At 37.1% G+C, this 243,793-nt stretch overlaps 2 protein-coding genes and 1 long non-coding RNA gene across 18 annotated transcripts; 1 reads left to right on the plus strand and 2 right to left on the minus strand.

Annotated features, from left to right (window-relative positions):
• Nucleotides 1-24,592: 24,592 nt before the first annotated feature.
• LOC137857155 (uncharacterized) lies at nt 24,593-84,236 on the minus strand. The gene is made up of 4 exons (XR_011096994.1): nt 83,649-84,236; nt 33,436-33,562; nt 32,146-32,222; nt 24,593-27,576 (listed from the first exon to the last, which is right to left on the minus strand). It is a non-coding gene; the product is annotated as an uncharacterized lncRNA (long non-coding RNA).
• A 4,155-nt stretch (nt 84,237-88,391) lies between these two features.
• Nucleotides 88,392-108,759, minus strand: BRMS1L (BRMS1 like transcriptional repressor). The gene is made up of 10 exons (XM_068683318.1): nt 108,522-108,759; nt 102,375-102,465; nt 99,931-100,058; nt 98,318-98,397; nt 95,681-95,777; nt 95,238-95,321; nt 93,948-94,012; nt 92,548-92,587; nt 91,610-91,736; nt 88,392-89,961 (listed from the first exon to the last, which is right to left on the minus strand). Exons 1-10 carry the CDS (start codon nt 108,655-108,657, stop codon nt 89,838-89,840), a joined length of 972 nt encoding a protein of 323 aa, XP_068539419.1. The 5' UTR covers nt 108,658-108,759; the 3' UTR covers nt 88,392-89,837.
• Nucleotides 108,760-115,242: 6,483 nt separating this feature from the next.
• On the plus strand, nt 115,243-243,084 carry RALGAPA1 (Ral GTPase activating protein catalytic subunit alpha 1). 16 transcript variants are annotated; one of them, XM_068683319.1, is made up of 43 exons: nt 115,243-115,619; nt 126,482-126,592; nt 127,075-127,124; nt 128,591-128,648; nt 129,192-129,235; nt 130,162-130,339; nt 131,942-132,057; nt 134,792-134,930; nt 139,731-139,939; nt 140,270-140,509; nt 142,548-142,739; nt 143,226-143,363; nt 146,294-146,442; nt 147,689-147,818; nt 148,247-148,484; nt 150,490-150,651; nt 154,970-155,110; nt 159,117-160,685; nt 162,596-162,720; nt 165,089-165,305; nt 166,161-166,361; nt 166,434-166,610; nt 169,818-169,970; nt 171,487-171,680; nt 171,806-171,904; nt 172,008-172,163; nt 173,739-173,867; nt 174,945-175,070; nt 175,798-175,856; nt 180,045-180,153; nt 187,209-187,319; nt 188,291-188,359; nt 190,148-190,282; nt 190,753-190,936; nt 197,717-198,581; nt 200,120-200,191; nt 201,509-201,632; nt 202,327-202,482; nt 210,897-211,055; nt 212,282-212,409; nt 232,726-232,850; nt 239,942-240,056; nt 241,644-243,084. In XM_068683319.1, exons 1-43 carry the CDS (start codon nt 115,514-115,516, stop codon nt 241,738-241,740), a joined length of 8,055 nt encoding a protein of 2,684 aa, XP_068539420.1. In that variant the 5' UTR covers nt 115,243-115,513; the 3' UTR covers nt 241,741-243,084. The 16 variants fall into 16 exon arrangements, with proteins under 16 accessions (XP_068539420.1, XP_068539424.1, XP_068539428.1 ...); XM_068683323.1 differs by having other exon boundaries at nt 239,942-240,006; XM_068683327.1 differs by lacking the exons at nt 239,942-240,056; nt 241,644-243,084 and adding exons at nt 233,492-233,522; nt 233,804-237,173.
• The last annotated feature ends 709 nt before the right edge of the window (nt 243,085-243,793 follow it).

Raw genomic sequence — 243,793 nt, forward strand, 5'->3', positions numbered from 1 at the left:
TTAACCCATGAACAATTCTTCCTTGTTTTTCTCCTTTTGCATACCCGTATTTGGTTTGGAAGTCAGCTGAACCATTTGAAATGGCTCAGGTATTCTGGGAGGTATAAAGATTCTTTCCATACCACAACATAAACTGAAAGTTTAGCTCTTTCTATGCCACATATATTTCATCTGGGATAGTACAGCACATATATTTATAAACCAAAATCAAACAAAACCCCAGAGGTCAAATTAAGGACCCAAAAAGTCATTGAAAAAAATAATCAGGGGATGAGATGGCCAATGATACCTCAAGCAGAAGAAAGTACCCTTATATTGATATCCGGAGGAAGACAAAAACATGCTCTCACTAAAGGAAGTTCCTAGATCCAAGGAGGAACTTATCCTGCCATAAAATTGTGCTGTGGCTCTGAACAAAGAGCAAGACCAGCTAGTGTCAAAAACAGACTGAGCAACAAACAGCGAGGACAAAGAAGTGCCTTGCCATCTTACTAGTGGAGTGATGCAACAATACAAGATGAAACCTCCAAGATAAGTTATTTTTATGTGGTTCTGCTTCACTTTGTGGTCCCAGAGAGCTGCTCTCAGGCTGTGGAGACTCGGCCAGTGGGACCAGCTGAGAGGATGTGCTGGTGCCACAACTCCCAGGAGATCAGCACACAGCAGCGGCAGCCAGAACAAAGCACACCGTGGCCATTTGGCAGCATTTCCTCTCATTTCTTGCTTTGTAGTGGAAAAGGACAGACACTTTAGTTGTAACAAGTAGAGAAATCCTTGACAAAGACTGGGGTGGGGGGTGGGGGGGGAAGATTCACTGAAATACTAAGCTGAGAAGAAAAAAAAAAAACAAAAAAAAAACAACACAGTTAAATGCTCCTTCTCTGGAGCATTTTTCAATCAATTTCAACAGAAGAGAAAAAATACTTCAATTATGTATTTTTGGACAAATACAGAAAATTCCAGTTTGCAGATGTTGGTACTGTGTCTCATGTCGTCACTCACCACTGGGACTGAAGCTTGCTGGCCTCAGTTTGGTGCTTTCCCCTCTGGCTGAAATGTTCATCGCCTTGATAACGTGTACCCTACAGAAGTGTGCCAGCCAGGAGAGTCCAGCTCAGAGAGAAAACTGGATAATCAAACCACATTTTGCATACTTTCCACATGTTCAGGTTTTCCAAAGAAATCTCAACATCTTTAAGGAAAGTACATAAAAGAATAGGAAAAAAAAAATATTATTGATTCTCTGATGTGGCACTGAAGAATTATTTCATGCAAAAATTTTCAACCAGCATGCAAAGAATATTTATTTACACTCCCTGTGTTATTCATACCAGTTTATATTTGCACCTGATGGCAGAATTCAAGGACCAGTCTCTGCAATGGTGTTTTAAGATACTTCAGATATAAAAATGAACCCCCTAAGAAAAAGAACACCTTTCTTCCATTCCTTCCTCTCCCGGCACACCTGGCTTCTCCAATCTATGATGTTCACCTCAGAAATCTTTTTACAGAAAGACCATGTGATAACTTGCAATCAAACCCAACTCCAGCTTTATTGCACAGTTACAGCCAAGCTGTACTCAGGACCAGATCAAGGGATAAGAAAAAGGTAATTTTCTGTCACCCTTGTTATCCATCCACATCTCTCACACAGTAAAGAGCAAGGAGCTAATTCAGTCCTCAGGACAATTCAGAGTTTTTTCTGAATTATTTATCTGCAGTGAGCCTCAGAAGGCTGCTCCATCAACAGCGGGTAAGCAAAGCAGAGCAGGAGTCTGAACTCACCTCTCCCCACCGCAGCATGCCAGACATAAAAGGAATTGATGAGGAATGCCAAGACCAGGCAAGGTATCCACAGGAGGGACAACAAACATTATACGTGTATAGTCCTGCAGAAAGGGTCAAAGGTATGCCTGGGCATCCCAGAAGGTCAAGCTCCTGTTTTTTTCTGTAGTAGGCTGTACCACTGCAATGGTATCTTGAGGATAAGCAGCAGCACTTAACTATTTCTGCAAAGAAAACAGGTACTTGCAGGTCCTGTTACTACTGACATCTTCTGCACAACTAGAGGTGCCCCCAAACCCTCTCATGGTGCTACTGTATTTCCTCCTTGCTGTCCCTGGTAATGGCACATTCTCCTGCTTATTCATGATTCCAGCTACAAGTGGAAGCTTCCTACATGATCCCAGAAAGAATGAGAGGACAATGCCAGAAAGACAGAGCAGCCACTAGCACCTGCAAAAGAGCTCCAAAGTCCACCAGTGCTGCAGGTCCCAGTGCATGCCATGGCTATTAAAACACAGCAATCTGGGGGTTGGGCTGATTGTCTGAACAGCTAGAAGAGAGCTCAAAGCTGAAGAAAGCTGTAATTCAAACACTTTGCAGACATTTTGGTCATCCCACACACTTTAGGCCTACTAATGACTCCAGAAGCAGGGAGGTCCTCCACTGAATCTGTGGTGGTCTGTTTGAGTCCTGAGATAAATACATTGGCCATGGTCCAACTGACAGATCTGGGTAGGAGTAGCTGAGCAGTCAGCAAACAAGATACAGTTCCCTCTCAAATATTAGACCCACTTAGTTTTGCTGCCAACCCCCTCACTTGCCACCAGCCCCCTGGAGACGTTGTACCTGCTGGAACTGCTTCTAACATAGTCACAGTTTAAATCATTTAAATTCCAAGGAAATTTATCATTTAGTTCATTTTCTAAATTTCAGTACTGTATACTAACCAAACCTTAATTCATCAGAAATATTCCACATAAGTCAAATAGTAGAGACGAGCATTTTAGATATGGTTTTAGGTAATCACTTTCCTTTATCAGAACCTAAGACTTTGCAAGCATTATTTCATTTTTATTGTGTCTGAAGCTTTCATTCTCCATGTTGGTTTGATCCTTTTTTTGTTGAGCCTCTTCAGCTGCAGAAAGCCTTGGTTTGCTTTCCAGTTCAGGTTCCCGTCTGCCACTTCTAATCCTCATTTTCATTCTTGCCAGTTAGTCATCTGATCTCTTTGATCCTTTGTAGAAAGCCTTGAACTCTGTTTTTATTCAGATTAGCATCCAGTGTCAAGAAGTACTGTTTTCTTTTTCCTGTGGTTTTGCAGCCTTTAGCTCGTTTAAGCTTGTTTCCTTCTTCCCAAGTTTTCAATTGCATTTTCCATGGTCTCAGGCCATATTTCTGAGCTACACACAGCACTTGTGACAACAGCGATCAGCCTCTGCTGGCACAATTTCAACTGATGAACACCTTCCATTTCTTCTGTCTTTTCCAGCTCCCAGGTGTAGCTAAGGCAATACAGAGGTGGCTGTGCACAGGTGTGTATTGCTCTCCCTTGTGGAGAGGGCTGCCACAAGTGCTCCTTGGGCTCTCATAGCACATATGCCTGTGCTCCTTGGAGATGATTGGGACAATGGGGTCTTTTCAAGGCCAACATTAACTGGGATGCACCCAAGGGTCTCTGTCTCACAGCAAGTTCCTGAAAATCCTTCAAAACAGAGAACGCTAAGTGGGGCATGATGTATGTGCATACAAGAGAGTGGTCTAGCCTCCCTGCAATATCTGAAATCACCACCACAGGATAAATGATTGCTCTGCCTTCTCCATGTGCATACCAGAATAGATCCCACCACAGACCTGACAAGCACAACTCATCTGGTCCACACGAGACGGGATGGTGCTTAGATCTAGCACAGGTCATCTGGCTGAAGATGCTGGTGGAGATTAAGATCTCTTCCTTGGTACACAGCAATGATTATGAACCTTCAACAGCCAGAATGATAGTTACTGCCCCAATGGGATCCAACTGGATGTTTTCTTGGTGTTCCTTTCCACAAAGAAGGAAGGTTTCTTAACTGAAACCAGAGAAAACAAGTGGTTGGGGTTGATGCAGCATGGGCTTTTGAAGTGGCCCAACTGCCACAAGGACCAGTGTTAGCTGCTGATTCCCTTCAGAGGACATTGTTGGACAAGATGTTAAATCCTCTATCTGGATGCATTTATGTTCTTAATAGATTTATCAGTAAGGATCAGTAAGTGATGCTGGGATTAGTACCGTTTCCCTTTGCATCCACCCCATAGCAGTGTATTCTGTATCCCCATGTAAGGGAGCAAGGAAAGGATGTAGAATCTTTAGTTTTAGAGTGATGTAACATTCTTAGTCTTCTTTTTGTAGGATTACATGTAGATTTTTGGAATTAAGTTTATTTTCCACCATTCTCTCATATCACTGCACTTCAGTGTCATGAGATTGGGTACTGATCTGACAGCACAGCAGATCTTGGTATTGCATTTAAAAATATTGAGATGACTAGTGTTAAGGACCTTAAGCCAAGTATAACCACATTTTTGTATTTTCAGACAGAAGATGAACTTGCTGAACATTTCTATGGGACCTGGCTTTCTTCAGGTAGGACAGGCCATGCCTATACGTGAATCCCAAACATTTAGAATTTGGCTTAGAAGCTGCCATGGGTGCCAAACAACAAATCCTGTTGGACAGGCCTCAAAGACAGATACAACCTTTTTTAAAAAAATATCAACTTCAAAGAATGGGTTGAGCAGTCATTAGACTGCGTCTTAAAACACCCGGAGAAGAGACATGAATTCTGTTTTCTTTATAGCCTCACACAGAGGGAAAAAAGTCAGGGATTACACACACATTCCCAAAAGGCCCTGCTATTCAGAAGTTTTTGGTTTGTCATGCACAATGCATATGTGTGCCATTAGATCCACATTGGTAAGTACTCAGTGAAGACAATACATTCTCCAGAAAGAAAATATGGTCAAAAAACAATTCACACCAGACAATCCAGAATCTATGCCAGGATATTCTATGCCACATACATTCTGATTTAAAACATCGTTGACAAATTTTAAGGACTACTGTTCCCTTAAGCACAGCTGATGAATTAAAGGTCAAGGAATCATTGTAAGAGTCCTTCAGAATGGTTGTGTTCTTCAGAAGGATGAATCACTGTCTGTCTAATAAACTCCAGCACTTGTCCTCCATCTCTTCTTGCTCCATAGATCTGGGAAAGGCTGGGGCATTGGTACTGACTTACCTCTTTGCTCTGATGTTCTGACCAGCAATGCAAGCTCTGACTCATAAAGCTTTCACAACACACACAAAACATCTCAGGTATAAACCGTTATTGGGAAAGAGATGGTGTGGATTTTTATTTTTTTTATAACTATGTTAAGTTTTCTTAGGGAAGGTGATCTTCTTATCTCTTCATCTTATCTGCCAGGCATTAACTGCTTCCTGTTGTGGCAGTTTTCTTTTCCTAAACCTCTTTCTCTTACGAATACATTTTATGCATTTCCTACCTATATAGATCTACTGGACCATTTGTTGCTATGGTTTCCTTAAATGTTTCCATATCTGTCCTCTCCAATTTTCCACAATAAAAAATTCAAAACTTTTGTCAGCCAGAATTTTAATTACTGACATAAGTCCACATAAGTAAACCAGAAACCCGTACCTTTAACACTACAATATTCTTATTTTATGTTTTGATTTAGCAATTTTCTAAGATTTAACAGAAAACAATTTTCTGTCTCCTAAAGCACTACTTCATTGCAACTCATGAAATAAGACACAAAGAGCAATGCTCACAAACAGTTGGGAAAAAAAAAAAAAAAAAAAGTTTTAACCTAATTCTTAAAAATGTGTTGTTTTTTTTTAAAGCATGTTTAATATTTTCCAGACTCCTACACTATCTTCACGTCCACTAAGACCTCCACACTGCTTAATAAAGGGTGGCAAAGTGCCTTGCCCAGATAACTCCTGCCTAAAAATGCATGGAAGAGTTCAGTAAAATTCATAGATGAGACTAATAAGGAAAAAATAAAAACAAAAAATAATAAAAATAAATAAAAATAAAAGAGTCTATGTTGCTTTTCTTCCATCTACTCACATCATAAGCAAGTTTTACTGCTGCTGGCTACAGGACCAGCAGGAATATCTACATCTGTTTGAGTTTCTCTATAGTTTAAATGCACACATACTTATGTGTACGTATTAGCCATGCTAGTAGCCCCTTTCATTCTGAACACCGAACAGCCATTATCCAGTCTTTAAACAAATAAATAAACTGACCAACTATCAAATTTATTTGGCTCACATTATAACCTAAAGTTGAATATGATGATTTAAAAATGTAGAGAAAGAAAAAAAATATTGTCTTTTCAGCAGTAACATTCTGGGCAGAAGACTCACTAATAAATAATACCTTACTTTTTACACTGAGTAACAGAAAGTTTTTATTTAAATGTAATAAAACAAGAAGCTCTACATGACCACAGTGAATGTGTGTGCACAGGTGCCCCCTTCACGACTACCATATCCTGAACATGGCGTGTGCCTCCTGTTATGGACGTTTCTCATTTATGAATCATCAGTGCTCTTTGGCTAATTTATACACATTTTCTCATTTTCAGCCCCCCCCCTCCCCGTCAGCTCGCTCCTCCTCCGCACCGAGAAGTATCCCGGAATTTTGCACCGAAAAGATGGCACTGATCTCCAAACGGGGGGAAGGCCGCGGAGGCTGCTCGGAAGCGAAGCTCCGCTGGGGGGCTGGAAGGGAAACTCCGCGGCCCAGGCCCCGGCTCCGGCCCCCGCCTCGGCCCCGGTCCCGGCGGCGGGCGGAGTGCCTTGGGCAACGGCGCCACCCGGCGGCCCGGCCCGGCCCGGCCCCGCAGCCCGCGATGGCGGCCAGGCCCCGCGGGGGGCCCAGCGGGAGCATTGGCTTCCCCTGGCAGCGGAGGAGTGGGACAGGAGAGGGCTGTTCCCGCAGCTGTAATGGATGGCGGGGGCCGGGAGAGCCTCGCGGCTGCTGGGAAGCAGAGCAAGGGGCACCGCGGCGACCCGCCTGCCCGTGAGGAGCGGCCGGGGGAAGGGTCCCGCCGGCGAAGTGAAGGGGTCTCGGGGCCGGCCTCTCGGCCACCTTCGTCGTGGGGAACGTGAAGGCCCACGCCGCGCAGGAGTTTGCTCGGAGAGCCCCCTCAGTGCTTCCTGAGCCCTCATCTCTGGGCTGTTTGTGCTTTTCTGTAGTGAAAACGGAGGTGCTGTCTTCTGGATGCAACAGACTCTGGTTTTGACACGTCTGTTTTTAACCCCTTCAGCTTCTACTCATGAGTTTTCCCCTTTCACCTACACCACAAACAAAAACAAAACCAGCCCCTGCCCCAAACAGCCCTTATACGCATGCAAAGCTGCCATGGTTTTGGCAAGTCAGAATCTGGGGTAATTTTCATCTCTCTCCTTCAGAGCTGCTACCTCTGAATTTTAACACTACTTGTCTCGACAGAAATTGGTATGCTGGTAGAAGAAAAAACCTCAATAGCCACACAAGAAGATTTTGTATTCATTCAATCTCACATTGAGGACTTTGCTTTGTATGACAGGACTTTATAATATGTCAGGTTCTGTATTTCTGACCTTTGTTGTTTAAACTGAGAAGCAATAACCACCTTTTGTTTTTAGTCTCCATCACTAAAAAGTTAACAATTTCCTACAACATAAAACGAAGCACAGTAAAAAGAGTAAAAACTCCAAGTGAAAAATACTTCAAAAAATCTTGAAAAATCATACCTACTCTTGTTTGTAATGTGAGAAATTATTACAAGTATGTTCACTATGAGGACTATTGATAGATGACTCACAATTTAGCTAAATTCAATAAACCACATACTGTGCCTGTCCCAGTAGGTGACTCATGCATTTTGTATTTCAAGTATCAAATGTTTGCCAAAAACAGTATTTAAAAAAGTAGGAAAATTGTTCAAAAGGGCTTGTGAATAGGTTGGGACTACCCACAGGCAGCTCTTACTTGTGTTCTGACCACTTACGTGGGATTTCACGGCACTACGGCAGTATTCTGTGAGAAGGAGTGCTTAGCCACAGCAGCCCCACCTTACACACTTCACAGGCTTTTTTCCTCACATATATTGTACCTTCTTTAAATACACACACATTAGTATTTAATGTGATACTTTCTAACAGTTGTGTTTTAAAGAGAAAAGCCTGCAGGGTAAACATTTTCCCCACAGAGTTACTGCTCCGTAATTTTATACACATTTCCTAATTTTCCTAGCACCATGCTTCGCCCTTCTAAAATCGACTGTAAAAAAGTAAAATAAAACAGCAGTCTCAAAAGAACTATTCAGCCGATCCCTGAATACTGTATAGTAGTATTTTAAACCAAACAAATCAATGTAGAAGTGGCAGAATTGCACCCAGAAGAAGGAAGCTTCAGTCGTGGTGTTGATGCCTTTTCACCATTTCAGCAGCCAGCAGGGTGGCGAAGGAGGCTACTACATGCTGGTGACTCACTCACTGGGTTAGCTTAGATTTTAGGCACTTTTCCAAAATCATTCATATAGACCTCAGAGTACATCTGCTTCTTATTTTTACCTTTGTGCAGGAGTTGCCTGGCCCCAGAATGTCGTGCACTGCATATGCAAAACATCCTCGTGCCATAAACTCTTTTCTGAGGACAGTCATGTGGCCACACCAGTGCATGAGGAGGCGCAGTCTTTTCACCAGGGCCAGGGAATTGTATGTGTTTACAGCAAGTGTGACTTAAGGCATCTGTTTTCTGGGTGACTTGGTCACTTGCTGAACAGGTGAAATATTGGGTGAAATATTTTTACATGCCCAGTCACTCCTTTAATTGGTGTCAAACAGTGCAGGTTCCTGTCCTCAATGCAAAAAGAGGTTAATGCTGACTTCAAGAACAGGGCTAGGAGGGCTACTAAGTTCCTGTCATTGTGAGGGTGAATGGTACCCTGTTCCCAGAATAATGCCCTGTTCTCCAATAGCCCTGGTCGTTGACAATAGGATTACACAGCATGAGTCCAGGGGAACTATCACCACCTATGTTTAACAGGGTGTGGGGAGAATCTTTTGGTTTTTTTTAAACATATCCTGCCAAAAGTCATACAGACTCATTCCATATTCACTTGGAAAAAAATAGGTAACAGTCTTTCATTACTGATCTTCTCTGCATCTTTTTTCTCATTATTTCTCTGGCACTTTCCCTGCTGAGCTGGCTCTTGCTCTGACTTAACTGAGTCCTTTCTGATCCCTGGAAGAAGCCGATACAGTGTCATCTGAAAGTAAATGAACTCAAAGTTCATGTTGACTAGGGATATATTAAGATGATGGAGTCACAACTTTCATATATGCAGAAATGGTAAAACTAGGCATAGTATTAAGCTCTGAGCTTTAATTTTATTCATTAAAAACCAAGCATGAAGCATGTTTTATTCATTGTTTTGTCAACCACTTCACATTTTCACCCTGTTTTTCTTGTAAAAACTATCAAAAGATCTCCTGTGCAAAAGTATTGCAGGAAAACATTTGATCTATTTTAGTTTAATTTAATGAAATTTATCATCCAGAAAACAAGTAAGAGAGGGAGCATCAGTATGCCCAGACAATTCTCCAAAGGCCTTTAGCAATTGCTTTTTAAGAGGATCATTAGCTTCCTGCTTGTGAAATTACCAAAACTGATGTCTTTGTATTGACATGGGTACAAGTTATGCTATTTGAAGGAGATATTAAATTTTAAGCTGACAAAGGATACATACTTTGCTGGTAATACCAATTTGTCCAATTGTCCCACAATGGGAGTGAATGCATGCACACTATGGAAAATCTTAAACTGCATACGAAGATTATTTTTTGAAGACTAAAGCATTTATACAAATGGGAAATCATATTAGTTGTCAAATGATGACAGTTGTAATATTAACATTATTAACAAGGGGTGAGAGTATTGTTTTACAATCCATGCATCATGCTAGAAATGCTATTTAACATCAGAGACTCAATATTTATCAAGAGCATTTGATTTAATAATATCCAGTATAACAGTACTCCACAGTTTCCATTAGTTTGATTGAATGTTATATCTGTCTAAGCAAACCAAGCATTAGGCGCTTCAGTGAAAGTCACTTGTAATAGAGAAAAATATAATGCATGAATATTTCATTAGTAGATGAATACCCATCAAAACTTTCCTTGAAATGCTTGAAAGTACCTCCTGAATGTTTGCCAGTTATTTCATAAAACAGAGATGGTTGTAATGCTGCTGTTGAAACAGGAAAAATCTATTAGATCATTTAACATACTAAAACAATTATGGTATAATTATAAGGAACATAATTATATGTTCTTGATGTCTTTAATTGTGCAAGCCTCACTAATTAACATTAGAAATTCAATCAAAACAAATTATGCTTTAAAATTTAAGGATGAACTTAAAGAGAAAGATGGCATTTCCCAAGTCAAACAATTATAACTTTGAATTCCACCTGATAGCAGGCAAACTATTGATGTGCCTGTTGCAGACTCCTATCGTTCCATCTCCTGAATGTATTTATTCAGCATATTTGGAGATACATATATACTCAAGTGACTTACCCTTATTTAAAGTTGTAATGTCAGTTTTGCCTAAGCTAAAATCTGACAGAGGTTCTTGTAGCCTTTGCATTAAACTTTAAAGGAAGAGATACATACTGTGCCCTCTGCATTTTCTGTTTTTCTCATTTTCTCATTTTCTTTGATTTAACCAGAACAGAACTGCTGTAAAATGAAAATTTTGGCCATTTTCCACTGCCCTTTTCTCTTAAGCAGGTACACACATTCGAAGATCTGAGTACAAAACTTTCTGAGCACCAGTGCACCAGTCAGTTCCCATAGGAGTCCAGTGCTATTTTAGAAACCATCAGGTATTCCAGGCATCCTAGGGCAGGCAGATAGAACTGTAGGAGTTGCCTGCACCTGCTGGCATGGCCCTAAGTCCACCATATCTCTCCAGGTACAGATTGCCTAGCTGTAGCTGAAGGTAGCTCCATTTTGGTTAGCTCAATTCCATGTTTTTGGCTGGCTAAGCACTTTGGAGTGAAAACTTCAGAATAAAATTAAAATAAAATAAAATAAAATAAAATAAATTAAAATAAAATAAAATAAAATAAAATAAAATAAAATAAAATAAAATAAAATAAAATAAAATAAAATAAAATAAAATAAAATAAAATAAAATAAAGCCTAGAATAGGCTTTATAACATGGTTATAAACTAATTTATGACCTAATTTTATAACCTAAGTTATAACATGGTTATAACCTAATTATTATATGTTCATCTTCAAAACAGTCTTCAGCTTTCAAGAGCCTTCACTGATAATTAAAACAGCTATTACTTTAGATCCAAGTATATTCCTAGAAAGGATTGACGTTCCAGATCACATCAACCACAACAGTGATCAGTGGCAAAGAAAACTGGTGAATATTTTTCCACAGAATAATTGCATCAGAGTATTTGAATTGTCAGAAGAAAATTCAGACAACTAGACAACTCAGCATAATTTGAGTGATCAACACCTCCTTAGAGTGTCTCTCATTCTATCAGATGTTGAATGGGTATAATGGGATATGCTGGGAAATGACAGAAAATTGGCTGATTACCACAGAAACAAATTTGCCAAGGACTCCACATACCCGATGGCTTTTTATTTCAGGTGCTGAACAATTGTTTCATGGAACCAAAAATGATGGGATGTCATGATCCTCCATATAAGCTCATGAAACAGCAATGTAATGCCTTCAGTGTTATATGATATCACAGTTGTGGTAAGACTGTTTGGAATGTTTATATCCCTTCAGTACTCAATATTTCTTGGTGTGGCAGGAGCATGGAGAACCATTTGCTCCTTTAGACGCTTTCTCTAATATTTTCACTGCTGCACTGCACTGCATTACCATACCCTACTGTACCGTACCCTACCCTACACTTCCTTCTGTAATTTAGTAGGCTTAACTTTTTAAAACAATTTCTATACATATTTTATCTCAACATAGTCAGCACTGCAATAATGTAGATTTCTGTTCATTTATTTTAGATCGTAAATATGCTAATAAAAACTGTCAAAATAATAAAGTTGTGTTGTTGTGTTGTTTTTTTTTTTTCCTTTAGTGATGATTATAATAACATATAAATAATATATATATATGTATGTATATATATATATATAAAGCCTAGTGTCTTCTTTCTTCCTTTAAAGAAAGAATAGTCAAAACGCCTCTGTGGCACTGCCATGTATTTTGCTGGTGTTTTGAATGGTAGCACACAGAGATAGATAGATAAATAAATAAATAAATAGTAATAAATAATAATAATAATAATATCTACATCCATTTCACTTTGAAACAAATGATTACAGAGCAGCTGATTACAATTGGAGAGAAGATGTAGAAAGGCAAAATGCCAGTAGTAGCAATTGGAGTGAATTAACTGGGGTGCTCAGACATGCTCTCAAGAAATGGATTGACTCACAGAAGGAGTTTTAGTGGTGTGAAAACTTGCATCACGTTTCTTCAGCATACAGAAAAGCAATCTACCTGATTTTCCTGGAAGTAGCAAAGCAATCAGATATTTTAGCAGTCTATTGCCTGCTAAGAGATGGGGAACCATGGAAAGCACAGAAACGGGAGGAAAAATATTCAGAAGCATCTTTAATATCCACCAATACATTACCAATAAAAATACTTATTTCTTGGCACTTTTGTCTTAGAACTGAAACTTTCCTTCAATTTAAGTGATTTTTACAAAATAGTTTTTGAAGAAAATGCATCCCTATTCTTAATGAGATTATTAATAGCAAAGGGAAAATTAGAGTCTCTGAATGTTTCTTTTATTTTTCATTGCTCATGCAAATCTGGCTGTACCTTTGTCCTTAGATACAAAGTTATTGATGTCTTGTTAAAGTAATGCACCACAGCAGAAGAAAATAATCTTCTTTAACATATTCCATCCAGTGATCTGGCAGAAAACAACAACAACAACACTAGATTCCCTCCAGGATAAGTTTATTTAATTCACAAATTGTCTTACTTGCTAAGCAGCTTTTTATCAATGATATGTATTCACAAAAATTAGTGATGTGAAAAATAGCAAGAACATAATTTGCTACACTAAAATAGAGCATTTACGCTGTAACTGTCATTCAGATCAGACAACAAAAGGAAAGACACACTAAATTAATCAAGAAAACACAGTATTGTAACTTTATGACCAAGGTCACCAACTTAGAAAATCGGTTGTTAAATACTCACAGCAGTTAATTCTCACAGTTTGAGAGGAAGCTAGTGCTGCCTTGAAACAAGGGCAAAGTCATTAGCCATTAGGCTTAAATAAATGGCATGGAAGCCTCCCAGAGTAAATATATTTTCTTGTGTATTCACTTATGAACTGTAGCTGAAGGTGCATTATAAAACTCTGTAAAGAGGTGGAAAATAGTAATAGAACCAAAGGCCAAAAAATGAACTGTTCAAGCTGGAAGGTGCAAGTAGTGTTGAAACTTGACTGCCATCAGATACGATAACCTGTCTCTAAAGGAAAAATAAGAGCACAAAATCTGTGGGCTCTGTTATTCCATATCACTTTTTTTCGATTCTTCCTCAAAAGGAAAAAACAAACAAACAAACAAACAAACAAACAAAAAAGGATATTTTGAGTTTGTTTTCATGGTTTCTTAGGCAAAAACAGATTTCAAAACAACACTTGCAATTAAGTGAATTCTGACATGCCCACCTGGAGGACATCCCAGTTCCCACCAGTAACGCAGTCCTTACCTCTGTAATTAACAGAACAAGAAGCTGAAGCACTAGAACTTTGTTTGCTTTGCTAACAAAAACACTAGTGCTCCCTTTGCCTTGCTTATTTTGGCTCTTGTTTCTTGCATTTAATCCTTTCATCCTCTCTACCTCTTCTGCAGTTTTCTGGCATCTTCTGCAGTTTTTCCTCTTGCCTTGTGTGCAGTCTCTGAAATAGAAACATGGGCTCTACAATGACACCGAGAAACCTCCATGGGCCTCTTGACTCCGCAGCAACTTCAAACCACAGGATTCCTGCTTGAAGGGTCTTTGAAGGTTGCTGGATGGTGTGTGTGTGTGTGTGTGTGTGTATGTGTGTGTGTTTTGACACAGTGCAAAGCAGTTTGTCTTTCCTGTTTCCATCTGCTATACAGGTGTTGATATTATTTTATTTATCTCGATGAACAGCAAATTTGTAAACAGTTTGGAGAGGCTGGAAGGAAACAAGTATAATCAGAACAGTGGCATTCATCTGGGGCTGGATCCTAGGAAAGGCTGACTTTCTTAGTTCACTTTGACTACTGAAAGCTGACAGCACCCAGCACATTAGACTAGTAAGCCATAAACTGTTATTTTTGCACCAAGTTTTTTGATATAAATGTCTCACCTACTTACTCCAGGAATGCAAAGCTGTTTCAGTGAGTGCTTTGTCCTCATAATCTTTCTGCTTGGAAATGAAATCACACATGTTAAGCAAATCCCATCTTGTATATAGATATTATTATAGGGATAGAAGACTGCAAAAATCCAGGAAAGATTCGTAAAACCTTTAAAAGACATTCACTTTGATGTGAATGTCTTTTAAAGTATGAACAAACTTGCAAAGATCTCAGTAAATTAATTCTGCAGAAAGTATAGCCACACAAAAATGAAAAATAAAATTAAATAAAGACACTATTAATAGGAAGCTTTGTTCTTTTAAATCTCAATTATCCATCTGGGAATCCAAATAAGTAATCAGAAAATTTTGTCAAAATGGGTCAGACTTTTAATATCAAAAATGTACTGAAGAATGAAAAGTATTAGATTTTCTGCAAATACTTCAGAAGAATGAGTGTGTTTGAAAGATTATTCGCACACAGTACATGACCAAAAATAGAAGCCAAAAGCAAATAAATAAATAAATAAATAAATAAATAAATAAATAAGTTAAATAATTTTGTGGCAAATTCAAATTTGTTTTGGCATGTTAGATAGATGTTAGAAGTGTTAGCCTGAATTTTCTTTTTTATACCATAAAACTTTATGGAACTGGAACTGATCTTGGTCCAGCATCTGCAGGTTTTTTGGTATGGGGTTTTGAATATCATTTATCTGTCACATAGGTAAGACCCTTTTGAGCTAAAGCCCAAAGAAAAGCAATTTCATTTCACCAGTGCCAGGAAACTTAAAGATCAGGAAGTTCAGCTGGTGCAGGATCTATAAAGTCTATCATTAGCTCCTATGGAGCTGACAAGCCTGATGAATAGAGCTTTAAGTGATCAGTCTTATTTATTCCTTATCATTATTGCGAACAAACAAACAAACAAACAAACAAAAAGACCAAATGAAAAGAGAAATTCTACATAAAATAGAGCAGATGGTACTTCAGGCCTAGTTTTATTTTTAGCCAAATGGAGAATACCATTAGTTAGTTTAGTGTTAGTTTGCTATTAGACAAAAAAAATGTTTTCAGTTCCTAGACAAAATGGTCTCATCCTTTGCAGAAAGACAGATAATTCTCTGAAGCACAGTATATTCCAGTAGTTTCACTTTTTTTCCTGTTTCATATCTCAAATCTTCTTTGCTTAAGTGAAAATGGGGCAAGCTTTCACTAGAAGCAGGTTCTTTAGTGTCCACACTAAACACAATGTCCACATCAGTGTTTAATCTCCTTTTGAAAACAATTATTTCATAAAATAGTTTCCAAGGTGCAGGGTCTCAAAACTGCATAGGGTGCCCTGTAAGCCTTCCCAATACATAGTCCCATTCATCTGAACACAAAATATTTTTGTTATTTTTTCTGAATTTCCTCTTTGATGTTTCAAACTCCTCACAACTCTCTCTTTCCTCAGTAGGACTTGCACATGCAGATCAACCTTGGCCTCAGAGAGGAATCACCCAGAACAAAATCCCCATCAAATGCTTGAGCCTTTCTGCACTGAGGACATTGTAGAAAGGCAAGCACCCAGTTTTGTCCTTCGCTGTTCTGCGGACATAAGTCTTTTCTCCTACAATAGAACTGTGCTGATAGATGTCAAGGTCCATCTTCGAGCACAGTGTAACAAATATTTTCCTGAGGGCAGAAGGTAAAAATTCACCCTTCAGCAACATCTTATAGTAATTTTGCTGTTCTGCATAGCATAACTATTTTGTGGGGTATTTAGTCAGTTATTGTGGTACTGTTAGCCTTCTTTAAAAAAAGACCACCCTGCAGCTACTTGATAGTATGCTCTCAGCTAGGATGCTCTGAAAGGTCTAGTCCTCTGCAAATACAGAAGCAAAGGATTCCCTTAAACCCTTGCTGAAGGTGGTTTACGCTGATCCATTTCACTGTGCATTGCAACACCAACATAATCACTTACCATTTCCCAACTAGCAGGCCGACAGAGTTGGACGTGTTAACATAAGAGTCTGAATGTGCCCTAAGAGTGCCAATGTGTCAGCTCAATCAGCTGATGTCAGCATGCTGCTAAGAATCGTATTTATTCATTCATTATATCCCGAGCTGCACATAAAGCAATTAAAATTCCATTACAGAGAACACAGAACAAGTAAATTTTTTAAATCTTCATTGTGGTGGATTAGAAATTTAACAGAGAATGAGTATTGTTGATTCCAGAAGTCTTTTTTTCCCTCAGAAAACAGCCTTAAGGTAGTGGAGGTCACATTTTAGATCTAAAATATGGAGATAATGAGACTCGTCTCTTTTGTACAGCGCTTTAAAATCTCCTGATGAAAAGTGCTATATAAGAACTCGATATTATTTTGATTAATGCTCATAATCACCATCTCGTCAGTACTTTTTCCCCTTCTGACCTTGTAGTTTCCATGTAGTAAAAGGCACTTACCTCACTGCTTGATCAAGCTCTTAAGACAGCTCAGGCAGCAGGTTTATGCCTCCTTTCCAGGAGGTGGATTCAAGAATCTACCTAGGTGGCTTGATAAAAGGAATGGGATGCTCTGAGGGGAAAAGAAAGAAAAAAGAAAAAAAAAATAATAAAAATAAAAACACTACAAATTCTTGTTTATCCCCCCAAAGTTTTTCATCTCCTAACTCTCAGACTTTTTTCTCCTTGGCTCACCGTCTCTTTGCAAAGGACATTCATGAAAATCATCTTAAGGGATTTTTTTTGAGAGGGGATACATTAAGGATAGTATTTTAGCAATGAGGAGACCTCTCTTTCAGCAGTGCTTATTCCACTACAGCAATTTCAGGTTTTGGGGCAAAGACTGCATATCTCTCCACAGGATTTTGGCCAGATGGTACCTGAGTTATTCTACACAAACAGATGAGATGCAGCTTCATCAGATATAGGATTTAGAAAGTACTGTAGAAGAGAATTCAGATTTTTAGAAGTTGTGTAAATTACACCTTTTTTTTCCTTCAGGAAATGGATATCGAGAGTTGGAGGGGGGGAGGAGGTAAAGTAGGGACTAATCTATCCTTGCAGATTAACCAAATATTGTTCTATGAACTTATTTCATTTATGTCGCAATGTTTGTTTCTATGTCTCTAGGTACCATTTCTCCTTACAAAATAGAATAGATCAGAATGTATTGAATAAACACTTGATGACACTGTAAATAGTATAGTTGAGCAAGGCCAATTTGATAAAAGAAAGCGACGTTCATTAATTTTAACTTTCTGTTAGTTCATGCCTTGCTACTACAAGTAGCATGTGTTTGCATTCAAGGTAATGTGACTGACTTGTGAATGCCAGTTTCCTAAGTTTGGGCAGAAAGGAATTTATTACATATTTTGAATGAGCAGAGGTCAATATTTCCAAGCTAGAATGTAGGCATTGTTCTAGCAGACTCCCTACCTGTGATACTGATGCACGGGTCATGCAGTTGTATCCAAAACTCTAAGGCAAAACAGTAAAAATAAATATTTGAAAGCATGGAAACAAAGAAGGAAGAACAGATAGTCACCAGAGAAATAAATATATTTTTTCTGTGTTGTAATCAAAATTTTCTTTCTGAAAAAATAAAACTAATTTTCTAAGATACTGAAACTACATGGTATTTTAGGCATTAACAAGCACATTATCTACATTTTTCATAAAACTATAACAATCTATAAGGATTTTAAACAGTGCACTGGAATCTGCAAAGCCATCCCTGGTGCTGCTTGAAGTTTAAGCAAGGATAACACAGGTATTACTGGAAGAAACTAGGGAATTGGGAGAAATGACCACAGTGGTTAAAGTTTTGTATCTAAAAGAGAAATACCCAAACTAAGGCAGGAATTAAAAAACCTCTAAACAGCAGTAGTTACTGAACTATTGCTTCAGAAAGAGGCAGGGAGTTTATGAAAAATCTTAAATGAATAAATATAATTTCATTCTTAAAAATAAATAAATAAATAAATAACTCCCTTGCAGTAAATATTTAAAGATATGTGTGGGACATTGTAGAGGAACTGTCAATAATGCCACCAGAGTTTGGTCTTTGGAAAAATTCAGCATTCAACACATTTCATAAGCCAAATATTCACATTAAAATATTTTCATTTTCTTGGCAGCCACGGGTAGGTGATCAACCCTTTCCCATGCAAATTCAGCCTTTGCTCCATACAGACTCAGATGTCTCTCCCAAATAACCTTGGATCGTATTATTTTTGAATTTCTTTGTACATTTCCCTCTTTGCTGTGCTGAATTAGTTGTGTTTATTTTTACCTCACTCTGCCAGCTGCACAGATACCACTAGCTGTGAGACAAAAACCTTCACAGCTGGAAACAAACTAAAATAGTCACTGGGATGATGCCACAGAAACACAGCATCAATTAGCAACGGGAGCAGCTGTTGCAGCAAGCAAGGGCCTTCCTGTGTGTGGTTTGCTCCCTTGTTGTTTTGCATCAGATGACACCACTCCCGAGCAGGAGGCAGTCATTGCACACGTGCTGCACCACACTCATTCCAGCACAGAGGGCCAAAGCCTTTGGAGGCACTGACAGGTGAAATAAGACATATTTTGAGTCTCGTAAGTAGTTCACATGTTTTTTTGCTGGACCAAATATTCCTGAACAGCTTTCCCTCTGAGGATTAAAGCATGGTGAGCCCTTAGTTACCCGTTAGCTGCCCTGGTTTTGGGTGGCCCAGATTTGTGAGAGTTCTCCATCATCTCAGTTACAGTATTCCAAGGATGGTCTGTACCACAGAGACCTCAAAAGCCACTAATGATACTGTAAAGGAGTGTGGTACCTACATATGCTCATCTTTCAACCTGTAGCAAGGATATGGGCTGAGTTACTGCCCCATGCAAGGATATGGGCTGGTTACTGCCCCATGCTTTCATGGAGGGAGACACAAGGAGGAAAAGACACAAAGAGGGAATGGATGAGGGGAAGAGAAAGAGAAGGAGGGAAAAAAGGGGGGGGCAGAATGGAGAGATCAGAGAAAAGATAAAGAGAAATAAGAGAAAAGGTTCTCATTAAACTCAGGTTGCAAATTATGGGCCAGATAATAAGCCTGCTTCATTAAATTAGTGTTGTTAAACCAAATACAATTAGCCTCCCTGCATTTTGTGTGTATGCAGGTTCAGATCCTAAGTAGGTTGTTCCGTTAGGAATCCAAGATACCGTCACGCATCAATCTACAATAATCCTGCTGTGGATCACGAACAGAATTACTTGAAATATCTTAACTTCCCCTGGCAGGTCTCTCTAAATGAGAAAACGTATAGGACTATTGTGTACAAGGCATCTGGAGGGAACCATGAAATGAAATGCAATGAAATAAGCTTCTCAGGGACAAGCTGCAGCTTGGAAACATGTAGAGATTTCAGTGCCGTAGAGGAAGAATGCGTTGTAGGTGGGATTTTGGTGGACAAGTGAATGAGACACATCCCCTTAAGTCTCTCAAACTCTTCTGCCTACCATTTCTCAACATGCAAAATTAAGCGTAAAAAATTATACAGGATTTCAGTATGTCTTTAAGAAACACAGAGTATAGAAAAATTAAGGAAATATTCAGCCATGTTTTCTGTGAATACTTTGAAATAGCAGGATCACAAAATACAACACCATTATGAGGTGAGGTTTTTTATCTTTGAATTTAATTGAGGGCATTTAATTCATAACACAGTCATCTGTACAGAATTAAGCTTCAAATTAACAGAGGTTTAGTAGTTTTAAATGATTCTTTAAAGGAAATTAGCAATGAAGACACAAACCTTTCCGAGGTGAATCACCAGGGAGATACAAAGTGAGGCATTTAATCTCAGGTCACAATGAGACAGTTCCCCAAGAGAACCAGTTACATCTCTCAAAAAGAGACAAAGAACATGATGTATATATGTGTGTGTGTGTGTGTTGTTTTTTTTTTTTTCCCTTAGAAAGCATTCCTGCAGCCTCCAAAAAAGCCCATGCCAGACTTGGAGAAATGTGTTTTCCATTCCTGTTTAGTTCCTCCAATGTTTTAAAACCCTGGCAAAAACATTAATTACCTCACCATAACTGTTTCACAGACCATAATTTGGGTATTCAACATTGATCACAGAGAAGACTGGACAAAGCCTAAAATGGCAGAATTTATCTTCTTAACTTCCTAAAAGTAGTCTGGGAAACTCAGCCATAATTTGCTCAGGTTCTCAATGCTTAAACCTTCAAGATGAAGGTTCCCCTAAACCTGTAAAAAAAGTGTCCTAGGTACTGAAACATACCATGTCTTCACTGAACCACCTGCGTACTCATTTCCTGCCTAAGACTGCCTGAGGTACTCATGCTTCTTTCTCTGCAGAGCCCAGTATGGTGGCAATACCTTTGTTTCCAGGCATTGCTCCCAGCACCAGGCTGCTCAATAAAGAGCAGCCATCATCATCCTCTCATTTCACAGAAAGAGTGATGCGACATCCTCGAATCAGGATGGGGTGTCATTGAGTCAGGCTGTCCAGCTGAAGCAAGAGGGCATGTCTATCACCATGTCCTTGGCATTTGGTACCATCTGGGGTAGGTGTCTTGGCACTCGATGCGTTGGTTGCTGTGAACCTGTGGCCCTCATGCATGATGGGCTTAAATCAGACTGCAGCCCAGTGACAGTCTCTGATGATAAGCAAATAGCAGAAGAGCATTAGAGACCAAATCAATCCATCAGGGTGATCATTTTCGGGTTGTGATGAAGGCATATCAGTGCAGCAGGGCAGGAGCACCACTGCCAGTGCTGCTTGCACTGCGCATGGTCTGTGAGTGAACTTAAGGCCTCTGTTCCCTGGGCTGTCAGTGCAGGGCCTTTCACAAACACTAACTTCACATAAAAATGCTGTAAAGTTTTATTAGGGAAAAAAACACCCTCTAAACAGTTGGCTCAATTCTCCACTGAAGGGAACCTTTCTGCTTGAGCAGTCAAAAGCACTCACCGCCAGACAAAAGTACATTGGAAGAGTTTAACAGAAACTGGCACTGAACTAAACAGTAACTTCCACACGCCAAGTGTCACTAGTTCCTACCTTTTATTATAAATCAGGTGTGCCCATGTATTTTCAAAACTGAAAACAACAGTCACTGAGTTATGCCTGAGTTCATGATCAACTCTCACACAGCCAATTCTTTATATAGCACCATATATTATGTGAAACGGCTCTCAAGAGCTTAGCAAATTAAACTAAGCGTTGTTACATTGCTCCAAATGCTCTCAGCATGGTTCTTTTCTTTTTTTTTTTCCAGAGAAATAACATGGGATTTTAACTATTATAGCTTGAGATAAAATGAGAAGAACAGCACTTACTCTTTTCTTCTCCACATTTTCTATTACCACAGAACAGATAATGCATCAGCAGAATGCCATAAGAAACATTTCCAAAGATACATAAGTGCCTCTGGAGCCTTAGCTTGTTGGGCTTTAATGGTTAACTCCACAAATGTAATCAGGGCCTAAACACATACAAAGATAGATAGATAGACAGACAAACAGGTAGATAAAGGCATTTAAGAGCCTAAGAATCTAATTTGAACTGATTTTCTGCTGAAAATCCCAGACAAACAGTACCAAAATAAAGTGAACATCCTATGCATTTTTGATAAATCAAAATAAAGAGCTTAAATGCACTTTCACACTATGTATCATTAAGAAGTTGCCTCCATGAGTTAGATTCAAGAGGAGAATCTAGGCATCTCAATGCCACTATAGGCACCCAAATCACAAATTCAGATCCTCAGAGCCTTCTCAAGTTTCCACAAGTGAAATCTCCCAGGAGACCAAGTTCTGCACTAGGAATGAGCAGAAGTGTTCAGGTCCTGAAAGCACTTGGGAACGCAGTGTTTGTCCCACACTTCAACCAACCAACATTCCCAAACAAGTCTTTCTACCACCTGCCTGATCTTCAGGAGCTGTCATGTTAGATATACCTCAAGCACGTCTAATCTTGGGCAAATCGCAGCCAAGTGGAGAAGCCATCCATTCCTTGCTCATCCCAGTCACTAGTAGAAGTATTTCCATGGGATGCAGGATCAAATTCCCCTTGAACAGTTCTCCACGTGGGTGTCTTCACTATTAAACTGCAGGTTGTCAAAACTGTTGTTTTGTAGAAGGAAACCTCATGCTTCGTACACACTGATGGATTTACAGCATTGCAGAGAAGGGGGTCACTCTCTCTCCAAGCTAACTTTGGTGGAGAGGTGAGAGGAAATTCAGTAAGGGACAAGGCAGAATACTCAGCTGACAGTATGAGATGTGTACTCGCAACCCCAATACTCCTCATTATTTCTTCCCTTGGGCAATCTATGTATTTCTCATCTGTCCCCTGCTCTCTCAGATCACTGAGTGTGCAATCAGAGATGTGAGTCCAGTGTGTGACAAGACCTCTGGAAGTTGTATGCTGCCTTGCAGAGCCTCTTTTGTCGCCCTAAGCTGAGCTGTTTAAGAAACTCTCTAGTTTTAGAGCACCTAACAGCCACTTATTTGATTTTCAGCTAGTTGATTAAATTTATCACTTTCAATGAATGGGGCTCACATGTCCACATAACTTCAGAGACACAGCTGATTTTGAAACTGTGGGTTAGGGTCCTATATCATTAAGATACCTTATGAAATTTTATCTAATATGATATTCCTCAATATTTGCAAAAGACTGAAGCAGCTAGAGATTAAAAAAAATGGTCCTCATTAAAATGCTGTGAGAGATCACTCTGCTCCTGCACCAAAAACTGTAAAATAGATTATGTAACATAAGGACAAACTATAATTGGATGAAGTGAGACTAAAAAATTGCAGGTTTGTGTTCTCCCTAATATTAATTCTCTGCCAAAGCACTTCATTAAATCTCAGTTACAGGTCAGAGTTGCACCATGAAATAGTAGGATATGTTAAATAATTATGTAGTAAGCATGGGTCTATATTGCCTCACTTCACTTCATGAAAAAAGTAAATGTGATTTTGTGAGGCAAAAATTCCATATCCACCAGACATTTATAGATCAGGAGAAGGAAATACATTTGGTTGAAGGATCCCCTGGTGTTCTTCCTCCATAAAGTATTTTCTCAGGTTACCTATGAAATCAGTGAAGCAGTGGCACAGCTGTTACTAAAACATGCAGCTAAAAATTTTTAAATGAAGGAAAACGCATGCTTTGTTTCTTCACAGCCTAGATTAAAAACATTTGATAATTCTTTTGTGTTTTCAGTAGTTTGACCAGGAAAAATCAGTTGAGCAGTGTAAAGTAATGGGAAAGCAGGGAATATGTGAGTCTGTAAGGCCAAGTGCTGTACCTAGTTCTTCCCCAATGCATGGGAACAGTTAACGCAGAGGAAGTGCAGTCATACCATGCAATATACTCCTTCAATATAAGGAAGACTAAGATACTGGGCCCAAACCTGTGTTCTTAACAGAGCAAAGCTTCCCAAGTCAGGGGCATTTTTGGTTTCCTCTTTGGCCTGTTTGAGTCTTTGTTGAGTTCTACCTGTCTTGGCAAGACATTCTCCACAGCAGTCAGAGCAAGAACTGTTTTTTTCAAAGTGCAAACTTTGTTGTGTTTTTTTTTTTTTTCATTAAACAGTTCTGAAGTTCAAACCGCACTATCATATGGAATTTATGACAATGCTTTTTCAAATTTAATTTAGTAAAATTAAATTGGTGGTATTATTTAGAGATGGTTTCATTCAGCCTTTCTGCTACTGAGTGCTCAGACTGGATAATTGGCTACCTTATACATGCATAGTCGTAAGTGAAGCTTAAAACGTGGTCCTTTACCCTAAGCATAATTTGGAGGAAAAAGCATCCTAGACAGATGTCTACTCCATGGTTTATAAGAGTATGTGATACCATCCGCACTTTTCACAGCTAAACCCTTGAAAACTGGGAAATTGACAAAGGGACCCAAACGTGAAGAGCATTCATTAAAAGATGTAAATAGCCAAGATCCGTGCTGTTTTGTTTCAATCTTCTTTATCCTGTTGAAAACAGGAAAGCCTCCTGTCATGCAGGCTCAGGGATTTTCAGGGCCCAATAAAGGTTAGTGACATTTTCAATTCATGTTTGTTTTCATTCTTCTAATCATGAACCCTGTGTCAGCCTGAGAAACCAGCTGAGCTTAATCCATAACCTTTTACAAGTGAAACATTAACTCACAGCATGTTCTGTTGTCTTTTTAAAGCAATACAAAAGCAAAGGGAGAAAAAAAAAAGAGCCACAATATACATGATAAAACATAGCAGCAGCCAAATGTGAAGGTTACTTGAAAGCAGTTACACTTGTGGAAAACAGCATATTTTTTAGGTCATTAAATTCATCATGTTCAGATGTCATAACCACTGTTTATTTCACAGGAGGATTCAGGACTGTCAGCATCAGAAGGTGGAAGACAAAAATGTAGAAATAACCAATGAAACACAAGGCAGGAATTTTATCCCGTGTCTTCATATATTACACAAATATTCTGATGCATTTTCATAACATCATTTTTGATTGGTAATAACCATGGAGATAATATTTGACTAGTTTCTTCTCTTTCCTTCTACAGTTTAACTGTTCCCGCTGATTTCCCCTCCAAGTTTCATTCAGCTGTGTGGACAGTGCTTTAGGTTTTTATGGCAATACCGTCTGGATTTTATACAAGGCAGACTGCTAGCCACATATGGCAACCCTCCTGCCCCACAGAGAGTGTGCAATGACACACACAGAGCAAGCCTAGAGGGAAGAACAGGTCTGACTACAAAGCATACATACCCAAGGAAGGATAATTATGTCTCAAGCCTGTAAAAACCATTATGGAGAAATTCTGACCTCTCATATCTCTGTTGGATAACAAATACGTGTATTAAGGAGGGTCTCAAGTTACAAACTTTTACTACCAAGAACAAGAAACCATGTTAGTTCTTAGAGAAAAATAAAGAAAGAGCAATCAGGAGCTATACAAAAACAAAACAGTACGGAAGAAATTAAAGGGTTTCTGATTTCATGGAGACAAACGTACTAAGGATGACAAGGAAAACCTCAAAAAAAAAAAAAAAAAAGGCAGAATGTTGTTTGAATTAATGTATATGCTGCAGAGTGTTCCTGTGAAAACAAAATGGGGATTAATGCAAAACCTAAACACTGGCTTGATGAACTATTACTCAAATATCTGAGGTTTTAAGGAGCACAAGCATGAGCTTACTCATCATTAAAGAAGGCACATATATAAGTGACCCAGCATTGGAAATGCTTCAGCCAGAAGTTTTCCATGATTAGACTTTAGAGAACACAATGAGAGGTAAAACTTCACGGAGCTGTGTACTCTCTAGTTCCTAGTGGGGGATAAGCACAGGTTGCATTATTTTCCTGAGAGATGACATTCATAGTAATAATTTTCCTTACCTGACCTCCTGTTTAGCTAGCACCTTTGGGATCTCTATTTCTATGTGATTGGGTTAGAAAAATAGGCTAAAAGTTATGCAGGAGAGGGAAGGATAAAAAGGGAGAGAAGACATAACTAAGAGGTAGGAGGACAGAAGTATACACAAACACATGCAGTAAATCGGTGTAAGGGCTATTTCCTTAGAAAACCAGGCTGAAAATATCCAGAGTGAGATAGAGAAAGCTGATGTAGGGAACCAAAAAAAAGGAAGGCTGAACTGTCCCAGGTGTTGCTCCACTGATTCTGCACCAAGACATGATGCTGTTTCCCTACCCAGACTGGCTGTCCATGACATTTTGACAGTGCTTCTGAGCCTGCTGGCCAGCACTGCTTTGAGATCTCCTTGTCTACCTCAAGCCTATGAAAAATTAAGAAGCTGAAGCTAAGACTAATGGAGAGAGCAAAATATTACATTACCTGCTGCATGTTGCTCTCTTGCGCAGCAAAAGCTTTGTCATGGAGTGCAGGACCCACTGCCTGCAAGCAGGTCAGCAGGGACAGAAGTCACAGTATCTGCAAAATGCTTTTCCTTCTGGTTTGTCAGCTAGGGTTACTGGTTTTACTGGAAGTCACACTGCCACAGCCCAGCCTTGACTTCTGAAGTAGAACACAGGGAGAGACCAGAGCTCCAAGTCTTACTTAATTCTCTAGCCCGCTCCTGGGGCAACATAGCTACTTATCCAGGGCAGAGTGTAGCATTACAATCAAGCTCAGAATGAATAAAAGGGGCTCGGGAGGATTAAAAAGGCTTTTATGGCTAGGGAAGTAAATACTAAAGAGAAAGAAAGTCCATTAACAGATGAGGGGATGAAATTAATGGCAACTCAAAAATGGGTGAGAAAATAGCCTTGCTAAATGAAAAGTAGAAGGAACAATAAGGAGCTAGAAGGTCCACTGAAAATAACCATTGGTTATCACATCTAAGACTCCACGTTAAATATTTCATTTATTCTCATGTATTAAGAGAATTAGCTAACAAATTTATTCAATCACTGCTCACTATAACTTCGGTAAGTACATCTACATATTCATGCATGACTCATACTGATGTCATATCAAAGTTTCCAGGTGCTTTCTTAGATGGTATCTTTGTGGCCTTGCCCATCATCTACCCATCATCTGTCTTATCTTTAAGTTGTCTAGCCTCCCCTGTGTTATTCCACTGCTAGTGCTCCTAGAATTGCTTTCCTGATTTTTTTTTCTATCCAAGTACAACTGTAAGTAAGATTGTCAGCTATTTTTTCTTTTTCATAGAAATATTTTATCCATAAATAAATAGAAATATTTTATCTTTACTACTTATGTCAGTGTATGTGCTTGTTGAATCTCTGCATCTTAAGCATGTGAGGTGGAAAGTCAAATGTCAAATGCTTTCTAAATAATATATAAACTGTGCAATTAGTAGGCGATTGTGGTTTTTAGGTGATGTGGTTTCAGCACTGTGGATGTATCACCCTTCTCAGACTCAAGCTTTCTGTAGGATGCTGATATTTCTAGTTTTTGCTTCCTTTGATCCTGTGTTACAAGGAAATTAATTTTATTTGGAAGTGGTATCAATGAGATAACTCTTATGTCCACTTTCTCTGATACAAATAGAAGAAGTCGACACATTCAGTTGTATGGTCAGGTTCTAAACATTCATACACAATTGCAGGTTTTCTACAAGATGAATATGGCAGCTGCCAGTCAAATTTTGCAATTTTGCCGAGGCATCATCTTCCTGTAGCGATTTCCCAAGCTGCATTTTCAGATTAGCATGCAACACATCCCTAGTAAAACTGATGGCCCAGATGTTTTTCTGTGTTTCTGCCATCCCATATTGTGAGTAGGTCTTTTAAATGGCATCTGGTCATTCCACACAGATGTTCAATTGTAGTAGTTTCTAAAGAAAAGAAAGAAAAAAGGGAAAAAGGGAAAATATATATACATATATACATATATATATATATATATATATATATATATATATATATATATATATATATAAAGAAAATAAATGAAGAGGAAAAAAGAAAAGCCCCGACAGACACCTGGGCAAATTTACATGGACTTCTCAAGCCACCGTTTCTCACTTACCACATCTCTGCTGTCACTGAGAAGCATGCTGGAGCTAGCAAGAGTGGTATATCTGTACTACGTGATATTCACTGCCTCACTCTCTATTTGCCAAATCCAAATTACACTAATTCAAAATCCCTCTGTACCTGTCCCCTGGGAGCACAGCCACATGTTTCAGGCTGTGCTTCAGGCAGGACCTGAGCCCAAAGTCATGAGGCGCTCTCACTAGTCAGCACAAGGTGGGGGTCGGAGCCGATGGGTATCCTTGATCTTTAGCATACCATTTATTTCATTACATCTAATTTGGTTGATATTATCAACATTATTACACTGATAGTTGTTTCAACTCAGACTAATTTAATTGATAGAATTCTCTGTCCTTGCTATTATATGAGACAATTAGCTCTCATTAGTTCACATTTCACTCATTTTCCACTGACTGATTGCACTACAGACTGATACTTGCTAATATCAATATGTAATGCAATCAGTCAGAGGAAGTGTTGGTACAGTATCTCTAAAAACTATCACACTTATCATTCTGATTGTCTTCGAAGTACCAATATTTTCCTATAACTTAATGGTTTCATAATGTAATATTTTGTATTAATAACAATCTCTTTAAGGTCACACAGTTAATCACATATGGATTAAACAGCAGTTAACTAATGAGGACAGCAACTTATTAATAAATTGCAGATGATACATTTCCGTTACTCAGTGTAACCTTTAAAGAGCAGAGCTAAGACTGAGGGCTGACTTAAAGACTTTTTGCCTCCCTTTTCCTATCTCTTCTTGAGTTTTTTTTCATGAATTCTAAGCTTTTTTTGTAAGCTATTGTCACAGTCCTGCTGTAACCATATGGGGAGCTTTAGCAAAGCAAGAACATGCAGCTGATGCTTTGATAGAAAAGGTGAAGAGGTTACTTGAATTGTACTACTGTTAATTTGTCCTTTAAGCACCTACAGCGGGGAGTCTATAATGGTAAGAACTGAAGCACAGAGATTTGTCTATCAGATTATTACGTCAGAAATGCTAAAGATTCAAAGGAAAGAAAAGGGCAAAAGGCTTTTTGTATCCAATTTAATATAATCCACTGAGCTTTCACCGAGGCCCATCCGTAAATGCACCAGCAGTTTACTCAGAAAATTGCATGCCTAAATTTCTCTTCTTAAACATTTGTATACCACTACTCACTGGCATGAATTTGTAGTTGTGTTTATAAACAATAAACTTCCAGTCCTTACATTTTCATGAAGCATGAAATCCCTCAACATGCCAATATAGTACAGATCACTCTGTGAAAAATAATAGTCAAACACTCTCCAATGTGCTATTTGTTAAATCTCAGCTATTCAATAGCAAACACATTTAATCACCTCTACAGTTAGTCTGAAACAGGCTCATAATCTTTAGAAGGAAACAACCGATGTGGGAAATATAAAAAAGCATAAAATACATGGTTTGTAGTTTAGGACTTTAAAAATTCCCAACAATCATATTTTAAAGAGTAAATCCAAATTAGTCTTAAAGAGTAAATCCAAATTAGTCTTGCTATGCTAAATTTGATGCTGAATAATGACAGAGGACATTTAAATACCATAGTTACTATAATAATCCCTGTTTGAATCATGGCTTCCATGAACTGGGCTAAGCCTTCAGACAGAAACTAATTGCTACAAACACTAATTTTCAAATCCCTTTTGTTTCCTATTGCAGGCACCTCTGGATGCAGAAGGTACCCAATTAGTAGAATTCATGGTTCTGATTGTGCATTGTGGGGCTAGTATAAACACTGCTGATTACTATTCCACTGTAATGGTTGATTTTTATTTATTTTTTTTTCTGATTGCTTAATAGGGCCATCTATTCTGCATCAGGCACTGGCAAGGCTGCTGGTGAAATCAGTTAGGTCACTTTTTCTGGTCATAGTAGCAGGAGGAGCCTTGTGATGGTAACAGATGACTAAAGGCGTAATTATAGGCTATTTAACCACATCTGTTTCCCCACTTAACATTGTTTGCTCAAGTTAGATGTAGTTAAATAAATCAAAATGAAAATAATGGTGAAGACACTAAAAAATTACTATTACATGGGTAAAACTCTAGGGTTTGTTATAATTACAGAAAACAGAGTTTACAGTGATTTTTAAAAGGCACTAATTTATATTAGAGAGTTTCTATACACATACACTCTGGCTGGTTGCTGCTGATTTTATAGCCTATGTTATTTAAATACCTATTTGTACAGAAAAATTAGTTGAAACTAGAAAAAAAAATGAAGATAACTATTATGTATTCAATTTAGCTGTATGTTCTTATCCAGTATAATAGTTATACGCCACATTTAGTAACTCTTTTAACTGTTTTGTAATTAAGAACAAATCCCCAAATCTCTCTGTGTTTCTCCAGCCATCCAGGGACACCATTTTTATCCTTTTTTTTTTTTCTACAGGTATATCCCTTGTTATCATCCCTTAATATATTACTACTTCATAATCAAATATAGCACATAAGTACATTAAGTGTCATAAAAGTCCATGTTGCACACAGACATATCATCAAACCATCCAGTGCAGCAGGTACAGACATACCTCTATGCCTAGCCAACATCAGCACATGCTTTAGATGTCCACTGCAATATTTTATTATTTTTTTTTGTGCAGGAAAAATGAAGTCAAAATATGCACTAAATTATGTCAGATAAAGGCAAATAAATAGTAGTGTGGTTTTTGGGTTGTTTTTGTTGTTGTTGTGGGTTTGAGTTGGTTGGTTTTGAACTAAGGAACTGAAGAATTAGAGCAAATATTGAACTTCTTTTTGATAGCTGCCACCAGCAGGCAGATTTTTAGAGTTGTCCCTGAGAAAACTACTGTACTTGTCTACATCCTCCATCAGTGTAAAACCCTCTGAAGAAACTGAAGTCTTTCTGATGAAGGCACATGTCCTTACATGTTCAGGCTATGAGTCCTAGTGTGACACCATCGTATGCTTTAAAATAACACGGCTTGACTCAGGGCAGTGGAGTTCCACATTCTTAAGTCTGATATGTCTATAGCCCTATTTTTATTTTTTCAATTTAGTTTTGTTTGTTTTTTTGTTTTTGGCAGACCGTTGGAAAGAGCTTGGAGTCTTATAGGGGAACTAGTTTGGTTTTTCAGAGTTCCAAGTGCTCAGGGCTGCATTGGAAAATCATTTTGCCTAGATACATTGGATTGGAAAGATGTAGCTTTGTGTCCTCTAACATCCTCTAACATTTCTGACAATTAGAGGGAAAACAAAAACAAAACAAAACAAAAAACAGGAAACGAACTGTTCGAAAAGTAAAAATGTATTTGCAGAAAGATGAGTTAAATAAGCAGTACTATCTTAATTTCAAAGGTGTGGTGGAAAACAGTGTCCTTTCAAAACTAAATGTTCCAGGGTCGAATACAACAGGGGTGTGACGGGAGCTTTCATCAGATGCCAGTATCAGGACAGGCAGAACCTGTTGACTAAATTAAATCTGTAGGAGCTATTGTTGACACCGGAGGTTCCTATTGTGTGAAATGATCGGGTGACAATTTTTGCTTGGTAACAAGTAGTTGTGACAATGCACATCCCTACTGTGCATGCGCACTTGTACACAAATGCTCACCTATGCATATATATCACTTAAGGTCAGATGTGTGATTATGGAGGATTGAAAGATTCACTATTCTGCATGCTGTAAAAGCATCTGTACTTCAATTACACTGCTTGTTCCTGGGATTAGACTCCTCATTTTCATGAGACTCTCACTCAAGCAACGCATTCAAGACTGACCTTATTCATACTTCATCTATTTCCACACTCTGCACAAAGAAAATGAGGCCACTGTTCCTCTTATCATTACAGCCCCATTTCATGATTTTGTTTTCCTCTAAACTAATACAGCATCTTCCCTTCTAGCACATCTTCCTCTCAGCTCTCCCCTCTGTGTGCTGCCCAAATTCAAACAGCTAAGACATCGTTCCTCCTGTGCCTCCCTCTGACACTTCATTAAATTTAAAATCCTGCTCTCGATTTGACGGCCATGTAACAGCTCTTCTCCAGGTTCTCCTGTGCTATTCAGTCATGTCTCTTACTACAGCTCTTGTAAAAATATATGATTTATTCTTTGACCATATCTAGTGAGCTGTGACTAAACAGAACTCCACAGAACCATTTGCCCTCTGTAACTGCAGACACTGGAGTCATGTTCCCACGGTCAGAACTCCCCATCTGAGCCAAAACAAAGCATTTAGGAAAAAAAGATGAGAATGTGATACAAACAACTAAGCTATCTATACTATCAACTGAATTTCTTAACAATTTTCAATACAGTCCTTGAGGTGCCTTGTGGACAACCAACCCTCAAACACTTCCCATCCTACCTCAGTACTATTAGGAGGGCATGCTCAGGCTCCTGTGTTTCAAGTAGCTGTCCATGTGCTGGAGGCCTTCTCTGGGTCTAAAATAAAATTACATTACATTACATTACATTACATTACATTACATTACATTAAAATAAAATAAAATAAAATAAAATAAAATAAAATAAAATAAAATAAAATAAAATAAAATAAAATAAAATAAAATAAAATAAAATAAAATAAAATAAAATAAAATAAAATAAAATAAAATAAAGCAGACCCTTCCTACCCCTCCATCTCACTAGTCAGTTCTGGGGACAGTGCTGCTTCTCCATCTGGAATACAGCAACTCTACAGCACCCTGGCACAGAGACATGTAACACTATATTCATGCACGGACAGTGGCTCAGTGAATTCCAAGAGGTGCATGTGCATTTATTGGGCCCTGGGAAAAGAGGGCTACAGCCATAAACATGATCTAGTACAATTTATATAGAGCCAAATTTCATGGCAAAGTCACAGCCAAACAGGTCTACAGCCCCTGTCTCCCATTACCACCAGGTTCAGGCTGAATTCACTGCTGCTGTAGTGGTAAAGTGCCATAATTTAATCAGAGATAAGCACAGTAGGAGTTCTGACTGCCACTATTTTAAATACGATTTTGTACACTGTTTTCCCTGTGTAATTAGGTTGAGAACTGTCAGAAGCACCTAATACCTATCCGAGGCTGCAGAGCGCTGCCAACAGCTTGACTCCCTGCCCACAGCAGTGTGGTTCATCAATAGGCAATAGACTTAGTGATGACGAGGGACAATAAACATGAGGTACATCATCTCTTGGTTAGCTGCAATATTTTCTAGTAAAGCTATTTTAGGGAAGTTAGAGCTAGCACATCTTTTTTTCAAACTTACATGAACGAAGGTATAATTACTTTGCAAAAGAGCACAATTTTCTGCTGCAATGATGAGGAACACCTCTGTGAGTTGACCTGTATTTCTGGCAAACACAGCAGTTCAACAGCTTTGCATAAGTTAATGTTTATTTGTCTATATAAAATATTCTAAGCCCATTATTTTAGACTCGTTAATCCTTCACTGTTACTCAAACATTACTTTCTTTCCATTTAACTTATTTTTGCAATTATTGTTACAAATTATGTCTTAATGTTTTTAAATAAATGCTCACCTAGTTTGTTAAACTGGTAGTGGAGCCAGAAAAGTGTGACCTCAGCTAATGAGGTTCAAGTTAATATCCTGAAAGCATACAGAAGTTGTATAAACATACACTATAATTGCATGTGCAATCACAAACCTCCATTTTTTGTAGGAATTTGCTGCTCTCATAGCAGAGGTGGTAGAGAACACAGAAAGTGCTGGTGGTCAGCTGCAGTAGCTGAGATTTGCAGCACGACCTTTCTCAGTTGCAATGGTGGCAAGCTCTGACAAAGCAGAAGGACAGAGAGCATGGTTAACTATTGTCACTTGTTACAAAGGAAAAATTATTATACTTTTTTTTTTTTCACTTGAAAGGAGAATCAGCCCGTATTTTTCATTGTCAGTGTTATGTGACTGCCCTAGACTTCAGCAAGATTCTGTTAAACAAACACGTTAGCAATATCACATCAGAACTATCCCTTACAGACAGTTCTCTTACAGAGCCTTAACTCTTAAAAGGACAGTTCTTACAGAAGAACTTTTAAGTGGCCATATAGCATCAGTCCAAAGGTTCATCTAATACATCATCCCATAGCCAGAAGCAGATGCCCATGAAAGAGCACAAGAATGGGAAAAAAATATATGATGCATTTTCTTAATACTCTCCCAGGCTTACTGCAGCCTTCTTTTGCCTGGCCCTGTTGGTAATTTGTTATTTTTTTATGAAGATTTAAGGATTTTACATTTCTTAAACACATTTGCTTTCACACTCGTGTTGAGGAGCAGGAATATACAATACTACCACTGATGCTGTTTAATGTTTTTTCATTTAATTTGTCTTGTGCAGAGTTAACATATGTTTAGGTGAGTCACTTTTACATCATACTCAGCCATGAAGCTGAAGTTTCCATTCCTCTTCTAGACAGGCTGTTGTCATGAGCATTTTCTGATAGTACCACTCCTACAAATGCAGAATAGTGTGGAAACTTTACTTGGACAGCAAACATCAAGTAGGTAGAACTCAACCATAATGTTCTACATTATAATAATAATCTCTACAAGCAGTAGAGATTATTATACAAAATTAATAAAGGCACAGAAATGTTTCATGTGGTTCCCACTTATAAATCCTTATCTTATTAAGCATTTTAGATTTGAATACTCAAAAATGGTTAATAAAATACATTAAAAAGTATATAAACTATTTAAAAATATTGTGCTTCATACTTAGGTTAAGTAAATTATAGGATACAGTTATTTAAAAAGTTATTAGAGAGCAGACAAAGATTGGATATTGTTTTAAATCAAAGGATGCAGTATTATTCATCTAAGTTGCAATTTCAAACTTTGGATTTTAAGAAAGAAGAGCCTGGAGCTTTGTTCCTTTCTTGTGTAATAAGTTATTTAAATCTATTGAAATAGATACCTCGCTATGCCAAGTAGTGTTACCAAGCAATCAAAATCTGGAAGCACACAAGTGTCATTGAGGACAAAACATATAGATCACGTATTCTGAAAAGTATGTTACCCTTTTGTGTCAAAAATATTATCCAGCAACTTTGTTCCAACTGGATTCCAACCAAAAAAACAAGACAAGTTGAAAATCAGTGGAGTTAAACCCCTTGGAGAGATGTAATACTGTGAGTATAATTGAAATGTTAATAATTATGCTCATGCTGATAATTACCAAGAATAGTTTGGTATAGTAGTTACAGAGCTCACCTTTAACCCTGGGTCTTGGATTTGATTTCTACCTGGGACTGTATGAAAAGAGTTCAATTATCTCCATCTCCCTTTTAGTGGATGGATTTTCCACCCCATTCACACTTCAGAAATAAACAAGAATAAAAATGGAGAGGGACAGAAAGAACATTTTACGGCCCCTAATTAGCTAATTAGTGTGAAGTTGTTGTTTTTTTTTTTTTAATTAAATTTGACAGGAAATGTAATACAGTTTAGACCATTTGGGAAAGACACAAAATGACTGAAAAAATGCAAGCTGAGAACAAAGCTCTACTGAAGACCTTCCTCTACAGTTTATTTTCATATTTTGAGCATAACGTACAAAAATTACAGTGGTCTCATAATGTAAAGATAATACACTTTGTTGCTGTGCAACAGCCTCATAGCTGCATACCCAACCTTGTCAACACGACACAAACACTTTAGCTCAACACTTATTTCTATTCAAGCTAATGCATAATAAGAAAAGGAATTAAATTACAGCTTATGCACAGGATTAACAGCAGAAGTTCGAACAAATACATCAAACCTACTCGATGTTTTGATGCTGGATTTTAACCAGCCCGATTACATTCATCTACATAGAGCTGAAACAAACTGTGAGAATACGTAGCTATCTATGCTATCTCTAACTTGAGGGTTTCAAAGGTTGTATGAAGTTCAGCCTACTTTGGAGTGTATCTCTTAGAACTGAAAACACCATGATAGTACGAGCAAGTCAGCACCTGATGCCCCTGTGCAGATCTACAAGACACTATGCAGCCAGGAATTAAGAAAACTGAAAGGTGTGTTATCATACCAAGTGAAAACTCAGAGAGTTCTGCTGTGCTACACAAAGATTAAGGCCAACATTTACAAACAGTCATTGCTTACAAGATACTGTAATTAGTCTCCATCAGTTACTTACCATTTACTGTGGTAAATGCTGGCTTAATCTGTGAATTGTACAAGTTAAAAAAAAAAATAGAGACAACAATCAACAACAACAAAACAACCAACCAACAAAATATAGTGGACACAAGCTGCATTCCTTAAGGATGTTAAGAACAAACCAAATGGGCTTTTACTCCATTCTTATTTGGAAACAAAACCATCATTATCTGTACTCTTCTTTCTAAAGCATTATAGATACCAAGATAAAATAGGAAATGAAATGAAATCCAGGCATGATGAAGAAAATATATATTAGGAAATGTATACTCTAGTAACTAAATACCACAATACTGGAAACTAAATACAGCCTATGCCTGAAAATGAATAGAAATTTCCCCTTGGGTTTATATAGCATTCAAAAGGAATTTGAAATCAAGTAGGCTAGGGACAACAACACAAGAGGATTCAGTTTAGCTTAGAACTGAAATATATGTGCCTTTGCATGGCAGTGGACTTTGAAAAATTCAGTGCAATGGGATAATCTGCACAGGTAGAAGGAAAGGGAGCACAGCCCTCTTGTACCCAGAAAGTGCTCCAGTTACTGACAGGGCACACTACACGTTGCTCCAGTTCTGTCCTGCTTTCCCTGGCTTTTATTTGAAAATGCTTTGATTTCAAGTCAAATGGTTGGTACTGTGTCATTATACTTGTTTTGTCCCTTTTCTTTCAGCAAGGCAGAGAAATATAAGGGAAACAGGAGGGAACTAGGGCTATTGTAGACGAGGGAACTAGGGCTATTGCAGTTCAAGCACAAGGCCAAAAATTTGTGAAATCAAGCTGCACTTGCTCTGTGAAGCACCTTAAGTGTTTTATTCCTCATACATGGCAGAGCCATGAATCTTTATTTCTCTCTGTGCTAAGACGACACCATCCACAATTGCAGAATTAGCCACAAGAGGATATTTATTAAGCCACACTAAAGTTTGCCCTCACAGTGCTAGCGGGGTACCTTGTGGATGAGCTATAGTTCCATCTGGTAAACATGCAAATTGTCCTACATTTGTCCCATCTGCAGTTTTAAATGCTACAGTTACAGCATATGAAATGCTCTGGGCATCACACAAAAGCCTCAGCAGGGATTTGAGAGCAGCAGCCCGCCACACGCCCCACTGCTAGCACCGATGGCACTGCACCCTGGCATATCTCACTTAGACTGTCTCAAGCCATCAGTAAGTATGTCAGAGTGTGTGCCATGATGCGTGGTGCTTATCTACACAAACTGCAAGAAGCAGTGTGCTTGGTGTGTCAGAGCTGTCCAACTTACCATAGCAGTAAATAAGATACTGATAGGAGGGTTGGCCCAAAGCCCAGTAAGGAATCCTGTCCCAAGCCTCACAGGAAAGGACAATATACATTACCCAAAACAGAGAAGAGCATTGGAAAGGCCTTGCCATGCATATTTCCATTATCTGTGAGAGATGTCATACACAGGTGCACAATGCTTCAGCATCATACACAGTTTATTCTCTGGCTGTATATCACCTGTGGTGTTGCCACTCACTAAAATAGATAAATAAATAATTAAAAAATCCACAACCATCAACCAGGGTGTTACGGACATGGTTACCTATCAATTAAAATGTATTGTGAAATTTTTGAAGTGGTAAAAGGCATAAACCTACAGGGAATGCAAGAGTCACAGTAAGGAATAGGGCAGGGAAGAAGAACCCCCCCTGGCTTAACATAATCAAAGGCTTTGATATTAAATGTACAGGTGCTGCACTGCACCCACAGAGTTTCAAAACAGTGAATATAAGGTTTTTCTTCCCTGGGTTTTAAAACAGGAAAAATACTAAAACCCAAGTAAAAATGGGAAAATAGAGAATCCATTAAAGATATTCTCACAGTAGGGCACAATAGGCTTTCTATTTAGCAGCTCACAGCTAAGGCGTTTGCAAACTGTATAGTTATCAAGAAAATGATAGATGAAGGAATTTAAAATAGTAATTTCAAATAGGTATTTCTTTGGCCTTGCTCTACTTTATTTCACAAGAGGAGTTTACCTACAAAATGTTTAGACATCAAAGAATTCTGGCCTTGAAACTCCTCTCACACCTGCTTTATGCTGGTACCTCTTATGTCCATGATTTCTTTCAAAATATAAATAATTCCACTTCTTCATGGATAGCTTGACTTATTTGTGTCCCCAAATCCTCTGATTTCTAAAGAATGGAGATTGGTGCTATTGGTCATTCCATACGTACTCCATTTTTTCCCCCTATTAAAGGTCCTTCTTTTTGAATTAGAATTTCAGTACATGTGAGGACCTAAAGGAAATGCAGCATTTCAAGTGTGGATGCATTAATGCTGTGTGTCTTGCAGACACTGTTACTTTGAATTTGTATACTGCCTCACAATACATTCCACCACAAGTATCCTGGCCTTCACTCTGTAATTTCATATCCATTTATGTATATCCATATATTCATATTATTAAAACTCTACCCTTTCCTAAATTTACTCGTATCTGAAGAGCTAATCCTCAGTTTGTATCCAACCTGTTTATCTGCTTTCACGTGTCATACATACAACTTTACACTTGCTGGTATTTAATATTATGTCAGATGCAATTTTTCACAGTCATACACTTTCCAAGCTTCCCATTTTTCTCCTGATTTTGTCACAGTGAATGTGAAAATCTAGTGGTAATACTTCTGTTTTCTTTGCACTTAGTTTGCTGTTTCTGGATTAGCACATTGTCTCATATGTGCAGGCAACTCCAACATGAAATCTCTTGCCTATTGCACACTTACACAGGGCTGACAAAGGTCTCGGACAGGTCACTTGCTCTGGGACCTGGCAATACAAGAGACGGGTGCCTGGGGCACTGGTATTCCTCACACCTTTTGTCCTACTTCTCCCAGTCTGTTTTGACAATTTCCAGGCTCTGTCAGTTGATTTCCTTATCAGAAAATGGAAAAAATTGTGAAGAGACTGCAAACAGGCAAATACTTTGTTTGATCAGAGAAAAGCAGTCTTTGATATATGGTTATCCTTCATGGATTTCACATGTTTACGAAAACATTTGCACACACATACTAGCAATATGATTTATGCAACTCCTCTGTCTCCTTCTTTTCTTTAAAGTGCATGTTTTATATGGTATTTTCTATAGGTACGAACTGGTAATCAGACACCAGCTAAGCCAGGGCTTGTCACCACATCTGGCAGTGCTTCCCTCTGCCTGCCCTCTGCCAGCACCCAGCACCGCAGCCAGCGGGTGCCAGCCAAGGAAGGCAGATTCCCAAGCATCACGCTGCTCTCGCTGGGGCTCCTCTGCTTCACATCACCGCCCAGCTGCAGCACAGCACAGACCTGTTCTGCCTAGGACCAAACCAGCTGCATCGGGTACCACTCCTACTCGAAGCAGAAACAGCCTCCTTGTATATGGTAACTTTTCTTTTTTCTTCTTCTTCCAACTGTGTGCTTTTATGCTCTCTGTGAAACGACACAAACTTCCAATGCATTCCCTCTTCAAACAAATGCCATGTTCTTCCACCTTGATCAGCCTTTTCCTTGTGTGTAGATTATGGTTCACATTAAAATTGAACAGCAATACCTTACTACATTCACAGCACTGCCAAAAGGAAAAGAAATTTACCTTAACTTGTCCTTTATCATTCTGTGCAGACTCCATGCTGGTTCATTGGATGTTTTGGATTCTCTGACTGATTTCCTTTGGAAAATCACTGACCGTGATTTTTTAGACACCTGTTATTTTTCACCATTTCTTTGTAAATAAGTAGGCCTTTTTTACACTAAAACATGTTAGCTTGGTTATAGAGCTTTTTTTCCCATTTTTCCACAAACACCGTTCTGTTGAAAATGGAGTCCTAGGGCACTGGTTCTCTGCTTGTCTTTGTAAATTGACTATGCTTTTTGTTGTTGATGTTGTTGCATGCCCTCCCTCTTCCCTCTGTCTTCTTCATATTTCTATGGCTAGAAGACAAAACTGAGCTGGTTATTGAGACAGTATCATTTATTTGTGTTCTTTAAGCAGGCTGCAGCAGAGCCAGAAGATAATGGGCACCTCATTTATTCAGGCTTTGAATGATCATATTTAATTCCCAGTGACAGCTGTCTTCACTGCATTAGCATTGCAAATCAGCTCTGTTTTGTAATGGCCTTCTATTGAACATGATTCAATTATGTGTGGTCCATAGTGAGGCAGGATACGGTCTTAGTATCTATAGCAATATTTCTGCAAGCTGCTGCTCTTTACACTGCTCACATTTAAGCTGTCTGTTTACCACAATGCTTTCCTTGAACTACACTGAACTCTCTTCATTTTGCAGCTAAATAAAGAAGAATGAATATAATTCGTAAAAGCAGTTATCTGGTCAGACATATTACATACCCCATCTTCTTTACACATGCCTGGAATCAGGAAACACTTGTTAAAATAATTGTTATTATACTTAAAACATTTATATTACAAAAGTCATTAAAGTGGATTTAAATGATTATAGTGTTAAATGGTACTAAGTACTAAAGCTCAAAGCTGGTTTGAAGAAAGATTATAATAACATTCCAAACAAGTAAATTTTCTTTTAATGTCAGAGCTTCCCAGGAAAAGGGCAGCAAGGCTTAACACCTATAAAGCAAGCTAAAAAACACAAAATTTTGAAAACACAGTTTCAAAAGGTTTGAAAAGTCCTATCTAATTTACTGTGAAATGGCTAAATCCTGCGCACCATATATTCCAGTCCTTCTGCATCTGGGGCTGACGTACAGATTACATTTCAGGCTAAGCTGCTAAGGGTCTGGATCACATCACTGTAGCTTAACAGGTCTGTCTACTTGTTATAACATTAAAAAAAAAAAAAAAAAAAAAAAAAAAAAAAAAAAAACAACTTTCTAAATTCTGATTCTGCTTGTAAGGCAAGTCCTCCTATTGTGTCAGGCAGCCTCAAAAAGAAAAGCTTCCTCTGTACAAATCCTGCAAAAACATGCTTCTGTTGGTGCAAGGCAAAGCACAAACCTTAACCTTTTCTTCAGGATTTCCACTCCTGTGATCTGTAAAACATTCCACGCTTGCAGAAATCGCATTATACACAATGCCACTGTCGCCAGCCTCAGGGATCTTTTAGCACCCTTCATCTTACTGATGAAGTGCTCATATGGCAGAAATATCTTACTTGTTCCACACACTAGAGTGCTGGACCATCATTCCAAAGTATCTTGTCAAACAATGCAAGGGAAGGGTTGTTAGTCATACACTACTTGGAATTGTTTAAAGATCCCCTCTAGGTAACAATGATAGAGCAGTTACGGTGTCCTCCTGCAGGACCCCAAGTCTGAGGCTGGACCTGGGCTGGAAGGTCACAGACACTCTTGTAAGATGCCATTCCCTCAAATACTGCTGCACTGGACACTGCTGTGCATTTACAACTTTCTTCCAATATGATGACCTCCAGATAAAGAGGCACTCTTCTGTCACAAAAGTAACACTTCAGCTCCTCTGCTTATGCACTGCTTTTCTGAGAGAGAAAAATGACATAGAGGTGTAGAAGCAAATGTGCAACTCATTTTGACTGTTGAGAACCCAGAAGAGAAGAAAACCTAAGAGGACTGCTGTGTATTTTAAGTTTTGATCTTAATTTTCTTTTCTATTTTTTCCCTACAGAACAGCCCATTAGAAATGTCTTTGCTAACTTCCAAGTCTGAACAAGAGGGCAGCTCAGCAAGGAACAACTTGTATGGGTATTTCTAACCTTTTCCTCAAGCCCGATTGTCTCGAGAACACAATCTGAAACTGATATTGGTCTTTTCTGACCATATTCTTAAGGATGACTTCATTTTTTTCTTTTTTAAACCTACATTCACACCTTTCCCTCTCCACTGTTCCCTATGACATATTCAATTTTCTTTTCTGTCAAGATTCTGGACATTGACATTTCTTGATTATGTTCTTAACTTAGTTTCTGAGGTTATACTACATTTTGGAAAACACAAAATTTATATGAAAATAACGACCACTTCATCACTCATATAGGTGATTCACATTTTTTAAAATAATACCCATCCATTTTTAATGGCTGTTTATTTTACATACCTCAAGTTGTAAATTCACCTACCTGAGAAACACACTGAAGTTTACAGAAGGTGTAACTTTAGCAGTGTCTCAGGACCCAGTCCTCAGAGTTATTTATGGATCCAGTGCCCATCAGCTTAGGTGTTAGATGAAAAATTTGGCTATATATTTTAAAGAAAGGAAGTGCCAATATTTCAAAAATTAATGTTAAATTGTATTTAAAATCTACTTTGTTCAGACCTCCAGAAAAGGAAGATGTCCCTTTTATTTCTTTTCTTCTAATTTGCTTGAACCTTTCTGCTGATTAAAAGCAGTCTACCAAAGGATTGAAATACTTGATAATGGAATAAACCAGTCTCCATCAAATTAAGAGTTGCATTCTCCACACTCTTCACAATCAGAGATTAAAAAAAAATATGTATATTAAAAGGGAGTTGTTCAGTTCTCTTTCATATCACTTCCCTTACTTTCTGGAATAATACCCACAAAGGTTTAAAGTAAAATTAGTTTCCTTAACAGAAACTAATTTTATCAGGGATAAAATTTTCCTTGTGGATAAGTAATGGAACCACAAAAAAGAGCAAAAAGAAAGCCTGCACCACAAGCTCTACAGGGAAGAACAGAGCAAAATAGTTTGGCAAATAGATTATAGGAGAAACAAGATCTTAACTCTACTTTTTAATTTCTTTCTTCCACTGAAAAAATAAATGAAGGAAATATTTATTTCATTAAATGTGAATATCCAGGATTTCCAGTAGTAAACAATTCCACTATGGCACACATTAAGAATACTTGTACATATTAGAGTATCTTCCTTTTCCATCACAGTCTTTCACCTCAGAAGCATTGCACTGTAACTGGAAAGGAAAAACAAGTACAATGTCTACACTGTGGCAGAGGCTGGTTACACTCCTGGTGGAGTGTAGTCTCATGCTTTGGCAGCCAGTCCCAAGGCCCATACTATCTGACACTGCTAGATTGCTCTCAGGTTCATATTTTTAGATGCTGATCTTCATACAAAACATTTTTTGCCTAAGAAAGAAATGTCTGTGTAACCATAGTATCTCTCTCTCATCTATTTTCCCCCTCCTGTAGTCATTATTAACCCAAATCCCTAAAGTATTACAAGTCCTAAAGCTGCAGAAGCCAACCAATATCACCTTTTGTATATGCTTTGCTATTATGTAAGATTGGTCATGTTTACAGTCAATTACAGGGGAAAAAAAATAAAAGGAAATTTCTTTCTATATTGCTTTGTGTAATGGATACTAATGAAAACTTCCTCCACCTGTCATATAATTTGGTGCAATTAATGCAATTTGTTCTGGTAATTGTAAAATGGTCAGGACCAGAGTTCATGAAATATGAATCACATCCCATTTCAATATTTATCATCCTGTGCTATCCAAAGATACCATTAATATACAAATAACTTCATTGAGAAACAATAAAGATTTCTAGAAAACAAATAAACCTATTAGAGAAGTAAGGAAATGTAAAGTAAATCCCATAACATCCTCTCATTCTTCAACTGGAGGCAGACATGCTTTAGCTTTCACCTACCAGAGGCCATCGTCTTGTAGCCAGCCTTCCAAAATAATTTCTGATCAACCGATTTGTTGTAGTACTTTGAAGTTGTTTGTGCTATTGTGTCTGCCCCAGATGAGGTGTTCCAAGTACAAAGGAAATTAATGCAAATAGATCAGTGAGGGAAATAAAGCTAAGAGTCATCTCAATCTCATGCTGATTCTGCCCCATGTATTAGTCCTAGTTAAGAAGAATATTAAGATTAATTAATAGATAAAAAATATTAAAAGATGATTATTAAGGTATCTGCCTAGACCTTCAAGTAGATGAAGAAGCCTGTGTTTGTGGGCTAAATAGAAGTTGGTGTCTTGCAGATAAGATGATAGGTAGGTTGTCAAAAGCCTTAAGAATGAATCCACAGTATAGGTTTGGTTACGCCAAGTGGACTTTTGTAAAGCAAGGAAAGTAAAGGTAAGGGAAACATAGGAAGAAAGATTCTTGCAGCAATATGAAGAATTGTCAGAAGAAGAAAATTAAAACAAAAGACAAAAAAGTTATAGTAACTGAGGCACAAGATAATGCCAACTTCTGCTAGCTATTTCATTTCTAATTAATTTCTAATACAGAAATGAATTTTAAATATTTGAAATTTGAAATGTTGCAGTGAAAACACATCCCTCTTGGACATACAAGAGTTTTGGTCCAAGATTTTTGTTTGGACAAAATAAGCAAATATGTTTTAATAGAGTATGTTGCACTGAAACATCAACACTTTAAAAGGCATAATATTATCAATGTCAGTTACTGAGAGCAACAGAGTCGCTATGGGTAAGTTGGAAATAAATGGTTAGTCTTTAAATAAAAAAGATGTGTTTGGTTTCTTAGATATACAACTCATAGAAGCTTGTTGGTATTTGATTGGTTGGCTGGTTTGGTTTTCTGTTTTGTTTTGTTTTTTTACCAAGAGCAACCATTGTTAAATCATAAAGTGTAGAGAACAATATTTTATAAAATGAGTTTCTAATAGAGGAATGCAGGTAAACAGTGACAGTTTACATGAGTTTAAAAAACAAGCAGTCAACAATTGCTGATGTAGGAATAGACAAGTGTTTGTTTATTATTTCCCAATTTCCCCTCTCATTAATTAATTTAAATGGGAAATGTTTAATATGGGGAATGTTGGCTAGTAAACTTTGAGCATACTCCAGTAATCTATAAATAAATGATGTTAAATTATCACAGGTATTAATAAGCCTTTTAAAATCCATATAGTCTACAAATATATATTTAATTTGACCTTGACTGATCTTCATACAGAGTATTCCTTAAATAACAACTAGGAGCAAAGCCATGTAAAAGATTATAAAATTATTTCCTCGAAGATAAAAAGTACACTAGCATTTCCTGGTTTCCCATTCTGTTTTATAAACTTTTTTTTTTTTTTTTGGTGGAATGCAATTTATTTTCTCTTACATTCCTTTCTTCCATACATATTCTCTGTACTTGATGTATGGTAATTCACGACCACCGTTTTTAAAAGGCCTTTAAGGGCACAATAGATAGAACAAAGAGAAGCCAATTCCCTGAGTTCTCTGTGGACAAAGAAGTCAGATTAGCAAGTTTCTGTTACAAAAGAAGCTCTCTAGCAATTTCAAATGTCTGGTTCAAATTAACAGTTGTCAACTAAATCAAGGAGACTGAAGCTGAGAAGTTAAGCAAGATAAACATGTGAAATTGCTCATGAAGAGCTGAACCCAAACAAATAACCATTTTATCAAATTCCAGTACAGTTAAATGAATTAAGTATGGTATTATTAATATGGTGAAATGGTCCCCTCACTTTCTAAGACTCTGGTTATCATTCTCACGAATGCCATGGCCACTTAGAGCTCAGCAGCAATGCTGGAGATGAAACTCAGAGGTTACTGCTCTGAAAGCAAAGCCCTGAGCTCCACAGCTGGTGAAAAATCTGTATTGACTTGCAGTCCAACAGAACATATGACAAAAATAGGGTTGATTACTTTAAACATTCTAAGAGTTTTGAAAGATAGTTTATCTTGATTTTAAGATGTCAGGTAATGTTTATCACACCACTTAATCTTCACTGTTAAAAATGATCATTTCAAATTTGTTGACATTAATTGTTGGCATTAAAAGACATTCCATGTGTTTTTCTACAGGCTCTTTTCTATCTGTATGTTTCTACCACTTTCTTCTGGCAAACAATCACTCTATAACACTGTTTCTTAATCTGATTTCCAGGCAAAATTATTACAAAAAACACTCAGCAACAGGCAACTGCATTTGCAGTAGACAACTGCATAGTTACACATGCCCATACTCACAAGCAAAAATAAATAAATAAATAAATTAGAATAAAATACTAGAATATATTTTTTTAATAAAAAATATTTTGATGCTGCCATATACCAAACCACTCTGAAATAAATACATTATCTTTGTGTTTTTAAAGGTTGAAAACACAATAGAGTAGAGTATAACTAAGGCATTCAAAACTTAATGACAGTTTACAAGTGTCAGTTAGTGCAGTTCTGTGCACCATAATATTGTTCAGTACCACATGAAATCAATAGTTGAGTAAGGAATGCTCCAGATTTTATCTTCAGGAAAAGTCCTCCCTCTTATATAATAGTGCCTTAACATTGGGGTTGGATGTGAAAGGTTGCAAAACATGGGAGATATGTTGGCATGGCATTATCCAAGACATTCACACTAAATATATTGTGACATACAAGATTAGCTGTATAGACAGTGCACATTGTGTCTGTTCAACGTGTTATGGTATTTTAGAATTACTAAAGTCATATACATATGCCCACAAAACCTCTATCAATATAACTATCCTTTCACTTCTCTTAATCAAGAACAAAACATTTATTTCTGAGCTTATAGAACAAATGAGTTAAAAAATCAGTGATGTCTTCATCATGAATATTTGTCCATATCAGAATGGAGGCTCCTGGAACAATTACTACGTATCTAGGCAGCAGCACTACAAGTGAATGTGAATTAGCATCACTACAGATTATTCCAATAGTTCCTATTCATCACAAACAACAACAGCTTCAGGAAAACATAGCACTACCACATGTGACCAGACAGGGAATATAACTGAAAGCACATTTTCAAATCAAGAAAGTAGTCTAAAGACTATCAAAAATACTAGTATACAAGGAAACCCACAAGACAGTGTTCAAAATTAGAATATTTAATTGAATTTCTTAACAATTTCTGAGAACTGCAGCAGAAAAGCTCTTATATGTGCAATACAAAAGGTTATAAGCAGACAATCCATTCAGACAGTGACCTTGCCAGCCAGTACTGCGGGATAAAAAAATAAATATAACAGCACCATTCCATGTCACATTCTCCAACACTCTTATTGCTCTACCTCCCCACAGAAATGTCATGCAAATAATAGAGGATAATCCATGTTAAATTGTGGTCCATACATGAAAAGGTTTTGGAAAACATAATTAGTGTTAACATGAAAAATGTTTTTCACGTTATCTCCACAGTTTTTATTCTAGCAAATGAAAGGAAATAAGCCAGCTCCCTCCCATTCTCCCTTGAGTTATTAGTTATCACGAGTATAACTACATGCAAGTAGTACAACAGCTCTAGATCCTGCACTTATTTTTAATTGCTGAACTAGGTTTTCCAAATAAACACAAGGAACAAACATGTTGTTTAATATGTTCATTTTGGATCAATCCTTTTAAAAAAAGTCAGTCGACTGTTTATTTGACAATAATTCTAACAGCAGAACCTGTGTTGCTAAGAAAAAGTGAACAAATATTTTCAGAGATTACAAGCTGCATACACTTAATGCCATTATCACTTTATCAGTATCATATGCCTAGGGAAGAAGAGGAACTATTATTCACACCTTAAATTAGACTCACTTCCCTGGGCTGGTATTTGGCAATCCAAAAAGCAACCTAATTTCTAGAGTCCACAACAAATTTGCAGAGGTAACAGTCAGTAAGAAGATGGATTTATTTTAAAAACATTTATACCTATATAAATATATAGGTACATATATGTATACACACCAGTCCCAAATAGTATTATCTACCTTACATACAAAATCCTTTACGAATATAGCCAGACTTTGTTATCTGCCTGTTAATAGTATGAAAAAACAAAGCCTTAGAAGTTTTACTTAAAAATGCAGAATAACAGCAGGAACTGAATCCTATTCTTTTCACCTAATACTTTCTCTCCACTAGCCCATAGACATCAAACCTACACTGATATTGGGTCATCCAAACAACACCACAAATTTTCCACGTTGAGTATTCCTACTCTGGCCAAAATGCAGATCTTATTTCTATTCTGGTTTCATTGAACTGTCATTCCAGGAGTTTAAGAAGTGAGTTCAGAATATTTCTGCAAATAACTACTTGGTTTAACCAGCTGCAAACATATCAGATGTAATCAAAAAGCAATTGGCAGTGACCACATGCATTAAGCATGCCAGAGTGGATGAGAACTTAAAAGCTAAGATCAAGAGAGTAATTTGGAAATCTAATCCTCACTGATACCTGCATCCAATTTGCATCTCAATTTTTGGCACAAATTCCTCAAAGCACCTAAAATTGGCCACTAAAGCATGTGCAACAGCACCTGAGCCCTACTCAGGGACAAAGTGACAGGGTTCTTGGAGTCTAAGTCCCAAGGGCCAGAATGTTGATATGGTCCTCAGGACTGTGCTGTCTTAAGCCACAGTCTCATGACCTGAAAGGACTATTCAGCCGCTTGCTGTTGTACAATATAGCCAATGCTGGATGTACCTCTACACAGTGGTGTTCCCAGGTCCAGCACCAGACCTACTACTCATACAGCTGGAGCCCTCCTGGACACCTCTTGGAGTCATGCACAGCATGGGTGTTTCATATGAAGCTGGGGCTGAGTTTAATATAGCCAGACACCTTACGCTGGAAGCAAGTGAACAAGTCCCAGCTCCCTTAGGAAGCTGCACAAGAAGCCGGGTGCCCATCAGACAGGGCCATTCATTCTTCATCTTTCAAAAATTCAGGCAGTACAGTAGTACCTGTCTATAAATTTTAAATATATAACAGAACACTTGATTCCAGATGTTCATCTCAACATTTCAGTGGCTGATGTCAATATTAACAGCCAATCTTTGCTTTTCTGTCATTATTCCCATCTCACAAGTACTAAGGGTATGATTCTGCCTCAAATATTTAGGGCTTTTTTTGCACAATACTCTCAACTCATTCAGCCTTGCAGTCAAAAGAATCTAATTTTCTCTGCCCAGAAAGGGGGGAGGAATACCCCTCTAACACTTTGCAGATCTTCCACATGCTGATTCCAGAGTTATGTTTTTGTTCATATTGGGCCTTGACAGAGAAAGGATTATTGTCGCATTAGCTCTGCAGACCTGTGAAGACACCCGCGTTCTCTGACCACACTGTTTTCTGTTCCCACAGAAACCACATATTTAGTGGGGGCAGCCCTTGAAATGAATGGAAGTCTCAGCATTCATACAGTAATAAAGGACTACAACCACCTGGATTACAGTTCTTCTGGTGCTATTTTATAAATACAAAGATATTGAAAATACTGAACCATTCCTTCCTTCCCTGTTTTTGCTTTACTGAAACAAGACTGTAGAGAAACTGAATTAACATCTTTTGCTAGATCATGTAGGTACGTCTCTCATTTGCCCTTCACCCACACTGTACTTACTGTTTTGAATCTCAGTCTGTGTGTTCTGTTTCATTCCTTATTCAAAGTAACATTTAAAATATTTGTATATTCTCAGATATATGATAAATGCATAAAAGGAATGTTTGATTGAAGGTTTTGATTGGAAGTTACACGAAATTTAATCATGCAACCCCAATGAATACCTGGCTAGCTTTTATGCTAAGAATAGGCCAGTGGAAAGGATAGCAGAATTCAAGCTTACATATTTAGTATTGAATAAACCCTACTTTCTGTGCTGTTTTCCATAAAAACAGACATGCTAGATCAAACTAAAAGATTTTTCTCAGCCAGTGGCCAGAAGCTGATGTTTAGAAAAAAGAACATATGAAAGAGGGAAAGTAGAGTGCTAGTTGCCAGCTACTCCTGTTTAAAATCATCGACCTCATATTTAATAGCTTTTCATGGTCTTTCCTTTATAGAACTGTTTAATCAGTTTGGAACTTTTTTGTAATTTTGGCATCCCATGAAATTGAATTTCAAAATATAATATTCAAATATAATATTCTTAAGCAGAAAAGGTCTTTCTTATGTTTGTTTTAAACCTGCTGCCTAATAGTTTCCTTGGGTACCCCGCAGTGAGTAATCATTCCCTATTCAGTTTCTTCGTGTCATTCATAATTTTACATTCCTCTATCACACCCACCTTTTGTTGTGTCTTTCCAGGATGAAGAGTACGAGTACAATTCTGATACAGAAGCTGCCTCATACCTCCAACCTTCCCCTCTGCTGTTCTGCCCTCTCCGAGTCTACATATCCTCCAGCAGTTCCACAAAGCATTCACTGTGTGGCACTCTCATCTGTATATGCAGGGACATAATCAAGCTTTCTGTTTCTTTTTTATTATTATTATTCTTTTCCTAATACTTCTGAATATTGTTTGTCTCTTGATAGCTGCTGAGAACTGGGATGATGTTTTTAGGGAATTAATCAGAATAGCTCCAAGATCTTCTTTGCTAATTTAGAATCCACCACTGTGAGCTTCATAATTGCAATTGTTTTTTTCCTCAGGAGTATTGCTTTGCATTAATTTCTCACCCAATCATTCTATGCAGTAAAATCCTTCTGCAGCTCTTTGCAGAAAGTTTTGGCTATCTTGAGAAATTTTATATCAGTCAAAAATTGTTTCCTAATCTCCTCCCTTTTTTTAGAGATGTTAAGATGTTGAATAGCAGACAGCTCCATTCATCCCCCTACTAAACCTTTTGGAAAATGACCACCTGTCATATTCTTTTTTACTTCCCTTTTCTTTAACATATTACTAATTCAGGAAGAAACTTATGTCCACTTATATCCAAAATGGTTATTTTTTATTAATCGTTGTTAAGACAACTATTAAATATCCAAGTATGTAATGCCAAGTTTTTCTGATTTTTCCCCATCATTACACATTAAAACACTGTCACATACTTGTTCTAGTCTTTTTTTACATTTCAGCTAATCTGCTCACTAGAGAATTGAGATACACTAATGAATTTCAGTCTCACACTCTTCAGTTCAGGTACTTTGAAAAAGATTTTTTTTCTTTAGTTTAAATCTTTCTTGAATGTTTCTTTGATACTTTGTCAGAACTACAGTCAGCCTTACTCCTTTTGTATTTTAAATTCTGTAATTAGTTGTGTCAATGCTTTTAGCAAGTCAATGTTCAACAACATTTTGGGCTTGTTTCATAACAGTTAAAAATTAATTTTCTATGTTCTCATTTTTTCTGTTTCTTTTCCTAGGTTTTTCTATGTTCTCATTTGGACAGAAGTTCCAAAATGGAAGTTTTTGCTAATACCTTTAATAGTCTTCTGAAAGCATTTTACCCTTTCAAAAAACTCTTCTAACTTCTTTTGAGAAAAGTTCATCTGTATGCACTTTCCTGTTTGAAGTTATATTATGGTGGGAAGATGGGCATGGAATTCTTTTTCTCTGCCTTCAGTGATATTGAATTTGAGAAAGCTGTGACCAATATTACAGACCGGATTATCATTATGATTTTACAGCAGAATTTCAATAAATAAATGCTTTTTATTTTCATTACAAATGTCTAATCATTCATTACTGGATTAAAATAACTGCCTTAGGAACAGGTGTGTGCACTACATGGCATATAGTTAACATTAAAAATCTGATTTAAATTACTGCCACTAAGTGAGAAACTGGAATAAAATATATGTTGTCCTGGATTATTTGTGAAATATTATATTATTATGATGACCTTCATCTATTATGTGGACCTTTTCATTGTTGTTTTAAAATTGATTTAGTTCATTGACCTGACTAAGCCTGCCTTTTCCACGGATGTGTAGAACCTTTCACCTGAGATAAAGATTAGACATTGCATTTCATCTTTCAACAAGAATACATAAAATCTATTTATATTGCAAGGAAAATAGATCATTTTAATCATTTCAGCAATCCCTATTTTGCAGATTATTCAAATTAAAAAAAAATAATAATAATCCATTGATATTTACATCACTAATGATGAAAAATAAATAAATAAATAAAGATAAATAAATAAAGATAAATAAATAAAGATAATTGCAGGTTTCTAATGAAGTAAACAGCTTAAAAGAAATTCATATTAAAACAAGAATTTCTGTATGTTGCTATTGACATGAGTGGCCTCACAGAAAGTATTTCAAATTTATCTGCAAATTGTTTTCATTCTTTGCATATACTGTGAAAAATACTGTACTTTTTTTTTTAGAAATGCCTTTGAATTCCCATTTTTAAACACATTAAAAGGCAAACTAATGGAAAATTAATTACTAACTTAAATTTTCTTCTGTGTGACATTAGTTGTCATATTGGTCTGTCCACAATGATATACAATTAAAGTTTATTTTTGGTTGATGATACCAAATTTTTATTTATTTTAAATGCTAGACAGTATCAATCTTCTCTGCATTTTACCAGTGCCTGTGGCAGACTACAAGGTATTTGAAAACACTGACCCATGCATGAGCACAACAAAATTCAGCTTTTGTAGACAGTGCAGAACAAAGGCTACAGGTGAAAACCAATTCAAAATCAGTGTTTTGTTTGTTTGTTTTTTAAATACAAGAGGATCAGAGGTTGAGAAATATCTATTTTATATAAATAGTAACTAGTATTTCTTGTCATTTTAAATTACGGAGTTGTTGCAACAATAGTCAATGTCAGCAAATGACTCAGATCTGCACAAGCAGAGAGAATCAGTTGTCTTCAGATCACCTAGACCACAATTAAATTGGCCCAGACATATACAGATAATTCTTTATAATTTCTTTTCTACCTGTTTTGCCATCTACAGTATTTTTCCCCAGTTCAGTGAGATGCCCCAAAATAAGAAAAGAATGGAGACATTCTGTATATATTGCCTTGTTTCTCTTTTTCCTATTGATGTTAGATTTTCTCCCTCTTCCTCCATTTCCATGTGTATTCTTTTACTCACCTACCTGACTTCCCTCTTCTTTCTCTCCCCTCTTTATTTATTGCCCCATATCTAAATGGCTGGGTGGGACATAGACTCTGCCTAAGACAATCTCAGCGACTTTATACCCACTGCTTAGAGAGGGTACTCAGGGCATAAATGACTTTTCCCTGGTACCTCAGTGTCCCTTGTATCAAGGCACACTCTTGGCAAGGTGTGGCCCGAAAATAATGAGGATGGAAATCCTTTTGGCTTAGGGATCTCCATGTCTGTGGTTTAGAAAAGACAGTAGGTATTTTACTGTACTTTTTATTTTTAATCGGTTTTTGCATTTGTTTTGTTCAACAGCATGTTATTTTAAAAATAAAATAAAATAATGAAATGAAATAATAAAATGTGAATATATTTAAGCTTCAATTATATTAAAATCTATTGATGAGGAGAGGAGGTTCTTTCAACAGAGTGCTAGGACATTCATGAAGCCTTCTCTATCATACTATGCCAACGCTTTTACCAAGAGGTTCTTGCAAAGAGCTTCTGCCTTAGCTTGCTCCAAATCCTATATCCTAGATGTACATGGGCTTTAGATTCTGATGATTTTTTTATGTTCAGCCCAACCTTTAGGCAAAAATGCTTCTTTTAACCAAGGTAAAAAACATCCCTGAATCAAGAAACACATTAAAACTTACCTTTCCCCCCCAAAAAAAATAAAATAATAGAATAATACAGTTTCCAGTTTACCTAATTTTGAATAAAATTAAATATATATATAATAATGGATGAAATTCCTGTAAGCAAGAGATTTTCTCCTCAGAAATATTTTGATAAATAATTGAATTCTGCTGGGAATCACTTCATTGTGAAACTTCCATTCAATATTAAATCAAGACACTCAATACATCAATAAAATAGAATCATTGGCCCATTAATTTGTTAATAGAATTGTTACCTTCATAAACATCACAGTCATAACTGAATCTTAAAAAGCAAATGCCATAACAAGATTGGTCATTAGACAATTAGGAGATAAGTGTGGCTACCCTTGTGGAACACATTTCCTCCTCTTTTATGCATATCTCTTAATTGAAGTATTAGGTTGCCACTGATTGCTTTTCAATAGCATATGCGTTTTTGTGACCAGTCAAGTTCTGTCTTCATTCTTCTCTGCACATTTATCCAGTCTGTTTACACTATAATCTTGTTGCCATTAGGAATTAAGGCAATGCCAAGCAACACATGGCCTTTATTATCTATTATTTATAGAGCAGTAAATAAAGTTTTAAGAATTGCTTATATAATCAAAGTAAGTTTCTTTTTAGAGCTCTTATGTTGTCAAAAGAGAGGTTACTTTTATTTTTCTATATATTGATAGAATGCTTTTTTGCAGTTATATTGGAATGGTTCCAGTAAAGAACTGTCTTCCGGACACAGCAGAAAATATCATGTGTGCTGTTACAACACTCATATTTGACACTTTCCATATTATGCTTCATTGGAAGCTTCATTCACCAAATATGATGTCAAATGTGCTCTATTTGCAAACCTTAGTTGCAGTATTTTTGGCTACTCTTTTGTTTTCTAGGGCATGTTTTCTGAGTAGGGACTCTTCAAGTGAAGTTGTGTGCAATGACAAGGAGGCCATATGCACTCTCTGTTCAGATGCAGGCTGACACAAAAGAAAAGGCACACCATGCTTCCTACAGACACTTCAGAGCCTCTAGTTCTGGACTTTGTTTGATATATAGAACAAAAATTATTAGACCTTGAAAGCAGAAGCTACACGTGGAATGTGGCAACACAATTTCTAATATGCTAATAAATTTTTATGAAAAAATGCTGAATTTCTTTAGAGCATTTTTACCTGTAGGCAAGCAGGTTAGATGGCTATGTGCTTATTGTATCAAAGTGGGCAAGAAAGGCTCTAGGGAGACCATACTGAGGCCTTTCAATATATAAAAAGAGTTTATCAGAAAGATGGACAGATACTTTTTTACCAGGGCCTGTAGTGATAGGACATGGAGCAACAGTTTTAAACTGAAAAAGGTTAGATTTCATTGGACATAAGGAAGAAATTTTTTATGATGAGGGTGGTGAGGCACTGGACCATGTTGCCCAGAGAAGTGTGGATGCCCCATACCTGGAGGTGTTCAAGGCAAGGCTGGATGGGGCTTTGAGCAACCTGATAGCAGATGATCGCCCTGCCAGAGGAGGGGAGGGCTGTTAGACTAGATGGTCTTTAAGGTCCTTCCAACCCAAACTGTTTTATGAGTCTATAATCTAGAAGTCAAGCTGGAGGCAGGAACAAAGTTGCCTTGAGTGACACAGCACATGAAGTCCAGCTTCCCAAGGAAGTGGGCAGCTGTAAGCCAGTCTCCACATGTGATGTGAAGAGAAGGCTCAGATCCTGGTGAGTGTGGAATAAGACAAAGGTGTATTCTATACCACCCTATGAGGGCCTTCAATAGCAGTCTATTGAAAACTGGATAACAATCCATCGGCTAAGAAGCACTACTGGAATGTACACAACTGATTCATTCTGTGGCAGTGAGGAATGATTTGATGAACGTTAACAATTTCTCCCACTAATTGATTGCAAAAACAATCTGTGTAGAAATTGCTAGGATAAGGAAGAACCAGTTAGATCTCCTCAATGCTTACAGTTAATTAGGCTAATCTTTTCCTAGTGTTCAGGTACACAGACAGAGGGACCAGAGCAAGGACCATTCTCAGTGCAAGAGAACTTATGTTGACAGACAAGCCAGAAAAAAAAAACAGGAAATATACATCCTCTGTAACAAATGATGAAAAAGGCACAGAAACTTTAGTTGTAGCTGTAATGGAACAACAGATCAACACAAAAAACATTCTCATTATCCCTGAAGGAAAAAAAATAAAAAATAAATGCACAGATCACCTTTAATGTCTGCCTGACTTTAAATGTCTGCCTAATTCAAACACCTGCCTGAAACAAAAATAAATATTGACAGCATAAACAAAACAGATCATTTTGACAGTGCAAGGAAATATCTTTGGGGGGAACTTAAAAAAAAAAAAAAAGAAAAAAAGGTAACATGGCAGGCATGGCAAGGAGGGATAAAATAACTACAATCTTGCTCAAAGTGGCAAAGAGAATCTGGGATGGCACTCCTGTGTCTGAACATACCAGTCACCTGAAGGACTGGGAAAAAGAAACCACTATGACTATGAAACTGTATTATAAGTGGTATTAAAATACCCTTAACAACTGGCATGTGATCATATTGCTAACTATTCATGGCAAATGTACCACACAGTTTTTCTGATCAGAATGCTAGCAACTTCAGATTTTAATATCCTACCCCTACCCTGTCAGTTATATTTTGCCTTTCAACTTACCCTCGCCTTGCAGAGTAATAGTTGTCACAAAAGAATCTCGTTGAACAAAGCTGGTTGGGTGGTATCTCTCCTCCTTTAGAAAAAGCTTCAATAGTGTAGTTGAAGGGCATATGTGTAGACAATGGTGAGATATTCCTTTGGATAAAACAACTTTCTGAAGTATTGTCAAAATAGAATATGTCCTCAGATGTCCATACCAGGACAAATTTATTGGCTGAATATTTCCTAAATGATTAAAAACAGATATATCCTTTTCCATTTGAGCTTGCCTTACAATAAATCTCTTTCACCAAACCAGAATTCTGCAGGGAGACAGAGAAATTAATTTTGCTCATGTTATCTATTTCCTTCAGACATTGACAGATGAACCAAAAACGTACTCAGTGACTGGAGTCACTAAATGTTAAAACTTTAGGAGAAAAATTTCAATGAGATTTCAGAAAAGGTCTCTATTTCAAGACAGTTGACTAATGCATTTATCTAAGCAGTACACTCATTGTTCTGATGATTACATTTTTAATGTAACAACTGAAGTCAGCAAGGAGAACCGTGCCTCTCAAAACCTCACCTGAAGAGCTTAACACCATTGCTCATCACCTCTAAGTAACAAGGCTTCAGTAATAACTTTTATGCTCCTGTGTCAAGGGTTGTGAAGGAGCCACAAGTCTTCCCTAGAGAAAAGCTTTCAGTGCCAATGTATGTGACATATTGTGAAGCTATTGGGCAGAACAAAGGAGGTGGAGGATTCGGAGCAGTGACAATGACCAGCAGCTATGCAGCAGCACAGATGCAAAAGTAGACACATCTGGCCAAAGTAATGAGCTTGTAGTTATTTTGGCAAGCCCAAGAACAATGCACAACACATTTAAAGAGTAAAAGCTAAAAAGTTGATGAAAGCATTTATCAGAATTCTCTGAGATGAGATCTGTGTTTGCTATCTCTCAAAGTGCAGGAAAGTGACTGGACTGGGATGGGGGGAGGAGAAAATTAAAAAAAAAAAAAAAAAAGGAAAAGGAAGAGTAACATTTTTTTCTAAAGTTAAAGAGCAATACTCTTCTACATACTTTCTTCATACTTATACAGCTCAATCGACACAAAGATCACAAAGATGCAGCTCAGGGCAACGAAGCTAGTGAGGGATCTGGAAAACAAATCTTATGAGGAGTGGCTGAGGAAGCTGGGATTGTACAATGTGGGAAAGAGGAGGCTCAGGGGCAACCTTATTGCACTCTACAGGTACCTTAATGGAGGCTATAGTGAGGTGGAGGTTGGTCTATTCTCCCACGTGCCTGGTGAGGGGGAATGGGCTAAAGTTGCGCCAGGGAGGTTTAGGTTGGATATTAGGAAGAATTTCTTTACTGAAAGGATTGTTAGGCATTGGAATGGGCTGCCCAGGGAAGTGGTTCAGTCACCATCCCTGGAGGTATTTAAAAAACGTTAAGATGTAAAGCTTAGTGATATGGTTTAGTGGAGGACTTGTTAGTGTTAGGTCAGAGGTTGGACTCAGTGATCTTGGAGGTCTCTTCCAACATAGATGATTCTGTGATTCTGTGATTCAAAGTATATTTCCAGGGTTAACAAAACTGATGATCTGAAGGGAGTTCCACAGCTTTTAAGCCAAGCTACAGGACATATAGACAATTTTTTATAATACCACTGCTGATTCACATTTCTTCCCACGTAACATTAACTCAGTGAAAACTTGCCAGTATAATTGGCGGTCATCTATTATGATGTTATCATTTCAAATGGAACAAATCCAAGTGCAGATATACACATCAAATGATTCCAATGAGTAAATGAAATAAATTTATCATAGATAAATATAGTGCTTTATGAGTAATACTTTTTTTAAGGCAAGAGTATTTTGTAAGACAATATTTTAGTAAAGAAGACCAGGGACAGTTTTACTACAAAGCCAGGGAAGGATCTTGTATACTCCCCTGGCTTTTAGTCTTAATTCAAATGCAGTAACAAATAACATGCATTTTTAAAAAGAACCCTTCAAACTATGCTGCCGTCCTTCTGCCTTGCAGTTAATTCATTAATTAAAACACTTCCACTAAAAATACTAACTGGCTGAAAGTGGAGTAGGGTACAGAGAAAAATGAAATTGAGCTTCACGTCTATTATAATCTCTACACAGCTAAAGGAAAATATGAATTTATTGAGGGTGAGAATTTTTCTTTCTCTAATGGAAAATTTCCATTTTATTTTTTTTTTAATTCAAGTATAGACTAGAAAATGGGTGGTGTTTTACCAACATTATATTTTCATTATGTTAATTCAGATAGTAAGCATCCACGGTTTTTCAGATCAGACAGATAGTTAAGATGATTGCTTCTTTTATGTATATATACACATTTTAAGAAATTGCATGCTGTCTGCTTCTGCTATTGATTTCTATCCCCTTTTTCAGCTGATAAATGCAAAAAGTGTCTATCTGCTTGGTGACCTTCCCAATATATAAATGCATACCTTCAGCAAAGGCATGCCCTTTCCCAACATTTTTTTTTTTTTTAGTTTGCATTTAACAAAATAACTGCAAATGTCAGGTATTAGAAGGGTTGAAACAACCTTTTCTATTTTGTTGTCTTTAGAACCCCATCTTTTATTCATGACTTCTCTCTTGGTGCTGGAAGGGAGGCTGTGTTGCTATAGCAATGCCCTGCATATCCTTGTGGATAGCTTACAGTTTCACTTTTTTTAAACAACAAAGAGCCATTGATACTACATGTTGCCAAAGGTTACAAAAGTTGAATTCTAAAATGGAAATATTTCTTCTATAAGACTGCATACTATATATGCCATGCAAATTCAAAGATTCAAGTAAATATACAGCCCTTTTGTGAATACAGACGAACCTGGGATAATACTGTTTGGTGTCAATATATTATGCAGAAGAAAAGTATTTAAAATATACTCCTTGTTATCTCCTATTTTCAAGATATAAATGTTCAGATATGTACGACATACTCTTACAGCTTTCTGACCTATGGTAGAAAAAAAAACCTTTCTACATTTTAACAGTTCTGGATAATAAAATGCAATCTCGTATTCCAATTATGATTTAATGGTAAATACACTCCCAATGTCAGGGAACAGTCACCTTATAGGAGCTTCCTTGCCCACAATGGATATTAAATATAGTTGAGTGTCCTTCAAGACTTCTCAAGTATGGTTTTTGTTCCTACCCTAATTGATTTCTCTTCTGTCATATTTGAGTCCCACAGATAGATGTTTACATAGTACAGATTCAATAACAGTTCAACAAGTTAAATCAAATAACGAGTTAGATGGAAAAAATTAGGGTTACAGTCATAAAAAAGAAAGGTATACTGGTGATTCAGCAGGCAGCACCCAGTGACTCAGAACAGATCAAAGAGGGTAACAGGGGCAAAGCATCTCCTGTCACTTCTACAGATGAGTAAATCAGAGAGAAAATCCAGACTTTTCCACCCGCAAAACGCAAGACAGACAACAGAACAAATGCCTCTCTCCCTGACCATACTGAAGGTCTTTACTCCTTTCTCCTGCTATGCTTACTAGAGAACCAAAGCAACTTCAGTAGGGGTTTCAACGAAGGGATTCAATTTCATGTGCAATCCTTTTGGGACCACTGACTGGAAGTAACATGGTCCAGGTTCAGTTCCCAGATCACTAAAGTACTCAAAATGAGCCTTTCTGTAGAAACCTGGCACACAAAGGCCACCACTCAACACCTGACAGCAGTGCCACACCAAGCATCTCCTGTGCCTCACGCCCACCCCAGCCCTCCCTCAGGCCTGTCCCGATGCAGCCGTCTGCTGGGGCCATGCGGGAGACCATCTCACAAAAACAGCAATCACAGAATCATAGATGGGTTGGGTTGGAAGGGACCTTAAAGACTATCTCATTCCAACCCCTTTGCTCTGGGCAGGAATTTCACCCACCAGACCAGGTTGCCTGGGGTCTCATCCAACCTGGCCTTAAACACTTCCAGAGATGGAGCATCCACAGCTTCTCTGGGCAACCTGGTCCAGTGCCTCACCACCCTCTGAGTGAAAAACTTCTTCCTAACTTCTAATCTAAATCTCCCTTTTTAGTTTAAAACCATTTTCCCTTGTTCTATCATTATCTAGCTTAGCAAAAAGTTGCTTTCCATCTTTTTTATAAGCACCCTTTACGTACTGAAAAGCTGCAATAAGGTGTCCCCAGAGCCCTCTCTTCTTTAGGCTGAACATCCCCAGCTCTCTCCTTCCACTCACAGAATACAGAAGTCCGCTGTAAGCCCTCAGGTTGGTTGCCAAACCTCACTAGATTCACTAATTCACAAACATTTGCTAACACAATAACAGGGGCACAGTGCAACTGACAGAACAAGGAAATATTCATCAAATATCATCCTGACTGAACCATGTGGCTACTTGACAGTAAAACTTCACCATCAAGCAGAGACTGGGACAGGCAGGTTTAAATGAACTGTTTAAGTGAAAGAGAAGGAAAAGGAAAAACATACATAAACAACCCCAAAACCCAGCACCCTGGCAGAGTACCTAGCACTTGTACTGATGCCATCTCCTCCAGGTGAGAAACTGCTGAGGCAAACACGTGTCATCTCCTCCCTCCCTGACCCCCACCACTTGCCCCTAATAGAAGTTAGTTAGCTGCCTTTCCCTGCAGAAGGAGCTTCCCAGGCATTCCCCCAGCCAGCCCAGACAACCATTCTCCTCAGGTCATTGCCAGCTGCTCTGATTTTGGTTTTGCCACCAGTGCTAGAACCAGGTCTGCTGGTGCCCCTCTGCCACACCACCTCCCAGGAAAGCAGTGACATACTAGCTCCACCTGGGCCACTGACCCAAAGGGAAGGCCCCACTCCAGGTGGTCCCTTGGCCTTGCAAACAGCTCCTTGAAGTTTTGGCTCCTCACCTTTTTTTTCTTTCTTTTTTTTTTTTTTCCCAACTCTCAAACTGCAGAATTTAATTAAAGGTGGCTCCCTCATCCCTTGAAACAGATAGGCTGCTTGAGCTTTTCCCAACATTTTACAACTTTATTTATTTTACAACTCAGAAATGTCCTTAAAAAGCTGCTCAATAAATAAATAAACAAACAAAACTTTAAAGTTTTGTCCCTCAGAGAGGGACAGGTTGCATTGCCCTGGCCTACCAGTCCATTTCAGCCACCACTTCCCAAAAGGGGCTCTCAGAGGAACAGGGGAGCTCTGGATTTATAGTTCCCAGAAAAGTATTTATCTTTGTCTTTCTTGACACTCACAGTTAAGCATACAAGGAAATATTATTTTAAACAAAAGACTAGAGTGAAGATAAAGCATACCACAGCATCAACTCACATTCTGTAAACTACCACAGAACATTTTGTAAAAATAAATAAATAAATAAATAAAAATAAAAATTTAGATTTCTTTTTGTATGTGATGACAGCTTGCTAGAAACTCCTTGCTGGACAAGGCTGCTGTGTTTGAGCCTGTCCCTTACCAAAAACAGTCCGTAGAAATCCTGTATGAACTTAAAAAAAAAAAAAAAAATGTGTATGTCTTCATACACATTTAGACATTTGTGAACGTGATGCTGCTCACTTGTAACATCAGTGTCCTTAACACCAAGGGCAATTTTATGAATAGCAGAAAATGAAAAATTGTTTTGCTGATACATTTTTAGTAAATAACATGTCAGTGCTACAATGCCAACTTTGACTATTAAAGCAGTCATTGGATTGTCTCTGAAGTCACTGTTTCTTACAGCAAATAAAACTTAGGGAACAATCAAATGGTTTAGATGAAAATATGTCATGCTGTCATCATGATAGAGAAGGCAGCCAAACCCATTTAAAATAAAGCATATGATGCATTCAATACCAAGTACAATTAATAGGCTGTACGCAGGCAGCTGCCCCAGACTACCACATGCAGCTTTTAACAACTTGCACCTTCCAAACCTGGGCCTAGAAGCGAAGCCATCATCATTAGCTGGAGCCAAGCTGGAACCCAGACTAGCCAATACAGAACGATCTTGCAGAGACCATACTTAGGTGTCTGAAACTTTTATACTAATTTTCTGTGTCTCTACCTACTGGTTATTAAAAACAGTATTTGTGGGTTGCACAGAGCATCAAACAGCAGTTTGAGGTGATGGACTGGGAAATTTTGTGTGTTTGCTTGCAAAGTAGAAGAAAATAAAGCATTCAGAAGAATTTGTGTCACATATTTAGTGCTTGAGAAGTGGTTATTCAGTAATAAATTAATTTGTTGCCATCCTACTTTAACCAGAATTACTATTTCTGGTTTACTTTAATTTTCCACTTAACCTGGCATTACAAATGGCTTTCCAAGAACGTTACCCACCTCCCACTGCAGAACCACCTGCAGTACCAAATCCTGTCTTTTGCTCACAAGTTCTCAGCTGCCCATCCCTCTTCCCTAGCCCTATTTCCCTGCTCCTGACGCATTATACATCTTTCTTCTGCTCTCTGATGGGTTCTACAAATATCTTCTTTACTGTTTGTGTGCTAAGTCCCGCTCTCAACACGCTCTTGCAGATGAAGTCTTGGGTTATGGCCACAGGTCCAAAAACTGCTCTTGGATAGTTTCATACCCCAGATCACTGCTGAGCAACAAATGTATAAGGGCTTTATTTCTATTGTGCTAGTCCCCAGTTGGCTGCTGTGTTTAAATGTATGGTTTTATGTTGCAAATTCTAAGTAAACCTACATGCATTGGACCTCCCTCCAAAACCCAATAACAAAGATCCACATTTACTGTCAGATAGATACTACTGGAAGATGGAAAGTTAACAGTACACAGAAAAGTCTTGTAAAACCATTAGAGGATTGAATTGTAATAATTCATAAAATCAGGTTTTATAAATCCTTGGAAAATCAGGATGAAAATTACACTTTAGATAAATCCAAATATATCAAGGTATTTAGGATATCATTATATGCTTTTTTTTAAAAAAATTTATTTTTTTTATCCCATATTCAAGGGCCTTATGTACTGGCCTGGAATAACACCAAATAATAATCACGAGATTGTGATTAGGCAAATCTGGCTGTCGAGGCCAAGCTCAGAGACCTGCAGCTGTCCCATGGAGCTATATTGAAGCTTAGAGCTTTTGCTTAGTCTTTAAAGTATTTGTCCTTAAAAGTCTGATAATAGCTATCATAGCAGACCATGTATTTCCACAATTGTCGAAGTTTTGAGGGCTCTCATATTGGGGATTTTTGTGCTTGTATGCCTAGATGAAGTCCACATTTAAAGCACACTTCATTTTTTATGCTTTCTTGCTCTCACAATGGGAGGGCTATTCTTATGGCCATTCAGAACAAAATAAAAGACGGAGAACTGTGTACATTACCCAATTTTTAATTATTTTCAATTTAATTTTGTCATATTGAAATGTTTTCTTTTTTAATAAAATACTAACCAAGTCCATCACATTTTCTGAAGAAAATCACTGCAGCTTTCATATATTAATGCTCAGTCCAATACCACATGTTAAATGGTTATGCTGAAGATATATATTCTATACAATTTTTTCTGTGTTTAATATAAGAATGGTAGGACAGATAATTCTAGGCAGCAGCACTCAAAATCTGAGCTGTATTTGCAAATACCTTAATACATTAGTGTATCAGGCAGCTTCTAGTATCCAAGTGATAAACCTTGTAAAGAATTCAGAGGATACAGTGATGTATTAAAATCAATGTGAAAGATGACTTAGAAGAACTTATTATGGACCAGAAGCACAAAATCAGGTATCCAGGAAGGCAGGGAGGAGGATGTCACAGTTGTTTAAAAGAGAATGACTTCCTTATTGAAATGACAGATTTAGAGATTCTGAAGAATAAGTATCAGGATTGGGGCACTCCTGACACATGGGTTACCAACTAGTAGAAGGGCTGAGTATTATGCAGAGGCTATCTAAGCTAGTGGCATTAATAGTCTCTCTTTTTAACTGTTAGTTAACATGGTTCATTGTCTCTTTTCCTTGATTATGCATTGCAAATTAACCCCTTCAATGTTGCTTGTAGAAATGAACGTTTAAATTAAATGGTCTTATTCAATCATGTGGCAATGTTTGCCCAAATTAGAAGTTGTTCTCTCGACCTCTGAATGTTTAATAAAATGCTAAGCAAAGTATTATTATCTTTTGTTTGTTCAGAATGACTGTCCCATATCTCTCTCATCTTTCCCACTTTCTGATAACAATTAATAAGCAGTCTGCCCTTTACAAGCTTACGAAAGCAATTTTACATTCAAAGGAAATGCACAGCATCCCTCTGCACCTAGAAATGATTAATCCAGCATTTTATCTTCCATTTTCTTTATATATATACATATATATGTATTTTAGACCACACTGTAGTTATTAGTAAGACTAAGCACACATTTCATTCAGTATCAATTTGAAAACTTAAACATACATTTCTATAGCAAACCTATCACTTGGTACTCAAACATACTTCTAAATATGTGTGCATGTTGTGGATTAAAGCCAACAGTTTAATAGATTCCAGAAATGTGAAAAGGAGACAGTAGTAGATAGACAGACTCCAACACTGTGCTTCAACACTGACTAGGCCAGTCATGGGCAGGATTCACAGAATCACAGAATCACAGAATTTCTAGGTTGGAAGAGACCTCAAGATCATCAAGTCCAACCTCTGACCTAACGCTAACAGGCCCCACTAAACCATATCCCTAAGCTCTACATCTAAACGTCTTTTAAAGACTTCCAGGGATGTCTATCCAATTCAGAGAACAACTTTCAAACTAAGGTCTACATGTACCTTTCTCACAAAGAGAATCACTTAAAGGAGTCCTCAGAGAACCCAACAGATGCATTCCGGTGTCATTCCAACCACAGACACCGTGTTTCATATAAAAAAAATAAAATTAAAATAGTATCTAAAAACAAGGACTTAAACACGGGTGTCCCAGAACAGTGACGTAACTGCTAATCTCTCTCCTTTTACGTTCAATAGGTTTTTAGAATACTTTGTAACATACGCAAAAATCAGGTTTTAGCAGGATAGATTTTTACTCTAAAACACACATTTTTGGCCTGCTTGTTAAAGCCTTCTACTGGGACACTGATGACTTGGGTTGCAATCTTTTTCCCAAATCAAACAACAAGGAGATCTGAATGTAGGTTTATACATTCTTCTTGGGAGTCTTGGTTACTGACTGCAAATAGATTAGGGGGGTTTCTCTTTGCTGTTTCTGTGAATGCTACTTATCACCTTAAAATTTGTATTAAGCCAAAAACAATTCATCAAATTGCACTCAAATTTGCAAAGCTTTTCCTTTCTCTTGAAACTTTCTCGGTGGGGGAGGAGGGAAGCAGGAGGGAGAAAAACAAAACAAAACAAAACCTCAACCATAGTAACTATACTATTGGGCATAAAAATTCTCAGTCAAAAATAAGAGGGTATACACATGTGATAATTTTCAGGTTTGAGAACCATAATTAATACTCAAAAAAGAGTACAAACATCTACTAGCTACAGAAAGGATGCTGCTTAATACTACTTTATAGCTTTACCTTAAAACATATTGAAGGATAAAAGGGAATTCTGTTCTTTAGTCTCCTGATCTCATTTTCAGTTATATCACACATAGTTGTTAAAGACAGTTGTTAAGGAGAAATAAATAAATAAATAAATAAATAAATAATAAAAAAAAATCTGACTTAAATTAGTCCCCAGATTCTCCTTTATTCGTTCCACAATTCTCAATTACTGGTAAGACCATAGAATAAAACATATGTGGGAATGCCATAGATCCATTCGATTCTAATTGGGTTTATGGGCACTTGTCTGGAGTGTCAAGCATATAAGCTGCCCCTCTGGGAGTCCAGTAATGGGTGCACAAGAGATCCCATAACATCCAGTACAGAAAACACCTGGCAAGAAGTTAAAAGTGAGCATCCTTTTTAAATGACTGCTTTTGCACAAGTCAGGACCCTATACAGTAATGGAAACAAATAGAAAGAAGCAGGGGAAAAATGAACAGAACCATTTTTGATCAAGGTAATTTTATCAAATTTTATACCAGAGGGTAATCACAGGAGATAAGAGTATTTGAATAAGTATAATAGAAGAATTAAACTGATAATGCTGAGCACACATAAAACATAAAATTGTTTGTGAAATCACAAGATTTTAAGTAACATAATACCATAACCAGTATATATAAATATATATATATATATATATATATAAATAAATGCAAAGTATTTATTGCACAATGGCTACAGATATCAAACCAAGTTATCTGAAGACTTAGAAACAGAAGCAATTATTTTTCTAAGGGGATGTGTAAATTGATGTGGCAGCTGCATTAAGACACAGGAGGTGGTAGCGTGCTGCCCTCCAGAGACTGGATTGATTGCTTCTGTTACCACTTTCTTATTTTTACTATTAGCAGCAAAACGTTATGTCCTTGCTTTGCCCTGTGCTCAAACAACTCTGAACAAATTAGTTTTGTGGCATTATAGACTTCACTAGCCACTTTAGGAAAATTAATAATTTTATTTTCTGCTACAGCTGAAATCTGATTCTAAGTGCAATAAGTAGGTGCAGTGCCTTATGTTTTTCATATTTGGGCATCTGAAATTTCTAATATGTCCACAGTCATCAAAACAAATTTGAATATTTATTATTTACTCACACAGAATCACATATCCCCACATACAGTTTCTTTGTGTTTACATTTAAGAAAAATTAAACGATAGATGATTGCATCTTACTTCATCTGACCTGCTTAGCAGCCATCACAAATGTACCATGGTTAGTCTTCTAGCTCATTCTTCCACAGCCTTTCTAGCTGCCTCAGTTCTTGTTTGGATTTGATATACAAAATCATTGTGTAATGTGGGAAATAAAGCGTTATCTTCAAAAAAATAGGCCTAGGAAGCTAGAACTCAAATGTTTACAGCTGCTTTGCTGGCTGTCTTGCCTACATATATTTATTTTTTCATTAAACCTCTCTCATCTTCTCAGTGGAAATCAGTCTCCGGTATCTCCTCCTTTCTGGTCCTCTGCCTTACCTGGTTGCCTCTCAAAATAAAGTTTTCCTTTATTTTGGTCTGTTTTTCTCCTCATCTTTTTAACCAAAGTGAACATTCGCAAAGGACTACTTTCTGCTTCGTATCTTTTCATTGTAACATTCTCTTTGTATTGTCTACTTCAACTCTATGTTTTACAAACCTGAAACCATAGTCTGCATTTAAAATTAATGAAAGTGTGGAGTTGAATTGCCCACAGTATTTTTCAAGTAATTCTTTCTGCTTTAACATCCTCTTCCCCTCATCATCCCTCTTCACCTCTACATCCACATGCTTCTCGTTTTCTCTATGAGGTCTCTAAGGCTAGGTCTGTCTTGTCTTGATTTTGGTTTAAAAAAAAAAAAAAAAAAAGGCACAAAAATAAACAGAAACCCTGGTAGAGAGTATTTGCTGTATGGTATTATAATGTCAAGGAAAGAAAATGACTCATTTCTCTTCTGTCCTCCATCTTCAATCAAAATGCAAATTTGTTATTTACAACAAGCTGAGAGCTTGTCATACTGTCCTCTGTATTTTGAAGACAGAAGAAGCGATCTAGAAAACGAAGGGTTAGATTTGTGGGAGATTGATTACAAGGCAAGTTTACATCTTCTGGGTACATACAGTTCATTCCCAGCAGATTGCCCCTGAAGTGGGTGGGAAATGAGGTGCAGGAAATATAAGGTGAAGTTGAACGTATGTGGTTAACTGTAGGTGCAGGGACATTTAGCACCTGTACAATTTCTGAGTGATATTTTCACAAGGTTGAAGATAAAGAACCATACAGGTAAATAGAAAACACATATCCCCAGCAGTTCATCAAATTAGAAAAGTCAATACTTGAGCTCACAACATACATTTGAGGTGCAGAATGCTTCTCACAGCACTATTGTTAATCTGCATGAAGAAACATAATCTCGTGCCCAACGATTCTAGGGAGAGCACACAAAGATGCAAAGACAGGGGTAGTCTTGCATACTGTCATAATTCAAAACCAACCAAGGGCTTTCAAGCCACTGATCCAAATCAGACCACTTTAGCTTTAGCCCAGTAAAGAGCTCATATAGAGCCAGCTCCCACTGGCCTTTTTCCCTTAACCCTAAGAAGAGGAGGTCTCACTACCTGGTGTCTGACCAGCTTAACAGAGTAGTTTTAATGATCACAACCACGAGCTGTTCGTGTCATCAGGTATAAGTTAGAACCAAAACAAAAAATAGAAACAAATACTTTGGATTCACTGGCAAACCTCAGTGAAAATCCTCTTTCAACAGGACACAATTGTAATGTGGCACATCTTTGTTATTTAGGAGTGACACACACAGCATCTGCCACTTCCCATTTCAACCTTGCTGCTTTGTAGTCAATGTTTGAAAGAGATCGCTCCCTTTATCAAAAACCATACGCACAAACCAACAGCAGAAGTTTAATTCAGCACTTCAGTCATGACTAGCCGCCACTTCTCAGGTATAAACATACAAATTCATATATGCTGTACATGTCTATATATGACTGATACACACTAGGATTATATGCATGCCTCCGAGCAACCTGCAGTGGTGACTACCCCAACTGCAGGCCACCCCAGCACCAACCAGGCTCCGTGTGAGCTGGGTCCCAGGCCAGGGCCTGGCAGGCTGGTGCAGGCCTGCATGCAGGTGAGGGTGGCCCAGGCCTGCGGGAAGGGCGCTCTCATGGCAGTAGGTGTCCCCTTTTCAGCTCAGTAATCAAATCGGTTTGACTGGTCGATGTCCGCCTTTGTCCGGCGCTGACCTACATGTTCTGCCGAGGGACATCTTTGTCTCACTTTTCTTTGGTCACCGAGTTCATGGACCTCAATAGGCTGCGGCTCGCAGTCCATTAACAAGGGTTCTCAGCGCGGCCCGGGCCACCCAGGAGCCCCGGTGCATGTTCTCACTGAATGGCTTCACTGGTGGCCCATTCAAATGCGCTAATGTCGGAAAAAAGGGTTGAATGGAGGAGCCAATGTACACCATTGCTCAGGCAAAGTGACTGCAGCCTCCAACAAAGCCTCCCCTGTGGCGATGTTAAGCAGAGTTATCAATAGTGCTAAGGCAGAGCAAGAACTAATGCTCCAATCATGTCATCAACAGGTGGCACAGATGCAGCCACTTCAATGCAGAAATCACAGGGCAACATTTCCTGGTAATTCTCTCCTCTTTCCAGTGCTAACATACAGAAAAATGTGCAGATGTCATGTGGCTTTCTTGTAGTGTGTCAGACCCCCTTGAACTGCGCTCCAAAGGACTTTTTTGTTTCCAATTTCTTTTACTATTCACACCAACTGTAGGCAATGTTAAAGTCTCATTTTGCGTAAAGCAGAAGACTTGGTTTTAAGGTACACATAAATAATTTTCTGTAGTTTTCCCTTAGCTGCATGAATGGGTATTGCGACCAAGAAAAGGAACCATTTCAATATGCACAATACTGGACACATTCTTATACCATTTCATTAATTCTTTAAGGAGCACACTAAGTTATTTCAATTTATTTTAAATCAAATTATCGTTGAACTCACATCAACTACGAACACAATTATCTTTTCAGTTCAGTACTATGTCCACCTCCAAGATTTTTGGGGAAAATAGGGCACAGTAAAAACAGGGCTCATAACAATTCTGAATGCAACATCTATACAATGTGAATTTGAAAAACACATTTGAGGCAAAGAACTGCCACAGTTTCTGGCTCTAATTAACTCATTGTTTTTGCAATGGATTTCCATTGCTGTGCTCATAGTAGGTGGTAAATGTGCAGCAGGAGGGTAGTAACCATCTCCACAAATGTAACTTCAGAGGAAAATGGACACCCTCCTCTGTTAGGCTTGAAGACTTGCATTAATTTTCAAACTATTAATATGAGACAAAAGGGGAGGAAAAAAAGCTCTACGGAAAATTCCCCTGCCAGGAGAAATCCCAGCACTCCAGAAGGCTGAGATAGGACTCCTTCCAAAAGTGATTCCCATAGTCACCAATCTTTCAGGACAAGCCCCAGGTCGTGGATGCAGACCCCTCACAAGAAAGCTTTCGTGAACTCTGTAACTAACCTGAAACCAAGAACCACAGCTGGAATGGGTCCCACAAAGACACAGGAGAAACTACACCAGTGCTCTAGGTCTTTATGCTACAGGGCATTGGTTAAATGGAATTCCCAGATGATTTTAGGAAGCAAATTGAGCCCCATGCTACAAAGGTGAGAGGAAAAATTCCCTTTGGTTTCTAGCACTCCAACCTGGAGAAGAAAAAAAAAAAAAAGAAAGAAAAAGGAGAAAAGACAAACAAACATACAAACTGAACAACAACAACAAAAAATTCTTATTCAGACTTGGGCTATTGTTTGAATATCCTGCTTACCAGCAGGGAACAACTTCTTTAGATAGACAGGAGAGAAACTGTGGGCCAGAAGCATGAACTATCAATAGTCAGTGCACAAATGACAGGTTTAACATTCCTCCAGTTCAATGCAAAGAATATCCGCTTTAATGACAAATAGAGTTGATAAAATGAGATAAGATTTTCATTGCCATCAGGTAGGTTTACTGTCAGAAGGGGTCAGTTTTTTCCTAGCTGCTCTAACTTCTTATAAATCTATTAATGTGTATACAGAATACTGAACCAAGATTTCAGTTTATTTGTTTGTTCAGTTGTCTGCATGTGATCTACATTGTTTATTGATAGCTACTTTAGTCATACATAATTTGTATGGAAGGAAGGAAGGAAGGAAGGAAGGAAGGAAGGAAGGAAGGAAGGAAGGAAGGAAGGAAGGAAGGAAGGAAGGAAGGAAGGAAGGAAGGAAGGAAGGAAGGAAAACACCTAGTAATACAGTGGTAACATTTTCATATAATCATTAAATCAACCTGGCTCTGAGATGTGTGATTATTCATTAAAAAAAAGAGAATGCCTGTACTGAAAAGCGAGCTTTTGCTTTAAACTCTACAAAACCCTAGAGAAACAACTGTAAGACAGAAATGAGCCCTTTATAGATACCTACCCATTACAGCAGATTTTCCATGACCCTTTCCATGAGAGTTTATGGAGTAGTGAATCACCAAACACGTTAGCATTCTTTCTCTGAGTTTTTGAAAGATGGAAGTAGAAGCAAAAGGATATCCTGATAAAATAAATGTTTTCCCTATTTCTTTGCAAATTGTTACAAATTGTTTTCAGCTTCACATCCAGCATACAAAATTTCTAGCATATTTCATAGATTGTCCAAAAAGGGGTCTAACCTGCAGAATTCAGGAACCCTTTGAATCCTGTATTTATCTTCAGTCTGTGCTTTGTAGTAATTTTCATTATAACTGTAACTGAACAGAGATTTATATTTTAAAAAAATAATACTTTTTTTTTTATATTTCCATCTTAAATGCAACTAAACTATTATTTTTTTTTAATTTCAAGTTAATTTGCCCCAAGCAAACCTGCTTTTAGTTAGCACAGAATCAGCTGCTTTTCATTATTTTCCTCTTCTTTCATTCTGTACGCTTATGACTTAAAGCTCAGCAGATCCCTGCGGACCTTTAAACTGTGAAGTGGGAAAGAAACTCCTGCTGCTTTGCATGACTTAGTCTTTACTGCCTTTATAAACATGAACAAAAAACGAAGGACCAAAATGCAGACTGCAGTAATTTCGCAGCTAGCCTTCTCCTTCCACATCTGATATTCTCCATGTCTAAAAGCAGCACCTCTGCGCTGCTGCCCTGCACAGCTGACAAGAGTCAGCGATCTGGTGCCTGGCCCAGGGGTGTGACCAGAGGCCGTGGCTCCCAGATGGCAGCACAACTTTTGTTCTTAACGGACAGGCCAAAGTGCTTTATATATCCATATTTATACTCAGAATGCAATAAATAAAAAAATATTCCTATAAATATCAGTAGCTCTTGATTGTGTTTTTTTTTAAATGTTAGGATTTACAATGCTGACTATTGTTCCTTCCTATTTCATTCAGGTGTTCTCACTAGGTTTTCTAGTCACAGGAGATGCAATGAGGACTAGAGGTTCACACATGTAAGGCCTCATCCCTACAGGCATATTTTATATACCTTCCTGTTTACACTTAGAGAAGTAATTAATTTGACTAAACAGTCTTTGGCTAAAACAAATCTTTAATATGCTTTTTGGTGTTATGCATACATGGATGGAGGATCCAAATATAACACAGGATCATTTTCTGAAATACTACTTAGTACCTTGAAAAGATGGGACAATAAAAGACCAAGATTAGAATAACTGTATTTTAAACTTTAAAGCTGGCTTTTAAAATTGCTCCATTTCCAATGAGAAGTGGCAGTTTCAGTTCTCCACAGTGTAATACTTAGCACTGTGTAAGGAAAAGTTTGGTGCCTTACAAATTCTTTAGTAGGTACATCAACTATTTCATATCTAGGTATTTAGGTAATGGTAAGAAATGTTGGCATTTCAGGATAGAGTAGCCAATGTATTTGGCTCCAGCTACTCTGTCCTGCACAAGTTAAAGATGGGAGTGAACAGCAACTCTCTCACTGGTGCTAGAAGATAGCAAGCACTGCCAGTTTTCCTTAGGTCAGTAAACCAGCCAGGCAAGACGAGAGCCCTTCTCATTTCTTATAATCCACCAAATGTTCGCATAAAACCAGAGAGTGTGAGAACCTCACGAGGATCAAAATTTGGAACAGCATCTGATAGCAGAGATCCTCAGCTATACTTGCAGAGGAGCCCTCCCTACCTCCTCTCTCCCACTCCCATGCAGGCACTATAAAAATATCCATCACAGGGCAGGCAGGCAGAGAGATAGTATAGGGAAGGGAACACTGTGGCTGTGACCTCTGCTTTTTGAAGTATGATTCTCTATCTTCTTGTCCCCCTTTATCCCAGTGCATTCTGCAACTTCTGTGCTACCTTCCGCCCCCTGCAGTGTATAAGATTTCCTTAATCATCTCTTCCTGCAGTGCTCAGGAGGGCTGAGAGAGCTGTGAGGACCTCCTTTTCTGTCTTCCACCCACCCCACACACAAACACACTCCCACCTTCTCCTCATGGAGCGCAGCAGCAGCCTGTGCTTTTAAAATGCAAGAACTTGAACCAACCCCCCCCCCCCCCCCTTTTTTTCTTTTTATTTTTGCCCTAGTCACTTAACAACACAGAGCAGAGAAAGAAAGAACAGGAGCTTGAATATGTGCCAAAATACTGAGATATTGCTGTGAAATCATAAAAATGCAGGGCTGAAATAGACTTCAAGAGGTCATCTAACGCAGCAGGGTGCATTAAAGAAGAAACCTCTCTGCTCACAATACTAATGTTAATACTACCAGTCCACCTCAGCGACTTCTTATCAGAGTATTTGGCTGCCACTCACTCTTTTTTTTTTGAATCATGCATAATTTCTCTGTCGTTCAGCCAAGTATCGCACCAACTTACATCTCAGGATACAGCACTAGCGCCAGATAACCCTCTCCTCCTGGGTTGTGTTCTGACGTGGCTTGCAGACACTGTTGTTCAAGGAACTTCTTTCTGTAAGTTCCTTTCAGAAAAGGACAGACACATTAAAGAGTAGTTACTCTTACTAAACCCATTGAAATTGCATTTGTGACATCAAAATGGATTTTTTTTTTTCAGGCCGTGAACTGGATTGGTAGGAAAACAGTTTTTCAACAACAAATGAGAGTGAAAATTAATTGGAGACTAAGGCAAAAGAAAGACCACTGGTTTTGTTCACCCAGCTCACACTGCTTGGATTTGGAAGAGCATACTTTGATCTCCCCCAGACTCATTACTGCTTTCTGTTTGACTGCTTAGGACATTAGTCATCCTCATAGAAATACAAAGGGAAAAAAACAAAGTTCTGCAGAGAAAAAAAGTGTATGTGTTTTGCATCTGTTATAGCAGAAGGATTATGTGATATTTATGTGATATTTATGTGATATTATGTGATAATCCTGTCCTATGAATATATGAAATTGCCACAGACTGCTGGGCTAAGCTATAAACTACCAATGTAATTACCAATACACATACATGAATTTGCACAATGATTCATTAGTCCACTGCACCTAGCACTGGAAAGGGCAGTTAGCAGAACATGTAGCCCTCTCTGTAATAGATGACGTACAAATTTCAGGCATGCAATAGTAAGGCAGCAAAGAGAAGGAAAGAAATGTGATGAGAACAGGTGCGGTAAGGGATAAAGCTATGAATTCAGACAGAGGCAAATGTGGCAGGACGATCTCAGGTCAAAGGCTCTACTGAGTCTGTTTCCAATTCACTCAGACTCTCTTTGGGATGTTGGATAAAAATACTTCCTTGCAATTCTGCAGCTGGTCCTGTGCAAAGCTGGGGGAGGTGTGTGAAGAGGAATGTGCGTCTTCATTTTCTCCCTCAGGGATCTCAGTGGGACCAGTTCTAGAGCACCTCAAGACTTCGATCAATTTTTGCTTCACCTGCCTAGGATACAGGGAGAATGATATTTCCCTTTCACCACCTTTCTTCCTTTAATCTAGGAATGTATGTGCACTTCCAAATTCTAGTAAGACGTAGTATACATGCATTGAACAGTGCATACTAACTGCTTATGGCCTTCTGTTCTCTGCATCAAATAATAAAACAAAGCAGATTGCAAAAAGGCTCTCCAAAGCTGTGCATTGACTTCAGTGTCAAGACAGCAACAGCTGGGATGGGTCATCTGTGCCTGTTTGCTCCACCTCTCCAGTCTCAGAATCCATCAACATTAACACTTTCAAGATGCTAAAATATCCAAAGAGTAATTAGAAGAGCAGTTAAAAGATGCGTTGTTCAATCCTAAATGCTGTGTGTCAACATAGTGATTTTGTACTTCTCTGAGTAATTTCTCTCCTCTATCATAGTCTCCACTTTGCTGATACACAAAACCAAACCGGATTACTACTAGCAAGATAAAAAGTTCCTCCAAACAAGCTGTTTTTCATTAAGATAATGTCTTTTTTATTTTTTATTTTTTGTGGAGGGAGAGGCCAATAGGATGGAAATAGCAATATAAAGTCAAACAAGACAGAGTATTTTGCAAGTTATATGGCATTCCTGCATTTTTATAGCCCTGTAAAAAGGAATACAGATTTTTTACATCAAAGGTATATATTGAGCTTGTATAGGAAGGAAAATCAAGGGAGGGAGTATTGGCCATGTTAAACTGCCTTGACATAAGGTGAATAAAAAAAGAAATAAGGTCAACACGATACACCTAAACATCTCTTACTAAGTTATCTTGAAGCGTATTGTTTCATATGTGTTAGAAACGGACCCATTCATAGCTTGAGCCTTTGCCTATAGATCTGGAGCTAGCTAAGGATTGCTACAACTGTGTTTGCCTTGAGTTACCAGTTTCACCCAGATCCAGGATTTATAAGCAAGGTGTTTACTGTATTATGAGCAGCCCATTACAACAGCACGTTTAGCAGGGATGTCACTGAGCACCATGTGCTAGCAGCAGGTTCCTGTATGTTCACCACTGGCTCCAGCCATGCACTGCATTGTTCCACATCCATCCCAACGTGCCGAGGTGATCAGAAACACCCCACTGCCAGGGTGACATGTGCTCAGGTAATACACTCACACAGCCAGCAAAGCAGTCTGAGGGACAATGTGCCAACTTGTGCTACAGGGTAACCACGAAACATCCAAACTTACCTTCCTACAGATGAACATATCCTGCACTAAGTAACTCGGCTTACAAAATAGGTTTGATAATATTATATTAAGCTATTGGGTAATTCCTGACAAAGTACTTCATTTCTTGAAATAAGACGTAGTTTAGGGCTTCAGCGTATTGTATATTACTTAGATGCACTGGATGTATCACAGTAGGTCTGCAGCCTCCCTTTGCAGAGACTGGTGTGTATTTCTATATACATACATGTTTATGTATGTAAGCATACACAAATATATATGCAGAAGTGAACTGTAAGCTTAGTGTAAACTATGCTGTCATGTTAGACTTATGTTTCCCTTAATATATCTTTGCCATCACATTATTTTTGGCCACTCTTCAGCAGGAAAACATGAATCTGAGTTTAGGAAGTATTTGGAAGCAGAAAATGCCTGCTTAACTAAAATCACTTGAGGCGTTTTATTTTTGTAGTAGTTGGGTATAGCAGATTATCCTTATTCTACATTAGGCCCACAGCTTTCCTGACAAACACAAAGAACTCCCTCTGTCCTGCAAAAAGTCATACTGTAGTATTTTTATTTTTTATTCTTGCCAGCTTGAGTGCAAAACTCAAACTTTCCACAGTCTGAGTGGAAAAGAATCCTTGGAAACAGAATCTGGGTTTTCATGTAGTGATTGAAGCTGTTTCCCATAAAACTGAATTAACAACCATGTAAAATATTTCCAAATTCTTTTATGTGGTATATAGCCCATTACATAAACTAGAAGATTTTGGCTAAGTCTAAATGGTTAATGCCCACACTTGTACATTTTAATCCTTATTATATCAGTGAGACTTGTTTTATATTGCAAAACTAATTAGAAGGAAGCCATTCATAAATAACAGTGTACATAAAACAGAATGGAATAATAAGGATGCTCAATACTTGTGTACTTTTTCTATAAGGTTTCTGGAACCCTTTCTTCTCACAACAATAGAAAACCTTGAATTTAATAGTTAACATAATTGGCATATATTCATTTTCTGTGCAAATTGGATGAGAAAATTAGAAGCAAACATGACCCTGAAAACACAGAAATAAATTCTCTGAGTATGTCTTATAAAGGGACTTATGCTATAACAGGTTCTTCATTTTATCTCACCTTTCTAGCAACTCAAAAATTTAAAAACAAAACCACCAAAAAACAAAACAAACTAAAAAACTCTTTCTAGTCAGATCCCTTGTTCCATTCTCAGAGGAAAAAAGACACACCCACAAACAGGAGAAACCACAATTTTAGGTCTTTACAGAAATCTCATAAAAAGGAACACAGTATGTTCTACCTGTTTAAAAATACCACATTTTTATCCTCTGAAGACCTGTTTTGGAGATGTGTTTTAATTAAACATCACAAGGCTATCACACAACTATTAAAGGTACAAATAACCATTGCTGAACGTGCCCAGTACTTGTGATTACAGAACAAACCCATCCATTTCCATACTTTTAGATGTTCAGAAGATTTCAGCAGAGAATAAGTGATGACACTTATTGTACTAAAAGTACTAAAGTACAAGGATGCACTAATAGAAAATAGAAACAGAGCTGGGTTTTAAATGGATATCTTCTGTGTGATTCCCTCCAAGAAATTAATGAGTAACAGAGCAAGCACTTTGTCCTTAGTATGCACCAGTAGTTCTATGAAAACGAGAATCTGTTTCCTGCTGTCCTTTGAAGCAAATAGTGTATTAAGCAATTCAGTTATTTACTGGCAAAACCCTCCCTTCTTACAAGAAAAGAAAAAAAAAGAAGTTATGAAAGTGCAACGGTAACAAAAATAAAATAAAATAAAATAAAATAAAATAAAATAAAATAAAATAAAATAAAATAAAATAAAATAAAATAAAATAAAATAAAATAAAATAAAATAAAATATACTACTACAACAAAAAAGCCAATTAACAATATAGTAATCCCACCTTTAGGATTTCTGGTGTTTAAAGTTTTCTGGTCTGAAAAAGACCAAGTTGCTAACTGGTGTTTGTATGCTCTGACCTTGCAACGATACAGCGCAAGAATAACTGAGTTCCATGAGCATTATTATGAAAAACAGGCGGAATGTTTTATCCAAACCACCCTGGGATCACAATGTGCTCAGTGCATTTCTAACAGAATAAAACTGAAACAGACTTAAATTTACATTCCTGAGATGGGTTTCTGGGTTTTGTGCAAATCAGGTAAAAATTGTTGTGATGATCCATCCAATTAGTTTTTTCACCTAAATAATACCATTTTTACATTTTCATTCTTTGTATATCTAAGACCATATTTTCTTATATTAGCCAAGTAACCAAGTGCTCATATGCCCTCAAAATCTGATAAGTTTTTACACACTTTTATTCCAAAAATCACAGATTGTTTTTTCTGGATTACAGGATATCAGTGGTCGCTATTAAATGGCAGATAAATGCTTCTAAATGTGAGTAGTCACCGCACGTAAAGGTTGAAAAATAATGTAAGCTGTTTTAAAAGGAAAATAATACAAGTGCTAGTGCAACAACTGCACTCATATTTTCTCTTTTAACTCAATAATTTTGTTTATTTTAGAGAAGTTGCCGTGAAGCTTCCAGCATTCAGTAAAATGAAGGACCTTGCAGAGAAATTCAACTCCATTTACTAAACAACTCTTAAAAGAAAGTCCTTGTTATTTCCTCCAAAATCTTTACCCAATATCTGCCAGACTTGAATGCCTCAGGTTATCACCCAAAGTGCATTTCAGCAGGCACCAAGCACTGATGAGTACATTTCTCATTTCTCCCAGACATTTATCTGCCAGCCCCAGTGCTTGCAAGACCCAGCAGCAAGCTGTGAAGAGGATTTGGCTGAGGTGAATAACCATGGAAGGAAACACCTGAGGAACCCTGCCAACCCCTGGATGCTGTGTACCTGACCCTGAACCCACAGAGAAGCCAACTTTGCCCACACTTCACAGCAAGGGACAGGGCTCCCATTCTCTGTTTCTGCGTGTAAAAAATACTTGTGGTTTAAATCACAGACCACTACAAAAAAATATTTCTATAGGTTTCTTAAAGTGATCTTATGCAGAACATTAACAGACAAATTCTATATTATGCAATGTCAACAGCAATTTCTACTGCTGCAGGAGCTCACATCTGTACCTACCAGCTTGGAAGGAACATCATCAGTGGCACAGACAGTGACATGGTAGCCTTAGGAGTACAGAAGTTTTAAACATAGAAGCTGATAGAAGGTAGGTAATTCTCCCTTCTCACTGAAAGCCAAAAGCCTGATCCTTCAACAGTTGCGCACCTTCACAAGCAGATGTGATACCCCTGCAACCCTCCTTCAGGTCAGTAAGGCCCTCCAGGAATGCAAATGTTTATCCAGGTTTCTCAGGTACAGGAGTGGCCTGCCTGTTCTGACAGCACCTGATATGCACAGAGCTAAACCAACATTAACAGGCACCTACACTACACAAAACAAAAGGCAAACAACTGGAATTGAATAGCAGGTCCTCAGAGTGGCTGCAATAGCACTCATCTTTTCTTTGTACACCTACAGTCATTTAGGTCTTTCAAGCTCTTATGGAATTTTCTCCAAAGAAAGCAATTATGCTCATTTCTACTGTCAGCCACAAAGGATGTTCACAGGAGAAGGTGCTGCCTTTTGGACAAGGACAAGGCCCTGCAGCTTGCTGGTATGGTGATGGCGATGGCCAGCTCCTCAGCACCCTGCCTGGAATCGCTGCTGCCATGAGCATGCTGCTGGTGCTCCTGGTGCACATGGCAATCCCCTGTTAGTTGAACAAGCTGCAAAGCCCTAGATCCTCTATATTTTTCTGTTTTCCTCAAGGATTCATCAAGGATTCCTCACAGCATTTAAAAAAGAAAATCCATTACACATATTTAAACTTGATGTGCCAACTATAAAAATTAAATTCCCAAACGTGATAATATACATAGAAAACTCTGAAATGTCCGTAATACTCTTCTCATGATTGTTTCTGATAACTTCCTAGCAGTTTAGAAAAGAAACTGTGTTCTGTGATAACTTTCAGGCTACAAATTACCAAGAACAAAAAAATATGGACAGCAGGCAACAGTATGAACATTTGGGATTTCATTTACAATTAAGACATAAAGCACTATAAAGGTTATAAACAAAGATATAAAGGAAATAAAACCCTATTCCTCATTGTGTTTTGCTTGCTCACTGCTTTGATATGAAATACACATAGGATGGGCAGAGCTGCTTCCCCTGGTGACAGCAAGGGCCAGCTGAGAGCTGTTTGTGCAGCACCCAGAGGTGTGAATGTGTCTGCCTACCCACGCTGTAATTGCTCCTGCCAAGGGAAGGATGCCAAATTCCCCAAAGCTGGCAAAGCTGAAGGCATCTCTAAATGGATATCACCGAACACAGGTGCTAACAACAGTCTGGCTAGGTATGTTTCTAAAGTCAAAACCAGGGATAATGTCATTAGTCTGGCCTAAGGTATCAGGGATAACCACTATGGCCATGGACTCCTTCATAAAATAAAATATGAACGTGTTAGGGTGAGTCTTCTGGAAGAAAAAAAGAAAAAGAAAAAGAAAAAAAAAGAAAAAAAAATCTTTTATAAAATACAATAATAAAGCAAACCACATCGTGAGTCCTACATAGCCAGGAAAAACATTTTTATGCTATGCTATTCCAAACAATACCAGGCTATTTATATCCCATAAAAGCAGAAAAAGAAAAAAGAAAACAAAACAGAGTGAGCATTACTTAAAATGAGAAACAGCTTTTTGTGAGTTGAGCATGAAATTTTTATGATAGAGCCCAATTCACATGAAGCCTGATTAAAAATGCTTCATTTGCAGGCATGTTGGAATTGGCTCACTACTGCCTAATCATCAGGAATATTTATATGCATCTCAAACTATTTAAAAGGGAAACAATGGAAGAAAGACTTCAAAAATAAATAAATAAAAAACAATGTAAGCTTTTCCTTACTTTCTATTTAGAGATTTAAGGAATACTGCAGTTACACAAGTAGCAAGACCACGCAATAAGAGAATGAAGGAAAAGAACCTGAACAAATATGATCATTTAGTAGCTGTGTTTTGTAATTAATACATTTTATCACAGTATCTCATAAGTTTTTCCACAGGTGCCAAGTTTCAGGCTGTTCAGCACAGTACTGCACTATTGCTGTCTGCAGCACCCGCAAGCAGACTCAGCCGTGTACCCGCTCCTCTGGATCTTGCCCACAAGAGACTTAGAATAATTGGTGGTAGAATGGTACCTTGAACACTTCCTCAGAAGTTTGGGGAATGTATTCTGGCACTTTATCAATGCTCACATTTATCCATCATTTCACTTTGGTTAATGCTTCACGTCATATTTCACAATATAACTCCTCTGTGCACCATGATAGAGCCAGAGAGAGGATTCTAGCTTATTTCACTTAAAGAAGTGTGAAGCACTAAAACATTCTATGGTCTTCCTTAGTATTTAAGAATATATATAAGATAATATATATCTCCCTGTAAAAGATTAAGTTGATCTGATACTTTTATAATTTTGTCACATCTACTTTTTTGATGAAATCTGAAAATACAACTTTTCAGCCCCCACTCTTCTTAAAGAGCGTCCATTATTTTTTTCTCCAAATGGTGATTAAGAAAAGATTTTCTTCTTTTGAATGCATTTGAAGGTTGCATTTGAATGTGTTTGAAAGCCCTACCAGTTGTAATGCAGCTTCATATCCACCATAGTAGTGCGCCAACTGCTTTGGCATCATGTTTGATGCTGAATAAATACCCTGGACTGAAATACTTTAGCTGTCTCCTCACACCAAGGCAATCAAGAGCTGAGTGGCAAACACTGAAGGAGAACAATTTTTACAATCATTTTGCCAAGATAAGAAAGCTTGGAAATTATTTGGTTGGTAAAAAAAAAAAAAAAAAAAAAAAGTGAAAAATCGTCACAGCCTTTAGAAAGGTGCAGATGGCTTAAGGGTCAAGTAGTGTCTGGTGTAGTGCTAACCACAGAAAATCAGGAATTTGGTATTTTACAGACGCTAAACACACTCAGAGCATAACACGGGGCATGTTGTTAATCATTTAAGAGGATAAGTAAATGGTGACAATTTTGCATTATAGTGAGGTAAAACAAGATTTCCAGCACAATAACACTGGATACAACACTTGTGGTGATTTCCCCTTACCTGTGAGGTGTATTATAAGGCTCTGTGATCTCATAGAAGAGAGAGAAGCCAGCAGCCACCAGATGATTCAGCACATGCAGCTGAAACAACTCGGGGGAAAGGGGGGGATTCTGTCAGCAAGTCTGGATGCCAGTGCATCCAGACGAGAATGCAGAGCAACCAACCCATAACTAGCGAGAACATAGCAGCTCTGAGGACTCAGACTTCCAATAAGATATTTTTTTTCCTTGGTGTTTAGTGCAATTCACAATTTTTCTAACTCTTTCTAAACTCTTTTATTTACTTTGCTTGTTTGAAATAACACTGCAGATAGCACCTACTGCTTCCGTTTGACATGAGAGACATTAGGGCAATTTTTCATTAGGATTAAATGCCTCCATTAGGGAAGGCTTAGGAGATGGGAGGAAAAAAAAAAAAAAAAAAAAAAAAGAGTCCCTAAGCAATTTTCTTCACAAAGCTAAGACACAATCCTCTTGTGAAAAATTTGGAAAAAAGTAATAATCAGAGAAATTCAAGCTCAAAATGCAAATCAACATGTCAAGAACAAACAAGACCACTTATCAATAAGAGACATTAACAGCCAATTACTAGACATCCAAAAGCAGTTTTTTCTCTGGACAGATTGCACCCAAATGTTTTCTTCAATTAAATTTTGAAAGTTTTGGGATAATATTCAGCGTGGGTAGTGTTTCTATCTCTTAGTTCTAGAGAAGTATCACTGATTTACTCCTTTTGTTTTGCTGTTAGATACAGTTGTGCATAAAAAAATATAATCCAAAGCATTGGAATTTTTACAAACAGGCAGATATTTCATACCAGCACAGACAGGACTTAAGTACCAGATTTACATGTTAAAATGGTTTTTTTTGACAGGATTGAAAAAATAGCATCTGATCCATTACAGCATTTTGTATCACAAAAGATTTTTTAAACTATTGATAAAAGTGAAGAATCACAGTGAATAATTTTAAATGGAAACAATTTAGTAGCTTAAGGCAAGACTCTAGACAAACGTTTATTAACTTTAAATACATACAAGTAAATAATATCAGTGAATTGTGTTTCACTTCACTGTCTTCAAATATGTATAAAGAAGAAGACGCTTTCATAATATTCCAAAATAAACCTGTTCCTTAATAATTAAACAATGGTTTTACTAAAACACAATTATACCTTCCCACATGGATTTTTTGGGGTCAACTCTAACACATCTTTGGCATTGCCCTCCCCTCATTTTTAAACATTTTTTGCAATTTTTGTTTTGGGGTGGCAGTGATGTTACATTCTAAGTTGCAGCATCTTGCTTGTAGAATACGTTTATTTATTTATTTAACCTATAAACACTCCAAAAATATTTAAAACCAACACATTTTGCCCACCATACACAACCGATTTCTTTGTTACATCAGTCTACTTTGTAACTATGAAGAACTCCAGGTAACTTTGCCTGATTTAAAAATAAAAAAAAATAAAAAATAAAAAAAAAGCAAGTCTTTGCCTTCTGAAATCTTAGCAGTGGCAGGTAGGCTAAAGTATGGAGGATGAATAGGTTTCAGCACACAACCCAAAAGAAGAAAAACAAAGGGAAAAAGTCAAAATATTTTTCTTGTTTACTTAGAGATGTTTGTATGATAGCATTGGCTGCCTGGACTAATGGATGAGACGCTTTAGAAATCAGTTTAAATATAGGGCATCACAACAGGGCACACGTACCTGAGGATGAAACAACTGGTTGTTGAAGGAATAAAAGGTAGGCAGGCAGGCAGACCTGAAATGAATTCCTGTCTCAGATAATTCCAGGATTTTCTTTTGTCCTCTTTTTTCCCCCCTCTATTTCCCTTTTGGTCTCAAGTGAGCGGGTAGAGACGGGACAAACTTTGCCCTCGTAGCAGTGCTTGCTGTCTGTGTCCCCTTCTGAAATGTCCTACGATTTGTTGAGACCTGGAGGTGCCAAGGACTACAGCTAGGTATTGTAAAATAAAGGAAGGATCATAAGAAGTGATAAAATAAATTCATTTCATGTAGAAGCCTTGCAAGCAGGTGGAGGCATACCGCATGAAGTGCTTCCAAGGTAAACAGTGCCTGAATTGGGTAGATTCTGTCATTTTAGCCACATTTTGTGGTAAGTACCTGAACATGAAAACAAACATTGATCTGAATACAGGGTTTCTTTAAATCTTCCTTCATTTGCTTCACCCTGACAAATAAAGATGACAAATCATATATTGGCACATTCTACACGTATCTCCTTTTTCTTTTCTGTAGAACTGAAAGCCAACCAATTTTAGTGCTCCTCCTATGGCCACACTTGGAACCATGTGCTAAACAAAAGATCCTTCCACAGAAGCGTGCATCCTTAATTTACTGTTAGCAAATGTGGTCAACTTCAGAATTAAGCTAACAAAGAGCAGTAACAGTCACTGCTACCTTTCTGAAATTTAAACCATTAAATTTTATGATTAAAAAAAAAAAAAGTGCAACTTTCAAAGTAAATATTTCATAAGAAACCTCAAAGCGCCCTCTTCTGGCAGCTGGTACTAACTGCTCGCTGACTCGAAATGCATGCTAACCCCACAGTACTTGCTGATTTGATGACAGATCTTTTGACATATTATCCGATACAAAATCGTACTTAAAGTTTGTATCATTTCATAGTATCATCAGTATCACATAATATCAATGTTACTAATTTGCAGCAGTACTGATGAGAGGCATCAACGTATTGCTTACTGATTAACACTCCCTTTTATAACTTCACCCTAGGAAACAAAATATTTTTGCTTTGGGTTAGCTGAGTGCCAAATATGCAGTAGGCAAAAATCGTATTAGAAAAATAATCCCAAATCCTGTTTATTTCTTGATGTTGCAATATAAAATACTCATTGTCCAACCTTTCCTGAGTACTTTTCATCAGTGTAAGAGTTGAAATATATTTCGTTTTGTTTAATTACATATTTTGTTTCTATAGCAACTAGAAAACATCTAATCCATTTCTATTGCTTCCTAAGCCTTTACAAAGCAATTTTCCTTCACGATACAGTAGCAAAAGATAATCCTTCTTTAGAGCTCTGTGTACTATCTGTTCTTTTTAAATATCCCTTAATTAGTATGCATTAGGATTAAAACCAATTGTAATAGTGCTACAACTAAGAGAAACAGAGTAGAAAAAAAAAAAAAAAACTAACAGGATCTTGACAGAAAATTCAAAACCTACCAGTAACTTGGGCATAAATTTACTGCCACCTGCAGGCTTTCGGCAAGAGCACAGGAGCAAGGATACCCCCACATCCCAGATCATAATGAAATTTCTGCCAACTGTTTCAGACTTATTTTGCTCATAGGAAAAAGAGGATCTACTCGTGCCCACCATTCAAGGGAATAATGCAGATTATTTTTCCTTTTCATTGCCCTATTCCAGTTTGTTTCTATTCATGAAGATGTGGTGCTTTCTATAGTTCAAAGAAATTATTATTTTCAAAAATATAACCCAGATTTTAAAAATATCTAGCAAATCAGATGTTATAATACAAATATTGTCAGTAATAAAAACACCTGAAAACAGTTTCTAGCAGAATTTGGAGATTACTGCCTTACTAAATGTCTGGAGTCCTTTATGTTTCTATTTCTTCCTACACACAAGCCATTCTCAAAGAACATTCACACTTCCAAAGGTCAGAAATGCCAAATACAGCTTGCCTGCTAAGCCATGTTTGAACTCATTGTCTTATGGGACACTTCTTAATTAAAAAAGCTTTTCTTCCTATCAGGAGTTGTCTGTCTGTGACCAGGATAACTAGGACTAAGTTACTCATTGCACCATTTTTTCAAGCAGCAATTTTTGTCACACACTTCCTTTTTTCCATTTATCCATTCAATCTTTATTTTGCAATTGAAATTTCTTCCTTTCAACATTTCCTTCAGCACCACAACTTTGGGTCCTCTGCCAGCTGGTCAGTCTCTCAGCTCACTTCCAGCATTAAAAGTCTTTGTACAAGTCTGTAATATTTGTGGTAGGTGGACAGTTGGACTGGATGATCTTAGAGGTCTTTTCCAACCTTAATAACTACGAACATGCCTGGGAAAGTCAAATTTCTAGAAATGAGGTCTCTGGGAGGCAGTACACTGAAACAGCCTCCAGCTCAGCACATCACCTTCTCGAACTGCCTGACTGCAAAGGTGAACTGTCTGGACGCCTACCTGGGCAGCCTGCTCTGAGGAACCTGCTTTGGCAGGGGGGTTGGACCCGATGATCTTTCAAGGTCCCTTCCAACCCCTACAGTTCTGTGATTCCACGAACCCAGAAAGAAATCTTAAAGGTTCAGTCACGTTTCACCAAGACCACGCAGAGCAATAAAAGCATACACAAGTGTCATAAGGCTGACATTTCCAGGAAATATCAGGCTTAAGGAATACATGCTGTGTTTTTGATTAAATCGTAGACTGTAAATCCCACGCTGATTTCCTGCAGCTGTGTCACGCAGCTGAGCTACGCGCATGCTACAGAACCACCAAAGGATTTCCAGGCATCAGGCAGTTACCAGCAGTACCACCAGGAAGTACACAGCACCCAGAGCATCCTGGCTGCAAGCCCCCGAGGTAAAACATTGGCTACTTGGTCTTAATGCCAATGGCTGCTGTGCCGCTGACCTAGAAGGGCCTTGTTTCTGAAGAACTTCCTTAGGAATAATTAAGTACCCTAAAAAAAGAGCTCAATAAACCATTTTAAAGGGGTTTTTGGACAGAATTGTCATAGTTATAAACTGAAGAAAACAGGCCTCATTTAGCTAACACTAACATTGAGAAGTGCAAACCCACCTGATACAGGTAAAAGCACAGAAGATTTTGGCTACTTAAATGCACTCTGTACTGACCACATTCTCTCTGTACCACTTCTCCTTGCCCTCAAAAAACAGACAAAAAACACACTTCTTCCCACATTATCAATTGATAAAATTGATAATGTGGGAAGAAGGGAAAAAAAAAAAAAAAGAAAGTATAACAAAAAATGTAACAAATTGAACCTGTCAGTGGAAGACAGCATAGATTTTGAAAGAGTGAAAATTTTAGTACTTCCTCATCCCTTACCACTTGATGGGGTTGGTGAGCTGGCTATGCAGGCCTTGGCTTAGAAATTTCTAACAAAATGTTCCATGAACTACATGTATAAATAGCTGATTTTTAGTCTTAAAACACACACAGTGAGATGTGCCAACAACTGAGTGTTTTTAGAAAGTTTAAGAGCTTGTTGTTACAAGATACCTAAGCTAAGTTCCACAATATTCATGCATTAAATGTTTTCAGATTACATCAATTGCATTTCAACTAAATATACTAGGTATTTTGTTATGAGAAAGATGAACAGATCATCTTGCTCCATGTGATCGTCAAAAACAAACAGCATCTCCTCTGAAGCACAGCTACATATATATGTGTGTGTGTGTATATCATTGTCTATACATATACAGAAAGATATTTTTTGTCACAAAATGATCTATTTCCCTTTCACATAGTGTATGTCAAGAAATAGTATGCCCAACATCTTTTTCCTTTTGGTGCTCTACTGATTTTAATCCTATTTGTAGTTTAAAACAATGCTACTGAGGCTTGAAATGTTTTTCTGTAGCAGTGCAAAAGATAGAAAAGATGAACAAGAAGTTGACAATGTCTGTACTTGAGAAGATTTTTGTCTTTTGAAGCCCTCTTATACTTCATGACAGAGTGAGCGAACCATTACCTGTCAAAATATAACAAAGATATACAGCACGTATCAAACATGGTTTGCATAAAAATAGAACAGTAAGTCATGTTATAAAGAACAAAAGCAATTATAAAATCCCTTCTCACTCCTCTCCTATCACATGCACAGAAGTGACCACATGTAAGAAGGAAAGCCATAGCTTGGAATTGTAGTAATGAAATGGAGAGATTCCAGCTGTTTGATCACTAAGACATACTGCTATGCTTATTACCTGCCATGTTAATACAAATAACGTTTATTCTAAATAAAGAAACCACACTCACCATGTGTCAATCCAAGCTGCAAAGTTTGTACAAATCAAAGCTCTGCACCACAAGAGATCAGATTAGAAACAGCTTTAGAAATAATCGATTGCAACTACTGTGGTGCATAATACAGGGGAGAAAAGAGGAAAGAGGTGAACCACAGCCGCAGTACACCCTAAATGCAAATGGATTTAAGCTCTTTGGGAACCAAAACATTTTTGACAGTGTTTAATTTTGATTTTATAAGCAGTGCAGATTATTGCTTGCATAAAATATTACAGAAAAAAAGTTTAGATACACATCTATACATAGTCTCAAATTTTGAGAGAAAATGCAAGTCAAAGGCCTTTAAAAAGATTTACACTTTCTGAAAACAACTTTTGATTTAGGATTTGTTACATGAGCAACTCCAACAGGACTAGAAAACCAAAAAGCAAAACAAAATACAAGACATCCACTACCACCAATGATTTATTTATATACTAAGTTAAAAAATACGAATATTTTATTACAAAAAGTTTATCAAACAACTGTATACATACAGTTCATATTGTTAAAAGCCAACGTCAATTGATACTTTATATACATTTGATTACTAATGTCATACACTTGTAGAAAAGCATCACTCAGCAGAAACCGATTTGGCATTTGGAAAGTAGTTACTACCCTGCAGTAAAAGAGAAAACTAATATAGGAATAAACCATTTTTATGTTACAATAAAAATACTTATTTGCTGTGATCCTTTAAACCAAATGGATGCTTTCTTTCTCCAAAGACAGTCATCATAAGCGGAGATTAAAGTGCATATAACCAACATATTAAAAAATTTTCAACAATCCCATCTAACATTTTAGATGTTCCAAGCACATCACAGTAACATTAAGGATTTAGGACCTTTCTCCGTGGCTTAAACAATAAGATTCAAGAGAAATTTAGCTTTAAAAACTGCATTAAATAATTCTGGTGTACGATAAGACAAAATAGGTTACAGAAATTTGGAAAATTGTGTTTGGTGAAAAAGTTGGTGTAAATTTGCCCACTTAAATGATTTCTGGGGAGATGTTTTCCTTTTGAAAAAAAAAAAGAATTCATAGTATTCCATACAACATGGACCAAATAAGTAGAGCATGCAATAATATTTACATAATTGTCACAGCAGCCATCCTCTGTAGGCTGCATATAACACGTTGGAGCAACACTGTCTACTTTATGCATAAATTTTGCTGGTAATCTGAGTGAGAAGAAAAAATCACCAATAATTTGTTTACTACAGACGGGGGTCCTAAGCTAGAAAAATGCTCCTGAAAAATTGTAACTCAAAATATTGGCTTTGTCTCATTATAAGCAAGATAGTAAACCTTACAAAATATAACGCAGTTAGAACTAGCAGAGCTGTTGAGGGCAGATTTTAATAAATCAATCCACTTTGGATAAAAGAACGCTTATGCATGTTACAATCTATTCAAAAGCAACAGCTGAACAGGCTAAATTTACATCCACAAGAGAAGCATGACAATGTTCACTGAAAACAAAGTGAGTTGCTGGTAACTGTGGTTATCATTTTTAATCACACAAACTGGTCAACAATGAATTTATTTTTTTTTTTAATTTCATTTTTACAAATATGACTATTAATGAGAAGTTCTGAGCCATTACATTTGAAGAGCGTACTTCATACCTTAGGCACTGGACCCAATTTAGAGGTAAAACTGTCAACATGATTTAACATCCTCAGGTTTCTGAAGGCCATCCATATGAAGTTTACATACAGCACTACAAATACACATCAGATACTGCTGTAAATTTATAAGGAATACAAAACACTATTAAATACAACTTTCATCCCATGGCACATCAAGCATGGCAATACCACTTGTTTCATTTCTGGTTAGCAATAGTCAGTTGTGGTTATGCTTTATTGAATATTTTCCTTTCTGTAGCTGAGAAATATATAGCTTGGACTTGCTTCCATCCGGTCTTTTGAACCAAACTTCATCATGGTTAATTGTTGTAATTATGGCACTACAGAAAATGAGGGAAGAAGGGTCAGGGAGAGAAAAATAGGAAATATTTAGACATCTTAGAAGTAATTAAATAACCTCAAAACTGCAGCTGTATTTCTGTACTCTAAATGAAAGTATGCAGTAGGTATAAATGCAAGCAGAATTCTTAAGTAACTGCACATCTTCAATAAAGGCAGTTGATTTTCCAGCTGTTTTCTTCTCCTGCTATAAGAAAATCCTCACAGTATCTACAAATATTTTAACTGTTTAAATGAATAGTCACCCACAGTAAACAGATTACCCATAATAAAAAACAGATCTGCTGGAAAACATATCCAGAAAAAAGTTAAACAGTCTGAAACTCAAGACAGACAGGAGGAAAAGAAAAAAAAGCCCAATTGAATTTAATTGAATCATTCTTACATGAACTTTGCTTTTATCCTTTTTGTGGTAAACCTTAAGACAAATACTGAAAAAAATAACTTTTCCAAATATAATTGATGACAAAAATGGCTCAAAAACAGAGAGTAAAACAGTTAGTGGAAGAAACATCCATCACATACAGCATGTAACAAAACTCCCTGCGGGAAACTCTTTGGCATTAACAGTTGCTGAAATCTTGAAAGGCTGGGGAAATTCCACTGTATGCTAAATGACAGAGCTTTTGGCCACTGTCAGACACGGGGCGCTAGGAAGATTTTTTTTTGATTTAGTACAACTGTTATACTGTGCAGAACAACTTCAGAATTCTTTGAATTTCAGAAATAATATATAATTTACTAAAACACCTTTGTTTCAGCGCTGAAAAAAAAAAACACACCTTTGTTTCAGCACTGAAAAAAAAAAAAAATCTGCTCTCCCTCACCAGGGAATGAAAGAAACTGACTGTTTTACAGTAAACTACTGCTATATAAAATCAAAGTTTCCCAATTCATGCTTATTTTCCTTAAGGAACAATATCTGTCTTACCTGGGTAGCAATACTTATTTAATCAACACTCTGCTCTTAGACTGATTTATCCCATTCAGTAGAATTTAACATATACTTTTAAAGTATACTTTTAAAGTATATGTTATGTGTTTTTTTAAAATATACTTACTCTACGGAATTGACAAATATGATCCACATAGAAAAAATAAATTTAGATATCGTAAACATTCAACCAAATTTGCACTATCATATTTAGACCAGGGAGAAAGTTAATTATGAGAAGGAACACTGTTTAAAAAAAAAACTTCTATTTGGTTTATTTCAGAGCATCAATCAACAGAAAAACAAAGCTTATCTTTAATAGCAGAAAATATTTTCCATAATTAAGTATTTTTCAGCTGGCCAACAGACCAAATCCTCAAAGGAACAAAATCCCCGCTTAAAAAAAAAAAAAAAAAAAAAAAACACAATCCCAGGGTATTCAGAAATGAGCAAGAGCTGAAATCTTCCAGTGAGATACCACCCTGACAAAACACCACATCAGTGAAATTCAACCTTCACTTCTATCTCAGAAGTCAAGGGCTCAAACTTCTTTGATAATGCCTGCCTTCCAATGTGAACTAGTAAATGTTAGTAAGCTGGCACTACCTCCAAACAAGCTTTATTCTTCAATGCCATCATGCTATCTTTTGCTTTAACAGGACTGTACAGAGCTGTATAAAGTTAATAAATTTTACCTTGTAGGACATTCATCTTTCTTATCGATGCATATCGTCTGTCCACGTCCATACCACTCTCCATCATAATAGAGCCTTCCTTCTTCAGATCTAGCACTATGTAGATGTTTCTCTAATTTGACAGGTGCTGAAATGATCAATAAAAAGGGATTTAACATCAACTGGCAGAAGTCAGTAAAATTTATAAACACACTCAGTAAGTTATTTACACACAACACAGTTTTTCCATTGCCAAAAGTAGCCATTTTCTAGATAATTAACTCCAAATAGATGAAAATTAGAAGATAACTTTTTATTTCCAGTCAGATAAAAGTTACATTTCCATTTTCAGATAGAAGTTTTCTTCTCTCTGTGTATGAATTTTCACAAATGGGGTAATGCAATGTAGACAAGACTGCAAATGGAAGACTCTGAAGTCTCTTTATCAATGCATTATCATAAAACGCATGTAAGTAATGCATCGCTGAAGAAATACACCACCTGCTTGTTTTCTCTTCCTTTTCCTCATTACTAAGCACCTCCACGTACTTGATTTTACCTAGGCTTAATGTGCTTCTCACCTCAGGCCAAATTATCGTTTACCACTCCTTTATCAGACCTCTATTTTTTCCAGAGTTGTAGCTTGCAGTGAACGTGAGCTGCTTTTAAAAAGCTCCCATAAGGTTTCTCAGTTTTCTGCTTCATGTTTTGTAAACATTAGCATAGCTTACCAATATTTATTGGTATAACCCACTTTTAGAACTCTAAATTTTTTAGTAGTCAAGCCACAATTATCAGCACTTGAAAGCAGGGAAAGGCAAAAAGCCACATCTGCCAGTTACCTGACCCCACCCTCCATCAGTATACCATGGCTAAGATAAATATGACCTGCCTAGATGCAGTTTGCATCACTGCACACAGCAAGTTCTGTCTTGTGAAACCAGACAATGTTTACTTACGTTCCGGCTTTACTCTGTGTGGCCCCAGCGTAGCCATTGCCTTGAAACACACACACAAAAAAAGTTCATCAGCAAACAGTCTTTTTTCTTAGCTGTCAGCTTTAATTGGGTTGTGCGGTGTAGCTCAAGATACTTGCTTTTGCATGCAAAAACACAATCAGAACAAATCTGAAAAGTGTGTTGAACAGTGACTCAGTAACTGAAACAGGGCTTGGGAGGGAGTGGAGAACCAATTTTTTTAAAATCAATTTTGATTTTATGTAACTTAAGTTTTCTAAATTAAATCTTCAGAACTAGCGTTACGTAATTCTATCAAAAATGCAATATTGAATTAATTCTGATTCTGAAAAAAGTGCCATCTGAAGAAGTTACTCTTTAGATTCATATGCTATACTCACAAGCATTCTTCCATGTGAATTGCAGATCTCACACAGTAGTAAAGTAGGTGTAAAAAACAACTTTTTTTTTTTAATGATTTCAATAAAAGGCAAAATCCCCATCAGATTCTAGCTTTAAATCATGTTACGCTATAACAAAGAAACTGAGGGAAAGCTATCTTGTGTCTATACCTCTGGTGTGATGGGTAGAGAAAACACTCAAGACAGGCTTTCACATAGGAACCACATTTTGGTTCTTTAGGAAATATTTATAAGTATGGATGGAAATAGACTCCCAGAAAGCTTTGAATTCTCAAAGTTGTTTCCTACTCCATAAACCAGAAAGCACCGATTTTTGCTGGATTACTATGGGATATTTTCCAACTGCAGATGCAAGGCAAGGATAGCATTTGGTTACAGGAAGTTATATTAACAATATGGTAAAGATCCCACATGGTACTCTGTACCCAAAAGTTGGATTTATTTTTTTCCAAATATATTAACTCAAAGAAATTTATCTTCCTGTAAACCCTGGTCCTCTTATAATCTGGGAAAAAAATAGTTATACTTTATACAAAAAAAGTTGTAATCAAAGGCTGAAGAAGTCTTCATAAAATAAACAATTTACTACCAGAAAACATACTAAATGATATGGGTTTTTTTGTTGTTTTGTTTTGTTTTTTAATTAAAACAGAATCCTATCAAACTATCATAGTCTGACATAGTTGAGTAGAAATTTTGAGAAATCTTATCTCTATCACAGAAATTGTGGTCTACACATTTTAGAGATAAGCTCTTCCTCTCCCTTACCAGATTCCTCTGCATGATTTGGGTAGAATCAAAAAAAGTAGCAATAACATAGCTTGAACAGAAAGCATTAGCTGACCAATGAAGAAATGAAAATCTGCTTTAAGTCTTGATTGTATTTAAAACACATTTAAGTATTTTTAAGAGGCAAAAGGAACAGTCAAGAATCCACACAAAACCCAAAGGAAGCTACTGGCATTCAACTTTTCATCTTACCTTCCTTATTGTCGTCCAATCTTCAAGAATATCAAGGTCTTGTAACATATAAACTATATAAGGGCGTGGAAAAGTTAAGGAAAACTCAAAGATAATACAGTGATAATAAAAACACTCTGAAGATTGTAGAAAGATATTACCACTTGTTCTGCCAATCTCTCACACAAAATACCTACGTGAAGTGAAAGTAATAATAAATGCATCTTTGAATCATGCAACCCAGAACCATAGAATAGCTTGGGTTGTAGGAAACCCTAAAAGCCATGCCTGAAATTGCTGGGCTTTTAGACCTATTACTATGTTAATACTTTCTGTTAAATGGCAAGGTATTTCATGGTCCACAGAAGCAAATGCTATTTGTCTTGACCTTCTAAAGACAACGAAGACTGAGAGCTAAAGGAATGCACTTTCACACAACCTGGCACTGAAATTTCCAAAAGCAGTTAAGAAACTAAAGAAGGCATTTGTAATCTGTATTGATTAACAGCATTCAGCTTTTAAGCACTAGTTAAAAAACATCCCCACTAAACCGGATATATGATGCACTTTAAAGGAAGATCAGTTGTTATTAGTACAAGTCATCCATTTGGGACTGTTCTGATAAATCAATTAGGACAGGTACAGAAAAAGAGAAAAGATAATACAAATAATATAAATACAGAAACAAAATAAATATTTTAAAATAGAAAATGACCGTTCTGTCAAAAACTTCTTTCCTCACACTTTATCCTCCCAGTTCATCAGAAAACCTTGTAAAAGTAACAGGATTTTTTTCAGCACCTTAGCAATAAAAATTGCATGTATGCCACACAAGAAAAAGTCCTTTCCTAACTTGTAATAACTAAGCCTCTCTGCTCTAAGCCCCTTCTCCCAACTTCCTTGCTTTCCAGAAGAAGAGCTGGACCAAGCATGCTTCAAGATACATTCTTCATTATGTACAGGGCATTCCTTAATATGCACAGTGCCTAATTCAGAACTCTGACGTCCTTCCTTTCCAACTAACCACTTTGGAAAAACGATGGCAAATACTCACCAAATACCCAAAACATGAGACAAATTACTTCTATTTTCTTAAGAGTTAGAAAAGTCAAATATGAAACTAGTAGTTAGAGATTCTTCATTTCAATTTTCAACTGTGTTTCTCTAATCTGAATTAGAACATTTGTCATTCCAAAACCAAATTTGAGAATGCATCACCACTTCAACTTGTCAACAATGACATATGTAGTAAAAGTACCTATAAAGCAGTGAATGCTACCAGGAAGAACAGCAACTTCAGTAAAAGGATATCTGATACAACAACAGGTTTCTTTTTATCTGGACTAAACGGATCCTTCCTTTTCTTCCGGGACTGTAGCTCATCATTCCATAATTCTGAAAAGACATAGTAAAAATATGTTATGAATCAGAAATATGCACTTCTAGCTCTTCTTACAGTAAAAAACACTGTCCAGAAATGAGAAATACCAGATTTTCTGGTGAGATGCTGTGTCTGAACAGAATGAATGATTATGCGGTCACAGATTAATATTCTCAAAACACACAATGGATGCTGACAATTACTCGACTCAAGTTTGATTAAAGCTTAAATTCAAACCCACCTCCCAAAGCCTACACTGTAGTTCTGAACAGAATACTACTGAATAACCTGAAATATTATGAGTACTGTCAACTGACTAATCAGTAGGTACAACAATATTAAAACAAAACAAAAACTTTTAATTTCCATTCACCTGAGGTAATATCAATGCTATGCCTGTCTTCTTCAAGTCTTCTAATCTTCTCTTCTAATTCACTTTGTACAGTATCATACAACAGAAGCTTTTCACTCTAAAAGAAAAAGAAATTAGGCATTTATACATGACTAAGTTCTATCATCTAAACATACATAAGAACTATTCAAAGGCTCAGTGGAAGGAAAGAACTGATTTGAGATTAAAAAAAAATAATTCAGAAGCAGTAAAGCATACAACATATCCCCATATCCATTTCCTTAGCACAAGATCCTGGTTTCTCAAAGACAGCACATTCACTGGCACAAGCATAAATACAGTCATCTAATATCAGAACCAAGAATAACTTAGTATATAAAGCACACAGCTAGATCTCCAGAACAGCTACTTGTATTTTGACACAAATACAGTATTTTCATTTTGGGTAGCAAAGATTTATTCACGATGAGTTACTGTAAAGTGTTAAGCTCTTCTCCACCTTTCTTTAAAGATCAAATAGGCTGATGCTTTCATGGAAAGTCCTTTATTAACTTACCTCCAATATTAACAAGACTGTAGTCATTGATAGAGAAGTATCATCTACTACTACAGAATTTATAATTGCCTATTTTCAGAGAACTGAAAAATACCTACTCACAACAGAAATAATTATGCACACAAACTAATGGTCTAGAAAATTGTGAAAGCAAAACTGTGTACGTTAAAGCTGAGAGAAACATGTTAAAACTGCTTTAGAAAAGTATGCTAGTTCAGCCTTTCAAAATATAATTTCTGATCCAAATAGATTAACACAAACCTTCATTCTTTTTTATATACGAAGTGCTAAAAACACACCTAAGATAAATGGTAACACTTCGGTGTGAACTTTCTACGGAACATGGTAGTCTACCCTCTCTTCCATCTCTAAGCATTTGACAATGAGAAAATCAACTTTGTAGTACAACTGCTCTCAATTATAATTCACCATATAGGACTGATACCAAAGTTACACAGTACCTATATAGATGAGTTACCCTTTTAACGGCAGCTTCTGAACACACTAAATACACTAAAACAGTAACTCCAATTTAAGCTAAGTTCCAAGCTTCAAGACAATAAATTTACTGCATAAAATTTGCACACTCCCTAAAACACAAGTAGGAAACACAGCCAACTGTTAACTATTATTATTACTTTAAAGTTCATTTTCACTGAGCAGCATCTCTAACTACTCTGGAAAACAGAGACTTGGACTTACAGGGGAAAAAAAAAAAAAAAAGAGGCCGCTTAAGCAGCCCAAGTATCTAGGTATTAGGTACCACATTGCAACCAGAAGTTGCAGTCCCTAGAGCCAAGTCAGTATATGTCTGCACCTCAACTGCTCGTGCCCACAGAACAGCATACCAAAAGAACCTTACTTTTACCAGCGTTCAAGTTAGAATGCTAGTGTGAAGCAAAAAAAGGTATAAAGAAAACAAGGACTCCTATTGCAATAGGTGGCTGTCATGTTTAACATTCCCTTCAAGTCACAAAGTACTTACACTCCAGAGACCTCCTTTCAAATATTTTTCAACCCCTTGTTACTAAAAATAAAAATATTCCCCAATGGAATTGAAAAGACAAAAGCTTTCTTATATATACCTGAAAGGTCAGATGAGTGTTATTTGTTCTGAGACGGTTTTAACATTAAATTATGTTTGTGTTTAGACCCCTGTTTGCTGCAAGCACTCGGCGACAAATACAGTGTGAAAAGCTGTGATAGGCAACAGAGGCTGAAGGGCTGTGCTCTAGTGTAACAATGATTTTACAGGCAGTTCTACTGACTTTGAAGAGCTTTCCCCCTGAGAGACCCTTATTGGATGGTGCATGTTTGAATTCTGAAGGTTTCACAGAAGCATAGCAGCAAAAGAAGCAAGAAGAACCACCTGAAAGAGGAATATATAGCCAAAGCAAATCATTCAGTTGTGGATGGGAAACCCTGCCAGTCTTACAGCATTCTGTCCAGCCACAGGAGAATTCACAGTAATGAAGAAAGTCAGTAGTGAGTAGTCCTACATTAGACCTTGAAGTAAACAAGAAAACAAGCAAAGAAGAAAACACTGTAATGGGGGGGGCTGAGGAGGACTATGATGCAAACCTCAGCATCTAAGCAGCTAGGATAGAGGATCAGACATACATGTACTTTAATTTTTGTACAACAGTATGCAGTATTTAGATACTTAAACAGAAACAGAAATGTTTATGCTCAAGGAGATAAATGTATTTTTCTCATAACTGCTTTTGAAATGACAACTCTTACCACCAGCAGACCAAGATACTTTAAAAAGACTTTCTAAGTCTTTATTATTACAGAAGTGTAGGGTACCTTTTGCTAAAATTATGGTAGATAAATTAGCTATTGTTCTTGGTAATCATTTCTTAAAAAAGCATAAAAAAAACTAATAAGAACCTTCTAATGAAAAATAAGAACTTAATTTATATTCAAATCTAAATCTATAAAGGCAATTTTGATATGCTTTGAACAAGCTTCAACATGGGCTTAAATATCACAAAACAAATGCATTAAATTAACAACTGCAGTAAGAAAAGTATGCACTGAACATGACACACAGTAAAGACAGATGAAATTAGCTATCAATATAGAATAGCTAGCACAACCTCACAGTGCTGTCGAGAGGCTTGAATTTCACATTCATATTTGTTCTTCACAGATTCCAGACAAAGCTCTCTATAGATACCTGTAATCAAGCAAATAACAACAGTATTAATTTATTTAGCTGACATCTGATTTCAAAATTCTCTTTTAGAACTTCCTGCACATCCCAAAATAAGTACAAAAGGGAAAACACAGATATATTAATTTAGGCAATTACAGTGGCTAGCTCCTTTACAAAGTAAAAACAAGTACAAGTAATCTCTTAAATCTAAAGATCTGATGGAAAAAAAAAAAAAAGCTATTTTCACTTTTTCCCCTATCAGTCAACAGATTATACCAGTTGTCATGCTAACCTTACAAAACAGGTCTACTTCCTATTTCTGATCAAATTATCCTGGATATCCTTACTTTTCAAATATGAGAAGTACTTGATGGCCTCTTCTATTTTCTAATTAGTATTTTAAATAACAGGGGGAGGGGTATTAAACAGCTAGAAAACAGATTTTACAGATATTTGGAATGAGGCTTGCTTTACACAGCACACTATCAAATCACATCAATTAACAAGACTGTTCCATTCTTAGAACCGGCCTTCTTGCAATGCAAGGAACACTGCTTCTGAGCATTAGGAATATTTCTTACACCTACCAATTCATAATCAATGCTTATTTGCCTGAAATCAGCAGTATGAGCATAAATGCTTCTAGAAGAAAGAGAGATGTTTTATTGACTTAGTGAAATAATCAAGATTCATGTTTTGTGTGAAGTGCTCACTGCCTTAGAGAGCAGAGTAAAACAAGTTTCTTTTCTATTACATCCATAGTTTAACTTTTTTTTTTTTTCCCCCTTCTTCCCCTCTGTAAGGAACAATTGGTCCCTTGGACCTGCTGGAGCTCAAGTTCTGCTACGACCCACTTCTGTCAAGGCTGTGAAACAGCAAGGGCAAATAGACCTGTTCTGCAGTTTCCGGTGTCCTCTGGAACAACTCTGTGAATCTCAAGTTGAGGACAGAAGGAAAAAAAAAAAATCTGATTTCTAGTCCCAACTTCAAGGAAACTTGTAGACTTCTCCCTCGGCTTTTTACATTGGAACATGCATCTTCAGTGCTGCTGAAGACTCGAATCAGGAAAATCTTTAATATTCTCCCTATCCACATCCACCTACATGGTTTAACAGAAAGTCATGTTTAAAACTGAAAACCAACAGCTTGGATTAAGGTTGTTTTCATGTCAAACCTTCGGGGAAGTTCATGGGAATCTACATGATTAGTACTAGCTGCTTAGTACTACTCAAGTAAATTTGCAGTAAAAATCTTAAAACCCAGAAATTCCAGGTCACCATCTGAGGGAAAGCATTACGGAGATGACCAGGAGGGAGAAAAATGAGCCATATTTTTAATGCAATGTTATCAGGCAATTTGTGGAAAGAAGTAAGGAACTTAAAGTAATTTTCAAGTCAAAGTTTCAAGTTTAAAACCATGCATGCTATGGTGTTTCTAGCTTTACAACACATCACTTTAATAATTCTAAAGTTTAAAAAAAAAAAAAAAGATTTCCCTTAAAATTCATAGCAACATGATACTGTTGAAGCAGAAATATTTACTTTTTATGCCTACCTGCCACTTTGGTTCGGATTTGCATATTTTCTTGCAATGCTGCCAATGGTTCTAAATATTCAGGTGCTTTTCCAGCTATGACCTCTTGCAGTTTTGCGTCCACTTGGCTTAATCTTTCTTTGTAAAGTCTTAAAAATAAATAATTAATTAATTAATTAAAGCAAACAAATCAGAAGAATTTTTTCTAAAAGAGCTAATCTACCTCTCTTTGTTAACATTATGGCACATCCACTGAAGCAAACTTAAGACTTGTTACCATTTGAATTTTCCGTGCTTATGTCATGGAAGACAGGGAAGGAGAGACATTTTGTGGACAGAAAATCCCATCCACTTTGTTGTTCACTTATCTGCTCTCACCCTACCACAGACCAAGGCAAAAGATAGGTAGGCTCTTACTGAAGCATCCCCTGTGAAAATCCACATTTAAAATACTATCAAAATGTCATGGGATATTTTGTAACTGACATCTTCCATTCCCACCAAAAGGAATATTACAATATTTTTACTTCACCTGAAATTCCTTCTAAAAACTGGTATTTACTAGCAGCCTGAAGAAATCCGCTTCCATTTTAAAGAATTTAGTGTAGTATCAATTACAAGCCTTTCAATCACATAACTAGTAAATACAATGTTAAAAGACAGAATCATCAATATAAACAGCTCCTCCTGTTCTCATGTTTGTTTTTTTTTACTTTGCACTCCACAATCAAAAGTGGTAACATTGAGGCAAAAACATACAGATTTCCTTGTAAGTGCTGAGAACACATCAAACATTACCTTTTTACACAGTCTCCCCTTCAGGACAGCAATGCTACCTTTTTACTTGTTTACAGTATATTGCTTAAGTAATGAATTAAACAGAAGACAGTTCACACATACCAAAAAATCAAGACCTGCTTGAGAACTACTTCCTGTTCACTTGAAGCAACACCAGCCTGATTTTCACTTTACCTTGATAACAACTTAATAGTTCAAGCATATGTACCTAACCCAGCTATAGATAAACAGTGACCACTTCTCTTCTTACCTGCAAACTGTTAATAGACAGACTCAATCTGACCTGCAGCTAAGTGACATGGCCTGCAGTTGATTAAAGACCAATTTGGCATGCAGTTGTTAACATCTAGCTACAGCAGTTTTATCCCACAACAACGTAAGCAGAGGTGCACAGTGCACATGCCTGGCTGCATCACTAACATCAGATTACACAGCACCAACTTCCAGCTAAATTAGGCCTGGGTGCTGCAAGCACTTGGTGTCACATAGCAGCTGATGAACTAAAACTGCTTATCCACTAATTTCCAACAGTGATTTGCCTAAAACGGGTAACTGCTGTCTACCAGCGTAAACCCCACTTGTATGATCAAAATTTAGTTTCCCTATAAAACAATCACTTTATCATCTCTGCTGCTGGCTGAGATTAAACACCCAGTTGTTCAAGCATCTTTCTCTTCTTTCCCTAGTTTATAAAGTTTGCTAGTACCTATCTCAGTTCACCAGTAGAAAGAGCTATCACACAATATGAACACTTATCTGGAATGCAATGACAACTGACTCATTTTCAATTACAGTACATATGCCTAAGAATAGACAAGGTTTCCTGCATGTTTCTTTTGCAGGTACCTGACTAAGTTAATTGCCAAATTCCCATCAATTTAAATCAGAACAGATGCGTCTAGCTTACCTGGGCACATCTGAAAATAAATTTTAAATACATACAGAAGACTGGGCCTAACTCAAACAAGATTCACTTTTGAATAACTGTGGTTATTCAGTTCTTCTCTTCTATTTACTCTGAGTGATTTAGATATTATGGTAAACTACTAACAGAGCTAACACTGGTTTCATTTCCAGTATTGGTTTCTGGTTTGCAGTAACCACAGGAAATTTTCATTAGTACTGGCTATAAAAACTGCTACTATACATTAAATAATAATAATAATAATAATAATAATAATAATAATAATAATAATAATAATAATTTCTAGCGTAGCAAAGACAGTGCTTGGATCTGTTTATGCAATTCACACATGTATAAAATGAGGACAAGGATCTTGATACATGTCTCCAAAGATCACAATTCCTTGGTTTTGCTAAGCATCTAGATGCAATAGATCCACATCAGCCCTATGTAGCAACACTTCAAAGCCATTCTTACAGCAAAGAAGAAAAAAAAAAGTATTTGTATATACACACATACATACAATAAATATTCTGTATATGTATATATAGAATATACGAAAACAAATATATTCTCTCATATAAGAGCTTGCAGAAAATAAAATAATTTGGAGCAACTGTTTGCAAATCATTTCAGAACTTCCAATACTTATTCTTCTCAAAAATAGTATCTGCTTATTTGAAAAACAAGAAACGCCAGCTGCACACAGCATTCTCATAGAACAAAGCCTCAAATGACACACTTAAAATATTAAAATACTTACTGATCTTTGAGGTCTGTAAATTGCTTTTCAAGATTGGACATTTCATCTAAACACTCCATTCTTCTTCTTTCACAGTCCTCATCATCCATTTCTAAGAATAAGAAAAAGGTAACATATTTTGAACAACGTAAACAAATAAACTGAATCTTTTTTCTAGCCGATTTTAAACACATCTGAATTTTAGCCAAAAACAGATCAGCCTCTATTATTTTACAGCAGGTTATAAGAAATCATTTGTCACATAAACTGCAAAGTTAATAAACTCAGGTCTAATTCTAGAAGAAACCCCATGAATTGCAATTTTTCTTCCCCAAACAAGACAACACCATTTAAGTCTTCAAAAGGTCAAATTTTGTAACTGATAATGCAAAGTACACCTGAACAAAGTAAGAAACAGAACAATTAAACATTGTATAGCACATCAGATGGAAGGCAGCATTACCCATGAAGATTTATTTACCATAACTGAAACTTAAAATTTTATGTTTAAGTTTAAACTTCAAGTTCAAACATAACTTCAAGTGCATCCTTGTGTTAGTATGAGCAAAAGCAATCCACAGAAAGCATGCACACTCCAAATATTACATTTGTCATACATCATTCACAGTTTAGTTTTAATAATATCAGTTAAAAAGAAAAATGTAACACTTGGTTTTGAAAACAGTTTCAACCTTTACAATTTGGGCGGTTGTTTGGGTCTCAATTACTCATGTAGAAATATCTGCAGCTCATCATAATGACCATTTAAAAACCCTGTATATGTAATGAAACAGTTCTTAACAGCAAAACCTGCAAAATCTAGAATTTTGAAGAAATTTGATTTCAGATGCTTTTATGGAGTAAGAGTTATTAACATGGAATTCTTTCCAGAGCTTTTAAAGTGCTTTGAAAAGTGGAACTAAAAGTTTTACTTTAGTTTCCTTCTGTTGAAGAAAGCATTATCTATCTTTTTCCTTGTTTTTATGATGAATTAAATAAACTAAAAGTTGAGAAGGCTTTCCTCAAAACAGTATTTTTTGCTTCATTTCTCTTCACACAGGATCTTACCCTCCACTCTTTCAGATTTACCAATGCACTACTCAAGAGGATAAAAGGTATGGTATCTCAAAAGATGTATGTAACAAATAGTAAAGCACACAATGGAAAACTGCTGAATTTTAGTGACATGCAACCTTCTGCTGTACTTCAGCAAATATAAGGTAGAAAAAGGCAAGTTCCAAACCCTATTTCTGTCAAAGAGGCACATTTCCAAGGCATTAATGAAACCAGTGCTTCACTAACCATAGTTCTCCATAATAAAAAAATAAATATCTAGGCTCAAAGCTACAAAATTCTTCACTGCTTCCTGCCCTTCCTCCACCAGCCCTGCCCATCTGAGTGTTTTAAAAAGAAGAGTGAAAAAAGGGTTCTGCTAAGCCACATTCAGAAGGTAGAGATGTGCTGAAGCAGCTTTACAGCAGCAGCATCTCAAGGAAATAGCTCTCCAGTTCCCGTACAAGTCACTGATGATGAATGAGCGCAGGAAGAATGGAAAGCCACAGCATCAGGAGCTGGGGCTGGACTGGTGCAAGCAGGCCACAGTGTGAGAGCTGTCCTGAGAGGGCTATGCCCAGCTCAGCAGTTACTCAAGAAAACTCCCAGTTGCTGATAGAGAAGTGAAGCAGGATCAGGAGCCGAGTGGAGATGCTCAGCATCCCTTCTTTTAGAGCCCTTGATTTGCTTTATGCTGCCTCCTACACCAGCTTAAAAAAAAAAAAAAAAAAAAAAAAAAAAAAAAAAGGCAGCATTCCTCCTGATTGTTTTGCAAAGGAGCATGGCAAATTGCAAAGGTGATGGGATGAAAGGAGTACCTTCAGGCATGCACATCACCTCCCTGACTCAGAGGAGCCAGTAGCTCAGATCTTCCACTTAAACTTCTTGAAATACTAAGTTCAGTCCACATACCTTTATACTGAAACCATCACAAGCTTTCCAGACTGAAAACCACACTAGCCCTCTCTGCCTGGATATGAAAACCAATAGGCAGTGGAGCAGTACATGAGTCCAAATCAAAGCCTTACTGCAGTTCCTCACACTGCAGCAAGTACGAGCAATGCAACCTTTACAAAGTTATAAAACGTGGGGTAGCCTGAAGAGAGACAAAATCTTAAGTCAGAACTTCAGAAATTGCTTGGCACATTGAGAAGGGCGTGGGAAGAGAATGAGGCTGCTAAAAGACGCTCTCATTTTAAACTATCATTCTCATAAAAAAGACAGATCCCAAAACTCAGAATAAGATCGAAAGTCAGATTAAAGAGCAAAGTTTTCGTTGGCTGTCCAACATAGCACTTAAGCCAAAATTGACTGAGTAACTTTCATCTTGGCCAGATTTAAGGAATGTGCCAGTCACATTACTTGAAGTCTTGTCTGAAGCATTTATGTGCTATAAAAATAAATTTGCATTAAAAATTGACGGAACCTCCCCGTGAATCCAGGCAGGAACCAGCCCTGGGAACCAGATGGCTTCCCACTTGCTTCTCAAGTTCACATACACGTTTCAGACATTTCCAGGTATGGTTTTGTTTCCAAGTATGTTTTGGTAAATAATTCATTCAGAAGTTTTCCTTACATTAACTTGGATTTTATTGCTTGTGCACGCTTAAGGACTGCAAATAAAAAAATAATACTAGAACTGTGGCCCTTTCTGAGGATCAATGCAGCCTGAAAGCAACTGCATCTTACATTTTTATCTTCTGCTGCAAGAAAAGAGGAATGCATTGGGATGTGAGGGCGCAGCTGACTCTCCTGCAGATGTTGAAATAAAACACAGCACCCTCCTCAGCCAGGTCCATACTCAAAAATGTGGGAATTCCTGCCTATAAGACTACGTTCTACCTATAATACTGAATGGCCACTGACATGCTAATTCACTCTTCTGTCGTTTCTTTATTCTGCCAACTAAACTTTTTCAGGCTTTCAGAGTCTTGAAATATCTTCATTTCCCCAATTACAGAACTTCTTCCCCATGGCCTTAAACAATGTACAGATTGGGAAATATTCGCTATTGAAAAAGTAAGTTTTGAGATTAAAATCCCATGGCTTTTCTGTCGAAAATGTGTATTGCTTGAGACAGAATATTTCTCATTTTATATTAAAATACTTGCTACCAGGCCAAAATTGTCTCAACGCTTCAGATTTCCCATAAAGTTCCCCCATAAAGTTCTGTATTACACAAAGCATTTGGGGCATTTTTTAACACTGTCGAAATCACAGTCATTTGTTTCCTATTGCATTGGAGCAGTCCAACTCCCTAACTAGCACAGCCCAGTTTTAAGACACACACACACACACACACACACAAAAAAAAAAGTACTTAAAATGTAACAGCACCTAAAATAGTCCTTTTTAATAAGCTATGGCCTACATAAAGTGCTCCACAAAAATGTTCAAATTCTCATCTGGGATGGCAAGCATAACTTGTGGCTTTTTTATTCATCCCTGATATGCTATTCTATACCATGGTCAATAATTAAAAAAAAACTCAATATGTATCATCAAAAGGAAAAGGACTGAAACAGTGCCAGCTCTCAAGGGCATGTTATGCTGTTTCTAACCACACCTCCTGTATTCTCAGTCATATACTGGGTGGGGAGGGAACACCAATGAATGCAACTAAAGCAAAGGACAAATTTAACTAACACAGTCTCTTCCTTCTAAACCTTCTTTTTTTTTCCCCCTACTAATTTTAATTAAGACTTATTTCTTGCAGTGCTAATCATCTTGTATCTGTAGAAGCAATATGCTTCCATGGAGTACATCCATATTTGTCAAGACACCAAGACAAGCATGTAATTTCCTGTAATCATCACTTTTTAAGTGCTCTCTTAAAAGCATTTCTCTGTGGAATGCTACAGAAATTATCTGGAGGGTTTCTTGTATTATTGTAAAGAAACACTTTCACACTACATTCACTTAAAACATAGCTCCTCCTTCTTCCTCCCAATCCCCAAAGAAACCAAGACCAGGAAAAGATAATAGAATTATTTGCCCTCGACAAAATAAAACTAAGTTTAAAAAAATAAAATAAAAATTAAAGAAAGCGACCAAAGTGTCTTTGTGGACATGTAACCATCAGTTTGGTTTTAAATTGTCAGCTGGTAAAAACTTCATACAGGAGTACGAGCAGGTTTTGAAAGAGAGCAAACTTCAAAGTCAGTGGCTGGAACTAACAGAGCCATTTTTCCTTTCACCAGAGCCAGGGAGCTGGGGGAAAGAAAGAGATAAGTTTACATCTGTTATACCAAGCTCCTTTCTCACACAGAAAATGAGATATTTTTTTTTCAACATACAGATTGGCTAGAATAATAGATGAAGAAAAGGCACCCCCAGACATAATTGTAATCTACATAAACTACATAATCTATTGCAACACAAACTGGAAGACAGAGACTTCCAGTAGGCTAAGTAGGGGTTATTGTTGCAGTGCTGCTCCTGGGCCTCAACAAGGAGTCCTTCACAGCCCTGTGTCTCACTCTCACAATGCCCAATAAAATCGTGTGTTCCTCCCCTACACTATTTTATATTTTCCCCTGAAAGACTGTTAAACTTCATTCAGCTGTGCATGTGAGAACTTTTTTTGAAAAATAGTCACGTTTAGGAGGGAATAGCCATGCCCCTGAATTTCTTTTCCAAAATATAGAATTCACTTTCTAGTCCGTGTACAATAGTGATAATGAAAGAATTGAAACACACCTTCCTAAATCACGTCTGAAAGGAGCAGAGCAGGCTGCTGTGCAAACAGGGACATAACTAGACACCTTTCCAACTTAAAATTTGATTACCTCCAACTGCTTGTCCTTATATCCGCACTCAAGTTTGCCCTTCTTCCAGCATAATCACCAGCGCATAGGGGTGCTGCACAGCTTCGGTTTCATCAAACCAACCCATGACAATTAAAGCACATTTTTCTGGCCCTGTTTTTCAATTCAGCCACTTAATGTGGTTAAGGAAAGACCAATCAGTCTTCCTCAGCAACAGATCTGTAGCTGTATCGATAAGCTCTCCACCCGTATCTGGAGCTCAACTGTTTATAAAAGTTGTGTGCACGTTCATGTGTCAGTACAGGAGAGCTTTCAAGTGAGTCCTATGACTGTGTGAGCTTACCACCCACTGGGTCAATTTGCAGCCATTTTGGAGAACACAAACCAGATTATTTTCCTATCAATTTAAACCCAAAGCTTCATTCCATGTTCTTGTCAAATGTGCTCCAATGTCTACAGAGAACACAAGGGCTTGAAGCAATGACTTGTTCTTCAAGCAGCTTCCAACCAAATGTGTTCAGTTGAGAATACATTATGTGAAACAAATCTCTTAACTACTTTGGAGATGTATGAGCCTCAGCACCATCTACTCTGGACTACCTATCTCTACTCTTGGTTTGCCAGATCAGTTGTTAATGTAGGCACAAATAAAATCGTTGTGTTTATGATCATTTTGCTGGCGGGGTAGTGGCAGCCAACAGTTCGATCCAAGCAGGCAGCCACGAACCAGCAGGCTAGAGGTGTGAAACGGGCTTCTGTCAGCGATACCTGCCATCTCAGAGGCACAGGGGAGGAAGGGAGGAGGGAGGGGAAGCTCTATATAAACCCTGGGCAGATTACCTGGACTTGGGGATTAGCCAAGGCCTCTACTGGGGGATCACCTCTGGTGATCGCTGGTCCAGTGAGTATTAACTCAGATCAAGGGCCAAGGGCACGGCTCTGCTGTCTCCCAGCACAGCGGCCACACTCTCCCAGCCCTGGCAGAGCCTTTGCTCTACTTCTGGGGCAGCCAGCGTGGCCGACCCTGTCCCTACCGTGCCCCTGCGGGCTCCAGCAGCTTGGCAGCCTACACACAGCCCAGTAAGGCGCTGAGGGGGCTCAGTTACAGCGCAGCGCCCCTTCCCAGCTGCCTGACAGCAGCCCCCAGCCCCCGGGGCAGCCCCGCCGCTGCTCCCCCCCTCCCTTTGGCCGGGCCGGGGCGTGGCGGAAAGGCCGCGGGGCGGGGTCCCGGCGGGGCGGGCACCGGCGGCGCTGTGGGGCCGGGGGGAGGCAGGGGGGGGGCCGCGGGCCGGCCCCGGGGCGAGGGGCGCGGGGTGGGGAGGTTTGTGAGGGGAGGCGGTGCCGGTACCTGAGCTGTCGCCCTCCTCGGACACGGAGGAGCTCTCGGTCTCCTCCTCCTCCGAGCTGCTCCCCTCGTTCTCCCCGTAGTCCACCTCCATCTCATCGTGGTTGTTCTCCTTCTTCTCCCGGGAGTGCACCGGCATCGCTGCGGCACCGCCACCGCCGGGCCCCGGCACGGCCCCGGCCCCCGGCCCCCGGCACGGCCCCTTCCCGCCGCCGCCGCTACCGCCGGCCCCGCCCCGCCCCGCCGCCGCAGCCTACCCCGCCCGGCGCCCGCCGCGCCCTCCCATTGGCTGAGCCCCGCCAGCCGCCGGGCCAGCAGGGTAGGGGAGCCCGCGCGCGGGGCGTGCTGGGAGTTGTAGTCCTCCGGGACCGGCGCGGCGGGGGTGGGACTCCGGGACGGGGCCTCCCCGCCGCTGCCTCCCCGCCCGGCCTCTGCCCCGGGGCCGTTGCAGGCTCCTCACGGGGCGGTGTCACGGCCTCAGCTCGTTTGCCCACCGCCTTTAATAACGCTGTGCTGCCTGAGCTGCCCTCTTGATGAGGGAGGTGCTCAGCCTCACCCCACAGCACGCAGCAACAGCCCCAAATCCCTGCTGGTCGTGGCCCACAGGCGAGCGGGGACAGCCGGGTTGTGGCCATGGGTAGGTGGCCCAGCTTGGCTTTGTTACGGGTCTGGGTATTTAAAATGAAAGAGGAGCAACAAGTGGTGGTGTCCTCGGGTTCTCCTTGTTTAAAAGCAGCTGGTGAGACCCCCAAAGGTGGCCAAGTGCTGGTTCGTAAAGTTCAAAAGCTTAAAGGAAATTACCAAAGGGATTGTAAGTTGGTGTTCCTTCAAGCTAACGTGCCAGAAGTGCTTCGGTAGTGGTGTGAGATATCCAGAGAGCTGGAAGGAATTAGGAAAAAGCCTGAAGTTAGCTGGAGGTGTCCCCAAATGAAAATGGATGAATTCCACAAACTGGGATCCATAGGGATCTGCCAAAAAAGAAACCATTGGGGGGAAATAAATAAATAAATAAATAATCTAAGAATTGCAGATTTGCAGATTCAAGGTTTGCATTTTAGTCTACTAAAATACAGCTAGAAATTAAAAGTTACAGACAAAAAGAAAAGGAAAAAAAAAAAAAAAAAAAAAAAAAAAAAAACAGCGGTAGGGAAAGGCAGGAAATCTGAAAGCCTTTGGCCTCCTGATTGTAATTTCCTATCCAAACAGTTGAAACTAGGTCCAAGGGAGCTAAAAATAAGTCCCAGAAGGAAAACAAAGTTCCCATGCTACAGTGGAAATCAACAACTAGGATGGGGAATTGGGCCAGTTTTTTGTGTTGTTTTTTTTTTAAGCTCATTATATGTTTTTACATGCTTCTTCTATTCATTTTTTATCCTTTGAAGGCAGGGAGGAGCTACCCAGCTAAAGCAATACAACGTTTACAATACAACATTTACTGTCTAGAGGAAGAAAAAATGTACCAGTTGAAGTCAACCTCGCTGCCCAAATGGAATGCTAGAAAAGCTAAGAGAACAGGCTAATTCCACAAGCTATGTATGGTGGCACAGCAGTGTTGGCACATTATAACTTGTTTCCAGAAATATAGGTTCATCTGGTTAATGAACTTTATAAGCCCATAACATATAAAATGGCAACACCTGTCTGAATCAGCTATCTAAGGCCCAGATTTGTGCTAGGTGGACGAGGAATGATGCAATTCTGGCTGGCTTAATAGAGGACATTCAAAGATTTGTGTTCTTGCCATGTGAAGATACCATCTAGGAATCCACATTCAGCTACCAGAAGACCAGTCTATAGATTGGCCACCTTATCAAGGTAAATGAAAGGAAGCATTTGATGTCTGCAAAGCTATGTTTCTGGATTCAGTTATACCTACAACCAGTAGAAAAATAAAATAAAATAAAATAAAATAAAATAAAATAAAATAAAATAAAATAAAATAAAATAAAATAAAATAAAATAAAATAACAGCCATTAAGAAGAAAATGATCCTCATCATCTTCAATAGCACAGCTCTGCATTTAATGGGGAAGTGGCATTTAACATCTGGTATGTGGTATTTTTGAACAACTAGAAAAATGGTCCATTAGCAGGCATAGTTGGCAATAACGTAAGTTTCAAAATTGGCAATTCTGTTAAAAGCTGTTAGTGAAAAAATTTGGACACAAGAATAGTTGTAAATGAAACATTGGCCTGCACAGCCCTTGACAGATGGTGAAATCTCTTCCAAGTATGGGAAATAGGGGGATGATCAGGAATCATCATAGATGATCAGGATGATCATAGATGATCAGGAATCATCATCATAGGGGGATGATCAGAAACAGGGGGAGGATCAGGAATGTGCTCTCTGTCTCTTTCTCCCTCTCTCACACACACACATGTACACACACAAAAAGCTTGAAAATGCAGGCATCAGCTTCATAGGACTTAATCTGCGCCAATTTAAAACCATTGATAGGAACTGGCTATTGAATAGCACCTGTGAAACACACAGAAAAGTGGAACCTCACACAGGCATGGTGGCTGTTAGACCGAGTATTTTCAGAAAAAGGCTGGGAAGCTGAGCTGTAATTTTGCACCTCATTTGTTGAGTGGAGACAGTGACTGGAAATGTGTGTGACTTTAGAATCTGATAGCAGTTACTGATCATAGCTTTCTGATTGTCAAACTGATTGTCAAATTTCATTGTAAAGTAAATGGATTATAATCCTACACATTTCTACATGCATTACAAATCCTCTTTAGTAAGTGGCTTGGTGAATGCAAAAAGAAAAATGGTTGTATATGTCAGTTTTGCCTTCTCTCTGCCCCCTAGAGACTGTAACCACAATAGCTATACTTCAGAAGAAAGGCCAGAGTGTTTGAAACCTGCTTGAGACTAGCTTTCAAGTCAGATTTTCTGCATCTGAAACTGGTAAAAATCCCAGTTCGTTCACTGAACGTTTCTGACAAGAAGATTGTAATTAGAGAAGCCAAAGATCTATAGTTAGTAGTGATGCAGGTATAGATGAAACACTCAAGGAGAAGCAGGGACAGAAAAGTTCTTTTGTGTGCGATCCAATATATCACATCTAAATGAGTTTGAAATACCTTGGTAGGAGTTGTTCACCCAGTTCAGAGATGTAATTTGTCTTGTACTGACCATAAGATAGATTGGGGGGCACGAGAACACAGAAAAAAACTATTTTCCATGCACGACAAGGTCAGCAGCAAGGTAAAGTAGCAGTCTTCACAGTGTGCAAGCTACTATCTGCATTGGAAAGCTATTGGAGCATGTTCCTCCCTCAGCTCATGTGTTATCTAGGCAAGATATTCTGGTATATGCTGCGAATGGTCTAAAGTAAACTTGAAACTACTAATGAAAATAAACCCAAGGAGATAAGATTTATTTCTAAAAGACCTTGCTTACTCCTACAGGTGAGATATGAGGAGAGATTAGGGACAAAATATTTTATTTGATAAAAAGGGAACAATCGGTGCAAAACTGGCTCTCCCCTAGAGGCTGGAAGACATGCAGAGCTTCTGCAGGGCTTTTCTCTTCTAGAAGTACTTTTTGTGGGTTTGTCAGTATTGCAATACTATTTCATAAGTTGGGAAAGGAAAAGAGAACATCTTAGTTGTTGAGAGGGAGAGTTTGAGCTTTTTCAGTTTAAAAAAGGTTTCGTAACTGTTGCTATCAGTATATTCAAAAACCTCTGTATATTTCAAAACCTCTGTCATATCAGATATGGGTGCTGGTGCTTACATAAGAACTCAAACACTGTAAGCTGGAGGTGACTTACTGCAGCAAAAGTCTAAACTCTCTGGAACCATTGGAGGGGAATTAGTAATGGTTACACTTGTTAAAAATAACTTTCACGTATATGCGTTTCTGGTCGTGACAGGCCATGTATCCTTCCTGTTCTTTAAGCGTGGCTGATGTCTTTATTTAAGCTTTGTTTTTGTAATTTGTTAGGACTTTATTTTTTTTCCTCAGTTGGATATAATCTTTGCTACTCTTTAAAGTGTTGTCTAATTTAGATTGTATTTTACATGAAAGCAGAAGCATTAAAAACACAGTTTCTGTGTGTTTTGCAAAACCGTATCTGAAACAAAAAGCCTCTGTTAATGTCTCACAGAGGATACTGTGAGATTTCATTTTTACCTTTCCAAGAGTCAGCAGTGAGCTCACCAACCTGTATACACATAGTTAAGTCTTACCTGCAGTTGGGCCTCTTGCCTGTCTCAAATAGGTGGGGAAGGACTAAGCAAAGGAACATTTATGGCTGTAGATGGAGGTGACTCATGGCATTCAGTGGCTAGGGTAGAAATTCAGACGAAATCTGGCTTCATTAATCCTGTAGCTCATGGAAAAAACATTCAAGCTTGGGCTTTTTAGTGGATGAAAAGACTACAGTGTACAGACTTCGTACCAGATGCCCACACAAAAGTGTTAATGCTGATATAGTACTTAGCAAGTAAAGTAATAAAGCAATAATTGGTTGCTCGGAACATATGCTCACAAAGAGCTCTTTTACTCAATTACAGAAGAATATAGCTTCCAGATTTTTATCTGTGAGATAAGGGGTTGTGTGAATGGGAAGCTGTGCATTTTTTTTTTTTTTTTTGCAGACGGACAGGATTTTGTTGCTGGCATAGCTAGCTGTACCATTATTCTCATGCTAGAAATATCTCACAGGATCTTGATATTTGACTGCCTCAGTCAAAGTGGCCAACACCTCCAGTACCAGTGTTACACTAGAGTAAAGAATTGTACAGAGGCCTGGTTTTGACTAGTCAAACCTGAGTTATTTAGATTTGGGGGTCTTTTTCGCAAATTAAAGTTACCAGTCAAGCTAACTAAAAATTTGTTACGCAGGATGGTTATGCAGGATGGTTCACACAGGCAAAAGCCATATACTCTGAGGATTACAACACACCACCCTAAAGCACAGTGTGCAACTTCAGTTAAACTTAATTGTGGAGGTGCCCTCACGGCTGGATGAAAATATTTGAAAAGTTCTTTCTTTAGAGTGGAAATGCAAAGGATTGGGTACAGTACTAACGACCTAGAATGTAGGTCGTTAGTACTGTACCAAACAGTACTAACCCCTAACCCCTCCCTAAATAATCCTGGTCTTTTCTAACTTTGTCCTCTATGCATTATCAAAGTCATTGAAGTCACACGCTTCAAAGTCAGGCTTTTGCAAGACCATGGCCTTCTGTAGAACATGCCCTTCCTGCCTGGTGTGCTTTCAATGAGGACGTTCTCTACAGAAGCCATCATTAACTTGGTTAACACCACTCCCTCCCTCCTTTCATTTACTATTTTGTTGATGTCTTACTCTGTTCGTTTATTATTTTTAACCTCTGTCTTGAGTTGAAGTCCGAAAAATAATCAGAAAAGCAAGTAAGTTCCTCAAAGTGTTTTTTAAAGGTTGTCAAAATACAAAAATATGCTTAGAATTTGTAAGATTTAGAAAACAAAGCACTTCATAGCGGTCAAATCTTACAGAGGTAAAATGTACTGTTATGGAAAAATAAATAGTTGTAATAATAGCTACTACATAACATTACTGACCCTCAGATCTTATTTAGAAAAGTGACAGAACCGTGAAATGATTTGTGGCAGACCACATGGGCAGGTGACACTGACTCCCTAAAACCCTACTGACTAAACCCACTGCCCCACTGCTCATAATATTAACTATGATTGGCCATGTATTTAAAGATTTGGGTTATGTTATTTATTTATCATGGATATTGTTCAAACTCTTAGCAACTCCTATGATTTTATAACGTCTGAAATAGTGAGGTATTCCCTATAGTAAAAACGCTGGCTGTTGTTATCACTTATGGCTGAGGGAACTGGATTTCCTTGATAGAAATCCAGGTACCAGGGAACATTAAAAATAATAATAATTCAAGCAGAGCCACTAGAAATTGCAAGTCTTAATCATTAGCAGAAGTTTATCAAAAAGTCCAAGAATTCTGAATACATCTCATGATTGTAAAATATCACCAGGATTTTAGGAGAAACTCGGGTGTGTTTTTTTGGCAGTACTAACAGAGGCCTCAGCAGCAATGTTCCTGTGGCAAACAGCAACGTGTTTTTGACTGCTGCCACAGACCTCACTGGTGCCTTGGACAAATTTGGGTTCTTGAGCCTGTTCCTTGCGTTTCTCCCGTTCTTGAGGAGCTGTTTCGCCATTTATTGAGGACCGGCAAGGGCGTGAGCGGCCTAAGGAGCGCAGCAGAGGCAAGGCCAGCACCACGGAGTGTCATGCTGCTTCGACCACCCGTGCCACTTCACTCTCGATGTCAGCACCGCCACCAGAGGCGAGGTGACGGCGGGCAGGAGGTGACGGCGGGCAGGAGCTGCCGTGAGGAGCTGCAGCAACTCGAGGGCTGGCATGGCAGGAGGGGCTGTGAGGCAGATCCTGCTACTGCTCAGCTGGGGCTTGACTGAAAGAAGGCTTGGAGCCACTGCCTTGGCAACTGCATGCTTGGCCTGCATTTTCTGTCCATGTTCCCTACGAGATTTCACAGAACCACACAGAACTGCAGGGCTCGGAAGGGACAGGGACACGACGAGGCCCGGCGGGGCGCAGCTCCCCCCCCCCTCCCCTCCCCTCCCCTCCCCTCCCCTCCCCGCCCAGCCACCGGCCTCCGCCCGCTGCGCCTCCGGGACGGTGACGTCACGGCGCGGTTGCCATAGCGACGGCCGGGGTCGCACCTGACGGCTGTCGTGAAGCAGCGGGAGGAGAGCGAGGGAAGGAGGAAGGAAGGGGGAGCCCAGGCCCGGCCCGGCCCCCGCCGGGCCCCTCCAGCCCCGCCGCCCCGGAGGAGGAGGAGGAGGCGGCCGGAGGAAGAGGAGGCGGCGCTGCTGCTGCTGCTGCTGCTGCTGCTGCTGCTGCTGTCGCTGCCGGCGGCTATGTAGGGGCCCCGGTGCGGGCGGATCCGGAGGCCGCTGCCCGCCTCTGGAGCGCGGCGCCGGGGCCGGGCCCGGCGGGATGTTCTCCAAGAAGCCGCACGGGGACGTGCGGAAATCCACGCAGAAGGTGCTGGACACCCGCAAGGACCCGCTCACCCGCCTCAAGCACCTGCGCGTCCTCATCGGTGGGTGAGGAGGGGGGGGGGAGGCGGCGAGCGGGGTCCGGCCCTCGGCGCTGTGCGGCCGCCGCCCCCCGGCCCCGGTGCAGGAGGGAGCCGGAGGCCGGGGGCACCGGCGGCAGGGGGGCGGGGGGCCCGCAGGGAAACCCCGACCCTAAGCCTCGGGGCCGGGCCGGGGAGCCCCAGGAGCTCCGCTCCCCGCTGCTGTGCCCAGGCAGCAGCAACCCCACCTTGTCTGGGGGAGGAATTCATCGGGCAGAGGGGGACAGAAGCGAAAAACCGGTGGATTTCCCCACCGAAACGCTGTTGTGAAGTCAGTCAGTTTGAATAGAAGTGGTGAGCAAGCAGTAGTGGTGCCCCTGGCTCCCTAATCAATTTTCCTAAAGTAACAACAGTGTGTTCTCGAGTTGGAGCTGCCAGGGTGAGTGCTCACCAGGACCCCAGTAGGTGAGCATCCATACGGCTATCCTAAAGACACCTCTGCCTTGCAAATTGGTTAGGAGGGAGCATAAGCACTTAAATGGCACCGTAGTGCAGTGTGGACAGCTGTTTAACCTGACCAGCAAATTAGAATGTGTGATTATATGCAGTAACATACCTAATGGAAAAGGCAGAGTTAACCATTTCAAAATATCTGCTAGCTGGAGGTGTTTGTAGAGATCTAGGTCCTTGTCATCAAGCTGTCCTTGAAAAACGCAGCTTCCTCTCGAGCGTGTTTTGGGTCCTGGAGTTCAGTAACCGTATGGGTTGTTTCTGACAGTTTATTAACGTGTGAGCGGAGCGGGGTCAAGGGCAACTGCGTTCTGTATTTAGAACAGAGTGTTGAATGGATTATTTTGGTTTCTGCCCACAGTCTGGGGGTATTTAAGTATATTGTCCTCAGCCTGTAAAGCTGAATTCTTTCCTTTCAAAGGAAAACGGTTCTTGCTCCCTTTTTTCTTTTGTATTAGTGTTTGAAGGAACAGCTGTTCCCACATGGCAGCAACTGCTGCTGCATGACTTATTTCTGCAATGTAATTATGTCTTTTGAAATGGAGAACAGTTTTGTAGCGAGCTATCCCAGACACTTCAGTAGTCAGATATAGCCTCTTGCCTCACTCAGAATCTTAGAACTCGTCCTAGCTAGCTGCACCGAGCCAGTTGTGGCTTGTTTTATGTTGATTTATGTTTATTTTTAGCTCCTTAATCAGTTGAAGAAATTTAAGAGGAAAGATCATTATAAAGAAACTAAATACAGCTCTGAATTTAGTTTTCCTGGCTGTTGTGGGTTAACCCCAGTAGGCAGTACACTGGGTAAAGTATGCTGAGCATTTCCAGTTTGCTGTAGTCTTCAAAACATCATATCTGTCCAATTTTGATCTGTTCTATTCTGGATTTGGTATTTCTGTAACTTGTCTTTTATTTACAAGATTTTTTCCCTCAGGTTTGTTAACAGTCAGGTGCATTTAGTGAGATGCAAGCTGTGAGCTCTGTGTCAAGCAAACGTTCTTATCTAATCTAGGGTTTCTGTTTACTGGCTTTAGGACAGACTAAATCTGTTGGGACATGTTTTCATGTGATGGCCATTCCCCTTTCTCCACCCCAAATGCGTATTTCTTGGCTGTTGAAGCACAGTTCCCACATGCTTTGTCCAAGTTTTGGAGAATACAGTTCAGTGTATGACTGTATGTAGGGAAAGATGTGACACTGCTCTTCAGTTTCTCTGTCTTGTATCCATCTACAAACTTTTATTGTTATTCAGGTGTATCCTAGATCCATGAGGTACAAAAACAAGTTTTTTTATGGGGGGGGGGCAGAGGGATACTTCTCTTATTCATACATGAGTGCAAGAGAAGTGCAGTACAGATTATTTGAAATCCATTTTCTTCTGTGATCACATCTTTGCTTTATTCCTGAAAATTCTCTCCTCCCTAAACAGGCCTTCAAAGCATAATCTCTACACCCTTTCTTCCCCATTTGTTTCTTTGACTAGTCAGCAGGACCAGATTAAAGAAGAGAAAAGTGCCCACATGGGACAGACTGCTGCCCAAGATGGCTTTGGGTTCAGACACCAGCCTGCAGCTTGAACAGTGTAGTGCTGCATTTTCCTGTTTATCATTTTTCTTCAGTGACAACTTCCCCCCCCCCGCCACGCACACACCCCAGCATAATAATCAGCATGCTTCCATGTGCTTCAGGGGAGCCAAGGAGCTAGTGCCAGCAGGCTGTCTGGGGGAGAGGCACTCGTGGAATCTCTGCTCAGTATATTCATTAATGAAAAATGGTTTGTCTTGTTCATTGCTCTTAGCCTCTGTGTATCGGAGACTAAAAGACCATCAAGAAGAGAATTATCTGATGTTTCACATGCAGAGAATGGGGAGAAGTGTTTCTTGTTCATAAATGGCAAAGTGCATTGGACCAGAATTATTTTTTTTGCCATGCGTTTTAGCATTTGGTTCAGCCGCAATAAACTGAAACATGGCCTTAAATTCATGGAGAAGACTTGCAAGGAAGAAAGGAGTGCTACTTCATCTTCCTTCTATTTTAGCAAGGCATCAAAAGCACTCATTTTCCATTAAGACATTACTAAGATAATGAAATAGTTATGAAAAGAGGCAGAGTGGTCAGGAATTCTAGACTGATTGTTATCTGTTAGCCAAAGAAGATACATGCAAACCATTTTGTTAAGGTGAAAGATGAACGGTTGAATCCCACAAAGCAGTGGTACAAGTCAGACATCATCAAAAAATATTTAAGCTAGGATCATATGGTTGTTAGGTAAGACCAGAAGAGAATGAACAGTTTCAGAGAACATAATATGAAGTAAAGTGACCGGATAGCACAAAGGCAGGCAATGTTTATTTTTAACAAATTAAAAATAGTGCACACTGGATGGAATTACATAAATGCCTTTTACAAGACAACTTAGAATCCCGTGAGCTGTATCATTTCGAGAAAAAAATCCTGTTGTTGACAGCTAAGTGCAAATTAGTCTGCTTAAAGTATACAGAAAACTTTGTCTTCATAAAACAGTAGTGTACCGTTATCTGAAAATATCACTGCAGCATTACTAGTCTTGTTGCTGTAGCCAGTATAGAAAGGATTTAGAGATGGGAATGACCCATATAAGAATAAAAGTTTAATGTAAAAAGAAATCTTTGGAATCCCTTTTTGGAGGGGCAGAGAGTGAAAAATGTGGAAACATACATGAAAAAGACAAGGAAATAAAACCTGTTAAGAGCTACCAAATTTGAAGTTACAGTAGAAGATTTTTGACTTGAGGAAGCTCCTGAGCACTACCACGTACGGGTAAAGTGGGGGTAAATGTATTTGTTCCCCCCTCAACTCTTATCTAGGGTCTGCTCTTTGCCACTTCAGACCAGTATCCTGGTTCTCTGCTCTGGCTTAGTATGTCTTTTTTCATGGGATATCTATTCACTCTGTTTTGTAATTAAGTATCCAAAGAAAATTCAGAAATTTAGGCTACCAATTCATAATTGATTAGTTGTTAAAGTAAATATGTTAAATGACCAATTTACGCATGTCACAGACATTCGGTTTCCTTATAGAGGTCAAAGCCTGGAGGAAACCTCGAAGTAGTAATAAATGCTGTTAATACTAAGAACTGCTGTGAAAAATTGGAAAGAGATTGAAGTCATCCTGGGACTTAATCAGTCTGTGAACAAAAGTAATCTGCCTTTGTGTGTTGCCGCTACAGTATCTTTCTTGAAACAGCTGGAACTATCTTCTTTTGAGAGACCTGATGCTTTTAAGTTGGGTTAGTTTCTTCCTGTCGAGAACTGATCATCCTCTTTAATTAGTTCTGGGATGTGCATTTGAAGCATACTGGCTGCTAGCACTATCTCTGTCAGCATGTGACTTTTTTTTTAATCAAACTCTTCTCTCCGGTTCATATACTCCGGGAAGGCTGTGGCACTTGTGCTTACCCAGAGCTGCTTTGGTGGTAAGAGCATGGGAACCCGAGCAGGAGCGTGGTGTGGGATTCTGCTGCCAACAGCGTGGAAGTGCCTCGTCAGCTAATGGCCATTTGGGGGATTGTTAAGAGGAAATAGCATGGAAATAATACTGCCTTTTTCTTATCATCAGTGTTGCACTGCTTAATTGGACCTCAGCATCAAAGAGGTCCTTTTGCTGTGCATATGCACATAAACAGTAGTAACAATGTAATTAAGATTCTCTGGTTTTAAAGTGATAGCTCTTAGAAGTTCATTCTAGTAATCCTTCAAGCAGCAAATCATGCTTGATTTGTCGTGTTGTTAAAGCTGTGCTTTGGGAACTCTGTAAATAATTAAAGCAGCTAGGTATGTGACCCTTTCATAACGTCATACCTTAATAATATTGACTTCTTGTTTTTTCTCTGGCTTTGGTATGAAACATGTTGCTGCTATGGCAGAATATGTGGTTTCAGTCAGAATTTTAAATACATGTATATAAAGAAAGCTAAAACCCCGATATCTTTAATGATTTCTGCATAGTCTTACTGTGTGAAAGCAAGACAAATGAATGTGCTCAGTTTAGAATTTACTTTTACATCTGAATTCTTAAGGGAAATCCTTTGTTTTTCTGCTTTTTGGTAGGGGAGGAGTTACAGGCCTGTAATCTGTCAATCCAGGGTAAAGCAAAAAAGGAGTATTTTGTTTCTTAAAAATATTTTTATTTGCATCTGATACCTTTAAAATACACTGTATCTCTGGAGCTGTGGAGAGCATACTTCTTAACATTTAATGCAAAGAGAACAGGGTGCTTGAAGTGTGGATCTTAGTTATTATTTTGTTTGGGTGTTTTCGGTGGTTGGTTAGTGCTCAACATCTCCTGTGAGTGATCTCCGAAAGGGAGAAGTCAAGCTGTGCAGGACAGAATGAGACAGTCTATATTGGACATTGTCTGATATATTTCTCAATATTAAACAATATACTTAGACAAAGATTGCATTTGTCTAAAGGGATTTTAATTTAAGAAATGTATCTCACTGGCAGCCAGCCCTAATGCTTCAGCTGGATGACATTCATTGGTGTTGCACATGGTCAACATCGTTCATTAGAGTATCGCTGATGTACTATAAGAAACAAAAAATGTTTTACGGCTGTTCAGCTGAAAGGCGGGTGGGGAGCTGCAGCAAACTGGCTGCCTGGAATTTCCTCTGGAGATAACTGTTCCAGAAGTTTCTGTGGATATGCAGTGCTGTATTATTTTTGGCATGAGTTGTGTGTATTTTTTTATTTCCCTCTCCTGGTAATTTGAACTGCGGAGGACATGTCATCGGCGGTATTCATGGGTTTAGCTGCAGGCTAAGTACAGTTTAAGACATCAGAGTTGGTGTTCTGTCAGTCTTAAGCCTGAACCCTTTCTGATCTGTTTTAGCCAGGGGGAAGAAGTGTTTTAAACTTTAGGATTTTGGCTAATGTTCCGCTTGACTTGCAGGCAGCAGCACTGGCCAGTGCTGCTGGCTTGCAAGGACGAGGGCTGGAATCGGATCAAAGTCCCAGAGCAGACAAAGGGACGGCTCTGACCGCTTGGATGCGAGGGAAAGGTCTGCGTGGGTTCAGCTTGTGGCAGTTCACAATGGAAATGACTACACTGCTGTGGAAGTGTTTGAAGTTGCTCACACAAAACCTACCTTCTGGAACACGCCTGAGTTGTCATGGAAGTATTTTTGTAAAGCTCACCGGTGTTGAAACTCCTCTGGAGTCTGCAGGCAACCTGAAACAATTAGGTTGGAGAGCTGTCAGCCACGCTGCTCATTCCTATAGAGCACTGGTGTTGAAATTTGACAACGCTCTGTGTGTAGACCTTGTTCATTAGTGCTGTTAATGTGCTTATTCATTCATGGGTTTTGCCTTGTACGTTTGTCTCTAAAAGATGCTTGTGATCTGGAGTTCAGACTTGTCCAATGCAAAACTGAAGTCCATTAAAAGATTTCTTCTAGTAGGTTCTTTTTTTCAGTACCAAAACCCTCAAGAATATTTTCTTTGACAAAATTACTTCCAAAAAAAATGGAATTGTCTGGCCAAGTAGTTGTTATTGTTACAATAAGGCTAAGGTGCAGCCCTTTTTTAATAGAAGCGCATTTGTAGCGCACTGTTAGAGCAAACCATGTTGTTTCCATCAGTTCTTCTTCGCTTTTTCACAGTCTGTTAACTATGTCAGAGCCATCAGTTAGTTCCAGATGTTTTCTACTTAACCTTTTAAAATGACATGTTTTGGTATTCCAGAGACTGCTTATATATAACTGAATCTCTGCACTGCTTTGCTATGAAACAGCAGTTAAATTTTCCACCATGGGGAGTTAGGAATAAGTTCTACTGGATATTTTGCTTGTATGTTAACTGAAATTTAGGACACTTAGAAACTTCTTGCTTACTAAAGCCAACAATTTATTATGGAAATTGATACTGAAAACTTCAGGCTGTAGCAGGTCTCTGCTTTACAGAAATAGAATTAGATCTGGCCATCTTCCAGGTCATTGTTTGTTGCAGTTGTCACTGGTATTGTGTTTTTGGCTGAGGATGAGGGAAAGTGACTTAAAAGCCACCAAGTCTCTGAATGAGACAAGATAATACTTCTGTTATCTATCAAACTATGGCAGCATGTAGTATAAACACACTATTAAATTCCCTAACACTTAAAAATCAAATTCCAAATTGTGGTTCATTTTGCATACTGGTAGACTGTTCTGTTAGCTGCTACAGTAAATTTCTGTGATGCTTTGTGTAAGCTGGTGAATGTTAATGTTTTCTTTTGGAAAAGTTAAGGCATTTCTAAGATCTGTGCGTGGTTTTTTGTTGTGGTTGTTATAAGGTCAGTAGGTTGATTGTTTACCACTGAAGTTCTGTCCTGTGCAAAAAAATCAGGTTTACCTGCTTTATCTTTGTAAGATTTTAATTTCATACAGAGGTGCAATCATCTACATAGTATTCCTTTGCTTACTCAACTCATTCATAAATATGCAACAGATATTGCAGATTAGTTTATAATCATCTATAATATAATATGTAGGAAACAAAATAGGGAAGGAGGGTTGTATTAAAGCTCACTGAGGTTGTCCTCCTGCAGAGGATTGGGGTATTACACATGTAAACAGTTTTCCAGAATGAAAGAATCTTACTCAGGTGAGCCTGTACAAGTTTAAATATACAATAAAAATCTCTGCTTTTTGTGTTTTACATCTGACAAAATGGTGGTTTGTGTGTTTTTTGTTTTTTTCACTTAAGCTCTCTGAGATGGTACTTGGACTTAGAATGCCGAAGTACTGAATTCTACATATACAATCCAGATCATATCGTTATTCAAATGTTTGATGTAAAGGATTTTTTATTAAAATCCTGAATTACTTCCGTGGATAACAATTATTCCTTCTTAAGAAGGGAGATACTGATAATTGAACCATAATTAAAACCTTTGAGCAAAAACACATTTACAGCAGAGTACAGCAGAGTTGTGCAGCAGAATTAAGCCTAGAACTGCTCTTCCTAAAATGGTCAGCCTCTCCAGACACAGGGATCTGCATAGTTTACTGAGGTACTTGAAAAGAATGTAACCTTTTGGAAAGCTTCAACGATTAACCTTCAAAAGAGTTGGCCATTTGAAAATACCTAAAACCAAGTTCCTGAAAGAGCAGTTGGCCACTTGAAAATAAATGAAAGTAAATTCCTGAAAGTATAGTCGCATATAAGCACAGAAGTTGATAGGAGAGGTGGAGTTTTTTTGTTGTTATTTGGTTCTGATATTTTGTTTTCATTTAGTCCAGTGCTACAGCTCTTGTCTATAAGATGGGAAATAGTACAACTTCCAAGTTTCTATGGATTTACTGGAAACCCGAATTCTGGTTGATCTGGTACTCAGTTGCTCTTGTGGTGAGGTTTGTACAGCTACCTTAGAGGTTGTCTTCCATTTTTAGTTTGTTTCTCTGTATCATGCAACAAAATAGAACTGAATTTGTAAACAGAATAGTTTCTACAACTTCCATAGGAAATGCTAATTTACTTGCTTTATGCTGGACCTAGAAAAAACAAATGCTGCTTTCATAAAAGCTTTGGGGGAGGAGGGAAGGACAGAGAAGTTTTATGGTGTCCCTTTGTGCTTAAACATAACTTTCTCCCTTTATTAAAAAAAAAATAAAGAAAATGAATACATAGATAATGTAGAGATCAAATTTGTACCAATTTTTAGGTCACAGAGAAGTAGTAAGGAAGGTTCACAAATCAAAACTCCATGCTTATTGCTATTGGGAAACGTGAAGAAAAGTGTGTTTTCTTGGCAAAACTTCTGTAAATAATGCTGGAAATTTGAATTTTAGTGTATTGGAACTATTTTTGTACAGTTCAATGTTTGTTTTTTATGTTCTTGGAGTACAGTAAAATATATTGCCCCATTTTTCCCTCTCCTGTTCTGGGAAACTTTTTTGAACTATTCTAAATGGTGCCAGATCTATTTTTGAGTCCTTTTTCTTTTCCATCTGGGCAAGAGTACCAAGAACACAAGGAACACGTTAGTTTGTGTCAGTTGCATGAAGCTGTGGTAAGAGGATACAAAGTTCTTTTGTTTAAAAATAAATAAATTGTAAGCTAAGGAGGCAAGTCTGTTTCTGTGTAATTGTACTTCATGCAAAAAGGCTACATCTCTCCTAGGAAGGCAGGAAAATTAAAGGAGCCAAAGCAGACAAGCAACTTCCTGCAAATTCCCAGTTCAGGGCTGTGTGAAAGGGGCATGCACGAGCTTCTTGTAGAGGAAATGGTTTTTACCTCTCTGCATAGGATTCGTTATACTTCAGGGGAGCATAGGGAAGACAAATAAATGGCTTTGGGTTGAAGAAAATGGTTTAAGGTGAGAGGATTGAAAAGCTGTATCTTTTGGTTGAACACAAGGATAAAGGTGAACTGAAAGTTTTTGAAATACTTTCATTGGCGAAAATGATCAGATTCTTAATGGAAAAAAGCACAACAGTGTATAGCTGGAAGTCAGGTAAATCCAAATGGTGAGCAAGGGATGCATTTTTGGTAAAGTCATCAAGGAGAACAGTAATCTCTTTGTGCCTGTTGCAGCTGTGGGTTGTGCTGAGCACAGGGGCAACAGTGAAATGGAACCATCTGCTCAGGTAGCCACGCTAGGTGACTTCCAGACCAAAATCTTCCAGAATCTGTGTCACTATTTCTGTGCTGTATCTGTTTGTTTTTTTTTTTTCTTCCTACTCCTCCTTCTTGCAGAGGTTCTCAGTCCAGCTGTGCTTAAGTCCCAAGTTTCTGGATCAGTAACTTAGTAGTTCTCTAAGTTCTCATCTCTTAAGATGGTAAGCAGAAGCTGTCCTTTACTTTAGGTGGCAAACAGTGCCCTTTCAGACCAAGAAGCGTGTTTTCCCTTCTTTAAAAGGAAAGCCAATTTTCTGCATTAACAGGAAATGTGTTATTTTCAGGTAATGACAGGAGAAAATTCCCATTCAAAATGCTCTATTTTTATTTCCTTGCATTCTGAAGCAATAGAACTTATTGCAAACACTCCATGATTAACTGAATTCCAAAAACTTCCTTTTGTTTATATTATTGTTTGGGATCTTAGGAAGAAAAGAGTGAATTTCATTTGCTAGAAAAGCTGCAAAGTTAAGGACCTTTTGACTTGCACCCTACTCTTCTGAGCTGTGGCTGTTCTGGAGGTGTCCTTTCAGTGCTAATCAGCTGTCAGTGGTAATACTGTAGGTCTAGGTCTAGCAGTGCTCCTTTATCTCTTTTCTGAGGTAACTGACACCACGTGGTATTAAATAGATAATTACAAACTAAAATGGAGTGTCCTCTGAAATTCCTGTAGAGCAGAGCTCTGTGAAGACACAGGGCTTTTCCATAGTGCCAGTTATACATGTGAAAGTGTCACTGCAGTGATGGTGATACAGATAATGAAGATTCACTGTTGAGCTGGTTATCTAGGCAAGCCTTTAGTTTGTTTCCTAAAGAGTTTAGGAATCTCCAGAAATTAAGAACTGTTGTGATTAAAAGTTCCTTGCCCTGACCTCCTGCAAATCATGGGCCGTTTTGTTTAAAAAGGGGAATGTTTTTTGTTGTCCTGTAATACTGCAGACTCTAAACTATTAGCGGTTCAGCTGCTGATCTGTGAACAGTCTGCAAGAGATCTGCAACACTGGAGGTCTGGTAGTCCTGTATATGGTTGGGAACACGCTTACCTACCTGGACTGCAAAGTTTAGTGCTAGCTTGAAGAGTTGATCTTAGTTTTTAATATAGCACTATCTTCTCCAAGAGCACTCTGGGTCCACCACGCTGACTGTGAAAGACAGTGCAAGAATGCCGGGGTACTGCAGAAATTGAATGTGTATTAGAAAATGTTGTGGCAAGATTTGTGATATAATTGAATTGGCAGCACTGTAAATACTGTTTAAAATATTTAAACTGCCTCCTTGTTCCCGTGTGTTTCCATGCAGTTCTTCTACCACCTAGTTTTTCTAGTTTTTCACAGTTAAATATCAGAGCAGGGAGTGTGGTTCAGTGAGTGTATTGGTATGAAAGAATTAGTTGGAATGTGGGTTTAAAATTAATCTAGATAAATGACTGTATTTCTTTGAGGATTTCCACACAAGTGTTCATAAGTACAGTGCTAGTCTTGGTGGAATTCTGGTTCATCACAGGGGTTTGCAGGTGTTCCAGTCATGCAAGATGCTGTTCCCCATTTTGAAGTTTGCAAGGCACTTATGGCATGCCATGTGGAATTTCATTTGGCTTCTGTTTAAAAGAATGAAAACTTCAAGGACTTCTTTAGCAATATTAATTACTTTTTGTTTTAAATATCTCCTATTATTACTATTGGATAAAACTATATTGTGGGTGACTGAAGAAAAATGAAAATGATCTTCTGTTCTATTTTTCAGACAATGCGGAATCAATTGATCTCAAACAGTTTTTCGACGTACATTTCTCACATATATATTATGTGTTCTTTGAAAACTTTGTGACTATTGAAGTAGGTCTTAAACAAAAAGGTGGGTATTTCAAATAGAATGCCTTTTTATGTCTTTGCATTTCTCTGATCACAAATTGCATTAGGTATGCAGAAATATGTTTAAACGCTAACATGGCAAATAAAGGCAGAGCAACTAAAGATGCACACTGTGGATTGAGGAAGGAGACTTCATTCTCTGGCTGTTTTCAGTTTTGCAAAAGGAGGATTATTAAGTTATTAGGCTTCTGGTGGTCTGCAGAATTACAGAAACATGCTATCTTGCGAAGCAAAGCTAACTTAATCTCTGCTAGCTGCTGATGCTATAATAAAAAGTTATATAAACTGTACATGTTTTAAATCATAACAAATCAAAATATACTTATGCTTTGTATTTGCAGAATGAATACAAAGTAATTCTTACATTGTAGAAATGAATGTCTTTGTTTTATATATTTAACGATCTCTTTCAGTGTTCCTTAAATCTTGTTTTGGTATCTTCTATTTATTTTTAATTGCATCTAGGTCACAAGTCTCAGAGAGAAGAATTAGATTCTATTCTTTTTATTTTTGAGGTAAGATAATTTGAATATTCCTGATTTTTTTTGACTTAGAATTTAGTCCTGTTGAATGTAACAGTATAGCTATACTGCAGTCACATAGAAATATGCTTTATGCTTAACTGCATTCCCTTTTGCTTAGCGTTGAATGTATGTGGTTAATGTAAAAAGAAAAAGAATTTGACTTGTGCTGTTTCAGGAAGGTGTCTTAAAGGAAGAAACATGTTTTCTACATTTGTGGATAGTTCCCAAGTTTGTTTTTGTGGTGGTGTTCCTCTCCCACTCTCCATGTATCGTACACTTTGAAATTCTTATAAAAGTGATCTCTAATTACTCTTGATCTTTTGTTTTTTGATTGCTTGTTGTCCCTGAGTTTGTTCTCATAATTAGATCGCTGCTGCAGAGGGAGTTTTTATAGGTCCCTTTTATTCTTGGAATGTTTTATGATTTGAAAATAACACTTCACAATATCCTTACCAAAAACATAGCCTGACTTAATTAAGATGGTTTAGATTCTAACTCAATAAAATCAGACCATTTCAGATCAGAGATCATAATTTAGAAATAACTTAATGTCATTTTTTGATTGAGGTTTCTGATCATGAATTTGATTATGATAATTGAAAGCTGCTGAATGCTCATTGCAGTGTTGAACACAGATTCAAGAGGCTTTTTTTTTTTTTTGAGTAATGTACGTTGGTGCTTAAAACTGTGGGGTTAGCTGTTAAAAGGAGAGTGAACCTGAAGAGAGCTAGTTTATTTGTTCCCTGGATCCTGCATAAAAGCGTATTAGGTGACCTGTGCTTTGGGAGCAATTGTACAGGCTTTAGAGGGACAGGGCTACTAATCCCTTTGGGAAATCAGTTTGTTTACAAACTGTTCATGCTTCGGACATAAATATTTAAGCACTGTGTAATAGATTTTGAACTGCCTTTGTCTCTGTTCTATTTCTTACTATTTGAAAGATTGTATTCCACTAATCTGGCTGCAGAGGTGTTAAGATTATTATTGCCCCACCTCTGTCCATCGTTATTTTGCTGGAGCTCTTTACCTTGCTGTTGACAAGAGTGAAGCAAATGTTTGCCAGTGCCACAGAGACAAGTTTGCAGCTGAACATCCTTGCTTAAGCCACTGTGAAGGTGAAATTCGCCTAATAGAGCCTGTTGTGAATGGGGAATACTCCCTGTGCTGCAAGAAGTAATATCCAGCAGAGGCAGTGAAGCCATATAAACTGCAGTAACATCTGAAGTCTACAGGACTTGCTAAATAGTCTATTAGAGCCTGTGGGCTTCTTAACTTTAGGAAGGGAATTATCTTGAAAGGACAATAATGCTTCTAAAGACAGCAGTGCAGAAACTTTCTAAAATAACCCTTCAGCTTCTGATCTGTGGCCTTTGTAAGAGTGCTTCTTGGCCTTCTGTTTGTGATATCTGTAACGTAGGTCTGCAGGTTCCATTTTTTATTTTTATTTTTTTTTGTAGAAAATTTTGCAACTCCTTCCAGAAAGGATTCATCAGAGATGGCAATTTCACAGTATTGGTAAGTTAATTTTCTTTTTTCCTTTTTTAATTTTGTTTTTTATTAGTAGCTGTTTCACACTACTCTTTTCTTAGTTTGCACTACTTTTCTCATAAACCTTTAAGTGCCCTAACAAGGATTAAAGTCTTGAAAGAGTAGCAAGATAAGGGGGGAGGAAAAAAAGAGGCAGGGTGTGTATGTGTGGAATGAAACAACAACAAAAATCAACAGTGTAGTAAGATGCTCTTCTAGGTACAAAGAAAGTTGGGCTGTTGAGAAAGAACATTAATGAGTATAATATTAGTTACCCATTCATGTTTAATGTATACCTCCCAAAAAGTCTTTTGGGAAAGATGTTATGGGTTATAAGGAAAGTATGAAAGGTGATCTTTTTTTTTTCTTCTGGCATTGAGAGAATTGCCTGAAGATAAAAAGTTCACCAAGATTAAACTGGAGATTGCCAAGGACTTGTTTAAAAGATATTATCAAGTCTGACCGAGAACTCTGACATCTTGCTTGACAAAGAACAACAACAAAATTTTGTTGTTTTTTTTTTTTTTTCAGGGTTGATTTTAAAGAAGCTTCTTCATACTGGAAATTCATTAAAGGTATTTGAAAAAGTTATATACTGATTAATTTTGTCTAAAATGTTTAAAAATACAAGTAAGAGTATAAGGGTGAATTTTATGGTAAAATCATAGGAGTGAGGTCATGACTTGTGTGTCATGAAGTAATGACTTTTAATCATTATCCTTACTTCAGTAGAACTACTCACAGTAGTAATGTGCTTGTATAGAGTAGACAATCTAAGAATTTGTGCAAGTGGTTGTAAGATTTTGTACTACAGCAGAAGTAAGCCTTTATCATTCGTTGTTGGGGCAAAGAAACTGTTCTTTAGAGCTGAGATTGTCTTAAAAGTGGAAGATTATTTAGGTCAAAGAGACTGATGGGTAGTGTAATAACAGTTGACCATGAGACAAAAGTTACCCATGTAGTTTTGGTGTGGCACAGTCGTTTGCTGCTATTTCTCTGTAAACCATCTGCAGGCTTGGTTGGTGCTGAAATTTTCCAGTGTGAGAATCAGGAGTGGACTGCTCTAGGATTCCATCACCTTCCTTGAAGAAGGAATGAAAAAGGGTAGAAGGAGTCCTGTTGGGGGGAAAAAAAAAGCTCATTTTGCTGTTTTAAATCACAAACATATTTTAAAATCTTATGAAGGATTTGGATTTTCTGAAAAATTCAGATGGCATCTTGCACTACTGTATTCAAGCAAATGTCTAGATGCATGTTGGTTTTCTTCATCTTCTTTCAGGGAAAGCCCTATGAAAGATTCTGTGGGACAAACAGCAGTGCCAAGATGCCAGGGTTGTCCTTGCATTTTTATCAAGGACTTGCAGATGTGCTAGCTTGACTCTGCTGGTGGCCATACTGTCTGTCTACGCTCAAATTTTCCACCCTTCCCTTTCTTCTTCTGCTTCCAGGACATGTCAAAGTGCTTTGGGCCAAACTAACTTGTTCCATTTTCTTTTTTAAGATACGTCGAGAGGGCGTACGTCTCTTTCTACTGTGGCTGCAAGCACTTCAAAATAACTGTAGTAGAGAACAATTATGGATGTTTTCTTGCTTAATTCCTGGATTTTCATCACCACAATCTGAATATGGTCCCCGAACACTAGATAATCTTATTAACCCTCCTCTTAATGTTCAAGAAAGTAAGTAATTTGATAACATTACTCAGTTCTTCATATAATTGAATTCTCAGCACAGAGCAGGAAAGTTGAAGCAGTGTTTGTAGCCAGGAAGATTATGGATCTATTAATCTGTTTCTTGATTGTTTGAGGTCTTATTGAATATTGACACTGTCCTTTTTTGATTTTGCTGGCTTTTCTTTAAACATGTGGCAATGGTAGCTCAGCACATGGTGGGTGAAAATAAATTGACCGATTTAATTTATTTTTAAAAATTACAAGCAGATGTTGCATCTACTGAAAACTTTCATAGGCATGTTCTGCTTATGCTGAACTGTTATACTTGCTTTGGCTTTATTCTAGAGGGTTAGAAAAAAACAGTTTCTGCTATGGCTTTCAAGACAATAAGCAATTGTTAGGGCAACATGTGAAACCAAACAGTTGATCTTCCCACTGTGTCTGTGCACGACCAGGCAATTAAATCTGCAATATTCTTATGGCTCTGAAGGAGTTTTCCCCCTAAATGTCACCTTTTTAAATTGCAAAACACGAGGTCAGAAAGGCCTACACCATTGGAAAGGTGTCAGCATTCTGAGATAAGCTTGTTACACTTTTTTTAATGCCAATATAATTGAGTGATCAATATTGAGTAATCAGAGTATTTTTCTTTTTTTTTTTTTATGACAATTTTTCCTTTGTTCACTCTAGCAGTGTCAGACACTTGTAGCTTTGGGGAACCTTGCTTCCGAACTCGATACGTGTACCTGTTATTAGGATTTCAGGCTTATTGATGAATTGGAATTCAGTTATCAAGTGCAAACTGTGCATTCACACAAATGCAAATAAGAAGCTAACAACTCTTTCTTCTGAGCAGAAAACGCTGTTGCATTTTTCCACTGGTTCCACCCAGTGTTTTAGAGCTGATGCAAGCATTGCTTATAGAAGCAAACAGTGTCTCCTTCATTGCTAATTAAGTTTATTGAAAAAAGCCGATGCTAGCTGCTGAATTTCAGCTCTACAGATTTTTGTAAAAATTTGCTGGATTAAGCCCTGTTTTGGAGTTACCATGTGTATGTCTCCACAGTGGGAAAGGAGGAACAAATTTAAACAGGATGTAGGCAGCATAGAATTGCAGAGTACAAAGGGTGTAATGCAAATATCGAACTGCAGGATCAAGAGTAAAATACTTATCTAGCTTCACTTCAGACACAAAGGAAGTATAAAGCTAAAACTTTATGCAAATTAACTGATGAATTGCTGAATAAAGAAAATAATGAAAGATAAAAAGGTTTAGTTTTTGTAAAATACAAACATTACTCTCTCTTCTGGAATTTATGCAAATAATAAATTGATAAAGCCTTTTGGAAAAATTTGGTTTTAGCAGGTGGATTCCTGCATAGGGAGAATTTATCTTCTTTATCTTCTGTATTTTTAGATATAAACCAGTACAGAACTAGTTTCTTACTTTAGCTCAAACTTATTAAATTTCATTAATGTGTGAGTGGTTTGTGTGAGTGGTTTGTTTTGCCTGTAGGTGTGTCTGTACATTTGTACTTTGGTTACTTGGTAGATATTTATGTATGGAAAGAAATGGCATAAATGTAGACCTGATCTTTTTTTTAATAGCTCAAGTGACTATAGAGGAAATCACTCCACTTGTTCCTCCACAATCAGGCGATAAAGGACAAGAAGATTTAACAAGCTATTTCTTAGAAGCGCTTTTGAAATACATTGTAATTCAGGTATGTTCTATGTTTTCAAACAAATAAATATGAAATAACTAATATGTTTGTTCATTACAAGGTAAAAATTTGCTGCTAGCACTCCATATACGGCAAGTATATATAAAAACGGTTTAAACATCCTACCCCACACCACCAAGTCTTTCATAAAAAATCCAAGTCTCTTAGAAGAACCTCAGTTGGCTTGTGAACTGGCCTTTCACCACAGGGTCCTGCATCAGATTGCAGCAGGGAGGGAAAAAGAACATGCTTGTCAGTCATTGCAAGAAATGCAGATTCCAGCTCTTTGCATTTCTGTCTCCTCACCATGTTGTCTTCAAGCAGTGAAAGGATCAACTAGGCCCTTCCTTATTGTGTAGGCTTCTTGATGCTCAGGGATTTTGCTTTTCAAACTGGAGAAAAAAAAGGGGAAACTTCTAACTGAAAGTACTGGATTTTTGTGATAAGGGTGTTTTAACAAGTCCGAGCAAACTTTTGCTGGCCTCTTTCCTCAGGCTAGCTGGCAAAACCAAATGGAAATAGGTTGTCAGACACAGTGATCTGTAAAACTGGGACAGACAGTGTGTCTGTGCTCAGCATCATATTTTTCTTCTATCTCTTTCCAGAACTGATGCTGTTACATGAGATTATATGTATATCTTCTCCATTCTCTAATGGAAACTCTTAGCTACTGGAAAGTTCTAGTTATTAGAAATACTCTAGGGTGTGTTGAGAGTATGATACGGAGGTTATGGCTTTCCAGCAAGCAATTGTTTCTTTTTCTGATCAACGAGGTATATACTGCCCAGATCTTGTGAGAATTGAGTAGTGACTTGTAGCTATCTTAACAGTACTTTCTGCGGCTTTAGTTCTAGGAGATCTATAAACCTAGGTGTAATACAGTATGCTACACAGAGGTTGGGATTACTGGTACAGCTGAGCAAGTGAACCTTTTTGAGATAGAAGCAGTGGGAAGCAATAAATATTTGGATTGCTTCAGATCTGACAAAAGCTTATGACTTAAGCTCTGCTTGAAAGTAACTGCACTGATGAGATAATACTCATTGAGTGGCATTGCTTTGTGAAAACTAGGTAATAAGATCTTACATGTCCCAAGCTACCTAGAAGGCAGGTTATAGAACTAAACTGTGGACAGAAAATGAAGACTTGAGTAAGTATCTAGTCCACAGCAAGAAACTCGAGTGTCTCTTATTACCTCGCACTGTGTCTTCCCCTTTGTACTTTAACACTTCCATGATCTCCATCAGTATTTCAGATGCCTAAGACAGGGCATGGCAGGAGCTTCTAATGAAAGCTGTTTGGCTAAGCTATTAGTATATAATTAATTTTCTGGCCAGTTAGCACACCGCTTCAAAGCCTGCTCTGCTGTTATGCTCAGCAAACAGCTTGGCTGTATGACAGTCTGTAGGTGTTCCAGGGCACTGACCTTTTGGGTCAGACTTGTACAGCAGAACCCAATGGGAGAGGTATCTAGAAGTTCTTCATGCTTTTATAGGTTATGCTAAAGTGGCTGGATAGTGGCACAGATGCTGTCAAAATAGAATATAACATTTCATGACTTCTGTTTATCTGTCTTCCTCTGTGAACCTGCAGTGCTGGAATAATTAGCAGCCTCATTTAGTTGCTTCCAGCATCTCCCAGTTTGAATAGAGGCCATCATACTTGTGGTCTGTAGCTTAACGATGACTGTTAACTTTGACTAAAATTACCCTCTTACATTCTTGAAGACAACTGTCCTCTCTCTAGTAAATTGGTAGCAGTTTATCTAAATTTAGATGTTGTTCAGACAAGTGTCACAGAACTTATTTGCTGTGTGAATGCTAGCATCTTTTGCTAATTTTTTTAGAAGTACTGAAAATTTCAAGGTTAATAGTTACTTTTTTGGTATTAATGCTGCTAAAAGGACTTCAGGTTACTAGTTTTTACATGTTAGTCTGTTGACTTCTTTGGGATGTGTGTATGTATGTGTGTTCCAGGCTTATTGTCATGAAAATATATCATTAATAAAACTGTGGACTTGGAGGAAGGAATAGGGTGTGTTTGGGGAAGATGCTTTCCTGAAAACTTCCTTTAATTTATTTGTAGTAGACTTTACACAACTCTGCAGGCAGATGCATTCTCCAGGACAAAACCAGAAACTGGATATTGAGTTTATTATTGAGAATTTATGCTTTTCAATAGGAAAACATTTTGTAATGAGGAGGGCTTAGCACTCATGATCCAAAAGCAGATCTGTATAATTCAACTTTAAAGTTGTATCTTCTGATTGCAATTCACAGATTGGGTTGTTTCATGTTGAACAGAGATGAATCCAAATACCTATTGTAACAAATACAAGGACAATTGTTAAGTCAAAATGTGTTAAAACAAATGTTCAGAGTAGCATGGGTAATTGTCCTTTTCTTATGAATATTTTGAAATATGAAAACAGTTTTATTAAAACCAAACAACTAGTTTGACCTTACTTCCTGACTGACCTAATATGGCCATAAAAGCAGATGGATTTGTTGGTTTCAATATTTGTTGTGTTTAAGTTCCTTTTCAATGGAAACAGTCTTTGCTTCATTGAAATTTACCAGCTAATTTCTGCTCTACCCTTTTAAAAAGTGTTTATTAAAATATATATGATACTGTTCCATAGAAATAAATGAGAAACAATTTCATCAGTTATCTTTCTCTTCTACTTCTAGATGTTTACTTTATCCAACAGTTGTTTTCTTCTTTTGCTTTCAAGGTTAAGAGTTTAGAATGGAAGAACAAGGAAAACCAGGAAAAGGGATTTTCATTTTTGTTCTCAAATTTTAAGAAATACTACTTGCCTTCTATTTTCCCAAACATCTGTAAGGAGACCAGCTTATATAACCCTATACTTGGTAAGTGTTAACATAGCTGATAAAATCATTACATTTCCTCTAACAAAGGGTATGGCAAAGCGGTTTTTTGATTGAGTCACATTGCCTGTAAAGAATATTCTCCAAAAGTGTTCCGTATGAAAGAGCATGTTATGGTTTCAGTTCTGTGGTTCTCAATTCTCTATTTGTGGAAGCACCTGAACACTTCATTAGTTTGAGTCAATCTTACTGTATTAACCTGAATCAGGTAAATTAAATGTTATAAAATGGTTCTTTAATGTAGTCTCTGTTGTTGATGCAAGTTATGCTCAGAAGAGAATTTTGTTGAGATAAGAAGTTTAGTGTGTTGTTCTTTGGGAGATGTTGGCTTTATCTGTACAGAATCACAGTGTTTGGATCATACGATGCTTGCTCAAATCTTCAGTCAGGGCAGAGTTGGTTACATTTTTGTATCAACTGTCTTTTGTCAAGAGCTTGCAGTAGGAGGAAGAAGTGAGGTTTTAACACCATCTCTAAGCTGATCATGCTAAAATGCGTCTTTCCATATAAAGACACAATTCTTTATAAAGAGAATTCTTTAATTCTAAGCAAACCTAACTAGTTTTGTTTAGAGGATTTTAGCCCATTTTAAACTAGGATGTTGTTTGCATATCCTGATTTTGCTGTCTCACATTTGTGTGCACCAATGCACAAATTCTTGTAAGCCAACAGAATTGAAGACTCTTGTTTGTTAAACAATATCATCAGTTCAGGCTTTCAGCTGCCATTTTGTTGCCTGAATAATTTGGGTACCTCACTGTTCTTCTTGCATATTGATGCAGTGTCTCATAAGGATTAATAGCAATCTCTCCAGCCACAATTCCAACTTCTAAAATCAAGCTATCAGAAGAATGTTGAACAGGTCTGTCTTTCTGCCAGTCCATGTACATGTATTTGGATTATGGCCTTCTGCAGAGATGAGCATTTCAGAAACCTGGGCTGGGTGTTCTCCTGGGAAAGCCACACAGTGGACCTTCTCATCTAAGGGAGAAGAAACAATATAAATCCAGTTATGTATAACTGTAGAAGAAAAGTTGTGTGAAGATACTGAAGAGTTTCAGTGTTGAAATGGATACAAGTAGAATGATAGCAATGCTGGGAAAGCAAACCTACTTCTACTTGAGGTCCTGGAACAACATATGTGGAAACAATTTCTTTCCATGGAGGTCTTGATGGAATCTTCCACAGAAGTGCTACTGTAGTCCTTTCTTTCTGTGAACCATAAACAAGAAACTTCTACTGTTCTGGACAATGGGGAAGAAGAAGAAATGGGCTCAGATCTCCAAAACTACTGTCAGTACCTTAAACTGTGCAAAGTCAGAGGCAATTCTGAGGATCTGGGGGAAAAGAACAGTAATGAAGGCAACAGAAATATTGGTAAGTGGGATAGGATTTTCTCCTTTCTGAAATTCTTCTTTGGCATGCCTCTCCCCACCCTATTTGAAAACAGTCCTGTATCTGCCTGTTATTGATAGCTCTTTCAGGCAGAAAGCAGTGCAAACCTTGACACAGAGCATGCTGCTGAAAACCAAATTTTTTCATGCTACTCACCTAATACTTAATTTAGGAAAAGTCACGAGACAAATTAGAACAGTAGTTTTACTAAGCAAGCATTAATACAGGGGCTTTGCTGGAGATGGTATATTGGATGCAGATTTGTTGTTGTTAAGGCAGCTTTACAGATACACATATCAGTTACAGTAATGGACATTCCAGTTACAGGGAGCTAACAGTATGCCTCCTCCAAATTCCTTCATGAATCTCACAGGCTTAGAAGAGCAGTACAGTACAGGAGTATGGATTCGTTTTGCTTTGATTGTCTTTTAGCATATATTTAGACTCAGTAATATGTTCTTTGGAAACTTTAGTAAGAGATATGGTTACAATAGTTAGACTTCAGGGGAATTCTAACTTCCATCATTGTAACGTACATATTTGTTCCATTTCTAAGTCATTTAGAAGAGCTCCTTCATTTACAGGTAAACAAAAAAAGTAGGCTGCCATATGGCTCTGTTAAGCTTGTTATTGACTTACAAAGTAAGCATGGTCAAAACTGCAAGTGTCCACTGTTACAACTGTGTTTTTTTTCTAGCTTTTTCATTCTCTGCCCTGAGTATGTCTTCCAAAGTTCCCTGGTGGGGCAGGGCAGAATGGAAAAATGGAAAATTGGGGGAAGGAAATATTTTCTCCTGTGTTATTTGAGTCAATCTAGTAAACTTCTGTTTTACTTTGTTTTTAGGTCAGTGCCCTCACCTAGAGCCTTCACAGAAATGTGCAAATACAAGAAACAATTGAAGGAAGATAGATTTGAGAAGCAGCTGCAGCACATAATACAGTTGATAGAAAATGTGTATAGAGAGGATGTTCTGAGAAGATACCATGAAACTACAGAAGGAGACAGTGTACTACAAGGACATGTTTACTGCATGTCTCCTGGTTGTCCTTTTGAAAATACTGTCCAGGTGCTGTTACTGCACAGCCAGTATTGCAGCTTTCACACCCTACTGAATGCTAATAGATACCAGAGAGAACTGGTTTTTGCATCTTTTTTACTGCACTACCAGGCACTTCATTTTTATTTACTGTGCTGTTATTTATGCTGCTGTGTAAGATGTTATTTTTTTTAATATTTTTCCTAAGCTGCTGTCTTCCACAGAATGAAAACAATGTACTGTTTTTTTTTTTGTTTGTATTAAATAAAACCTTTGTAAACAGTTTAAAAGTATTCTGTGAGTTTGTAACTTAATTTTACGTGGTTGGTATGCAAGAGTCACATAGTTTTTCTGCTTTTTTTCTCTTAAAATAATGTTTCCATTAGAAGCAGTTGATGTTATTTTAAAGTGTGTTCTGGAAACAGTCATCTGTTAGCAGCACCAGAATGAGACTGTCACTCCTTTCGTATGTGTGTTGAAATGACGCTGAGATATACCAGCCTGGGTATCCTCTACACTGGTGCTAGCTGGTGTGATGTGCGTGTGTGCTGTTAACAGGGAAACCTTTACAGCACGGTGGCAAGTAGGCTATGTTCACTTCAGACACCTTGAGCTGTTTGTGACTGTCATAAGACAATCAGCTACTGTCTAGGCAATTATTTCTTTGCTGCTGCAAAGGATTTTGGTCCTTTTGAACTGTAACACCATAACCCAGCAGAAATTGTGCTGGATCCCCCTCAAACAACACAAAAAACTCAACTGTTGACCTGGCATTAGGAAGATATAGTCGGGAAACAACTTTATATTATACAGTGTGACTACTCTGCGTCTTCTTTGATCTCAAGCATAATTATTTTTGAACTGCCTTCTGGCCTACTCAAAGATTGTAAAACCATGGAACATACCTCACTACTTAGCTGCATACAGTAGAAAAGTTGAGACAGTGGTGAAATACTGCTCTGCACAATCGGTCTCTCTCCATATCTGAACAGGACCATTATGCCTTCTGTTTTGTGTTTTTGTTGTTTGCTTTTGTGAGGGAGGGGAAGGTTGCATGTATCCCCAGATAAAAGCTGTGATACTGAAATGCCAGCAGTAGGGTACGTTCTGACTGCACATGTCATCTTCAGTCCTCGGACAGACTTTCATCAGATCCTTGTATTGGAGCAGATCTCATACTTGCCCTTCTACGCTGAAGAACCAGGAATAAAGTTGGCACACTGATGATAATTACAGCAATGTTCTATACTCTGTATTGGGCTGCAAAATCCAGAAATGGCTTTTGCAGTATTGAGGTAGCTGATACATGCCAGGAGTTTCACTGGGATGTTGATGTATGTCCTTGCAGAAATGTAGATTATGCACCATTTAAAAAAAAAAAAAATCAAACAACTATTCTCCTTTCCCCACTCTGTGTTTTTGTAACACTTTTACTGCAGATGTCTTCCAAGTTGGGTTTTCAAGAACTGCCACTCTGTTTTTTTCTGTATTAGATGCAGGAATATCACTGGTACCGTCAGTATCTTTGTCACTTCAAGAGTAGAAAACCAGAAGGTGTACGCTATTCAGAACCATTGTGTAGAACATGGGATGGAGAAAAGCAAGTTGTAGGTTATAAATCCCAAATAACCCCAGCTCCTTCAGAACTGGATTGTCATCCTACTGGGCATTGTTCATTGTGTTTCTTGCAATCTAGGATGGGAATTAGTACTGTTAGAATTGTGTTTTAGCTGAATCACATGAAGTTGCATGTGCTCTTGCTCTGGCAGCGAAATCCACCAAAATTGCCTGGTGCAAATGTGGCATTAGATGAAGCTGTGAGACTTAAGTGGCCTTGGAGAAGAATTTTTCACTGTCCTATTACTCATCTTTCACCTATTTTAGAGCCAAAAGAGTCTTTTCTTATTGCAGCTGCTTTTAAAATACAGTTTGGAATTAAAGCTATCGCCTTATAGGCACGATTAGATGTTAGCATCCATGTCAGTAAACAACTGATGACCCTTATCTCTATGTGGCTTAACTATGGGTTGCTGCAGACAGAGATTCCTAGGGCTGCATTAGAAAATGTAATGCATTGCTTCTGAACTGCATCTGTTTTCCCAGTAGGTTTGGTATTAGGATGTGATTTACAATGGTTCTTCAATGTCTGTAAAATGAGTCGCAGATAAATTGTTGCTTTGAGATTATCTGTATCATAGCCATTTAGGCAAATTTTGGGATAATGCGTACAACAGCAAATGTTAAAAAAACAGAATCTCTGAACGTTCACCATGTATTGGTTATGGTTTTCAGATTTCTTACACGCAGTTTTCTCTCTGCATGTATTTTAAAATGTTGCACTTCCTTACAGATATACCACAGATGAGACCAAAGCCACACTACGCAATGGTTAAGAAAGATGCTGAAACCAATGAGGCAATATATTGCACAAAGGAACCTTTTATTAAGGCTCGTGTTATTGTCATTCGGTGGTTGGTGTCTTTCTGGCTTGAGCCAAAACCTCATGCAGGACCTCATATTCCTGGGATGGAAGGTGAAAATGTGCCAAAGAATATACAGGTAAAATCATATACGCAAGGTTTTCTTTTTTCATGTGTTTGTCTTGATTGTATTCTCAGCAGCATGTAGCCCCATGGAAAAAAAAAATCTAAACAATTTTTCTGCATATGAATTCAGTTTAGAAGGATTTGCTGTACTTCAAAAAAATAAATAAATTTTCTAAACATTTGGGTTTTAATCAAGTAGAGGTAAAAATCTTTGAAATGCGCTGAATCTTGTCTTTTTTGTAATTCTTTGTACTGCTTTAAATTCTTCTATGTAATTTAAATTTTATGTTCAAATTGTATTGCTAAAATGTGTTATGGAAATTCTCTTTAATTTTTGTTTCAGAGAGCAGCTGCTAGCATGGCTTCAAGGGAAGACAGCAAAAATGACAGCACTGATAAGCAGGACAGAAATGCAGAGCCAGAACAATCTCATTCTAATACAAGCACTCTAACAGAGAGAGAACCAAGTTCTTCCAGCCTCTGCAGTATTGATGAAGAACATTTAACTGATATTGAAATTGTCCGCAAAGTCTTTTCTTCTAAAAGAAGTAATGTTAATTTTCTAACTGAGATTTTTCGACAGGTAAAGAACCTGCTTTAGAACGCAAGAATATTGACTATTATACTATATACTGTGTCAGAGTTTTTTCAAGTGTATTTGCTAACCAGAGCATTATATGAGAGTTCATTTTTTGTCATCTTGCCTTTAAAATTAAAACATTAGAAAATATATCAGAATTTTTCCCTTTTAATCAGAATATCTCCAATTCCTGATTTTTCTAATTCTATTTCTTTACTAACTGGCTTTAGAGCATTTAACTTGGACTTTATAATTCCCTATAGACAATAACGTTTGATCTTTTCATGCATCAACCCCATAGCTATTAGAGCTCATAACCAAAAGTAAAAATAAACCTGCTGTAGGAGTCTGCAGCTGTTCAAGAGCTGTTTTAGGAGCAGTCAAATGCCCTTACCTTGACAGCATTCATCAGGAGAGTGAGACAGATGGCTACAGAAGGTAGCATTCTGCTTTTGACTTTACTGCAACCACAAGTGTTAGCTAAATGTACTCAAAATAGTGTTTTTCAGATGTAAACTTTACTAAACAAATTTAAACTAAGAACATATGCCAGAATACTGAGTCTTTCCTATAATACAAAGATACTTAGCTTTGAGCTCAAAGCAGAAAAATGGAACCAAGTGGATTTTCTGTATGCCCTTGAGAACAGAACAAAAGGTGAAGAGGTTTTTCTGAATAAAATTAAAGAAAAATACGCTAACTTTCAGTTGAAGTGCAAGATGCTAATTGCTTTAAACAACATAAAACTAAACATGCAAAACCTCCAATATTTCTGGATGAAAGGGTTATTTTTGATTGCGGTGAATGTCAGAAGCATATCCACTGAAACTTATCCATCAGAAGCTTAACCACATCCTGTGTGTTGAAGAACTTGGACGCATTACTGAAGGAGATAGCAGAGTTACCAAATTTAGACTGCCACTTGGGTTGACAGAGCCTGAGGCATTGAATGTGGATTCAAAATTATTGATACATCTATTTACAGCCCTTTCGTTTTTTTTTCTTCACACTTCGTTTTAATGGGTTTCTTCTTTTTCTTCGCACTTTTTAGTTTGATACTCAGATGCCACATCCATTTCTGGAGAGAGAGCATATTGTTTGTGTCAAGTGGGCACTACTTACAGGAGTCAGTGAGTTTTCAACATTCACACCATGGGCTCCATAAAACTATGTGTTAATGTAGTTTATCTGTTCTTTTTCTTTTTTTTTTTTCCTTTTTTTTTTTTTTAATACAGTTAGGTCATCGTGGTCTTTGGTAAATGCATTTATAGTTTGTTGAAACCTGACTAATGTTAAAAGTTCCTGATCTCTGACTACTTGTTACCAGTACAGCAGGTACATAAAACCTGCTGAAGAGGGCAGAAATTGGCCATCACACTGACTCAAATGCATTATTTTTAAAAATAATAATTTTGAAATCTTTTCAGGGAGTCAAGCTACTGTTTAAGGCTACTGTTCTGAATCTCATCTAGATAAAAATAAGATATATGCCTACCAGTAATGTATGACACTTGAAATTTTGTCATTTAGAACTCTTCCAAGTCCTCTGAATCAAAGGTGCTGTAGTAGAAACTTCTGCTCACTTCTTTTGCATGCTTTTGATGAGTGTTTGTGCTTTAATTTCAGCAGTTCTGGGAACTGCCTGTACAGATTCTCATATCTGTCTCTTTGGCAGTGAACTTTTCAATTTACTTTGTTGACAAGTTTTTTTGTTAAAACTTTTTCTCCATTGCCTGTGTACACACTTTCAGATTTCAGATAAAGGAAGTGAGCTAACATTTAGGTTCAGGAATAATTTACTTGTTCAGAACCTACAATGGCTGTAAGTTTGTATGTTTGTTTGTTTTTTCTCTTATGCCTTGGAACCTGGCCATTACGGAGCACTAGTTTAGTACTTATCTTGATGCTTCTTGACTTTATAAGTACAATTTGTACTTAAAACTGTTCAGTTCTAATTATAGCTTGAAGCCACATAGTTTAGTTCCAACTTGATTTCAAGTAATGTAACTGGGCTTTTGTTTGTTTCTGTTTCTACTCCCAGGCATTTCTGTTGCCAATATGTGAAGCCGCTGCCATGAGGAAAGTGGTAAAGGTTTATCAGGAATGGATTCAGCAAGAAGATAAGCCCTTATTTATGAAAGAACCTGAAGAAATAATGCAGTGTACAGCTGTAGATTGTGATGAAAATGTTGTAGACCATAATTCATCTGAGAAGGCAAAAGAAAGAGAAGAGGTAAAATATTGTTGGTTACTATTTGTGCATCTTTTGCATAGTAGACTGAGGCCAAGACCAATTGGCCTTCTCAACAGACTATAAGTGGTTAAGTTGAATTTTACAGCATGTTGAGGGGAATGAAACAAAGGTAATTAAAAATTGCATGTATATGCTACCGATTTGTTCCATTATCAGTAGATACTTATGTGGATATTTAAATTTAAAGAAATCATATAGATTTATAAAGTACTTCCAAGATACGGTTAATACAGTATGCCAACTTTCAGCTGTGTAAAAATTATATACAAATAAATGGGTAAGAAAAAATCGTAATTATTTTGTCCAGATACTTTAAAATAATTGCTACAAACACTTTTAAACATGATGTTGCCTTTAAGATGCATCTGTGATATGTATTATCTATTACATCCTTTGTCCTTTAACGTAAAACAAAAACAACCTGTCAACAAATCAATGGGATTTTAAGAACAAAATATTTTTCAGGAAAAAGGTATGAACTCCAGTCATGTTAGAAATTCAAACTGGGCAAGAAATGGCTGTTACCAAGACACTTTGCATAAACTGTCCGAAATTGATACTGAAGAGCAAAATGTACGAGCTGGAGTGCAGTCAGTATTGCAGGTATGGAATGAACTTGCTATCTAATTTTCAGCCTAATAGTAAAAAGTATGATATCAATACATAAAAGAGTAGAGTATAGCATAATGCTCTTACAAAGGCATTCCCATGCGCCTTCAAAGCATCTCCAAATTCTGTAAATTATTTTAGATATAATCAAAAGTATATAATTTGAGGTTCTTTGAAATGCATTTATGGTCATAGAAAATATGTGCATTTTATGTATAATATGTACAGACACAAACTTACATTGTGGTGTGTATATGACTGTAGCCTTCTATCCAGAAGAAAATTTATTCTGAGACAAACAGGTGGATATTTACTACTATTTACTACTCCATTGTGTGCACTTGAATTATGGGTTACCATCCCAATTAGAATTCAAAGTTTTTGGTGTAGCTTGAATGATTTCCTGTAATGCTGTACACTGCTATATAAAAATAAACTTTGTAACTGAAATGACTATTTAGTTCAAACTTTATAACAATTTAACCTTCATAATCTGTGCATACCATGACTATAGAATATGCATGAAGTGCTTCTAGGAAAGGAATGAAAAGTCTTTGTCCATTTGCAATGTATTTTTAAAGTTCACGCATCTGTAAATGTCTGAGAGATTCTTTATGTTGAAGTTTAGACAGAAGTTCATTTGACCAGCAAGTATCTTCTTTAGCCAGAAATAGAATCAAGACGTTCTATCCCAGTACAGTGTCTGAATTTGATGGGTTTCTGGACCTAGAACCACATTTGCCATTTTCTGTGAATGAAGAATCCAAGACTTCTATCTTAAGTTACCTTCCCATTTAATTCTTGCATAGGCTTATTTCTAGGCCCTTCAAGGAGGGGTTCATTAGCTGAAGCAAGTAACTTGTAACTGCATAATAATAGTTTTTAATCATTAAACTCCAAAGCTCTCAGTACAGGGAGATTACAAGTGTAGAACCAATGATTTCATGAACATGTGGATTAAGAAAGACAAATAAATTGGAGATCTAGAGCTGCCTGTGATATAAATATTTCCTAATAAATTCCTAAAATGTAACAGCACTTTAGTAATAGGTCCTGTAACTTCTGAAGTGTCCATGTCTGCTTTGATTTCATTGTTTTCATTCTGAAAGCCCTAATTCACTGTCTACTGAAGTCAGTGGAAAACTTGCTAATATTTAATAACATTGAAATCGTTCAACCTTAAGAAGGCTTGTTCGCCAGATAGAGTCCAAACCCAGACTGTCATAATACTCTTTGCTAGATTTTTTTTTTTTTTAAATATACAGTGTGTTACCATTTTTCATGCCAAGAATGTTGTCACATTAAATGGTATTACATTAAAGAGCACTCCAGAGGACATAATTATTTTCTGTCCTCACAATAGATGGACTCGCCATTAATTATTGTCTTCTGTGAAAAATACATTTCCCAACCTCCATAATGTTTTAACCCAGATTAAAAACAAAAACTGAGAATAACTTATGTTAAGAACACAGTTATTTAAAGTCTGATAGTGTATACATCTGTTTGTTTTGTTGTTGTTGTTGTTTTATGTTTGCTTTTATTTTTTTTCTTGTTGCTGCATAATGCTGACATAATACAATATCATTGCACTGCACAAGGAGCAAAGAAAGGATGGTCGATGGCACGAAGAATTGCTTTGACTATGTTTTTCATTCATTTCTGCATATTGTGAAAACAGTGTCTTTCTGAATAGAGGCTTATATGCTTGAATTCCCTTAACTCCATCATGTACTCTGGCAGGCTTCCTAATGTAAATATCTAGGAAGTAACACTTGTGAACATTCAAACTTGACAGCACAGTTAATCCTAGTAGTTTTTATATGCCTGGTACATTGCACCTTGGAAGAGGACAGCTAAGTAGCATCCATAAGATTTTCTGCAGCTTACAGGAACTTTTAAAACCCATTAAAAAATTCTGCTGCTTTCTTTCCATATAAAAGAATAACTTACATAAATTATGTAAATATACCTATGAGAAAAGTGAATTTGGTGGCTGTAGTTTTGGTTGTGAGCTACAAATAGCTTACAAGAACTCTTATTTGTCTTGTTTAATGAGAGTGTATTACATGTGGTGGTGGTAGATCTGTAGCAGTGGTGGGTATGGGCTTCCAATGAACACAGTTTTGCACTGTAAAAGGAACCAAAAAGCCAAGAGTTCCTGAAGCCAGTGCCACTACACATTACTTGGCTGCCATATTTTTTCCTGGAAATCTTGACCTTTTTTCTCCCTTTGAACCATCCTGGGATTCATCCTCACATCAGCTTGCTGGGTATTTGACATTTGTCAATTGTATGAAGATTTTGGTATGTGATTTCATAGAACCAAGGAGGTAGTCCATATCTGATTTGCAGCATCACATGAGCTATTATAAAGTACATGCATATTTGAATCATGCTGCTGGGTATGACGGCAACCACTTTGGAGAGGGTATCCTGTTTCCTATTTCTGGTAAGCCACGCTGATTGTGATGGGATGAATACTGTAGATTCCCAGACTGTACTACACTCTTTGTCATGCTGATGCACAAAGAGTGTACAAGGACTCTTTCAAGTAGTTTAGTGTGTGTTATACTAGTCAGTTGTTCATTTACAGTGGAACTTCTGTGCTTATAGAAGCAGTGGACTTCTTTAGTGGAATATTTTTGTCCGTTATACTAAATAATTGTGTAATTTTTTGTAGCATATGTCTAGGAGAACAAAGATATACAAATAGGTTTTATAGATAATTTTTTTAATTTATTGGTTTTACTGTAGCGTTATCATCAAATTAAGCTAACTTGTGTTTAAGTACATACTTCTGAGTATATATGCAGCCCGTTCTGTTAATCATGAGTGTTGTATTTCCTTGTAACTATCAGCTAAACTGTTGAAAACACCAAAGTGCTTCGACCTCATTACATCTACTTTTTTTTTACTTACAGGTTTTTATTATAAATTCTTCAAACATATTCTTTCTTGAACCAGCAAATGAAATTAAAACTCTGCTGGATGAACACACTGATATGTGTAAACGCATTCTTAATATCTACCGCCACATGGTAGTCCAAGTGACTATGGACAAGAAGACTTGGTAAAATGCTAATGTTTTTATCTTAGATTATTAGTTCACAAGATAAATGTGAGATGGTTCTTGGTAGTAAACACAGTAGAATGGTATTAACTATGTGAATCTGTTCCTCTAAATCAGTAAATGCACGGGCTTTAAAATCACAAACGACTTACCACAGGGGAAGTGGTGAGCTGCTCTGTTAATGCCAATAATAAGCACTAGCTAGTTTGAGTCAGCGTAGCCCTCAATGAAAAAAGAAGTAAACTAGAGTATACAGACTATCAAGGATCAACTGATGACATTTTTCCGGGACGTTTTGCTCATGTGTCAAAGTGCTAAGTATGAAGTCACATAGGAAGCTTCACAGACTTATTTAAAAATAGACACAAATCCTCAGATAAGCCTGGATAATTATTATAACGAGATGTGAGTTGTTCTTGATCTATAATTAACTCCAGCTTTAGACACTTCTTTACAAGAGTCCATTTACTGTTTTAACTGTTTTGTCCTTTCCAGTGTTTAAGATTCATAGCAGGGACAAGAGACCCTCCTTCAAAGTCATACGCATTATTTCCCCCTCTTCTTTAAATAGCTGTCTCTAATGAGGTAGTATATTGCCACCATTCTCCATTGTAAGGAATCAGTAGCAAGGGGATTTCAAATGGCTGATTTATTCCATTTTAACTTGACATGCATTCAGTCTCTCACTTGGTAAATAGAGCTGGCATTACATGCCGTTTAAAATTTGTTTGCTCATGTTAGGAAATAAGGAATCAGTTCAAGACTAGCCACTGGGAAATTTGCGAGTGATAAAAGAAAACAGATCACACTAAATTAGTATTTTCTTCTCCAGTTTCTTGTCACTAAAGAAGTGGTTGTAGACTGTGATAACAAAGTTTCTTTGCCACCCAAAAGAATTAATGAACTATGTTTATGATCATGTAATATTGCCAAAATTTGTCATCCATACAAAAAAAGTATAAACTCAGATCAGAAATATGACTAAACCTTTGTCCTGCAATTTCAGGCCATTGTAAGTGATGACCCTTGAACAACCTTGCACATGATGTTACAGGGCAGTAGGGGTTCCTCACTGTGAAAGTCAAGTGTGGAAGGAAGGGATGGGAGTAATTTCTTTTACAAGAAAAAAGTTAGGCTGTTTACAGTGTGTTTAGGCAAATCAAGCGCAGTCATTATCTTTAAAAGTATCTTGGTATATACAGAATTATAGTAAAATAGTAACTCTAAGTTTAATATTGTTTTGCAGGGAACAGATGCTACTCGTGCTGCTCAGGGTTACTGAATCTGTGCTGAAAATACCACCCCAAACTTTCTTGCAGTATCAAGGAAGAAAAAACTCCACCTTAGCAGGAAGGCTTGCAGGACCTCTTTTCCAGGCAATTAAACATAAATTCACTTTAATTAATTCAGTTTAATTTTGACCAAGAAACTAGAAACAACAGCTGCTGTTGACTGGTTTGTCCTAGGATCTGTAAAGTCTTCAGATTCTTTAGTAGGGAAAAAAAAGATAGAAAATATATAAATGTGATGAGAACTAGTCAAGGGCAGTGCTATAGAACTGTTTAACAAAATTTGTAATATATGGAAACATCTTACACAAGCCAATCTAGTTGTTCCTCTAAATCAGAAGCACGTGTTAACATAATACTTCATTATTCATGGAAAGTCTGTGTACTGGCAAGGAAGTGAATATTAGGACTACACAAAAATGTTTGTGGCAGTTAGAAACTTCTTTTTAAGCAGTAATATTTGAATGTTGTTATCTTTTGTTGGTAAGCCAACATTTCTCCTTTTATTATTTTAGACACTTATAGTAGCTTGGATCAAAGCAAATCTAAATGTGTACATCTCTCGAGAACTTTGGGATGACTTGCTGTCTGTAATGTCATCGCTGACATACTGGGAAGAGCTGGCCACTGAGTGGTCATTGACAATGGAGACACTAACTAAAGTATTAGCTAGAAACCTCTATAGCCTGGACCTCAGTGACCTGCCATTGGATAAATTAAGTGAGCAGAAGCAGAAAAAACACAAAGGCAAAGGTAAGACAACATTGTATACAATTTTAAGAGTTTGAGCGGTGCTAATGAGATGTTGGGTACAACAGAGTTTTTGTCCAGTCTTTTCAGAGTAGCTAATTAAACATAACTGTCTTATGAAATAGCCCAGTTTCTTTACAATAAGGCTGGTTTTTAGAACCACTGTGAAATCCTACCATAAAGGTTCAGTCCTGCAAATAGGCACATATGGAATTTAATTCCTAAAGGTATGTAGATTTAAACCTAAATTTTTACACTACAATGTGTTAAGCCTTTCCATTTTTATCAAATACAAATTGAGTCCCAGTCAAAACATTTTTAAATTAATGAGGATTACATGTGTGGTAAAAATTAGTTAAGTAGCAAGTGCCTATTGCAAGCATAATTGGAATATGGATTCTGGAATCCCATGAATGTTGATTAAAGGTGAAATGTTAGGTGAACATAGTTTTGTTTGAGCAGTAACTCACTGCTAAACCATGGCGAAGACTGGTTTTGTTAAGTGACTTACTTTGACTAAGTGAAACGATACTAGTACCATGTGAATGGTACCAGTGTTTAAACTGATGTCAATATGATGCAGGAAATACTCTGGAGGACAAAACTTAGGAAGAGAGGGTGGCTACTTGTATTGTTACAGTTCTGATGTTGTTGAGACAGGAAATCTGTCCTCCTATGTAGAGTGCTGAATTGAGACTGGCAAAGGCTGGATTCTATTCCTATATTAGAAACTGACTTCCTGCATGTCACCACGAGCAATCACTTCTGTCTTGGTTTAGTCTTCTGTATAATATGGGTGATAATACTATTCTTTAAAAAGGGCTTTGAGAACCTGAACTGTATTTAAGATGAGTAATCAAGATGGAAAAAAGTATAGTTTTTAGTCTACTTTTTAATCTCTCTGTGTTCTGATGGATGTTGTTCATCACATATTGCTGAGGGAGAACCGAACCTAAGGGAAGGTACTTACTACTTCCCTAGGGTTTGTCAGTGAGAAATAATCAATGTGCAATGTGCATGTGCTTTAAAAATATTTTGATTCATCTGTATCACCCATGCAGAGCACAAGAGAAGAGTTTCTGTTAGCTTTCAGCAGTAGAATTCCAGAGCCTCCATTATTAAATGTGAGTTGAAGAGTTAACTCTAGTGGGTTTTGGAAGTAATAAATCCCATACAGATTATGCCCAAATTCTTTGGCATAAATTCTTTGGCATAAATTCTTTAATAATAACGAACATGCTCTATTAAGGCTTCCTTTCCAAGAAGATGCCCTTTTAATGATTATAACTGTTATAAAGTGTAATTTGTGATCATGAGTCAGTTCAGTGTGGGTAAGGAAATACACTGCAAATATTCTTTAGTTCACTGGGCTTTTTTACGTACAGTTTCTTGAAAATTCCTCATGTGAGCTTTATTGACTTTGATATAAATGGCAATTCTGAATTTGTTACATCTTTTCTTATAGTATTTTTAGGGTGAATTTCCAAAAAGCCTTGTTCTTTGAGCCTAAATTCCCTTTTACTTGCATTTGCATTTGATGGTAAAGTATTTTATCATTTTCACTTCATGTTCCTCAAGTTTCACAAAGTTATTTGGCAAACAACTGCAGCATTAATGGTATGTAATGTATGATTTTGTGTGTTTTGTCTAACAGGAACAGCAAAGGTTGAGATAGAGGTAAAATGTATATAGTTACACATTTTATTTGTCTACAGTCTTTGTAAAACCAGTTTTCTTGTGTTTTTGAACTTAATTGGTCAGAAAAGAAAATCACAATAGCTTAATAGCACCAGTGCTTCTGACAAAAAGTTCAGTATCCCTCAGTTAATGCTAGCTGAGTGGATTTATAGAGACACTTAAATATAGTAATGTGCTGTTTAGCTTTTAAAATCATGCTAGCTTTGGTAATTTATTCTATCCAACTTTAAATCTCTCTGAAAGAATACAACTGTCACTGTTTGGTGATATCAGCATAGTAGTGAATAGATTTGCAATTCTATTTTTGCAGGAGTTGGGCATGAATTCCCCAAATCTTCTGTGGATAAGTCCTTTTCTAGAGGCTGGAGCCGTGATCAGCCTGGGCAGGCACCAATGAGACAACGCAGTGCTACAACCACTGGATCTCCAGGAACAGAAAAAGCAAGAAGCATAGTACGGCAGAAAACAGTTGGTACGTATCTGTAAAAGCTGATAAAAGTGACGTTTGAGAAAGGGAAGGAATTCATAACTGACATTGTAGCTACATGGTTAACTTTTTTTTTCTACAGAAGTATACTCTGCAATAATTAGTTGAATATAAGTATAAATGATGTAGTTTTACGTGTTTTCAGGGTAGTTGAATAGCTTGTTGTTACTACAATTACAGTTACTGCAAATGAGAGTAATGTAGTTAAGTATTGTGTAATTTTTAATGTTTGATCACATGCATAAGATGCATTAGACAAGTAATACTGTTGTGTGTCTATGGAAAAGAAAAAAATTGATTTGATCAAAGGTATGGATAGGTGGCTTTTAAAGTCTGTTTTCATAAATTATGCACACAATAGGTTGAATATTTTCTAACTGTAGAAAGAAAAGTGTGAGAATTATGTACATGTCTGCATAGTTCATAAAATGTGCTCTTTTACTATACCCTGAATTTTGTGTTAATGAGAGATTGGCACAGCCGTGCAGTTCTCCATTTCTGAAGTGACCTATTTCTCAATTTCATTACTTGCAGATACTCTTTCTTGTGTTAGAAATGACTGATGGTAGTCAATGGTTTAGATGGATTGCTCAAAAGAAGACTCATTTACATTTTTATGATTTGCTTACCATATCTTAACATGAACTGGACTGCAAATTTCTTTACTTTGTTTTCTCATCTTGATGATCTCGGTGCTATCCATTATGTGAAGGAAGTTTAAGCTGATTTTACTTTTTCATTTAAAAGAAGAACCTATTAAGGAGTATCTTGTGCTTTTTCACTATCTCTGTAGTAGTAGTGGCTTCGGTCATGAAGTGTTTTTGCACTGGTACTTCTTGGAAGTAGGTACAATCTGACACAGTTCTAGAACTCAGGAATGGTAATCAAATATGTAATAGTGTTAGCTTTTCAGAGATTAACATCTCTGTTAGCATTCCAAAAATCTTCACATTTATTTTTTGAAGTCACAGAGGTTATTTAGGAAAGAAAATTATTTGAATATTCTTCAAAATTTTTAATAAATTTTTAAGTTCTGTTTACAAGTAGCATCTGAAGCCTTCTGTTGGGGTGGGAGAGTTGTTTGTTCTGTAAGCACTACTACAAAAATGCTAGTTTTGTGTATCCAAATGCTACACAGCATTTCCTTTATCTCATGCTGACAGCTAGTTTGACTCAAAAGTTTTCCTTATGGATTGCAGATACTTTAAATGTAACTTCTGCTTCTCTTCAGATAGGCTGTGATTAACTGTTGCAGTGTTTTTGCTTTAAGTCTTAATTGTCTTAACAAGGTAAAGCTTATGTTAAAATTTATCCCTCTCAAATTATTATTTCAGATGTCAGAAGATTATACTGCGTGATCAATTTTTAATGGTTTTGTTTTGCTGTTTTTTGAAAGATGGCTATTTATATTATGTTAGCCCTAAAATCACTGTTTATACTAATCAAGCTATATATTGACTTGGTTAGCAGCAAAATAATCTGATTTTAGTTTCACTCCACTTCAGCTTCCTTCATTTGGTTCTTTTTTGCCTTATATTTGATATTAATTAGCGAGGTTTATATTACTGTAACCAGTTAAAATTCATCTCTATTCATTTTATAGAACACCATCCACAGACAAGCATTAGCATTAGTAGGATAATTTTAAAAGATGAAAAGCCCTCAGAAAGTTGCCGGAGCCAGAATCCCAAACTCTTCAGTTCTTCATCAACATCTTTTAAGAAGATGTTGATGAAGCATCACATCATGTTAGAAAAGCATACATCTTAACTGTCAGCAAAGAGTTGCTTGTTATTGTCTCCCGTCTTCTAAGAGAGCTGCTCAGGTGCTTCTTAACCTGTGTCAGTTAAAATGGGGTCACATAACCAAAAATGGTTTATAGTCATAATAAGTAAAATTTTCTGTATAGCATTTTGCTAGTTTGTCTGCTTCAGTTAATTAATGCCGCAAGCAAAGCCTAGAATTAAGTCACACCTCAGATGTGTTGCATGATATCTGATATGTCGTATATTTCCTTTGATTGTGAGTAATATACTCTTTATATCTGAGTAGGTAGGATGTGCATGTTGAATATGTTATGGTAAGAAAAAGCTGGGGTTTCTTTTTCATTTGTTTTATGTTGTACACATTTTGTGTACATCTGCACACCTTTGTTTTTTGAGCCATCCTCATGCCAGCGCACGTCTATTGCTGCACCAAGTTTCTGTGTATGTGTTTTACTCAAATAAAAATCACAGCTTTCCTGATATGCAGTGTGTACATTTTTAGCCTGAACTTATGTAAAGTAATTTTTGGAAAAGGGCCTTTAAATGCATATGGGTTGAAAAATCTTTTGTAGGGCTAGATATAGAATTTGTAGACAGCAGATTCTCATCCTATAAAAATACCAGGTCTGAAGGAATTTAGGAGTCTACTGTTCCATGTGTGTTTTTTTTTTCTATAGAGAACAGCAGATGGTTTTGAACTGACATATCTAGTCCACATCTTGTGTTAAGTCTGACTCTATTTGACTACTTAATTGAACGTGATATATCTTATTTAAAATAATTATGCAGTGAGGTCACATTTTCATTTTACAGCATCATGATGTTAATCTTGCTTTGAGTAATAATATCTTACATTTTTCATTTGAAAGTTTTCTATAAAATTTCCGTATTCCAAATAGTAAATGTGATTTTCTATTCCCTCTTTCTAGAATCAAATAAGATGGTGGAAGAAAATCAGTCAAATTACAAGGGACACTTATTTTTAATGATTTGCATTCAACATAGTATCCAATCTCAAAAGTTTGGTTTATTTACTCTGTAGCTTGATATTTCTCTCAAGCGTGCATTCATTTTAAAATGCATAATGATGAATGCAATGCATTTAACCATGACTGTATTCTGAATTTTAATATTGCATCTCTTAAAAATAAGTTAAAGCCTTGCATATAGTTGTCTTTTTTTTTTTTTGAAGTTGGTTTCTGTCTTTTAAACTAAATTTAATTTAAAATAGAGGATGGCTTCAGTCTTAAAACATCTGTCTTTCTGAATTGTTTTTTCAAACTGTTGTTAAGATTCCACCTAAGTTGTGCTGCATTCGTCAAATGTGTTTTCTGCTCTATGTACATAGACCTACCCAAGTTATCCTCATGTTGCTGTGTTAGAGACCATTCTTTAACAAGATCACATAAGTGTGATGTGCTCAACTTTTTCTGTACTTCATTCTTTTCTTCTGATTCCCATATAGATTAGGAGCACTGAGATTCTAAGGGTACATTTCATGTTTTGAAAATATGCTTATAGAAGTTCAAAGACTGCTTAAATATTGTGCAAACAATGTGTAGGATGAACTGAAGTTTCCTTATGAGAAGTTTATCAGCAACCATTTTAGCATAAATTCTCAAATTTGCAACAATTTGAAAAGGAAACTGCTTGAAACCACGAATAGAACAGTAATAGTACTTTGAAATTGAATGCGATATCAGTTCTTGCTATGTCTTACGATGACAATTGAAAACAAATGTCATAAAGGTTCACTTTAAAACTATGGGAAAAACTGCAGTTATAACCTTGATCCTGTTGCCACAATTCTTTTGTAAATTTTCTTTCTGTAGGACTGTTGGCAGGACATGAGAAACAAAAAGGTGAATTAGGATCAGTTTAGAAAGATTTATCCAATACCCATTAAAGTCCTGTTGATAAGAATGTAACCCTTTTAGTTGACAAACCATTTCACTTCAGTCAATTTCATTTTTAATGCAGAACTATACAATGTTGTATTGCATTTTTTTCCACACAGAATTGCTTGTTTCCTTCTTACAATTTTGAATCTCTTTTGAAGAATCTTAAATTCAAGACTATAGGTCAAAATTCAGATGTACTTGTTTAGGAGCAAACCAAAGTAAACTAGAAAAATGGAAATGTAGTGTAAGTTGTTTTTTTTTCTGTTAAAAAATACAAATTTCAGAATGCTTGTGGAGTGCTTTAACTTGGATTTTTCAACCCCTGATGCAATGGGAGGAAAAAAAAAGTGTTAATTAGTTTCTTGGTTTTGAATGCAAAATCTCTGTAATAGCCATAATAAAAGCATTGTTGCCGCTTTACATAAAAGTTGAAAACTCAAAATGTCTTATCAGTGTCCACTGATTTTTTCTTTCTTACAGCTCTGCCAATATCTGCCGTGCTGAAATGTTTTAATTTTTAAATTTTCTTCCTTTTTATCTTTGTTTTCTCTGTTGCTGCTTTTTCTGTGACACGAGCCTTTCATTATAGTCACTCTTCTTTTTTCCTTCCCCACTTCTTTCTTTTCCTTTTTAAAGCCATGAGAAGCCGATCCATTGGTGAATGTGCTCTGCCATCGGCCTATATACGCAGTGCTAAAAGTGCTCCTGTTCTGATCCATACTTCCAAACCCTTCTTGCCTGATATTGTTCTCACTCCCCTTTCTGATGAGCTTTCAGGTAGTGCCACCTCTGCTAATTTCTGCACCCCCTTTATCACCTTTTTAAACCTTCTGCTTTCAAATTCTGCAAAATCATTAAATTTTGCAAAGTAAAAATACTTGGGGGATGGGATGGGGGGAGAGGGGAAGAGATTAAGAATGAATATTTTGAATTATGTAATATCATGCTATTTCGCAATTCATTCTGGAACTGTTAGAAGTTAGTGCTGTGCCAATGTTTACTACCATAAAAATGAAAATGAGAGGAATCTCTTGCTTTTTCAATTTATTGGTAAGCAGTAATACAATATCTGTCAGAGAGTGCAACTAATGTAAAGATTTTGTTCGTGCTTAATGAGGGAGGGAAAGGAAGAAATTTTAGTTTTATTTGCCAGTTATATCTTTCTACTTAAATTTTTGAATTCAGTGTCATAGGTGTTGTGTGGCCAACCATGATAATGATATAATTTAGCTCCCATGAAAAAAGAATTCCTTAAGTATATGGTATCATATAATATGCTTTACAGAATCCCGGTTTTTCATCGGTATGTAAAACCTTAAAATCTTAAATACAGTTTGGGATTCTGAAGTGCTATGGTTTTGTTTGGTTTGGTTTTCCAAATTATCTGTCTTTACAGAGTTCTAGTTTTCTATAACGCTATGTTTGACCCTGCAAACTCCTTGGCTAGGAGTTTTGATAGTCGCTTTCTTTGGAGGAGAGCCTTTGAGCAAGTAGATTAAACAATTAGGGTTTTCACAGGTTTTTAAAAGGCGCATATGAAATTTTATAGATAATGTTTTTTCTTGTACTCCAGCTGCTACTTAGATAGAAATTAGTAAAGGCTGACAATCTTATGATGCCTTTGTCTCAATGAGTACAAAAGTGAAAGCACCGTGGGATACATATGCACACACTCAAAACTTTGTACAAATAGAAGGACTTACAGGCAGTACATTTTTATATGGAAGATATGTTCTATGCTTTCCCACTTTCTTCTTGCCTGCATCTTGTTACCCAAGAAGTATCAAGAAATGTGTTTTGAAAGTTGTATTCCATGCCAGAATGTGTTTGTATTTTAGCGTATCTGTCTCCCAGCCGGTACTGAAAAGCTGTCTTTTCTTTCTGCCTTCAAGCAGAAAAAGGGAGGTAAGGTTGGTTTAAGGAAAGTTGTGATTGGATGAGAATACCCAGAACTACCAATTTCAGTGTCTTCCTTACTGTAACATCCTAGGAACAAGGCCAGCATTTCTTCTAAGTATGTGCACTGTCAGAGACGCAGCCCTCTGTGGCACACTCATGATGTAGTTAGTAAAACCTCTTTAGGATAGTGTCCTGTTTTGACTGTATACCAGTGTGCAGGGGTGAGACCTGGTTGCCAAGGAGGCTGTTCATTTGGATTTTAAAACATTGTATTTTTGGTGCTGATAATACAATAGCAGTTTTTCATTACCTTAATTTCTTCTATTCTACAAAAAGGAAATTTCTGTTGGCACAAGCACTACACAATTGTATGAAAAGGTTTGTATACTTGTATGTGCTAGTCCTGCATACATGAGCACCTAATAAATAATACTGGATCAACATTGAAATAAATATAGCTGAATTTATTTCAATGTGTGGAGCTGCTTGGCGTGCATTTGGAGTTCTCCATCCAGTAATTTTTAGCATCCTAGAAATCATAATCACTGCATGCATGCAATCCTCAGGCTGGTACTTTATATAAAATGAAGTTTATAAAACATATGAAAGATGCATATTGAGGGCTCAGGATGAGATCAATTTATCATAAATATATATGTATAAATCTCATCTGTAACCTTATCATGCATATTTTAGCTGCATCCTATGGTCCTCAGTTGCTGCTTTCATTAAGACCAATTTCTTACAGCTGCAAAAAGAAATTCTTGAGGCTCTATAGGCACGGTCCATGTTAATATTTGCCTAAGTCAATGAAGACTGAAATAGCAGTTGTATCTAGAGAGCAACATCCATTTCATTGAATGTTAGTCTGTAAAGTCAAATAATAAGTTGAACAGGAATGTTGTAGAGAAATTTGTTGCTGGTGAAAGCAGAAGAGAAAGGAAATGGTTAATAAATATTGCGGTATACAACAGTTTTCAGTTTATGTTTATTTTCTGGAAGAGCTTATATGTATACTCTCTTTCTCAGTATAGACTTCTCCATTTCCTGTCCAATAGCTTCTTTACAGTTCAGTAAACTTTGAATCGGGTCAAACTCCAATTTTCAAATTATAACTTCCCTGAAAAATTGAGCGTGGAAATGACCACTTTTCATCATATTCCAACACATACACTTAGTTAGCGCTGATATATCTGATTCCTCCAGGTTATATGCTTTGCTCAGAAGGAAAATATGACAAAATCCCTTTCCAGCTCTTTCTCAGAAAAGTGAGCACTTCAAAACGGGTGACATTTTTAAGGTGACTTCTGATTACCATAATTAAATATTATTGAAATAGGTGTAAAGACCATGAAATAATAATTTGAAATATTTTAAAATGAATTCAATGTAATTTCTTTGTTTTGGCAATAACACATTGGGAGGGGATTTTAGGATGTACTGAGTTCAAGTAAATCCAGTTACTGCAGTCCTGAAGATAAACTCTCTAGATAGAGCAAGGTAAGTCTGTTTATTGTGGCAACTGTTACTCTTCATTGTTATTCTTGATTTTAAAAGCATATCTACAACTTTTTGAGCCGTTTGTTTAAAAAATAAATCTGGGGAATAAATGATTCTATGAGAAAAGGAACTAACAGAAAACTGACAAAGTTGTTTTACCTTAATGTTCAAGTGTCTGTCCCTTAAAAAGACAGCAAGGGATAGCTTGAATTGTGCAATTAGTTGAAGAGATACTTAGCCTTGGCTGTATCAGTGATTTTATAGTATGTAGTATTCCTGTGACATATCAAGAAATGTGATGAGGAATGTGAAGGTTCTTTATTTTGGTGGATGATATGAAGTGGATTGAAGATATTTCTGTACGTTTCCTAGGTGATCTCTTGGAACTGCAGCTTTCATTACAGTTAACTATGATGTGTGCTGATGGTAGAGTATTAGCTGTCTCAACAGAGACCAGGAATCACTAATTTAAATGGTCATAACAAATATTCTTGTCTTTACATAAGTAAAAGTGATTTTACTCTAATGTTAGCTTTTGTGTGGCTGCAGGATTTTTTCAGTAGTGGGGTTCTTAATTTGGTAATTCTTAGGACTCATGTTGAGTAAAACTGTAAGAAGATGGGGAGGTTAGCTTCCATTTAACATTTAGTTTTGCATTTTGAAGATGAGAGATGTTTCAAAAAACATCCTTTTAGAGGAAAAAAAAGTATATTGTTAAATAATCTGTTATTTATAGTAATCTTTTCCCTACAGGGACCGTTCTTCCATAAAGTTTAAAAAAATAATTAAATCTTCAGGTATACACTATATTACATATGCCATAATACTCGTACCTGTATACTATTGTTTCTGTTATTTCAGTAACTTATGTACATCCACACAAATTATGAAAAAGTAGTAGTTAGTCACTTCAGTAAGCAATTCTAATTTTCCAGAAAACTTGTATGTTCTCTTTGGAGTTGTGTATTCTTCTGAAGATGTAAATTCTATGAAGGCTACTATTGTTAAGCTAATTTATATTCAAGTTAACCATTTCTTCAAGCTAGTTGGTATAATATTGGTTGAATTATTGAACTTATTGGCACAGCCCTAGCTTTAACTGTACTTCCAAACGTTCCATGGTCTCACTGTTTGTTCTCATGCATGTTAACATTTAAAACTGTGTTCTGATGGTCTAACTCATTTATATTACATTCTGTACTGGATATTATGTGTGTTTGTTTTTAACACTCTAGTACTGGAAAAAGTATATTCATTGTACTTAAGTAAACAAGGCTCTGGACTTTCCTGGCTTTTTAAATCTCATAATTAGGATGTAGCGGTAAATAAATATGGTCTCTGTATGTAAATGCTTGTGTGTATTACATATACCTTTTTCCTACAGACATTGATGATGCTCAAATTCTTCCACGTCCACCTCGAGTCAGACATTTTTCACAGAGTGAGGATGCTCCAAGTGAAGTTTTTGGTGCATTAAATGAGGAACAGCCGCTGCCACGAAGTAGCAGCACCTCTGACATCCTGGAACCATTCGCAGTTGAACGAGCCAAAGGTGCAGTTCCTGTCATTGACAGTTCATCCCATCACGCTCCAAGCTTACAGAGTTCCACTGAGACCTCTTCAATGCATAGATCCACTGAAAGCCATATTACTGATACAAATAGCAGAGAGTCCTCCTTGGAAGTTGGGGATAGTATTTATGACCATCTTTGTCATTTAATAGGGCCGGTAGAATTTGCAAACACAACCTTTGAACAAAGCCAATATGTTGACCTTGAAGGTGAAGATGATCTTCTTTCCTCTCTGAGAGAATATCTTAAAGAAAAAGAAGAACTTTGCGGTAACTTTGAGATAGATAAATGTGAGGCTTCTGCTCACGAAGGTGATACATCAGTAAATAGGAATGATAGATTACCACTGGATGGATTAGAAAATAGTGATCAGACTGCTCAATGCACGAATAGCATCACTGTTACAGAAAGAGCTGATAACACAGAGCTGCACCTAGAACAAAACCAAAGTGGCTTTATAAGTAATATTGCACCTACTCAAGTAGACATTTTTGCAAGAAATGAAGTGCTCGATAAAGCCAGACAGTTGAATATTGATAAACAATATGAAAACCTGTTTGATCATGGGTCAAGTAGTCCTAGCAGCAAAGAAGGGAAGAGATATCTGTACAGGCAAGCAGCCACTGAAGCTGATGTAGATTCAGCTGTGGAAGCAGCATTAGCTGAAAAGCATAGAAGTACCCAATTTAATGAAAAAATAACCAACTCACGTGTTATGCATGCAAAGAAAATTCTTCCTAAAGCACAAGTTAACCCTCAAATGCCTCACATCACAGGTACAAGCAAACTGTCACCAACTAAACGGAGTATATCTGAAACAGTAACTCATAGGGCCAAAATCATGAAAATAACAACTAAAAAAAGAAATAGTGTTCATGTAACTTTTAGACCATCTACAGAATCAGTTCAATTTTACAACCCTCTTGAGAACAAAGAGGCTGCTTGGAAAGCACGACTTCGTAAACTCAGTGGCTTCAGTAGTGGTGGTAGTGGTAGCAGCAACAGCGGTACCAGTACAAGCACCAGCTCATCAGCTGTCATGGAGCTGGTTAGACCCGGAATATATAGACCTCTAGATGCAATCAATGCTGCTTCAGTTGGTAGCAAGCAAATTAAGGAAACTCCAGAAACTCAAGCAGCCGTGCTGCAAAAAGAAGGTATTGCAGTTAACCAGTTCCATAGCCGTAGTGCATTTAGGTCGTCAGGTCAGGAGTCAGCACAACAGCAGGGTTCCCTGGGTGGTGTTTATAAAACTGTTGTACATGCTCTTTCGAAGCCGAAGGCAAATGTTTCCCCACAGAGGCAGAACAGAGTGCCAGCAGAGGCTCCACTGAGGGATCTGTACAGTCATGTAATGGGCTATTTTGGAAGGAAAGCTGCAGGTGAGCACTAACAGTGTGCAGAGCGCAAAAGGAGAAAGGCAGCACCAGTTTGGCTTAATGCAACTGAAGCAAGCTCTGATAAGCAATCAAAAGGCTTTGGGATGATCACTGCTTTCCCTGTTTGGTTATGCATGCGCCTATAGCCAGCTGATTTTCTCCCAGCATAAGTTACTTTTACATACTTTAAATTACTAATTTCCCTTTTTAAAGATATTTAGTTGAACCTCTTTGCTGCTGAAGACCATCACATTAGGGAAGAGGAAGAGACAGTAAATGACCTAATAAGGGACAAAACCTTGAGAGTTTTGAATTTTCATCTACCATGCAGAGCCTCAAAATTCAGCCTACCAAATGATTGGCATGTGAACATGGTATCAGAGTGTACTACTCCCCTGTAACTGTACTTTGTTTGTCAGAAGGACCTGGCTATCAACTAGCTATGTTCAACTGACTACATTTCTGGTTCATTTAGTGTGTTTTCTTCCTCCTCCTCTTCCTCGCCCCCTCCTTTTCCTCCTCCAAAACAAAAAAGCCCCTCAAATTTACATTTGGAGGTCAGTTTGGATAACATTTAAAAAAATTGTGGACAGAAATCTGTTACTGGAATCATTTCGTTGTGACAGTTCTCTGTGAATAGTCATAAGGTTTTGTCTGAATCTTTTCAAAACATTCTGTAGGCCTTTCTGTATGCATTCATCAAAATGGATACAGTTATATCTTGGCAACATCTTTCATTGCTTCTTTTTTCCTTGGAATCATTCATGGATGTTCATGAAGGTCTCAGGATAGTCCTGCTAACTGTGAGACCTCTCTGGACTGAGCAAAAAAGAAGGCTGTCGCTCTAATATCCATTGGCTTAGTTCACATCCTAAATAACCTTAAATGAACAATAAATTAACTTTCAGCAGTAATGTAGGTTTTATTTTTTTCCCATTATTATGCTAGCATGATTAACAGAGGTTCTGTAACGCATCCTGCATTGAGATGTTAATGCCACCTGAGGGCAGTCTGTGAAAGCATAGCACCATGACAAGTGGGAAGTAGCGTGATTGTCGCATTTATCCAAAAAAAAAAAAAAAAATTGTTCTCAGTGATTTCTGTTTCTCTGTAGGATCTTTTCTGACAGAGATATCTGGAAAACATTTTATTTAAAATCTGTAACGTCAAGCAGAGCCTCAACATGGAGCCATGAGAGAGGACACTGAGGGGACAATTCGTATAGAGAAAAAAAAGAAATGAAAAAATTTGAAAACTTTAAAGGCTAAGATCATGGAGTTAGGTCTAACAGCCACTGCTAAAAATTAAAAGGATAATTATATCAAAAATATAGAACTGATACTTAAGTGAACTTAATTAATTGTTCATCACCATTTGACCATCCAGAGATTGAAGTTTCATTCCATATAGTAGCATGCTGTTTTATTACATAAGACTTTTATTTGCACATTTATACTAAGTGTATACAGTGCCACATTGACATTTGTCATTATTTTATATTGCAATCTAGTTTTTCCACTACATTGCTTTTCATTAAGAATGCAATGAAGAAGGGGTGCCTGTAGGAATCGTATACAATTGTTAGGATTTATTCCTTAATTTTTTGTGATATGGAGGAAGAATATGTGCTGTATCCTTAAAGCAAGCATTAACAACTTTAAGTAGTGCTTTCCTATAAGCTTTCTTGCTCTTAAAGGTTTTACTGGAAATTGACTAACACCTGCTTAGTGGGAAGAAGTTGTTTTACTAATTCCTACAGTAGAATCTGCTTAAAAAGAGGGAATTCTTAAAATGCATGTTTGGCAATTTTGATTTTTTTTTTATTTATTAGCAGGGCTTCTTTATTGTTGCCTTTTGTTTTGAAAATGTGTTGGTTTGTTCTTTACTATATACAGTTATTCATTTGCTTTTAGCTAATAGAGAGGACATGAGTCAAAAGCTGCACCCTATTGATAGTGATATTGGCAGCAGCAATACAAATGTTCCTGACCTCATGGATGAATTTATAGCTGAGAGACTCCGCAGTGGTAGTGCACTGGTAAGCCTTTAAACTTCCTATATTTCAATATGTAATCTGCACGTTTGTGTGAACTAATAAATGACATTATTAAATCACTTTACTACATAGTAAGATGTTTATCTTGCTCTGTTTTTTATCAACCAGAATTCAGAATATCACTAAATTATTCCTTGGCTTTAAATCATTTTGAAATAGACTTGTGGTATTTTATGCATTCGTGTTTACATTTTTATTAAATTTTTATTGTTCAAACAAGGTAGAAATGTCAGATGAATAGTCTCATTGAATTAAATGACTTTAATTGCACCTGCAAAGATCTTTGTACACAGGCAGTTCCAGGATAATAATTTATATGTAAATTTGCAGACCGCAGTGTAATACTGTATTTATGCAAATACTGGAGTACTGTAGTATGGTACTATTCCCTACCGTTCCAGCCAGTGCAAGACTACAAAACTACATTAACATATGTTTTTACTTTTTTTTCCTTCTTAAAAGTGTTGAAAAATTTATTGTACTTTTCTGTTAATAGAACCAATTTTTCATATGCTTTATTCCTATGCTTTTCCAGTAATGTCATGTTGTTTTGATTATCATTCATAATCAAAAATTTCAATCAATTTTAAGTCAAGAATTTCAGGTTACACTTGAATGCTTACCAAATACGACAAGTGATTTGAAGACATGAGTGTTTTATTAAGTAGCAAAGAAGGGGAAAATATTCAGAGAAATGCTGCAAATGAAGAACAGCATGGGTGATAATTGAAATGTATTGTTTCAAAGTTGTTCTGTTCTTTTTTCTACTTTTTTATTTTTTTATTTTTTTTAAAGGAAAAGGTCATTGTAAGACAAGCTACTGTAGAAAGTTGGCAACAAGTATCTTAGTTGTTGCTATTAAGGGACAGATTCTTCAAGGTGATTGGAGAAATTAATTTATCAGCATCTTTAATTATGGAAAGAGAGGACCTATAGAGTTTGTTCAAATGTATGCTTTTTTCCTTTTTAATTGAAATTATGTTTATGAAACTTTTTTTCATCTTGCGTTACAAGATAAAAATGCTAACTTGCAGTTAATAATTTTTTACATATTTCAAGTTGGTAAAACAGAAGTCATCAGAGCTGGCCACAGAAAAAGAGAGAAAGAGGAGGGGGTGTTGTTCATTTTCTCACATAGTTGGTCAAGAACTTTGATTATTAATAGTTCAGGTGAGAGAATTGATACTTTCCTCAGGTAGCAAAAAACAGCCAAGGTAAGTTTGAGTAAATGTTATGAAACTTGCCTGTCACTGATCTTGCAATCTAGCACACAAGAATGGATATTCTGTTTTAAAACAAAGTACCAAGTTATTAAGATTACTGTTAGGTTATGGATCTATTGAACACTAAATCCTTGTATTTTGTCAGACTTGTCATTCTGAGTAAATCTCAAATTAGTAGTGAGATGGTGACGGGAAAAGAAGTGACTAGAACTAATGTAAGTCACCTTCAGTCTCTTAGTTTACAATGCATAAAGATTTCAAGCCATTTCATAAAAGATCATAAATTTCTACATTTATCTTTGCTCCTTCTCAAACAAACAGTCCCACTTTCCACAGTCCTTTCCACTCCATGAATAGTGACTTAAAGAAAAGACTTGAGTAGAACAGCTTACATGAGCAAATCTGTATGCATTATTTCTTGTATATACTTTTTTTGCCTTAAGTCAATACTAAGTTTTGGCTTAATCGTAAGAAAATTAGATGTGTATTAGAAAATTCATTTGCTTGTGGTGTACATGAAATTTTTGATTATAGTATCATAGTCTATAAGCCAGAAAACACCATACTTCTTGAAATCTTTTTTCTGCTTGTGCCTGAAACAAAGGTTAACAAGTCTTGTTTAGTAATTTAGAATAATTTGGAGACAATGCACTTCTTTACTATTCTTTTCTAAAGTCTTATATAAGTGTAGCTCATTTTAGTCTGAATCCTTGTCTTTTAAAATATGTACCCAAACATCTGTTGTGCAAATACAATTTATATGTATGAAATTGTGTGGCTACATAGGTTCTCCATTTTCTGCTGTCTGGGGTTTTAGGAAGTCTTGACTATGTAGGATGATGACAATTTTTGGTTTAGGTATTTGTCAACTGTTTGTTATATACACATTTATATATATGTATATATATACATGTGTGTATATATATATATATATATATACACGTGTGTATATATATATATAAAAATGTGTATATATATACATTTATATATATACGTATACATATATACATTTTTATACATTATTATATACATATATATATATACATTTGCAAATGACATTTGCTTTTTCCATTGTATGTAAATAAGCCATCCAAGGTTGTAAACTACTTTGTCTCTTCAATGTTTAGAATGTGACAAGACGAGGAAGCAGTCCTGGCAGCCTGGAAGTTCCAAAAGACCTTCCTGATGTATTGAACAAACAGAACCAAATGCGTCCTATAGACGACCCAGGCGTGCCATCCGAATGGACATCGCCTGCTAGTGCAGGCAGCAGTGACCTCATCAGTTCAGATAGCCACTCTGACTCGTTCAGTGCTTTTCAGTATGATGGCCGCAAATTTGAAAGCAAGTATACTTTTTCAAAGTAGGAGCATTTTTGGTTGACTGCTCGTGAATTTCCTTTTCCGAGTTTTCTTTTTTAAGTTATATGCCAGCAGTCTTCTGTAAAAAGAGCTTATTTTGATTCACCACAGAAGTCACTAGTAAGTTAATGGAGCAAGCAGGATTCTTGAGAGAATCGTTTTTATAGTACATGAATAAAACAGTACTGAAACATTGCTGTACAAAAAGCTGAACAACAGTGCACAGAAGTTAGAAAGCAATATTTATTGTCTTTTCTCTGGAGTGTATCTGTGTTTTACACACAAAATGTAAAAATGAAAGACTGCTTACTTCAGAATTTATTTCAATTCTTTTGAAAAATTTAGGTAAAAGGTAAAGAAGGCCATCTGATATTTTTACAGTGGTCTTTTTATAACTGTAGATTAATCGAGATACTAAACGTAATATCATAAAATTAGTATGCTATTCTAATAACTTAGTATGCTTTTTATTCATTTCATGCATCTGTTCCCACTCTTACTCATATGAAGGGGTTATTGTAGTTGCTTGGAATTATGTTTTCATGTATTACGAAAGGGAGAAATAATGTTTGTATGGCAGAAGTATTTATTGATGAAATTGCAATTTTTATATATATATAGATGTTATGTAACTGAGTTATGTTATTTGACTACATTTGAGCATGATACTTTGTCTTAAGTGTTGAAAAAAACATTAGCCAGAATGTCATTTGCTGTAATATTTGTAGTTTGAAGTTAGTACTTTAATGAAAAACTTGGCTATTTCTTTCATTTTACAGATTTTGCATATAAACTTCTTAATGTATGTTTCCATTATTTTTACTTTATTCTCATTTAGGTACGCTTACAGCGACTAAGCAGAATACAGGACATGCAATAGGAATGTCTTCTCCAGAAGTTCAGTCACAGTTTTGTGACAGAAATGAGAATGTCCATAATAGCCAATTACTTTCTGCTTTTACATCTTATGTAAATTGTGCAACAGTGTGTTGGAAGCATAGGAGATGTACATACAAGTTTTACATGGAAGATTTTGGAGGTGCTAGGCTTTTGTATTTTATATTAGTGGTATTTTTAAATTGTCAGTTAATACAACACTTCCCTCATACAGATTTCAGCTTTGGCACCGAGGCAGGGACGCCAGCTTCCACTGATGTTGATGCAATTTCAGGACAACAACAGAGTGCTGAGGAGCAAGAAGTAGCCAGTCTAACTACACTCCACATAGATTCGGAAACAAGTAGTCTCAATCAGCAACCATTGTCTGCTGAAGCTGCAACTATTACTGGTAAAGTAGTTTAAAAAAATAATAATTTGTTTCAGAATTTTTCCACCCATCCTGAAGAATACCAGGTTCAGGTTCTGTGATGAATCTATATTCTGTATAAAGCAATTCTTGGAATTCAGTTACTGTTTGATTGCAATAGAACACTAATGTGTGAAATAACAATTGGAAATATTTTGTTTGACTTAGCTACATACATAATCCATTTCTTGGTGTTAAATGTGTTTTAAACACTTCATGACATAATCTATGTAATTATCAGAGAGAAAATGTACCACAAAGTGTAAGCTAGATCTTACCAGTGTCCTTATATTACTGGTTGCCAAATAGCTAGTTTTGAGTAAGTTATTTTTCCTTGAAAGGCTTTGCAAGTGCTTTCAAACCAGTGCACAGAAGTCTTACGTGATTCTTTTGTGTACACCCTTCTTAACCTCTCTCCATATTGTCTATTGTTAAACTTGGAACTTTCAATGTGCAGAATGTTACTGTAACATGTAAGATCAGCTTCCATTTGTGTAACTTAATTCTTTTTCTTTTAGGATTTTCCCTGTTTTTTCATAGAAGTAAGCCTGTAATGAACCAAACTAGTGTTTCACAACCTCAGTCAAACTTGAGACTCCGCCAATTTATTTTGCAACTATTTCTTGAGAAAGAGAGAGGATTAACAATTAGATTAACAACCATCAAGTGATACAGTTAACCCAAATTGAATGGGCTGCTTTCTGAAAGAGAGAATCTCCCTCTCTCAGAAGTATTTGGAAGAAAGGTCTCTCAACATATTTCATGAATGAGACTTGAAGACATCCATAGTCATTTTTATACTCCTTGTTCCATAACCGTTAAGTGCTACCATGCCTACCACAATGCTAGAAACATGTACTGATTTGTCTGTGAAAGCTTACACCTACCTACAGTGTCCTGTTCTCTGACAAATCAAACTGCATTTTCAGAGATACTGAAAAGACCATCATTCCTTGCAACTATTTTCATATTCTGAAATTGCCTTTCTGCTGAAAAAGCATGAAATTAGCTTTTTCAGAGTTGTTGTTTAGCTTGTTCAGCAGTGATCAGCATCAGCTTGACTTTTATTCTCTTCACTTTTCTCTTTGCTGTGTGTTGGTTGAGAGTCCTTGCAGAAAATGTTTTCTGTTTGTTTCTGTGTTAATAATTTCATTACTGTTTGGTGTTTTTGTCTAAGTTTGCACTATAATTGTTAAGATTGCAATTAATGATGGAGTAGTCCATTGAGGAAGTTCCGTGGCTGTCTTTTCTTGTTGTTTGGACCACTGTTTTAGAGAGGCAGCTTTTGTGTGTCATTTGTATCAGTTAAATGCAAGGTTTCCCGAGAGACTTGTGCACTTTTACTGTCTGTCTCTGTCCGACTGTTCCATGCCCCCAACAGTGTTGGAACCCATTGTCTAATTTCTGCTAAATTGACATATTAAAAGAAAACAGAAGTTTTTTTGTTTGTTTGTTTGTTTTTTAATTTTTGTGAAAGATAGGCAGCTGTATAGTGAAAAACACATGTATGAAGAAGAGTCCTATAACAGGAAGACTGCAATGTGAATTCTCTTTATTAGATACCAGAAAATCTATGCAGAAACTGAACTTCAAAGCACATTCATAGGAAGACAGTTTTCAATAGCTCTGCTGCTCAGAAACCTACTTGTTTCTAAACACATTTGAGGGTTTGGGGAAAGAAAATTTCTTCTTGGCATATAGGCATTATTTCACATTCTTAGCAAATGACTGAGTTTACTATAGACTGCTGTTTACTAGCCTTGGAACAAGTTAAACCCATAGTATTCGCTGTCAAATTTGAATCCATATACGCTGAGGTATCTTCTAGTGCTTCTTAGATGACTCCAGTAGTTCAGTAATTTTTCCATAATTGTCTGTCCATTATTTTCCATTATATGAAAGTCTGTTTCCCTCTTTCCCTCTCTTCTTCTCTCCCCACCCCATTGCTTTTTCTCTGCACCCATCTCAGTCCCTCTTAGTGAGCAGAATGGAGAAGTAGGAAAAGATTTCTTTGAACATCTTTAAATGTGTATTTTATATTATCTTTGTGTGTATGTGGAAAACAAGGGACCAGTAATGAGTGGAGAATATAATTTAACTGTTGAGTTAAACTGTCGTCTGTGTGTGAAGGAGTAGTGGAAAAGGAAAGGCACCACCACAGTTTGTCATTTACAGAAATTAATGACATTTATATGTATGTCCATCTCTCCTGCATAGAGGTGTTGCTTTAAACATGGTAAAAGTTGCATTACCTTTGTCATTTAAAACAGATGGAAACCTTTGCAGTTTAACAATTTAAGTTCATTTACCACAATTTCTGTTCTGATAACACTTCACATTTTCTGTCAAGTTCTTTAAACAATGTAATTTTCTTCAGAAGAAAGTACATTGACAGCCCAATAATTTGGGGAAAATACTCTTAAGAGCCTCATTTTTGATTTGCTATCCCTAAAGTCCAATTAAACTTGTTTAGCAGAAGATAGTGCAGAAGAAAAACACAAGTACCAGCTCCCTCCCCCTCTGTAGATATCTAAGTAGAGATCAAGTAGTTGCCTAGAGAGGTTGCCCAGTGGTGATCATGGCAAGATGCCTTTGCAACACTGCCAAACTTGTGTTATTATGTCTTAGAGGAAATAACGTTCCTCGCACTACATAGAACATTCCCTCCACATGGATTTTCTAATCAGCAGATAAACATCAAAGAATATCAGTTCCTGGTATGAACTTTTATTTATAAATTAACATGTATGCATCCATAAACCTGGAAAAAAATAGTTGTTCCAGCAAAATTTCTGCTTAAATAATTTGCTGGAGAGAGATTTAGATGAAGGAATGTGCAGAGAAATTTGCCTGATTCAGAGCACTGAAAGTGCTCCAGAATAAATGCATTTAAAATATTTCAGACTTAAAATGGAGCTCTGTTAATCCATTTGACTATCTGATTTTGATGTTCATCTCTCAGCTTTCCTGCATGTAATTCGTTGTCTTTTGGAGCACCATTCACAGGGAGATCTGCTTAGAGTTTTTATAACTTTTCTTTCTCTCTCTCTTTTTTTTTTTTTTTTTTTTTTTTAACAGATTTGGTATATTAAAGTAGTTCAGTTTATTTTAATGCTATGCTTAGTCAACATTTCAGCTCAAGAAAATAGAAAAGGCTTTTAAGGTAACTGTTAAAAATTGCATTTGCAGGCTCTGAAAGTGCTTCTCCAATCCAATCTGCTCTTGGATCCCGATCACAGACACCCTCTCCTGCCACTCTTCATGCAGATCATATTGAGCAGAAGGATCTGCAGCTGGATGAGAAGCTCCACCACTCTGTTTTACAGACGCCAGATGACCTAGGCAGTATCTGGAATAGAAACTATAAACCTGTTCTTTTTTTTCCTTTCCAGTACAATGTAGTAAAGTAGCTAGTACCCCATTAGCTGTAGACAATCCTGTACAAGTCTATTTCATTTACACTTTTAAAAATATTTAATTGCAGTTATTTTCTTTAAAAGCAAACAAAACCCTTTTTGCATTTTGTCTTGCATTTCATTGGAACTATTTGCAGTAGATTACTGGTCCACACATTAATAATTGTTCTTTTTGATACGTAGAGTTGTGCCAACTTAACTTGCTATGTCGTCCTCCCATGGACAGTTCTATCATTAATGTACAAGTAATAAGACACGATTTTTAAGTAGTGTTTTAATTTCTTCTTGGAATATCTGTTATTTTCCCTTTATTGTTTATAAAATATTTAATTACTTTAGTTATCAAATTCTAGAATATGTTTTGTAATGTACAAAGTTCCCATTTCTCCCATATTTCATCTCATGGAAACAGAAGGTCTGATGCATGTATCAGACCTTTTTCTTTTAAGTAGCCTACTGATGGACAAAAATGCCATCATTTTGCTTTATACTTCGAAATCTACAACCCAGAAACCATTAGTGTCTCTACCACAGTGGTCCAGATCTTCAAAAGAAGAAGCTATGTGATCAGGCAGAATTCAGGTGTCATTTTCATTTTGTGGGAGCTGCAAGATTTTCAGAAGATCTCAGCAGGTTCTGGTGCTGAGGTGTTTTGAAAATAAGTGTGAGAGGAACAGGAGGAAAAATCTGGATACCTGCAGCTTTAAAACTATGGCTCTTCAGCTGGTGTGGTGTGTTTGTGTAGCCACATCAAGAGCGAGCCATTGTAATCTATCATTTTTCTTTGTACAGATGAACTGAAATGAACAGACCTTCCACCTAAAAAGACTGTTCATTCATATAATGTGTAGAGATAATGTGTACCGATGTATAGAGAGAACTGGTTGAGGGTAAGACTGCATGATGGTAGGTTACTGAATGTTGCCTCTCAGTCATACAAATTTACCACTTAAAGAACATTAGCCAGAGAAAACTGTTTACTCCAATCTTACTCATCAATTTGCAAGTAAAATACATGGATAGTAGATTCTAAGGAAAATCATCTTTCTGTTTTATTGGAAAAAAATATAAGGTTGAAATGTAGCTATTCTTGGAGGGAGGCAAGTGGAGTTCTGGAGATTCATTGAGTCCAAAATAAGAAATTAAGGAACTTCTTACAAACGTATTGGCCCAGTGAGGTCCATCAGATTAGTATTAGGGCTGCAGCAGTGACCTAGATTATTACTTATGGAATGAATATAAGAAACAGAACTATTCTTTTAGAGAGTTTGAAAGTAGATTTATACATGTAGTTAAACATTTTTGAGATGGCTTAATGGTAAGAAATATCTTGCTCTAAAAGCCTTTTTCCCTTTGGTTTTAAGAAAACTGTATGTAATAGTTATAGCAGAACTTTTCTTTCTCTGAAGTAGGTCTCACTGTACTTTTTTCTTCCATTACAGAAACTAGTGAATTTCCCTCAGAATGTTGCAGTGTGATGGCTGGGGGAACGCTTACAGGATGGCATGCAGATGTTGCTACTGTGATGTGGAGGCGGATGCTAGGAATTTTGGGGGATGTCAATAGCATCATGGATCCAGAAATTCATGCCCAGGTTTTTGATTACCTCTGTGAACTGTGGCAGAATCTGGCCAAGGTAAAAGAACAGAACATCTTCTCCAAGCTGACCTGATTGGTCAGGATTTTCAGAGGGAAAAACCATCACTATATATATTTCCCTTAAATGTTTTTATCTTTTTGTTTTGTTTTTTATGATTGCAGATCAGAGACAATCTTGGTATTTCAACAGATAATCTAACTTCACCATCTCCACCAGTTTTAATTCCACCACTAAGAATTCTAACACCTTGGCTGTTCAAGGTAAATTTGAACACTGAGCAGTGAAACAGAAGTAAAAAATTGTGTAATGTGTGTAGCTTACTTTTGTCTTCTATGAATAATAAACATTTTTCTAAAACTGTAGGCAACAATGCTGACTGATAAATACAAACAAGGCAAGCTACATGCTTATAAGCTCATTTGTAAGACAATGAAGCGAAGACAAGATGTATCTCCAAACAAGGATTTTTTAACTCATTTCTACAATATAATGCACTGTGGACTTCTTCATGTTGATCAGGTAAGTTTAATTATGATATTGAAGTTAAAATAAATAGAGCTAACAATTAAGTTGTTTTGTTGGGAATACTGAATGGATTTTAGTTGAGTAATTTAACTTTGTCTTTAAAAACAGTTATGTGACTGATACTTTTTACAAGCTTTGATAACTGGCCCACATGTTCTTGGTTGTAATCAGGAATGCTTTTTTTTGTAGTCCATTTCAAGCAAATAAGAGGGCAGAAAGGGTACTCTTTCTTTTTTTACTGATTGTATGGTACAGATTGAAGCATACAAGAATGAAGGAAGTAGATCTCTCTAATGTCTGCTCTTCTTCTTACTTGCTCCCTGATGTAACAGTTCAGCTAGTGGAAAAGTAAATTGTGCTCACTGTATGTCTGGAATAGTTTATTTCTACAGCAGGTATAGGAACCAGCAAAATGAGACATACTAAGTATATTTAATCGTGGGAGTAAATCTTTATAAGATTTAATATGAAAAAGTCTGAAAATACTGTATGGTTTACACACTCTTTTTAGAGGTGTACATCAGAGGTGGGAAAAAGTTGTTTTTGTGACCTTTTTAGATGAGCACTTGAAGGTATGGGGAGAACAAAGGTTCAAACAGCCCTGGCTTTTTAGCTGGGCTAACCAGAACTACTTTAAAATTATTCCACAGACAGCTATAGATAGGACGGATCTCCTATCTCTGTCCTCTAACAACTACTTTACTCTACTTTTGTTACTGGATTGAAAATCTTCATATAACATATTGCCATCTGGTTGGATACCATTGTTATTGGAAAATTATGTGGAGGGGGAAAAGGGTTTCCTTTTTGCCTAATCTTGGGATGCTTTTTAATACTGATTATATTTTATACTTTTTCTAATACTTTGGAAGGGAATGCATCATGTACGTTATTTTAAAAACTGCTTCACTAAGTCTACAATCACGTAATATACTGTGTTGAATAACTATATACCAGGTATGTTATAAAACACTTTATTATAATTCTTTTATGGTTCCATAAAGGATATAGGTAAGAGCTTAATACCTTTCTAAAAGTTATAGTCAGGTGACACTTGTTGGAGGGGATTTAAACATGTTGTTAAGAATGTATGAGCAACTTGATGTAGTGAGTAGTATCCTTGCCCATGGCAGTGGGGTTCGAACTAGATGATCTCCAAGGTCCCTTCCTATCCAGCCATCCTATGATTCTATATAAGAAGTGGTTATCTCACTATCTCTCCTCTGTAGATATTTAAATGAATTGTTAGTCATCTATTAAACTGTTTTAATGTAAGTGGATATAAGATGGGACCTGGTGCCAAGCTGGTGCAATAGCGTCCAAAGTTAAATCTAGGAAGTTAATCCATAAAGTATACCACAGTTTACTTGTATTAATGTGAATATACATGAGGAATATATATTTTTACTGCTACGCCTTCCTCAGTAATGAGAATTTAGAGTGTCATAATTGCTCCAATGAATTTGCATGCTTTTTTACTCTCAAACTTCAGTAAATACCTGCCTTTTTCATTCAATGTTCATCTTCTTGACATTCTTCTTTTCCTTTTTTCCTTCTTCCTCTTGCAAGGATATTGTCAATACAATCATCAAGCACTGCTCTCCTCAGTTCTTTTCACTTGGTTTGCCTGGTGCCACCATGCTTATTATGGATTTCATTGTGGCAGCAGGAAGAGTGGCAGCCTCTTCTTTTCTCAATGTAAGTGCTCATCAGATCATTCTCATTTATGGGCAAATAGGAAGGATATGAGAGAAAACTGAGCAATATTTTTCCTTGGGTAGGGGGTTCATTTGTCTCCAGACGTCAGTGTAACAGTTAGAAAATACAGGTACTGTCAGTGCTTCACTCTAGAACACTACACATGCAAGTCCTCTACAGAAAATTTAATGCAAAGAATACAAAAATTACTGTTGAAACAGTAATTTGGGAGTCCTAGAATTTATGACTGCTTTAAAATGTTTTAAAATAAATGTCCATTTAGACTGTAACTTCATTTTAGAAGTATGTATATATGCGTATATAGATATATTTGTATACTGGGTGTGTATGCATATATAGATACATTTCTATATTTAATATACACACATATATACAGTATATCTATATCTATATACACACTGCAATGGCTTTCATACTCTGGCTCAAGAAGTCGTGTATCTGATAGTGTTAGCCTTTTCAGATGTCTCTCTGATATTGTTACCTAGGCATCTTCAGCCTTGTATGGTGATATTGATGTGTTTACCTAGGTTTTATTGACCTTGCATGACTGTACTCTCTCAAAGGTTGACAGTACTCCCCTCCAGTTGTCAGCAACTTTTGGCTGTTTCTCAAATCATTCTCCCTTTAAATCACCTATGAAATTTAGCTTCCCTTAAGACACTATCAAAGCTGACCTTTGTCATCTTCTTACACCATTATCTGTCACATCCAGCAGTCTCATGTCACATCCAGTGATTTTCCACATCCAGTTCAGTTAGCTTAACCTAAGACCCAAGCCTAGTTAGCCGCTCAGTCATTTGTAGTCCTAACAATTCCTCAACTTCTCTTCAGCCAGCTTGGAAAATGGGAACAGGGAGTGTGCATGAGTAGCAATCCATGGAGGTATGGATTTACTCAGTTTACTCAGCTTTGCAGAATTTGCAGAAGGAGAAAGGAGATAGCTGTGCAGAGTTTCAGTCATTGTTCTTTATTAAGGCAGCTAGAAATGTCACCTTCCAGATCGCAGTAAGAATACTCCTCTTTTTTTGTGTGTTTTTTTTTTTTTTTTTCTTTTAGGCACCAAGAGTTGAAGCACAAGTTCTTTTAGGATCTCTTGTCTGTTTTCCCAATTTATATCACGAACTACCAGCTCTTCACCCAAACATTCCGGACATTGCTGTGTCTCAGTTTACAGATGTTAAGGTAGGAAATTAATTATATGTGGATAGTATTCAACCACCAAGTATATTTTTAATATGATGATGTTCCATGAAATATTAACTACAATTTTAAGATTCTAAATTTTTTCATGAGTCATTTCAAATAGATTATAAGGCTTAAGAGTACAAAAAATCTTGTAAAACTTTATACTTATAAACATACTGATTGTTTACTTGAGCTTCACTGAGAGGGACAGTTGAGTCAGAATTCTTCCTGACATTGTTCTTAAGGCACTGTAATCATTTCTTCTGCAGATATTTCCAAAGACTTCTTTAATTAATATAATTTTGATTGTAAAGAATATGAATGTTTAATACCTACCTCAAAGTGACCAGTAGATACTTTGTGTAATACCCTTCATGGCTATTCACAGAAGCTAGCTTTAAGGGAGATATTTTTTTTTGTTTGTCTGTTTTGTTTGATTTTTTTCCCCCTGTGATATATTATGAGAATATGTTGGATGAAGAGTTAATTAGCAGAAATTAGAACAGTAACCTGTCAAATATTCTTGGGGTAGCACAATAATGAGCATTTGGAACAGATGAGAAGCTTGGAATAGAAGCAAGCAAGCAGTTTGTCTGACCATAACTCTAGAGACTCAGCTAAGCTATGTGCCTGTGTGTGCTATAATAAAATTCTAATTTCCTAAGATTTCATGTGACAGAGATTTCATGTGGCAAATCAGTGAGTATTTTCATCTTTGTTTTAGGAGCTCATAATTAAAACTGTGTTAAGCTCAGCAAGAGAGGAACCGTCTGGTCCTGCACGGTAAGTCATACAAGAAAGAGCTTCTACATTAATAGCTATATATATATGTATATATAGAGACTGTAAAGTAAAACTTTGTATGTATTTTATTCATGTTTTTCTTCATCACTATAAAAACTGTCATCCACCATGTTAGTTCAAACTTGTTTGTAGAGATAATAAAAGACATTATGTGTCAGACCAGAGGTTGATAGTCCTTTCTCTGACAGTGGATAATAGAAGAAGGTGTAAATATGAGTAAGAGCAGAAACCTTATGCTCTCCCATGCTAACCTGTTGTTCAGCTCAGGAATTTTCTGTACTAGACGGGCACTTTTGAGTTTGATTAAGGCCAAGATTATTTATGAAGGAGGTATGGTTATCTTTTATTAGTCCACATTATTTGGAAAAACAGAAATAATCCAAGGTACTTGAGCTCTTCTTTACAGTATGGAAGTGAAGTAGAAAACATTGAGCTAAGCATTAAACTGGGAACAACTGCTGTGATGCTTAAAGCCTAAGCACATTCATCAAATAGAGAACTTCAAAGAAGATAATTACCACTCTTCTTTATTGTTTCTTAAATTATTTAGTGTTTTGTTCCTCCTTCCCAGTCCCCAGAGTTACAGGGTCCTGCATATGGGATTGGAATGGGAATCTGTAATCTGAAGAGCACATCTTAGTTCCTTGTGTCTTTGGATAGTGTCTATATATGTGGTCATTTAATATATTTTTACTGAAAGAAAAAAAAAAAGTAAAATACGGGAAACACATGCCTGAGGAATGTTACAGAAAAATAAATGCATTGCACCTTAAATTTTTTTGCTGGAAAACCAACAGCAGTTTTTATTGGCCTGTTTATCTGTTCTTCACTTGAGCTGGTAATATCTCCCAATGCAAGAAAGGGAAGGGAAGGGATGTCCTGAGATAATTTTAATTTTCATGTTCATTTTCAGCTCGAAAAGCATAACACTCTCCATTCTGCTTTTGAAAAAAGTGTTTTAAATTCAGATGGTTCAGAACATTACTGCTTATTCTGTGGCAACTTCAGTTCTGGCAGTGTAGCTGGGAGGAGAAAAGGAACATTCTACATGTCCTAATACCCTGTCTGACTGTGAGGGTTTGTATATAGGAACAGGAGGCATGTGTGCATGCCTGACCTTTCAGAATGCTGAGTAATCCTGCCCCCAAACTGCAGAGTTGGAGTACTGTATGTAATGGTATTAAACAAAGATTAAAAAGGAATAGATTTCCAGTGTCTCTTTGGGATATCTGTGTCCCTTTCCTTCTTCTGGGAGAGGGATGGGTATGTCTTCATTGTGGGGAGAATGATGTCTCCACAGCTCTTGAAGTCTGACAGCCTCAATCTTCAGGGGCAGTTTATTTGCTGGTCTCTCTGGAGAATCGTCTCTCTGATACCATCTGCTTCACAGCAGTACAGAGTTCACCTGTGTTACGGTTTAGGTTACGTTCAGGATATGCATTACAGTTCTGCCATATCATCTCAGTGACTAGTGGAGACATAATTGTCTTTATAGTTTCCTAGCAGATAAGTTTCATGGAGCTTAGGTTCATAGCTTTGTATATCTCTAGCAAATCTGAGTGCTGTTGTTGTTACCCAAGCTATGAGTCTATTCCTTATCTCTTCCACAGAGGCTCAGTGCCCTGTGTTACGTTGCATACTTGCCCCAGCTGAGCTTCAGGGGAGTCAGTTATCTGAAAATGCATTCTACTCTTAGATCTCCATCTGTAAAGATTAATAACTGTGTTAGTCAAATTCTTCTCCTACTGCTGACAGTCTGAAAAAGAAGCCTTAGGTTCATCATCTAAGTGTTCATCTCTTCATCTTCTTGTGCTGTTAAGGCTGCGACTCTGCAGTCACAACATTGTAGGCACACAACTATGCAGCTTTTCAGAGGCTACTCAAAATAACAATAGCTACCCTGGTGTTCTTAGTAGAAACCTCACAGACTCCTGGATATTTTGCAAATCAGTGTATGATCAGATGTAGAATGATTCTCAGTAGTCTGAATAAAACTTTGAATTAGTAACATGGACTTAGAACTGCCTGCTCTTCTATATACTAAAGGTTTGTTTTCTGATTCAGCTTACACAAACTATGATTATTGTTGTATCTGTGCTTTGCTCTTATTTTCTTTTGTTCAAAAAGTATTGAAACACGTGTTGTGGAAACAGCAGAAGCGTAGATTAGGAAGAGACTATGAGCATTTCCATAAGCTCCTTCTTTTCTGAGGCAGAAGTGTATATAAAACATTTCTGGTAGTAGTTTGCATAACGCTTTCTGAAAATATTCAGAAAAATACAAAGAGGAAATTTACAAAAATCTTAGACTTCCAATATTTAACTTCTATGGTTAGATAGTTTTTGTTACTGGTATATAAGAGAATTGTTTACTGGAAATCAAACTCTTCAGTGCCTAACTATGTCAGAAGATTTCTTATTGTTTCCTTCCTTAATTGTGATTTAGAGTCAGTGAGCTCTTCAACTTTTCTTCCTTAAGTAATATTTCCCCAAATCCTTTCTCATTTTTGTCACTTTTCTTCTGGACTCCCTCATTCTTGTCTTTATTCTTGAATTGTATTATTCAAAATGGAGGCAGTATTGCAATTGTGCTTTCAGCAACAGTGTACAAAGCAAGCATCTACACCCTCATTGTTGCACAGCATTCATTCCAAGGTGTATTTTTGCAGCCTATTAGCAATTTAACAATTCTTTGTAGATTTGAAATGTTTTTTGTACTATACATCTTCACAGACACTTCTGTTTCTTTTTCTATTCCAGCATATGATTTTCCCTTCCCAGATCTAATGTTTTGCTGTTCCCATGACTAGCTTTCTTCTTGTTGATTTTTGGGTTGCTCTGCAGTTTTATACAGATGATTTTGGATTCTGAAGCTGTTTCCAGAATATTTGCTGTCTGTTTCAACTTGTTCACATCTTTAGTTTTATTTCTGTAGTCTATATTTTATACCTCAAGTTATTAGTAAAAGTACTGACTACACTTGGGCCCACAATAAGTTCCTTTATGGTTGGCTTTTGAAATGACCCACCAATTTGGTTTTATATCATTGGTAATTGTTTGAGTGCAGCTCTTCAATCAGTTGCATGCCTCCTATGCTGCTGTGGTTTCCAGTAGGCTGACCTTTCTTTAAATGCTTATAAAAGAGTCATGTGGGACTTCTTACATTTGCTGTTTACCCTTTTTCACTAAGGTAAGTAGCCTGTGAAAGGAAGATAATAGTTTGGTTTCACGTGATTTATTCTCAGTAAGTCAACTTTGTCTGTTTCTTAGCACCATGTTTTTTTTTTTTCCTTTTTCATTTTGCTTGTAGTTTTTTATCTCTTGATATCAAAATTGGATAGATTATAATTGTCCACAGTTAACCTTTCTCTCTTTTCTTAAGATACATAAAGTATTTCCTTTCCAGTTCCATGGAACTGGATCTCCTTTAGTTTTTTAAGATAATTACAAATGATTTGGAGATTGCTTAAGCCTAATGTTTCTGAGCAACTTTCATACATGTCTACTTCTTTGAGCCCATCTATCTAAATATACTTTACTTTTACAATTTCCTGCTTTAATACAATATCACTGTTTTAAAAGAAACACTGATAAATGTTATTTTAAATATTTAATCAAAATATGTACAGTCTCAAGCATTCATTTACTCCTTATTTATTGACAGTCTAAAAAAATGTAAATATCTATGAACAAATAACTTTCCTCTCTCCCATCTGTGTCCCAGAAACTCTAAAGAAATATGTACAAACTCTCACACTGGGTAGGAAGGATCTCCAACCATAGTTTTTCCTTTGTCTTAAGAAAATATTTTTTAAAATAAAATATTAATATTAATTCAAAATATTAATTTAAGAAATTAAAATGTTTAAAAGAAAATGAGAAAATATTTTGAATCCATAAAGTATATAGAGATTCAGTGGTACGTAATTGCTTTTAGATTTTCCGGTTTGTCCTTTTTCCTTTCTTGTGTTTTGACAGGGGTAGGTGGGATTATTTACTCTTTTTTTTACAGGTAGAAGTTACAGGATTTTAAGTATTTGTTTAGTTCTTTTAGTAATTAAAACAAAACATTTATTAGGTTTTAGCAGGTCATGTCATGAATCATAAAAATTATGCATATTTTTGAAGCATGTTTTTCAGCTCTTTATCTTCCACCACTGTTTTGCAGATGTGTTGCTCTTTGCAGTCTTGGTATTTGGATCTGTGAGGAGCTAGTTCATGAATCCCATCATCCTCAGATTAAGGAAGCATTGAATGTGATTTGTGTTTCTTTAAAGGTGAGAGACTAACAATTTTACAATGTACAGCATCTTACAGATACATTGCCTGTTCAAAATCATGATGACATTTTAGCATCCTTACTTCACAGTGTCATTTTCAGTTCTTACAAAAGCATGAATTCAGTTTAATCATTGGATTTCTAAACTCTTAATATTACCTGTATTATAATTTACTCTTACTTAAGTTTGGAGGAAATGGTGTGCTGCAACGTGAGATAGTGGATTCTGTTTAATGTATATCATTAGCCACTTCACTGTGACCTCTACCCATTGGAATATAATAGTCCATCACCCCATCTTCTCATAAATAATCCTTGCAATTCAAGTTTCAACAAAAGCACTGCCGGTTTTGTCTGACTTTGTCCAGCTCTACCCCTTCCCACATCCTGTACCCAAGGTTCCATCAGGGCTCTCTGTATCTCTTTGTAACTAGCTGACTTCTTGCAAAACATTGAGGACTCTGTGGTGGGCTAAACTTTTCTAAGGGTCAAACTCCCAGCTGCTCACACATTCCCCCTCCTCTATAGGACAGGGGAAGAAAATAGGATGAAGAAGCTTGTGGATTGAGATTAAGACAGGGAGATTGGTCACCAATTACTGCCATGCTCAAAACAGACTCAACGTGGGGTAAATTTGTTTAATTTATTGCCAGTAAAAATAATTTGCGTAGTGAGAAACAAAGATAAAAAAAAATTAAAACAACACCTGCCGCTGCCTTCCCCTTTCCCCGGGTTCAACTTCACTCCTTCATTCCCAGCTCCTTACCTTCACCTAGTCCCCCCCACACAGAGGAGATGGGGGATTGCAGTCAGTCCATAACAGTTCCATAATGCGGGTCCTTCCCCTGGTTGCAGTCCTTCAGGACACAACCATCATCTCCCTTCTTTTCTGACCTTGCTGTTTGCACTGTTGTTTCTCTTTTTTATTTTTTATTTTTTTCCTCTTCCTTTCCCTCTGCCAGGGTGGCATTTTTGCCCTTTCTTAAGTACGTTTCCACAGAGGTGCCACACACTTGGCTGGCGGGCTCCACCATACCCTGGGGTGGGTCTGTTGTGGGCCTGTCTGGGACCTGCTGTGTCTGTGCAGCCCCTAGCCTATTCTCACAGAGGCCCCCCTATAGCACCTCCACTACCAACATATTGCCACTCAGTATAGATCCCTACAAAGGCACTGGAATGCAGAAGTGTCGGAGTCTTTCCTGCTCCAGCATTTACACATCTTCTGTCTAGACTAGACATGGGTGCCCAAGGAAATCACATTCTCTACTAATTGGCATCCTGTGTTCCCCAACTCTGATGAACAGTACTGTTGAACCCTCCATGGTACATTCTCCTGACCCATTACAAAACGGAAAAGCCAGAGCAGAGATGAAACAGAGGAAACTGGAAGGGATCCCAGTTTTGTGAGCCATCTGCCATCATATGCAAAAGACCTGTCCTAAGCCAAGTGAATGCCTCGTGCTCTTTGGTTGACAGAGCAGAGCATCCAGTGTAAGATGGGGACAAGGAAGAAAGTGGAAAGGTGACAAAAGCTGAGGGCAAGCAGAATTTTCCCGAAGGTTCTCATGCTTCTTGCTTACCTGTCCTCGTCTTGCCCCCACCAACGAAATCCCATTAGTATCACTTCTTGGGCCTCACCAGATGTTTAGAGGAAGGTAGAGTACTTAAGCTGCATGTATGGAAGCACTGGAAGATGTTTGATTTCCTGTGGTATAAAATACTTTTCTGTGCTCATTACCAGACAGAATCATGTAGGACCTGTTGAAAAATCTGAATCCAAAGAGAGGTCAAGAGTTTGCATCAAAGTTTCTGTGATTATACTGCCTATTGAAAGGGAATAATGAGAACTCTAATTTGGTGAAACATAGAGCTGTTTTTATGGTTATTATAAAAATGAATTTCCAGGTTTTAACAAAGTATGTCAAAGGAGATCCCTTATCAATTGCTGTTGCAAGCAAAACAGGGAACTTCCAACTTGGGGAAATGAATTTACTGCCAATTAAAATAAATATTTGATTACCAATTTGATTAGAAAAAAAAAAAAGCCAAAAGCATTAAAATACATAGGTAAAATGCCTTTCCTACCCTGTTTCCCAATCTCAACTTCACTCCAAGTTCTTCTCCTCCTCTTCCAAGTTATCACTGCAGGTTACAGTCAGTCCCATGAGCAAGGCACCATACATCACAAGTTGAAGGGGTGTCTCTTTTCCTTCTCTCTCACCCTTTTCCTCTGCTCTAGTGCGTGCTCTCCAAAGGCTGCAGGGAATATCAGCCCTGGGACCAGCTGTGTATGACAAGAAGTAGCTCCTCACCTCCTGCTACCAACACCTTGCCACCTAAACCCAATGCAGTGGTTCTGAAAACAATTTGCAAGATAAAATTTTACAGTCCCTGGTAGTCATTGTGCCATTCTGCACGAACACCTTCACATTACATTATTGAAATCTGAATAATTTACTGGCTTGATATTAGCTGTTTTGTTTGAATTTGTTGGACATGGCTAGCATGCAGTGATTCTCACTTAGAAATGCAGCTTACTCACATACAGCTTGTTCATTGTGGTGCAAGGCCTATAAAATGTTTCTGAATAGATTTGCTGTTATTTGTCTTTTGCAATTGACAAATTTTCGCTATTCTGAAACTAGTGTCACTGGATTTCAAGTCTAGTCTTGAGATTGTGTATTGATGGTAGTACATCAACAGCTTTCTTTCATCATCTATGTTAAAAGGTTGGAGTTTTAGGGCTTTTCTGTTTGTCTTTTTTCTTAAACAAGTGCTTCTGCTCTCCCACTGTTTTGAATACCATTCCCTGTTAGTTAATGTTTTATGAAATAATTAGAATATTAATAAAATCATTTTATAGCATTTTACAGACTTGCATTCATGTTCATCAACAGTAACTTCAAATTAAATATTTCCAAGTTTGTTTTCAGGAGCTTTCTACACACTTCTTGTTTACACCAAAACTCAGTAGTCTTTCTGTATATATGTGGTGATAAAAATTGGGTGTACACCTGTTATACATAGCTTGTGCCAGATGTTGCTGACTAACTTCTTTTCAGCAAAGAGAATCTGAAAAATATCTTAGAAAATCAGCTGATGACATCCCATGAAGCAGGATTTGAGTCTGCTTCTAAAATGGATTGCTTCAGGGCTTTTAGTATTAGTCTCTAAATTGCAATTTCCTGTTTTGCAAAATCACATTCATGCTTTGCAGCTTTACTAATTTTCTCTTCCAGGGTTTTCCCCTCGCTTTTTAATATCCCTTAACTAATTCATTTTATCAGGTTCCTGTGCAAATTTGGTATTAAGCCAATGACACTGTTATCATCTTACTTCTACAATTTATCAAATTTTTGAAATATATTTAATCCTGACATTCACAGTGTTTTCTCCTATTTTTCTTTGATGTGTTTATTAAACCAATTATTCGTATCTCATCTGTATTAAATATAAATTACTTCTTGAATGAGAAGACAAAGGTGTTTATATTTCTACTTTTATCCAGGGCATGCTGGCTTTTCTCCCATTTTGAGCAGTGGTATAAACTCACAACAGAACTTAATCATGAAATGATTTAATATATATCATGGGAAAACAAATTAATTTGTTACCTAAGCAATCTCTTGGTTTTGAAGTACTCAGCTATCTGAACTCCAAGAATTTTCTCAGTTTCAGGATAAATGAATGGATAGAGAGCTATAGTCCTAGTCCAACCTACTGATAATTACAATTGAGCAAATAATATTAAATATAAATGTTAGCAATGATTATATGCTTGTTTGTGAAATACAGAAATTATTGTCAGAATTAAAATTGAGCAGCTCATTCCAAATCTCACCACACTTCCCTCAGTGGTATGGAGATAACTGCTGTAGCTGTGTTAACCTCTGCTGAAGTCTGAGTTCAAAAGATCCTAACCAGCCATCCAGACCTCTGCATCTCATGATTAAATTATACTCCTCTCAAAAATGTTGCAGATACACCACAAAAATATGTTGTACAGGCTTAGCTGAATGAGCACTAAAATAGTTTATTTGCAAGTTTGGACAATGTTAAACTACTTATGTGACATCCAGAAACTAATGGGTCCTTGCAAAGATTAAAAGTATATTAAGACTTATCCTTCTAAGAAAAACCCTGAGAGTAAGGTATCAAGTTAAGTGCCATTAGAAGCTTCTCTTATCGAGTAACTTAAAAAAATACATCCACAATTACACTACTAAATATAAAATAATATAAAAGTAGTGAATTCTTATGCTTTATTAAACATCTTTCTGAGTTGGAGAATGGCTGGTGGATTGTTCGTTGAATTGCACAGCCACTTTTAGGCAGCTCTGAAAGCTCTTGGAAAGAATTCAGAACAGAGTAGTGTGAATTCAAGGGGTTGAATTGTCCTGCTATGGAACATAAACCTGGTGCTGCTGCTTGGATTCAGGAAGAGTGTCCTTGCAGGACACGCAGCTGTTTGTTCAGAAGTTTCCTTGTATTCTTTTGAAACATGGTTGGTAGACTGTGCTGGGACAGATTTCTGAAGTAGATGAAGGGTTTGAACAGTTTGGGACAATCTCTGTATTGGTAAAAGCTTCATACCTGGTGCTCTTTGCATGCATAAATCTTGAAAAATTCAATGCACAAGATTTAAATTTTATTCATATTCATTATTTTATACCTTTCAGCCTTACAAAAGGAGTCTCCAATACTCCAATACCTTGTTCTCTTTTTCTTTAAATAAAAAAAATTTTCTCTCCAACCAGAGAACAGAAAGAGATTAAATAATTTGCATGAAACACCACTTGAAATCATTCACTTAATTCATTTTAGAGCTTGATGACCCCCTTTTTTTATTAAAAAAAAAAAAGCTCAGTTTTTATATAGTCAACAGCTAACTGTACAAAGTCTCTAAAAAGTCTCTGGGTCTCTCAGGCAATTTTTCTTCAATTCACTAATCTGGACATTCTGCATTAAGATACTCTGGCTTGACCACCCATTCTGTCTTCTTCAGTGACTCTGGGGTTTTCTTGCAAGCTTGTAAGGATATTTCCAGCAACCTGGATTTGATCTCAAGTTCTGTAATCAAATTGTTGCACTTTCAATTTTATTTAATTTTTTTGTTGCCTGTTGAGCTTGAACATTAGAATCTGCACTCTGCTTACTGCGCTTACATGATGTACCTTCACGGAATGGAGAGAGGCTGTTTTGTGAGGAATAAAAAGTAATGGTGTTCTTATCGCAAGCTCTGGGAAGGCTTGCGGATGTAAGATGTCTGCATTGTTTTGGTTCAATAACAGCAGTAGTAGGGAACTGTGACCGCTGAGAAAAAGAGAACAAGAACACTGAGAACAAGAATTAACTAGCCTGTCTACTTTCTGGCTCTGTGGCTGTCTTATAAGAGCAAATCACAGTCTTTATTTATGCTTCTGCATATTAAATAAAAAGTGTTAAAGCATGGTACTCCATACTTTTGCTTATCTTTGTACCTTTTTGTCTTCTTTTCAAGACGTTAGATGTAAAATATGATAGCTTTGCTTTGTAAGAAGCTTGCTCAGGGTAGAGCTTTCTTTCAGTGTATTTTTCACCCTCACACTTTTGCCATTCAAAAATTTTATTCTGCAATCCTTAATGTTCAATTCAGGCTTTGTTGCCCAGGTGTTTCAGCTTTCCTAAAGCTTTTTTTTTTTTTTTCCTTCTCCCTATAGGTTTGTAAAATATACCCATCTCTGAAAGTTAATAGCGCTGGACTGATTAAGAACACATTCTAAGAAGCCAAGAAAGTAGATCTAACTATTTTTATAACATAATTCTGACTTAGGAGGTAGGCACTTAGCCACCCTGCAGCACGCACCTGTGATAGTTTCACTGCTAAGTGAGATTAAAACAAGTAATCTACATTATTAGTCTTTTAAGAAAGGAGGAATTCTAAAGTCACTCATCAGAGAAATAGAATAGGATTTTTCCTGATTAAAGCATGGATTGCCTAAGTATTTTCTGTGTGATTTGCAATTCATCGGAAGTATGGTTTGGAATACTTGTTTTCAGCAAAGATACAGCATTTTTTTAAATTAAGAATGTATTTGAAATTCTTCCGTTCCCCATATGCTTGGGGCTATTATATGTAATTTATTCTATGAATTTTGTGCCATCTTCTAAAATCTGTAGTTTTGCTGTGCTAAAATAACCATTTTGAGTGTATCTTTAGCTTAGATTTGTAGGATTTTCACATCCTAGATGAATGAGATTCACTTGTAAAATTGACTTTGTTATTTGATGCACAGCTTAGTGTTTGAAGGCAACTATAACACAGGAAGAAGCCTCAGTTACATGTCCTGTGTATTAACAATTCAGAGAAATATAACCCTGTCTCTTCTTTTTCTTTGTTTTCCCTCTTAGGAGTCTATTGCAGTGCATCCACTCGCAAGGCTAGAGATTGTAGGCTAGATTGCATAAATCCATTCACGTCAGCCTCAACCCGCACAGTTAACTTAAGCAGTTTAGGAACTGTTTAAACCAGGCTCCAGTGCAGCAACATTGTGCTACCTTTAAAAGACAACACAGAAAACAGGAGTTAAGTGTAGAAGTCAGGGTGCATGCAGTTCCACTTAGACTAGTGCTGTACGCAGCAGTTGTTAACACTTGGCTGTTCACATACCTTGGTTCTCAATAAAGGCCTCTGAAAGCAAAATCAGATCCTTGTTTTTTTCAGTGATGTGTTAACATTAATAATCACGCAGGTACTATGAAATTAATTTGTTTGTTCTGGCTTCATGGTCCTATACTAACCAGTCTGACATTGAACTTGGAAGACCTTTCCCTCGTTGTGTGCAGCTCACTAATTGTCTGTTCCAAAACTTTGATGTTAACTGATAACATTATTTTATTCCTTTTATATTTTGTAAAATGTGTTTTTTTTGTTTTTTTTTGTTTTTTCCTGTAATAAGGTACATAAGCAGCTAAATGTATAAAACTGTCATCAGAATTCCTGACCAGCTTACCAATTAACATGCTATTACATGAAATCACATAATGTCATTACCGTGCTGTGTTCTTTTCTAGTTTCCCAATAAAACAGTAGCCCAAGTTGCCTGCAGTATGCTGAACATGCTGATACATTATGTGCATAGACTTCAAGTGTATCAAGCTGATTCACCTTTAAGAATTATTCAAGTAAGTAATTTTTAAATTTTTTAATTATTATTCTTTTAAATTTAACAGTAAAACACATTTTACTAAAATTAAAATACCAGAATATTGGCAAGTATGTTTCACAAAATTAATATAAATATAATCTTAACAAACATTAACAGTATGGGTTCACATAACACTTGCTAGCTTCAGTATTAACATGGAAAATGGCTATATAATGCTTTTTTTCCTCCAGTACAATTTTGTCATTATTTACATGAGCCATATTGTCAATTAAGTCTGTTATTTATATTAAATATGGGTGAATATGTATGTTTAAGTTTAGTGAGAAAGTGATTACTTAAAATATGGATCTGCAATTCTGTTCTACATATCCATTGAAATTTGTCAGTATTAAGCAAATATATATATATATATTTTTTTTTTTTTGAATACGCTTTAAATAACAAGGAGTTAGGCTATGGCCTCTGAGAGTCTTAACAACAGAAAAAAAGATAGAGGCCACCCAAGTAACCAGAAAGGGAATTGTATAGGTGCTTCTTAAGAGGTATAAGAAGTATTTCTCTGTGCCTGTGCAGTCATGTTACTGAGTCGTAGGTGAAGGGAGAGTGTTTACAAATTCTAGTATTTCTAAGAAATAATGGAATTCAAATAGTCCCATACACAAACCTTCATCACGCTCTTTACTGCACCCTACAAGTGTGTTGGATTAAGTTATCTTCCTGCCTAAATATTTGGAGTAGCTATGTAATTTCTTTGTCCCTAATGCACCTATGTCAGCCATGAATAACATTTTCCTTTAGTGTCTTTGAAATTCAATTAAAAGGGTTTTATTTACAAAAAAAGTGGCCCTATGCTTTGTCTCAAAGTAACTTAAATAGAATTTAACCATGAATCTACCATTGTATCACATTTACCTGCTTAAAAATTCATTATATAAACTGAAATATTTTAATTATATTTGTAACAAAACTATGCTATATTTTCCTCAGATTCTGATAGCAACTATTACTCATCTGTTACCCAGTACAGAAGCTTCCTCATATGAACAGGACAAGAGGGTAAATACTTTCCATTCCTTTTTAATGTGTTAATATTATTGCAAAGGTGTGACAGAGTTTTGTTACAAAATTTAAGATGTGCCTTAAAGCAGGTATTCAGCTTTTTAAGTATAATATAGTATAGTCTTCCCAGACTTTCAGCAGTATTCTTTATGAAGTGAATTTCTGAAGTTTTTATAGGAAAATACACATTTAAAATTAATTGAAATAGATTGCTTTCAGTAATTAAAAAATCTTATGTCTTTTTTCCTTATGCTAAGTGAACTTAGAAGTAATGTAGATGCTTCAAAATTATTTTATAGTGAAAATATATTTTTCAACTTGTAGAAAGTACATTTCAAAATACTTACAAGGTTATGATTTTTTACTTTTTCCATTGTAATTACATTTTTGAACAAGATAGTTTGTAATATTCAGATGAATTTGATTGTTGTCATCCTTCAAAACAGTTGCTCTTTTTATATTTTCAGGGCACCTGAGTCCCCTAATTAAGACAGGCTCTTTTTTCAACCCTCTGATATTCACAGTAGTATTTGCTGCCTCCTGAAAGCTGTATCTTTTCTGAATTATTTGGCTTTCCTCTTAGACTAGGGGAACAAGAGCTGTGGGACACAGTAATCATTTAAATTTGGACATTTCAGTGTGATTTTACACTGGCAGCTCTGCTGTTCTGGAGCACCCATTCCAATGGGAGCTACGATTCATCTGTTAGTCATTTTGGCCACCAGAGCCCCATTTCACCTCTCGTCTGTGCTTGTGACAAGCCAGTGGCTGAGGATGCTTCCCATAAATGAAAAAGTTTCCCCATGACCTCTAGCTGATCATTTTTTGTCAAATGCTGCATCAGAAATGGGTTTGCTTAGTTTTACAAACTTAGTCCTAGTGCCTTTTCAAAAATTTGTGTAATAAAAAATACTTCAGAGTCCTTCATTGTTAGGTTTATTTTATGGTGCTTCTGTGAGACAAAGTTGTAGTGTATTATGTGAAATGAGTAAGATGTTTTTATGTCTTTTATTAGTAAATTACTTAAGTGGATTTTCTTTGAAAGACTTTCATTTAACTTGGAAAATATTTTAGAGAATCTTAAGCTATTTATCTGATTGTTTCATCTTCCACAGCTAAGTTTTTAAAATTAAAAATAATCATTTGAAGCTGGTAAGTTATTAATAATTTGGCGTGTGTGTCTTAATCTAATTATCTTCTACAGTCTTTACAAATATCCCCTAGAGGGAGTTGGTTCTTCTGCTGACTGAGGAGCCTACAATAGAGAAAGCAGTCGGATTTCTGTCAGATGATACCTGATGTTGCATAGCAATATTGACATGTTGTGAAGGAAATTCTGTATTAGTTATAAAGTAGAAATGCAGCTGTGTTAGTTCAGTTTTGTGTAATCCTTCATTCACTTTACAGTGATTTACATTCCGAATGGTATGTCAGCCTTAATTTGTATGTGTGTAATCTGTCATTTTGTAAACAGCACCCTACAGACCAGTTTTGAAAAATCACGGGTGTTTTCTTAAGCACGGTAGCTACTCAGATTTACCATGATGATAAACTCTTGTATGAATGGTCTTTGTTAAATATCTCAGTAGCTAAAATTTTTGCTCATGCTATAGCATTTTGAACGTACAGAAGCTTCCAAACAAGTATGACCTGCCATTTCTGTCTAAGGTTGACAGGTTCTCTAAATTGAGAGAAGAAAACAAAATAGAGAAATGAAATACAGTGGTAACTGTGAAGTAACAAGTGCTGGTTTAACTGATTTGTAATTGAAAGTGTTTGTTGCAGTTGGTGGTTTCTTTACTTCTGTGCCTGTTGGATTGGATAATGGCCTTGCCATTAAAGACCTTGCTGCAGCCACTTCACTCTACAGGAGCAGAAAATGATAAGACTGAGAGATCTGTTCTTAATTGTATCTATAAGGTACATGTTTCTTTACTTGGTAAACGAGAATACCATTAGCAATAAGCAAAGTAAAAACTGTTAAGTTATGATTACTGTCTTCATGTATGCAGAACGAAGATTTGTTCTGTTTCAGTATTTTTTAAGTGAATGGGATTAAAACCTCCAACAGCATAGACCTAGTGTATGTAGTTAGGGGGGACAGGAGATCTACAAATAAAAGTGGCTTAATGATTTGTTGGAAAATGTGTTTCATGTTTCTGTACTGTTAAATTCCACTTCAATGTAGACACAATTTTAGTGGTTTTCTTTGCAGACCTGTGTTTGTTTCTGTAAATATTGAGCATCTAAAATTTTCCATCATTTTATCCTACCTACATGCTTCTAACAACTTCATTTGAAAATGTAAATAAAAATAAACTTATTTTCTTATAAAACTATCAGATAGACATTTCAGTAATTAATGTGATGAAATCCTGGTTTTGTTCTAGGTTCTTCATGGATGTGTCTATGGTTCTCAGTGTTTTAGCAACCCCAAATATTTTCCTCTAAGTCTTTCTGATTTGGCATGTGTGGACTACGATCCTTTTATGCATTTAGAAAGCTTGAAGGAACCAGAACCACTGCATTCTCCAGACTCTGAGCGTTCTTCTAAACTTCAGCCAGTCACTGAAGGTTTGTGAAATTGCCTAAATACATTTTCTTTCAAAAAGATTTTTATCTTGGTTTCCACTATTGAAGTGTTTGTCTAAAGCATAAGTTTTAAATTATAACTAGACACTACGTAAGGACCATTAGTATGGAATTAGCTAACATAATTTTGAGCAATTACTGTTCAATTAACTGAAATATATATCTTCTGAACAATGTGAAGATCAATTTGATACAGATTCTTCTGTGCTCTGTATCAACAAAAAGCGTTACGGATTGCAGCATGGATAAATGTTGCTTTTGAGTTTACTTTCAGTAAATCATTTTTTTCTTAGCTTTACTCCTTTTTCTAAAAATATTTCAGATTTTGTTCTTATCTGAGATTGCAATATTATAAGTTGTTTTTTTTTTTTTTTTACCTTGTCATAATTTGTTGTTCTATTTACACTTTTAGAAGAGAAATTTTCTCTCATCTGTTTGGAACCATAAGATACCTGAGAATTAGCATTTTCTTCAGAACTCAAAAATAAGAAACTAAGATACACTGTATAGTATATACTACTCCTCTGTATCTAGTAAATATCAGATGGCTACTTTGGGAAGAAAATTGAAAAAGATGAAATTAATACTGATACCAGAAATTCTGTGTAGTGCTATTCTCCTTCCATATTAAGTTGTTCCATTTAGGCTTCCTTAAAGGTATTAAGAACCAGATAAATGCAGAAGCTCTTTGTAGCAGCTGTGTGCTAACAGCAGGTGATTTTGTGGTCTGTAGTGACTACGTGCTGTTTTTTATGTAGAGAAAATGGCTAATCATTGTGCCCTTGTCTAAGGCATGCTTCATCATCCTCAAGTACTTTTTTGGCCAAAGAATTCTAAACATAGAGCTGTCCCCTAATAAGCTCAGTATTGGATTGAACAAGTCTGATTTGAGAACTATTGGCAGGAGGAGCTGTAATTATTAAATTTACTGAAGAATGAAGCAAGGTACTATAGTTGGCTTTTTGTCAAATGGCTGTGGTCTTATTAGTAAAAAGTAATCATCTGCTGGGTCAGAATGAAAGAGGCTTCGAAGGATTCATTCTGTCCTAATTACAGTCTCACCTATACATATTATGTAAAGCTAATATTTAAAGCATTTGCCAAAATTAACTTCCACCGCATGTTCTATTACAGTGTAGTGAATTGTAGTAGCTTTTTATGCCTGGCATCTTTTGTATTCTGTAATAATCTGTAATTATGGGTTTGCAGCAAATGCTGTGTGGCTTGTTTAATCTGACAATCTGAAAAGACAACCCTGAATAGATTTCTCTTTAAATGAATGCAGTTGCACAAAGCCTTAGTATCGATATCTTCATTTTGCATTTCCGTACGTGATCCGTTCTTTTATGATTTCTTGTTAAATTTCTAAATAAAAGTAATTTCAGGTGTGCCTTTTCTCTCTCTCCAGATAAGTTAGGGAAGACCCATATGTTTTTAAAGTTTTAGAACTCAGGAATTGGAAGTCAGATTGTGAAATTTAATTGGCAAGTGACAGCATTATACCACAACCATGGTCTTGCAACCTTGGCACTTCTAGCCTATATTGCCAGGAAGAGAATAAAATTGGCAGTTTTTAACTGATCACACAGCATCTCTGACACTGTTGAAGGAATTGGACGAGTAAAGTTAGTGGATAATGACCAGCCTGGGACTCAGTCAAGACAAGGGGGTCAGTTAGTGCAAGATAGTAGCAGAGCAGTTTGTCAGCATCTCATTTAGTAGAGTAGAAGTGCTATCATATCTTTTTGAAGATTATGGAAACAGGTAGGACAGCGGTAGTAGGGAAATCAGGGAAGTTACACAAAGACAGGGTGGGGATTGCTAGACTCTTTCCTTAGGTAACAAGCAAAAGTGAAAGTACTGAAACAGCACTATTCTAAACAGGATGCTTGATACCACTTTAAGGGTTGTGATTCTTGTACTCCCATTGCTCAAGGTCAGATCCATCACAAGTTTTATGGACACTTAACCACAGTACAAATTGGTGTGGACTTTCAGTGATACAGCTGTATAGTGGGTACAGGACCTATTCAGAGGTTGGAGCAAGCCCTCCGATAAACAGCTGTGCAAAGATTTCTTAAATCCTCTAGAAACAGGCAGTGGGGGGAGAGAAGAGGAATATTCCCATCTTTGTTTCGTTAACTTTCCAAATGCTGTCTCTTGTAAGGAAGGCATTAGGTAGAACTAGTGAAACTGCTTTTTCCTCCTTTTTTTTTATTTTTCCAATAAAGTGGTAAATTGCAGCATAAGATGCATAAAGTATGATTTTGAAATTGGGTTAAGTATATTAAAGTGTTATATTTAGACCAGAAAGAACTTCCAGCAGCTAACATTAGACTTCAATAAGCAGCTTTTCTTGCATCATCAGAATTTGCAGACAGCAAGTCTGTGGTGCTTTCACACATCTAAGGAATCACGGAGCATGTCTACTAGATGACCATATCCTCCAGCTGGTAGCAACAACAGCTTCCTCTAGCTACAGTACAGTCATTAAGCACTGCCTGTGCTGATTAACCGCACCTAACTAGCCAGTATCACACTGATATAGGTATACTTTCACCAAGAAGTACAGCATTATAGCATATAGGTTAGTTATATTGTGCCATGATCTGCTCACCTACTTCTGATCTTCTACCTGTCATTAAAGGACCATCAACATATATGAGGGAGAATTAAAACAGAGCCTCTCATTTAATTTTTTTTAAATGCTTATATTAAATGATGTGAACATTTACGAAAAAAGTACAATTATTTTCATAACACATGTATAAACAAGGAAGGTGGTTACATGAAAATATATAGAGTTAAGCAAGTGCTATATATCTTCTAATATCAATAGATAGCAAAATCAGACCATTGAATAGAGTCTAGTTGGAAGGAAATAACACATTACAGGAATCTCTTTGCAACTGTAGGCAAAACACTTTAAATCCTGTCCTTCATAAATCAATCTGTTAGAGGTAGATGTGATTGGAAAGGCAGTAGTTGCATTGCATAGACATAGTGGTGCATCAGTTATTGACATCATGTATTTTACCCTATTTATGTCATTTCTTCAAACATTTTTAAACTGTTTTGTGTAGACTGACCATTTTTCCTAACATGTTTGAATTTCTGAAGAAAAGTTCTCCATGTGATGTAAATTTAGTCTTTGCTTTTCTTCAAAAATTAGAAAAATAAGGTACTTTCACATTTTTTAAGGCTTTGCTGCTGTTTGCTTTTTTACTGAAAGGAGACAAAAAGTACACATTTTAAAAAACAGCCTATACATATTGCTTCCAGGTTTGTGTTTTGTGATGGATATTCTAGAGAGGGTTTCTCTCTGTACCTGTAGCTTAAAATTAGAAAGGAGTAGGACTTCCATAAACTAATTTAAAATGTAGATAACTAAACTAAGCTGAATTCTCTTAGGCTCCATCTAAAAGTAATGGATGAAAAGAAGAGTTTCCAGAGCATGATTCATCGCATTTCTCCAGTTTGTGCTTTTAACTGAGATGAGTCACTCTGTACTGGTGCATCATTCTTTTGGATAGCTAAAAGGATGAGGAGAGTTTAATTCTACCCTCAGTCATTACTTTTTCCTTCTACTACATAACTGTAGTTGATTATAAGCGGTTCAGCCAAAGTTGAAGTAAAGAGTTAACAACACATCCTAAGGAAATTCAGGAATCCTCCATTCATGCCACTGATACAAATTAGTGGCGATGGACTTTCATTCTTCCCACAAAAGTGGTAATTTCAGGAACTGAGAAAAATGTAACATGCTTCTAGCAAATTACCAAGTGATCACATACACATGCAAATTGCACTGCCCAAGTGAAAGACTCTACTGCTGTAAAGAGAGCAGAGATGTGTTCCTTTAGGATTACCTGTAGGCAAAGCAGCCAGTTATACTTCTTTAATGTGCAATAGCATGGCTTAGTTGGTAGAATTTGTAGTAAAGCTGTGATGGCTTGCATTATTGCATATTTTGAGCTGCCCTTTTGAAACACAGTGCATGGTTTAGATATTCATTTTAAGAGTTGTAATATATTGAATATGCAGTTGTTCTTGGTTGAGGAGATGTGCTTCTAGGAACAAATTCTGAAATGTATCCTACATGTTACAAATTTAATTTAAAACTCTCATATTTTCCAAATGCATTATTGCTTGGTTTTTGATTTGTTTGGTTGGTTTCCTTTTTTAATAAGGGAAACCATCACCAAAATCTAATTTGCTGTGTGGCAAAAATGTTTACAGAGACTGCTTTATTTTATTTCAACATAACAGGCTATGTCTTAGAGTTTATTTTTCTGTACGCTTCTCTTAATAGTTCTGATTTAAGTTTTCTGTGACATTTTTGGATCAAGTGATCAACATACTCTGAAGAGATGCAGTGAGAAGTACTGTTCTCATGTTCTAGTGGAGGCACTTAGAGATTTATATTATTGAATTAAAATTTAAAAAAAAAAAAAACTGCAATAATATTTTCATAGAATGACTGTGGTAGGGCTGGGAAATGGACCTTCCAAATTTTAGCTTGATGTTCCATTCTTTGTCTCATTGCGTGTCTTTCTGTATGTCTTCCGGCTCCTAAAGCAGTATCTTTATGCATGTAGGCACAATACGTCTGTGATATGGTTTGAGATCTTTAGGGTTTGCCACAAAATAGCAATAGTAATAGCTTACATGCTATTAAATCCCTCGTGCTTCAGTTGTTTCAGCAGAAACACACTGAAGACAGTCTATTCAGTGTGAGACTTCACATAGCTGGGAAGCTCACATCTGTTCCTAGGAACCTGGCAAAAGCCTTATCGTGCTTATCTGTGCAGTAACAAGTTGTAAACATTTGGCGTAAATGTGCTGACAGAGGTGGCCAGCATCTGCACTGTCCAGGTGCTGCTTAGTAGCACAGATAAATTATTCTTCAAGCATCCAACTTGTTTTCTTTGTCTTGTATACACTTGCTTACAGTTCATTCTTACGTTTCAGCAGATGGCACTATAACTTAATTTCCTCATATGCTATCAGTATCTGGGCATTTAATTCAGCTTCACTGAATGTTTTTATGTTTGTTAATTTTTAAGCTTCGAGAAGGCTATTGATAATAAAATACTATATCTAATTTGTTTTTATCTGTTTTCAAGGACTTAATCGAAATATGTGAAATTTTTCAGAGTTTTAGGATAGTATAGAAATTAAGCTGATTTATTAACAGGATAAGATGTTTTCCTTTTGGCAGTTCAGATGTAATGCTCCCTAAAGGTATGGAAGAGCCGGATTCCTAAATGTCCCTTACATGCTTTACCCAATCCTTGGGAGAGAGAAAAAAAAAAAAAAGGAAATATATACTATTTGTTTATTTTTGCAGATGCAGAAAAGATTCAGTGCTTTAGAAACTAATTAACTGTCACAACAGTCATTATGCATTACAAATTGGCCTTTATTTTTTCAAGTTAAACCAATTGCAGTTTTTCTAGGTAAACAAATTTGGACCTTGAACTGCAAAAAGATATTAGTTTATTAAGCATTAGTTTTTATTGTGTGTTAATATCCAGTATAAAGGAAGATGAGCTAATTATTCTTACTTATCCAAGAGGTTACATTTGCTCAGTAAGTACTGAGTGAATGAAAAACAAAAAATACTGAAAGAACAAAAAAGAAAGGTGTTTCAGGGTATTTTAGTTTGATGGATTTTAGGTAACAGAAAAATGGGAGGGGACAGAGCCAGGACAGCTGACACAGACTGACAACAGGGATGTCCCATACCTTACGGCCTCGTGCTGAGCAATAAAACTGGGGGAGTTGGCCGGGGGTGCTGCTGCTCTTAGGGGATTGGCTGGTGGTGAGCAACTGCATTGTGCATCGCTTGCTTTGTATATTCTTTTATCATTATCATTATTATTAGTAGTATCATTTCCTTTTCTGTCTTATCAAACTGTTTTGATCTCAACCCCTGAGTTTTTACCCTCTTTTTCAGATTTTCTCCTCCATCCCACTGTGGGGTGAGGAAGGGAGTGAATGGTTGTGGGGTACTTTACTGCCTGCTGGGTTAAACCACAACACAAAGCTATATTGAAATATTGTTAGGTTTCACAGCATGAATTTCGTATAAGACGGGTACAATTTGCTTCTCTTTCTCTCTCCAAGTTTTTCCAGCTTGAAACTTTTTTAAATGCAGTTAGGCTTGTGCGTGCAATATATTTATTTATTATTTTGCTAATGTTAGCTTTTGTTCAGTATAGACAGCCTGGTCTTTGATTTAGTACTTTAAAATCATCCAGTGTTATTCTCAACCTAACCCGCAGCTATATGCTCCCCTGGGAAATTAAGATGGATTAGAGGTTTTGTGCATCTATGTTCCTTTGTTTTTCACAATGTAATGATGTGTATAAATACAAAAATCCATTGCAGTTGGGAATGGTCTTCTTACAACATAATTATGATCTTTAGCTCATCAGCAATTTAAGATCTATTTTCACTAGAATAAGAATTGCTATTGTGTGTTTTAGAGAAACCACGCTGATTATCAAGGTATGGTAAGGAACCTGTAAAATAATTAAGATGCTTCTTTTGCTATATTGAGATTTTTCATGCTGTTTATGTATGAAACCAGTGTTTGTCAAAATGTGTATTTTCCATTACTGCATTGGCTGTATGCTAAGCTCATGGTGCTTATCCTCTGTTTAAATCTCCTGAGGAAGAAGAGACCAAAAGAAATAAGTAAATCTCAGTGTTGTTTTCTGAACTCTTACTTTAAAACCTGTGTTCTTCCTTTCACAGTGAAAACCCACATGCAACAAGGATTAATTTCTGTTGCTGCTCGTACTGTGATAACACATCTAGTGAACCACTTAGGCCACTATCCTATGAGTGGAGGTCCTGCTATGCTAACTAGCCAAGTGTGTGAAAACAATGACAATCCATACAGTGAAAGTCCTGAACTTTCTCCCGAACTTTTTGAGAACCCAAACCTTCAGTTCTTTGTGTTAAACAACACTTCCTTGGTGTCTTGCATACAAATCCAAGCGGAAGACGACATGCCTGGCGGAGGACTATCTGCTGGACTTGCATCTGCAAATTCAAATGTCAGAATTATAGTGCGTGACCTGTCTGGCAAATACTCGTGGGATTCGGCCATTTTGTATGGACCATCATCTTTATGTGCATCATCACAACAGACGTCTTTTGCACTTTCACTGTCTCAACAAGACAAAACAGAAGATGCTCTTTCATCTTTTGAACACGTGGAGGATATATCTTCAAGGGATGGAATTACACTCCAAGTAAAAAGGAAATTTAGAGACACTGTACCGACATGGGATACAATTAGGGATGAAGAAGATGCCCTTGATGAGCTCTTGCAGTATTTAGGTGTTACAAGCCCTGAGTGCTTACAGAGAACTGGTGTCTCACTCAACATTCCTGCTCCTCAGCCAGTCTGCATCTCAGAGAAGCAGGAGAATGATGTCATCAATGCAATTCTGAAACAGCACACAGAAGAGAAAGAGTTTGTTGAAAAACATTTCAATGATTTAAATATGAGGGCTATGGAGCAGGACGAGCCAACCTCACAAAAGCCCCAGTCAGCATTTTACTACTGCAGGCTACTTCTCAGTATATTGGGAATGAATTCTTGGGATAAAAGGTAAAATGAAAAGACAGGACTTGGTGTTTAAGAACTTTTTTTTTTTTTTTTAAAGGAATTGTGGTACTCTTACTGTGTAATAATGGTTATTCATAGAATGGGTCAAGCCAAAAATACTCCTGGGCAGCCAACAAAAGCAGAGAGGGGTTGTGCAACTAAGGAGAAAATGGCAGTTTTCTTCTGCATTTCAGCCTGTCATTTGTAGAGACAGAAAAGAGAAGCCTGTTGCCTTTATTGCTATTTATGTTCATAGTGTTGGAAGGAGAATTGGAGGAGTGATATTTTTTCTAATAATCCTTTCACCAGCTGTACCAAGGGGTACTAGCATAGGTAGACAAGACATCTTTTTGCTTCCGTTGCTTTCCTTGTACATTTGTGCAAAAATCATTACATTTCTATGCCAGAATGAGACTCTGAAAGTGTCATATTCTCAGCTATTGTGTTGCTGGACAGTTTCCTGCTGCTTTGCCTGCTAAGAGCATGCTTGCATGCAGCCTCAAAGCATTGCCTCCTTGTTAGCTAACTAAAAAGACGTGTCCCCTACTATTTATTTCGACATTGGCAATGTTTGTGAATTGTTTAGAACAACAGGAGACAAGCCACGTTCAGTTATGAAAGTAAATATCTCTGTTTACATTATTGTTATTACTTGTGTTTAGGTGTATTTAGATGTATGTGCACGTTCATGTGGATGTGTACAAATATTAGCATTCTAGAATTTAAGGGTCATTCTGAAAATTTATTTTGCCATATCTGTCACATTTTATATTAGAGATACTGAAAAATGTTCTTACTATGAAGGAAAATGGGTATTTTTAGAAGAATAGCCCGTGTCACTGAGATACCACTGGAATCAATTTTTTTTTTTTACTTCAAAAATGTTGATGTTTTGGGCCTTTAGTTCCTCAAGGCAGTCTGTTTTTGAATAGCGCTACTGCTCTTAAATTAATTCCACTGTGTGTTATGGGAAACATCTTAAGTGCAATTTCGTTAAAAATGAGACGTGCCTTTCTGGCTGTAACATATTGTTTTGTGTTTTTTTCCTTTAAATAGCTACAGCTGGCTGGGCGACTACTGAGTTGTGCTCTGTTTTCTTCAGCAATTCAGAAGAGCAGCAGCTCAGTGTTTAATGCACTAACTCCCTAGAACAGTAGATTACAGGAGCGTCTGTTGTCACTAAAATGTAATATTTTGGCCTAGTAAAGTTTACAGTTTATATATGCATCAAAGACAATTCTGTCCCTTCTTCCGTAGGGAGGAGATTGCAGCTTGATCTGGTAGGTGGACAGAAGCCAAGTGGAAAGAAATAAAGGTTGTTTTCAGGGTTATAATGGATATAGAAGATTTCCTGGAGTTAAAAATGGCTTGTACATATTTTTTTAAAAAGATACTTTAATCATTTTATGTAAGAAAGGACTGTTGAAAAAGCAAAAGCATTTGTTCTTGCTTGGACCTGGAAATGTTTTGTACAGTTCATGTACTGTTCTGGTGTTCCAGGTGAACAGGTAATAAAAAAAATTACAAATTTCTCTATTTAGAAGGAGCTTTCATCTCTTGAAGAAAAATGAGAAGTTACTTCGAGAACTCAGAAATTTGGATTCAAGACAATGGTAAATTCTTCTAATGGCTACCCTACCTTATTTGTTTTATGTTTTATACTTAAATGGCACTAATTTGCATAGATGAGAGAATTGAACTGATTTAAAAAAAAATGTAAATTATTCATTTATACTGTAGTTATCATTGTTACATTGAAGTTGCATTATTGTTACTTGTAGAGTGAAATTCTGCAGGTAGAATGTCATGAAATAGAGCAAATTTCAAAGTAACTTAAAATTATGAAAATCTGTATATGTAACATGGGATTATTTTAATTTTAAAATAACTTTAAAAATATTTAAAACATAGATAAGTAAGTCTCCATCTTTTTAGCTTCAGTTACTTGTTCAGCTGTTTTCCAGTGCTCTTAGTATTTGAAGTTGTGGAATTATAAGTGGAGATGTAGCACTGAATTAACAAGTTTGAATTATTTCTGTATATGTTTAAATAACATCCAGTGGAGGCTTTAGACTATATCCAGGAAAATCCAGTCTCTCAAGCCAAATGATGGTAGTTTAGTGTATAAAACAGACTTTTAGTTTGATGAGTTCTTTGCAAATGAGCCACCAAACTAGCCTCTGAGGGCTTTCTCAATACACTGATGAGGGCATTCAGGGATGGATATTAGAAGGAAATGTTATCTTTCTGCCCTTGTGGCACTGCAATTAATTTCAGCAGTTAGGCAAGATGGGAACTCACTTAACATGGACTGTGAAAATTTTACAGGTAGAAGGGTTGTGGGAATTGCTTTGCTTCAGGGACAGTACTGAATGCATTCAAAGCATACCCTGGGAAATTGGTAGTTACTGCTTGGACTGATTTTGGATAATCTATCACAGTTGAGTAATCAACGAGCAAAGTGTGTGAAACTACCTTCAGTTGCTCCAATGTCTAACTGCAAGCTGTGAACAAGAGACGTTGTAGTACTTAAAAATAATTCATCTGCTTAAGATGCATTTGCAACAGCATTCACAAAGCTTTGTTGTTAATGGGCAGTGCGATGTAAATGCCTGCATTACAGGTTTTGTTCATGTCAAAACCCCAGCTATTCTGTTAGCAATTGGTAGTGCCAGCACCATCACATCTTAGAAGTGATGAAGGGGGTAAATGCTGTAGACATATTGCCAAACTTTAGGCTTTAGAGATCAGACTAGAAATGACAGAATGGGTACATGGAAATAGAGAAGATGTTCAAAGAAGTTGTATGTTGCTTCTGCTGTCTTTTTTGAAGTTATACAAGTCATGTTCTGTGTGTACTGTTTGCATATTTTGGTTTCATATTAGCAAAGGCACTGTCACGCAGTGACTGACCATCCTGTGTTTTACAGCCGAGAGACCCACAAGATTGCAGTGTTTTATGTTGCTGAAGGACAAGAAGATAAACACTCCATTCTTACTAATACTGGGGGAAGTCAAGCCTATGAGGATTTTGTAGCTGGTCTTGGCTGGGAGGTATTTATTCAAAAGTTTTATCTTAAGTTTGTTTATAGAGAAAATTATAAATCCTTCTAGATCTTACAATTTGTTGTTTCTTTAACATTACTTACAAGTACTGAAATAGACTTTTGCTAGCAGTGTAAAGAAAAGAATTCTGGTTTTAATTTTATTACAATACTAGCTATATATTTCTAAGCTCTTTCAATTTAGGAAAGTTAAAGCAGGCAGAGATTATTCAGTAATATGCAGTCCTGTACTTGTCTTTCATGGACTGATTAGCAGGCATCTTGATTGCCCTGTGGGCCTGTGATGCCTCTCGTGCAGGGTTTCTTCAGAGCTCAGGTGAGAGCTGATGTAGTATCACAGAATTTTTATAAAGTCAAAAAGCATGTGAGATTCACTACTGCCAATAGGTCAGGGAGTAATGAAATAGATACTCATTTACACATCCCTTACCTTTTTCCAACGTCATCTTCCCAGCAACATCTGTGGTGATCATGGAATATAGAATGCCACTGCACTGCAGCTGATTTCCAGTCTAGTCAGTGAGTCTGAACACTGCTAGATAAACATAACTGTACTGACAGTGTTATGAAAAGTGACCTTCAATTTTTAAAATTCCATTGAAAAAAAAAAATTAAAAAGTGTGTAAAGAATGTATTTATCACTTGATTTTTTTTCCCTAATGTCTCCTGGACTTTACTTGTAGGTGAATCTCACAAACCATTGTGGCTTTATGGGAGGACTGCAAAAAAACAAAAGCACTGGATTGACCACTCCATATTTTGCTACCTCGACAGTAGAAGTAATGTTTCATGTGTCAACAAGAATGCCTTCTGATTCAGATGACTCTCTAACAAAAAAGGTAGGTTTTTATGATTAACAGGTTTTCTTTGGGGAATAAACCCCATAAGAGTCATTCTAAAAAGAAAATCCAGTAACTTTCTCTAAAAAAATCATAAAACATAATACCTTTACTTGCTACTAGGTGGCATTTTACTGAAGGAGGTTAAGCCGTATAAATTATTCTCTGTCAATCCTTAATTTTGCCATAGGGGTGTATTTTGTCATCATTGCAAACGTTGGTGGGATCACATGAATAGTGTGAAAAATGAGGGGAGGTAATTGTGTAGGAGAAAAAGCAGTACATCTGAATGATATTTTAGATTTGAGACTATGCCAATTAATAAATATATGATGAGTACTTTCTAAGGTGACTTTTTATTCACTGAAGAGTCACATGCTGTCTATTAACCTAATTTTTCCTTTTAAAAAGTTTAAAATATTAATAATTTGACAGTGTTTATATAAGGTGTTTTGTTTCAGAACGGGCACAAGTGTTCAACAGTGATAAGATCTCTTATAGCCACATTAAGAAAAGAATGGTTTTCTGTATTGGTATTTTTTCTTTAGAATTTAATAAATTCCACATTAGTGATAATAAGTTACGGCCTCCAACATGCGTCCTATTATAAATGAACAATTGGCTGTCATTAGACTGTCCCCTGTTCTAGGTACATACATCTTCAGATGTGCTAATCCATTCAGTAGACACGTTAATGAGCACTGGTTGAAGTGTAATATTGGAGGAACTGAAGCTGGTTGACCTCAGCATGGAGTTTAATACTTGTAATTAAATTAGACAGTAGACAGTTAGTAAAGAGAGAAATAGCCATGCCTCTGGCAAACTTCAATTATTAATGACTTTTTTGTTCTTTGCGTTCAACTTGAAGAAAAAATATTATTGTTGTTATTGTTATTATTATAGACTGACTATGAATTCTAACATCTTGCTGTCGCATCTCAGATTATTATTTTTTTAATTAAAAATATTTTTTCTTGTATGCCTATGGTGCTGGGCCCTTCCTGTTCTTTATTCTATGAAGTATAGCCAGAGTAATACTCAGGTTATTAAATGATTTATAAAATTGGTTTATTAGAAAATATAATTAATTTTTGAACAAGATTGTTGCTATTGTTCTAGTGTAGAACATAATATATATACATTGCTACAATATATACTGCTAAGTTGACTGGCTTCTGAATTTTTTAAACAGAAAATTGATTTTATAATTATGCTTTTTATAATTTATAAGCTTGTAATTAAGCTTACAGTCCTTGCATATAATGTTTGAATTAGAGCATTAAAAAGTGTTGACAGGGGGAAAGATAGGTCATAATGAAAATTAATTATTTTTTCTTAAATAATTTGCAAATGCTGTAGGCTTCAGCAGAACATGCAGGAAAGATCTCATGTCTGTTTCCAGGAGCACTCAGAATCTAAATAGAGCTGTTCTGCCAGACAAGGTTCAGTGCTGCTCCATGCCTCCTGTGATTTCACTTGTGAAAGTGGTGTCAGCTGGACTTTTTTTAACAACTCCAATTTGCCCCAGGCCTGTTTCTCTCTTCTTTCACCCACAATCTCACTTTTCAGTAATTAAGAATATTTGAGGTCTGTATGGATATGTCAGAAGGGTACATATCAAAATATTGGGATTGTATTTGTAGCCCACTGCTGATGGGTCATTTAACTTTAATCAAGCTACTTTATTCTGCATGGCTTTCTTGCCCGTTCTTCATCTGCACGTGTTTTTTGTTCATTTATAGCCCAGTTTCCTAATGAACAAAGGCTTGTCAGTCTGCCTTTATGTCCTGCCCTAATTTATTTTTTTTAAACATTTCAATCAAATTTAGTAGAGACATGTTGGAAATTTCTTGTGTGTTCAGTGAAGAGATGGGCTAAATAAAGGAGTAGGAGAGACTCCTTCCTACTCATCGGGTAAAGACTGTATGGGAAAACATTAGACATCAAGGATCCAGCACAAGAGAGAGATACGATGAGTGTCATCCTAAATTAGAGAAAATCATCATGTTTGCACCTTGGGTAAAAAAACAGCAAGTCAGGGCCATAGGAAAACAGGTTTAATTCTTTTACTGTTTGTAGAACTGCTTGTGCTGCTTAGTCTGTGAACAGATCAGAAAAAGACCTGTTTTTATGAGATGCACCATTTTATGAGGTGCTATCCAGCACAAGCTCACACCCAGTAGTGTGGACCTCAAAGTCAGCTGAGTGCCATGTGTGTGCTAACACGTGTAATTGTTCTGAGTGCATGTACTGTTCATGACCTTCAGAGAAACTTGAGTTTTGAGTTTCTCTGCAGGTCTTTCATGTGCTTTCTTTCATTCAAAGAGAAAAACAAGCAAACTTGCAGTTGTTGGCTTAGTAATGCTGCTGTTTTTTATATTGTAGAAGTGCCTAGAGGTGCATGATAGGTTCATCTTATAAATGGAAATTAAATTAAATTAAAGCAAAACTTCTTCCTGCCGGTCCAGCCACTGCAAAATCAAGATTCTGCTGTTTCAGAGGCCAACCCAATTTTAAACTTATTTTCCATCAGTCTTAAAGAGCAGTAAATAAAACTTCTAAGTGTCTTGGATGCCTCTGAAGCATTTGTTACTGAAGACATGAACAAGAGCAAGAAAGGACATGATTACAGGAAGAACAAATCAAAAACTTCTGGATGTATAGAGGAACTTAACATTGAAAGTTAAGCATAACCAAAGAATGTATTTAATTTGTAAATACTATATTAAAGATTTAAGGTCGATAATATAACCCAGTTTCTTTTTCTCTAGAATTAAAAGTTAGAGTAAAAAGCATTAACAGTAGCCTGACAAGAACAAACTTGCAAAGAAAATGTCAGAATTAAATGAAACTGTGAAAACTCAGTTCACAGAGTGAAAAAGCTCCTATCTGTCTCTATAGCTTATCACCTGTCTAGCTGCTCCTTCCTTACACAGATAACCGAGTGGAGGTGTTGTACATGAGCTTATACACAAGACATGTAAATAAATAATAGTAATGTTATTAACAATTGGAGTACTAACTCATCTTGGACCTTGGGTGTATTACATCATTCTAGGTTATCTGTGAGGTTGTCCTAACCACCTAAAAGAACGATAACTCTCAGTATTAACAGCTAGCTTTTTCATTCTGGTATTAACATGTATTGGGAAATTGAAGATTTATAAATGTAAATTATTAGTACAATATTTCTTGAGTTATCATTAAGTACACATATTGCTAAAAAAAAAAAAAAAAAAAGTCATCAACACACCATAGGTACTGAAATAAAGTTTTGTGAAAAATTCAACCAGAGGGTACATATGCTGTAGACAGCAGTGCTGCCTACATTTAACGGGCAAAACTATCTGCAGTGAGCTAATACCTCAGATGTTTCTGCTACTTTTATTCTTTTTATCATGAACACTTTCATTTTTGAAGAAGAAACAAAGTTTGGGCTAGCTGTTATAAGAAAATATAATAGCCTTTTTTCTCCCTCCTTTAGGTAAGCGCGTATTAGAAATTACAGTAATTTTGGCAAGAGTTCAAGGGTTAATGCAACAGATAAATAAAAGGAATTTTCTGTAAATTGAGCCCTGCATTATTTCACTTGTCTTGCCTTTCCAAACCTAACTCATTTAATTTTAAAAAGTAAATACTTAAATTCTTCCTGACAGTGTGCTTTGCTTTTACTATCGTTTATTACTTCAATTATGCTTGGTATCACTTAGAACAATCTGCCATTTGGAAATTTCAGTATAGCCTGCAGCTTAGTATTAAGTCTGGCTGCTATTGTAACATGTACAGCATATGACACTAATGTATCAAAATTAGATTTGATCATCCCTCCTGGTTATATTTATTTCACGTTTCTTTTGTATTCAGTTAACATAAATGTATTAGGAGAGCTGACACATGATGATGGCTATAGAGTAAGAATATTTTAAAGTATTTTGAGTTAAATTTGAAATTTCAGGTAACCTCACAGTCGGTCATTTTTATATATTTATTTTAATGGAGTAGAGTTTCAAAGCAAGCCTAAAAAAATCTGTTCATCTCTGACATCTCCTCAGGCTGTCTTCCCGTCAGCTCAGATTTAAAATTGGTAAAACAGGGCTCTTAATCTCTTTCTCATTGCCACCTTTCTGGATCACCATGGATAACGTGACCATTGTGCCTGTCACTTGTGCCCATAACTGGAAATCATCTTTAATTTGGTCCACTTTTCTGGATTCTTACATTCAGTTTCTGCTTAAGACTCTGTTCTTTTTTCTGCAACATTTATTGCAATATAGCCTTTCCTTCTCCATACATGAAGCTAAAATTTATCCACTATATCCTAAACTGTTGTATTGCTTGTTGAACCTTCCTTTCTTTGGGCTTGACTCTTTGATCCTTTAAGAACACTTGTCTTTTTACAGATTTTTTGTATTTTTCCATCTCTATTCTGTGTATTCCCTTATATTTTGATAACAAACTCTTGAGAACAGCTAGACCTGCGTTTATACAATATTTAGTATTTTATATATATTTTATATAAAGGTGTTTCAGCTATAGTGTATTACCAGTTACTTGAAGTATAACATTACTTCAGTGATTTTTATTATTTATATTATTGCTGTGCCTTAAATCTCTAGTAAATCCTTGCACTCTATTTTGCTTACTGTAATTTATACACGTACAAAGGTGTAAATTTAGGGAGACAAGGTCAGGAGTTGAGTTTGAAGATAATAATGCTTTACAGGATTAGTGGTGAGTTTTGAATAACCAGTGGCATAGATTTCACTCTTGGTACCTGTATATGCTGTACACAATACATCTGATTCTGTCAGGTAACACCGGGACCACAACTCCTTGGGAAACCATGTTGCTGTGTGTTCTTAGCAGTCAATGCACAGAGATGGTTGTAACTCAGTAGCTTTGTACCACTTGTGTCCAGGACACTGAGTTCTGGGATGCTTCCAATTCAGTGCAAAGATGTAAAGAATCCAGATTAAAGTTGAAAGAGGTCAGACTCTCACTCTTCTGTGGTGTAATAATTACAGTGAATGATGGATTCTCCTAATGTTTGCTGTGCTTGCAGGAGAGCTTTGTAGTGGAACACTGCTCAATTTCAGAGCCCTTCAAAAGGGAACTGAAAAATGAAGAAGAAAAACTGAAATTCTTCTTTCTAAAAAGTTAATTCAAAAATCTAGCAGGCCTTGGAAAGGTTTTTGAAACAATTCCAGATATTGGATCTCTTCCATGAATCAAGTGTTTTGATCAGTTGAGTTACCAGCATTCAAACTTCCTTATAAGCGTTGCTTGCTGACCACGGTGAGGACATGAAAGAAGCAACAAGGAGCACTATGTTAGGATCAGAGCTTGTTCTGATCTACTGTAGAAAAACAAACAGAATGACTTCTCCAACATTTATTTCTTCTCCAAACATAAAGATAAAATCAGCAACTTGTACCAGATCTTGTATACTTGTCTATTCTCTTGTCAACCTTTTGTCTCCTATGATGGAAACAAGTCATTGATCATAGTTTCAATTTTGGGTACAATGCATCTCGTTACAAACCACCATATACAGTTTATAGCATCAGCCACCTGCTTGTACCATCTGACTTTGACTCTCAGTGCATTGCCAAATGTCACAGAGATGCCATTCAACACTTTCCTCAAACTGAGTCTTTGCCAAATCACTCTTGGTAGTAACCATGAGGTGAAGCACACCTGACAGGACTTGGAACTCAGTGGAATAATCCAATTCATTTTCCTTTTCTTCAAAAGAAGTTTGTGAGTTTAGCCTGGACTGTATCTTCACACCTCCATGGGCTATAAAGCAGATTTTGAAATGGAGAAAAAAATCACTGATGGGGCTTCAGTATACTTGGCATCCAATAATACATGCCCCTTGTCAGTAGTTCCTGTAAAATAACTGTACAATGCACTTTTATCACACTCCAAAATCTGTGCCAGTCTGATTTGAAAGTATACACCAGTAGTGATGCTCCATCTTAGAATCACAGAATCACGAAGGTTGGAAAAGACCTCCAAGATCATCTGATCCAACCATCACCTTACTATCAATGTCACCCACTAAACCAGGTCCCTAAGCTGCTGGTTAGCTGCAGAGATCAGTAAGAGGTACACAGGGGCAACCTTTGATAAATGAAACTCAGAGATGCCAAGAAGATGTACTATGTAAACTCTCCATACGTTTTGGATTTTAAGGCCATTTATTTGGCTAGTAGACTGTCTCTGTCCCTTGTTTCAAATCTAATGGTGTGAGTTATGTTGTCTTTGAGTCCAAAGATGGTAAGTAAAGGAGAGCTAATTCTAGTAAATAGTTCAATATTGCTCTACTAGGAGCGGTACAGTGCAGTGATGGGTGTTCTGCTTTTTGGCGGCCAGTTCAATAGAGGTGCGCCAGACAACCATGTCTCAATATAGGATCCTATATTGTACAATCTTTTCGCATTCCTCGAGATTTCATACCTGAGCCTCTTACTTTCCCCTTTGATAAGGCGGTCTAATCCTTCCTGAGCTTTTCACTTGCTTCTAAATGTGGACCCATCAGTTCCACATGCCTTTCTGTCATTGTTAGATTTCAACAAATAGTTTGGCTGTCACTTCACCTGGGAAGGTAGAAGAAGCTTAGGCCCTCATAACAGTTCCACAGTTAGTTGTCTTTTCACAACATACGTCACTGTTGACTGTCATCCAGAGTTTCTGCAGCTGCTGTTTGTGTTTTACATCAGTCATTCAGGTTGCTGCCTGGTTTTGTTCTAGTGTAGTCAAATAAAACTCAACATAGTGAATGTTGTTATAACCAGTTCTTCTCTGGGTCTGGGTTTACAGTTGGCACAAGAGCATCCCTAAGTGTTGTTCAAAATAACTCAGCCATCTACAAAAGAGGCAAGAATAGCTCACTTCAAAGGAACTGCAATCATTGTACATTAGATGTATGTACGGTCTGGTCCAAGCAACACAAATGACTTGTTGAGCATCACACAAGATGCAGGGCACTGATGCCATCTGTCCTTTGCCCAGTCCAACGCTGAAGAAAAACCTTTTCTTGCAGAAATGCTATGCAGGTTTTCAGGCTGATACAATTCAAAGTCAGCAGAGAAGAGCAGAGGCGGCTTTTTTTTTTGTTTTTTTTTTTTTCCTTCTTTGTTTTGTTTTTGTAAAGGCTGCTGCTGACAACCAATATAAGCCTTCAGATAAGACGAAAGCAGCATTCCAGGAGGTTTCATAATATAAACAAGCAGATACTTGCAATGAAATTTCTCTGATGACTGTGTATATGTTTTGCTTTTATTTAAAGTGCAGTTGTATTTTGAAAATGAATACAGAAAATTGTTGCCTTTTTATACAAAATAACTTCTTGTAAGTGCTCAGATTAGAATCTGCATGTTACCTGTTAACAGCAGTTCACAGTGCTGTCCTTTGAATAACATCAATGCAATTGTTTGACAAACTCGAGTTGGCTAAAGCTGTGCAAACAAACTGAAAACTGTGGGTGAGGAAAATTGTCAGCTCTATCTGGTGATGCACAAGGAGGAAAAAATGAGATTCCAGCTTGAATTTTCACAAATGGCCTTTAGTGGAAGGAAACTTAATCTTTAATAATCTGAATGTATTTGATCAGCGTACATAAAGCCTCTCTCCATGATGTTAACAGTGTTTTTTTTTTCTCGGATGGCAATGTTTTACCTGTAAGAGCATTTGTGGGCTTCAGTGTGGATAATTCCAAAGCATTCAGTATGTTCTTTAGTCAGGTTATGTGATTACAGCTGAGGCTGCAGTACTGATTTTCAGTATCCCATTCAGCCATTCTGAGCAAGTTTTTTGGATTAATTTTTCAAGACCTGTTTTTGTTTACAGGTGGCTGGTTAGTTTTCCAAAGGTGTTACAGGTTTCTGTTTCATCTAGGGATGTGCCAAATGCAGTATCTCATCTCCTTTAGAAGGCTTTTTGTTTGTGGTGGACAGTTTGGAATTTGGCTAGAATGACGAGGTTAAAAGATTCCTTAGATAGGTATCTTTTATGCATATGTTCATCCACATGCTTATAAAATTCATATAGAAATTAGTAGTTCACTGCCTGTGAATGAAGGCAATCTTGAAAGCATTTTAGCAAATCAGATTGAGTCATTCAGCATTCTTGAGATAATATCAACAAAATTTTAGCTTTTAGTAGTCTGTATTGACATATCTGTTAAATAGTCATTGGCACTGATGTATAAAAATCTGTAGCAAAAACCACTACTGCAAACTAATCCTGTGACTGAAAATGTAAGAGAACTATAGTGTAATATGTTTACTTTATTCATCATTCTTTATTTCTTTTTAGTGGGTTTGTCCTATTGAAATATGAGCGTTTAGTATAGCAGTATGGCTACAAGATATATTTAAACTGACAGGCTTTTATCTCTGATTTTTCAGCTAAGACATTTAGGAAACGATGAAGTACACATTGTCTGGTCAGAGCATACTCGGGATTATAGAAGAGGAATAATTCCAACAGAATTTGGTGATGTTCTTATAGTTATCTATCCCATGAAAAACCATATGTTCAGTATCCAGATCATGAAAAAGCCTGAGGTAAGAGTGGGGAGGTTTGTGTGTATTTCCTTCATATGTTTATAATGAACTGAATTCTGTTTTGAATGGGAGCATTTGGTGTAATAAATTGATTCAAGGTGATCTGTCTTTAACATTGAGAATTGCAGTGGAGTGGTAGGAGGAAAGGAAAGAAATCAGTGAGAACAGTGCATGGTAAAACAAGCAACTTGAAACTGCAAAGATCTGATCAAGTAAATCTGCTAACACTGTAAACTGCAAACAAAGCTGGAATATTCTGCATAATTATTTAAATTCTAAGATAAACTTTGAAATCTTCTTTGTCAAATTTGATATGTGACTGTGGGCATTGAATCATAGCCTGCTCCAGTTTTCTCCATCTATGACATATTCCCGTTTCTTCTTAAAGCCAGTTTTCACCTTCTCCTGGACTCCATGCAGGAATTTGGAGATTAATTCAGCAAAGCAGGGATCATTCAACTCTAAAGAATGCGAACACAGTCTTTCTAATGACTTTCATTAAATGTCTGTGCTAGCTCTGTTCTTAAAATAGTGGTTTAGGGTAGTGAACACTCACTGAGTAAAAATAGTCCTAAATGTTTATACTACATAATTTCTGTTTCTGATGTCACTTGCCATGAATTTCTGTATTTCAAATTTTAAAATTCTTTCCAGAAGTACAAAAATTAATAAAAGAGATATAACAAATAGAGGTTCGCCTATCTCTCTCTGATGATAGCAATGAAATGATGCCCAGTACATGGTCTTGTTACTGCTGGATTACTTACATATTAATTAATAAGTATATTATTTTCCGTACTATTTAGGTACAATGAGTTGTATTATGGAAGGGCTTGCAGGTTAAAGAGGAAAAAGGAAGCTGCTCTTGCTTACTACTACCTACAATATTGTCATCTAGTCTTTCAACCTCATAAACATCATGTGCATGACTGTTCTTAGGATTTTGGCAGCAAGTGTTGAAAATAATCTTTGATGAGACATAGTATTAAAATGGTTGCTTAATTTTCTTCAAATACTATGTTATCTATTACCAAAGATATCAAGCTGTTATGTGGCTGTATATTTCCCCAAGAGAAAAGGTCTGTCATAGAGCACAATAACTGGTCTGATTGTCTAGCAATGAGGAGAAAAAAATTATATGTTTGAGTGCTCTATTGTTAATGTTGATTGCTAATTGTTATAGCTTAGATCTTGCTTTATGCTGGATTTCTTAATTTTTTATTCAGGTTCCATTTTTTGGTCCACTCTTTGATGGTGCTATTGTGAATGGAAAAATTCTTCCTATTATGGTTCGCGCAACAGCTATAAATGCAAGCCGTGCATTGAAATCATTAATCCCATTATACCAAAACTTGTATCCTTTCACTCATGTGGTTCCCAAGGCATATACATTCCCTTGCAGCTCTACAAATATGATTTTCATGTTTTCTGTCATATTTTATTTTTGTCAGATTAATTTAGTGAAAATAGTTTCAATGTATTATGGTGTCATTGCCTTTAGGAAACTTAAACCCATAGGACAGCATTCAGATAAAGACTACTTTTAATTAAGCAAAGAATAGATTCAGCACTAAGAAGTTGTTCTTCTAGTATTTTATAACACGGAATAAATTCTTACCGCATTGTCTTAAGTAATTATTTTAATGACCATTTTGTGGGTAGACTTTCTAAAGCATCCACATCATGGAGTTACTAATCTTTCTTTTCTTAAATATAAAGTATTTTTCCAGTATTAGTATGTCTTAGTTTTATTTTCCAGAAAACAATCTAGCATCCTAGAAGGATGCCAATGCTGTTTTCCTTCAAATTAGTTACTTTTTTTGTCCTATAAATGTTGTTGTTCAGCTCAGAATGCATTTTTTTTTTTGTCAAAAAGAAGTTAGTGCTTTTGTAAACATGTCAGAAAACTATCTCATTTTTTTTGTTGGAACTGAATTGTGGTATTTTGAAAGGGCTGCTCTCAAGAGAATACGAACCAGAAATTAAGAAACATAAGGTAAGTCAATCGCTTAGGTGTCTCCTTCTTAAGATCGAGTTCTATTCTGTTATGTACATGTTATTTAAATCAACAAGAAAATACTATTTTTGGTTTCATAAATTCAAAGGTAAGTTTAAATTTTGATCCAAAAGAAATTCTGTACTTACTTTCCACCCAAGCTGTAGATATTTGTATTTGTTGTGTGATAGATTGCTACTAGAATACTCCATTCTTTTAAGGCTGACTGTTAATACTCATGTTTGTTCTCACTTTAAATATGATGAAGTGGATTTACAGATGAGTGATGAATGGTATTTGATGTGATCACATTAAATGACGTTGGTGCCATTTCTGTACATGACGTTGATTCATTGTATTTTTATGTTCAGAAAGGTCCGATCTTTTTGTCATTACTCAAGTGGCTTAATCAAAGTATTTAAAATGTATTATCATCATTATACCATGAAAAGTGATGGCTTATAGCATTATATTGATGTATAGTGATGAGCAATTGGAAAACAATTTACTTTGAAATAGCAAACTTTTAGTAGGAAAAAACACAAACTTGTGATTTGCTTCTTTATAGAATATGGAAGTTGTAATAAATTCCTCAGTTAGAGCTTGCCAGTTCGATGTCTTGGAATTGGCCAGGTCCTAAGAGCTGTTTATTGTATATTCACTTAAAGTTCAGTTCTCTAAACTGTACTTTCTCTATGCATCAATTCCCTCCACGTCATTGATGAAATAATGTTGCTTACATTAAAATGTTGATATGTCTCCTGTAATATGGTTATCATAATAACTACAAAAAGCATTACGAATATTTAATATTTGTTAGTATTGGTTGTTAGGTTTTATGTCATCACTTGGTAAGCTTATGAAACATTGGTTGATTGAGCACTGATTTTAAAGGCTCTATTAAGTAGCCAGTGGAATTCTTTTTCCACCTGACTTAGAGTATCTTATGCTCAGTGCTTTGTATAGTACTTCAGAAACTAAAATGGGGGTGTGAGGACTTCTTTAAAAGCTGTTTGTTTAGAGAGAGAGTAGTAAAAACATCTAACTTCCCTGGCCTGAGTTAGGCTATGGTGGGGTCAATTGCATCAGTAGGGAACAGAAAAATAAAATAAAATACATTCCAAAGCTTGGCCAAGTTCTCTGTGTTTAAAAAAAAAAAAAACTCTCAATTAAAAAGTCATGTCCTTGCTCTTGGTGTTCAACCCATCATCAGATTTGAGGTTGAGAAAGAATGTCCCTTAGATAAGAACAGCAAAGACTGGTAGGAGTTTGCTGTAACATGGACATAGTCTAAAAATATTTGAAGAATATTTGAAAATTGAATCCAGTTAATGTTGCTGCAGTAGAAAGAAATTGAAGATGTTGAGGATTGTCTTTAGTGTCTCCCACTCTTTTCCTCTGGCATATTTTAGCTATGACAAAAGCCTTTCTCTAGTAGCTTTTAAGTTTGTTGTGGAATGAAGGAGGCAGGGACAGAAGTATTTTATGGTCTGTGGTTAAATAGCACTTCTGGAGACCTCTCTAGACTTAATGTGTATTGTGGAAGACAGGACTTTTTGAGCAAATAAAGAGAGGGCACAGAGTAATGAAAACAATACCTCTGAAGACAAGGAACAGAAAAAAAAGGAACAGAAAAGCTGTTTTTCAGAAGGTGCACCAAAAGCAGCAATTCTTAAGAAAACTGAAGCTGATAATCAAGGCCTCCCACACGTCCAGGACCATAATTGAGGAAGACTTCTCAACTGATCTGCTTGAAATTAGTTTTTATTTATCTATTGAGTATATTTTAATACATTTGAGCAGTGATAATTTTTTAGGAACTTTGATGATGGTTAAGTGGAAATATAGTTTAATGTGGATCTTGAGGAAACAGGAGAAAACAGGAATACTGAAGACTTCTGTTGAATACATAAAGAACAAATTTCAAGCCATACTCTTCTGTATTTGCTCTCCTTTTACTAATGTAGTAGACCAACAAAATAGGTAATTAGAAAGCCAGTATCAGATGGCTCTGTGCCTGCAAGGCACAGCTTTTCACGGTGCTGTGGAATACTTGGTTGACATTTTTTCAGTCTGCATGGGAGTTGTTGATATTCAGGTCTGTGCTTTTGTATATTTGAGGAATATTTACAGTGTTGTGTTGCAGGTCTTTGTGGTTAAAATGGGTCATGGTAAACTCTTGATTAAAGTAGGTGTGTGCTGATTTGAAAGCATATGGCAACATGAAGAAAGTGGCACTGAGTTTGGCCCTCTTCTTTCCAAGGAGAGGGTTTATCCATCCTGAGTTAGTGCTTTTTCTAAATGCAGACCTGACTGAAAAAATCAGCTGTCATTTGTAATCAGCAGGGATATTCAGTCCTCTTCATGTAACCTGATTGCAACTTTTTCCTTATTGAGCTAGCCTGTTAATCATGATGTGGCAATGAGTAGTACATGTGAATAGTATAATAATGGTTGCATGGATACAGAAAATTCTGCTCATCTCCCTTTTATAATCTGCTCCGACTTTGAGAATGTATTGTATGGTCTGAAGTATCTTTCTGAGATTGAAATACTCTGTCATTCACCTTCTTCTTTCTGATGTTATTTTGACACTCCTGATAGCAAACTTGGATAGCAAAACACTGAAGATTTGATTTTGTTAATGATTGTTAAAACTTTCGTCTGCTTTGTTTGCATTCTTTGCTTGGAATACTAAAATAATGTTTCAGTATTGTAGTATTTTAAGATTAAAAATGTACCGTATTTATCAGCAGACATCAGACAGGCATGCCAGGTACCATGCTTTTATTTGATGCTTGCCATTTTCATTGCTGTAGCTTCTTGAAGAGAAAATTGCCATTTTAGATGGCATTACTCTGTTGGCTTGTGGAATTTGCTTTAGTTTCCCCTTGAAGGATTCTGGAGCTCCCCACTGTCAGTTGTCTTGCTTTCATGTAACAGTACCCCTTCACCAATAGGCGGCATATATGCATGCAGTAGCAGATGACACACAAAATACTATTGTTGTCTCACTACCAAAGCAGCAGTACCCCCTTCTCTGCCTCATATATGTGTTGCTTGTCATTCCATTTGCCTTTGTACACGTGTATCTCCTGAACACAGTTTTTGGAGCATTATCGATTATTGCAAATTCTTTGCACTTCAAATTGTCTGCACTTCAGACACCATAATACTTTATTTCTTATCTAATATTCCCCCCCCCCAAAAAAAAGGATGCTACCTGATAGGTAGCTGCACACAGAGCAAGGAATCCTACTTAGCATCCTACTTAGCATCACTTGAATGAGCATGTGTAAGAAAAAAATGAATGTAATTGTACTGCGCCAGTGATAAATGTGTTTAAAATGGGAAAGGCATAAGAGGTGCTTAAGGAGCATTCCTTCTCTTTCCTAAATATATATCAATTCATTTTTCAGAATACCACTTAATCAATTTTGGTATTGGTGAAAGAAATAACACATGCTGTTATAATTGCTCTCCTAATATGTTCATTCTTACAATTTTTTTGAAATGCCACGTGCCAAGACTCTCAGCAAACTTCACTGTATTTCTGGCAATACAGTTTTGATATATGACATTTAATAAGCTTTTAAAATTCCTGTTATTGCTTCTTCTGTCATCATAGGTGAAAAGAAATAGATAATAAATATAATGCTTGATATACTTTTTACATTAGATATTATTCTATATGCTTTACAACAAATAATTGAAAATTTCAAGATTTCAGTGAATATTTATCCCATCCTCAGTCATACCATTTTAGCCTTACCTGTTGTGAGCTCAAATAAGAGTCACAGATGAATTCATCATATGACCCCTGCTGTTCCTTCCATGAGGAAATAGAGTTATTTCTAAAATCTACTTTATTGTTTAGTGATGGAAATTATTTTCCAAATTCAAGCAGGAATCACAAGGTAGAGAATATGATGTTCAGTCTTTCCTAATCCTAGTTCTGCTGACAACTCTTTTAATAATTCATAATATAGTTACTTATATGCCTGTTACAACAGTAAAAAAAAAAAAAAAAAAAAAAAAAGTGAAGATTTCCCTGGCATTTATAAATATCAGATTGTTTTAATAGACTGTTCATCTGTTTCAATTTCAAGTAATAGTGTAACAGTTTCTCTCACTCTTGTAAGACCTAAATATAAGAGGAAGGTTCTGCCTCTATATAGATGCATACATACATGTGTGTGTGTGACTAGTTATAGGTATGTAATGACAGTAATAGCTTTTTATATCACCTTTATGGATTTTTCTTCCTTGAACTAATACATCTAGTTAATGTATTTTTTCCTTTGATGTCACAAGCATATTTGGACAATAAGGGACTGTTGTAAGAAAAATTCCAGAGGAAATACCAGGAGGATTTGGTTTCTTGTAAACCATGGATAGCTAAAGTACTCAGAATGGCAAACCACTAATGAAAAAAGCAAAATGAACAGTACTTAAATAACCACTGCATTTATGAATATTCATAATCAAGATTAGCACTTCAATATGTTATACTGAAAATTGCTGCACTTCGAAATATCTTACATAAAGGAATTGTATATGTGATGGCAATGGAACGTAATAGAACCATATCAAGTAACTTCTGTATGGATAATAAAATCACACTGAAATTTGCCCCATTAAAATAAAAGGCCAAATGAAAAAGCAGTGAAGATTCCAAAGCATAAATTGTGCTATTTATGTTCGTTAAGTATAGTTTGAATCCTGTCTTAGGGACATCTCACCTAACTATATATCTAATGTTGCTCAGTAAATGAGGCAAGTATTGATTGGCATATGCTGCTTAAATCGATCACCTTGACAGCCAGAATTACAGTAATCTGTCAGTATTAATGACTGTCTTTCAAGCTTTGATACCTCTCCTTCGCTTGTCTCGTCTTGCCTCACTTCTGTTTGAAGTGCATTTTCTTGCAACCTCTGGTTTTGTCAGGGTAGGTACTTTTGTAGTGTTTTTTTGTCCCCTGAGTCCAATTTATTGGCTTGATCATGCAATTAGAGTTAAAATGCAACACCAGGGAGCAAAAGTAGGCAGTGTTCTGAGTAACAATTGGACCTCAGGGGTAGTGCAAGCCTGTTCTCAGCCATCATTTATTAGTTACCTGTTGAAAGAACAGGATTGTTTTGCAATGAATAATTCCAAAGCATCACTTTAAATGCCTTTGATTTTAGCCACTAGAGACAAATGATTGAACCAACATTTGTGATAGGTTTTTAAACTCTCACCTTAGTGTTTGTCATATAGACACTTCAAATAACTGCTTGGAGAAATACTTGCAGATGTGTGTTATACAAAGCTGCTGCTTTTCCTGCGTTTTCATGTAGACATATACATCATTTGAGTTGCTTTTCTTTATTGTTGTTTTTCTTTTCTTTTGAAGAATGTGTTTTTAATACTAGGAGACACTCAAAATGGAAAGCTTGAGAGCACTGCTTCTGTGTTATAGTGTTATATATTTTCATGTATATAGTCCATGAGGTTTTTTGGCAAAATGTACACACAATGCTTTTCTTTAACAGCAGTTCTGGATTTGTATCTCTTCAGGTAAACATATTTTCTTCAGTAATTTCCCTGCTTCTAATCCCACAGAACATGCCTTCTCTACCCCAATAGCTCTTCTGTCTCTCTCTCTTCGTATGGTCTGTCTGCAGATCTTAGCTAGGATGCTAGGAGCACCTCTTAAAGAGGTATAGTGTAAACACTTGGATTTAAGGGTAATAATGTTGTCATTACCAGATATCATAATTTGGTTTTGAATTAGTAGTACAGTTTTATTTATTAGTTATTCTTCCCTAATGAAATGCATGAGACTCTCTTGAAAGTGGTAAAAAAGCAAAATATCAAATCAGGCAAAACTGTTTCACCCTAGTAATAGAATTTTCTTCTAATAATTACACTTATAAAGACCTTAGTGTGCTGTGCATAGAATCATACAGTGGCTTGGGTTGGAAGGGACCTTAAAGTACATTTAGTTCCAACCCCACTACCATAGACAGGGATGCCACATGTGTTGGTGTAGATGGTTTGGGATGGGGCTCAAATCTTTTTGTATTGTTCAGAAAAAAAAATAGTGGTTCTTCTACATCTACATTCTTTCATTTATTGACTTTACCCATCTGAAGGGAAGTCTACTGATTTCTGTATAAAATCTGGGTAGGCTTATTCAGGTGGCATTATGATTTAGAATAAAAGAATGTCAGTGGGCTACCATGAAAAGCAGTGAAGTGCTTTATCAGCCTACTAGAACTTCTGAATTGGGATCTGTCAGCACAGATTGCTTGAGGGAGGGAAGTTCCTCTTTGTTACCGCATCTTTTGAAGGTAGGAAATTTTTGGTATGTTGTAAGTTGAACATTAGTAGAGCGATCACTCTTTCATCAAAAAAATGTGCTTTAAAGGTCTGTATATCCCTCTTCTAAACAAAAATGTGCAGAGGAAAGAAGGCTGAGAGTCCTTAAACTGGAATGAAAACTATAAACCAGTTCAATCATATGCAGAGTGATTGCTCTGTACATAACACAAAATGACAGGTTTTTTGTTAATACCTACTTAGCCTTATTAATTAATTAAACATTTTGGATGACAAAAGCCCATTGTTAAAATGTTAAGACTCTTGCCCCTGTAAGGTGTTAAAATTCATACATAGAGATTTCTTTGATAATTCTCAGAAGTCTGTAAATAAAGGGGAAAATTAAACAATTTTTCCTGTCATTTCTAGGATTTAGAGTAAGGTGTTTTTTGTTGTTGTTGTTGTTTTAATTATTTAAGCCTTGTTATTATGCTGCAAAAGAGAGCGTTGTTTGGTGATTTAATTGTTTTCTGGTCATAAACTCCTAATAACAGATAAATGACTTGCAAATAACTTGGAAATTTTGTATGCTAAACACTAAAAGCTGTATTTATAAGAAGAGCTAAGTATATAACATTGATATGTATTGATTGTGTGACATAAATTGGTGGGAAATGTGGGATATTATTTGCAACAAGCAAAACTGACAAACACTAGTGTTTGTGAGATGAGAGAGATGCTTTCAGATGATAATGACAAACTGTTTCTGCATCATTCTACATATGGTAATCAAGACTGCTTTCCAGTACCAACAGAAGAATTAAAAATGATACAAACAAAAAAAAAAAAAAGAGAGAGAGAGAATAGAAACAAGCGTATTGGTTGTCTTTGTTCTCCTACAAGTCTCCTACAAATCTGTATTTCAGTTATTGAACAAAGGGGTTTTATATAATACCTGTGAATATGCAAATATATCTAGCTGGAATATGTAACAATATTCAGTTAAAAATTATAGCCAAAAAAGAGAGTATGCATATAATTAATTTTGTATGTGCCACATATTTAGTAAAAAAACTGAATAACATGAAGCAAGGATTAAAAGTTAGTATTACAGTAATTGAAATTACCATATGGTGGTCTGAGAAACATGAGTCCTAATCATAGCCTGGCCAATCAAATTAATCACGAAATACTTTCTGGACAAGACATTAGAAAAAAATAGTTTAATTGCTGATTAACTGCACCTGAATAGATCTGTGGGTCATAGATATATCTGTTTCCTTCTGAATGCTTCTCTTCCCAAACATAGAAGAATGCAGGCTATTAGAAAATCTTTTAATTTCTGCTTGCCAAACCATAGTTACCATCCATCTGTTCTTGCCAATTGTGGAAAAAGGTCAGTTTTCAGCAAAGCCATGCATTTCACAGAAGGTATGTGAAGTGAAATTTCACAGGGGACACGATGGATCCTGATTCTTAGTGATAAACCTTTGGGGCCAGCCGGGTTGGCATATGGTTCAGCATGATATGAAGGCTTGGGTTCCCTGGCTTCACTTCTTTGGCGTGGAACTGATAAAACCTGGCTCTTAAGTATTGTTTCAGTGGACACCAATCATGGGCAGCAGGAACTGCCCATTTAACTCTCTGTGGGAAGGAAGCCCAGACCCTGTTCACAATAGTACCATTGTAGTGCTGCAAACTGCTCTCAACAGCTTGACAGCACTAGGGAGGAGGGAGAAAAGGGGCTGCTTTACTAATTGCTCTTCAAAATAAAGGAAGAGGGGAGCAACTGGAAATATTTGTTTTCATCATTTGAATGAAAGATGCCTGTCTCCTAGTTCTGAAAATTATGGAAGACTTTGGTGCCATCCAAAGAGACTTATAATTAGCTTATCTTGTATCTGCACTCTAGCAGCCCAGGGTAAAGATTAAAAATAATAATAATTAAAAAAAAAAATCTCTTAAAGTATAAAAGGAAAGGTAGTTTAAAGTTTATTTAAATGCAGATTGGAATTAACAACAAAATTTCTCATTTGAGAAGTTATCTTTGTTACTATATAGTGTGAGACTGCAAATTGGTTTGTCTATGTGTGTATTCTTTACTGGATTATATTTATTATTAATATAATTTTATATCTGTAATTTTGCAGTTTCTGGTGATGTCTTTATGAAGGGCATTTTCTTAACTGTTTCCCTCCTCAGTGAGTACATCTATATCATCAGAGATAGTATTTAAGATAGAAATTTAAACTTCTGAGTGTATGAAAACATGCAGCATTCAAGCCAATACTAGAAGCAAAGAGCCAGTTTTGCTTCCCTATTTTTACACACATCAACCTTCATTTCTTGATTTTAAAGTGATACAATGCTGAGTATCATAAGCCCCTCTCCCCAAACCTGGCATTTTTGTGAGGCAGCACTTCCCTCTGCCCTATACTGTTCTATATTATTTGTGGGCTGAAGTGATGATTGAAATGGCTGAACACCTGTCATTGGCACGTTTGGTGCAGCATCCTTAATAAACTTCAGCCCTTCGGCCGGTTGTATCTTTGCCTCTCCTGCTGCTTGCCTGCAATACCACTGCCACGTCGCAGGTTTGGGAGCTGCTCTGGCTGCCTCAGGGAACACAGTTCCAAGGAAGTCATGAGGCAGGGGTAGCTGTAATGGTCTGCAAAATAATTAAGACGACACACCTTAGAGTTTCATTGATTCCTGTCTGGGCGACATTAGTAAGACAAATCCTCCCTGGAAGGTGGAGTGGAAATACTGCCTGCATAAGGGCTGCAGCACTGTTCTGTTGCTGTTTTGCTTTCACCTCTCTAGCCTGTTACTAAAACATACGCGAGTGGGATATTTGTAAATGCTGTCATTAGTCTTCTGGCAGCACCACCAGTAAATTTAATGAGTAATCTGTTACGGTCTTGAGGTATTCTTCCTTCCTTTACTGTTAGTCATTTGACCTTACTGTCTTTCACGTTAAATGTGGTTCAGGCTTCGTAAAATAAGTGCACAACAAATGGTAGAGAGCCTGAGACTTTCTTCTATATGTTTGTGTTAATCTGCTCCTGCTATATTTCAAACAGATAATTCATTGAATGCCCATTCTTCCTCTTACCGCAGAGTAGATTATATTTAAGTCAAGATTAATGGATAGATTCTGATGTTAAAACCCAGTCTCTGAGCCTGTCATTCCCTAGAGGCATATAGTGCATTAGTTTAAGCCAATATGCTGCTTATCATAGATACTATGACACTGTCTTGAATGAGTTTACTGTACTTTGTTACTGCTTACTCTGGTAATAAAATCACTATATTGTGTTCTTGATAATTACAATATTAAATAGAAACTTAATTTGATTACTGCACATTTAGATACAGATAGGTCTTAAGTAATTGCCCACTGTAAAATTTCTGATACTCATTTTTTCTCTCATGAGGTGTGTTCTGTCAGTGTCTAAGCTTACTACTTAGTTCAGTCACGTTAGCTGAAAAAGTGATGAAAGAAAGATCCACAACAGGACTTTTTGGGTATGAGGCAATATCTTTTACCTTTAGTTTTCTCACTTGAACATTGTTGTTTAATAAATGCTTCTGTAGGATGCTTTCATTTGCCTAAGGCCTTAAAATAAAATGAATTCCAGGTTATACAGAGTAGAAGAATTCAGTAAATACTGTTAATTCAGAATTTTTCCCCTTAGCTTTAAAATGGCTAGAAATCTGAACATCAGTGGTGTCATTTTTGTTGCATGAGCAAATGATGAGAATTAGAATCCATTCCATTTAGTAAGTGTAATCTCATAATATTTTGCTATGGTAGTCTTAAAATTATAACTTTTTTTCTATAGCTGTTTTTATATGCTTCAGGAGAATATTTATTCTAAAGATTTCTGTTAAGCCCATTGCACTTGCACTTTAATTCTACATATCTTTGTTAAGTGCCTTTTCTAAAGACGCTTGGTGCAAAGTGGTTACATTTTTCGTTTCATAATTGAGTGTTTTAAGTGGTTAAGCATAGTCCAAATTTTATCCAATTCCAGCTTGTGTTAATGGTGCTACGCTCACACTGCCTTAGCACCTGTTATGGATTTTGAGTCATCTGGCAGCCCGTGGGACTTAGATAAAGAAGTACCAGGTGTCCTGCCTGTCTCTTAATTGAGACGCAATGTAAACAATATAGACTTGGCAATATGGTTATAGGAATGGATTAAAGCCCAGCTTTGTCTGCTCTGATGAATCACAGCTTTTTCTTCACAGAAGATGTTATAAACCACTAAAGAATTTAGTTAGCTGTAAGGTCTGATGGAACAACATAAAAATAAATGATATACCAAGGACGTTCCTAGAAGGACAGTACTGGGCTTTCCAATGAAAATTTAAGCATCAATTATCATTTCTTGCAATAATTTACCAATTTTGAAAGTGTTTACACTGTAAAAATGCAGGTTCTCATATAAATTCAGATAAAGTCAATGCTTTTCAATGTGTAATGTGGCAGTAAACTAGACAGAAGACAGTATTATTGACTCAGAAGCACTTAGTGGCTGCAACTTTATCTAGCCTATTCTTGCCTTGCAAAATTTTTAGTCATTTAACTATAGGGTAGATACACTAGAATTAATCTCCTTTAGCTGTAAGATTAGTACTCATTAAGAAAAAAAAGCCTCTAAATGGCAAAAATGTGTTGTTATAATTTCCTCAAAACTTTAATTTATTAAAAACATATTGAACTTTTTAATAGTGTAAAAAATAACTACTACTTTTTGTTATGTTCATTTAAGGAATTATGCAAGTATATGCATTGAAAACAAATTTCAAAATCTGGAATGATGGGATTCATTTGTATGGATATATCTATTGCATATTTCCTTATTTTTCATCACGAAGAAATTATACCTTAGAAATTGCCTCAGAAAGCCCTTTGGCAGTTACATTTTTTTCTGAAAGAGTTTCATTACGGGTGCTAGATATTGTACTCTGCTTAAATTCTGTAGTCTGTTACTTGATTTTAATAGTAATTTTGATTTTTGTAATGAGACACCTATGCCACCTAGTAGATTGTTGTATATAATTCACCTTCACCCGTGTGAAGCAGGTGTCAATTGCAATTTTTTTCCTGCTTTAACCTAAATAACTTGCATCAGATATGGGAATCATAAACTGAATTCTACTTTATGAATCATCAGTGTTGAGGATAAACTCGTATATGTAGAAGCTGCTGTAATTTACTGCATATCTGTGTAAACAGTTGCACAGAGCAAAATACCTACATGTAATTTTCAATATTGGCAGTATTTAAGGAGCAGAAAAGAGTCCATGCCGACTTTGAGAGTTCTAGTTGACTTGAGTTAACAGAAGTTGTAGCTGGAAAAAAGAATCTCTTTATTTGTATACTGTGCAAAGTAGATGTGGAAATCACTGAAATGCAGTAAGTAGGGAACACCATGATGCCACTTCTACAGAGTCAATTTTCAGAATAAAACAGAACTTTAACTATTCCTCTCAGTGTTGCCGGTTGATACTGATCACCCACCTACGTCCAAAACGCAGCTAGTTGCAGGGCTTCCAACACTGGATCAATAGCAGCCCAACTTACATCCTTAATTCTAAGAGCAAACAAAGAGTACAAATAGCTGTGACTCAGTATGAGTTCAGCTGGTTTGAGAACCACTGCACAATCTCTTCTTTCAGAGTGAGATTTCCCAGAAAAAAAATTCAATTTCTATGATGTCTGGGTTTTGTCCTGTCTTCCTTTAAAAGTCAAATTTTGCTATGGCTAAGTTTTTCTTTCATCTCTAAAACCTTGGTCTTAACCTGTACTTGCTGTCTTTTTCTGAAGGCAATCCTCTTTTCACATTTTGGTGTCAGGAATTGTAATTTACTAGGAAGAATCTGCCCAATAAAATAGACATTTTCTTCATTCTAAGTACCTCAAATTGTAGCAATTTCAAATTGTAGCAATTAATTCTGTGGGTTTTGCACACCTTTTCAGGCCAGGGAGCAAGAAATGTAAAAATTCTACCAACATCTGCCATTTATTGTGCCTCGCTGTTTCTATTTTTCCTTTGGTCTTTAATACCCTGGGAGCATTTTTTGACTGTTGACAATACTACAGGTTTTTTCCTAGCAAAGAAGAAGTGAGCTTCTAAATCTGATGAGGGGGCAAATGTAAACAAAAGGGTGCCATCTTATGTAGCTTTTGTTAAAATATTATTGATCTCTTTCATATAAATAGTGTATGTGCAATCGAAAAAAAAAAAAAACAGGTGTCCATTGACCCTACAAGCAAGTAACTCTGGGTGGAGGGTTTTCATTTTCCAGTTAAGGATGGAAGTAGTACTTTGGCTTCTGCTTGTCTAAATTACTTTCCAAATGCCTGGCTGACAAAGTCATACTCTCCGCAATCATATCAATATATATTGACTTCTTAGATGATTTTGCTAACAGTTGGAACTGCCAGAGATGCAGCTGTACATGTATTTCTGACAATAGTTTGTAATTTAACCTGAAAAGGTCCGTCTTCCTATTTAGAAATGCATTCTCTGTCTTTTTTCAAAGAGCTATTTCTAAGCAATCATCAAAAAAAAATCTCTTTTTCCTAGCATTGGAATCAAAGACTCTCAGATGCTACATACCATCAGTATTGTGATCACATATGCCAATATGCAGTTACATTGTGAACCTACACAGGTGTGCACATACATATAAGCAGCACAAGTGATTTATGACAAAAACTTTCATGAAGGTATTTGATATTTTGATTTTTGTTCAGTTTGTGTAAATGATACAGACAGTGATGTAAAAAGAAAAAAAAAAACAACATTTTTACTCCATTTCATGGGTCTTTGGAAATGACAGTCAACATTTATGTTAAAATTCATAATTATTTTCTCAAAAAAAAAAAAAAAAACTCCACTTGTGCTTTCAGTCTACTTTACCCAGCCCATCAGTGAGAGTCTAGAAGTGGCTGTAGCACCTTTGGGCCTGCAGTTTGGAACTTCATAGTTGTAGGGTATTTCCTGAACTATAGTAACCTTGATGCATTTTAAATCATCCAGAAATGATCTTGTAGTCATCTGTTAAACTGGAAGCTGTGGCATGACTTTTTATTGTTTTATCTGAAATGGTAAATACTTTCTTCAGACTGCTGGGAAATTACAGATTTTCTGCCATTGGTGACTTTAGGTACTTCACAAATGCAGTTGTTTCAAATTCTTTGGAACAACTGACATACTCACCTTTTAAAGAGATTTTTCAAGCATTATAAATCCTTCCATAACTATTTAAACATATTAATAAACTGTGCCTTCAGCCCTTTTTAATTTTTCTGTTTTTGAATATGTTCCCCAGCATAATCTTTCCGCCCAGATACAGCTTAGGAAATCCATTGTAATAAAACATTTTCTGTATTTTTTTTCACAGTCTTGAGAGTGTTTCAGCATATAACTACTGACCAAGTCAGTCTAACCCAAGTTCCTACTGAATGCCCTTTGAGGTGCCTGAGCCTAAAATGTAGGTGCTAAGAATCTCCACACAGCGAATGCCTGGTGTTGGATGCCTCTGATGTCCACAGGTATCTGCAGCTTCTGTTGCTACCCTGCCCTGGAAACCTGTCCATTTCAGCACACGCTAGAGCTGCCTAAGTCCATTCTATCTCCTGAATAGCCACACACCCAGTTCATACCTCTCTTTATCTCTTAAGTAGGAAGGCATTTCTTTATTCTTCTTGTCTGTAAGGCAGCAGTGCTAGGAGTTTTGAAAGTGTGCTCGCTGGATTAGAGCCCACACAAAAACAACAGGAGGCAACTCAGTTGCATCAATCATCCAGGAAATGAGAATGGTTTCCAGTGCTGAGGCCACATCTACTGCCTCTTGCAAGGGTGTTGCTCTGGCCATTGGGACTGAGGACTTTTTGTAATATGGCATGCTCAGTTCATTGCTGAAATTGTTCTTTGTTCCATAAAATATACTCTGCATCACAGGGAAAGTCCATGCTCATTTGTAGAGACCAGTGGTTATGGTACTTCCCTGGGAGAGGAGAGTCCCTGGATTCCAGTCACTGCTCAGGAAGCCTTTGTTATCAGATGGTCTTGGGAGCAGATACTAGAATTTCTTCTCTAGCCCTTTAATGAGTCTATCACGTAGGTTACAGAATTGTGAAGTGCCACATTCTTGATTAAAGTTATGGGAATTTTACTCCATGTTGAAACTGCTTTTTTTTTTCTTTTTTTTTTTCGGATTCAGGTTAATGAAATTTTGAGATTGTTATTCCCTGGATGATGATAACATACCAGTCGGGAATCCAGTTTTCTTTAATTGATAAAGAGCTAATAGGTTATTTGCAAAACATATTATTTAATTCTAAAGCTTACAGGCAGAGTTTTTCCTGATGTTAGACAGGTGTAAATAAGAATGGGAAGAAAACCAGTATTTAGAATGAGACAGTAACTCTACAAAAATGATTATGAGGAGATGGACAACGTAAGGACTTTAAAGATGAAGACAGTAGAAGAGGCTGGGCAATACAGGATCTTATAGAGCTTGCATGGTTCAAATTGCAAGAAAGGAAAATTGAAGACAAATTGAGAGATGTGGGTAATTAGCAAATAGATTTCCTCATCAAATGGAAAGACGACAAATTCATGGATAAAAACAAGTGGATCTTTGAAGGAATTGTTTTGGATATGAAGGAAAAAGATGATGGATGAAAAAGCACAGAGAAATATTTCACTTGTTTTATTGTGGCACATATATTCCCTTCCCATAGACCAGAGTCTCTTTATGGTATATAGACAAGATAAATGTTTGTTGTTTGAAATCAAAAAGCTAAATATAAAAATGAAGACAATAAAAGAATGCAGATACAAAATACAGGGAAATATGAAATAGCAGTGATCAGCATGAGTAGTTGCATGATCTACACACCAACAGATGATATAAATCTTCCAAGATGTTTTCTTTGTTTCTTTTTAGATAAATGTAATAGCAAAGGGAGGAGGATTAAAGGGTGGTGGTTTTGTGGACATTTATGGAGACCTGGTGCTAGGCAAAGAAAGAAAGTACAGAAGTGCCTGTCTGAAAATGCCATGGGAGTGAGAATGGTTGTGTTAACAGCAGGTAAGAGTAGTTTTGATCAAATGGACCAAATAGGTATCAACTGTAAAGTTAAAATAAGTAACTTGTGTTTGCAGTAGGGAATGGCAGATTCATGGTGATATTTGAAGAGACTGCCTCATCTAAGTGGGATGTTCAGAACGTGGGCCGTAAGCTGTTCTGGGTAGATAAAAATTAGTTTATTGAGGGGAAAAAAAAGCATAGGGCAGCAACTGAGATGTGAGGTAGGACCCTAGACAAATTGTTCACGTAGGTGGCTAGAAAAAGTTCTAGCCTAGGTTATGCAGAAAGAATCTGAAGATTTAGGTGTATGCTGCCATAGGAATTTAATGAGACCTTAAGTTTTTGTTGTTGTTGTTGTTTTGTTTTGTTTTGTTTTGTTTAAAAAAGTAATACACTCAATGCTGATGAAGAGCTATTACGTGAACTGTTGTTACCAGGCAGATTAAGCGCGAGTAGGTGATCTGACAGCCAGAATTTTGGTGCTTGCTCCCAAATGTGAATCAACAGGTCTAAAAAAGATCTCATGTCTGTAGTAATGGAAAGTACAGTATTTTCAGTATCATTAGAAGTAATTGCAGATTTGGAGAATAAGTAAAATGGATTGTAATGCAAATGAAATTTTAATTGCAGTGACTACATCCTGAATGACCTGTAAAGGTACAATTTCTGATTTTTCTACTGTATTGATCATATTTTTCATAACAGTAACTTCTGGAAAAGTATAATGAAGTCATTTCTTCAAATCTTTGGATTTTTATTTTGTTGTTTTGCTTTTTGTGGATTATACATCAGCAAGTTTTTAGCCAACAGATTTGGGTGGGTGCCTGTACAAAGAATGGGTATCTTACCTTTTTATCTGTTCTCTTTTGTTCTGGTTAGCATTTTCTTTGGAAGCAGAAAGCTCGGAGCATTGTTAGTTTATGCATTTAGTCACTCTCTGTGCCAGATTCTTTCCCCATTGGTTTGTCTGTGCATCCTTCCCATTCCATCTTAATTGCTGATGCCAGTGGCAACATCCACTCACAGTAAGAATACTGCTTGCATTGCCCTATTATTACTAGCCATTGAGTTTGTGTGTGCCACTCAATTTATAGGTGCTAATAACTCTTCCCTAGAGAGCAGCATTTTAAAGAAATAAATGTCCAGCCTATTAGAAGTAATGTAGAAATTAACTACCATGGGATTATGGTCACTCTTGCAGATAGTTGCATTCAAGTGCAGTGTGGAACTAGATTATCTCAGCCACAAAAGCATGACAATTTGGAGTTTAAAATACTAGAATGTTCCTAAAGTCTGAGTGAATAGAAGATATAAGTAGCCAAATCTCAGCTACTCCGTTTCTAACAGAAGAGCTGTTCTTCTGAGGAGACTGTGTCCTTTCTTAGTGCAGAATGCTGCAAGCCTTGGACTTGGCTTTCGCCTCAGATTTGTGTTCCTTTTTAAGCGGGGTTCTGTTATTAACCCAGTGCAGATGGTTTTGTGGATTGCTAAAACGCAAAGTAACCTGGCTAGCTGAATTACTTTCCTCCAGGTGTGCTAAGTGTGCATTTGAATTCGTCTTGTAGAACTGATATAAGCATGTCCTCTCCATTGTGTAACAAAAACATCATTATCCTCCTCAGTCAGCATCTGTGTCAAGACTTCTCTATTTGGTTAGGAGATAGGCACGTAGATTGGAGAATGGGAAAGTCCTTGTCACATTCAAAGTAGTAACTTTCCTTCATTTCTGCCTTATTTGTGTATAAGCTTTGGATGTAATAGGATAAACTAAAAGGTTTCCTTTAGAGACCTCTGAAAGTAGAACATTTTAAAAGCAGGTAGGTGTCTCCACCCTACTTTTTCAAGAAACATTTTACCCATTCAAGCAGACTTTTAAAAACAGCTTGTTTTGATAGCAGCCTGTTCTCCTGTGGGCCTTCAGCCTTTGCTTCCTGGCAGCACCTTTGGTGCGAAAAGAGAGTGATCAATTGGGAGACTATCAGTGCCAGCATGCATAGAGTGATAAGTTAACACACCACTGGGAATTTCTAGGGCCCACCAAGATACTTCACTTCTAATGTGCTAACAAGCTCATTTTTCTACCTCTTGCCTCTTCAGTTATTTTTTTTTCTCAGAAGAGCTTAGAAGTTGAGTGCATCAGGCATAATGAAAAGCTCTGTAGGAGGGAGAAGCAATAACCCCATTTTTCCCTTTTCAGCCAAATAGAAAATTAGTTTCTGGTAATACACAAAGGCCAGTATTTTTTGTGCAAGGGGCACTGCTGTGAATCAAAGGACTCTATTAACTGCAGAAAATTCAGCAGCTGTGAATCTCCCCCAATGAAAAAAGTGCTTTTCAACAAGTTGTGAGATACGTAGTATTATTTAGACTTCAACCATCAGTTTCATCCTCTACCACTTATACATAGCCTCTTAAAAACTGTGCTATATTACTCTCCTCTCTTAAGGCTCAATACTGTGTTTATCCCCCAACCTAAGAACCTCTACAATGGGAGATTTTTTTATATTTTCTCTTGTCCCCGTGCTTCTGTTATAGCTTCTCCAGATTGAGAATTCTGCTGGGTTTCAGGTCTCTGAGGATCCAGAAGGAATTTGCAACACAAATTTTGGAGGGACAATTGTTTCACAGTTTCACTCTGTAAGCAAGTCATGGTCTCAGGAAATACAACAAAGATGATGTTATTCGCTATAAAGTTTTTTTTTCAGATAATATATTCTCTTTACATTCCTTCATATTTAGATGTACTGAAATATCTATTGTAAATATTGTACAGAAAACAAGGACAGGAAGGTTTCATAGGAAAAGTTCTGTAACAGTTGAGGTATAGTTTTAATAGCTAAGATGAAGGCTGTTGTTTCCAGCTGTAATTTAAGGCTGAGAATTGTACTGATCATCATAACTGAAAACAGTATAGTTAGTTATTTAAAATGTTAGCACTTGGTATTAAAAAAAAAAAAAGTTGTCACTGTTCTCATGTTTCAATTGCTAAAAAGATGTGTGCAGGATGCAAGATACTGATTCCCCTCCCACACCCCAAAAAAGAGCAGCAAACCTGAAGTCAGAACTTCCAACCTTCCTGAACTGATCCTGAATGCATTTCTCCACAGCATGCTGGTTTGGTTTGGTTTGGTTTTTCTGTTTTGGGGGTTTTGTTTTGTTTTGTGTTTTTGTTTTTCTAGGGGAAAAAAATAGGAAGTTGATCTTACTGTCTACAAATAAAATATGAAAACAAAATGTGCACAAGCATAAATGCCAGGAAAAAATCCTGATCATTTTATGGTTACGTAAGAAAAGTTGAGAAGGTCTCCCTCATTCAAAGTATTGAGTCCTGCCAGAGGACCTGGAAAGTTGTGAGAGAAAAGGTTAACTGATTTCTCAGTTCAGGAACTATACGACATGAAGTCAGCATGGGAGTTTTTCTTGATAATTGTATGTTGCTGCCTGCTGCTCTACATTTTGACAGCCATTTCCATAGTTGCTTTCATGAACAGCAGAAATATTCTCTCTTTTTCTCGCTCACTCTGTGCTAACAGCACAATCAGGCCTGCTGGAACAAGCAGCCTGGAGAGGGTTCTTCAAAAGCAGCAACACTTCAAGATACTGGTCTCTTGTCAATAATATCAGAGAAGGAGAATGCAGTGAAAAGGAAGAAGTACAGTATTTTGCTGTCAGTGCCCTGCCGACACCCTGTTAGCCAGTATTTAAGGGTCCTGCAGGTTCTTTACAAATATTCTTGCTTGTTTTAATAGCATAATGGATGAGGTGTTTTTCCCAATACTCAAATTTAGCTATGTACTTATCTTAACTGCGTGTGTGTTTAGGGATTATGGAAGGAGTTTGTTATTGAAAAGTGCAAAATAAATGATTGTGTTAATGTTCATCTGTTACTTTTCATGCTATTCACTTAAAAATTGTGAGATTTTTGTATTTAATTGTAACCAAACTGCAGCCAAATGGTTACTTTAAAGAGAATATTTACATTGCTGTTGGAAAAGATTTTCAGAAGGTAATGTATGAGACTTGAAAAAGAGATGGTTTAACCATAATGGTTCACATTGACCTTGTGTGCTGTACAGCTCATATCACTACAGTGCATCAGATAATCTCAGAATTATGTAGAGTTAAATTAAGTATGTACTGTCACTGAAATACACAATATGTGTTTAACAAAAATAGGAACTCTGAATTACTTGGCATTGGTATTTAGCAGTTACAGTACATGATGTAAATTGTTCCTTAATTCTTGGCTAAACCAGTTATGAGGAGAGAGCACGCTACCTGCAAACAATTGTCCAGCATCACCTAGAACCTACAACATTTGAGGATTTTGCTGCGCAGGTTTTCTGTCCAGCACCTTACCACCATTTGCCCTCGGACACAGGTAAGCAGTACAGTCAAGAACTGTTTTTATACAGTCTTACTTGAAATGCAGTATCCTTACTTATAAAGAATAAAAATTCAAACATTTACATATCATTAAGAGTTACCCTTAATCTGAAAGACTGTATGCACCTATTTTGAGAACTTGGGCAAAGTTGCCTTTAATTCCTTATTCTGTTGTCTGGCATCATGGGCCAATGTCTGGCATTAAGATTTGGCAAGCTACTTGAACATAGAAAGCAGATTCTATATTTTTACAATGAATTTTATTGCATTCTCCTGTATAAAATCTGAAAGTGCTGGTACTTCTTTATGTTGGTTAGTCCAAATAGATAAATTCTTTAATGTAAGCACACTTTTCCTATAAGAAAGTTTTAAGCTCTCATTTTTAGAATGTAAAGTTTGAAACTAGAAGCCTGAGAGCCTTGTGATCACCACTTTTGTTTCCAGGTTGTTAGTTGCAAAGTTGTTTTTAAGGTGATTTTTACTTTCCGCTAAAATACCTGGTTTATAAGAGGATACTGCATTTTCAGTTACTAATAAGAAAATCGGTAAGAAAATGAGTAACTCAAGGCCTTCCTGTTCTGAAATTCCTTGAACTCCTTATGATTATTTCATTTATTTTATTTCCCCTCTTTTTAGATCATTAAATATCAGTTCTGTTTATCTGAAGGTAAGACAAAGTGTCCAAAAAAACCCTTTGTTCCTATTACTTTTACTAGAGCACTAAGCTTGTAACCAAATTGTATGCAAACTTTCCTTGTTGCTCTTGTTCACACTAAAAAGAATTTCACACTGATTGAGAAATGACCACTACATCTTCTTAAAGTTTTAGTCTTTTACTAACCTCAGGTCTGCATGAAGCACTAACACTGGTTCTGGGATTAAGGTAACTAATGGTAGAGACAGTTGTTGAATGAGTAACACTTTATTGTTTTGACCTTTGTTTCTCAGCATGAACAAGTAGTACTGGATGGCAGTGGTGTGTTTTGTACCCTGTACTGTCTTTCATTGATGTTGTAAGACATTCTGAAGTGATAACGTAGGAGAGAAGGAGAAGAAGAATGTGTAACACTTGAAATTCTTTGTTCAGAAAACTTTATTTAATGTCAAATAAATCAAAGTGCTACTGTGAAAAAGCTGTAAATCTAAATAAAATAAATTTTGTAAGAATTAATTCGGTAAGTCATTATCTCAAAATTTGTTTCTTAATTGCAAAAATATGCAGAAATAATTTTTAAAATTATGAAAGCGTTCTGATTAGGACTGCAGAAAGAGTGACTGAGAGATGTTAAAACACTGAGATTGCTTTGTGTGAAGGTATAAACTGTAAGTGGAAATGAGGCGCAGTTTTAAAGTGTAAGTGTATAGCTGTGCCAGTTCTAATCATCAAAACCAAAGGGAAACCAAATTAAAAGGCAGTGATTTAAAACTAATTAAATCAGTACAAAAATAGTAATTTAATTTAATGTATGAAAACGTTTGAATAGGAGAAATCTGTAACTAGAAACACTGGAAGCAATAAGCAGGGGTACCAGTCCTTACCACTTTTCCTCCCTAAAGCGCTCAGCAAGCATTCAGCATCAGACACTTCCGTATCACTAGTATAGATCCTATATTCTAGTGCACTCTTATCAGTTCTGCCTGATCACTTTTGGAAATCTCATTCCAGGCTAAATCATTCTCTGTTCACCTAGCTCCTTCTTTTGGGGTGAAGCAGAGCTGCTTTTCTCCCTTGCACCAAGCTAGTACAGAACAGGGACAATTCCTATATTCCCTTAAAAATTGTCCAAGTCATACTTGCTTTCTCTAACTTGATCTAGAAAAAAAAAATTCTTACTGAAAAGCTTGATTTTAGTCTTAAGCTTTCTCTCACAGGTACTAATTTTCTGCAGGAATCTCATTAATAGGAACTTGTGATGTATTTCACACTTGAGTGTATGCACATGCGTTTACATAGCAGAGAACGTCACCTCCTACCCTAAGGGACATCTTCTTCTGAACTTTGTGGAGAGTGGTGGAGCTGCCCAACACATCCATGCCAGGAGCAGCCAGGATCTCCCTAGGACATAGATGCAGCACACTGTGACCCAGCATCCAAGAGCCTTTCCCCAGAGCTCGCTGACTGGGTTGTTGTTGCATACGGGGATACCAGGAACCCCCCCCTCGGGGCTGACCTATGCTGGGTCCAGGGCTTCAGGTGCTCTGGTGCTCAGCTCCAGGACAGTGCCTGGAGTAGCACTGCACCTTCTGCCTCCAAGCTGACTCAGGAGAGCACAGACTCTAAAGCCTGAAGCAGGTGTAGGTTAGTACTGCGGTCATCTGCCAAAACGGCTTCCCCAGGGTTTGGTTAGTGGGCAAACCACTGGTGTCCAGTTCTCGTGAAGGCAGACCTGTGACCAGGGTGCCTGCAGATGGCCCTGAACTTTGAAGGACCGTGATCCCAGAAAAGAATCCACCTGATGTACTACTAAAATACTTATTACCCCTATGTTACCAGACATGCATCAGACAGCTGTATTGAAAGATAGGTACGGAGGTCTTGCTGGTGCCAGGATTACACATAGGATCGGCACTGGAATCCTGCCTGGGCATCTACATGCATTCATCACCTCCAAGACGACTCAAAACCTTGCAGGCTACCTGCCAGACATCTCTGTGTCATCCGAAAATTTCTGACCAGCTTCTAAAAATATGTTGCAATTACTTTTTTATATAGTATTTTATTTATATCTGCTTTTTATGAAAAAAAAAAAAGACCACAAGCAACTAGAAAATATTTCCTTATTTTAGATTTGATTGTTTAGTTGGATCATGATCTTGAAGCTTATAGTTGTCAAGTATGTTTAATTTTTCTAAAATACTATATACAATTTCTTCTTCTAAGATATATACAGAAACTGCAAAGCTACTGAAGTCCATCAACAAGCACTGTATTTTATTTTTTTGGTGTGACTCCATGAGCTGCTTTCAGCATGCCAGATCCTTCACTTGAACTATGACAGTCAGCAAATAGAGACTATGCCATCCAGTTACCAACTGTATTTTCTCAGACTGGTGTATTTTATGAAAGCTTCAGTCCTCAGCAAAAGCTGTTTCCTTCCTTAGAGTGGCTGCTGCTTGATACAAAGTAATTGTGGCTGCTGCTGTTTTATCTGGATATCTAGGTTGCCCTGTTAAAATACCTGAAAAGTCCATCTTCCCAGGTTTAGGAACTTGACTAATGTAGTGAATGTATGCTTTTTTTTTTTCTTCTTCTTCTTATTTTCTATTTAAAAAAGAGATTTATCCCCGCTTAATCACAGAATGTAATTCTGTTGCTGCTCCTAATTTTACTTTGTGCTGACTCTGGTAAGTAGAGTTAACCGCAAAATAATATTTCCTGCTATCCAGCTATTGAGTAAATCAGACTTCTGTGACACCAGAGTAGGCTGAGGAAACCGTCAATGACAAACTCAATGATATTGAAGGGCTTATTGACCCCTCGATGCTAAGATTCTGAGTTTGAAATTGTACTGATGATTTGGTTTTGTTTTTTTCTGTCATCTTTTTTTTCCTTTCTTGTTACTAAAAATAGTACCTCAGTATAGTAAACCTTGTTAAAAAGGGTCATAGCATTTTCCTTGTGATGCCAGCAGACTGTTTGATCCCTACAGTCGTCTTACATTTTCAAGCCTGCGTTCAGACCAGTCCTGCTGCCCCACTCCCAAAGTCAGTGAGGATGCCAGCTTACAGGCAGAGAAGTGGAGGAATGTAGAGGTAGTGGTGCTTCAGCCTCGCACAAGAAAATCTCAAGTTCCATGGCCTGCATCTTAACTGCATCTGCTGCTTGTTTGCTGTGTAACTTGGAACAGAGAATCTGTTCATCTTTTTTGGCCCTGTTATCCCTTTGCATATTAGATTGATGGTGCTAAGCACCACTGGTGATAAGCAACGCTCCTGGTGGCGATGGTTGAACTTTGTGACCAGAAATGCAGTTAAAAACAGAAATGTTGTTTGAAGGCTGTGTGTCTGGCAGGGCTGGGAAGAGTTTCTCATTATTCCTTCTCCAGTCCAAACACAGGAAGAAATGCTTTCATTCCAGATCAGAGGAAACCCACAAAACTTAATGAAAATTTCCAAAAATTCCACATTGGATGACTGAAGCTGAAATGTTATGCATTTCTGAACTGTTCTGCCCATGCATTGACCACTTGGGTTGTAGTAAGCTGCGGATCCTCAGCACTTCAAAGTGATAAATCCAGTGAGGACTGATGGACACCCAAACAGATCAACTTTATTCATTTCCACTGAAAAGCAAGGAATATGACTGTCCAATTAAAAATAAATAAATAAATTCCATTCATACGTACAAGGTGATGAAATTAAAGCAGCATGTGCAGTTTTAATCCTGACATTTCCTAGTTTTCAAATGTTTGACCTTACAGATTTATTGTCTTGTAACAACATTTTCTTGTGTAAGTCCTTCCATTTTTGTTTTGTTTAAGGCACAGGGCAGAAGAGAAATTCCTTGATACCGATTAACCACCGTATGATTCGTAAGCAAAGCTGTAGCCTCTAGATCCACCACCAAGTTCTGCAAACTGAAGTAGTGCAATAATGAGCTGTCTTACCTCTGCCTGAAGGTTTCTTAGTGTAAAGACTGGAAATTTGCCAGTGGGTTTCACAGCTATTTGATGACACAGAGGAATAGGTTTATCTAGTAGGTTAAAGCCAGGTTCTAAAGAACATTCTTTATTTAGGACAAGGAATAATGGTTTTAAACTAGAAGAGGGCAGATCTAGATTAGATATTCAGAAGAAATTCTTCACTCAGCAGGTGGTGAGGCACTGGACCAGGTTGCCCAGAGAGGCTGTGGATGCCCCATCCCTGGAAATGTTCAAGGGCAGGCTGGATGGGGCTTTGGGCAGCCTGATCTGGTGGGAGGTATCCTGGGCCATGGCAGGTGGCTGGACCCAGGTGATCTTTACAGTCCCTTCCAACCCAAACCATTCTGTGATTTATCGGACACTGGCTTTTCTGCTCATTCTCCATAAACCACTTCTTGCTGTACATTTTCCTCATGTCTGGCTCTTAGTTCTTTCTCTCCTACCCAGTTCCAGCCTCTCAGGTCTTTAGGCCACTCGCCACCCTCCTCAGCTTCTCATCTTGCTTGGCAGCTGCTTCTGCAGTCTTCTTCTCTGCATCTGCTTCTTGCTTCCTGTCATCTTTTCCCAAAATTATTGACTTAATGCCTTGACTCAAGCAAAGTTCTGCTGAGCATAACTGATAGCTTGGCCAGCTTTGGACCGGTATTTGTTTGAGTGGCAAAGGGTAGAAGCTGTACAAAAATGATTGCCCTCTTCCCCGGAGGCCACATGGGAGGCTGAAGTATATTAAAAAACCATCAAAATGCATTAACATAGACAAGTGAAATTTTCCTGTGCCATCATTCTCAGAAATGGCACTCAGGATAACATTGTTCCAGACAACTGGTGTGATAAAGCCAGAAGTCTTAACAGGTAGCAGCATATCAGCACCCTATCAGACATCTGGTCTGTGACATTTTTACTTCTTTGAAAGTCAGAATTGTTGAGCGAGGTGAGTCATGCAAACGGGTGTGCTGTGGTACGCCTGGGTCCCTCCACCTCAGTTCATTTCTAACACAGTTTTTGTAGTTAGGGTGCCATTTTACATTTAAATAACTCATTTCTGAGGCAAATAACAAACATACTATCTTTAGAAGATCCTAAAACCTTCAAACAGAGTAAGAAAGTGTCCCATTTCAACTTCGCTGAACAACTTTGTTGTTCACAAACAACAGAAACAGCTTTGTGTTATGGTCCTAAACTATCATAGCTGATCAAATTGCTTCATGCTAGCCTGGTCAGTTGTCAAGCCTAAGAGAAGGAAAAAAATGGATCACTTTCTGACATTTTTCAAATTTTTGAAAATGCTAACATGTTTATTTTGTTTATTTGAATTGAACTTTCTTGTTCCAGGTCAATTGACAATAAGGCTTCCATATTTAACCCTATTTTTTTAGTTTGGATAACTAAACATTTCACTGCATAAAGATATAAAGATACAGCATTCTACACTGAAGGTTTTAAACTGAAGGGGAAACAAAACCTGCAAAATTTATATAATCACATATAATATCCACGTGTGTCTGTGCGTATGTATGTATATATAGATACATATATCTAAAATCTAAAGAAATTGAGTTATTAATCAGCCTGTTGATTGCTGCCAGACTAAATATATTTTAAGTGCCATTATTCTTCACTCTTCTGGTGTGATATGTTCAGATGTGAAAATCACTTCATATGACTTCTGTTCTTCAATAGCTCTACATCAGTTTTTTAATACGGGATTAGATGTGAATCTGTGCTTTCTGATGTCTGTCTGCAGAAATTATAAGCAAAATTTAAAGATATGACCGGAATAGTGCCTTAATTAAAATAGTTGGGGTTTTAAGGTTTTCTTTATCCAGCATTTGATAAAATTTCACAGTATGGCTTTAGTCTTTGACTCAGACTAACAAGTTTAAATGCAATGTTTTTTTCTTTATGTGATTTCAGCAGTCTTGTGTTAAGACTGGCTATAATTGCTGCATACGTAAAAATGTGAAACAGCTGGGGAGCAGAAGCCATATATCAAATTGCCATTTGTTTTTCCTTCTTGATTGTGTGTATGTGTGTGACTATTGAACTGTTTTCACAGACTTTAAGAAAGCGTTTCAGGCAATGTTTAGGATGTATTTTGGTTGCTAGAAATAAGGTTGCTGGATCTGGATAATGTCATAGAATTCTTTTCTTTCTCTCTCTCTTCTTTTTTTCTTGTAATGCTTAGTTGGTAAGTATGACGCTGGATTTCAGAGCTGTTGCTTCATTGCACATAACTAACTCATCATTCTCTTTAACCTGTAGCATGAGCAGCAATTACATAATGAAATTCAAAATTCTGTTTTCTGTGCTCATCTGTTAATACCCTTCAATCTTTGCGGTTCGTGTCTCATGTCTCACACCTGTTATCTTTTATCTTCTCTCCTCCCCCTTCCTCACTTCTTTCCACTTCTCCTTCCTCATCACTTCTTCATTCTCAACAAAGAAAGAAATGCTGTGATATTTCTTCTCCTTCCAAAACCTCCACTAGAAAGCATTGGCCACATCAAGGTAAAGGGCAAAGGCTTGAAACGGAAGGTCTTTCACGCTAGCTGTGAATGGTATGCTGTGCAAAACAACAACGGTTATTTTCTATTCTCTATCTTCCACCATTTGAAATGCTTTAATTCCTTGTAAAATTAGAACAAGATAGAATTTCAGAAAATGAGACTGCATGTTTCCCTGCTTGCCTTTTTTTATAAGGCACAGTGAGTCAGGCATTATCATGCTTTTCCAGATTGTTTGGCAATGAAGTACCTAGTTCATGAACAGAATTACTGTCACCAGCTGGGGAACAAATAACAGCCCTTTTTCCTCCCTGTCACTTCAATGGCTCATGTCGGTTTGAAAAAGACAGAAAGTATTGGGCCGTCCCTCTGGAGCAGGCAGATGACGGACCGGGCAAGGAGGACATCCAGGTCGCTAAATCCTTTAGGTTTATGACAGTGTTTTAGAGGTACTCTTAGACTCCTTACCTGATGACCTGGGATTTTATTTTAGAGGAGTCTTTCAAATGAAATGTGCTTGGTTTTGAATGTTTTTTGTGCCCATTACATATGAAATGTTAACTGAGGGAGTGAGATCTCCAGTTCAGATTATTGCACTATTATTTTAAATTATTACCAGTAATAGTGTGATGTGGAAGAAATAGCAAGTGATATTCTGGCTTACCGAAGTCAGCAGGGGTTTTCCCATTGACTTCTGCAGGACTAAGCTTCTGCCCGTAATTCATACAGCTCAAAAGTGATTAGTGGCAACTGAGGTAATTGGGTTCAATCAGCCTGTCGGTCTCTGCAAACGGCCAATTAAAATGCAGTTTGGTATTGTGCGTGCGAGTGCATAGTGTTAAAGTTCTGCACCCAGGAAGGAGGACGTAATTTAGATTGCACGTTGCCTCCTTTCCCTTCTGTACCTCCGTGGAGGCTGACCGGAGGCAGAGGGTCCTGCTGGGCTGTCTGTAAGGGAAGGGCTCTCGTGGTGAGGACTCAGGGCCCACCGCAGAGTAGCTTTGGGTGCTGGGTGACAAACGCCATGCCGTTATCTCAAATTCATCTTGTTCCTTTTACAAAGAAATTGGGATGCGTAGTGCATCCACTTAGTACGATCTGTTCAAGCTTCTGCCTTGTGGGCCCTGTAGGAATTGGCCTTCTGAAGCACTGACTAACGTTTAGATGGGAGGAGATGTGTTGCTCTCCCAGTTCACCCCAATTCACTCCACCTTTTCAGCTGCATTCCCAGAACTCCCTTCATGCGCAGTGAGCCGTTACCCTTCATGTTCTCATTATAGACGGGATTCTTCTGGGTGATGGCATGAATAATCACTCCCCATCCCTACCAGGGAACTGGAGGGGTCGGTTCTCCTGGCTAGCAGGATGACGCTGCCCACCTCAGTGCTGTTTCAGTCGCCGAGGGTTCTCTGCAGTCTTGCAGCTCGGTGGTTTCTGGCATCATCTTTTCTCTAGAGATGATTTTGTGGCAGTCGCTAGCTCCGTGTGCGGTGCAATCACCCACAGCTGGTAAAGGGCTAGTATATGCTGTGGGCTTGACAACAGCACTGAAATTCCTACCTGCCCCTTGTGTGTATAGATTCACACGCTGCACGTGTGGAAGGCAGCACTGATGGGTTTGGTTCTTGCTGTCCTCTGCAGGCTTCTGCCCAGAGACTCAGCCGGGAGAAACTCCAGCAGCAGTAACAGCACAGGTGGATGGAACAGACTTAGCCTCTCCAATGTCTCCTCGGACTAGCAAGAGCCGAATGTCCATGAAACTGCGCCGCTCCTCTGGCTCAGCCAACAAGTCCTAAGTGTTGAGATGCCTGCAGCTTTCTAGTAACCAGCCATCAGCAACCCTTCCTATGACTCGCAGCTTTCAGCTGAAGGATAACATCTCTAGTGTGTGTGTGCCCCATTCCCTGCATACCCTTTTTCTGTATGTTTATTTTAAACAGTGACACTGGAATTTTACTTTAATATTTTAGCTTTCAGTTGTTTTTGTTTTTGTTTTTGTTTTTAATCAAACTCCAGGCTGCCTTTTTTTTTTTCTCCCCTTCCCTTCCCTTTTTTTTTTTTTTTTTTTCAGTGCAGTTTGTCCTCTGCACCTTTTACCTTCCTGGATGATTACGATATCTTACCAGTAGTCATTTTTAACTCTGGTTGATCTTGAGTGACATACGGAATTGGAGACTGCAGTTTGATTACACTATATTTATTGTGCCCCACTGCAATTTTCTCTGTAACAAAGAAAGAAATATGTACAATTTGAAAATGAATGTACAATTTTAAATTGAAGTTGCATTTGTAAAGTCTTTGTCAGATGTCACAATATTAATGCAGAGGCTGTGTACAGACTATTTATGTTAAGAATAAAATACTTAAACAGCCTTTCAAGCATTACAGTGTCCAAACAAAATAACTTGCCAGTAGCACCAATTCTTTCTTCACAAAGCAATGTATCATTTCTTAACTGTGCAGGTGGTGCCATAATCTATGCCAGAAAAAAAAAGGAAGAAAAAAAAAGAAAAAAAAAATGAAAAAAGAAAAAAAAATCACTGCTGAAATTCTACTTATGCTTGGCTTCCAAATATTTTTATAATGTTTGCTTTTGGAAGTGTTATCAATAGTAAATGCCATTGAGTCTCATGTTTTTTAGCCTTTATCACCGGGCTGCTGGGTCTAGATGTATATTATTGTTTCTTACATTTAAAAAAAAAAAAAAAGCACTTTCCTGTTACAAATTCGTTGCTCTGATGCTGTGTACTAAGGAAGAAAAGGGAACATGCTCCAGGAGGCTGACCTGCAATGCTGATGATTCCAACCCTGTAAGTGCAGGTTAGTACACGCATTCCAACCATCCAGAGATATTTTCCTACAGCAGATGAAATGCTCACATTTTGAGTCTGGCAAACAACAAGATGCTGTTAACAAAATGTAGCATGACATCCGTACTAACTGCATGTGTAAATATATCATATGATATGGGCAACAATAAAAATATAAATTATGTATTGTCATTCATGTAGTATCTACAAATTTGTAATGGTTGAAGAGAAAACATGCTATTTAATAATACAATAAAATTATTCTTACCACCTTTTGTATATTGGTCATTCACCTCAGTGATTAGATTCCTACTGCAATTTGTAAAAGGAAAGCAAATTACACGTGGAGCAGTTAAGTGCGATACACGGCTTGGTTTTCATTCGTATGAAAAGCTTGGTGTGTCAACTAGTTCTTGGGAGCTCTCCCCGTCCGCTGCAAGGACGCTGTATCAGAAACTTGTCCGCAGCTCTGGTAAATGCCATCTGTAGCCCTGTTTCTTTGACCATATGAGCAGAGACAGGAGGGTGATGTTTTTAAAAAGCACAGTGACCTTCTCCGTGGGAGAACTCAGTGAGTGGCATAAACGGGCACAGCTATCTGCACCTCGGTTACCGGCAAATGATTGAAAAACACCCTACTTAAAATGAGATGCTTTATTTCTGGTGGGGGAGAATAGCAAGCTGCAAGTTTAGCCTCGGCCAGGCAGCAAACATCAGCAGCTGCAGGTTACACCGCACTAATTCGTATTTTCCAGGTCCTGCAACCAACACTGGAAAGTCAGCGGAGCACGTTTGAAATAAAACACTCGCTTGCTTTCGGCCTTCGGGCAAGATGTACGCGAGCCTTTTGTTGGGTGTAACGAAATCTAAACCTAGAGAAATAGCTGCGTTAGAGGATGCTAATGAAAAGATGGTAATATTCTGCGTGCTCTAACAAAGGCTGGGGCTGGGATCAGTTTGTTTCTTTGGGAACCACCAAGC

This window comes from Anas acuta, chromosome 5, assembly GCF_963932015.1.
Source record: "Anas acuta chromosome 5, bAnaAcu1.1, whole genome shotgun sequence".
NCBI lineage: Eukaryota > Metazoa > Chordata > Aves > Anseriformes > Anatidae > Anas > Anas acuta.

Coding starts and splice junctions, on each gene's coding strand:
- BRMS1L (XM_068683318.1), bottom strand. CDS start 108,657: ATGCCGGTGCACTCCCGGGAGAAGAAGGAGAACAACCACGATGAGATG. Junction 102,466..108,521: donor CGAGGAGGGCGACAGCTCAG/GTACCGGCACCG, acceptor TCTTATTCTTAG/AAATGGATGATGAGGACTGT. Junction 95,322..95,680: donor TAGCATTGATATTACCTCAG/GTGAATGGAAAT, acceptor ATGTCTTTTCAG/AATTATGGAATGATGAGCTA.
- RALGAPA1 (XM_068683319.1), top strand. CDS start 115,514: ATGTTCTCCAAGAAGCCGCACGGGGACGTGCGGAAATCCACGCAGAAG. Junction 150,652..154,969: donor AGTACGGCAGAAAACAGTTG/GTACGTATCTGT, acceptor TCCTTTTTAAAG/CCATGAGAAGCCGATCCATT. Junction 166,611..169,817: donor TGAAGCTGCAACTATTACTG/GTAAAGTAGTTT, acceptor TTGCATTTGCAG/GCTCTGAAAGTGCTTCTCCA.